General features: G+C 40.1%; 4 protein-coding genes across 11 annotated transcripts; 2 read left to right on the top strand and 2 right to left on the bottom strand.

The window, feature by feature from the left end:
• Positions 1–87,079: 87,079 nt before the first annotated feature.
• Positions 87,080–161,964, bottom strand: Pten (phosphatase and tensin homolog). Of its 2 annotated transcripts, XM_076562329.1 has the most exons (9): positions 161,453–161,797; positions 160,470–160,590; positions 125,588–125,632; positions 119,470–119,513; positions 117,140–117,378; positions 103,525–103,666; positions 97,625–97,791; positions 95,216–95,440; positions 87,080–93,428 (listed from the first exon to the last, which is right to left on the bottom strand). In XM_076562329.1, the coding sequence occupies exons 5-9, from the start codon at positions 117,230–117,232 to the stop codon at positions 93,243–93,245; spliced, it is 813 nt and encodes a 270-aa protein (XP_076418444.1). In that variant the 5' UTR covers positions 117,233–117,378; positions 119,470–119,513; positions 125,588–125,632; positions 160,470–160,590; positions 161,453–161,797; the 3' UTR covers positions 87,080–93,242. The 2 variants fall into 2 exon arrangements, with proteins under 2 accessions (XP_076418444.1, XP_042129526.1); XM_042273592.2 differs by lacking the exons at positions 125,588–125,632; positions 160,470–160,590 and adding an exon at positions 145,468–145,552 and having other exon boundaries at positions 161,541–161,964.
• A 474-nt stretch (positions 161,965–162,438) lies between these two features.
• Mldhr (mitochondrial lactate dehydrogenase regulator) lies at positions 162,439–162,550 on the bottom strand. Its single transcript, XM_076562338.1, is given in 2 exon segments — positions 162,439–162,495; positions 162,497–162,550. Coding segments are annotated over 2 exon segments (96 nt in total). The 5' UTR covers positions 162,536–162,550.
• A 98-nt stretch (positions 162,551–162,648) lies between these two features.
• Positions 162,649–253,989, top strand: Atad1 (ATPase family AAA domain containing 1). Of its 7 annotated transcripts, none has more exons than XM_076562309.1 (11): positions 208,179–208,288; positions 210,361–210,454; positions 213,256–213,430; positions 221,084–221,182; positions 224,562–224,682; positions 228,564–228,764; positions 233,188–233,294; positions 238,764–238,853; positions 242,182–242,232; positions 249,688–249,821; positions 252,385–253,989. In XM_076562309.1, the coding sequence occupies exons 3-11, from the start codon at positions 213,269–213,271 to the stop codon at positions 252,503–252,505; spliced, it is 1,086 nt and encodes a 361-aa protein (XP_076418424.1). In that variant the 5' UTR covers positions 208,179–208,288; positions 210,361–210,454; positions 213,256–213,268; the 3' UTR covers positions 252,506–253,989. The 7 variants fall into 7 exon arrangements, with proteins under 7 accessions (XP_076418418.1, XP_076418437.1, XP_006996259.2 ...); XM_076562316.1 differs by having other exon boundaries at positions 208,252–208,869; XM_076562311.1 differs by having other exon boundaries at positions 208,281–209,227.
• Klln (killin, p53 regulated DNA replication inhibitor) lies at positions 163,317–171,166 on the top strand. The gene is given in 4 exon segments (XM_076563420.1): positions 163,317–163,344; positions 163,389–163,730; positions 163,778–163,815; positions 163,817–171,166. Coding segments are annotated over 4 exon segments (546 nt in total). The 3' UTR covers positions 163,955–171,166.
• Positions 253,990–257,351: the final 3,362 nt, after the last annotated feature.

The raw sequence follows: 257,351 nt of genomic DNA, 5'->3' as shown, positions 1-257,351 counted from the left end.
AGGGGGATTTGGGGTTAGTATTTGCTAACTTCACCAGTGTCTCCCAGTGAAGGTTATACCCAGGCCAGATGTTTCTTTGTATGTTTAAGTTCTTCAAATTACTCTTAGGTTTATAATAATCAGAGAGCACAGTGTCATCATCCATGGAAGATCTGTGTCTGCTTAGAATGTCTTCATACGTCTTCTAGTGAAACCTCTGTAGAAAGAGAGCTCATTCTCACTCCCTAAGTCTGAAATGTTCTTTATGTAATTCTCACTCCTTTGCACCCCAACCAGAGTAGCTTCCCCAAGAGTCACCCCATATTCTGTTAGGCCATCTCTTCCTACTCACACTCAACCTGGGTTACTCTCAGCTTCCTTAAATGGCTCCTGGAACCAGACATCTAATATTAAGCATATTCATTACAAACTAAATCCTACATGCCCACTGCTTTGAACTACAATTGTAAATTATCATACATTAATGTGATACGGTGTGGGTCTCCTCCAAACATTTTGTAACATGCTAAAGTTCAAACACTGATCTTGAGCTCGCTTACCTCTCCAAACCAAATGCTGAGAAAGGAGAAGGCTTTGTTTTGTGGCTAGGTCATATCACTGGGAGGCAAGGCCCTTGCCCTTCCTAAGCCTTAGTAGCACCTTCCTCCTAGGGCTTGTGTGAGGATTTCATAAGCTCAATCTTAGGAAGGACTGAACCTCATTATACTGGTTGAGTAGTTACAGTCAGTCTCCCAGGAGCTTCTTCACAAGGCAGTCATGTGGGAAAGAGGGGCTAAGCCATGCCCAATACAAAGAACCCAAAATTGCATTCCCCTTCCCTGAGATTTCCAAACCTCAGGCTTTTTCCACCAGTGGCCACCCTCCAGGAAGCTCTGTCCCACTAAAAGCATGTTTCCAAGTTGCCATAAGCGTTAGAATGTTCCCGATAAGCAAGCAAAGCTGCAGAGGCGCTTTGGCAGTGGATTTCTGGGAGCTGGTCAGAGGAGGATGTTTACCAGAGCACAGAGGCCAGGTCCTCAGCACAGAATATTTTGGCCTAGATAGATCCTGGAGAAGGCTTTTTTTTTTTTGCCAAGTACAGACTCTGTTCTCAGGTCCTGAAGTCAGCATTAGAAACTAAACAAACCTTCCAGAGTTCACATTTGTTTACTTGTGACCAAATGCAACTTCCTGTTTGAAAGGAAAGGGGCAGTAAAGCCTTCTATAGCCTTCTCGAACATAATGTCTCTCCTAAAAACAATTGATTTGCTAAGCATAAGTGAATCAAACGCACACAATGGTCATCTCCCTTCTCCTCAAAAATGTTTGTGTTTTAATAGGGAAAGTGCTCAACAAAACCAAAACAAATATTTTTTCAACTGTTGGCCTGCAAGGATTGTTAAGGCCATTTCTTCTCCTGAGAACAAGAAAAACAGACGTCAGGAGGGAGCCAAGCGACATGTACTGTGTCAGAAAAGTCACTTTGACACACTTGGGGGCTGAGATCTCAGTTACACGGAAAGTTTGTTCCCACAGCCACTCAAACCGCATTCCTAGCATGGACAACCAGCTCTTTCATTCTATGACAGTGTCCCATGTCACGTCCTTCAAGGTCCAGAAATCCCCTTGGATAGTACCAGTGTTTGAAAACTGACTGACAGCCCCTAGAACAAAGCCTCCGTACTCTTTTGACAAGATTTGAGATAATGTATTCTGTAATGGGTGTGGGAGATGGGGAACTTCTGTAATTAATTTCTAGAGGATCTCAAAGTTAACGAAGAATCAGAATTAAACTCGGATTCATTTATAATGAAGCTCATCCCCACAAATCTTGAATCCTTTTGTTCTAAAACATTAAATTTGTAGAGGACCTTACACACCATCTGGTCAACCTCTCCCTGCTCACCCACCCATAAACCACAGCTAAAGTAAATGAGCAATAAGGAGGTCTTCAGAGCCTAGATGTAAATCAATTTGTTCTGAAGGCAAGAACTATTCTGCTTATCCCCGCTTCTTGGATATAATACTATGAACACAGTAAGGGCTCTAGGACATGAATGAACACACTAAAGAGCTGTAAAGTTAAGGTCAATACACAGTTTCCTCTCAGGTCCCTGTGCTTCCAGGTCTACCCTGGGAGACCCTCCAAACTGCAAGTTTCCTGAAAGCTAAAGAAGTCATGTATGGTTCTTGCGGTGGTTTGAATGAGAATGGCCCCTTAGGTTCATATATTTGAATATTTATTTGGTTCTCAGTTGGTGGACTGTTTAGGAAGGTTTAAGAGGTGTGGCCTTGTTGAAGAAGGTGTGTCATGGAGGATGAGCTTTAAGGTTTCAAAAGCCCACACCAGGCCCAGTCTCTCTCTCTCTCTCTCTCTCTCTCTCTCTCTCTCTCTCTCTCTCTCTCTCTCTCTCTCTCCCCTACTGCCTAGAGATTAGGATGTAAATCTCTGAGCTACTGCTCCAGTGCCATGCCTGTCTGCTTCTCACCACAAGATGACATGGACTAACCCTCGAAACTGTAAGCAAGCTCCTGATCAAATGTCTTCCCCTATAGCTTGCCTTGATCATGGTGTCTCCACACAGCAATAGAACAGTAACTGAGACAATTCTTTTTGATCATCACACCCTATGGATGAATAAGTACATCTTGAATGTTGAATAACTAAAAGGAAAAAAAAAATGAATGATCAAGTAGAAGCACATGAATAAGATAACAAAGTAACTTTCTTGGGTAATTTCCATTTAACATGCCCCATAAAGGAAGTTCTTCTGATGTCTGGGAAAGTAATTCAAAGGAAAATCGATGTGCATATATTTCATACACTCCCTTGGCTCTTCCCTGTTGGTCTCTAACTGGATAATTATTAAACAAGAGACGGTTACAACAGGAGATGTCCCCTCCCTTCCCCATTACAGAACAGCCTGCAAACCAAAGCTGACCAAGGGTGTCACCTACTTAAAGAACTAGTGACAGGAGTTCTGCCCTGACTGTCCCTGTCCTCTGCCACCATCCTTCTAAGTGAACTTTTCCCAGATTTCAAACATAAAAAGGTCTTTCATGTGCCCAGGTGTGCTGTGGCCCCTGTCTGGAGTAGACTGCTTAATGACTACAGTTGCTGTGACTACTACTATGATGATATTTTATTTGTGCTGAAATGTGATTTTATTTGTATTTGTATGTTAATAAATAAAGTTGCCCGGGGATCAGAGCTAAAAGCAAGCCATTTAACAGAAATCCAGCGGTGGTGGCACACACCCTTAATCTGATCACAAGGAAGGCAGAGTCTCTGTGTGGCCAAGGACATAGTCAAGCATGACCCAAACCTTTAATCTCAATACCAACCATAGAGACCTGGAGGTCTGTATAGACAGGCAGTGATGAGGAAATCATGTGGTTGGGTTTAGAGCCAATGAGAAGGTAGAACAGAAAGGCAATAAAAAGACAGGTCACACAGGAGAAGGTCTCTCTCTCAGGGGAAGGATGGCAGCAAGTGGTAAGATAAAGGCTTCGCTACTGCTCTGATCTCTTGGGCTTTTAACTCTGTATTTGGCTCTGTGTTTCTTATTTAATAAGACTGTTTAGAATTCTGTCTACAGACTACCATCACTACAACCATCTCACCACCGTTTTATCACCATTTTACAACCACCACCCTCCTCTACTATAAATATTATGACCACAACCACCACTACTGTCAACCATTGTGTACCACCACAACTATTTCAAGGCCAAAAGAGAAAAAAAGGCACAGTGGCCAAGCAAAGGTAGTTCATGCCTTTAATCCCAGCACCCAGGAGGCAGAGGCAGGGGGGTCTCTGTGAGTTCAAGGCCAGCCTGGTCTACAGAGCAAGTTCCAGGACAGGCTCCAAAGCTACACAGAGAAACCCTTGTCTCAGAAAAAACAAAACCAGGCACAGTGGTATGTGCTCGTAATCCCAGTGTTGGGGAATTAGAGACAGAAGGGTCCCTAACGCTCTCTGGCCAGTCATCCTAGCTATATCAGTAACTCCCAGTTACATTAAGAGACCTTGTCTCAAAAACTGAAATGGAAACCCCCTGAGGAATGATATCTGAGGATGACCTCCAGCCTATATGTGCATGTAACTACCATATGCATGTGCATACTCACATATGCACCCATGTGAACACACAATTCTTTTTAATCCATCATGACCAACTGCTACCATCTTGACTGTCCAATTACCACCATCTCCTTAAACTTGAAAAGAAACGTTTTCCTGTTTCAGAGAAGTTCAACTGGAGCTGCCTACAGCCTTCCAGAGTCTTATGTTCAGCACCTCTCTAAGCTCCAACAGCCATTTGTCATCAACGACGTCATTGCATTGAGTACATTGTCCATACTTGCCTCAGCACATATCCTCTGGTAGACCCTGAATCTGTGGCCGAAAGGAAATACTCAAGCAGTCTGACCACACATTGCACAGCAGTGAGGGTGAGGAGGAAGGAAGTGTGTGAGAAGAGACGGCACCAAGAGTGGGGGAGGGAGGTGCCCACCAAGCTAAGACCAGATGTTTTCAGAAATCACTCGCTTTGGCCCTCAGCAAGCTGCGGTATAAACCACTGCTATAGCCTACCTCTGCCGTCTTTCTGGGCTTCTTGTTTGCCTTTGAATAGCCATTAAACAAAATTATAGAGTATCTGGTCTGTCCTACGATCCTTGTCGTGTTGGGCAAAGGGCACTCACACGCCTCTCATAAGGACTAGAATTGGGTGGGATGGATCCTACAGAAAGGGCATTTAGGAGGAAGAGAAGGCTCCAAGAGGAAGGCTTAGGCTGGAGTCTGACCGCTGGGTACTAGCCAGATAGGGAGAGAGAAGGCGGCTCTTTTTGTTTTCTGAACACACCAAGCTTTGTCACAATCCCCTTGTACTTTCTGTTCCCTGTGCCTGGAAGGGCCCCTCCCGGGTCTTCCTTCAGGCTCTGCTCAGACACAGCCTTAACACCCCTTCGGGGGCATTTTCAAGCACAGCGCTTCTCAAGCATGAGACTGCAAATGAATCATGAAAATTGCAAATGAACCCATTCAAATGGAGGCTCTGACTAGTAGTCTGGGTATCTCCTGAGACTCTGCAGTTTTGGCAAGGCCATTGGTGCCCCAATGCTACCAACCCAAGCTTGCCTTAGGTAGCTCTAGCTGTGACATGCCCTCATAGCTGACTCTTCTCGTACCACTTGTCACTACATAAATTTATCTTGCCCATCAATTTTTCCCTAGTTATCCTCATGTACGAATAAACCACTAACTAGAGTACACATGTAATAATATCAGTCTATTGTTCATTTTTATACCATTCTCTCTCTCTCTCTCTCTCTCTCTCTCTCTCTCTCTCTCTTTTTTTTTTTTTTTTTTTTTTTTTTGGTTTTTTGAGACAGGGTTTCTCTGTGTAGCTTTGCGCCTTTCCTGGATCTCGCTCTGTAGACCAGGCTGGCCTCGAACTCACAGAGATCCGCCTGCCTCTGCCTCCCAAGTGCTGGGATTAAAGGCGTGTGCCACCACCGCCTGGCTGTTTTTATACCATTGTATCACTAGAAGTTGATATATGGTGATTGTGTATCAAATATGAATAAAAGTATGAGTTGATTAAAGTTGGTACATGGTGATTGTATATCAAATATGAATAAATATATGAGTTGATTAACTAATATTAGGAGTTTGTCTTCCTCTCCCAGGACTTACTGCTCTCCTATAACCTAGACCTCCATCATGGGACATTAGCCAAAGACCCAGGCCAAAAACCCAGGCCAAAGACCCCATAGGAAATTTCAAGAATCAACTTTGTGCTATATCTGAGCATCAGCACACAGCAGGGTTTCATTGTCCTCTCCTCTTATTTCACCTCACAGCCATCATGAGCTCACCCTCAAAACATATTGTTCTTTCTTACTCAGTTTCCCAAATAAACCTTTAACAATTCTAGGCAGAGCTACCCTCTCTGCCTGAGGCCTGATTGGATGGAAACCTTGGGTTCTGTACCACATTCTTTTTAAACTCTGATGTTTCTTAGGCTCCTTAACCTATAAGCTCTCAAAATTATTCTTAAAAAGCCTTTTTCTGGTCACCTAGAGAGTCTCAATCTTGGTGAGCCTATGAACATAGGATTGTACGCTTTCCAATTTCCCCACTTTTCCAGACGAGCTTTTTCTGTTTTATTGATTTATTTGCTTGGTTAGCTGATTGATTTGGGGGGATGGGGTGGTTTATGTGTTCACATGTTCAGGGGCACGTGTGTGTCCATGACTCTCATAAAGGCACAGTTTCCCTTCTGCAAAATGGGGAGTAATAGACACTGAATTTTCATAGTTCCTGTCTGATGGACTCACGTGCAGAAGGGATGACGGAATATACTCCAAACCCAGCACGCCACCAGGAGTTGAAAGCTACTGTGGTATTCCTTGTGATAGGCTTGGGGCTTCATTGAATATAATTGTTGCATTTTCCCAAGGGTCCCCTGGAGTAGGACAGCAGGCCCTTTGCTTGGATGTGAAGATGGAAATATGGAAAGCAAACATCCTTCTGGGCTCACAAGAAAAGCAGTTCTCTCACGTCCAGTTCGTGATGATGATCTCTCCCAGAGGAAATGAGACTCATCATCATCAGAAGTTAGGCTTGGAAGTACGAGCTTCTCTATTGAGTGTACAACTTGCCATCATATGTGAGTCTTCATCTTCTGTTAAAAAAAAAGTAGTAAAAACAACAAAAAATCCCATATGCACAAAACCTATCTATGCCCAATCTTAATGTGATAAACAGATCATCGTGGATCTCTGCAGCTGGGAGCAGATGTAACTCACTGTGACTGAACTAAAGAAGGTAGATTTTGCTGTTGTGTTGTGTTGGTGTTTTGTTTTGTTTTGTTTTCTCAGTAATAAAGTCCACAGATAGATATCCTGGGTGAGGTGGTAGCTGTGCTGGCTGCTAGGTTGGGGTTTTTTGGTTTTCTTTTCCTTCCTCCCTTCCTTCCTTCCTTCCTTCCTTCCTTCCTTCCTTCCTTCCTTCCTTCCTTCCTTCCTTCCTTCCTTTCTTTCGTTTTGTGTGTGACAATTTGACATAAGCCAGTGTCATTTGTGAAGAGGGGACTTCCATTGGGAAAATGGCTCCACTCCATCAGCCTGGCCTGTAGGCAAGCCTGTGAGCATCTTCTTGATTAAAGATGGATATGGGAGGGCCCAGCCCCCTGTGAGCCAAACCACACCTGGGCAAGTGGTCCTGGAGTGTATAAGAAAGAAGGCTGAACAAGCCAGGGATCAGTGTTCCTCCATGGCCTTTGCTTTGGTTCCTGCCTTCAGGTTCCTGCCCTGCTTGAGTTCCTTGCCTGACTTCCCTTGGTGATGGACTGTAGTTGGGGCATGTAAGCAGAATAAACTCTTTCCTCCTCATGTTGCTCATGGAGTTTATCACAATGATAGAAAAACAAATGATGGCCATCACTGTGAGTCAGGAATGAGACTCTTAACTTTCTGTGTGCTTTGAGGGTAACTTTGCCCTGTGCTTATTGCTTCTTGCCCTCAAGGCAGCTGCTCCACACCAGCTCTGGAATTCAAGCAAGAACAAAAGAAAGATGAATGGAGGATGGGATTCATTTAGCCACTTCCTTTTAAAGGGCTCTTCCAGAATCTCTTCCCAGCAAGCACCCCTTACATCTCATTAGCCAAAAGTATACCATACAGCCAATCCTAGAGAAGCTTTAAAGTATAGAGATTTACTTAATTAAGCTTATGGTCACACCAAATATTTGCATTGTAGATGTTACATAATTTATATGTAGCATTATCTTAGTAAGGAAGCAAGGGGGAATAGATATTGGGAAATCAATCTGAGTGTCTGCCCCAAAGTCTACATCAGTAAAGTCCTACTACACTCCCCTCAAAAACATGCCATAGATGCGTCCCTTTCTCTGCATGGGACTGCTGCACTGCCACCAGCACTGTGATTCTTCCCACCCAGTCACTGCAATAGCTCTATGTCTACTTGATGTACCAACTGTTCCGCGCTAGTCCTTTCTCAGCTCACAAGCCAGAGTAGTTTTGAAAAAGCAAAGCAGATCCTGTCATTCTTCTGTGAAATTCCTAGAACTTCCTGCCATATGAAAAACAAAACACAGGCATCAATCATAACCCACAGACCCTATATGACTTCACCCTGCCTACCTCTCTAGTTTCATTCTACTCTTTATTCTGTCATTCATACATTCATTCACTCGACCCCATTTGCATGCCTACTGTATGCAAAGCATTGTTTCAAGTACAGGGATCAAGTTAGCAAACCTGACAGAATCGTCCTACCTTTCCTGGTTTAGTATACTAAGTGGGGAGCTAGGGCCAGGGCTACATGTATGGAATCCATTCCTTCATCCCGTCTGCACATGAACCTAGCATGCAGAAGCCTCTTTTTGTGAGATTCTATGCTTACCCCTATCTTGCAGGAGGAAACCTGATGCTTTAAGAGAGGGAGTGTTGTTTCTAGTCTCACACAGAATTCAGAGTTGAGCCCAGATAGTTAGATCCACGACACGAAGCAATGAAAGGCAAAACATTCTGTCATAACCCTGGATGCAGATCGCCTGGTTTGAGGACTTGCTCCATGGCAGACACTGTTACAAGAACTGCCTCTTCGTGCGAGCAGTGGTTCCTAGAATGGCAGCTCCTAGGAGGAAGTAAATCGTCCCTTAGAGAAACAAATCAAGAGGAAAAAGAGACTGGTCTCATTTTGTCCTCTTTCAACCCAGTAGAGAACTGCTTTTACAGAAAACGGAGCCAGAGACACGGCTTGCTGAGGGAGCCCTGCCCCAGCCTGTGCTGTTAACTGCTTAGAACTGGCTCCATCTCCTTGGCAGCTAATCATCTAATTGATCCTCCTGAAAACATGGAACAAGAACTGACTTCTAAAATTAGAGTCCCCGGAAAGGTGTATATCAATCAAGACTTAAAACAGTAAGAGCAATAAGCAGACTCCTCACTTCCCTTTCTTACCCCATCCAAACTAAAGGGTTCCTCCTGAATACTACCCAGCTCATCTCTTCCCTCCATCCTACCTTGACCTCACAGGTTTGGGGTTTTTTATGTGTCTCAGGAGTCCATCTGGTCTCCCTGCTTCAATCCTAACCACTCCTCAGCTCTCTTGACCTCACCTTCTACAATACAATGTACCCCCTAAAATTCCCTCAGTGGTTCCTGATAACCTATAGGTCTTTCTGTACTCTGTAAATATGTGTTGTTCTGATTGATTGATAAATAAAGCTGCATTGACCTAGGGTGGGGCAGGATTAAGTTTAGGCAGTACATTTGAACTGAAGAGATGGAAGAAGAAAGGAGATGACAGCCTGCCACCCAAGGAGCAACAACGTGGCTGCAGACCAGTAACACCACACCCATGTGGCAACATATGGATTAATAGAAATTGGTTGAGTTAAGTTATAAGAGCTAGATAGCAAGAAGCCTGACCCATAGGCCATACAGTTTGTAAGTAATATAAGCCTCTGTGTGTTTACTTGGGACCAAGCAGCTGCGGGACACAGGTGGGAGAGATTCAGTGGGAGAGACTCGTCCCAATCACAGGGCCAGGCAGGACTGGAAAAACTTCCAGCTACAGGATTCCCTGGGAGTGGAGTTACAGATGATTGTGAGATGCCATGTGGGTACTGGGAATCCAGCCTGGGTCCTCTACAAAAGCAGTAAGTGTTCTTAAACTCCGAGCCACCTCTCCAGGCCCAACATATATTTCTGGAAAGAAGAAACAGTTGTTTTAGTCTTCTTAACATCCATGACATCTATATATGTGCAGTGTGTGACATAATGACTGCTCCATGAATATTAAAGAGTCAAAGCAAAAGTAAGGAATTCAATATTATCATGAGCTGTATATAAATTCTTAGCTTGTTGTTATCTGTGCTATTTAGAGGACTCTCCTACACTTGATTAACTATAAGTAGCTGCTCACACAACCATTTGTTAGTCTAAGACTTTGGCTCATTCCATTTCATACCAGCCTGTAAGTTAGTGGCTGTTATTATCTACATCTACAGATGCAAAATCTGGAATAAATTAACTTTCTTTTCCAGGATCACAAGTCTAGTAAGTAGTGGGGTTATAGCTTGAGCCTGACTCCAGGGCCAATTGCTTAACCAATAACCACAAGGTTGGTTGTCAGCCAACAAGCATGTATGAGACACTCCAGACAAACATTTCCACCATGGCATATGTGGGGCAAGAATAAGTAGTTAATGCCTGTCTTAGAGACAGAACCAAAAAAGACCTGCCCTGAGCATAAGTTACCAGGGCAGCTGACACCAAGGGCAATGATCTGGTTTTACATTTATCTACTTATAGCTCTAGTTCTGCAACATAAGGCGTTGAGGCGAGGGGTCAAGTTCATTTTAGCTATCATTTAGCATCTAAAGGCAAATGCCTTTAAGTCATGGGTTTAAAGACATGGGTTTAAAACTATATACCATCCACTGCAAATCATTAATCTCCAAGCCTGTTTCCTGGTCTGAAACTAGAGATTAAACAGTTTAAAGGATTAAAGGCAAGAATGTAAAGTAGGTATCAGGTGACCTGCCTAGCCCATAGACACACACACACATAATGTCTGTTATTATTGTGGCATTCATTTTTATCACACAAGCACCAAGTCAGAAGTCATGCCCCAGATCAAGAGTCACCCAGTGTGTAAGGGCACTGTAAACAGACTCTTCCCTTTGGGGGAGGGGCCTTTCTGCTCTGGAGAAGGAGAGGCTCTCTGAGAGCTGACTGAAGTCAGAGGTTCTTACTAGACTCTTGATGAGAGGAGGGGAAAGCTAAGCAGTGTTCATGGTGTAGTCTGAGGAAGCAGCTCTGGGCATGTCTGGTTTCACACTTCGCCAGATTGCACGTTAGTAGCTAACATATCGGAAATGTAAGGGTGGCTCCGAAATGGCGTCTTCCAGGAAGGCCGATCTCTGCCATCTCTGACCAGGGTAAACCCTGGAGAATCCTTTTCTACACAGGGAAAGCGGATACTTGTGAGTCTGAATCCTTACCACTGGTGTATTTAACTCTTGATAACTCTTGTCTCTGAAAACACTGTTCCTGATGGCAAAGCACAATGGGAGTGGATTAGGAGTAGCTTTACAACCTAAGTCAGGAGGGATCGCTTGAGGTTTTCTGGTTTTGTTTTTGTTTAAAGTGAGTTGTGTTGTTCATATTGTTTATGTTCATTTTTTTATGTAGGGATAAGTCAAACAACTGACAGAAAAAAACCTAAAGGAGAGTTCCCATGTGTCAACCGTTCCCTAACAGCAAAAGCATCCTCTTCTATCTCTAACCATACAATGCAGGAGTCTCTCTTCAGTTTTCTTGTTATTCTTTCTCTCCTTCCACCCACCCTTCATTCTGTCTATGTTTGGGATGCCATATTGTGCAAACACAGACCAGGATGATAGACAGCTGTGTCCTCTAGAGTGTTTAAAGTCTCCTTCCTCCCTTATTTTTGCAATGATATGTGTATGCATATACATATGTATGTGTGGGCACATGCACATGCGTGGAGGCCAGAGGACAGCCTATGATGTCACCCTTAGGAAGGCCATCCACTTCCTTCCTTTGAAATAAGGTCTTTCATTGGCTGAAAGTTTACCAATTAGGCTAGCCTGGTTGGCCAGCATATCCCAGAAGTCCTCTTATCTCTGTCTACCTAGCAGTGGGATAACATGCACACAACGCATTTTTACCTGGGTTCTAGATATCAAGCCCAGGTCCACTCAAGTAAGGCAAGTGTTTTACCAACCTCACCCCCACATCCCACTACCTTCTTTACCGTACTTCCCTTCTAATGTTTCCAAGAACACAGCTTTAGAGTATGTTAACAACCATTTGTACAACCTCTTGACTCAACTGTAATAATATAAATAGCTAATATTTGCTAAGCGTTCACTGTATTCCAAGATCTCTGTTGACAGCTTTCTGCAGTTTTTTTTTTTATTATAGTAAATGTACATTTCAACACCTATCATCACCATCCATCTTTATAACTCCACTCTCCAAAAGTGGAACTCGACCTGCTCAGAGCTTTCTATACATACTGTTCTGTTTGACCCTCAAGGTAACTCTATGGAAAACTGGGTTTTACGCACCTGTAATCCCAGCTCCTTAGAACACTGAGACAGGAAGATCACAAGTTTGAAGCCATCCTAGATAACAACCAAGACCATATCTCAAAATAGTGCTAAAAAAAAAATGACTAGGGATGTTAGCCCAAGGGCAGAGAGTTTGCAAAGTACATGCAAAACGTTGGGTTTAAAACCACAATGCTATAAAAATATATGATAACTTTTTGAGGTAACCAAAATTATTATCCTCAATTTTTTTTTAACCAAGGAAACAAAATTTGAGAGATGAAAAGAAAAGTCTCATCCAAGTTTACACAGTCAGTGAGACAGTGGTTTGGGATGAGTTGAAGTCCTATCACTAATCCTAAATTAGAATCTTCTCCCGTATTCCCATCAGACTGTTTCCTAGCTGTCCTATAACAAAACAACCCAGGGAGCTTTGGCTTCTGGCTCTGAGGTTCTATCTGCGGTCTGGACATTTTATGGCATTTTCTTATTAATAAATGCACCCTACCCATAAAACAAATGCTTTCAAGTTCTTCTTCATATAGCTTCTGTATCAGAAATAGACCTTGTTAAAAAAAAAAAAAAAACAATCAGCATATCCTTGCAGGGACCCAGGCTACTCTTTTCTCGGTCTATTCAGTATGAGCATGGGTCCTGTTAGAGCATGGTCTTGTATTATTTTCATAATAAATACAAGAATTTCTCCATAAAAGATGTACTGCTGGCAAGGTTGTTCCTTTTTTTCTTTTCTTTTCTTTCAGGTTTTTAAAAGAAGAAACAACCTTCACAGTCACTGTCCCAGTAGCAAGCCAGCTGCAATTAGGCCCCGAGTCTTCCCCATCCAGGTGGCCTGGCCTGTATTGTCCAAGATGAACAATTGGATCTTTTTTCTGTGGCACATGGGAAGTCCTTGAAAGACTGGACGTCATGGTAAAGCAGTATTTTAGGAAGATAAATTTTTCTCTGTTGAAGGGGATGGTATAGTAACCTGTCAGTCACTCCTTGGCCCATTATGCAAAGCACGTCTCTCCAGACTACTTTGATGTTTATACTCAATTTTTGCATATGAGGAAAAGGGGGTTACAATGTAGTATTCTTATAAATAACCAGACGGTGGGAGACTTGTGGTTAGCAGAATACAAAGACACATCACCGAAGCTCCTGAGTCTTGGCTCTCTAATCTGTAAATGGGAACGAGAACAGCTATCATTTGGAAATGAGTATAAAGTGATGAGCATCGTACCTATAATATAAACATTGGATCTTCCAATGTAGCTTATCTCACACTAACATCACTACCACCAACAGCAACTTGAGGTCACTGGAGCAGACCCTCTTCTAGTCACTGAAAGCACTTTCCACAGACATCATTCTAAGATTTCTCCAAGTGTCCTTATCCAACATGGAGAATATCCAACCAGGGACAGGGACTGAGGAAGACATTATTGGAAATCCGTTATGTACTTAGGGAGATTGAGAGAGCTGGTCAGGAAGACCAGTCATGTGTTAATCTAACCACAGTGTCAATCCCCAGAAAATTTAAGGTGGCTGGACAATCTTTGGATCATCAAAGAATCCCTCATAGACATCAGTCCATTTGGACCCCTTTACAAAGAGCAGCTGTTAACAGATATCTTTGGTTAAATCTACCCCATGGGAATTGTCCAGAAACAGACATGGCATGTTCCGGGCTCCTCCAAGGATGACGTACTGATCATTTGTTCTCAGCCCAATTCATCTTTTACCCCCAAAACATATCCTTTAGGAATGATATTCCTCTTTAGAAGTTTCTCTCTTGGGTTTTAGGGAACTTTTTTGCCTGAACTCTTTGAAAAATTAAAGCCAATTGCTCTCGTTCTGAGATGCAGAGATACCTCGCGCTGGCCACTGCTGACTGTCCCAGACACATCCCAAACCACAGCAGATCTTATTGTTTAAAGTCTTAAGCAGCTGTTAAAACATACCCTCAGATATCAAAGCCACTCTAATTAACTTCCTGCTTCTCTGGGACTTCAAAGTCCTTCAGAAAGTTTTAAATAGAGTTTTTATAGCAAATTTGACCTAATATTTAAAGTAAAATTTGCAAGCTTGCCCAAGAGACTCCAATTTCTCCTTCCCTGTTCCATCCGCACCCCACCCCACTCTCAGTTACAGAGTTCAGGAACCAGCTCCGAGAATTGATGAGAAAATTACGAATCTGACATCAATCAAATCTCTTTCCACACATCCACACTAGCTCTCAGGCCAGTCACTGACGTCCTGTCTGAATGGCCCTCCTCGCCCAGCTCTTCTTAATCTGGCACCTTTTGCCCATCCCCTGAGGCACAGCTGAAAGCGGTTCTGTGGTGTGTCCCTCCCCCCCCCCCCACCTCTCTCTCGCGGGATAAGGGCACAGTTCCTTCCTTGGGAGCCCACACATTTCGGCTAAGCCATAATCACCATGAATTGGAATGTATCCATTTATATGTCTGCCTCTCTGTCTAGACTGTGAAGTCCATAGGGCAGGAGCTGTTTTCTATTAAGCTTTGTGTTCCCATAGCCTAGAAGAGGATTCTTCATGTCTATAGGTAGAACTAACAGATCTCAATAGAGTCTAGTAAATGATTTCAGCTCCTCTTGGGAAGGTTGCATTGGAAGTTTGTTTGTTTGTTTGTAGCAGAGTCTTGCTATGCAGCCCAGGCTGGCTTAGAACTCACTATGCAACCCTGGCTGCCTTGAACTCCAGATTTTCCTGCCTCTGGGTCTCAAGTACTAGTATTATAGGGGTACACCACCACACCTAACTGAATTATAGTTTAGCATTTTTGTTTCCTAATAGCTTTGCTATCCACCACTATGTTTGTTATAGGAATACTAGCAGCCGTATCATTAAAATTACCCAGAACTTGGGAATAAAGAGGGGAAAAAAAAAAGAGGTGATGGCACACTTTTCAAAGGCCATCCAAGAATGCTCTAGAATGTACTCAATGCATCTCCCTGTGTGACTCAGTGGAGTTACTTCATAACTCACAAATTTGTGGCCAATATAAATAAAGTTTCTACCTAGAGAAGTAAGTACAGTCTGTTAACCCATTAATGTCTAACTCTACAGTCTTAGCCTAACGATTTTATTTAATCTCCTGCATTCTGACTTGTTAGTCTTAGAAAAAGCCGTATGACATTTTACTGGTTCTCTCATTATTAATAGCTACATATAAAACCTTTAGCCAGGCGTTGGTGGTGCACGCCTTTAATCCCAACACTCGGGAGACAGAGGCAGGCAGATCTCTGTGAGTTCGAGGCCAGCCTGGGCTACAGAGTGAGTTCCAGGAAATGCGCAAAGCTACACAGAGAAACCCTGTCTCGAAAAACCAAAAAAAAAAAAAAAAAAAAAAAAAAAAAAAAAAAAAAAAAAAAAAAAAAAAAAAAAACTTTCATCTGTGTAGCCTTTATATTTTTTCCTCAGTCAAGATTTTGCCTTATAAAAGTTATTTTTCCCTAAAGTTAGGGTCCAACGTGACAGCAAGAAGCCAAGATGTCATCAGAGCAGGTTTCATGGAGCATCTGACCCTAAGGTTCGGAGTGCAAGAGACTGGCTCTGCTAGAAAGTTCCAATAACTCAAAAAAAGATCCTTTTACTGCCAGACAAATGGAAAAACATCCTACACTCCCCGTTTCCTTCCCAGGGATGTGGAGAGAGTCACTGGGGACAGTTTGCTTCATGGATTTTGGAGAAGTCAAAAGTGTCAGTCCCCGGGAGGGCAGTCCACGGAGGAAGACAGAACAAGCATGAACTGAGGCGACCGCCATTCTCCTGCTCAAGCCCACTGTCGTCCCCCGCCGAAGGTTTCTCAGACTTTCACCGTTGTCTCCATCCTATCCATTCTCCCCACCATAGCTAGTGTTTCTTCAAAACTGGAGGCGCCACACTATTTCCAGCCCTCCAGGGCTTTCCAACAGTTCTGGATAAACTGGACAGCCTTCCCTTGTCCTACACAACCCTGTGGCTTATCCGCCACACCCCGCCGCTCTCATTGCTATGCCATTGGGAGCCTCAGGACCTTTGCATCGGCTAGTGCTGTACCTTGAGCATTGCATTCCATCTCCTCTTTATGCCAGGCTATAAAGGCTTCTCTTCATGTTAATTTAAAGTTGGCCCTTCCAGAGAGATCATCCCTGCCTCTTCTTCTTAAAATATATTTAGCATTTTCCGCTTTCTGAGTACCTTGCTCCTCAAAACATTCCCCAGAATGTGAATATATTTGGATATAATCTATCTCCTCGTTAGACTATGTTTGGGTCTGGCATGTCCCCCAAAAGCTTGAAGGCTAAAGGGCTGGTCACTGATCCATCACAGTTTGGGGAGGTGGCAGAACCAACCTTCAGGAGGTAGACCCTCATGGGAAGAAGTTAGGTCACTGGCAGCTGACCCTTGAGGGGAATATTGGGACCCCAGTCTCTTCCTACATCTCTGTTTGTCCCAGCCATCATGAAGGAAGCAGCTACGCCCCACCATATGACCTGATAAACTCTTCCTTCTTTTAAGTTGACTGTCTCTGGTATTTTATCACAGCGCGAAAAGGTGACTAACACAAACTGAGTACCACATCAACAGAGACTGTTCCTCTCGGGGTCACCCTCCTGCCTGGCACCTAGTGGGAGCTTTAGTTCATATCTGTTGTAAAAACTGCAGGTAAAGTTACAAGACTGTGGAGTTGGCTTCAAGTCTAAGTGGCCTCTCCAGTGTGTGTACATTTGTGAACCTGTGCAGTGGGTCAGGATGCCCAGCACTTTCAAAAGATTGCAACCAAGAAGACAAACACCCAAGCTCCCAAGGCATGGTCCCAGAGCTGCCTTCAGGAACAGAGCCTGTTAGAAGTGGTCTGCTTCAGGAACAGCAGGTAATAGCAGGTCTCCTCACCAACACTCATTCCTTAACTCCAAAGATAGTGAATCTCTGTACGAGAACAGCCCTTCCTTCTGAGAATTAAATATTAAATGTTGCCCACATACAAGGCTGCATCTGTACCCCAGGGCTAAGTTTGAATCAGATGAAAGGAACGCCCAACTGGAATTCAAGAATATTTCAACAGCATGAGGGGAGAGAAAATCCCAGGCAATCTCACAGGACTTTATCGACTAGGTTGGCTGCGGGGTATCCAATTACACAGCTCCTTCTACACAAGCCTGCCTTTCTTAACCAGAGCCGAAGGGCACAGCTTCCCCTTCCAGAATTTCTGTGATGCTGTTCCCATCCACTCCAACTACTTCAGCATGATGCTCCCCACCCACCCCACCCTTCAAGATCACTCCTCAAGCCCCTGGGCAGTGCTGGCTGAGCCTGGCCTTGAATGAGAAGAGACACTGGGAATCTGCTGTGCTAGCCACATCAGCTGACCCCTGCTGCACGCTCCTGCCTTCTCATTTGCCATCTCAAGGATGTGAGCACCGTAGGCTGTGACCGCCAATCGTGGTTCCCCTGAAATGTGTCGGATTGGAGAAAGGCCAACAAAGAGTTCACCTTGTGGCTAACTTCCAGCTGTCTTTAGATGGGGTACTGCTCCAAATGGTCCTCTGGTAGTCCTTTGTCCAGGCAATGATGCCAACAAGGCCACTTGCTAAGGGCAGGATGTGTGACTATTCTGCTACAGCCGTGAGGGGCTCGTGTCAGATACTCAGATCAAGAACGGCTCTCTTGAAGTGTTTTACACATACAAAAGTCTTTTCTTTTTTTTTCCTCCACACCATCAATTGGTCATACATTAAGAGTTTAAGTTTAAACTTTCCCAGCCAAGAACCCCACCTGTGCAGCTGCCCTGACCCCACCCTCAGGTTCTGACTGAATACAAATTACATGATTTTTCTCACCATTCTGAAACACTTACATGCAAAAAATGGCCCTTCTTCACCCAGAGGCATTAACCTCTTAAAGCTCAGAAAAGCACGCATAGGAAATGACGGTCACGCTTTAATTTTTTTTTTTTTTTTTTGTCTTCAGAAATATTCTTGTGGCCAAAAATAGAACATTTTCCATTCTGGGAAATGAGCAGCATCCATGGGAATTAAAGCAGTGCTTCATGCTTCTCTAGAAAATTCCTCTCTCTCTCTCTCTCTCTCACACACACACACACACACACACACACACACACACACTTTGGCACACATAAGCCATTCGCAAGTTCTAAAAGGCTGCTTTCTGTAAATGTGGCTATAGTCAAAAGTTCTGTTCAACTTATTTTCTGTTCAAGAAAGTTGTCAAGAAGGGAGACACATGAGAACACTTCATAGGACAAATATGATTTATTCCAGCTTAGGGATTTGGGAAATCGTCTCCTCTTGCCCACCATCATCTCAGGATTCCCTTCAATTCTCTCTCTTGTAAAATTCCAAAGCTTCCCTGAGAACAAAACCGACCACCTTTATTTCAGCCAGTCAGCCTTGGATGACTAGCCCTGAGGTCTCTCCAAGCTTACTGAACAGTATGATCAAAAAATGGTGGTTAGGAGAAGTTATTTTTGATCTCCAATGCTTAACTAGGTGTATGGACAAAGTCAGACTTGGATCAACCTCTAAATGACTGAAATGTAGAAATTACACTACTGGCCCCAGAAATTTCCACTTTTAACTCTTCTCAGCATTTTTGTAACTTCTTTTAATAGAGTCTCACACAGTCACAGTGACATTTCAGACTCTGGGTGATGGTGTGTTTTGGATTTGTTGTTGTTGTTATTGTTCGATTTGAGACAGGGTCTCACTATGCAGCCCTGTCTGGCCTGGAGCAAGCTGGCCTCAAACTCATGGAGATCTGCCCACCTCTGCCTCCCAATTGCTGGGATTGTAGGTGAGCACTTCCACACCCAACTCCATTCCAGACTTTTGTATTTAAATATATAGCCTATGTAATATGCCCCCCCCTGCGCCCTCACCCCCCCCAAAAAAAAAAACAGAGACTGGCTTAGCTATGAAGTCTTCAGGGCCATGTTTTAATGTGCAGCTGGTAAGAATTTACTGTTGAGAAAAAAGAAAGGTCCTTTAAAATAGCTGGATCTATTACTGAAACCACATGCAGGAAAAAGCAATATGCCAATCATCAGGCGAGTGAAGGAAGGGCCAATATGGTAAGAAAAGTGAGAATAAGGGAGAAAAATAGGAAGTAGAAGACAGAAGGATTGATATCACTGAATGGCTGGGTATCGGCAAACGGAAGCAGATAGATTGACCCATGAGGCCATGACCAGACAAGAGGGGAGTGAGAGGAAGGTAGTGTAGGCTAGTGGTGAGGGATCAGCTATTTACCATGTGGGCTACACAGGGCTAGTTCATTCATCACTCTGACAGTTCATGTCTCCTTCCTCTGCTGTTCGGTAGAGGCCACAGTTTCTTGTGGAGGAGTGTGAAAATTAAGTGAGTGAATGTACAAGATGCTCAGGGTGGCACTTGGTACTGAGTGAGCTTTCAATCAATGAAAGGAAAAAGAAGAGAGCAGCTATTGTTCCAAAAGACAAACATGTCACTCAGGAGTTAGATCTCCAGGTATACGTTCTTGAATTCTTGTCTTCGAACACACAAAAGCACAGAAATCCTGAGGAATCTGTGAGCTAGAAGGTGTCAGTGAAGAAGAGGACTGTAGTTGGGTTTGTTTTTTTTTAACTCTTTGGGGGGCTTGCCACCCAGCTCCCAAATAAATACATGGAGACTTATTCTTTCTTATGATTTCCCAGCCTTAGCTTGGCTTGTTTCTAGCCAGCTTTGCTAGCTTAAATTATCCCATCTACCTTTTGCCTCTGGACTTTTACCTTTCTTTGTCCTATATCTCTTTCTTTCCTTCTTACTCTGTGACTGGCTGTGTTGCTGGGTGACTAGCCACTGGCATCCTCTCTCCTTCTCTGTTCTCCTATTTATTCTCTCTGCCTGCCAGCCCCACCTGTTTCTCTCTCCTGCCTCACTATTGGCCGTTCAGCTCTTTATTAGACCAATCAGACAAGCAAAGTAACACAGCTTCATAGAGTTAAACAACTGCAACATAAAAGAATGCAACGCATCTTTGCATCATTAAACAAATGTTCCACAGCATAAATGAATACAACACATCTTCAGCTAATATTCCACAACAAGGGATTCCACAGTAATAGTTCAGACACTGATGTGTACTTGCAACAAATAGTTGGTACCAAGCACTGAACAACAAAAGGGAATTAATAGCCACTGATTTGTCACAGCCTCTCTTTTTAGCTTCTCTAACCTCGTCAACAAACATTGTCCAAGCAGGTCTTGAGGGTATGTTTATGCGATGTCATTCATACTATCTTCTACCATCAACTGGAGCACCTTCCACCAGCCCCGTGATCTTGTGGTAGAGTGACTGTTCAACATATACCCTGTATTCTTTCTACATTTGCCAAAGCTGCCTGCTTGCCTGGAATCCTCTTTCCTGCTTTAGTGCTGTGAAGCTGGCCATATGGTGTTAGGTTGTACACTCTCTCCTTCCACTCATTCACTATCTCATGAGATGAGTTGCCCTCTGCTGTCCTGACATACGTACATTTACCTCAGTAGGACATAACTTACTCTGTCCCCAAAAGAAGACATTTTGAAGTGTTGATCCTTCCTGTATGTGACCTCACTTGGAAATAGGGTCTCTACACAGATAGGTAAAAATGAGGTCATGGGGTGGATATTAATGTAATGTGACTACATTCCTTAAAGAAGCCCATATTTGGCTACTGAAAGAGACACATAAAGTGAGGACTGAGTCTGCCATGCAAAGACAGAAGACTGCAGTGATGCATCCACAAACCAAAGGATGTCAAGGTTTTCCAGCAAGCCAGAAGAATCTGAAAGCATGACATTGAGCAGATAACCCTCTCAGCCCTGAGAAACCCCATCCCTGTGACGGCTTGACTCCACACTTCCAGAATGGCCTCTGTAACCGAGAGCCACTTGGGTTGTGGTGCTCTGTTCCTGCAGCCATAGGAATCTAACCCATACCTCAACTGTGTGCCTGGTTTCCATGGACGATCCCTGAGGTAAAGAACAGAGTCTCCCTTGCCTCTTACGTCATCTAGCAGGTAAAGGACTCTCTTTGCTCTCAGTCCTTGCTAAATAATCCCCAGGAGTCCACAGAGTGGAACACTGGCTTGTAGGCTGGTCTAGCTTACCACCTGCTTTGGTAGGTAAATTTTCACAGGAACACAGCCACATTCATTCATTCACATTGTCTACCACTGGTTTCCTCCTTAAACAGCCATAGTTAGTGGTAGCAGAAACCATACATCTGCAATGTCTAAAATATTTACAAAAAAAATCACTACTGACCATTGGTCTAAAAGAAAACAGTTAAACAGTAATAGACTAAAATAAGATCTGGAACATTCCACAAGTAAGTACAGAACAAGAGATGATGGCTTGAATCAGTCTTTATAGTGAGGATGACATTTGGACACTAAGAAAAAAATTTTATTTGGGAAAAGCAAAACACGTAATGCATTCACTCTACTGTGCCAGCTGGACTGTTCATGTTGGCTGGCACTAGTGGCTGCTGAGTGGCTGTGTCAGAAAAGCAGAGCCAGTTCCTGGGGGTTCAGGTGGGCTTGTAAAGCTGGAGAAGTGAAGGTGGTTCCCCTCAACTGGCTAGTGGCTAGTGAAAACGTCTTCCCTCACCATTCCTGAGCAGGCTAGCTTAGAGGTGAATGTAACCAGGGCTTGACACAATAAGGATGAAGCTTTCCTAAGAAGAGGAAGTGGGGCAGGAGGAGAGAGTGACTAGTGAGGTGCAAAGGAACTTCAGAGCCTAAGCAGTAGGTAAGGGAAGAGGAAGAGCCTCTGGCATTCTTTAGAGAGACAAGGAAAAACGGGTGAGTGGTACTGCTAAGACTCGGAGAAAGGACTCGAATGTCAAATGCTGCCAGAGACCAGTAGAGCCGATTCATCCAACACACGGCCTGATGACTCTTGCTTGCATGGCCCCTAAGGTGGGGGGAGACACTTTGGTTATCAAGAATGAGAGAGAAAGAAACAAGAAATTAAAGATGAGAGAAACAGAAAAATGAAGAAGGCAAAGCTGAAATTAACACCTCACATAACAAAATTTCAAATGTGACACTCTTTCTGTTTCTATACAGTATCTATCCTTTTTCTAAATTCAATGAGACTGACAAAAGGGGGTGGGGGAGTGCTCTTGCCATTTACAATAACATGAATGAACCTAGAGGGTTTTATGTCTGAGGAAATTAGCCAGACACAACCACCAGATAATCTTACTTAGCTGTGTACTCTGAAGAAGTACATAGAAACAGGTAACAGTAGTTTCCAAAGGGATAGGAGATGGGAGTGATGGATGTAGGCAAAGCCAAAGGGTCATAGTGCATCAGCCATAAAAGGAGTAAGCCCTGGAGTGTAGCATACAACCTGGTAACCACAGTTCATTGCGAAGTACTACACGTTTGAAATTTGCCAAGAGAGCAGGTTTTTAAATGGCCTCACCCACCACCCAAAGTAATTGTCTGGGATGATGGGCTATGTTAACTGTGGCGATCATGGGGCAGTGTGTGCAGAGATCAAAACATCACAGGTCCACCTGGAACACAAGACAACTCTATACCAATAATGCTAGGGGTACAATAAATTCAGTAGGGTTGAAAATGAATCAGGTGCACATGATCCATTCCCACAGACGGCCCAGCCACTTCAACAACTGGCTCAAAGTAAATTAACAGGTTTTGAAGTAATCCCAGCTACAAATTACCAGCTGCCTGCTCTGTCAGGTGCTGTACAGGTTATTTTAGATAGATTACCTCATTTGATCCCAGCTAAAGCCATGTGTGGAAAATAGATATTAAGGAAGAATCTGTACTTTTTCAGATAAGGAAATGGGGGCTCACAAATGCCATACAACTATACAGCATTCTGGGAAGGAGCCAGGGCAGGGGCATCCTACAGGGTAGGGAATTAAAGTCCATGTTTATTCAATGCTTGTTCCATGGAAGTATTTTCTGTATCTTACATCCTTCAGCTCATTTAAGCTTCAAGACCACCTCTTGAGGGGTAAGTAAGGAAATGAACTTGGTTCAACAGAGTAGCAAACAGTGGATGAAAAAAGTCTTCATTTTCCAAAGAAATCCTCCGGGGGTGGGGGGGAGGGCTGTGGGGGAGGGGCATGACTGAACATTAGACTACTTGAAGAGAAGAGCAACTAAGTTGATATTCAAATAAGACAACTCTAGTTGTCTTCCAAAACATATCTCAGGAGTTCCTCTGCTCTTCACATCATGAATGAAGGAAAGCAGACGCTCCCCTGACTCGCAGCACGGGCATCCACACTCTAGAAGAGGGAAGCCTCCGGGAAGTGGCAGTGACATCAAGTTTCTCCTCCGTTGTGGGTGACATAGCCAGACCTCCTTTCAGAATGGAAAGTCCAATTTTCCAAGTGCATGATAGAGTCTAAAGTGAAAGTGTTTATGACATAACCTGTGGTGATATTGTGTCCCCCAATATATTGTGCACCCTAATAAACTTATCTGGGGTCAGAAAACAGAACATCCACTAGATAGACATAGAGGCCAGAAAATGGTGGCGCGCGCGCGCGCGCACACACACACACACACACACACACACACACACACACCTTTAATCCTAGCATTCTGGAGGCAGAGATCCATTCGGATCTCTGTGAATTCAAAGGCACACTGGAAACAGCCAAGCATGGTGACTCATGCCTTTAATTCCAGGAAGTGATGGCAGGAAGCAGAAAAATATATAAGGTATGAGGACCAGAAACTAGAGGCTTTTTAGGCTCTGTTAAGCTTTTAGGCTTTTAGCAGCAGTTCAGCCGAGATCCATTCGGGTGAGGACACAGAGGCTTCCAGTCTGAGGAAACAAGATCAGCTGAGGAACTGGAAAGGTGAGGATATGGCTTCTTCTGTTTCTCTGATCATTCAGCGTTCACCCCAATACCTGGCTCTGGGTTTGTTTTTTATTAATAAGACCTTTTAGAGATTTGTGCTTCAATAACCAATTCAGTCAGGATTTTAAAAGTTCCCTGTAAAGAGTCTTTAGAAAATGTTCTAGTCAGAAACAAATCCCTGTATTTGGGGGATTTTATTCTGCAAAACAGAGATTCTTGCTTGCTTTACAGAGTTTCTGTGTTCTAGTCCAACACTGTTTACCCAGGCCATCTCCCTGCCCTGTCGTGTGTATCAGGCTTTTTCTTTTGGGCCACCAACCAGCTCCCAAATCATCACACAGAAACTGATTAGTTATGAATGCTTGGCCTTGTCTTATGCTTGTCTTACAAGCTCTTATAACTTGACCTGTGTCTCTTCATCTACGTTCTACCTTGGGGGTTTTCACCTTTCTTTCCTTAGGTACATTTTAATCGCACTGCTTCTGGTGACTGTCTGTCTGTCTGGCAGCTGCCTGGCTTTGGCCCCGGGTGTGTCCCTCTCTTGCTCCATCATTCTCTCCTCCTCCTTCTTTCTTGAGCCTCGATTTCTCCTCCTACTTATTCTCTCTGCCCACCAGCCCCGTCTATTCCTCTCCTGCAAAGCTACTGGCAGTTCAGCTTTTTATTAGCTCATTCGGGAGCCTTAGGCAGGCAAGGTGAAACAAATGCAACACATCTTTGCATAATTAAACAATACAGCAGAAACAAACGTAATACATCCTTACATCCTTAAACAAATGCAGCATAGACAAATGTAACACACCTTTACACTGTTGAAGTAATATTTCACAGCATAAACAAGTGCAGTATATCTTTACATAGTTAAAATAATATTCCACAACAGTCATGTATCCATTCCACAGATGAAAATGTCTGCTAAAATGTAGGGACCCATTCTATCAAACACTTGAAGTTGACCCTGAAATAACTGAGCGTGCTAGCAAGCTAAAGGAAAGGGCTGGTTAAGAAAATTCAAGTTCATACACCTGACGGAAGACAAGACAGTGTATTCTTTATCATGGTCTGTAGTAGTTGCATTTCTTGTTGCTGTGTCCAAATGTCTGAAATGGAGCAACCTAAGGAAGGAAAAGTTTATTTTGGATGAGTTTTAGAAGAGTTAGTCCACTGCTGCCGCAGAAGCAGAGGCGGCTGGTCACATCACATCAGCAGCCAGGAAGCAGAGAGCAATGACTGCCAACGCTCAGCTCCTTTTCTCCTTTAATTGAGTCCGTTCAGGACCCAACCTGTTTAATGGTGCGGCCCAGAGTTAGGGTAGATCTGCTCACCTCAATTAACCTAATCTGGGAACTAATATGTCCAAAGGTTTATCTCCTAGGTGATGCTAGATCCTGACAAGGTACTGATATTAACCATTACATGGTTTTAAGAATTTGAGTTTTTTGATACTGACTATAGAAAGATTAAAAAAAAAAAAAACCCCTCATATTCTACTGATGGAAATTCTCAAGGATTTTGGGAAGCCTTCCAGTTCTTACCATGTGCCTTAAAATAAGCCAGGCCTTTAACACAGAATTCTTTCTAAAGATGTAAGCCTAGCAAAACCATAAAACAACAACAACAAACAGGCTAAGGGAAATTATATCATGCATTGCTTTGAGTTTTTGATGTATAATGTCTTTATTTGTGTGCTCACTTACAGTGGTTTTTTGCTCTCTGGGTCTCAGTACCCTCGTCTACAAAATGGAGATGGTGACACTCCCTGCAACACAGAACCACAAGGGCCATAAAAGAGGAGTTTTGCCATTTGTTTCTCATTGAAAATCCACAAGAAAGGCAATAAAAACACAGGCCTGACCTAGTCTGTACTAAATGCTGAAATAAATTCATGTACATTGCAAACACCCGAAGATCTTCATCACAATATTATACATTACAGTGAAAATTTGTCAAAAATTAATTGCTCAACAATGAGAACATTCAAATAAATGATACTCACATATAATAAAATAGAAATGCCGGGAAAAAAATCAACCAATAATGAATAGGCTGTGAAGTTGCACATGCTAAATGATCCATATTTTAACACAACATTGTAGTGCATAATAAACTCATTCTTTGCCCCAGTTTGCTCTTTGGAACACATATCCCTCACCAGCTGCTGGGAATATCACTGCTAATAGCTCACAGCTGCATCCCTCACTGGGAATTGTTCTTGGCCCTAGGAAGTAGACTCATCCAAAATCAACCGCCTCTAGGAAAGCAAAAGACTCCCTGATTCAGAGATACTAGTTTCACTCCAACTTTGGTTCAAAGCCATTCAAAAAGGCCCTCCCAGCTCTGACGCTCCCCCAGGGTTGGGGATGTGGTTGCAGATGCATTTGGGGTCAGATTCTGTCTTGAAAAGTGGAGACCCCCTCCCTTACCTCCTTACAGGGCCATCTCCTTAGGGAACCCTCCCATTCATATTCAGCAGGCAGCTCGCAGAGTGACCCTAAGGCCCAAGATATTTATATCAAAATATAACAAAGAAGAGAGCCGCAGAGGCTTTACAGCAGAGAATCTATCTATAGGACATTGTGATGCAGATACATGTCCTTATTAATTTGTCCAAACCCAAAAATCTGTGCACAAGCAAACCCCAAATGTCAGTGTGGACTTGGATTGGTAATGGTGTGTCAAAGCTGGCTCATCAGTCATCACAGGTGCATCATTCTAGCTGTCGATTGTGGGGAAGGCTACGCACGTGCTAGGGAAAGGGATCATTATGGAACATCTGGGCTCCTCCTGCTTGATTTCATTGTGTACCTAAAATCACTCTGAAAAAAAAAGAAAACTAAGTCTATTTTAAAATAAAGATTATGAAGAATGTCTCTGAATGATGTAATTCCTGGATTTTCTAAGTTCTCTATAAAGAGTCTGTGTTATTTAAAAAGTAAAATCAAGTGGCATTATTTCAAAAGAGGCAGGGTCTTCCCTGGGCTGTTCTTTTTATAAAAGTTCATTTTAATGCATGCATCTTACTTTTCTTCTTAATATCAGAATGAGTTGTCTTTAAATATATATATATAAATAGTATGTATTCATATGAAAATATTCTTATATAGCGAAGTACCATGTACAATTAATATTTTGAATGAAATTCTTAAGTGAGTAAACCATATAAATAACTTAAATGATATCACTAATAAGCAATGAATTTAAACTAGGCCCATGTGCACACATTTTAGAGAATAAACATATCAATCTGGCTGGGTGGTGGTGGTGCACACACCCCAATCACAATCCATTATTGAAGGAAACCAAGGCAAGAACTCAAGCAGGACAGGAACCTGGAGGCAGGGACTAAAGCTGAGGCCATGGAGTAACACTGCTTACTGGCTTACTCAGACTACTTCTTATACAACCCAGGGCTACCTGCCCAGAGGTAGTACCACCTACAGTGGGCTGGGTCCTCTCACATCAATCATTAATCAAGAAAATGCTCCCACAGACTTATCTACAGGCCAACCCAATGGAGGCATTTTCTCAGTTGAAGTTTCCTTTTCCCAGATACCCAAGCTTGTGTCAAGTTGACAAAAACTAACCAGTCCATCCACTAAGTAGAAAAACCAACTAGAGAAAATAATGTAACATCAGCAGGCCAGGAATCTTAGAGCTGCCAGTTTATGTGACTTCAACCCTTTCCTTCTATCCTCTCTGCATGTGACTAATTCTGATGAGATAAAGATTATAAACTCTCTATGACAATCCCACTTTCAAAGGTGATTAGGGACAGTCAATGGAGGACATGTCTATGGATGTCCGGGAAGTAAGGAAAACCATGAGTCTGCTCTTCCACTGAGTTTTAAAAACCAAGGTCACTGAGGAGAAGAAGAACTGGCAGCATGAAGTCAGAGATGAGAAAACGGTGGCCAGCCTTAGCAGCCTCAAAGAGCTCCTGTGTCGGGGGAGGGGGGGTGCTGAGCTGCCTGAAATTTAATTTTCATTACACACAAAGGGATGAGAACTCAAGTGAGAAATCAGCTACTTTGTTGATACGAAGATGCCATTGATTGTAAAATGCATCATTAATTTGTGTCCCATGAAGAAAGAAGTATGTCTCAAATTAATCTATGAAATAGTCCGTTCTCAACCCTTAAAATTTTTATTTCAGTTTTGCTGAAAGTCTCTTTAGACTTACTGGGACATAGATTTTTATTACTTGCCACTGCAATGCAAATATAAAAGGGAACCAAATTAATTGATTGAGAAAATCCTGAGAACATCTCATATAGATTCTCTTCTAAATCTGCTTTTCTCCTCCACACTACTGCCCTGGGTGGGAGATAACTATTCCTCACCATATCGTTATTGTTGGGTCCAGGTTTCTGTCTACTATGTTGCCATCCATTCTAAAAGGAGTAATGGCGGTGCATCCTTGATCGGCACCTTTTTGCTTTCTCAGTAACAAAGTGCCTTGCCACCTCCTGATTCACGCTAATCTACTTCTCCAGCACATTGCATGACATCATTGCTTTTTGAAGTCATTCCTGGAAACAGCAGCAATAGGAAGTTTGCTTTCCTAATATTGTATGCACATTCCCCTTCTCTGTTTCTGATCTTTTAGCCTCACTACAACTTCTCATGTTGCTAAAGAAATGCTAACGTTTCTAAGATGCATTTTTATTTCTATGTGTGTGCCACTGTGTGGCAGGTGCCCAAGAGGCCAGGAGAGAGCATCAGATCCTCCTGGACTGGAGTTCACACATGTAGAGGCAACACCAAACATGTTAGTATTGCTACTGGAACCAAAAACAATGACAAAATTTCCTAAATAAGCTCCTGAGTTGAGAGATGCTGACAAGTATATTGGACTTAATTCAGTGTGACAATTGGAGGTGAGAAAAGTGCGTCTCCTACACACCCGAGCTCACACAACACAGTTGTGCCCATTACACTGGTTGTGCTCTCCAAACCACAATGGGGAGTGTTTTGTGCGGTTGAAAGGCATCCAGCTGAGCGTTTCACAAGCAGTCTGCCACAGGATAAGATCTGGTGTGGTCTCACCATGTCTGCAGGAATTGGTTAAGCAGGAACAGTGCCCTTTGAGCTGTTGACGTGAATAGGCTTCACACAGGAAGTATCACTGAGTCCATTTTTCTGTCCCTTCAGAGAAGACATTTCAACCCAGTCAGGCACAATGAATCTTCTACAAAAGCAAATCATAACCTTCTCTTCAAGATGTAGCTTAGCCAGGTATTTAAAAAAAAAAAAAAAAAAAAGTCATGAGAGTAAAGACATGAGATTAACAGCTCAGCCTTAGGGTCCTAGTGATATGAGCTTGAGTCCCAGATTTGTATTTACTTATTTTACTTGGTCTCTGTGCGACAGAGACTAGGTACGTGTACTAGCTGGTTTTGTGAGCACGCCATGTGAAGCAAGCTGGTAAGCAGCTCCCCTCCATGACCTCTGCATCAGCTCCTGCCTCCAGAATCCTGCCCTGTTTGAGTTCCTGACTTCCTTCAGTGATGAATAGCAATGTGGAAGTGTAAGCCAAATTAACCCTTTCCTCCCCAACTTGCTTTTTGATCATGGTGTTTCATCACAGCAACAAAAACCCTAAGACAAATTGGTACCAGCGTAGTGGAGTAGTGTTGTGACAGACCTGTTTTAGGGAGGATTGTGGAAGGACTTTGGAACTTTGGGCTAGAAGAGCCATTGAGTGTTAAGAGCTCTGTGGGCTGTTCTGTGGGAGCTTGGAAGATAAGAATGTTGAGAGCAGTGCAGAGGATGGAGGCCTGGCTTGTGAAGTTTCAGAGGGAAGTTTAAAGACCCTATCAGGGCCATTTGTTATTTTGAAATAAGATTTTGTGGTTCTGTGGTGCTGAAGGATCAGCTATGATTAACAAGATACCAGACCTACTAAAGCAAAACTTGTTTTGCTGGGATACTTGATGCTGGTCAGCTGGAGGTAAGAAATTAGCGGTGATTGAGAAGAGACCAGCATCACTGAGGTAAAATCTTCTGGGAAGTGTTTCTAGAGAGGACAATGAAGCTATGTGCAAAGAAGCAGCCAAGGTTGTACCTCATGCTGGGAGCCAGACTTGGGAATGTTTAAGAGCCACCCAAGTGGTACTGATTTTGAAGGTGTGAAGCGTTCATGGAGAATAGCTGAGGCTTGGTACTATGAGAGGCAAGGAGAGGTCATTGTTGAAGGTGCAGCCTCAGTGCCAGTTGAAGGCTCAGGACTGAAGGGGTCATGCAAAGAAGATGAGGCTTGGCACCATGAAGAGAGCCTATGAGAGGCTGTTGGTGAAAGTGCAGCAGAAGACCCCAGTGTTTTGGAGATGCCAGTACCATGGGATGACCACCAGAACAGCAGCAGCAGTGGAGTGGAGCCAGTGGAGTCCAGAAGACAAGCTGTGTGCACTGCAGAGGGCAGAGTCAGAGAAGCATCTCAAGTCCTTTGGAAGAGTCCAGAAGATCGTGAGCAGATCCCCAGACATTGGATGGTTGGAAGTTGACTTTGCTTTGATTTGATTGTGACTGTGTCCTGATTTTTCTGCCTTGAAGTAAGAAAGTATTTGGTTTATTTTTTATTTTACTGGTGCTCACAGTTGACTTTGAATTTAAAAGACTTTGGATTTTAAAGTAGACTGGCTGCTTTAAAGGGACTGAAATGATAATGTGTTTGAATTTGTAAAGACTGTGGGACTTATAAAGTTATGTTTTTAGTGTGAGATCTTGGGGATGAATAAGAAAGGAGGGTTGTAATGACAACCAATGTTGGAGAGGATGTGGAGCAAAGGGAACACTCCTCCACTGTTGGTGGGAATGTAAACTTGTACAACCACTATGGAAATCAGTATGGCGGTTTCTCAGAAAATTAGGAATCAAACTACCTCAAGACCCAGCCATCCCACTCTTGGGCATATACCCAAAGAATGCTGATACATACCATAAAGATACATGCTCAGCTATGTTCATAGCAGCACTATTTGTAATAGCCAGAACCTGGAAACAACCTAGATGCCCATCAACGGAAGAATGGATGAAAAAAATGTGGTACATATACACAATGGAGTACTACTCAGCAGAGAAAAACAATGAAAGCATGAAATTTGCAGGCAAATGGATGGAACTAGAAAATATCATCCTGAGTGAGGTAACCCAAACCCAGAAAGACAGTTATGGTATGTACTCACTCATTGGTGGATTCTAGATATAAAATGAACAATCAGACCACAACCCATAGAACCATAGAGGCTATATATATATATATAGCATGGAGGTCCGTAGGACGACTGTGGCATATAATAAATTTCAGTTTTACTCAATTATTGAAAAAAAAATAGCCAAATGAATGGAAACACATGAACTATGAACCAAAGACTGAGGGGCTCCCAGCTGGATCAGGCCCTCTGAATAGGTGAGACAGTTGATTGGCTTGATCAGTTTGGGAGGCATTTAGGCAGTGGGACCAAGTCCTGTGCTCATTCCATGAGTTGGCTGTTTGAAACCAGGAACTTATGCAGGGACACTTGGCTCAGTCTGGGAGGAAGGGACTGGACCTCCCTGGACTGAGTCTACCAAGTCGATCACAGTCCTCCGGGGAGGACTTGTCCTGGAGGAGATGGGAATGGAGGGTGGGCTGGGGGTAAGGGGAGGGCGTGGGAGGGGGGAGAATAGGGGAACCCATGGCTGATATGTAGAACTGAATGGTATTGTAAAATAAAAAATATATATCAAAAAATAAAAAATAAAAAAAAAATAAAAAATAGAAAATTAAAAAAAAAAAAAAAAAAAAAAAAAGAAAGGAGGGTTGTGGCTTAATGGTGATGTGTTTGTGTGTCAAGTTGACAAGGGGTCAGTTGTACTGGCTGGTTTTGTGTGTCAATTTGACACAAGCTACAGTCATCAGAGAAGAAGAGAAGAAGGAGCCTCAGTTGAGGAAATGCCTCGATGAGATTCAACTGTAAGGCATTTTCTCATTTAGTGATCAATGGAGGAGGGCCTAGCCCACAGTGGGTGGTGTCATCCCTGGGCTGCTGGCCCTGAGTTCTATAAGAAGGTGGACTGAGCAAACCAGGGGAAGCAAATCAGTAAGCAGCACCCCTCCATGGCCTCTGCATCAGCTCCTGCCTCTGGGAACATGCCCTGTTTGAGTTCCTGTCCTGACTTCCTTCAGTGTTGAATAGCAATGTGGAAATGTAAGCCTAATAAACCCTTTCCTCCAAAACTTGCTTTTTGGTGTTTCATCACAGCAATAGAAACCCTAAGACATCATCTGATTCCTTTATCATCTTCATGAAGTCCTCAGTTAGTAGAGCTCTCCAGGAACTCACACCTTCTGTCCTTTGGAGTTGATTCTGATAGAAATACCCATCTCTTTACCAAACATTGCTTTAACAAGCTTTATCTCTAGTTGAGCATGCAGCTCATTCTCCTAACTTTTGAGACTTTCCTAAGTCAATCTTGGCATCTGTTCATTCAACCATTCAAGAGAAAGCAGCGTCTGCTCTGTGGAAATGGATATACAAATACAACCCCGGTCCAGACAGACCAGACACAGGTCAGCAAACACATCATTGCATTATATGAACAGTGATCTTTGAAATCGAGAAAACAAAGAAATAGTGTTTTGATGGGGAACAAAAGGGATTACATCTAGAGAGCCCATCCAGGGAAGCCTGCCTGAGGAGATAATGTTTACTAATGTCTAGAAACAGGAATTGAACAGGGGCAAAGTGGGGGGAGAAGGCTCCCAAGACTGCAAAGGGCTACTGTATGTAATAGGAGTTCAAGAGTGAGCAAAGGAACATGTCTCAGGATGAGCCTGAAAACATGCAGGGTCACAAACGTGCTTGAGGTCTAAGCTGAAACACAGCTGGGGTCATTTCTAAGTACAATGAAAAACACTGGGGGACTTAGGCAGATGCTGGGCTTGCTGTGGTCTGATATACAGGGTGTAAGCAACCAAAGAACTATTCAAATGAAGAACTTACTGGGACAGAGGGGGTGCCGTAAGACCCACTAGGTGGCTATTTCAATCATCAAATACAGAGGTGAGGCTTGTTTTAGTTAGGGTTCTGTTGCTGTGAAGAGAAATGGCAACTCTTTTTTTTTTTTTTTTGATATATATTTTTTATTTTACAATACCATTCAGTTCTACATATCAGCCATGGGTTCCCCTATTCTCCCCCCTCCCACGCCCTCCCCTTACCCCCAGCCCACCCTCCATTCCCACCTCCTCCAGGACAAGTCCTCCCCCGAGGACTGTGATCAACTTGGTAGACTCAGTCCAGGGAGGTCCAGTCCCTTCCTCCCAGACTGAGCCAAGTGTCCCTGCATAAGTTGAGAAATGTCAACTCTTATAAAGGAAAATATTTAATGGAGGCTGGCTTACAGTTTCAGAGGTTCAGTCCATTATCTTTATGGCAATGTGCAGGCAGACATGGTGCTGGAGAAGGACCTGAGAGTTCTACATCTTGATCCACAGGCAGCAGAAGCAACCGTGTATCACACTGCACACAGCTTGAGCATATAAGAGACCTCAAAGCCCTCCTCCACAGTGACACACTTCCTCTACACCTACTCCAACAAGGCCACATCTCCTAATAGTGCCACCCCTGTGGGTCAAGCATTCAAACACAGGAGTCTATGGGGGGGGCATACCTATTCAAACCACCATGTTCCACAAACTAGCCCCCATAGGCTTGTAGCCATCACATAATGCAAAATGCCTTTAGTCCAACTTCAGACGTCCCCATAGTCATGCAGTAAAACCTTTTATCCACATATCTGTACTTGCAAGTGTTCATTGCAAAGAGTCATTGGTCTGGTTCAAGGCCTTTGGTTTCTGGTACACTTTTGATGCTTGGCCCTCACTGGGACTCCTCTTGGTTATCCTGTTGTTACTCTGTATTGTGGAGATCCTGCAGCTTTGGGTCATGTGCAGCTTCCATGACCATATTGATTTTTTGTTGTTGTTTTTCTCTTAAATTACATTTTATTTTATTTTGCAGGGGACATTGCTAGAGCAGAGGGCAGTTTAAAGGGATGGGGAAATAAATGGGATGGGGATGCATGATGTGAAAGACACAAAGAATAAATAAAGTTTTTTTTTAAGTCCCCATAGTCTATCACAGTTTCAACAATGTTTAAAAGTCCAAAATTCAAAGTATCTTCTGAGATTCATGTAATCTCTGAACAGTAATCCCTTATAAAATCAAAATTAAAAAACAGGTCACATACTTCCAACATATAATGGCACAAAATATACATTATCATTCCAAAATAGAAGAAAGAGAAGATAGTGAGGAAATACTGGACCAAAGCAAGACCAAAAACCAGCTGAGCAAACTCAAAACTCTGCATCTCCATGTCTGATATCAAAACACCCTTCAGATCTTCAATCCTTTCAGCTTTGTTGACTGCAGCACACTTCTCTCTTGGGCTGGTTCCACTCCCTGTTAGCAGCTCTCCTTGGCAGGTATCCCATGACTCTGGCATCTCCAACATTTTGGGGTCTACAAGGCTTCTCCTTCACAGCTTCACATAATGGCCTCTCTACTAGGCCTCCATTCAGGAACATCCCTAGCACATGTCTGACCTCAGTGGCTTTCCTTAGTCACAGAGAGAGATTCCATAGCTCCTTTCTTCTCTCCTTGACTCTAAAGCCAGAACCACATGACTGAAGCTGCCAAGTTCTGCTGCTTACTGGGGCTAGACCATGAACTCCTTGTTCAATTACATCTTCACCAACTTTCTGTTTTTGATGATTTCCTTCACTGCCTAAGCTTGGCTGTCCTGGGACTCGATATGTAGACCAGGCTGGCCACAAACACAGAGATTCACCAGCCTCTGCCTTCTGAGTGCTGGGATTAAAGGCTCTAAGCTTTTCTTTAATTCCTTTTTACAAGTTGGAAATTTAGCTGGGTGGGATTCTGCCCTGGGGTCACCACTCCCTTTATTCCATTTCTTAATCTGTTTATCTCCTTCAACACAGGATTTATCTCCATTCTACTTTCTGGTGCCCATTTTCTCCTCAATCTGTACATTTTGTATTTTTATTTGCTCAGCTTGCTCCTTTTCATTATAAATCTTCATAAAAGTCAACACTTGTAACCACATAACAGGATCTATACGAGGCTGTTTTGAGATTTCCTCTGCCAATGCAATTAATCCAAAACTCTTCACTTTAGCCACAAGCAGACTTTTCAGAAAAGGGGTAAAAAAAAAAAAAAAAAAAAAAAAAGCCACATTGTTTACCAAAATATTACAAGAACAATCTCTAGGCAACATGCTAAAATTCTTCTCTGAAACCTCTTGAGTCAGGCCCTCACTGTTCAAATCTAACAGTACCACTGTCTTCCATGCTCCTGCTAGTATGACCCATTGAGCAGCACTTAAAGCATTCCACTGCTTTCCTAACTCCAACTCCCAAAGTCCAGTTTCCTCAAATAAAAGCATGATCAGGCCTATTACAATAATGCTCCAGTCCCTGATACCAACTTCTGTCTTAGTTAGGGTTTCTATTGCTGTGAGGAAACACCATGACCATGGCAACTCTTATAAAGAGAAACATTTAATTGGTGCTAACTTACAGTTTCAGTTTAGTCCATTATTGTCATGGTGAGAAACATGGCAGCATTCAGGCAGGTGCTGGAAAAGGAGCTGAGAGTTCTACATCTTGATCCATAGGCAGCAGAGAGTGACTGTGTGCCACACTAGGCAGAGCTTGAGCATGCAAGACCTCAAAGCCTGCCTCCACAGTGACACACTTCTTCTAACAAGGCCACACCTCCTAATATTGTCACTCCCTATGGGCCAAGCATTCAAACACGTGGGTCTATGGGGGCCACACCTATTCAAACCACTACAGGAGGGCAAACGCATTAGCTAGATGCTGTAGCAGTGAAGGTAAGGGGATGTGTGAGAGATTTGGGGGCAAACTTCTCTCATTTCCTACTTAAACAACTGGCCATGTGGGTAAGCATTTAAATAATCTGGGAAAAGGCAGGGAGTAAAACAGTTCAGGAAACAGAGGAATGGGAAATTCTATTTTAGACTTGTTCATTTGAGATAAGAGGTAAGGCTGGCATCCCAGCTGCTCTCCCTGGCTGAGTGTCCAGTCCCCCTTGCTGTGTCTCTGATTGTCTGTGTCCATGCACCCATAGATCTCCAGTGGTAGAAACTTCCTCCATGACACAGTCTACCCTCTGATCTTTACTTCTTAGAAGTCTTCCAGTCTATTCCCACCCAGAATTTACCACCAAGTTAATGGTTGTTGGTTTGGACTGCCACTCAGCAGCACTGAATTAGGAATGAAGCCTTGGATTCACTCACTTTCCAGTTTTCACCATGACTCTGCCATTCACTGGTTATGTGGCAAACTGAACAAGCTCTTTAACTTCTCGGAGCCTGTTTCTTTTCCTTAAAAGTCAGAGTTAGCTCACTGTAGCAAATACAACTAGTTACACACTCGGTAACTTTTATTATTCTACTTTTATTATTCTTTTTTCTTAAAGATTTATTTATTTATGCCAGGCTGTGGTAGCACATGCCTTTAATCCCAGCACTTGGGAGGCAGAGGCAGGCAGATTTCTGAGTTCAAGGCTAGCCTGGTCTACAGAGCAAGCGACAGGACAGCCAGGGCTACACAGAGAAACCCTGCCTCAAATACGTAATTTATTTATTTATTTATTTTTATGTAATTGGTGTTTTGCTTTCATGTATGTCTGTGTGAGGGGATGCTGGATCCCCTGGAGCTGGAGTTACAGACAATTAAGCTGGCATTTAGGTGCTGTGAATGAAACCCAGGTCCTCTGGGAAAGCAGCCAGTGTTCTTAACCACTGAGCCATCTCTCCAGCCCCTTTATTATTCTTACAGAACCTTGGTTTTGTTCAGAATAAAAATGGGCCCAGCTAGCATGCTTAATCTCCAAGCTAATTTATATAAACTAGAGATTGCCCAGTGACACTGCTCTGGCGGATGTCAAAGAGGAGGAAGTGTGCGCTTGAGACCTCTGAGACACCTTTGCTTCTCTTACACACATACCTTTCATCCTCCGTGTTCCCTCCCCCTCCTCCTCTTCCTTTTCCTTCTCTTCCTCCTCTTTCTTCTTTTGCAATGCAAACTATAGTTATCCATGCTGACATTGAGTTTGAAATCCTCCTCCCTCAGCCTCAAGGCTGGGATTACAAGTATGTTCTGCCACTCCCAGCTCCTCATCCTTCTCCATCTTGCACTTCAGAAGTCATCTTTGGAAGAGCAACAGTCACAGCTAAGGCTAAGGCAGAAACACAGCCAGGAACAACAAACTCCAGGGTTTCTACAGGCATAATACAAATAATCCCTGCATTTGGCCAGTATTATTTGACTTTTCTGTTGCTAGCCAGGAAATAGGCACCTTCTTCAAGCTTGATACCTATCAAACAATGTTTATACGGTGCTGGAGAGCTTCCAGCAATTGTTCTATTACTTATCCTTTCTTAAAGAAGTTATATTGGTACATACATGCCTTTCCTCTCCATAGCCTACATATGTCCTTAAGACAAGGATTCCCCATCTTTGCCAATCTTTCTCTATCCATTACAGGTATACAATAAAGTCACTGACTAGGTAGTTACCTTTTCCTCCTCTAGAGAAGACATCGTTCAAATCTCAATGTCTGTGTCATCTTTATGCCCTCAACTCACCTCTTGTTCTCACCTCCACAGTACCAAATTCAAGTTGTTTTTCTTTGCGCTTACTAAATTTTATCACACACCCTTAAGGTGTGTGACACAATGCTGTAGTAAATGTCTAGAAAACAAAATGTCTGCCATAGTGAAGCAGATCAATATACCCATCACCTCGCATACTTGTCCTTTTGATAGGCAGCTCTGTGACAAGGACAGCTAAAATCTACTCATTTGATAAGTATCCCAGCTACAGAACACTTTTATAACCAATGGGATTCATGTTGTCTGTTGGATCTCTAAAGTCTGCTCTTCTGTGTTCTCCGGGCCACACACTTCCCACCTCACCTCCTCCCTTTCCCCAGCTCACTTCTCACAGCCATTGTTTCGTTCTCCATCTCCGTGTATTTGAACTTTTTGATCCCACACATAAGATTGTGCATTGCATTTTTTTCTTTTGGTGTCTGGCTTATTTCACTGATCATAACATCCTCCAGGCTTTTCTATATTGTGCCAAATAGAAAAATCTCATTTATTTTAAGGCTTAATTGCGTGTGTGCGTGTGTGCGTGCGTGCGTGCGTGCGTGCGTGCTATAGTTTATTTAGCCATCCACTGATGAACACTCAGGCTGTCCCCACACCTTGACTACTGCAGACAGTGCTACAGTGACAGGGAAAAGGCACACTTCTTTCTGAGACGGTCATTTCACTTCTCTTGGGGATGCCTTCAGCAGAAGGATGGCCGGGTTGTGCAGCAGTGCAATTTTTAATCTTTTAATTAATTATCTTTTATTATTTGCCCCAATGGCCTTTCAAGTAAGCCTGATTTTTTGTATTTCAAAAAGAAAAAAGAAAACCCTAGATGGTGTGTGGGCATAGTTTTGATAACTGCTGTTTTACACACTGTTGAGATCAAACTATGACCTCTGTGAGTTGCTTCATATTGTGTGAAGCAGTGATTTTCCAGGCTGTGCCTTGCCCCGAGACTCCATCTTACAAGCAGCTTTTGACTCCATTTTGAGGGTGAAGGATGATTATGCTCCTGGCTGAACTCACAAACAATACCATTTGCCTGGCATTACCATACAGCATGGACTGAAAAATGACTTATTCTTGGGGGTAGAAAAAGAGTCACTCTATGAATTTATTGAGGTAAGTGGAGACTTTAGAGGTACATGAACATACTAAAATATATGAGAGAAGCCAGGCCCAAGAACTTACTGGATACACCAGACCAAGGACAGGGTATAACTCCTTCACCTGGACTCCATGAAGTATAGCCTTAACACCACAAGGAACAACATATTGTCTCATATCTGGTGTGTGTGTGTGTGTGTGTGTGTGTGTGTGTGTGTGTGTGTGTGTGTGTGTGTGTAGAGAATCCCTGGTATTTAGAGCTTCACTTCAGCTTGATCCCCCACTGTGATGTGGCCAACTCAACTGCCATTTGCCTGTCTCCCTACTCACCCATCTGGACCTGGTCCTGCTCTTTCATCTCCACAATCGGCTCCATTTGCCTTCTCAACCCAGACTGTCACACAGCCTGGTCTCAACAGTAACAGCTTCTTCCAAGGGGCTGGTATGGGCTTTACTACCCCATTCATACCGTTTTCTAAAACCTCTTGAACTCTGTGGCAGCCCCTTTAATCTGCATCCTTCTGTAAGCTACATTTTGTGCATCTATTACTGTATGCTGTGTGATGGGAGAGTTAGCATTAGTAATTAAGATTGGAATAAGACAATGCAAATCCTGCATTTGCCTCAGTCAGATTAGCAATGTAGGCAGGATTACCTTCCACTGAAATTACCGAGGTGATTGTCATTCGATAAACACTGACACTGGGGAAAGGCACAAATCTGTCGTCTATGGTACTAATATAGTGTGCTCATAGCGCATGCGTCATCCTTTGTAGCACGAATCTTAAAGAGTCGTATTAATAAAAACAAATCCAGGCTGGGTATTGGGGTGAATGCTGGGAGATCAGAGAAGCAGAACAAGCCACAGCCACCTCACCTTGCCAGTTCCTCAACTGATCCTGTTTCCCCAGACTGGAAGCCTCTCAATCCTCATCCAGAATGGATCTCAGCTGAACTGCCACTCAAAAGTCTAAAAGCTTAACCAGGCAAATGCTTCTGGTTTCTGGTCTTCACGCCTTACATACCTTTCTGCTTTCTGCCATCACTCTCTGGGATTAAAGGCATGAGTCACCATGCTTGGCTATTTCCAATGTGGCCTTGAACTCACAGAAATCCAGATGGATTTCTGCCTCTGGAATGCTAGGATTAAAGGCGTGAGTGCCATTTTCTAGCCTCTGTATCTAGTGGCTGTTCTGTTCTCTGACCCCAGATAAGTTTATTAGGGTGCACAATATTTTGGGGAACACAGTACCACCACAATCCTTATCAGAGGCGCAGGTGTCAGAGGCGCTGGCATCAGGATGGTCTTGGTGATTTTCACCCCCTTTAAAGAGCTGTCTGCTGCTTGACTCTTTGGCTTTTTTTTTTTCCCCTTTCTTTTAGCTACTCCCCAAATCAGAAAAATGCAGTATCTGGAGTTCCTGCTAAAGGGAAAAGTTGTGTGGTGCTAATGCTTCAGGAACATCACAGACGTTACAAGCTGGAAGTGTGCAACCAGCAAATCCCCACCTATGGAAACAAGGCTGCCAATTGTCTGGATTGGAGTGTGGAAGCCAGCCCATGGATAGAAGCAGCAGCAGACACTCTGCCATTGAGTCAGGCCTTTGACAAATGGTCCTTGATGAATCCCAATTTGCACAGGGATTCGGAACTTTCCATGCTCTTATATTTCATCAGCTGCTTTCAGTTACTTTTAAAGGAACACATTTTTAATGAGAAGTTTCTGACAGAGAATGCAGTGCAGATGTAATTCTTTGAACAATTATTTCTTTTGTTGGTGTCTTTTTTTTTCCACGGGACCCACTTGCAATTAAATAAAACAGTAATTAAAACTAAATTCACTCAAAATTCATTGTCCCAGCAATCACCTCTGGGATCCTTCATCCTTTTTTGCCTCCATTGAGAGAATGTCTTATCAGAGATCCAATCTAAGACAGAAAGCCTTTGATTTTTCTAATGTGGAAACATAAATTGGAAATATTCTGGAAACTTATGATTATAGAGCCTTCACAACACAGTGAAAATCCAAAAATATAAGGCCACAAGATAGCTGAATTCTCTTTATTTTTTTTTAATTTTTGTACAAATTGAAAACACATTGGAGAATGTAGTGGCAGAAGCCTAACAGGCATAGGCCAACATGTCTCCTAGTGCAGACATGAATAATTCAGTCAAATTTAGCTCTAGCCGAAGTATCTTTCTGAGTCTTCCTAAACTGAACAAGAGTATGTTTAAATCTGATGTTAACGCCTCCACAGAATCTTTGGGGTGTCTCCGAGTGTTTCTAGGATGACCACCCTCCCTTACTTCTTCCTTCTCTTTCCTCTCCCCTCCCTTTCATGCTCTGTGCCCCAACATTGTCTTCCAACAATACAAGCCAGCCGCTGCCAGGGCCAAGGTAGACCTCTTTTTAGGCCTCTTGAGATGTTCAGCAAATTTCTCATTCCCCACCCCCTTTTCTCCCTTTATCTAAACTACTGTATTTTCTTATGATCTTGACCCCGGCCTCCTGACGTTCACTCCCCATTAACCATTAAACTGATGATCCTACGAGCAGTTAGTGAATCCCTCCCCAGCTCCTGAGACTCTGACAGACCAGCGGCATTTCAGGGGTTAGTTCCTACTTCCCCACCTGGGTCCTGGTGTGTCTTCTCCCAGTCAGGAACTGGTAGAAACTCACCCACGTTACGTTGCTCTTAGTTTTTCCAACCTAAATCCTCATGCCATTTCCTCCACAGAGACTACAGTTCTCCCATGTGTGTATCTGCCCTTCAAGTCCTAGATTAAGAAAAACTACTCTGTGAATTGGGCTCTGAAGAATGCCTTTAGGTCCAGAAGAATCCTAGTGTGTGGGGGAAAAAAAACAAAAACAAAAAAAAAAACTGGAAATGCCAGCTCTTTCTCTACAGCTGAGTGTGCACACTCCCTATAACCGTGTGTGTGTGTGTGTGTGTGTGTGTGTGTGTGTGTGTGTGTGTGTATTATATGTATATGTGTTTATTTATTTGCATGCATCTTTACAAGTGCATTCGAATATATGTGGAGGCCAGAGGTCAATATCCTCAGTTTCTTCTCTACCTTAGTTTTTGAGACAGGGTCTCTCACTGGACATGGAACTTGCCAATTTTGGTAGACTGGGTGGTCAGGGAGTTTGGGGATCCCCCACTCTCTGCCTCTAGGATTGCAGAGCTGCACAGCTGTGTAGTTATGAGCACAGAAGTTAATTGGGCACATTCATCAAATAACGTCTACAAGAAAAGCATTTGCCTATAGTTATTGGACATCCTAGGATTTAGTTTTAAGAATTTAGCATTAAAGAAAATTGTCTATATGGGATAGTTCATAAACAGATGTGTTTTTAAAAAACAAATAATCAAAATGGGTAAATGGTGCAGAAGCCACATTTGGAGAAAATCGTCCCAGCTCTGCCACTGTTTCCTCCTTGGTGTGTTGAAGTGACAAGAAGTCCTGATGTCTAGTCTGTTGTGTAACGGGCAGAGCTGGTCTCATAGTTGCTACCTTGGTGGTTATATCTTATCCAACGGTTACAGCATGTATCTGGCATCTCGGCCAGGATACAGAGTCCTGGCCAACTCGTGTTCTTGAGGAAGAGTTAAATACTGAAGCGTGATGAAGACAAGTTTTTCTTTTCTGTCCTTTTTAAATACAAAGTCTTTTTATATAGCCCAATCAGGCCTCAAACCCTCCATCCTTTTGCCTCAGCCTTTGGCATGCTAAGATTACAGCCATGCATCACCACATCCAATGATGAAGACATCTTGCTGTTTCTTAGCCAGTCCTGAGAAAAGAAATCTAGAGGACAGGCTTAGTATTTTAGCTTACAGCTTCAGAGGTTTCAGTCCATGGTCACTTGGTTCTTTTATTTCTGAGCCTGTTGTAGGGCAGAATGTCACAGCAGGAAGCATGTGGTGGGACAAAGTATGCACTAACCCCTGTGTTCAATCTCCTGCACCACATAAAAAGCCAGACTTGGTGGCACACATCTCTAATCCTCTTGTGGTGGTTTGAATGAGAATGGCCCCTATAGGCTCATTCATAAATTCATAAATTTGAATGGTTAGTTCCCAGTTTGGGGACTGTTTGGAAGAACTAAGAGGTGTGGCCTTGTTGGAGGAGGTGTGGCCTTGAAGGAAGTGTGTCACTAGGGATGGGCTTTGAGATTTGAAAAGCTCACACAAGGCTCAGTCTCTCTGGTTCTCTGCCTGCTGCCTACAGATCAGGATGTAAGCTCTCAGCTACTGCTCTATGCCTGCCTGCCTGCTGCCATGCTTCCCACCATGATAGTCATGAACTCACCCTCTGAGACTGTAAGCAAGTCTCCAACTACATACTTTTTTTTTTTAATAACTTGCCTTAGTCATGGTGTCTTTTCATAGAAATAGAAAAGTAACAACGACACCAATTGCTCAGAAGGTAGAGATAGTAATATCAGAAGATCAAAGTCATTCTGGGCTAGTGAGTTTGAGGCCAACCTAGGCTACATGAGATCCTGTCTCAACAACAAAGGAAAAAAATTGTAAAAATAAAAATGCTGTTTTGTAGCACAAATCTTAAAAGGTCTTATTAATAAAAACAAACGCAGAGCCAGGTATTGGGGTGAACGCTGAAAGATCAGAGAGACAGAACCAGCCACAGCCACCTCACCTTGCCAGTTCCTCTGATCCTGTTTCTTCAGACTGGAAGCCTCTGTGTCCTCATCTAAATGGGTCTCAACTGAACTGCTGCTCAAAAGCCTAAAAGCTTAACCAGGCCAAAAGCTTCTAGTTCCTGGTCTTCACGCCTTGTATACCTTTCTGCTTTCTGCCATCACTCTCTGGGATTAAAGGTATGAGTCACCATGCCTGGCTGTTTCCAGTGTGGTTTTGAACTCACAGAGATCCGGATGGGTCTCTGCCTCCAGAAGGCTAGGATTAAAGGTGTGAGTGCCACCATTTTCTGGCCTCTATGTCTGTCTAGTGGCTGTTCTGTTCTCTGACCCCAGATAAATTTATTAGGATGCACAATATATTGGGGGACGCAATATATCACCACACTGTTTCATGTACAAAAACTATTAAAAGATTTTAAATACTTGAAATATGTTTCAGAATTGGAGACGTTGCCCAGTGAATAAAGTACTTGCTGCACAAGCATAAGGACTTGAGCATTCGAGTTCAGCTTTGCAATAGCCACAAAAAAATCTAGGCCCTGAAGTATGAACCTATTACCCACAACCAGAGAGAGGGACTGGGTCCCAGGGAATCCCTGGTGAGCCATTCTAGCCTAACAGTGAGCTCCTGGTTCATTGAGAAACTCTGTCTCAAAAGACAGAAAAGCAACTGAAAAGGACAACCCAATGTCAATTTCTTGCCTCCCCATGCACCTGCACAGGACAGTGCTCATGCACCTGCACAGGACAGTGCTCATGCACCTGCACAGGACAGTGCTCATGCAACTGCACAGGACAGTGCTCATGCAACTGCACAGGACAGTGCTCATGCACCTACACAGGACAGCGCTCATGTACCTGCACAGGGCAGTGCTCATACACCTGCACAGGACAGTGCTCATGCAACTGCACAGGACAGTGCTCATGCACCTGCACAGGGTAGTGCTCATACACCTGCACAGGACAGTGCTCATGCACCTGCACAGGACAGTGCTCATGCACCTGCACAGGACAGTACTTATGCATCTGCACAGGACAGTGCTCATGTAACTGCACAGAACAGTGCTCATGCACCTGCACAGGACAGCGCTCATGCACCTGCACAGGACAGTGCTCATGCACCTGCACAGGACAGTGCTCATGCACATATGCATGCACCATACACATGCACACAGAGAGAAAATATAGCTCATAAATATTAACTTACCTATAATAGTTTATAGATGCAAACTAAGTTAGTTAGATATTTTTAGCAAGAATTATTATATCCTAGTCAGAGCAGGTGGCACACACCTATAACCTCAGCATTCAGAAGTCTGAGACAGAGGGTTCCTGAATATAAGGCTAAGTAAACTTCAGAAACATAATGAGACCCTGTCTTGAAAAAAAAAAGCATCCTTCTAATTAAATTTAATCAAAAAATTATATAAAGTTACAAATAATAGAAGTCAAAATAATGATGATAAGATATAAATTCCAGTCTCTGTGGGGTTGCTTGATATACTGACATTCATACAAAAATAGAGTCACTTTTAAGAAGTGTATTTAATTTCCACTAATTAATTGCATTAGGCCATGAGTCTTCCAAAAAGCAGTCCTTTGGGGATCCTTTCATGTCTTGTGAGGCTAAATTAAAAGGACAATGTCAACTTTGCCACCTCAAAGCTTCACAAATAGGAAGCCCTCCAAATTCTACAAGTCACCTACAATGGGAACAAAAGTAAGTTCACATCAGACATAAAGGAGCAAACAGAAAACAATAAGGTACTCCAAAGTAGTTTCCTCCTTGTGGGCATTTGAATGGCAATGTCCCCCACAGGCTCAGATGTTTGAACACTTGGTCCTCACTTGGTGGCACTGTTGGGGATGTGGCGCTTTGCCTGGAGGAAGTGCATCCCTGTGGGTAGGCTTTGAGTGCTAATAGCTTCACACCCCTTTTCCTGATGCATCTCTGCTCCATGCTCGAGTTTTAAAATGTGAGCTCTCAGCTTCCTGGTCCTCCTGCTCTGCCTGCTACTTGCTGCCACGCCTTGTGTCTGCTGTGATGGACCCTTACCCTTCTAGGACCACAAGCCCAAATCAACTATTTCTTCCATAGGTTGCCTTGGTTGTGATATTTTATCACAGAAACAGAAAAGTAACTAATACAGAAGCTGGTATCAAGCATGGGGTATTTATGTGCTGAACCTGACCACATTGGTTTTTGAGGAATGTCGAAGACTCTGGACCTTTGGAGTAAAGAAGCAGTTGAATGCTGTAAGAAGAACCTAAGTGGGCATCCTAGTAGCAGCCTAAAAGGCAGTAGTGCAGAAGACAATGCAGACCGTGGAGGCCCAGCTCAGGAGGTTTCCGAGGGGAACTGTACTAGCCACTGGGCTAGAGTCCATTCAAGTGACATTTCCACCAAGAATCTGCTGCCTCCTGCCCTGGTCCTAAGAAATTACCTGGGGCTAAGGTTAAAAGTAATGAAGAAATTTCTTCGACCCAGGAAATTTCAAGACTCTGTGGTGTGGTTGTTAACTGATAACTCTTAGGCAAGTTATAATGAAAAAGCACTAGTGGGCAGAAAGAAATACAAAATGTACAGTTTGAAGAGAAACAGAATACTAGGAAGCTTAATGCTAAGCCAAGGCCTGTGCTGAAAGACAGGCTGTAATTGCTAAGGACTTTAGTGTCATTAGGAAAAGCTTTCTCTGCACTGGAATGAAGGCAAGGATGCCCTTAGGGCCAGGACCCACCCAGCTAAACTTCCAACTTGTGAAAGGCAGCCTAAGGAATTTTATTTCTAGAAGGCACTTCAATTTAAAAAAAAAAAAAACTGCTGCTTTTTTGGGGGTGGAGAAATGGCCCCAGGGTTAAGAGATCTGGCTGTCCTTCCAGAGAACTTGGTCGAGTAGTATTAATCCCAGCATCCATGGGACAGCTCTTCTGGCCCCAGTAAGCATGCCTGTGATACACAGACATACATACAGGCAAAAACCCACTGTTAATCCCACTGACAGAGAATAAGACCACTACCACAGCTTAAAGCCAAATTTGAATCAAGCATTAATTAAATACTGACCAGGTGGATGGACTCTGGCCAGGTCCAAACCCAGGTTCCTGGGAAATGGCCCGAGCCATGATTTGCAGCAGCTTAAGAAGGAAAACCCATAATTTATTGCATTTCCCATCAGGTCCAATTAGGGACAAGCATACATCCTGACGTATTTCCTGCCTACATACCTCCTGCCCACATGTGGTCAAGCACATCCAGTGCAGATGGGCCAAACAAACTTGTTTAGGGGAGTGAAAGCATGTGGCTTGTTATCTCCCATAAACAATAGCCTCCATTCATTGTCCTTGGGCAAGGGGCTTGCAGATCAGGGGCATTTTTGTGTCATGGATCTCGTAGGCATAGTAATTGAAACTTAAAATGTAACTGGCTCCCACACATCCATACACAAAGTAATCGTTTTAAAAGCTGCTGCTGATGTGATTCAAGGGTGCCAGGATCCACCCCAAGCTGGCAACAGAATGTGGCAGTATCATCCCCATGGTGCTGACTTCAGAAATATGAGAGTGAAGGAGTCATAGATTATCCTTGCAGAGTTTGAGAGAGCCACTGAGGTCAGGCATTATGTGACAGAAAGTCCCTTTGCAAAGGCCTTAAGAGGCCATTACATGAAGCTGTGAAAGTGAAGCCTGGATTTCAGTGGAGACCCCAAAATGTTGGAGATGCCAAAGCCAGGGATATCTGCCAAGGAGAGTTCCATACAGGGAGTAGAACCAGCCCAAGACTGAATATATTTTGCAGATAGCAAAGCTGGGGATGGTGGGGAAGCCATCTAAGCCCCTTGATACCTGACATGGAGTTATGGGATTTGATGTTTGACTTGCTAGGTTCTATGTAGATGTAACCAACCGTCTTATTAAATAAGAAACACAGAAACAATGTAAAAGAGAAAGCCAAGAAGTCAGAGCTCAGAGCTAAAATCTCACCCTTCCTCCTGCTGTCCCAGCTTCGCGAAAAGAGACCTACTTCCTCTCGGTTCGTATTTTTAAAGTATGTTGTTCTGCCTTCTCATTGGTTGTAAACCCAAACACATGACTGCCTCGTCACTGTCTGAATGTACAGCCCCCTAGGTCTTAAAGGCATATGTCTCCAATGCTGGCTGTATCCCTGAACACACAGAGATCTTATGGGATTAAAGGCGTGTGCCACCACCGCCACACTCTTGCTATGGCTCTAATAGCTCTGACCCTGAACACACAGATATCTATGGGATTAAAGGCGTGTGCCACCACCGCCACACTCTTGCTATGGCTCTAATAGCTCTGACCCCCAGACAACTTTATTTATTAACATACAATCAAATTAATATTTCAGTACAAATCAAAATAATATTTCAATACAATTAGATTACCACCACATTTCCCCTTTTCTATTTTAATAAAAAGAAAAAAAGCAAAAGGTTATGACTAACAAAAGAAAAACTATATACAAAAGTACAATAACTATATACAATATATCCAAGTAATAAATACCTAAACAGGTATTTGACGAATCAGAGAAAATAATTCCATTATCTATCCTATTTTGATAATTCCAAGATGTATCTAATGTACTTTCTATCCTAATTAATTTTCAACTATAACTAACTAATCTTCAACCATAACTAACTAATCTTCAACTCCCTCAGAGACCCAAGAAGGGAATAATATTAGCTAACAAAAATAAAAACAGGAAGTGCATGCAAGCAACTTCCAAAAAAATTTTGTGAGTTGACAGAAACAGCCAGCTGCCTGGGCAGTCACCTGAGGTTTCTCCGCAGTGTTGGGGCATCATCTTCAGCCTATAGGCTTAGTGTATCTGACAGACTCATTTGTGAAGTAGGATGTACACAAGGTCAACAGTTCAACCTCACATTGGGTGAGAGCAGTCCACGTACCAGAAACACCTGAATTCCACTAGTGTCCTGTCATGATTCAGGATTTTAAATTCTGGAAATTGTTGACAGTTTTTTAATTCAGCTGTCCATTCTTCTTGGCTGTGTATATATGGCTTCATCTCAGCATCCCCTTCTTCTCCACATCCCTCTATTAAATGCCAGTCTACTTTTGAGAGGCATGAGCTTTCAGCTGCTGTTCCATTGTACAACAGAATCCATCGGCCCTCTGCCTGTTAAGCTGCCTTCGAAGAAAAGGGCACCGTACCTTTTCCGGATGCGAAGGCCACTTCAGGGATGGGGCCATATTGTCCTGGCCTCAGAAGATGCCTTTTGATAAAGCCATAACCACACTTGTTTTGGCAAGAATCAGTAGTCCCTTGTTTCGTGATCTGTCTGTCCATTTTGTCCTGTTGATTCGAGGATACTTTGTTGTCCAGTGGCTAACTTTTGCCAGAATGAAAGTTGACTCCATATGCAGTTTCTTCAATGCCCATATTTTCTCTAAAGTAGATTGGTACTGCCAGGAGCCGACATGTCTCAAAAAAGAAAAATTTTCTAAGTTATTAAAACATTTTAAATGCCATATTCTGTAGATCTCTGAAGGGTTTGAAGATGACCTGTCTAAAACATCTCTGCTCAATTTTTAAAACATATCCAATATGACTACAAGTTCTATGATAATGTCTAACTACTAGCTTTCATTTCTTTATATCCTAATAGTTGATAATAATAACATTCAAGGATCAGAAATTTGCATTACATTGTTAAATGGATGGAATAAATACAATTAGAAATATACATATAGCATTTTCTAACAATATCAGTTTCAAATTTGTGTACAATATAAAACAATTCAATCCAATGTAAAGTATTTAAAACTAGTAATTGTCTTTCTCTTTTCTTTCTTTTTTTTTTCTTTCTTTCTTTCTTTCCTTCTTTCTTTCTTTCTTTCTTTCTTTTTTTTTTTAAACAAGAACCTTAAATCTAATCTCCTTTGCTTAGCCTTTTTCCTAACCCTTGACAATAACTTGTAACCAACCCCCCTAAATACTGAAAATTATCCCAGACCCAAAACCCATTAAAAAGACCAAAAAACCACCCGCCCCACACCACCTCTTTGGGAATGTGGGCGTCGTATTCTTAAAATTGCTTCCTGCTGGGTATGGGCGAAGTTTTCTTTATCCTGAAAGAAAAATTTTAGGTTAATTGTCAAATTCTAGGAGAGGTAACTATATCCTTCATTATCCAGTCTGTGTATAATGCCAAAGTTGAGGGTTTATCTCAAGTCCTTATTCAAGTAGTCTTTGAGACTGGATCATCTCAGCTAGTCATCTCAAATTTGCTCTGAGCACCTTGTAGTTCAAAGCTGATCTGTGGATGATGTTTGTCAGCTTAATGATATTATTATTGTCCACGTGGAATTGTTGTTGTTGTGGGGCCCCATCTTCTTTCTGGAGACTTCAGTTGATGTTAGGCCAGGCCGTGATTTCCTGCAGAAAACTGATAAGAGACTCGAACACAAAAACATATATATGCAGCTAGCCTTTTTTCTAGAATTAGTTAGTACTCTATGTGACCATTCATATCTTAACAAAGTTTAAAATGTATATATATATATATTAATCTTGTAAATTTTGATATAAAATTTATACTTTGAGAACAGTTTAAAGAATCAGAATAGAATCAAAGAGTTGAGATTAGTAATAGAATAGTCCCTTAATTAATTTTGCTTTTGTCCTGTACCATAGCAGAAATGGCTCTTATTCTGGCATGATACAGGGAGTTTGCATTTTCCTTTTAACAACATGCTTGATTTTAAAGAAGGAGAGAGCCATTCTCCAACTCCAAAGTCAGCTTTAAATTTTAATTGAACTGGGACTGTTAGAAGACCAATAGTGTTAAATCTTTAGAGAAAAGCAGAAACAAACATTTAGGAAGACATAAAATTTTTTTTAGATAATATATACCCATACACCGTTTCACTCTGTTTCTTGGGATAGATGATTTGTCCCTTTTCTTCAGTTGTCTCATTTGTCCAGTGTTCTTCAGATTCCTTAACCTTCATTCTCCTAAAAGACAAAAACAAAAACCTTTCCCCAAGACTAATTTTGGGGATGTTCCTTTTTGGCAAGTTATTATCTGATGAAATGAAAAGGCATGTTTTATTGATACAAGTTAGTTTAAATTGGATGTTCATGCTGGTTGATGAACTATCACCTCCTCTAATTAAGAGGTCTCTCTTGTTCAAATCGAACCTTTATCAATTTTGATGGTACCCACAGCTTATCTTCTCCTGTAGAAACAAAAGCAAAACCACGTCCCCAATGTAATACATACCCTGGTTTCCATTCTGAGGTCAGCACATCCTTAAAGTATATAGGCTGATTTAATTCTGTAGTTTTTTCTATTATCCAATGTCTCTCTGCAGCTGTTGTTCCTTTCTCATTGGCATTCAGAAAATTCAAAGTTAGAAGAGCATTATGCAGTCTATTTCTGGGGGTTTTTGTTACCCATTTCTGTTTATTTAGCATATCCTTTAGAGTTCTGTTTGATCTTTCTATAACTGCTTGACCTGTAGGATTATGTGGTATGCCTGTAATATGCTTTATATTGTAATAAGCAAAAAACTGTTTCATTTTAACAGAGACATATGATGGAGCATTGTCAGTTTTGATTTGTGCAGGTATACCCATGATGGCCATAACTTCTAGCAAATGAGTGATTACAGAATCAGCTTTTTCAGAACTCAAAGCAGTTGCCCATTGAAATCCTGAATAAGTATCGATAGTGTGGTGTACATATTTCAATTTTCCAAATTCTGCAAAGTGAAACACATCCATCTGCCAGATTTCATTTCTCTGAGTACCCTTTGGGTTACATCCTGCTGGTAATGGCGTCTGATTGTAGAAGGAACAAGTAGGACATTTCTTTATTATTTCTTTGGCTTGTTGCCAGGTTATGGAAAAATCCTTTTTTAAACCTTTACTATTAACGTGATGTTTTTTATGAAATTCTGAGGCCTCCAGCACATTTCCTATCAATAATTTATCAATCTCTTCATTGCCTTGTGCTAGAGGGCCTGGCAGACCAGTATGGGATCGAATGTGAGTTATATATAAAGGATGATTCCTTTTCCTGATTGTATCTTGTAATTGAATAAATAGTGAAGTTAATTCTGAAGCATCAGGGATAAATTCTGCAGTCTCAATATGTAACACCACTCTTTCAGCATACTGAGAGTCAGTTACTATGTTGAGAGGTTCTGAAAAATCCATTAATACCAACAGAATAGCATACAATTCTGATTTTTGCACTGAATTATACGGACTTTGAACCACTTTACTTAAATTTTCTGATTTGTAACCTGCCTTTCCTTCTTTGTTGGCATCTGTATAAAATGTACGAACTCCAGATATGGGTTTTTGCCGTACAATTCGAGGCAAGATCCATTCAGCTCTCTTTATAAGATCAATTCTATTGCTTTTGGGATATTTGCTGTTAATTTCTCCCAAAAAATTACTGCAAGCTCTTTGCCAAGGTTCACTTTCTGTCCATAATTTTTCAATGTCCTCCTTAGTTAATGGTACGACAATTTCTGCTGGGTCTATGCCTGCTAATTGACGAAGTCTCAATTTTCCTTTGTAAATCAAGTCAGAGATTTTTTCCACATAAGTTTTTAATTTTTTATTTGGTTTATTTGGTAAAAATATCCATTCCAATATAATATCTTCCCTCTGCATTAATATTCCAGTAGGAGAACGCCTAGAAGGTAAGATAACCAAAATGCAATCCAGCTTTGGATCAATACGATTCACGTGTCCTTCATGCACTTTCTTTTCTACCAATGCTAATTCTTTCTCAGCTTCAGGTGATAATTCTCTTGGACTATTTAAGTCCTTGTCACCTTCTAAGGTTTTGAACAAATTAGTCAGTTCATCATTTTTTACCCCAACAATAGTTCGTAGATGAGAAATATCTCCAAATAATCTTTGAAAGTCATTAAGAGTCTGTAGTCTATCTCTCCGAATTTGCACCTTTTGGGGTCTAATTTTTTGTAGCTCTATTTTATATCCTAAATAATTAATAGAATCTCCTCTTTGTATCTTTTCAGGAGCAATTTGTAATCCCCAGCGAGGCAAAATTTTCTTTACTTCTTCAAACATTATTTCTAAAGTATCTGCATTTGAGTCAGCTAGTAAAATATCGTCCATATAATGATAAATTATAGATTTAGGAAATTTTTTACGTATCACTTCCAATGGCTGTTGTACAAAATATTGGCACAGAGTTGGGCTATTCAACATTCCCTGTGGGAGGACCCTCCATTGAAATCTTTTAACCGGTTGAGAATTATTATAAGTAGGCACTGTAAAAGCAAATCTTTCTCTGTCTTTTTCTTGTAAGGGTATTGAAAAGAAACAGTCTTTTAAATCAATAACTATGAGAGGCCATCCTTTTGGTAACAGAGTAGGCAAAGGCATCCCAGATTGTAGAGAACCCATTGGCTGAATTACTTTGTTAATTGCCCTAAGGTCTGTTACCATTCTCCATTTACCAGATTTCTTTTTAATAACAAATACAGGAGAATTCCAAGGGCTGGTTGATTCTTCAATATGCTGAGCATTTAACTGTTCTTCTACCAGCTCTTCTAAAGCCTGGAGTTTCTCTGTTGTTAAAGGCCATTGCTGGACCCATACAGGCTTGTCTGTTAACCATTTTAAAGGTAGAGCTGTTGGTGTCTTTGGAAGATCATCAGTTATTGTGCCCTGTTCTTGTATAATATGGATGGCTGGTGACCACTCATTAGAACAATATCTTCTAATATTTCTCTCAGTAACATGTGCTAGTTTATGATTTGTTTCTGAGATTGGAGGGATGTTAATCTGAGTATTCCATTGTTGCAACAAGTCTCGACCCCACAGGTTCATAGTTATGTTAGCCACATATGGTTTTAATTTTCCTCTCTGTCCTTCTGGACCTATACATTCGAGCCATCTTGCACTCTGTTTCACCTGAGATAATGTCCCAATTCCTAACAGTTGAACGTTTACCTCCTGAAGAGGCCAAGTTGGATGCCAAAATTCTGGTGCTATTATGGTAACGTCCGCACCTGTGTCTACCAGACCAGACAACAAAACACCATTTATTTTTATCGTTAATTTTGGTCTTTGTTCATTAATAGAAGTTTGCCAAAAAATTTTCTTTATGTTTTCTCCTGAATTTTCTATTCTCTCTGTTTCATCATTCTGACCAGCATGATTTATTCCAATAGGCATTTGGTTATTTAATCGCTCTCCAGAGCAGGCATTTCCTCTATGGCTGCCGGAAAGGTTTGAACTGGATTTGCACTGGGGGCCTGCCTGAGGCCCCTCTGGGAGTTTCCCGAAGACTGAGGCAAAGGATTACCCTGTCTGTCCTTTGTTGATCTACATTCGTTGGTCCAGTGTTTTCCCTTACCACACCTTCTGCATACTCCAGAAGGAAGGGGCATTCTGTTGCCATTGTTCCTTGAAGAAACATTGTTTCTGGAAATGACCTGTCTACAGTCCCTTTTCAAATGTCCTTGCTTTCCACATCCAAAACATCTAACACTCCTCAAACCTTTTGAAATTACTTCTCCTACCCATGTATCATCATGCTCATCAGCTTCAACATTAATTGTTTCTCTAATCCAATCTTCCATAGGTGCAGATCTTGCCCTTAATGGCCTGATTATTCTTTTGCATGCTGCATTCGCATTCTCAAAGGCCAAAGATTCAATTATTGCCTTACCAGCTTCTGAATCCGAGACCGTTCTCTTTACTGCTGAAGCCAGTCTTTGTAAAAAATCTGTAAAAGACTCTTTTGGGCCTTGCTTCACCTTTGTAAATGACTCAGATTTTTTTCCTGGTTCCTCAACTTTGTCCCATGCATTCAAGGCTGCCGTTCGACATAAAATTAGGGTTTGGACATCATATAAACATTGTGCTTGTGCTGAAGCATATTGGCCTTCGCCCATAAGCTGATCCTGGCAAACTTGTACTCCTTTATCCCTCCATTGTTTTTCTATGTTTTTAGCCTCCTCCTTAAACCAAGTCAGAAATTGAAGTCTCTGGCTGGGTTCCAGAACACCTTGTGCGAGGTCCCGCCAGTCCTGTGGTACTATCCTATTATATGTTGAGCAAGTGTTTAACATTTGCTTTACATATGGGGAATGCATGCCATAAGATACTATTGCCTCCTTAAACCTTTTTAAATCCAACATTTCAATTGGAGCCCAAGTATTTTGTGTAGCCATTTGATCAGGCATCTGCTGTACTGTTACAGGATAAATTAAGGGTGACTGTGTGAAAACAGGCTTTCTTTCTGCAACCTTATGATCCCGACTTGAAACAACTTCACTGTTAATTTCTTCTGTCTGAATTTTTACAGGTTTAACAAGTTCTTCTAACGCTGTTATCCTGGCACTTAAATTGACTATCTTTTTAAATATTAAAATGTGGATTATTATAGTGATGAGGTGCATAATTCCACCAATACTAATATTATATAGTTGTTCCATTGCCAGACTGCCTAAAATTTCGAACAAAAACCAATTTTCTTCCAATGTACACATAAAACCCATTTGTTTTTTAATGTGGAAAAAAATTCTCTTTTAGATAGTTTCCTTTAAAATATCTGATATATTATGACTTACCAAATCTGCGTAGAACAGTAGAAATCCGAGGGGATTTTCAAAGCAGCCACCTAGTGTCCCAGGTGTAAATCCAGAGAGAGAGAGAGAGAGAGAGAGAGAGAGAGAGAGAGAGAGAGAGAGAGAGGAAAGAGAGAACGCACAAGAAAGCGTAGCCGGCTAAAGCTTAAATGCAGCCACGTGTTCCCTCTTGTGCCGAGTCAAGGCTTGGGTCTGGCTTCCTTAAGCTCCGACCACGTGCGTTGGCTTTACAGGCAGGGCCTTGTTCGGCAGGGCAGGTCTGAGTTGTTTGTAGCACCGGCTTTAGGCAAGCTGCTCACAGACCTAGGCCCGGGCTAGAAGTTGCTACCCGGACTAGGACGCCAGCAGCTCGGACTAAGAAGCCGATCGCCGCCGGCCGCCGTGTGCTGCCGCTGCCGCCGCCGCCGCCGCCGCCGCCGCCGCCGCCGCGGGCCGCCTGCCGCCCTTGCGGGAAAGCGGACCTGCCGCCAAGCCAAGCAGTTTTTAATGGATTCTTGTCACGTTGGGCGCCAGATGTAGATGTAACCAACCGTCTTATTAAATAAGAAACACAGAAACAATGTAAAAGAGAAAGCCAAGAAGTCAGAGCTCAGAGCTAAAATCTCACCCTTCCTCCTGCTGTCCCAGCTTCGCGAAAAGAGACCTACTTCCTCTCGGTTCGTATTTTTAAAGTATGTTGTTCTGCCTTCTCATTGGTTGTAAACCCAAACACATGACTGCCTCGTCACTGTCTGAATGTACAGCCCCCTAGGTCTTAAAGGCATATGTCTCCAATGCTGGCTGTATCCCTGAACACACAGAGATCTTATGGGATTAAAGGCGTGTGCCACCACCGCCACACTCTTGCTATGGCTCTAATAGCTCTGACCCTGAACACACAGATATCTATGGGATTAAAGGCGTGTGCCACCACCGCCACACTCTTGCTATGGCTCTAATAGCTCTGACCCCCAGACAACTTTATTTATTAACATACAATCAAATTAATATTTCAGTACAAATCAAAATAATATTTCAATACAATTAGATTACCACCACAGTTCTAGTCTTGTTTTGGTTGGTATTCCCTTACTATGCCCCCATTTCTCTCTCTTGGAATGATAATGCATATTCTGTGCCTTTATATGTTGGAAGTATGTAATTTGCTTTTTTATTTTACAGAGGGTTACAATTAAGAGATTGTCTTAAACTGGGTGCATGCCTTTAATCTCATTATTCAGGAAGGAAGACAAAGGCAGGCAGATCCCTGTGAGTTCAAGGCCAATCTGGTTGACATAGAGAGTTCCAGGAGAGCCAGGGCTACATTAGTGAGCTCCTGTCAAAGATGAAGGAGGAGGAGGAAGAAGAGGAGATTGATTCCCTTAAGTCTCAGAGAGACTTTCAACTTTTAAAACATTGTTGATAATGAAAGACTATGGGAAATTTTACAGTTGGACTAAATTCAGTTTGCGTGATGATACGGTCATGAGCCTTTGAAGATCAGGGAGTAGAATGTAGTGGTTTGATTGAAAACGTCTCCCATAGGCTCAAGAAATTGAAGGCTTGGCCATCACTGGCTGGTGCTGTTGGGGAGGACTGTGGAAGCCTTGAGAGGCGGGGCTTTGCTGGAAGAAGCGCATCACTGGAACAGGCTTTGGGGGTTCATAGTTTTGTCCCACTTCCTGATCACTCTCTGCCCCTTGCCCGCATTTTAAGATAATGACCTCAGCATCCTGCTTTTGCTGCCATCTACCACTTGTTGTTATGGCCCTCTGCCATGAGGGACTCTAACATTTCTTGAATCATAAGCACTAATAAACTCTCTCGTTGATATCTTACCTTGGTCATGGTGTTTTATCACAGCAACAGAAAAGTAACTAATATACTTTTCCATTGATCTCAACCAAAAGCAAAAGGCAATTCAACACTGTCAAAGTGCTCATCTCTCCTTAGTCACAGGAGACAAATGGGAACAAATATGAAAAAGGAACAATTTTCAGTTTTCACACAAGAAGACAGTAATAATAAATATACTTAAAAATAAGAATCCAGAGCTGTGGTGGTAGCTTGGTTGTGAACCCAAACCGACAAGAGTTTGGATCCCAGCACCTACATGTGATATGGACATGGTGATCCCAGCTTCAGATGGCAAACACAGTAGAGTACCCAGAGCAAGCCAGCTAAGGTGACTGGTCAAAGCAATGAGCTTTGAACTTGACTGAAAGTCAATGAATAAGGTAGAAGAGAGATCAAAGGTAATTATTGATACCAACCTTGAACCACAGACATATGCACACATGTGCACATACTGCCCACACAAATGCGTCCATACCCAGGTGAACATGCATACACACATGTAGGCACACCACATACACATGCAAAGGAGGAAATAAATAATAATTTAAACTTTACTTTTATATGTTAAAAACATATGTTAAATAAGTTACCAGTTTGAGGCCAAATACAGATTTTAACACTAAGCCAGTGAGAAAAAAAAAATGGTCTGTTTATAAATCTTCCTTCCTTTGATGACTCCATAATATTGATTTCTCAATGAGAAATACAGCAAGGAGTCAAGTGTGTGAACACGGCAATCATCAGAAAGAGAACTGTAGGACAAGACAACCTAGTTTCTTCAGCAAATCAATGGGATCCTTAAAGGGACGTGGGGGGAGGGGCAGAGGTTGTGAGTGGGTGTGAAGCATGATGCACAGATGAAGAAAGAAGAAAGAAAACTGCCTCTTACTCTCAGGACCATCAGGACCCCTGGCTTGCTCAACAGCAGCCTAAGGGATTACCCTACCTCCCTTACTGGTCCTTGTCATTTACATTCCCAGCACCAAGTCCTCCCATTCTATTGCCTTGGGATGATTAAGCTCCCTTTCCACTGGGTGCTTTGCCAGGGAAGGCAAGATTTTTTCTCCTTTCTTTCCTATCTGATCTCCTTCTCATCAGGCTGTCATCTACCTTTTCGTGCTGCAGGAGAGCTGGGCCGACAACCCCAGTAACACTTGTCAGTTCTAGTTGATGTTGACTGCTGGGCCTAAACATGAGACTGGCCCTAATTCATTCCCAAACACTTCCCAGTCTCATCCTTCCAATATGCCCATTCCCTGGTGCTTGACCCTGCAGAGCTGAGCATAAGATTCTACAAACGCAAGCCGCAAATATCCTGTGCAAAGTGATTTTCCGCCTTGCTCTCCATCTCCCCTTTCCCTAACATAAACCTACTCTACTTGCAATAGGTCAGTTGTCTTTTTCCTGCTGTTCTCCAGAGCACACAAGTGTTTATAAACACTGCTCTACAGCATGCACTATAGACAGTTGCCTGGGCACAGCTCATACACTAACAATTCTGCATCGATCTCTCAAAGTCATCATCAGCTCTCCCACATGTCCCCTCCTCTACTCTGTATTGCATATAACTTCCTTCCCCAGGTTCCCCTTCCTCTAGCCCTGAGTAAATCTGGCCAATGAAGAAAACTAGTGAAAGATTAAACGTTCCAGATCTTAGAGCACTAAAATCATGCTCCCCTGTCCCTCAGCTTCCTGAGATGTTCCAGACATCACAGAAATGGCTTGTCTACTCCTTGGCTCTTCCTCCCTCCAGGATCAACTCCACCAGTCAGGTCTTAGGGTGGAGCTTTCACCGCACAACCCTAACACCCTTAGGCTGTGGCCCTGCCCTAGGGCAGCAGCAATTTCTTCCCTTACTAATCACTAGGTTTCGTGCCTCCCCATATTTAGACTGGAGTTTGACCATGTGCCCATTTAGCAAAATAATAGTGGATTCCACACTAGGGACTATGACCTTCAAAACTCTTAACTAGTTCCCTCTTGTGGAGTGGAGCAGAAAGTAATTTGTTACCCCCATAACATTCATACCACTATTGCACTAATGGGCATGTCTTGCCAGACTAAATATGTGTGTGTGTGTGTGTGTGTGTGTGTGTGTGTGTGTGTGTGATCTCTCTCTCTCTCTCTCTCTCTCTCTCTCTCTCTCTCTCTCTTTCTCTCTCTCTCTCTCTCTCCTTTCTCTCTCTGCTACTGAAACTTAAAGCTGTATACTGTAAACCTAGTCAAAGGCTGGTGGCTGGAAAGGTAATAGGCTCTATCACGGAATCCACTCTTATCATTTCGCTAAATGGTCACGTGGTCAAACTGCATCCTAAATAGTCCCATTTATATCCATCTATGAGTGCTGCTCTTTGCTTTTTGACAGAGAAACTTATTGCAGCAGCCAGCAGTTAACAGAGACTTACAAAACTGAATGAGGGAATGAACTGAAAAGAAGGGACAGTGGAGTGCTTGGCCCTAAATCAGTCGTCTGTATCACTCTCTCCAGGCTCAGGACACATTAAAGAACAGGGTAGGGAAGGAACGGAAGATCCAGAGAATGGGAAAATATATGACAGAAAGATATCTCCTGAGCATGATATTCCATTACACCCATGAACTTGCTACAGGTGTGGATACCCACACAAGACCTGCACAAATACGGGGGCAATACCCCGCCCTCTGATTTCATATTTGACAGGGGAGGGGGGTAGCTCATGAGGCCCCATCTGATAGAAAGACAGAGGAATGGGTTACAAATAGCTAAAACTCATTGTACACATGTGTGAAACATTAAAGAATAAAAATCTTTATTAATGCTTTGCCTTAGTCAATGTTCTATATTTGTGAAGAGCCATCATGACCATGGCAATTCTTATAAAGGAGAACATTTAACTGGGGCTGGCTTACAGTTCAGAGGTTCAGTCCATTATTATGATGGCAGGGAGAATGGCAGCATGCAGGCAGACATGGTGCTGGAGAGTAACTAAGAGTTCTACATCCCAATCTGCAGGGTGCAAGAAGAGAGAGACACTGGGTTTGGCTTGAGCTTCTGAAACTTCAAAGCCTACCCCCCCACCCAGTGACACATTTCCTCCAACAAGGCCATATCTACCCCCAACAAGGCCTCATCTCCTAAACCTAAAGCCAGTCCCTAAACATTCAAATATATGAGCCTGGGGGGGGGGCAATCTTATTCAACCCACCACAGCCCTTAATAAATATTTGTACACAAGAATGAATAGACACCAGTAAGCTCAGTTGTAAACAAATCCATATACCTATATCTCCACATTTTAAAAGAGTTGTGTGACAGAAAGATTCTAATCAAACATGCCAAGAGAGATCCAAGCAAAATTGAGACCCTGTGTACAGGCTGAAAATTCTTCTAAACCACCCCTGACCCCTGGCCTTCTTTACTAAGATCAACCAGTATCCCATTAGAAAGTTTCAGCCACAAAATGGGCATTCTTTCCTTGTGATTCATATTACCCAGAAGCCTTCAGCTTCCCAGAATTTGTGTTAAGCAGTAACTTTCAAAGATGATAATGTTTGCCAACAACCCCTGGGGCCCTGCTTTAGATTTTCCTGAAACAAAGAGGGTTATTCTGTCCATATTTCTCTTTTCAGCAGCCTTTTGCATACATTAGCTTTTCCTCTTCTGGCACATTAAATAGCAGAACGTGCCTGCTATGTTATGAGAATTACTCCCTTATATTTAAAACCTCGGGTTTCTTATAAAATTATTTCAGATTTTTTTATTATTTTTGTGTATGAATGTTTTGCCTGCATGTGTGTCTGTGCATTGCATGTATAACTGGTACCCGAGGAGGCAGCGAGCTTCCACATGGGTGCTGGGAATCAAACCCGGGTCTTTCAAAGCAAAAATTGCCCTTAACCATTGAGCCATCTCTCCAGCCCAAAACCTCAGTTTTCAGGTAAGATTTTCTCACATCTTCACAAATCATCTTACCCAGCTGGCGGGAACTACCTTACTACTTGTTTTGAGAGATACAAGTTGTGAGAACCCAAGTATAAATACTTCAGAATTCCAGCAATTTTGCACTCAATTATATTAGCTTGCACCCTCATCACAAACAATAACCTTTAAATTTCTGTGGAAAGGAAAAGTGGTACCATGGTTTTTATTGATCTAATCAAGTCTTCCTGCTCTCTGTTTATAACTTAGCATTGCTCTTCTCTGGCTTTACTTTTTTAATTGTATGAATAAGTTATCTGTTACTCCCACAGATAGGTATGTCAAGATTCTAAGTTTCCTACAAAATCGGTCAGAATGAGAACATCTCTCTGAAGTGATGGCGGTGCTGCTCTGCCCAGGATAATCTTTCTGTCTTTGGTGTGGTCCCTGCTCTAATACTACAGATGACATTGTAGTCATTACTGCATGTGTTTTAACTTTATTAGCACACTTTGAATTCCTTTGAAAATTTACACATGTTCTTATTGTGTCATCTTTAAAGGACCCATCACTAAAGATTCTATACTAAGTGAATGGGTGCTTTAAAAAGCTTTAGTAAATAATTAAGACATAATTGGGGCAAAGCTTTGATTGCATTTGCGTTGCACCTGATACATAACATAACTCAGCTCCCTCATTTTCTAGCTCAGGAACAGATATTCTTTGCCTAGAAAAATTCTTACTTATCACAGGGATGTAAGTCTCATGAGAATAGAGACTGTGTCTCCATTATTTCAATGTCCTTTGTGCCTGGTAGTCTCTCTCTCTCTCTCTCTCTCTCTCTCTCTCTCTCTCTCTCTCTCTCTCTCTCTCTCTCTGTTAATCCTTTAAGATCTGAGACAATGTCTTTCAAATGACCCTTCCCTTCTAACACTTTTAGGAATCTATGTCTAGTGCTGCATGTATATGAATATGTACTTTCATATGCATACACACACCTATGTGTCATAGTTAGGGTTTCTACTGCTGCAATGAAACACCACAACCAAAAAGCAAGTTGGGGAGGAAAGGGTTTATTTGGCTTACACTTCCACATTGCTGTTCATCACTGAAGGAAGTCAGGACAGGAACTCAAACAGAACAGGACCCAGGAGGCAGGAGCTGATGCAGAGGTCATGGAGAAGTGTTTCTTACTAGCTTGCTTCCCCTGGCTTGCTCAGCCTGTCTTCTTATAGAACCCAGTCCAGGGATGGCACCATCCACCATGGGCTGGGCCCTCCCCACTGATCACTGGTTGAGAAAATGCTTTGCAGCTCTATCTCATGGAGGCATTTCCTCAACTGAGGCTCCTTTCTCTCTGATGACTCTAGCTTGTGTCAAGTTGACCCACAAAAACAGCCAGTACACCATGTATATATACTTTCTTATAAAGAATATGTAAGTCCCATTTTATAGATGAGAAAACTCAAGACCAGAGATCTTTAGATAATCAACTTACAAGCTTGTTAAATGGCAGACTTTGCATTCTGACTGCCAATGCCATAGCCATCTACTTAAAACACCACAGTTCATCATTTCAAGAGGCCCAAAACTTTCCTCAGTTTCTAGAACCAGAAACTAGTAGCATAATCCCCCAAGGCTAGCATTAATTTTATCTTCTGTGGACTATTTTTCTTTCTGTTCTTTACTTTGTGGTAAGTTCTCCTTGGAAAAGGCTTCTGCCAATGGTAAGAACGTTCTTTCTGGCTTTGGGCAGCCATGCTTCATGCTCCATATATGAACTAAGTATGCAGATTTATGTCCTTCAATTTTGGTACTTTTATAAATTCTCCCAAAATATATACACGTTCCAAGCTAGGCAAAGTGGTGCACACCTTTAATCCCAACACTTGGGTGGCAGACGCAGGTGGATCTCCGTGAGTTCGAGGCCAGACTGGTCTACATAGTGAGTTCCAAGACAGCTACCATAGTGAGACCCTGTCTTGAACAAACAAAACAAAACAAAACAATATATATGTTGATACTCCCACCTTCCTACTATGTGAGTCTCTCTTTGATGGCCGCCTCTTTTCTAACAATTATTCAATTATCAATTATCCTAGATTAGCTAGCTTGCTCCACCCTTTTTAAATGTTACAAGTAATATACCTTCCTTATAGGGACATCAGAAAATACGTATTAATATGAGAAAAATATTGGCAAATAGAAATACCAACATCCAGGGGAGAAAATACTACACTCTCAATTTTTATCTTATAAACATGCTTGCAGAGAGTATATTAATGTATCTTTGAATAAAACTGCATTTGTATTGAGTCTTTTCATAAAAATATAGTGTTCTTAAAAAAGAACAGGTATTTACGAAGAATAAAGTCTATTATATATTCAAATAAAATTTGTTCATTCTATTCTTCTGTCTAGACATGAGTCTTCCCTTATCCTCAGGGCATATGTTCCTAGGTTTCCAGTTGATGCCTGAAACTGTAGAAAGCACCAAGCTCTATGTACCTATATGATAAAACTTAATTTATAAACTAAGGACTCTTAATTTATAAGTTTAAGAGGAATAACTAATGATAGAATATAACTGTTACAAGAATAATTACGGTATAACAATGTACTCTAATAACACTGTGGGCATCTCTACTATTGTGCTTTGGGACCCTTACTGGGTAAAGTAAGAGTGACCCAAATACAACCATTGCTGTACTTCAACGGCTGATCTGATAGACATGACAGTTATAAATGACTAATGAGCAGAGAGTGTATGGATACATTAGTCAAAAGCACTTCACATTGTCGGTAAGACAGAGAAGGTGGTGTGAGATTTCATCACCAAGACAGAGAAAGGTGGTGTGAGATTTCATCACCGTGCTCAGAATGGTGTGGAATTTAAAATTCAATAATTGTTTGTTTCTAAAATTTCCCAGTTATTATGTCCAGACTATACTTGACCATTCAATACCTACTTAAATCCATGGCAAAATTCTGTAACAGTGTAACAGGAAAATTACAGGTAAGATGGACTACTATAATGATATATATTTTCATCTCTTTGATTAATCAAGGACTCAGAAACTGCTTATTTCAGTTAGGGTTTTCAGTGCTCTGAAGAGACACCATGACCATAGTAACTCTGATAAGGAAAACATTTAATTGAGGAGGCTCACTTACAGGTTCAGAGGTTCAGTCCATTATCATCATGACAGGGAGCATGGTGGCCTGTAGGCAGACGTGGTGCTGGAGCTCAGAGTGCTACATCTTGCAAGCCACAGGAAGTCAACTGAGCAAAAGAGACCTTAAAGCCCGCCCCAACGGTGACACACCTCTAACAAGGCCACACCTCCTAATAGTGCCACTCCCTTAGGAGGACATTTTCTTTCACACCACCACATTACTGAAGTCAAATCTCCTGGGTCTCAATCACAGACGAACAGCTTTCCTTGTGCCTCCCATGCTGTATACCCCTCTGCTTGCCTCCCTTCCATGTGCTACTTAGCCAATTAGGTGGTGATAAGATTTAGCCTTTTTTTTTTTTTTTGTACCGGTATGATGTTGTTAAACAGTCATGATTGCTGGACACTTTTGTAAACTATGAAAATCTGTTAATAGTATTTCCTCCCCTGGATGTTGGTATTTCTATTTGCCAATATTTTTCTATTATTAATATGTATTTTCTGAATTCCCTAGAAGGAAGGTATATTACTTGTAACATTTTAAAAAGGGCGGAGCAAGCTAGCTAATCTAGGATAATTGATAATTGAATAATTGTTAGAAAAGAGGTGGCCATCAAAGAGAGACACATATAGTGTGTCCACCTGCCTCTGCCCCCCAAAGGTTGGGATTAAAGTTGTGTACTACTTTGCCTAGCTTGCAACTGGAGAGGTGTCAGTAAGGAAGTCCATTTACTCTGCCACACCCTAGAAAATGCTCAATATCAGTTATCTGCATCATAGAGTGGAGATTAAAACCAATCACAGAGCTTTGTTCGTTATCCATTTGCAACATTCAGCTCTCTCCCTCATGTTCTCTCACTCAGTCATCTCATTCAGTCCTCTCCAAACATTCTCACTAATATAGAAAACAAAGACAGAGAGATTCAAACAGTGTCACAGAAATTGAAAAGAAGGGGGGGAGAGAGTGGAAGAAATATTAAAAATTTAAGACAGTATATATTCTTCTCTTATATTTTTGGTTGTGAGCCTAGCCTTTAACAGCTGAGCTATCCCTCCAGCCCATATTCTTCTCAAAGTGATGAGAGTATATTGTGCTGATAATCCACATCAAGGAGCCACATAAAAAGAAAAACTTAAGATGTGAGATGTAGGTCAATGATGGCTGACTTGCTGAGCATGCACAGGGTCCTGGGTTCAACCTTCAGCACCGGAAAAAGAAAATCAGAGAACAAGAATAAGAGCCGGAAAATGAAAATACAGTAAAAGCCCTTTAAAGACCGACAGAAGGATATGATCTAACCTGTGGTCCAAAACGGTTAGGGATGCCATCCAACACAAAATTGTAACCTCATTAAACATTATGAGGTTTGTTTTAATTCAGTTACGTGTTTCTGTAGCCTGGGCAGCATGTCACAGTGTCAGAAGGTTGGATATGCCTGTTAGGAGAGCAAACAAGAAGAACAAAGGGCGAAAGAGCTGTAGAGGGGGCAGCAGAGAACATGTGGGGGGCGGTATATCCTACACCCACGTAGGTGTGCACACCCAGACACGTTAAACAAGACACGTGCTCACAGAATTCTAAAGCATCCCAAATCAAAAAGATCCTAAACAGTCCTAGAGACAGAGTGGGGGAAAGTGTGTTAAAGGCAACTGACATCCAAGTGCCGCCGGCTTTGCGAGAGTCACGTGAGCACCGGGCAACAGTGCGGTGCAAAGCTGGAAGTGACTTCCTGGGTTTGCATCTTGCCTCTGGTCCCTTGTGACGATGTGACCCTGCGCAGTTGATTCCTCATGGGGAAAAAGAGCAGCTCTGCCTCGGAGTGTGGTTAGGAGCCGAACAGGGTCTGGCACCTGGCATTTTCTAAGTACTTTATAAGTGAACTCCAAGAAGACAAATTGAGCAAGACTTAGAAATCCTAGGGATAAACGAGCTGCCAATTCAAACGCAGTTCCTAACTAAAACTCTTAAACAGGTATGCGTGGGGGTGTCCGGGGGAGAGGGCAGTTATGTTCCACTGCAAAGCCTTTGTGTGTGTGTGTGTGTGTGTGTGTGTGTGTGTGTGTGTGTGTGTGTGTGTGTGTGCTTGTTCCATCTTTTTTCTCAGGAAGCTCCAGAATCACGCCCAGTACAAAGCAAAGGATGAAGGCGTGAAAGACGAGCGAGCAGGCGTGGTGGCACACACCTAGAAGGCCCACGCCTGGGACCTGAAGTAGGATTGTGAGTTTGAGGTTACCCTAAGCTACATAGTGGGGAGAGTTTAAGCAAAGAAAAGAAGAATGAAAGAAGGGAGGCCTGAGCGGGACAGCTCGAACACAAGGGATGTAACGCTGAGAAAAACAAAGAGCCCACAAGACAGCAGGTCTAGAGAGTACCCTGTGAAGATCAAAAGGCTATCTCAGGACACCAAAGGGACTGGATAGGTAAGTTCTTGCTGAATTGGCACATAAGGAACTTCATACTACAAGAAGAGAAAAACTAGAAAAGGGTTCAAGGTTCATGGAGATGAGCAAGCCAAGCAGGGGCTGGAGCGATGTTTCGGAGGGTAAAAGCACGGTTGCTCTTTCAGAGGCCTCGGAGTCTACTCCAAGCAACCACATGGCAGATCACCACCAACATCTGTGACTCTAGCTCCATCCAGGGATCCAATGACCTCTTCTGGCCTCCGTGGCTACCAGGCACGCGTGTGGTACACAGACATACATGTAGGTAAAACATCTATATTCATAAAATAAAATAATAAAGAAAAAGTCAAAGCTTGAGTGAGAGCCAGTGGGTGAAATGCCATCTACCAAAAAAGAAAGTCAATGTAATCTCTAAAATTAAGAATTATTTATATAGGATATAGAAACGTGGAGCTGAGGATCAGAAAATAGATTTACCCCAGCATACACGAATTGTCCTTGAATTTCCTTCCTGATCCTGGGTACCACAGAAACTTCTCTTAAACCCAGCTGGAAGGCCAATGATATACATATCTTAAGGGAAGTGCAAGGTTAGACCTCCTTGGCTGGCATCTCGTAGGGTTGGGAAAACTGGTCTTTGGTTTCTTTCTTACTTCCACATTTTGTCCTTTACCACAGGAAGTCAGTTCTCTGGGTCCAGTTAGTCTTTGTTTGTCATGACTACTCAGTATTTCTACTACTGGAAAGAGTCTTCCATCCTTGTTGTAAAAAGTGGGCACTGAGGTTATCCCTCTTTTGAAAGGTTCTCTTCTGCCTTAATGTGAAACCCTAAGTTACTGACAAGATAAAGAAAATTCAAAACTTGTTTTCTCTTAGGTGCTAGGTATCACACCCCTGTTACAGAACATTCCCACCCTAGCTCCTTTTTTTTCTTTTTTTAACCACTACTATCTTTTTTAAAAGACTTTTTCCTCATTTTTTATTAGGTTTTGATCATATTAACTCCCTCCTCATACTCTTCCCAGATCTGTTCCCCATTCCCTATCCACCCAACTTTGTGTCCTTTTTTTAAACTCAAAAAGTAGTTTGTGCGTCTTCTGTACTCTTGGATGAGAGGCTTTAACTAGAATGTGGTCAACCCTTGAAGAAAACTGACTCTCCCTCTCCTAATAGCTATCAATTCATTCCTATTTCCTCCCTCCATGCTGGGATTGTGTCTGACTTCAGCTTGTGTGAGTCCTGTGCATGCTGTCACCAGCTCTGTGAATTCCTAAGCAGGGGTCCTGCTGTGCTCAAAAAACACTCTTTCCTGTAGTTATCTGCCACCTCTGACTCTCACAAATTTCCCACCCCACTTCCAAAATGATTTCTGAACTCTGAAAAGAAGAAATGTAATTTAGACATCACTTGGAGGACTGATCATTCCAAAATTTCTTATTCCCTGCACCTTGACCCATTGTGGGTCTATTGAAAAAAAAAAAAAAAAAAAAAAAAAAAAGCTTCTATGATGAAGGTTGAGAGATTCACTAATCTAATAACAATAAGTTATTGGGAATCAATCTAATACTAGTCTATTCAGCAGAGTAATAGTAGTAGGAAAGTTTAAAACGCACATCAAACCCCACACATTAGTAGTGGGAGATTTTAACACACCACTCTCACCAAAAGATAGATCTACCAGACTGAAACTTAACAAAGAAATAAAGGACCTAACAGATGTTATGACTCAAATGGACCTAATAGATATATATAGAATATTCCATCCTAACACAAAAGAATATACCTTCTTCTCAGCACCCCATGGGACCTCCTCAAAAATTGACCACATGCTTGGACACAAAACAAATCTCAACAGATACAAAAAAATTGGAATAACCTCCTGTATTTTATCAGACCACCAAGCCTTAAAGTTAGAACTCAATAACAACAAAAATTATAGAAAACCCACAAACTCATGGAAACTGAATAATACCCACCTGAAACATCAATGGGTCAAGGAAGAAATAAAGACAGAAATTAAAGAGTTCCTAGAATTCAATGAAAATGAAAGTACAACATACCCAAACTTATGGGACACTATGAAAGCAGTGCTAAGAGGAAAATTCATAGCTCTAAATGCACACATAAAGAAGATGGAGCAATCCCATACCAATGAATTAACAGCACAACTGAAAGCTCTAGAACAAAAAGAAACAAACTCACCCAGGAGAAATAGACGCCAGGAAATAATCAAATTGAGGGCTGAAATCAACGAAATAGAAAACAAGAGAACAATACAAAAAATCAATGAAACAAAGAGTTGGTTCTTTGAAAAAATCAACAAGATAGACAAACCACTAGCCAAATTAACCAAAAGGCAAAGAGAGAACACCCAAATTCACAAAATCAGAAATGAAAAGGGAGACATAACAACAGACAATGAGGAAATCCAGAGAATCATCAGATCATACTTCAAAAACCTGTACTCCACAAAAATGGAAAACCAGGAAGAAATGGACAATTTTCTGGATAAATACCAAATACCAAAATTAAATCAAGACCAGATAAACCATTTAAATAGAGTAATAGTAGTAGGTTCTGCTCCAGCATCTATGACCTATCTAGTAACAAGTTATTAGTCCTAATAATGGGGCCAAATATGGGTTTCAACTTGTGAAGTGGGCCTTAAAGTCAATCAGAAAGTGGTTGGTTGCTCCTGAGATATTCATGCCACTGTTGCAACAATGGTCATGTCGTGCCACGCCAGTTGTTGTAGTAGCTCACAAAGTTCACAGCTAGGTAAGGCTGGTGACTCCTTTTCTCCTAGGGTAGCATGCATAGCACCTTCTAGCATTTTGAAAACTTGCCAGTAGGGATGAAGCTTCCAGATGAATACTAACTACCTACCAAAAGCAATTTACAGATTCAATGCAATCTTCATCGCAATTCTAATGCAATTCTTCACAGAAATTGAAAAAAAATTATCTTAAATTTCACAAAAATATGAACAACCCAGCATAGCTAAAATAATTTTGAACAATAAAAGAACTGCTAGAGGTATTACCATCCCAGATACCAAGTTATACTACAAAGCTATGGTAATGAAAATAGCATGGAACTATCATAAGAGCAGATTCATTGGTCAAAAGAATAGAACTGAGGACATATATAAGCCAACATTACTACAGCCAGCTGATTTCTAACAGAGAGGCCAATAATACACATTGGCAAAAATAAAGCATCTTCAACAAATGGTGCTGGTTAACCTGAATAGCTATATGTAGAAGAATGAAACTAGATTCTTATCTGTCATTGTGCACAAAACTCAATTCCAAATACATTGACCTGTTGCCCTAAATCTCATAGAGAGGAAAGTAGAGAATATGCTTGAACTTTCTGAGCAGGACCAACAATTAATAAAAAAAGAAAATTAAACATTAAGGAAACAACTCATTAAAAAAATGGGTCATAGAACCAAACAGAGAGATCCCAAAAGATGAAACACAAATGGCTGAGAAACATTAAAATATGTTCACCATGCCTAGCTATGAGGGAAGTTCAAATTAAAACTTCTTTGAGATTTCATCTTACCCCAATCAGGATGGCTAAGATTAAAAAAAAAAAAAAAAAAACTGAAACACATACACAAATGCTGGTGTGGGTGTCTGGAAAGGGAACACTTAATGCACTGCTAGTGGGAGTGTAAATTGGTGCATGAAAATCAGTGTGAAGATTGCTCAATAAGCTAGAAGTAGATCTACCATCTGACCGAGCTGTACCACTCTTGGATATCTACCCAAAGGACTCTATAGCCTATTATAGAAATAGCTGCTCATCTATGTTCATTTTTGCTCTATTCAGCCATAAAATGGAAACGGCTAGCTATTCATCACCTGATGAATGGAGAATGAAAATGTGCACATTTAAACAATGGAATATTACTCAGGTTTTAAGAAAATTGAAATTTGAGGTAAATGGATGGAGACAATTATTCTGAGTGAGGTAACCCAGACCCAAGAAGACAAGGATGTTAGCTTTGAGTATTCAGATGTGTGTTTCATTTGGAATGCTCACAGAGGCCAGGGAATCATTCAGAGCTATGGTTCAAAATAGAATGCGATGGTATGAAGTGGTGGAAGGAGATAACAGAAGAGGAAGGGCTAACTGGGGAGGGGAAAGGACAGACAGAGTGGAGGAGGAAGTACAGGAGAAACAACCAACACCAAAGACATTTCAGAGAAGTCGGATGGGAACCTACTGCTATGGACACTTCCCGCCCTAACTTTTAACTCCACTCTTGAAATTGTTTGGTTCCTGGGGGTGTTTCAGGATTTCTTACCCCTTGAGTCTGGTTCCATTGCACCAAAACTAACAGAAATTCCATGAATTTTGCGGAATGTGTTTGGCCCGATTCCTTGTTTTGGGTTATTTTGTTTTAATGTCTCTTGGCCTTTTTAATTCTGAGAAAAGCCTCAGAAGCTCATATGCAAACTACCATCCTTCTGAGAACTCAGTGGCCACTGACTCCATTCTCCTAAACGGACTTCACTCACATCTCAATATTCTTATAAAAACTGTGACTATGAAGTATATTTAAAAAAATAAACATTTCCAAATTAAAAACCTAGAACAGCTTACGTTTTGGTATATACTAGATAGCATCTCCTGGTCCTATTTTGATTCACTCATATACTGTTAATAAGGATGTTTCAGATGTTGCAAACAAAATATGGTGTATCTACAAAAACTAAATGTTATTAAGTCATGAAAAGAAATGAAGTACAATGCGTGAAATTTGAAAACATTGTACTAAGTGGAAGAAGGCAGACACAAACAGTGATGTGTTGCATGATTCTATTCTGTTCAGAATAGAAATCTACAGAGAAATGAAGTAAATTATTAATTTCCAGGGTAGTGAAGGGAAGTAGGAAGTGACTGCTAATGGACACAGATAATGTAAATGTTCTGAAGGTAGAAAGTGGTGGTGATTGTACTACACTCTAACTACACATTGAATATATGAAATATATGATACATATTACACATCAATAAAATCTAGTGAAGTCCTCTTGGGGCTTAAGAACTGCTGACAAATTTCAAGTCATACTAAGTACAATCAAATAAAAAACAGAATTGATAGTTATATAGAAAATATCACTCCCTAAAGTTGCCTAATCTACGGTTTTTTGTACCAATAATAAAAACTAATATATTGTTAAATGGTCAAAGTAAATTGAGTTCCCAAATATATATAGTGTTATCATTCATCAAAGGTAAAGAAAAAAGGTTTTTTTTTTGCATAAGCATTAAATATCTTTAGGCAATACATAAAAATTGGTAACAGTAGTTGCTTCAAATGTGTAACAAGATGGTGGGCTTTTTCATTATGTGTCCTGATTCTAAATGATGAACAAAGTGCTTCTAAATTAATTTGAAATTATATTAATATTGTATAATTACAGATTAATCAAACTTAGAGTAAATGCACTCTCCAAATATAATTGTAGATACATCTATTTTTATTGTCAGTTCTATTAGCTTTTGTTTCATATATTTGATACTCTGCTATTAGATGTATGTACATTAAAAGTAGCTATGGCTTCTTGTGACCTTTTATTGTTAGGATCTCTTTAAACCTTTTAACATTTCTTGTTTTTAAGTTTACATTGTCTAATAACAATATAGCTATTTCAGCTTTCTTCTGATTCACAGTTACATAATATTTACTTTCTCATTCTTTCATTCTTAACCTATCTGCATTTTTATGTGTGTTTATGTGTGTTGTGTGTGTGCTTGTGTGCACACACATGAATGCACAGACATGTATGTATGTATGCATGTATGTGCACATGTATGCATAGGTGTCTGTAGAGGTCAAACTGGGGGCATTACAAATGAAGGGATAGGTAGGTTGCAGGGTCTGGGAAAGGTGTGGCACAGTCCAGCAGTGTTCTCTGGAGAACTCTGCTCGGTCTACCTCCAGCGTCCAGGGTCCAGGAACCAAGAGAGACAGCACATCCGGATCTCAGGTCTTCAGGTCCCTCTCTTGGCCCCGCCCTGTAGGCGTGACCATTACCGAAGCCTCAATGGGGGTTAGAACTTCCAGATCAAAACTGGAATGGCTACCCACTACATGTATGTATGAATGTATGTATGTATGCATGTATGAGCACATGTGTGCATAGGTGTCTGTAGAGGTCAAAATGGGGGCATTGGACCCCTTGAGGTTGGAGTTACAGGTATTTGTGAGGTGCCCAATGTAGTTACCAAGACCCAGAACTCTAATAGGGCAGCCACTACCTGCATTTTTATATAAAAAGACAATTGTAGGCAGCTTATAATTATGATTTTTCTTTTTATGTTATCAGATATTTGCCACCTTTTAAGAGGATGTTTTAAAACATTTAGTCTTGGTGTTTTATTGAGATGGTTGGATTTTCAATTACTTCATTAGTATTGGTCCATACTTTATGTTCCCCTTTTTATTTTCCCTACTTTCTTTTTGATTATTGTAGTATTATTTAATCATTGCATTTATTTTCACTAATAGCTTAATTGCTATGATTTTTTTTTTGTTCTCAATGTGGTGTGGTTGTTTTAGGACTTGCAATATACATTTTTTAAAAAAAAATCATACTTATCTACAAATCTTACATCACTTCGCATATAGTGTAAGCATTTTACAGTTGTATACCTTATAGATCCTCTGTCCATTCTTTGTATTGTTGTACTAATTCTAGATGTTATAAATTTTATAGTACATCATCAAATATTTAATAATTAATATTTAATTTTATGTATAAATTTGGCTGGGCTATACTGCCAGATATTTGGTCAGCTCTAACACAGAAGTTTATTAAAAACATTATTGATTGATTGATTATGTGTTGCACATGCATGTGTACACAAAGACACCAGAAGGGAGTGTCAGGTGTCTTCCTGCATCACTCTCCATCTTGTTGTTCCTTTGAGGCAGAGTCCCTCCCTGAATCCAGAGCTCATGATTTTGATTTGGGCTTTCTAGGCTGGCAGCCAGCAAGCCCAGTGATCCTCCTGTCTCTGTCCTCATGAATGCTGGTGTTACAGGTATGCATGAGATCATGCACAGCTCTTTTTGTTTGTTTGTTTGTTTGTTTGATTGATTGATTGATTCTTGAGACAGGGTTTCTCTATTTATCAGCCGTGGCTGTCCTGTCCTGGAACTAGCCCTGTAGACCAAGCTGGCCTCGAACTCTCGGAGATCCTCCAGCCTCTGCCTCCTGAGAGCTGGGATTACATGTGTACGCCACCACCGCCCGGCCATGCCCAGCTTCTGTATGGGTGAGAGGACCCTGAAGCCCTCATGCTTACACAGCAAGTGCTTTTAACTACTGAACCATCTCTCCAGCCCCACAATGAAGCATTTTCTAAATGAGATTAACATTTATATCAGAGTACCTTGAGCAAGCAATTACTTACCATAGTGAGGGTGTGTTTCACATGGTTAGTAGATCTTAGTAGAACAGAAACTAAAATCTTATCCAGAAGGAACTCTGCCAACTTCTGGGTATATGATGGCAATTTTATGTGGCAACATCACTGGGCCATAGATGCCCAGATATTTGGTTAAACATTGTTTCTTGAGCATCTATAACCATGTTTCTGAGTGATATTAATGTCTGAATTGGTGATCTGAGTAAGATTGACTGCTCTAATATGAATGGGACTCATCCAACCTGTTCAGGGCCTGACTAGAATAAAAAGAATTCTGCTGAGCATGGTGACTTATGTCTCTAATCCTAGCACCCAGGAGGCTGAGGCAGGAGAATTATGAGACCAGCCTGGGCCACATAGTGAAATTCCGTCTTACAAAAACAACACAAAAAAGTAAATAAACAAGCATGTGCACACATCACCCCAAAACACAAAGAGGATATCTGTTTGCTTTGTTTTGTTTTTGTTTGTTTTGTTTGTTTTTGAGGCAGGTTCTTTCTACATAGCCCTTACTATCTTGGAACTCACTATGTAGACCAGGCTGGCCTTGAACTCACAGAAATCCATCTGTTTCTGCTGCCTAAGTGCTGGGATTAAAGGTGTGCACCACCACACCTGGCCCTTGGTTTTGTTTTTTAATAAAGGAGAATTTGTGCTGCCTGTTTCCAAGCTGGGATGACCGTCTGTCTTCAGAATGGAACTTATGCTATCAGTTTTCCTATTCTGTCTTGCTGAAGATTCCCATATCTACCTTCAGGCTCAAATTATATATCTTTCTTGAGTCTCTGGCCTGCCAGCCTGCCTTGCAATCTATCAAGCCTCCAGAAGATTTAGAGGGACAAAATGGGAACTATTTTTCTGGAGCTCCCTAATACACTTATGTTTCAAGGAGGCTGGAAAAATGAGAGCAAAAGTTTTTTATTTACCTGTATTCTTTATTCTTTAAGTTTTATTTTATTTTTAATTATGTGTGTGAATGTATGCTACATATGTGGGCACCTACAGAGGCCAGAAGGGGTAGTCAGATCACCTGGAGCTGGAGTTGCAAGCTGCCTGTCATGGGTGCTGGAAACCAAACTCAGGTACTGGAAGTGCAATAAATACTTTCAACCCCTGAACCATCTTTTCATTCCCTATTTGTGTTCTCCTATTTCTAGTATTCTTCATTCGTTTGTAGAGAAATGAACAAGACCTTTTCTGTTGTAACAAAATATCAGAGAGCACATGCTCTGATTGCTAGATTCTATGACAGAAATATTTTTGTAAAAGAAAAAATGTTTTTGTGATACCTTCAATGCTATCCATAACACATAGTGTTGGGTCACTGACCTAAGTTTCATAGGTTTAATGGAGGAGAAGATACAAAATTTCTCTTCAGGAATGAGAAAGTTAATGTACTAGAAATATCTATTTCTGATATTGTGAATTCATGTCTAGAAAGATTAGGAAGTCCAACTGTATGTTTTACTTTGTAATGTTTAGCTACAAGGATATAGACAACTAGATTGTGCACATATAACTAAATGTTGTGAACATAAGAAAAAAATGAGTGAATGAGCTGTGAAAAAGTAGAGATAAAAGCAAATTTTTATTTTAAGTTTTAAAAAAGAAAGAACAGTCATGTCTAAATACAATGCAACAGAAAGTCTCTTCTTAAAAAGATTAAAATTAGGACTATTGATTGTAGGACGACTTTTCTGTCCCACCAGTCAGCTCTATCCTGCCAGTCAGCTCCCAAATAACCACACAGAGACTTATAATTAATTACAAATGCTCGGCCAATAGCTTAAGCTTGTTACTAACTAGCTCTTACAATTTAAATTAACCCATATTCCTTATCTACACTATACCACATGGCAGTACCTTTCTTCAGCATGGCGTGTACATTTCCTGCTTTCTCTGCATCTGATGAGTGACTCCACCCTCCTTCTTCCCAGCATTCTCTTAGTCTGGCTCTCCCATCTAATCTCTTCCAACCTACCTATTGGCCAGTCAGCTCTTTATTAGCAATGAGAGCAACTCATCTTCTTAGTGTACAAAATGATTTTTCCACAGCCATTGATAGTTTCCCCTAGGAAATGATCCAAAAGAGAATTAAGTGTTGTAAACAAGAAAAGAATGAGATTATCTGTGAAATGTGATCTGTCTTTGGAAAGAGAGGCTAAGAGATGATGCACAGGACAAGAAGTGAAACAGAGTTCCTGCCCTAGTCCATCATGCCATCAGTAAAGGCAGGATGAACACACGAGTGTTTAAACCTCTCCTATGAGCCTCACATAATATAATACTAGCTCTCTCACAAGAAAGGCTTCCAATATTTTAGGACACATGGGTGCCTTTGGGTTTCTCTGCTCTTGAGGAACATGCCTTGATTTCCACTCTTGTCTTTTAGAATTGTTCTTTATCTACTGACATTTTGTATGCGGCAGGTATTGCAGTAGGGATTTTTAACCAAAAGAGAGCTGATTACACCCAGTGTGTTACTATTTTCAACTGTCTTATGTAAGTGTTGCAGCAACGTCCATCTGTCATGTAGCACACTGTACACATGACCATACAGGAAAGCTACAATTTGAGGTGATTTTAAGATAGCCTGTATGGCCTTCAGGACAGGTGGTTGTCAGAGTTGTTTTTCCGGTGTTTTTAAAAACTGCCTCCTACCAAATATATTAAATCTTTTTTTCTGGGAATTTATGTTAAATATACTGGCCTTCACTACCCAGAATCCATCTCTCTAGAGAGATAAGGCATTCTTTTTTTCATTTCTGTGTGCCTGAACTCTCTCCTATTTCCCTTAATTTAGCAGAAACTGTTGCTCGTGACTCTGAGAGTCCATTTTCAAATTCCTTAGCACTCTGAAAAATTATTTTGCTTGGACCTTTTAGATAAATATGCTTGTGGTTGTTTCTACCAATCAAATCTCTTTCTTACACCAGTCATCTTCAAAAGATGGCCACAGCCCCTGAAGAACACTGAGACCCTTTTCAGGAAACAACTGACATTTGTTGCCAGTGATAGAATTTAAGCATTTTGTAATATTTCAGAGTCTTGAATCTACCATTATGAACTTGATAGTGTCTCAGTATGTAAAGGCTTTTCTAGTAAGCTCAGTTAGTGATATTAACAGATGTGCAATACATATATGTGTGTATATGTATAAAGAAATTGTAGTCATTGGGGAGATGTGCAAAACTTAGTATGATAGTTAACCTTGATTGTCAGTTGACTGGGATCTGGAATCAACTAAAGACAAGCTCTGGGGGGAACTCCCAGAGGGATTAGCTGAAGGGAAAAGAGCCGCCTTGAGTGGGCAACACCTTCCAGATAGAGAGGTCAGAGGTTAAGCCATGTTGTCCACCTGCATTACTTCTTGATCTTGCTGCTGTTTCGCTTCTTTAGCCCCAACATGGATTGAAGACCAGCGACTCCAGGAATCTTCTAGACGGTCAGCACTGGACTGGGACTGCTGGGGACACCCAGCTTCCTGGACTGAGCTGGGCTCTCAGCCCTTCCAACATGAATCCATCCCCTATTCTCTAAACCAGACTTCTGAATCCCCAACCCCCTCTCATAATAAATCTGTACAAGCCGGGCGGTGGTGGCGGCGGCGGCGGCGGCGGCAGCGGCGGCGGCGGCGGCGGCGGCGGCGGCGGCGGCGGCGGCGGCGGCGGCGGCTCACGCCTTTAATCCCAGCACTCGGGAGGCAGAGGCAGGCGGATCTTTGTGAGTTCGAGGCCAGCCTGGGCTACCAAGTGAGTTCCAGGAAAGGCACAAAGCTACACAGAGAAACCCTGTCTCAAAAAAACCAAAAATAAATAAATAAATAAATAAATAAATAAATAAATAAATAAATAAATAAATCTGTACATTCTGCTGGTTCTGTTTGTCTAGAGAATAGTGCCCAATACACACACTGAACCATTTTTTCCCCAAATAATTAGTGGATTAAATAATGAAATTGAGCAGGAGTATAGATCCATTCACAGAGCAAGGTAAGGGAATTCTACAAAAAGTTCATTATGGGTTTCTGATTCCACACTTCAGCTTTTAGGAAACTGCAGCTAGACATGGTTGTGTGCATCAGTTATCCAAACCCTAGGGAAAGCAAGGCAGGAGGTCTGTGGTTTTAGGTCAGTCTAGGCAACATAGTGAGTCCAAGGCCAGCCTGGCTATATATGCATATACATGTACACATACACACACACACACACACACATACACAGAGAGAGAGAGAGAGAGAGAGAGAGAGAGAGAGAGAGACAGACAGACAGACAGACAGACAGACAGACAGATAGAGAATTACAACTTGCCTGCTTTGATAGTCTTAAAAGGCCTTTAAACTGCCTCTTTGAAAACTGCATGTGATATGTTACAACCAGAACAGCAGAGCACAGGAGATCAAATATGGAAGTATACACAGAAAGTCAGTTGTTTTCTAAGCCAAATATTCAAGAGATATCAAGAAGTATTTTCAAAACAACACCCATATAAGTAAAAAATTTTGCACTGGAAAAATGTATTTTTTAAATACAATACTTATGGGAGTATATAATGGCTTATTGTTATTTTAAATCAATAAATATTTATCAGATAACAAGCATTTAGTTTCAGTATCAGCAACAAACCCTATCTAAGGCCTTTAAACATTACAAGAGTGCAAAGGGGTCCCGAGAACTAGGTTTCAGAGCCACCACTGACATCACGGTTCTACCCACTCCAGTTTGAAGCCTATGCTCTGAAAGAAAACAAGTATCATTTGTGTAGGAATTAACACATACATAATTAACCTTGGCTTAGCAATCAAATTGACCTCTTGTGTTGTGTTATTTAGCATTCCATCACTGTGACAAAATACTTGAGACAGTCAATATAAAAGGAGTCAAATTATATCCTCGCTTACAGTTTTGGGAATGTCGGTCCATGCTTTCTTGGTCTTTTGCTGAGGGCCTGTGGCAGCATAATGCATCATGGTGAGAACACGTGACAGAGGAGGAAGGTTCACAATGGCCAAGAAGCAAGAGACACAAGAAAGTGCCTCTTCAGGGCCACTCTGGGTGCTGTAATGTTCCCCCATTAGACTCCACATACTAAAGGTTCCAACCCTTCCCAACAGTGCCACGAAAAGCAGATTTGGGCTTTCACATATGGACCCTTGTGTATATTTGTGATTCAAACTATAGTTTCTGAACTTAGATCCTGGCTCTGTCAGGCACCAGATCTGTTACATTCAACAAATTGTTGGACCTTTCTATTCCTCTGGCTCATATCAATAATATAGATAGAATGTACTTCCTATTTTATGAGAATTAAATGCAACACTTGCACATTTAAGGCAAAAATTAGCACAGGCATTATAAGAATTTACACCATCTTTTAAAAGTTATAGTTTGTGGGCTGAAAAGATGGCTCAGTGGGTTAAGAGGAGTGGCTGTTCTTGTTGCTGGAGGGCTTCTCTCCAGCTTCCACCAAGCCCCGCAGTCCCACAATCCAAGTATAAAATAATCACTCAGACACTTATATTACTTATAAACTGTATGGCCGTGGCAGGCTTCTTGCTAACTGTTCTTTTACCTTAAATTAACCCATTTCTATAAATCTATACCTTGTCACGTGGTTGGAGGCTTATCGGCGTCTTTACATGCTGCTTGTCCTCGCGGTGGCGGCAATGTCTCTCCCCTTCTTCCTGTTTCCCCAATTCTCCTCTCTCTTTGTCCCGCCTATATTTCCTGCCTGGTCACTGGCCATCAGTGTTTTATTTATATAGAGTGATTTCCACAGCATGTTCTTCCAGAGGACCTGGGTTCTATTCCCAGCACCCACTGTCTGGGTTCTCTGGATACCAGGCACTATGTGGTCCATAGATATACATGCCAACAAAATACCCACATATACTAAAAAGGCCAAAAAGCAAAAAAAAAAAAAAAAAAAAAAAAAAAAAATGTGAAGTTATATGGTTCTAATATATCAGTGAGAGTTACTGTAAAGCCTTGAAACTGTACTCCTTAATTAGGAAGCCATTTCTCCAAACACAAATATTGACTCAGTTTTTACCCAACCCTACCTTAATGTTTTCTCAGTCAACCAAAAACTGCACTTTTTTCTCCTAAAAAAATTTCTATTGAAAAGCATGTATTATATCTATATGACAGGTTGGTTTTTGTATGATATCTTTGTTTAGAAAAAAAAAGTCACATTTGAAAGGTCTGACTGCCAAGCCTGCATCGAAGAGTTAACTTTAGGCAGCAAGCAAGCAATCATTGGGTACCAACTCTAGGGATGCACTTGACAATGATCTAGTGGTTACTTTGCTAGGTTTCCAAATTGCTTCCACTGCAGGTACACAACTTAATGGATACTTAATCATGAAACTGTGGATGGAACATTTGAAACACGCGTTATTAAGACTATTTAGAAGTGTTTCTCAACCCGTGGGTCATGACCCCTTTACAAGGGTTGCCTATCAGATATTTACATTACGACTAATAACAGAAGCAAAATTACAGTTATGAAGTACCAATGAGATACTTTTATGGCTGGGGGGGGTCAGCACAGCATGGAGAACTGTATTACAGGGTCACAACATTGGGAGGCTGAAGGCCAGACTGCTGCTCAGGAGGATCTTTATAGGACATATTCATGATCGCCATGGTTGAGCTTGTGATGATGCTAATCCCTTACTTAATGTCACTGACAAGCAGCAGGAGCTCCTTCATAGTGTCTGTGGTGGCCACATAAAAGCACCAAGATTACTATTCTATTAAGCTCTGTAGCTAATTACAGTCAAATATGTTTTGCTTTTCCAAGCTACAGCCCCTTTAACTCTCAAGCCGTTATTAAAATGGATATTTATCAAGTTGTCTTCAAGTTTGCTGGCTAGGCTCTTCCTTGCCACTCTTGTATTGCTCATTTAGTATGTTCTTTTTCATTTCAGATACCATAATTTTTAGCAATACCATAATTTTCCTTGTTGAGAAAAACTATCTTTCCATTCAGCTGCATATTTTTAATCACATATAATTGCAATAGCTGTTTGATGTCTAATCATTTCCATCTGGGTAATCCTGCAGTTGGCATCTCTTGATTGTCTCTGTCCTTGTTAGTCTCATTTTCCTGGTTCTTCCCAGTTAAAGAACACTGGATAGTGTGTTCTGTGTACACTAAAAGTCCTGTTAGAATTTTCAGAAAAAGTTTGGATTGATTGATAATTGACTGACTGTCTGACTGATTGGCAGAGGGAATCAACTGGTAAGCTCAGACTGAGTTCTGTCTCAACTGAGTGGTAGCTCCTTTGACTTCACGTTTGACACTTTGGGTGTGCTGCCTGGACTCCTTTCTCTGCACATCAGCTTGGGGATGAGTCTCAAGGCACATGGAAGCCCCAAAACAGAATTAAAGATTCCCTTCTAGTTATTCTGGATTGTCCCCAGTGACCCTGGCCGTTCACCCATGCTCCCTGGCCCTTGTCACAGATTTTTCCTACCCCTCTAGCCACAGAACTCGATTCCCATTTTAGCTAATCATGACACCCCCCCCACCCCCGCTGTACCAATCTACGTGAGGGGCCCAACTCTGCTGAAAAGCTAGGACAAAAGGAACAAGACCCTTTTCATATTTAGTGCACAGACTTTTTTTTCAACCGCTGAAGAAAGGCTTTTATTAGAGGGTGAGGAAACACACACAAAGAACCTCTGAAAAGCAGAGCAGGGATTCAGGAGACTCAAGTCCAGTTTCTCCTGTGGCTGGCAGGGAGGGAGGCTGATATGTCCACAACTTTGGAGTAAACATGCCTGATGTGGTCTTGAACTTGTCAGAACAGCCCACCAGCAAGGGGGCCTACTCAGGAGAAAAAGTCCACCAGGCCCTTAGGCCTTTGTCTCAGGTCAGGAGTGTGAGGAAGAAGCCTGAAGTTTGGCATCTTTCTTATCTCTTTTGGGGCCCTTTCCCTGTGAGGGCACAGCCAATAAGATGATGGTTTTGACTCATCTTCAGAGGTTCCCAGGCATTCACTTCTTATGCACCAGTCTGATGTCACAAACAACCAATTGCAGTTACACTTCAGTCTATCAAACATAATTTAAACTCATCTAGATGTAAAAGATTGTTTTCTCTGATCTCATCTTTCTACAGTTTTGGTACATGGCCCAGTCATCTGCACAATTACATTTCATCTTACTAAAAAAGACGTTACTCATCAAGTTAAGGAATTTTCATTAACTTTGACTCTTAATGTACCCTCATGAGGCCATGATAGGAGAAACCCAAAGGCCATCTTCTAAATTTGAATGGATAAAAAGCTTCTCAAACTCTCAAGCCAGACTAATGGCTTCCTTCACAGGATACATCCTGCAATGGACAGAGGTGGCAGAGAAAATATCAGTCTCGCTGATGCTGATGACAGAGCCTACCAATGTTCTTTGGATGGTTGTACTCTTCCTCTAATAAGGGCAAAATTGCCCACAACAACTTTTTTGGAGACCGCATCTCTCTACATAGTCCCGACTAAACCAGAAATTACTATGTAGACCAGGCTGGCCTTGAACTCAGAGATCTTCCTGTCCCTGCCTCCCAGATGCTAGAATTAAGTACAGGAGCTGCCACACCTAGCCTCCCCAACAATTTTCTGAACTACTTTTTTAGTAGGAATTGCAATGGTTGTTGTGTGTCACAGCTTCTATTTCCCTCACATGGCTAGCTCCAAAGACGCACGGTCGTTAAATGGCTGTCTTGTGTTTAGAATCTTTGCCGTCAGTTGTTTATCAAAGCCCCTATTGGTCCTCTTCAGAGGCGCTCTGTTGCCCTCCCTATGTTATCCTTCTCCAGCTTAGAATAAGTGAGAATGGTCTGTACCCCAACACAGCTGCCAGTAGTTAGGGTGACCTTTGAGAGGGGAATGAGGGACTAGGAGAGTTAGACTAATCCTTGATTGGTGCAGAGATGTTTAGTTGCCATCTGTGGGCTAGGATTCAGTAGTTGTATTCTGCTTTGACCAGACCATGAGCATCTCTGACAGCTTCTCCAGAATTCACCTCCTAACACTTACCCCACTATCTGCTCTACCTTCCTCTCTCTCACAGTTTCCGAAATGGTTATCTTTGGTCCCACATCACACCATTATACTTGCTCCTCCCTCAGCATAAAATCTACCGGCTTCTCTGACTTCTTCACGAGAGTCATTCTAATCTGAGGCACGACAGACTTGCTGAGTGGCTGGCTAACTGAGGACCAATCCCTTTAAACAACCTGGGTATTCCAATTCAAGCAAAAATAAAGGATATTTATTGAATGGCTTTCACACCAGATTAGAAAATCAGAATTCAAATTGTCTACTGAGGTAGGCCTTTATACACCCATACCTTACCACTTGAGCCTGAATGATGAAATCTTTGCCTTTTTAAAGATTTATTTTTATTTTACGTGGATGAGTGGTTTGCCTGTATGTATGTGCAGCACTACCAGCATGCCATCCCATAGAGGCCAAAAGAGGGCATTGGATCCCCTGGAACTGGAGTTACATTCGGTTGTGAGCTGCCATGTAAGTGCCTGAGAACTGAACCTGTCTTCTGCAACAGTAGCGGGAGCTCTTAATCACTGAGCCATCTCTCTAGTCCCTAAGCGTTCATCTTTGATGTCCATTTTGCAAGATTTATATCTTACACTGGTTAACTTTTTTATTATTTCTAACAAAGAATATTGAGTGACTCCATGATACAAGTTATTTCAGAGCTTTGCTTTTTGGTTTTTTTTTTTTTTTTTTTTTTTTTTTTTGTATTTGATTCTAAGAGATAGTGGTCATACTATGGCAGAAGCCAGACTGTTCTGTGTTCAAATCCAATTCATTACTACCTGGCTGTGATCTTCAGAGGGCAACAGAGCGCCTCTGAAGAGGACCAATAGGGGCTTTGATAAACAACTGACGGCAAAGATTCTAAACACAAGACAGCCATTTAACGACCGTGCGTCTTTGGAGCTAGCCATGTGAGGGAAATAGAAGCTGTGACACACAACAACCATTGCAATTCCTACTTTTCATTTTTAAGGTTTTATGAATGAGATCACCTACCCTAAAGGAAGGGAAAGCATGTGTTTCGCACACAGCAGACTCAAAACCACCAGGCTACTAGTCCCCTGTATCTCTGGCTACCTTTTACTCTACTCCTGTTTTGACATGCAGATAAGCGAAGCTGACTTACCACGGAATTCCTACACATTAAATGAGTCTTCAGGTTGTGAGGTTGTTTAACATTTTGGAGATTCAATTAAGTTTCTCAAGACTTTCAAGTGTCTCTTGGTTAAGATTTTATGCCTGAGTAAGTCATGTTCATTATGACATTATTTTAATCTTACTAGATGTTTATAGTCTCAGTCTTCTCTATGGACAGCTGAACACCTTAGTGTCTACTGGGTCTGACCTGGGGAACTACCACCCACGCCTACACTTTTGCCATTGAGTAAATCAGTCATTAATGTATAACAGCCAGCAGTGCTGTAATTCCAGTATTAGCACTTGGAGACTGAAACAGGAAGATTATGCATTGTAGGCCAGCTTCAACTACATAGTGAGTTCAAGGCCAGCCTAACTGCATGGTGAAACCCTGTCTTAAAATAAACAAATAATAATAAAAAAGACAATATTTATAATCCTAAAATATGATCTTTCCATCAGTCAGTTACTTCTACTCTAAGGAAGTCCTGCTGTTCATGTGACTTACAGCGGGTGCACCTGTGTGGGCAGGTGAGATGCTCGGCAGGTGATGGCACTTGCCAAGTCTGACAACCTAAGTGATTCCTGGGACCCACATAGTGGAAGGAGAGAACAGACTCCCTACAACTTGTCTTCTGACCTCCACAGAGTGTCATAGTGAACATCTGCACATGCATGAACACAAATGTAATAAATACTAAGAAAACCAGCTTGTGGCTCCACGGTTAATCACATAAAATGTTTGGTTTCCTACCAACAATATTCTCATGAAAATATAAAAAACTTCAGTTGTTTTCATGTGTTTTGAGATTTTAATGTAATTTGTCATTTCTCCCTTCACTTCCTCCCTCCAAACCCTCCCATATACCCCTTTGTTCTCAGTTCAGTCTTTTTCATCAATTATTGCTACATGCATATATGTACATTCATATACATATATTCCCCAAAAGAACACGCCCGATCTGTCTAATAATGTTACTTGTGTTTTTAGGGTGGACTCTTTGGTACTGGGTACCCAATTCATCTAGTGTAGTCTTCCCAGGGAAGACTTTCTCCCACTCAGCATTCTCTAGTTGCTTGTAGTCCTCTGACATACACATTCCTGAAATGCACTGCTCTTCAAAATCCAATAGGCCAGTTCAGGAGACAATCTATGCAAATTTTAACAGTTAAAGCAGGACCAAAGGGTCTTGTGATAATTTTCTAAATTTCCATACATTTTCTCCCACTTGGAAAACTCACTCAGAGGTTTTATATCTTTTCTGAAGAAAGATGTCTAATTATTTTTAAACTATTTTTAAATTAAGAATTTTTGAAAAAAAAAATGAATACTCAACATTTCCTTTCAGGATTTCATAGCCAGGGGCCAGGGAGATAGCTCACTGGATAAAAAGTGTTTGCTGAGCAAGCATGACTGGAGTTAGGATACCAGCACCTACAAGCTCAGCAGTCCAACCACCTGTAATCACAGAAGAACCAAAAAGCTTCAGGTTTAGGGAGAGATCCTGCCTCAATAAGGAGCTATCGTAGAAGACACTCGACATTAACCTCTGGCCTCCACCCACATGTACATACATGCTCACGTTCCCACAGGTGAACATGTATACACAGAAATAATAAAGATTTCATCCCCAAGTCTATGGCCCTGATCTGAGGAGAGGACCCAGTCACTAGCAGAATGTTGATGATGTAATGAATATACAAGCTTTAAATGTCCACTGTATCAGATTATTAAGCTATTTTGGATCCAAACTTTGAGATGGGGTGGGAAAGGTGAGGATTTCATCTTCATGTGAAAATATTGCTCCTGATATTTAGATAGATATTTTTCCAGATGTTTGGTTATGAGTTAAGAATTAATATATACAGTACCAAGGCATAAGTCTCACCCATTTCCTGAGTAACTCAAAACTTATGTCATTTTCTATCAACAAATCATAAATGACATGACCCTTCAGCTTTAAAGAAACATTTAAAGTCATTATAGAATTTTTAACTTCTGAAAAGTGACTTAAGTGTTTTCAAAACAAATACATAAAAAAAAAAAATACTAAAGAAAAGTTAACTCTGAGAAGAGGAACCAACTGTTTTAAATAAGTTTCACCAAACCAATTCAGACAACAGAATGGTCACGGATACTTTTACGGAGGCTTCCGAGTGCAAATTGCCTCCGTCTCCTGAAATTGCACACTCCTGCTGAAGTCCCTCCAGTACCCTATCTAATACTGCAATCACCACCCCCCAGCTACACATTTCCCCCACCTGCACCTATTAGCCTCTATATGGGATCTTCCTTCTATTTCTTTAGCTAGAACACAACTTCAGACAGGAAACTGCTCTTCACCCAGGTGCACACTGAGCACCCAGAATAATGCCACCTGACACAGCTCAGTAACGACTACTCAAAAATGTTCGGATGTCTTGCATTTTATTAATTGGACCAAGTGGCCTACATATGTTTTGTTTTATTATTAATTCCCTTTGTTGTTCAAGAAATCCATTTTTTTGAAGCACATTAATTAGAATAAACTATGTCCTAGTGACATATTATCCCAAAATATTAATGTGATTGTTTCTTGGTTGGGCTAAGTAGTTTGGAGGGGGTGGAGGAAGAACTTCAAGAGTTGTACTCTATGTAGGATCTCAAGAATTGGGCTGACAGAGCCATGGCATGTACAATATGACATACTTGAAGTCACTGCAATAGGAAAGAAAGACAGGATGGCACAGCGATTTCTCACTGCCTTTGCTTGCAAGTGTCTCAGCACTTTGTGACTATTTCACTGGAATGAACTAGTAAACAGGATGCATCAAAACTCTGAGGGGATGGAAATGTAGGGGCGCCCACAGAATGTTTGGAGATCTGCACAGTGTACCAATGCATCTTATACTTCCCAGCATACCCCACAGCTTTCAAGTAGTTTACTAAATTCTTCACCAGAAGGCCAGGATGTGCCTTTCTCTCAGTAACATTCCAAATACCTGTTATTCACAGTAGGGTGTTAATATTCGTTGGATGAATAAAAAGCTAAGAAACAAATCATCAAAAATAATGAACCTTTTAATTGTTTAAAGGAAAAATATTCTCCACAGGAAGTATTTCTAGTCTTATGTCCATTGGTAGCCAAACGGAACTTCATAAAAAAACACTTCCACAACTCCAACTTTGGTTTAATGTACAACTTTGATATATCTTATTAATGCACACATCAAGAGGCTACTAACAAATTCATTAATATTCAAGATCATCCAAGATTAACATTTTATTACAAAGAACTGCAATATCCCAGTGGGAAACTTTTGCTTGAACCAAATTCCATCTCTACTCTAGCACTTCCAAAACTAATTCTCCCATACACATCCCACAAACACACACACACACACACACACACACACACACACACACACACACACACACACACACACCTGCAAACTCAGTAGAGAATGGGGGGAATTTAATGGAGACAGAAAATAGATACTAAGATAGTAGTTGTAAATGTAGGAGTATCATTTAGACAACTGCACAAAACAGGCAGAAAATCTCAAAGGCAAACATGACAGCCAGTAAGTGAACACATTTCAACATTAAGAATTTTACTGTAAGCTGAAACACACGCCTTGCTCTAATTCTACATGAATCTAACCATTGTGACAGAGGAGATCCCACATATGAGAAGACAAATTATTTTTAATCTTAAAAAACAAAAATTATAAATCCTTGTTAAACACTTCATTTAAAAATACGCAGCTTTATTTTAAAATGCAGTATGCTCAAAAATGGCAGTTAATGTCTCCCATATACGTAAGTTTCTTAAGACAACACACTTTTTTTTATAAATTATAAAATGCTTTCAGCTAAATGTTTCATGAAAAGTCTCAAATGACTGTCAGAGTTTGTTATAAGCCCACCACAATACTAAACATTCAGAGCTAAAATGTAACAATTTGTGAACTAGTAAGATTCTCGTGTGATGCAAGTCACAGGAGCACACATATAAAGACAGCTGAGTGATAAATCAGTAGTAGTTCTTGCTTTTATTTAGGGGACAGGATGAGACACAAATTTGTTCTAAACTGAGCAACCGTTTGCTAACTACAAGAGGAATAGACTGATAAAGGTCACTGCTCACACAGTGCTTCACATACCCTGCTTTAAAATGGTTCTCGAAGAGAAATACCCACATTAAGCTTGCTATGCTAAACCAATAGAACCGTGCTTACTTCTTCACCATCCTCATGCCTACAATAAACATTCAGGTAGACCCACAGAAGAAAGGTCTCTCTATAATGCACATATTCCATACCTGCTGCATTAAAAAGTGACCTAATCAGTGGTCATTTCCTAAAAACTAAGCTAAAAGGCTTTGGAGACATACACAGTACAGAATTAAGTTTTTAAAAGAAAATATACATGAGTAAACAAAAAAGTGATTGCTTAGTCACTAAAATGTATCTAACAATACGGGGTGTGCCTCCGAGGGCAAGGGAACTGTGATGATGTTCTGTCAGGAAAGAATTCTCAGATTACCTAAATTAAGAGCCAGAGGACTGTTACTAATGACACTACACTGCTCTCTTCACACTGTTGAAAGCTCCTCACCCAGATCCTGATACCTGTTGAAAGATGGAAAACAGCCATAGGATAGCCATAAAAATGTGTTCTGACATTAAAAGGAACTCAACCAGTAGGGTTCCTGTTGCAATGTAATTCCACAGAAACCCATTCTCTTCGGACTCCTACTTTAAAAGCGTTCCATTGGCTGTGGGTGGGGTTTTAGGTACTGCTCTCTGCACCAGACTGGACTGGCTACCGCTGTTTCCATTCAGCAACATTTCTCTCTGCCCTAGCAACAGCACTGATAAATAAAAGCTACATGCAAGCCATTGAAGACTATGCTTTAAATGTATCGCAAATTATCTAGCAAAATATGAAAGAACTAAAAATTTCATGCTAGAAGTAAATTAACTGGACTTATGGGTCTTGATTTTTTGGGAGCCTTGCAGAAGCCTGCATGTTAAACACTGGTGATTTTTAAATTCTCAATGGAAATGGTGATGGCATTCACTGAGCCAAGTCAGCTCAAATTACAGTGTAATAGGGACATGATCTAAAAGCAAAATGCTAAGAAACTACAGTTTTCAAACATCATCCAATTATCTTATAAATCAAAATACCTTTACATTCAAGTTTTAACCCATACACACTACCTAAAAATTCTAAAGAAAATGTGTGAATTCATACAATCTTCAAATTCCTTTACACAATTACGTAATTCAATTTACTTAAAAAAAAGATCAGAGAGAAACTATAAACTTTATGTAACATTAAAATTCCACAGTGGCATGAACAGTCAGTCTGCTTACTTTCAGAACATCTGTACAAACTACACTGCCAAAAATTACGTTTTGTTCAAAAGATATGCCTTACTTTAACCTTTAAGAATATTAGAAACGAGATTACATTTGAGCCCACTATTCTGAACATCCACCTTCATATGGGACAAGTCCCAATGGCCAACTGCAGAATTAGAAAACAGAAAGCCACAGAACAGACCTGAGACATCAAGGGGGGGGGGGGGCTATCTTCAGACATCTGGCTTTGTAAAACAGAAATAAGCACCGTGCTCAAAAGAAACCTTGAACTTTTTCAAGATTAAGATATCCCTTACTATGCCTGGAATAATTTATGAAGTGATGACTGACTAAGGTTCAAAGTACTTCCCTTAGCCATGAATAGACCGATACGTGTCTACTCCCGAGCTGACAAAGGCATGCTTTTCTAACAGTCGGCTTTGAAGAACATGAAGAAAAAAACTGAAAAACCTACAGGAACTTTGTAATCACATTTGGCTGCCCATTACTGGACATTTCAATGGGTTTAAGCAATTTGAACTGTAAATACTCTCGTTTAATAAAACAGCCACACAATGACAAGAATGAGACTTTAATCAGTTTTAAGTGGAGTTTATAACACTAAGATAAAGGGTTGTTAACAAACACAGTAACAAATGGACATCTGATTGGCATGAGGCATTATCCTGTACACATCATACTTGTGTATCCTCAGTGCATAGCATTTACACACAGAGCCACTGCTGCACAGCACAAGAGTATCTGAAGAGGCTGAATCGGAGTAAGGCTGTTTTACAGACTCGATTTTTTAGTATATATATTCTATATGAAACAGATTGAACTTCTGAACTGGCAGGCAGAAGGCAACTCTGCCATACTACAGTAAAAGCCCCCAGTTTAGTGCACAGTTCCACCCCTTCCGTCTGCATGCATGACACATTAACAGTATTTAAAGGTAAACGAGGCACTTTGTGGCAACCACAGCCATCGTTATGAACATATTGCACAAATTTTCTAGAACTAAACATGTAACTTGTAACCTACTTTTATTTTTAAAGCTGAAACATTTGATGCTGCCGGTAAACTCCACTTAAGTTTATAACCTGTGCCACAGCAAAGAATGGTGATGCTATTTAATTCAACTACCCTTTTACAATTATGGCAAAAATGTCCAAGAGGAATTACAGAGGACTTGGGATGGTACAGTGCCCAACTGTATGCCTTCTTAAAAGTGATGCCTTCAAGTCATTTCAGACACGTAAGCTGCTGCACATCCAAAAAGTCTAAGAAAGCATTCCAGAAACATGGGAGAGATTACCTACAGAATGCATTTCAGGCTAATCGTGAATACTGTCATAAATAAAGTTTTAATTAGGACTCAAAAACCTTTCAGTCATAGCAATTCTTGTCAAATTCTATGGGGATGGTAACTGAAATAAAGTAAGGAGAGTATGTATAATATATATTTATATATATAATATATATATAATGCCATTTTTCCATTTCCAATGACTACACCATAAAATGTAAGCAAGGCTTCTCAAAAACACTGAAACATTCAAAATCAAAACCCTCATTCAGACCTTCACATTCCAAAGGAAAAATATTAACAGTGCAACAGCCCATTGTAATGTCATTATTCATGACCTGGCCCTCTGTGTTACAAATTGGAACAATACAAGTTATAGTTTAGCATGCTGTGCCCAAAACTAACAAAGAACAGTGTTCATCACTATCTCCAAAACACCAATAGCTGCTTTTCATTTTAGTCAACCACTTTCAGCTTTTAGGAAAGACAAGGTGGTATACAAATTTCAATGATGAGATCGTAAGAAAAGTTGTCTCTAACTTTATCACTTTATCAACAGTCAATCAATATTCATGTATCAATGTTTAAATATAAATGTGTAAATCCTAATAGCTTTGTTACAATTTTAAAAATTTTATTGGTTGAGTGAAACTGATGAGGTATGGAAAATACATCAACATTATTTTCTAAGAATATTTTAGATGACGTTCTGCCTAATCTACTTACCATCAAACTATAAATGCTTCTCTGGTGGGTCCTACGCAATCTGTACTTGTAAATTAACTAGGTCAGACCACAGCTAGTGAACAATTTCAGCACCAATAAGTTATTGAAAATGGGACTTCACACCATTAAGAAATATAATGGCTGGATATTCAAATGTCAAGGTCAAGGTCTAATTTGAAAGACACCAAATTCCCAAGGGAAAAAAAAATCCTTTTTAATAGTATCTTCACATTACCATTACAATAGTAGTTGTACTCTTGCTTTAAATTGTATGCAGTCTGGGCATATCGAACATATAATGATATTTAAGAAGTAAAATTGAAGCCCTAATCCCATCTCTACCACTATAAAGAGTCACTCAACACTGCACATTAAAAAGATTTACTCTTTCAATAGCAAGTCAATAAAGCATCTGTAGGACAATTCCTACTGAAAAACGTAAATGCCTTATTATTTGTGCAGTGCTGAAAATTTACTGCAACTCTAATTTCCTTTTTAACACAAACAATGACTTTTTTAATATACACATTATATGTATTCAGTATTCAAGTAAAATTCCCTAACAGTTAATGACATTTAAAAAATGTGCAAAACTGCAAAACTCATTGTAATAGAATGTGTAAGGTCAAAGGGTGGGGCATCTGACAGCTACTGGACTGAGTAAGTGCATCATCCATCTTTGTAGAAAAAAAAACAAACTGCTTACTGTTGAATCTCAAATTGAAATTTCCTGTGAAGAATTACAAAATATTTTATATTTAACGAGAAAAGAAACTGGCAGCCAGCACATGAAGCATCCACAGTAGGTATATGATTGAAAATTAATAAAAACAGATGTAAGTTGTTGACTGATGTAGGTACGAATAGCATCTGACTTTTAGCACTGGCCTTGATTACAGGAGATGGAGCAGTCATTACAACTGAGAAAGCATACTGAATAAATCATTGTCAATTTTTCTGTTTCCAGCCCATTCTTTGTTGATAGCCTCCACATTTGTATGGTTAAGTCATTGTTGCTGTGTCTCTTATCTATGACCACATTATTTTTATATCCCTTCATTTGTGGATTCTTAAGATGCTGTAGAAGGTTCATTCCTGTACCCCAATACAAATGTAATCGCTCTAGCTGCCTTTTCTAGCACCAATAATGCTCTTAAAAATGCACAAACAAAAGCAGTGACAGCGGCCAATTTCTTGGATGTCCAGATTAGTAACTGTAGCATGCTAAAGAAAGGTGCCTGTAAGTAGCTGGAGATGGTATATGGTCCAGAGCCCAGCTAAAAATATTCCTTTCTGAGCATTCCCTCCATTCCCTCAACCCAAGAACATGCATTAGAATGTAGCAAAACCTCGTAAGAAACTTCTCTTAGCCAACTGCAAACATATCTGTTGCCACAAGTGCAAGGGGGTAGGACGTGAACCTGGGACTCAGAGCTCTTCAGCCACTTCAGCTGGTGACAGAAAATAAAAGGAAAAACTCCTACGTATACACATCAGTCTGTCTCCACTTTTTATAAAACTGGAATAAAATGGGAAAGTGCCATTTTTATTTATCCTAATTGAATTTTAAATGTCCTTTTGACACAAAAAGGTATATACATGACACAGCTACACAAGCTTTTTCAACTGGACAACAAGTGTCAACCCTGTGGATGGATAGGGTGAAACAAGATTGGTCAGGAAAAGAGAATTGTTCCTATAACTGCAATCTGACACAATGTCCTATTGCCATTAAAAAAAAAAAAAAAAAAGGTCCATTTCAGTTTATTCAAGTTTTTTTTTTTCATGGTATTTTATCCCTCTTGATAAAAAAAAAAAATCAGACTTTTGTAATTTGTGAATGCTGATCTTCATCAAAAGGTTCATTCTCTGGATCAGAGTCAGTGGTGTCAGAGTATCTGTAATGATCAGGTTCATTGTCACTAACATCTGGTGTCACAGAAGTTGAACTGCTAGCCTCTGGATTGGATGGTTCCTCTACTGTTTTTGTAAAGTATAATTTCACCTAGAGAAAGAAAGTTTAAGATGGAAATGAACAATTAAGATAAGTTTCATATTAGCGAAGGCTAATATAATATAAAGGCAAAAGCTAATAATAATAATAAATGTTATAGATTCACTTGAAAGTACTGTAGCAAACAAATTTTGAAAGGTACTGATTTTCAAACGACCTTAAGGTTGCCTAAAGAAAAATAAGCTATATGATTCTATAAAAGAAATGCAAACTGAAGGCAATGACCTCTGGAACTCACTAAATGTTTTTCAATCACAAAAATTCAATTTACAAATGCTTAAGCTTCTAAAACATTTCTCTTTATATCTCTGAGACGACTCTATTTTTATATTAGTAACACTATACACCCACTGATTGATAATAATGTGTTCAAGATCTATTAGCCCTAAAATCTTCACCTACATTGAGAATGGAGGATGCTAACAAGAGACCACACAGTGATCCAGAGTGGGTCAACGGCCTTTACATGCACGGCTGCAGTAAAACTAACTTAAGTATTTTCATTTTAAAGGAAAAGAAACGAAGATCCAGAAGACCAGGCAACATATTAAATACGTTGAATAGCAGACAGGAGGCTGGATTTAAACCAGATCCATGTTCTATCTATAGCTTCTCTCCCATTATTTAAGTCATAAATTTTTCTTACAGCCAACATTTGCTTTAAGTTACCCCTTCAAAGTATCTCACTAATTTCACCACCCTCCCTGCCACTACTTCCAACAATGCAGCCACTGCCTCTGTCTGTCCTAAGTCACTGCCAAGGGCTCCTGCAGCCACCGCCTCTATCTGTCCTAAGTCACTGCCAAGGGCTCCTGCAGCCACCGCCTCTATCTGTCCTAAGTCACTGCCAAGGGCTCACTTTCCCACTCACTCCAGCTTCAGCCCTGGCGCCTCTCCCTAGTTTCCTAGCCAGTCCCAATTTAAGCGAGGGAACTGAATGTTTAAAGACAAGCTCAGACTCTATCTTTTCTGTGCTGAGCACTGTGTACTGTCACATCAGGACTGGTTTTCTTGTGACTCCTTCAGTGGAACTGACTTTGACCACTCAAATACACCAAGCTCATTCCTGCCTCGGGATCCTTGCATCCACTTCTCCTCTTCCCAAACAGCAGCTAGTTTGCCCATTTCATCCAGACCTCTCTTTACTATCATCCACTTGCCCAGGTCACTTTACCAGTTGCATGTCTCATAGTGTCTACCTTGATATATTTATTCAGTGACGAGAAACACATTTAAAAGCAAGTGGTTGTCAGGTGAGGCAGGAGAAATGCCGTTCAAGGACAGCCTGGACCTGCATAGCAAGATCCTATCTAAAAAACAGGAAACAGAAAAACAGTTGACAGAAATATAAGTTTATAGAAAAGAAAGGAAAAGAAAACCCGAGTGCTCTATAGGAAACTTAAACTTGAGATCCAAAGGCATTGAATATTAGTTCTGTTTTCACTTAACACATGTAACGGTCTATTCTAAGTATTAGGGGTATTATTATGTTTATAATCTATGGTTCCGTTTGTTACATGTGAATGAAACAAATACAATAGAATTAAAAAAGGAAAAAGGAAAGACTGGAGGGGAGGAGGGAGAGGAGGAGAAAGAGGAGGAAAAGGAACAAGAGCAAGTAGAGTAATGAATAGAGAAAGGAAGGCTAGACAACCCCTTAGGGATGTTACAAATTGAAGAGCGACACAGTATTAGTTTTAAATGAGTAAAGCCAAGTTCTCCAGCTACACACCTAGAATAAAATGTATGCTCCCACCCCAAAGATGGCTTTAACTCACCTTAAAATTTGGAGAAAAGTATCTGTTGGCCTTGTCTTTGTTTGCTTTGTCGAGATCATTTTTTGTTAAGGTCAGTACTAGATACTCCTTGTCATTATCTGCACGCTCTATACTGCAAATACTGTCAATTTCCTGATCACAGAGACTCCCGTTCTCCACTTTTTCTGATGTTTCCTCTGGTCCTGGTATGAAGAACGTATTTACCCAAAAGTGAAACATTTTGTCCTAAAAAAGGAAAGGAAGATGTATTTCACTTATTTAAGAATGTATCACAAATAGTCAATATAATGAACCATATATAATTAGGATTCTAAGTGAAAGCAAACAACCTATGAAATGTCACATTCTTTTTTTTTTGTTTTGTTTTGTTTTTTGTTTTTTGTTTTTTTTTTTTGATTTTTCGAGACAGGGTTTCTCTGTGTAGCTTTGTGCCTTTCCTGGGACTCACTTGGTAGCCCAGGCTGGCCTCGAACTCACAGATCCGCCTGCCTCTGCCTCCCGAGTGCTGGGATTAAAGGCGTGCGCCACCACCGCCCGGCAAAATGTCACATTCTTAGTCATTAAGTTCTCTTTTACTCAAATTTCAGATAAAACTATAATCGTGTAAAATATGTTAACATTCTAAGTAAATAAAATATTTTTGACTCTAATACTGGATTGTAACAATGTTTTGAGTTTATATGTATGTAGATATACGCAAAGTTCAGATGTTTTACTTCAACAGAAGCCCTAGGAAGGTCAGTATCAACTCCCTAAGGAAATATGGCTGCTCTATTTTTGTCTGGATATAGATATGTACACCCTGTTGCATGCCTGGTGCCTATGGAGACCAGAAAGGGATTCAGATCCCCTGGGACTGGAGTTACAGATGATTATAAATAAACCAACATGTGAGTGCTGGGAATCAACTGTGGGTTCTTTGGAAGAACAGTCAGTGCTCCTAACTGCTGAGCCATCTCTCCAGCCCATGACAAGCCTTTTAAAAACCTATTGACCTCAGTTATTATAGCGAAGTTGTTAACTTAGCAATTAATTATATTTTACTTAGAAAAAAAAAGTTAATATTTAAACTTTTAAAATAAGTTAACATTTAAACTTCCAAAATGTAGCTCATTGATGTGTACTAATTTTCTGAAACTGTTTTTATTTAAATCAGAACAGGCACTTAACTAAGTTAGGAAAAGCTATGCTGAATGCCAATTTATGTAAAGTAATCTAAGATATAAAAATATAAATATCCAATCTTCAGTTTCGTGTATATAAATGTGCAATTAAGATCTGGAGTAAGAAATAGCACATTCCTAAAAGTACAAGGAGATGGTGAGGTATCTATTTTAGAAAACAATATAAAGCCAAGTGTGGTTGTACATGCCTATAATCACAGCACTTGGGAGGTTGAGGCAAAAGGACTGCTTCATCTGAGGCCAACCTGGGCTACTTAAGTGAATTCCAGGCCAGCCTGAGCTACAATGTGAGGACCTATCTCCAAACAAACACTAACAAGAAAATGGGCACATACAATTTTATGTGAATCAGAGTCCTGTGAGAAGTAGGAGGATAAACCAAAGCCTTCTAAATATCTGATTTTTTGGAATATTGGCTCACACCTATTGTAGTCTCAAAAAAAAAAAAAATCAAACAAACAGTAACTCAAAGATACTGAGATATACTTTGCTTTTTTTTTTTTCTTTATTAGAGGTAGAAAATGAGTCTGATAAAAATATTAATTTGGTATGTTTGTGATTTTTCTCCTGATAAATCAAATTAACATTTCAAAGTTTTATAGCAAGTGAAATTTCCTTTTATTACTTTAAACAGATCTAAAACTTGATCTGGTAATATACTACCCTGTGGGCTTCATAGGTGTGTCTCTTCTATAGTCGGTGTCTTTCTCTGTTACCAGCTAAAACTTCTGCACATTAGACTCGTTTTAAATGTTTACAATATTCCAAACTAAGGATATTATAGCTGAGCTTTTGTCTTCTCTTAAGTGTATCTCAAGCCTTAGTAATTCTGAACTTAAATGTTTAAGTATATCAATTTTTAAAAATTACTTCTTCATAGTCATTTCTTTCACCTAAGTAATACTGACTAAACTCAGCAAATCTGAGGAAACAAAATGTAAAATAGCCCAGTCTCAAGAAACATAAACACAAATGTGTAAAATGAGGCGTGTGTCACTGCATAAGATCACAGAACAAACCAAAACCAAACTCAGAAACACACAAAGGTTCTGCTTACACGTCTCATCAATACCACAGATGAGGCATGGTGTCTGCAAATCTTAACAAGAAATCCATCAAAGCTCAGTGGACAGCAAAGGAATATAGCATCTAAGTCTCTTTAAGAAAAAGGTCTGAGGTCACTCAAGGCACGGCTATGTCTACCCAATAGAACTGAAGTGCAAACCTTTTTGAGCATCTTGTTCTGTTTGTGGAAGAACTCTACTTTGATGTCACCACACACAGGCAATGGCTGAGGGAACTCAAAGTACATGAACTTGTCTTCCCGTCGTGTGGGTCCTGAATTGGAGGAATATATCTTCACCTTTAGCTGGCAGACCACAAACTGAGGATCTATATGGTTAAATACATACATGATCACTTCACAGGAAATGCCTTTAACATTCAAATTATCAGAAACTATTTTAATGATATAGTAATAGAATAAAGATAAAATGATAATTCTTCATACTGACTGCTCACCTAAAACAAATCAATAGAAATAAGTTAGTTAAAAATGACTCACTCCAAGTAAGGACTGCTCCACTTTGAACCTTTATGTAAAGTTCTGTTACAGATAGGAAAATCAATGGCTACTTCATAAACAGTAAGTTCCAACATATTAATATGAATATCAAAGCTTTACATTAACATTAGGGAAAAGACCCATCACAAATTACCATAAACATAAAATAGTTTAAACAACTTTCTAGGACTTTTTTGAACTACATAAAGGAAATAGTATGAGAAAATTTTAATAACCTCTACAACATAAGCCTAAGCATTTATAATATATAAAATATTGATCATCATTCTTTTGACCTCTTGCCCATATTTTAATATATTACTTTTATTAATTCCTTGAGAATTTCATCTATGTATTCAATGTATTTTGACCCAATTCACTTCCCACTTCTCCCTCTAACTCTTCCTGATTGCATACCCCAAGTCTCCTACGAAACTTCGCATTCTCTCTCTCTCTCTCTCTCTCTCTCTCTCTCTCTCTCTCTCCTTCCCTCCCCCTCTCCCTCTCTCTCTCTGAACACCATCGAGCCCAGTTTGTGCTGCCCATACCCACACAGGGGCGGAGCCCACATTTATTTTAAAGTAATGGAAACGCACAATCATGCTAAATAGAAAGGAAAATATCCTATATGTCCACAGGAAATGCAGCAGGCTCCAAAGGAAAACTACAACAAGGCTATCCTTCCCTCTAAACACTGTTTTCATCAACAATTTCACCAACACCAATCCAGGTCTGTTTTTAAATTGCTGTTTAAGTACAACTTCTCAAACATCGTCATGATTTGATCAGCAACTCAACCAATAGATGGTTATGGATGTGGAAAGGAAAAGATGTTTTTTGTTGTTTTGTGGGGTTTTGGTTTGTTGGAGGCTGGGGGCGGGGTGTTGTTTTTTTTTTTTTTGTCGAGATAGGGTTTTCAACTGTGTAGTCCTGGCTGTCCTGGAACTTACTCTGTAGAGTAGACTGGCTCCGAACTCACAGAAATCCACCTGCCTCTGCCTCTGTCTCCTGAGTGCTGGGATTAAAGGCATGCGCCACCACTGTCTGGCATTTTATTTCTAAAATATACTCAAATTCATTTATAGCTAGAGAGAAACAGGACACTACTAATATGTTCAAATTAGAAGATTTGTGTGTAGATATGTGGCATAAAAGTATCAATATCAAAGGTATTATTTCTTTCAAGATGAGATTTTTATCAATGTGACCAATGATGGAGAAAATGTGAAAGCCAAACTAATCTAAGTGAAATTGCTAACACAGAGGTCTATGTATTTAACAAATAAAAGCAATAACATAGCAATCATCTTATAGAAAACAGGACCCTTAACAAAACATATGGGGATTTATTTATTTTGGTTTTTTTCGAGACAGGGTTTCTCTGTGTAGTTTTGGTGCCTTTCCTGGATCTCGCTCTGTAGACCAGGCTGGCCTCAAACTCAAAAGATTCACCTGGCTCTGCCTCCCGAGTGCTGGGATTAAAGGCATGCGCCACCACCGCCCAGCATATATGGGGATGTTCTAACATGGATTTACAAGACAGTTATCATGAAATCCACCCAAAAGGGAGAAACATTATACCAACAATCTGCCAACACATTTCACTTCTATGACTGAAGGTTCAAAGTCCAAGTGCAATGAGACAATTTACAAGGTTCTATACAATAATGAAGTGTAACATGAAACAAATGAACAAAGCATGGTTTCAATGCTGTTGTAAAAAAAAATTATTAGGATAAAAAGCCTTATAATCTTATTAATGAATTATTCTACTAGCTCAGCATCTGATACTACTGGTTTTAAGATTTCAAAACTGACAGTATGTGTATTTCAACTAAACAACATCTAACATGTACATCTCCAAGGCTTGAACAACTGTTAGAAACAATTGACAAGTTAATTACAAATCCGTATTACTTAGAACTTCCCCTAAAAATAAGCTAAAGATGTTTCATTAAATTAATTGGCCTGACCATGCTTCCTGTTTGCAGAATGTGGACTTTGGATTAGGAAAGCAGTTCAACACTTTATGCAGGGTTTAATGGGCCATCCTAATAGGAACATGGAGGACAATGGTGCTCTGAGAACATATAGATTATGATGGGTTGGGGTAGAGGCTCTGTAGTGGAGTACTTGCCTAGTACACAAGAGCCTGGGCTCCACCCTCAGTGTGCGTGCATGTGTGCGTGTGCGTGTGTGTGTGTGTGTGTTGGGGAGGGAGGGGTGTTGAATGATTTTTAACTCGGGGTCTATGGTGATTTGAATAAGAATGGCCCCTAGAGGTTCATATTTTAATGCATAGTCATAAGGAAGTGGCACTACTTGAGAGTGATTAGGAGGGTGGCCTTGTTGGAGGAATTATGTCACTAGGGGTAGGCTTTAGGTTTCAAAAGTTCAAGCCAGGCCCAGTATCTCTGCTCTTCCTGCTGCCTGCAGATCCATATGTAGAACCCTCAGCTCTTTCTCTAGCACCATGTCTGCCTGCATACTGCCATGCTGATAATGGACTAAACCTCTGAAACTGTAAGCAACCCCCAATTAAATGTTTTTTTTTAAGAGTTGCCATGGTCATGATGTCTTTTCACAGAAATACAACACTGACTAAGACAGCGTCCTTAGCTGCCATGTACAATAAAATATCATAAAGTTTTTTAAGAAATTAATAAATGGAAGTACTCCTAAAGCCATTGAGAAAAATAATCTCTGGTGTGAGTTTCACATTGGGGTGAAAGTCCTAACAACAAAACTCAAATATTATGAAAGTTCTTTTGACTTCTAAGATACACATCTGAACTATAGCCTTGATATGTTAACTATGTTCTAAAGAAATGACGAGATCTAGAACCAGTAAACAAAGGTGAGAAGTAAACTCTCCTGGGGAAGTGTGTCCCAAGAGAAAACTGGCCATCCTTATTAATATCTATAACCCATACACAATTTTTCTTCACTGAGAAACATTAAGACAATAATCGAGTAAGGAAAATGCTGCCAGCTCCTGACAACTGCGGAAGACACTTGAGTTTTCGTCACTAGTTTTATCTGTTTCACTGATGCCTGCTCTTCTTCCTGAACTCACCTGCTCTTCCACTTTCTCAGTCCTCACCCTTTCCTACCTTAACATACCCACCCAAAAGGCTAAATTACTATCTTGTTCCTGATGTTTCTCCCAAACAAATATGATCTCTCACCTAGACTTGAATCTATACTCACATCCACCAAGGATTTAACAATGGGGCATCTTTAAAAAAAAAAGCTGGAGATTGAAGGCAAGGCCTTGTGATTTCTAGTTCTAGTCAAGTACTGCACCCAAGACAAATATCCAGCAGATATTCCCACAAACAGCTTGTGTTCATTAGATTTGAAACAACTTTAAAGCCAAAGTGATAATATTTACGTCTCCAAATTCCAAATGTACTTTTCATCTTTCTGTGAATCATCCACCTGAGTAAGATCAAAACTTTAACAAAATCTTTGGATATGCACAGCTAAAGAAAAACCAAACAAAGTCCATTTTATTGCTCTAGCAAAATCTGGCAAGTCACATACATAACTGGTTTTTCTTTCCCCTCTAACATCACAACTTTCTACAGAATATACAATTGTCCTTAAAAGATGGCTAAAGTCCCTAAAGAATCATGACACCAATATTTCAAGTCTATTATCTCCCACTCAAGATGCTGTGACAGTCAAGCATACCTTCATTTCCTGTCCAGCTCATTTCCTTCTGTTGTGCTTCAGTTCAATCTATTTCCTATTGCCTGCAGTATTTCCTTCAGACTTAATGCCAATCTAAACTGTACGTGTTTTCCAATGGCAGACTTTCTCCATGAAATTAATAGTTTCCAAAACCTTTTATGAACACAGCATTTACAATTTATGCATACAAACCCCCACGAGCAGCACTTTAATACAACTTCAATGTACAGTATTAAATCCCAGCACATAAATAGGTAACTAGAAAATTTTAAAGATTAAAAAGAATTTTTAAGTCTAAATTTTAAGTCTAGAGATGTAAGCATAATATTGTGAAACCAAAATCCAAACACACCAGAGTTTCATCATAGACAGGCAAAGCAGAAGTGACAGGAAACCTTGGGTGAGCTCAGGCCAATGTCAGTACCTAGTAAGATTCTGGAGCAGAGCTTTTCCTTTTTGCCTCTGCTATCACCTGTCTGGCTCTTACACTGATATCTAAGCTACAGAAAGAACACAAGTTTTCATCCTGTTTCCTTCTCTATGAATCTGGTCAAGTTCTTAGGTCAATCACATTCAGTAGTCCATTGTGCTTTGTACTCAAGTTTATTTAAAGTTATACTGATATGATCAGTGATGTTCCTTAGAACTTTCCAACAAGCTTTACTAATAAATCTGGGCCCTCTGATAAAGTTGTCACACTCATGGTAATTAGACCAATCAGACAAAGATAGATGACTTCAAGAATTTAATTTTCTCTATATAAATTATTTTATAAAGAACAAATTAGTTTATCTAAATAAATTAGCTTAAAGTTAAAAACTAAAATCACTAACCAACTGCAAAATATCTGTAAAATAGTATTAAGGAATTCTAATGAGTGACATCTATTTGAAACTATGACATTTTGTATTATAAAAACAAGTAAAATACATTCTTAAGTATAAAATATAATTGACCACTCCCAGGTGGCATGTAAGATGTTCAGTGTCAAAACACTGTTCCAAAAAAAAGATGGAGCAGCAGCCTGGTGTTATGGGGCCGCATAAACACTCCCGTTTATTCTCTATGTGCATTGCCCCCCTACCTTCTCCTGTCATTAGATCACTGCGTTGGACCCAGGTATTGGGCTTCCTATTCCTAGAGTTATGTTGCTAAGAACTCTAGTCAAGACTGCAGGAAAAGAGAACAAGATCTAAATGACTGAGGGGGGTTGATGCAAGGGAGGCAGATAGCTGCTAAGGCCAAGAGCGGGATGACAGGACGACACCAATGTCAAGACTTAGTACTCATCAAGGGAGGGTCAGATTTCAAGATCTCTTCATTTTACTGACAAGCAAACTCAACGAGGCAAACGACATGGCCAGGTCACTGGCCGAGGGCCAGAACCAAGAGCTAAATCCAGGATTTCTCCATACATCCTGACTCACACACCCTTTTACTCTTTGTATTGGGAGGCTACTACTGTGGCTTCTCTCTTTCCCTGTCACCATGACTGTAAACATTTGTCTCCCTCAGATGAAGGACTTGGTTCCTGCTCCAAGACTGGTAAACTGGTGATCGCACTGCCACTCTCCAGCTGGCCTGTCAGCGTCTTTCAGTTATTTGGTTGGAATAGAGATTGCAGTAGGTAGCTGTAACACAGAACACGTCTCCCACAGATATAACTGGCTTCAAGAACACTAAAACTTACCATTCTTAACCCAGTGAGCTCAACAACCGAACTAATTAATTCCAACACTTCAGAAACACACTCTCCTGCATAAGTTTTAACCAGGTAAATGTATTTCTAAATTTTTACATACACATTTTGATATGTTAATAAAAGTTTTCCAACACACAGAAGGATGAAAATGTAGAGCACTTACTGCAAGTTCCGCCACTGAACATTGGAATAGTTTCAAACATCATCTTGTGAAACAACAGCGCCACTGGTCTGTAATCCAGGTGGTTCTTTAACAGGTAGCTATAATAATATACATAGCGCCTCTGGCTGGGAATAGTTACTCCCTGGTGGACAGGAAAAGAAAAAAGGGAAGTCAAATTTAAAAGAAATGAATAGGGAAAAAAGTAAGAGAAGTAAAATTCAAAAGAACTCATTGAAGTTATTGCACTAACTAGATAACTGGATTATTCCAAAGTTCCTCTAAGTGGCTACACTCAAATCTAACTTAATATTAGAATCAATGAAAGCAACAGCAAAAGAAAGAAAAATATCAGATATTCTTAAAATGTAGTGATTAAACACCTCATTTAGTCAAAGATTAAATACTGCTCTGGTCTATAAACCCAATAAGCAAGGGCCACTGCATATCCAAAGTAATAACCAATGGCCTCTGTACTATAGCTATGTTCTTTATACCCAACGTTCCTCACTAAGATGGACTCATTAAGCATATAATTCTTCACAAACCTGCTTACGTACTTTCTAAGCAAAAGTGTATCAGAATCGGCATGCCAGAGAGAAATGTGCGGCCTTTACGCAGAAAAAGCAGTAGAAAATGAGATTCTGATCTTAGAGCCCAACAAAGACTATGCAGCTAAATGATAAACAAATGCAACAACCTGTTATCAGAGGTACTCAAGTGTCATGGAATAATCTTTTTGTACACCATGAAGATGTGTCTTTGCCAAGGCGCTTCTGATTGGTTTAATAAAAGAGCTGGCTGTTCAATAGCAAGGCAGAATTTTCAGGGCAGAGAGGGCACTGGGAAGAAGGGCAGAGTTGCGAGGAGATGCAGAGGAAGCATGACATGTAAAAAATGAAGTAACAAGCCATGAGCCACAAGGCAGCATGTAAATTAGTAAAAATGAGTTTAAGTTGTAAGAGCTAGTTAGTAGCAAGCCTAAGCTATCAACTGATCATTTATAATTAATACTAAGTCTCTGTGTGGTTATTTGAGAGCTGACCAGCAGTCCCGATGAAGAACTCTGCTTACACTAAAGGGCATCCATCCCTGTGCTATCCATTCCTTAAAGAAATTAGGGAAGCATAAGATGGCTTAGAAAAAATGAGGTATTGCAAATGTTTAAAAGACATAATTTATGTGGTATTTAAAAAGAGGAACCTAACCAGGTATGGTGCCCCACACCTGTAATCCTATCACAGAAGAGGCTGAAGCAGGATTGCTGTTAAGTTCAAACCAGAGCTAGATAGTACATAGTTAGTTCCAGGCCAGGCAGAAGTACATAAAATCACACACACACACACACACACTCTCTCTCTCTCTCTCTCTCTCTCTCTCTCTCGCCTACCTCCCATACACAGAGGCTGAGATGATTCAATCAATAAGGTGCTTGCCTTGCAAGCATGAAGGACCCAGAACCCATATATAGGTAGTCTTAGTTTTTTAAATATTTATTTTATATATACAAGTATTTTGCCTACATATGTGTACCATGGGTATGCCTGGTGCCCACAGAAACTAGAAGGCAGCACTGGATCCCATGGAACTAGAGTTACAGATGGTTAAGAACCACCATTGAAACTAGGTCCTCTCTAAGAGCAACAAGTGCTCTAACCCATCTCTCCAGCCAACCCCCTCCATAGATATATATTTTTAAAAAGGCACCATGTACCACGCAGTGGTGGTGCACACCTTTAATCCCAGTACTTGGGAGGCAGAGGCAGGCGGATCTCTGTGAGTTCGAGGCCAGCCTGGTCTACAAAGCAAGTTCCAGGAAAGGCACAAAGCTACACAGAAAAACCCTGTCTTGAAAAACCAAAAAAAAAAAAAAAGGCACCATGCAATCATGCATATGCTTATCATCTCTGCACTGGGAAGGGAGAGACAAGCAGATCCCTGGGTTCACAGGCTAGCCAGTCTAGCCTACTTTTTGAGTTCCAGACCAATGAGAGACCCTGCCTAAACATAATGGATGGCACCGGAGGATGAACACTCAGTCCTACAAACACAAACAACACGGGGGGGGGGGGGGGGGGGGGGGGCGGGCTCAAAATGATGAATTTTAAGAGACCAGACTCTTCTTTAAAAAAAAAAAATCCCTCACATATGTAGCAATGCATCCACGAATGAAAAATATTTTTCTCGGCTGGAGAGATGGTTCAGAGGTTAAGAGCATCAATTGCTCTTCCAGAGGTCCTGAGTTCAATTCCCAGCACCCACATGGTAGAACACAACCATCTGTAATGAGATCTGGTGCTCTCTTCTGTGTATATAATAAATAAATAAATCTTTAAAAAAAAAAGAAAAATATTTTTCTGCTACACAATATAGTTTAGGGAAAAATCCACTTAGAAATATAAAGCAGATCATAAATACCAAGTCTAACAGTAAAAAGTAAACAGTAGCTTTGGCATGGTAGTATCCATTTGTAATCTCAATACTTGGGCACAACCAAGAAGATCAGAAGTTCAAGGTCAGCTTGGTCTATGAGAAGCCCAGGTTCAACAAACAGAATTATAGAAGTTGATATTTTATGTTTGTAAGAAAAAGTATTTACACTATTCTTTAATTTACTGATGACATCCAAACCTCTATTGTGTTAAGAACTCTAGATACAAACATCCTTCTTTAGGTGAGCAGAAAACATAAAAGCTAAAAAAACATGAAAGAACTGTGCTGACTTGCAAGTGCAGGAATGTGGGCTCTAGTCTCCCATCATCTCCCTCTCTCTTTGCATCTCTTTGTTCTACATGCGTTTCAAAGTGGATATAGCCAGCCAGGAGTGGTGGCACACAGCTTTAGTCCCAGCACTGGGGAAGCAGAAACTGGTGGATCTGTGAGTTCCAGGACAGCCAGGGCTATAAAGAGAGACCCTGTCTCAAAAACAAACAAACAAACAGAAAAAAGGGATATAAACCACTTGAAATCATGATTAGCAATTTAAAATTTTGGCTAGAGAGAAAATCACACACTCAGTAATCAAAACTTATATTTGAATTCTGACAAAATATAAAACTTCAATTTGTTTCTTTAGGAAAATGAGGACAATAACATGTACCTTCTTAATAGAATTCTCATGAGGATAAAACAGTAAACAGAGTTACACAAAAGATGTTAAAGGGGCTGGAGAGACGGCTCAGCAGTTAAGAGCTCTGGCTGCTCTTCCAGAGGCCCTAATTTAATTCCCAGCAACCACATGATGGCTCACAACCACCTCTAGTGCAATCTGATACCCTCTTCTGGCATAAAGTCATAGAGTACTCATATACATAAAATAAATAAACACATCTTTAAAAAGAAAAAAATTAAAAAAAAATGTTAAAAAACCAAATAATATACATATACTATTTAAGTTTTTAAATTTAATGTAAATTGCACACCAGAGAATCTTATTTATGCAACTTTAAGCACACAAGTTGCCACTGACAATTATAGAGGTAGAAGATAGCATAGCACCTGGCCTTTAATCCCAGCACTTGGAAGGCAGAGGCAGGTGGATCTCTGTGAGCTCCAGGCCAGCCTGGTCTACAGAGTGAGTTCCAGGACAGCCAGAACTGTTACACAGAAAAACACTGTTGGGCGGGGGGCGGGGGAGGAAAGCAAGAGAATTAGGTGAAAGAGACAGGAGATGAATGAGGACCGTTAGTGCTGCAGCTGCTGTTTTAACAACATAAACTTCAGAACCCTATGAATTTATTTCTAGTCAAAAGATTAAATTTAAAAAACTTAAGCTATATAAATGTAGTACCACATACTTGCAATTCTAGCTCTTGGGAAGTTGAGGCATTCTGGGTCAAAGTTAACTCCCAGGCCACATAATGAGACCACCATCACAAGACTTTAAATAAATTAATTAAAAGAAACTAAATGCAAGTCGGTAAGACTGGGCTGTCAAGTTAGCAGCCGATGAGGTTCAGATATTTTTCGCTTGATCTCTACTTTTGGTGCACATTAGTGTACAGTAATAAATAGTTCTCAACATTTTATGTTTTCTCAAGTGAAGGGTATGATGCCAATTACTACAAGTATTTATATGCTTGGTCCTTCTGAAAAAAGCCCATGAATAGGTAAACAATACACAAATCAACTGCAGTGTATGACCAGAGCTCACCCATAGCTGTAAGGCAGTGGTGATGAATACAGTGAAGCCCTGAACCATGCAAAGGCTTTAAGCAGCAGGGGCGGCTGAAGTTCCACGCACCAGCTAGGATTTTAACTACCTGGCTAAGCACAAGCATACATAGGAAGACAAAATTAAATCCATTTACACTATTCATCTTTGATTCTCATACATCTATTCAGTTACCAAAACCCAGATTTAACCCTAAAGACCACTCAAAACACCAGCTTGGTTTTCTATAGTCAGTGTTTTGATTACTAATCCAAATAGTTTGCTGTTTCTCCATTTCATTCATTTATATTTTTGTCTTTATTTTCTACTGGTTAATAATCTTAATGTGAATGTATCTTTCTTCAATGGCATAAAAATTACGAAAATGGTTTCACATTTCCATAGGGACTTGAATTAAACTTTAACCTGTAGTTCTACTGAACTGTCAGCATGAATGAGGTAATCTGTTTCTACTTTCAAGGCTTGGGAGGAGGCTTTGGAGTTAGTCTGATGAGTTATTAATAAATCTAAGTAAGTGGACACTGTGAAGCATTTATGTGCTAATTTTATTGCTTTCTTCACTATATACATATCTTGCTTTGTGCCTCCTCAGAGTATATTCAAGATTTCTAGCACTGTTTTCTATCTTTTCACTTTAATTTTCCAGCTTTTGCTTAATGCATTTAATTCCATTTGGCACATGAGTTCATAACTGCTAAGTGTCCGTGTGGAGTATCTGCTATATTAGTGTAAAATGACATCTTTGATCAGTTTTATGCTTTTTTATTATAATGCTATTCAGATACTGAAGACCTGTCATCTGCTATGGAAATTTCCATTTTCCTAGTATATTTTTCATTGATTCTTTTTTTTTTTTTTTTTTTGTTTTGTTTTTGTTTTTCGAGACAGGGTTTCTCTGTGTAGCTTTGCGCCTTTCCTGGAACTCACTTGGTAGCCCAGGCTGGCCTCGAACTCACAGAGATCCGCCTGGCTCTGCCTCCCGAGTGCTAGGATTAAAGGCGTGCGCCACCACCGCCCGGCTGATTCTTTATTTTTAAGCATTGACTATTTAATGCTAATTTCTTTTTTCTTTTTGTTTTTCAAGACAGGATTGTGTATATAGCCCTAGCTGTCCTGGATCTCTCTCTCTGTAGACCAGGCTGACCTTGTACTCATAGAGCTCAGCCTGCCTCTGCCTCTCCAGTGCTGGGATTAAAGGCATATGCCACCATAGTTGGCCAATTCTTGACAAACAGACTTAAGAGTACAGATTACAAACATTTTTAGGTCTAAAATACTGCCATAAGGCTACTATACTAGATAAGCATATTGCAACACAGAATGTAATGTATGTTCATCTTACATGCATTCAATCTAGATCATCTTCTATACGATAAATTTACAACTTAGATTTCTTAAAGTAATTTTCTATTTGAACAAACTTTCCCAGTGAACTGGAAAACACTTTCCATGTCTAAATTTATACTTTACATGTTTCAATCTAAAAGTATTTGCTTGAAAAGGGAGCTCTACATTTCTGAATATTCATAATAAATCACAAGGCAGTAATTCAATAAAGGAAAGAACGTGGCTTTTAAAGCTTGACTATTATTATTATAACACAAAATAGTGTTATGGTAACTACTTTCCAACATTAAAAACATATTTCTACCATTCCCATAACATTGCAAGGTGTGTGTGTATATATATATTTGTGGCTTTTTGAGACAGGGTTTCTCTGTGTAGCTTTGCCTTTCCTGGAACTTACTCTGTAGCCCAGGCTGGCTTCGAACTCACAGAAATCCGCCTGCCTCTGCCTCCCGAGTGCTGGGATTAAAGGCGTGCGCCACCACTGCCCAGGGTCTCATTTAAGACTCTGCCTCTATCCTACTGCCTCAACCCCCAAACAGCTGAGACTGTAACCTTTGTAACACCACAGCCAATCATTATAACCTCTCGATTCCTTCTGGGGGAAGGGTGGCCTCAACCATGCTGCAGTATATGAAGATGACTTTGAACTCCTGATCCTCCTGTCTCTACCTTCAAATGCTGGGATTACCCAAGTATATCATGGCCAGCCTTGTTGCCTCTATTTTAATATAGTTTAATATGCTGCATGTGATTTTCTTACGCAAAATCAGTATCTGGATCTACATGAATCTGATTCAAGTGACCTAAAAACAGGAATACTATGTGACTTGAACGAGGCCATACTTCTCTTAACTCAGTTTTTCCCATCTCTAAAATTTGGAGTACTATCATGCTTCAGTTCCATGAAGTATAACTTACTTTAAATGGTACAACATGATCTACAAAATCTTTACAACAAGGGTGAAGCAGATCATTTCTAGCCATCCTTATTTCCTTACCTGGATTGTAAGTGTTGAGCCCTATTCTCCAATTCAGATACATGAGCCAATCAGAGGATTCCACTCCCTAGCAAGAACATTTGGTTCAAAGAGAGGTATGTGTTTATTTAATCCAGGGAAATCAGAGCCTGCACTGGGAACTTTTTTTACTCAAACTGTAGTTCTCTTCCCTTTGCAGTTAAAGTAGTTAAGAATGCAAGCACCGGGACCACAGCTGGGCATTACTTGAGGGATCCTTTCCGAAATATAGGCAAAAAAGAAAAAAGGAAGAGAGAAAAAAAGGAGATTCCTGACAGCTGCTGAGCACTGAGGTTCAGACTTGAGCTTATAGGTTATATTGGTCAATAAACGTCCCTTCTGTTTAAGTTTACTTTAAGCTGGGTTTCTCTGACCTGAAACTGGAAAACTCACACATTTAAAGCAGCTATTTTTCTTTTTTTAGGTGTGATTTTTCTATTTTAGGAATCAAAAAGAAAAGGGAAATATTAAGTAGAACTTAGTATAGCAGGGAGAATACAGGCTTCAAAATTAGGAAACATGACTTTGAGTATGACAAAGAGTGTGACTTAGTATGCTCCATCTTTGCAGATATACTTATGAACCTATGGACTGCATGATAGGCTAAAATAGTATGCATCAGAAGAGAACGCTTTACCCCATGACAACTGATGTCACAGCAAATTCAATAACACTAAGAATTTTGTTTGTTTTGTTTAAGGACAGTAACCATAGCTTGTTTGGTTTAAAATAAAGAATAAGCAAGAAAATTTATGATATGGGGGAGTTTAGTAAATGAAACAGAAAAAACTGTTATGTTATAAAATTTCACTCCTCAGGAAAAAAAATCAAGAAATCCCTTGATATTAAAGTTTGCATTATTATTTTAGTAAACTTGACAAGTGAAGTACTGAGCCCATCTCCCCCCTCTACCCCCTCCCCTCTCTCCCCCACATACCTTTCTAATAACCAATTCAGAACCAAAGAAAGAGAAGATTGAAATCTTTTCAATCTTTTCCCTTGAAAGTTTAATAAAAGAAAATAAAATTACACCTTGTTTTACTTGCCATTACTCGAGGGCAGCAGAGAGCAGTGACTCTAAGTAAAGTTAATAATTGTGTCTTTAATGCAGAACTTTGGGAAATCACTCCAAACTATGCACTCACCAGCATTCTTAAGAGGTTGTTCCTCTTTCTTTGTAGTTTACATAATATAAGCTATGTACTGCAGTACTGAAACCTAAGTGCATTGGCAAACAGCAAAGAACAAATGGGAACCAACCCCAGAAGGTAACTTACAGCATAGGGGGAGAGGTACCCTCATGGCTTTGCATTTGGACAATTTGCCACACTTTCATAAAGTAAAGTATCAACTATACAAGTAAATAATTTCCAGAGAAATGGAATAACATACTTATTTTGTTTTCCTGAACAAAAGATGAGTCTTTGTTCCCCTGAGCAGTTATCTCATCCTTGGGACATTTTTCTTTATAGGAAGTATCAACTATTGGACTTCTCTGTAGTATAAAACCCTAAAGTATTGTTTGGGCATTAAGAAGACAATGCTACATTTTATGATTAGCTTATATATCCAATCTGCACCATGTCTATATTTCAAGACCTAGTCATAGTATTTTGAGAAGCTATGAAAAGTCCACAAACTTTTCACAACATGCTAAGTGCTGCCTCCTTTAAAATAAGAATAAAAAGATTCTGGACCAAAACATTTTCTTCAGCTTCTTATGGTCCCTCCATACTTAAAATTAAGAATATAAGCAAAGTAATAAAAGACAATTCTAGTAAAACGAGTTCTATACAAACTACAAACAGATTTTGAAAGTATTCACCTCCAGTCGTTTACAATTACAATTACCTAAGTGCAAATCCATAGGCTCAACCTAAATGACAAGAAGTGGGTAACCGTATGACTAGGGAGTGATTCTCAGCTAGCATACGAAATGTTAGGTATTATTATGTCATTTTCAAACAAAATTCCATTGTGTGTACTGCCACACGTTTTAAGAATGAAATCACTCTGAGTAATCATTATATTTATTATAAGGTGCTCACTTCTCAGGAAGAATTTCTCAGTTGTATTACAACAGCTATACTGTACTCAGTTTTCTTGTGATGAACAAGTTAAAATGCATCCATCATTTCACTACCACTCTGACCATTAGGCAAATGTGTGATGCCTTTTAAGGTTTTATTATTTATTTTTTGTTAATAACGTGTTCTATTATGGCATTTCCACACACATAGGAATCATTGTACTTCCTACTGATTCATCTCCCTCTCCCAAAGAGCTCCTTCTGCTTTTATGTCATGTAACTGCCTTCCCCCTCCCCATCTTCCCTTGAGATCTCTTCCTCTCCCAAAGGCCTCCTTTCTAGTTTGACAGTATGCACAAGCACACACCTCCAATCTAGGTTCTTCACATGAATGAAAACAAGTATTTCTGATCAGGTTTGTTTTGCTTAAAATAATGACTTCCAGTCCATCTTCTTCCTATAAATGTCGTGATTTCTTTTTCTTTACATTTAAAAGCTTTAAGAAAATTAATTGCAAAAATAGTAAGGAAATGCACAGCACTATATTTATAAGATGTGCAACAACCTTGTCCTGTTCTCCTTATTAAACATGATCGTTTGCAAAGAAAGACATAAGACTGAGAAGCCTTTCAAAAACCATCAGCATTACTGAACCTTTTAGAAGAGCCCAGAAAGAGATAACATCCTCAATAGTCTCAAAGTTCTGTCTGCAGTACAGAACTTGCAAACTTGGCATTATACAAACAAATTGAACAACATGGCAAGGGACTCACTTGTACTCTAAATGCTATCATGAACTGTATAATGCTGATCACAAGAGTTTACTTTTCTGGGCCTTTACATCATCTATAAAGAAGCATTCCTGAGGTAGGGATATCTTAAGGCTTTTTATCTGTATCTGGCTTTCTAAAGCAATTGCAGCTTAAAATACAAATACAACCATTTAGCAAACACAGCCTGGTCATAAATTCTTTCTTGTTTTTAAACAAACGAAAGAATAACGATAGGAAATGTGTATAATTTTTAAAAAAAATCTCTGTATAATTCATCCAAGACATTGTCTAGGTATATTAATTATATATCAGCTAAGCACAGTAAATCCTACTGATGTGACTGTAAGATGCTAAAATACTTAAGGAGTCTCCCTATAATGGAACAGCTGAACATCAGATGTATCATCCACATCCCTTACACTGTGGACTGCTCTGCATTTTCTATTTACATTAGTCTATCATCTTCACTTGGGGGAAATGGTAAGAGAATGGAGAATGTCTGCTGCCCAGAGCAGTTCTACTGAGGAACACAGGTATCCTATTTTACTAAATGACTCTCTCACAAATACTTCCCTAGCTGTCTTTTCACTCTGGCCCCACTCTGTAACATTCCCCCAAGACTTCTTGTCATTTCCACAAACACCCTCTCCTCCCCTCCAGAACGAAATGAACTATTGTTACCACATTATAATAAACAGAGTGTCTTTGCACTGGCAGATTAGCATGACCTCATTTTCTGACATGGGCCTCCTGCACCTAACCTGGATCCTGAACCTAACCTGGACTGGAAACAGAAAACTTACAGGAAAGTTCAAGTACCCTTGAATTTTACTCTTATCCTTGAACATGAGACAGACTTTCTCAAGCAGTTTTCATATTGCAAGATCTCACCATCCTCAATATAAGATGACAATTCTGAGGAAGTGAAGGGAAAAAAGGACAGGATGGGTGACAGCAGACTTAGAAAAGCCCTTCTAAAACCATTATTTTTGGTAATAGAAATTATATTTGTGGGAGGGAGGGAGGGAGAGAGAGAGAGAGAGAGAGAGAGAAGAGAGAGAGAGAGAGAGAGAGAGAGAGAGAGAGAAAGAAAAGAAAAGAAAAGAAAAGAAAAGAAAAGAAAAGAAAAGAAAAGAAAAGAAAAGAAAAGAAAAGAAAAGAAAAGAAAAGAAAAGAAACAAAAAAGAAGCAAAAGTCATGTAGTTGCTCAGGTAATTATCTCAGAAATGGTTAAACAGGGGCTGAGGCTATAGCTTACTAGTAGAGTGTGTGCCCATGTGTAAGGCCCTAGACTCAATCCTCACCATCACTGAAGAAGGGGAGTGGATCACTGCAGAAGAGAAGTTAGAAAGATTGTGAGAGCCAGAGGACCAGGGGCTTTGCTGAGAGACTATGTGTCTTCTAGGAATGTCAGAAGCTACACCTTAAAGTCTCATCAACATAACTGCCCAAACACGAGCTGAGCAAGGAGGACAACAGATGTTAGCATTAAAGGGGGGGAAGTTCATCAGGCCTCGATTCTAGACAAAGATCTACTAGCAACTAAAGAATGCTGAGAGGAGAAATAGTCTCTCCCAGGGAAGAGAGCGATTGGCTATCTAATACCAAATGGTCAGCACTGAAAACATATATTGCCAGTTGTATTTATACACACATACATGCACACACACACACACACACACACACACACACACACACACACACACACACACACCCCATACTCAAGATATAATTTTATTATAATCTCAAAAAATTGTATTGAAAAAAAATCAATGTAAAAAAAAGGTAAATAAATAAAAATGGCTAAGAAAAATTGAAGAAACCTCCGTACTCTGTAGGCATGCTTTACCTACAATACCTTTGCACTAATGAAGGTACATGATATTTCTGCCATGGCCACTCACCGCTGCACTGGGCAACAAGATCAATTAATCCTAAAAGGGCCGTGTCTACTTTTATGAAAAGTTCTCCTACTGGTAAGTACAAGTTTTAAATCATGGCCTAGGCAAGATTTGTCATGAAAAACATACTTCTGTGAAAGAACCAAATTCATGAGAGCCAAGACTCTCAAGAGGCTTTGACAAAAAAAAAAAAAAAAAAAAACGGCAATAGCTATGAAGCTCTTCACGGCACATGGGTCCACTGATATCCAGAAGCCAGACAGCGCTGTACAGTGGATACACCACCAACTCTGTCAAACAGTTCAACACTTCAACCTAAAACTAAAATGGATTGTAAATCTTTTCCTGCCACACAGTATCAATCATAATGATTGTGAAAGCAAAGAAACTAATACAACATGAACTTATCTAGTCTCAGAGAGATTCTATCTGACACAGCCTACCCTAATTGGTAAAAAAATGTTTCATGTTCCATATTTCTTTCATATGTGAGTAAGAGTTTTCAGCAATTATTTTCACCAAAACTAGGGCAAAAATATAAGATGGAGTCAAACAATGGCAAACTTTCAACTTGTTTTTAAAAAATCGGGTAAAGGAAACCCTCTCACAAACTTCGCTACTGAGCATAACCAAACCACTTATACACTTGCCGCTGTCAAGTAATGGACGCTGATTTTTAAAGGGGGGGGGGAGTGGAACATGGGTTGTTACAATTTCTTTATATTCTGTTTTTAAGTCTGAGTACAAAGAAAAGCTATCAACAAAATTTTATGATTTTATACACACACACACACACACACACACACACACACACACACACCATGTACATGTTAAATGTGAGAATATTTACAGAGTTTAGAAAGAGGTATAACACACAAACTTGAGTCTCTTGATTGAATCTGGTATTCTGGCTTATGACTTTTTCTTCCCTGTATCAAAGGTGTAATTTTGTAGAACTCAGTCCTTTAACGTCCTTATACAAACTCAAAACCGCTACACAAACAGGGTTTAAAAATGGGAGGTGAAAGAGAAGTGTAGGACCCAGGACCATTGCAATCACAGAACTTAGCATCAGAGGTATCACCAATCACTCTATTTATGGTCCAAAGCTGAGCGAGATAAAATTAGGGCTTAAAATGAAAATAAGAAAGAGAGAGGGTAGAGGAGGGGGAAGACAGAGGGGAGGGAGGCACAAGGAAGGAAGGAAGGAAGGGTGGTGGAAGAACAAACTGAATAATAGAATCAATTTTCAAATTGTCTTACTCCCTAAAGCAGCCATGTACAACTCTTGAACATTGCAAAATAATGTTGTCATTTACAAAGTCCACACTCCAGAACCATGCAATTGGATTACAAAAAGATTATAACAATTCAATGTTTAAGTAAGTTTATGATCTTGTGATGGGCCACATTCACTGTTACCTTGAGCTTTTCAATTTATCTGGAGTAGTTTAGGCATTATCTTAGGAGAAGAAATGCACAAAAATTCCTTGTATTACACATTTTTCAATTTACTTTCCAAAGAAATGAGTCCTCTGAAAAAGAACTTGTTTTTGCTTTAAATTGTATTACTGACTAAATATTACTCATTTTCAAGTCTAGTTTTCTGAATAACCAATGAATCGAATTTTTGATTAGTTAACTATACTAATAAATATTCATACCAGAAAATGTTTTTATTTACTATCAAACTGAATATCATGCTTTACTAGGTAATGGCATTCAGGTTATCAGGAAAATATATCTTGTTTTCATGTATGTCTCTGAAATATCAGGATTATTCTTTTATTTAATAAACCTTATAAAGATTTCCAGTATAGTTAGTGTGGAAGTTTGCCAGTATTATTAGAAAACAGCAATATGTGGAGAAAAACTAATGAACTGATAACAAATTTTGGAAGTGTTGGCATATTTTGGTATCCTAATACTTCAGAGGCCAGCTTCAACCAAATGGAGAGATCCTATCTCAACAAAACAAATTTTAAATTAGGTATTAAGTTCATCTCTTTAATGGAGAGATGTACAATAAATTTCTATTAGACAAGAAAAATAAGAGCTGGACACCTAGGCTGCACAGTGTAGCAGCAAGAGTCAACAGCATATAGTACTGTGTGCTTAGCAACCGCCAAGCAGATCTCAAGTGTTCTCAGTACAGGGAAGGAAGGACAGCGATGTCAGGGGGTGAGGGATATACTAAGTGGCTATGACTGTGGTAACGACAAGGTAAGATTTCTCAAAACATCACACATGCACTGTGAGGTAGATCAGACTTTTATTTTTCAGTTACACCTCAATAAAGCAAGAGGGGGAAAGCCCATTTCCTAATAAATTCTTGGGTCCACAAAGATGAAAAGGGAAATAATAATGCAGCTTACCTTTTTGTCTCTGGTCCTTACTTCCCCATAGAAATCTAGGGCCTCTTGTGCCTTTAAAAATTTGCCCCGATGCAATAAATATGCACAAATCATTACACCAGTCCGTCCCTTTCCAGCTTTACAGTGAATTGCTGCAACATGATTGTCATCTTCACTTAGCCATTGGTCAAGATCTTCACAAAAGGGTTTGATGAGTTCTAGCTGTGGTGGGTTATGGTCTTCAAAAGGATACTGTGCAACTGTTGCAAAAAGATAACCTCAGTGTAAGAAAAGATATCTCCGAAATTTTTTATTGAAATGTAGGTTAACTTTAAAAATGTTATATAAAAACTTACTGCTGCTTAAAAGAAGCCTAACTTTCAGGGAAATTTAATTTATTGCCTATTAACCTAGTTTTTTAATAAAAGTCTTTTATTAATTCTTAAATGTATTCATTAGACAAGAAAACAAGTATTGTGCTCCTCACTCCACGAAGGAGGAATCTGCTACATGAAGGGAACACGTCACAGCATATCAGTAGAGCTGAATCCAAATGGATGTCACACAGGCCTCTTGTCAAGGAGTAACTTCTAACAGAAGGAGCAATAACAGATATTACTGCATCATCACAAAACGTGTTCTGAAGAAAGCACAGATTATTAAGAGTCAGCTATAGAAAGTACTGATTTTGTATCTCATAATAAAATAAATAAGTGACTTATTATTATTAGTATTGTTTTTGTTTCTCAAGACAGGGTTTCTCTGTATAACAGCCTTGGCTGTCCTGGAACTTACTCTGTAGACCACCACACTGGCCTCCTCCTGCCTGTGCCTCTCAAGTGTTGGAATTAAAAGCGTGAGCTACCACTGCCCAGCTAAGTGTCTTACTTTTAAAATAGTCTCACAAATACTGTAATTATATATCGATGGCTTGAAAGGCATATATGTGTATATACATATATGTACATATATACATATAAATATAATATACTATATAAATATAGTGTATATATACCCTCTGAAATTAATTACTTACAAAAAGCATACAACTGTAGTAACGTTTATCAAATTAAGTTTCAGATTTGTTTTCACATGCATTAAGACTCTAAGATGTTTTTGTTCCCTACAGTCAGAGCTGAGCTTTGTGACGGTAATGTTATTGTCTAGAAACAAGGCTTCATTCAACTCTATCCCTCTTCGTTTTTATCTTACTAGTATCTATCTTGATGCTATTCTATTGAGATCCTGAATTTCTAACTAGAACTCTAGGGATGTAACTCAGTTTGCAAAGTGCTTACTTAACAGTACTAAGCCCTGAGTTCATTCCTGCTCTGCATGAACACACAGCTGAGGATGAGGTGAACATCTGCAATCCCAACACTTGGGAGGTAAAAGCAGGAATAGGGGATCAAAAGTTTGAAGTCACCCTCAGCTACACAATGAGTTCAAGGCTACTCTGGGCCACTGAGACACTGCCTTAAAATTTCAAAAATAAAATAATAATCCTGATGGATACTGTTGTCTAATTATCTGATATATTATCCAATATGCAAAAATTATGACAAATCCCAACCAAGCCATCATAAAATGGGATAAGAACAGTCCATTTGATCCACTCTGTGAAAGGAGAGCTCTCTGGTAAACAATGGCATGCAGTTACATAGGCGGCAGGCTAGCTTTCACTTAATCATCTGCCTAACTGTACTCCCAATCTCATTTCACAAGTGACACACAAGACCATCAAGAGAGTCTGTTAAAATGTACATTTAAAACGAAGTAAACTTCAATTGTGACATGCTTCCTAATAAGCAGTAGCCTGTATCTATCCCACAAAAGAAACATTCCTAGTAAATTGTTCTCACGCAGTTCTTCATGCTTCGCAGTTCTCAGATCATGGTTAACATGCATGCTGGATGACAAACATCAATCCACTGCCTACAGTACCCATCTATTTTTGACTTCCATGGCAGTCTCTGCAGGCTCTGGGACAGAACAGCCCCAGCTTCCCTATCCTTTCCTCTTTTATGTCATTCTTCTATATAGAAAACTTAAAATGGTTCTGCTGTCTTCCTGTAATTGTTTACAATGGCACCAACTGCCCCAAAGAGCCAATAAGCCCCTCCTTATCCTACTTTAGTCTAGTGAGCTCCTCTGTTCTCAATCTACTCTGTGATTTATCTTTCCTGACAATTTTGATAGGTCTATATGACCTAAAGAACAACTCTGAAACTAAATTCACATTTTAATCTTAAAGTGTTTATCTCAATAATCTAGATAATTATCACTAGGCAGTAAAAGACAGTCTATTGGTCTTAAGCTACACAATATACTAGGGTTATATTTATACATACCTCTGCAGTTAAATTTGGCGGTGTCATAATGTCTTTCAGCACATCTACAAGAAAGTTTAAATGTGGCATAAAGTTACCTTTCACACTTGGAAGGCCCAGTATTACTATTACCAACATTTGTTCACCCTTATACTATGCCAGGCATCGTGCTAAGTGTTTTTAATATCCACTATTTCAGTTAATTTCAAGAATTCTGAAGTAGGTACTATTATTATTATTATTTTGTAATTAAGGAAACCAAAGCTTAATAAAAAGGTTAAATGCATGCATGTAATTAGAGTGCATGTATTTGTTCATACAATTTGTGGCATCAACATGCAACACTTTGAATTCAACTGCACTGACCCTGTAGATTTCTTGGGTGAAGACTGTACATGCCTTTAGAATGTGTTTATTTCACAAATACCTGTGAACAGCTACTTTCAATGTTATTTTTACCTGACAGGTGATCATATACAATCTTAAACTACTAAAACATACATCTTAAAAATAGTCAAACATAAGAACAAAGAAAATGTAAAAGACAAACTGAATGATACTAATTTACGTAACACAATGCTTACTAAAAATGGTAAACCAGACCTTTATCCTTATATACAAATGTCATCTTTATCAATATTTTTGTATCAGATCACAATAATTAAATAAAGTAAAACCAATCAGAATAGTAAAATGCTGACACCATTATAAAACATACACATTATCTTTTCAATAACACCAGTGACTATTATTATGCAATTGGCTCACTAAAAATTAACAGGCTATGAAATAAGCATTAATAGGCTCAAGGGAGTAAATCCTACATATTAGTGGGGTTAGCAGCATCCTGGTGACTCCAACTACTAACAAAATCAGATATTTAAGAGTTACTAAAATAAGCTAGGCGTGGTGGCACAGGCTATAATCCTAGCACTTGGGAAGCTGTGACAGAAGGATTGCATTGTTAAGATTAATCTCTGTTATATATAATGAGTCTCAGGCCAGCCTGTGCTACATAACAAGACCCTGTCTCAAAAAACCCACAAAGGAAATTACTGAAAACAAAAGTTGGTGTTTTAAAACAAGTAAAGTTCCATTACTCCTTAGCCCACAAACCCAAATCCTGAAGTTATAAGTACGTAACCTCAGTTCTAACAGACCCAATCTGGGGCTGCTCAACAACACACCTGCAATAAAGAGCCAGGTTTATGATGAGCACTAGCCAATCCACCACACAGCTACCTGGATAACACAAATGATATGCTTCCCTACCATTGCTCTGAAAGCTGAAAATTTCTGCATATTGAAATGTAACTGATCCAAGACTTCCAAACAAGTAGCTTTGGACCTGCACTGTACACTTGGAATCTACACAGCTCCTCAACTTTAAAGTTTCAAAACCAAATTCACATGAAGATTGAACAAATCATACATAAACAACAGCCCACTGGATTTCTAACTGGTCAGACCTGAAGCAAATCAACTTTTGTATTATCAAACAAAACAAAACAAGCTTTTTCCTTTTAGTGTATCACTTAATGTACTGATTTGCTAAAGAAAACAATTTATTAGATAATGATGCATGCATCCTTGCTAAATAATCTTGTGTTTGCTTATATAAAACTGAGACGGGAAGAAGAGAGCTGACCCATACACAGAGGAGCTCATTTATACTTTCCTTTCCCCATCCTTTGGTTTTTCTGAGTCAGAATCTTATATCCCCAAGGCTGGCTTTGAACTCCACTTCCCTCCTCCCTCCACCTCCCAAGTGCTGGGCTTCCATGCAGGGCAGCCAGGTTTTGTTCTTTGGAGAGGCGCAATGGAAGAATCCACAGTGGAGCATAGGCAGGAATCATGGAGACACTCGGGGGAAAAAAATGAGACAGGAAGCTAGGCACATACCCTGAGAAACTGGTCCCGTGACAGTTTACTAGAATACAAACATTAGCTTCCTGCATAGTTGTCTCAATCTACCACACTTGCTCAGGACCTCCAAATGCCTGGTCTGAGGTCTAGGGTCTAGGAGAGTTCTTGTCTAGCACAGACAAATCGGGCTACACTTCATCAAAAAAAAAAAAAAAGAATGCCCCAGAGAAAGCCAGAGCAAACACTCTCAAGAGCCTGGTGTAATGACCACAGCTTATTACCATCACAAATGGTTCTCATGTATCAGCTAAGATGACGATATGGAAGGGAAAAGAATGACGAGATAACAATAACATTACAATAACATTCCTGTCTTCATCCTCACAATAATGTGACAGTTTATATCTCCATTATATAGATGAGAAAGCTAAGATTTAGAAAGGCCCTTAAAAGCTTGCCTAATCACACCAGGCAATCACACCATGACACATGAGCTCAAGTTCAGTCTCCTTGGTCACCAAAATCCAACTTTTATTACTATTTCATTCAACATAATAAAAACACTCAAGTTTTACATGTAAAAGCAGTGACAAGTTTTACTCAGTCAAAGCCAGCACTTACATGAACAGTATCTGTCACTGAAGACAGACAGACGCAACAATTATGATTTGGTTGGAGAGGGGGAGAGCATGCAGCCCTGTGCAGGTGAGCACGGGGTGTCCGGCATAAGATGCTGGGGCTTCGTATGTAACAGTGTTCAAGAGAAAGGGTTGACAGGGTAAGAAAACTTTCACCTTAGTTAAAAATCTCTGATGTATATCCAAAATTCACATAGGAGTTCCTTTTAAATTTCTTATGGCATGTTACCAATAAGTTACTCAAAATACTAATATGAAAGATAGCAAATAACAACTGAGACTTAAAATTTTCTTTATACTTAAAACTCAAATGACATCTTTGTCCTTACCTTAAATTGGCTTATATGAAAAGAAATGAAGGAGAATGAAAGAGAGAGGTTTTCCAAGGTGGAAACAGAAAGTAAAGGAAGGAGTGAGATTAAAGTTTGCAGAGAACTGGGCCTCGGCATACAACTCCATGGATAGGAAGCTCTGTTCTTTACTCTTTACACTAAAGCTATCTCTACTTTACAAAGGAAATTTTTATTTGTTGAGACAGGGTTTCTCCGTATAACAGCTCTAGCTGTCCTGGAACTCACAATGTAGCCCAGGCTGGCCTCAAACTCACAGAGATCAACCTGCCTCTGCCTCCCTGAATGCTGGGACTGAAGGCGGGTGCCACCACTGCCCGACACAGAGGAAATCTTAACAGATAAAAACAACACAGCTAAATGTTTGCCAAGAAATATGTCAACTATTCATTAAAATAAAACTTAAAAATTTCGCATTCTCTGAACATGGAGAAACAAAAAATGAAATATCACTCATAAAAAAAAAAAACCTGATTAATTTAAGGATGTTGCCCTTTCTTAAAATAACTTGGTGAATGTCCTAGGAAACTTCGAGATAAACAAGTAATTATCAGAAAGCCTATGCTAGTAGTTCTTCATCCATATACAACAGCTGCCGTAAAAGGTTTCATAAACTACTAATTATGGGTACATCCAGTAAAAAAATATTTAAGATTTTCAACTATCCCAAGAAATAAATACATACTACCTATAATTGCTATCCTAAGACAAAAACAAAACAAAACAAAAACATCTGCTGCTGCTAGTCTCACTTGCCTAAAACCAGATACAGAGTAGACAAGGAAATTAAAATAGGCCAGCAGTGGTGGCACACACCTTTAATCCCAGCATTCGGGAGGCAGAGGCAGGCACAACTCTGTGAGTTCGAGGCCAGCCTGGTCTACAGAGCGAGTTCCAGGACAGCCAGGGCTACACAGAGAAACCTTGTCTCAAAAAAACAAAAAAAGAAAATACAAAAACACTTGACTTTGTAGGTGTTGAAACTTTTGAAGTGACTAAGACATGGAGAAGTAAAAACAAAGACCTAACTAACAAACAAAAGGGACTGCTGGCATAAATGGCGGGTAACATGCTACCATATGTACCTATGTGTTCTTGGCCATCTCACTTAACTTTCCTAGGCCTGATTCACTATCTGAAAGATGAGAAGACTCTACTAAGTGATCTTGCAGGTCCTTTGTCATCCTGAAAACCTCTGTACAGGTGACATGGGAGTAAGTTACTATGCACTATAGGTTATTCTCAACTAATAAAAAGATAGTTCATTAAATTGGAAATCAAATGCTTAGAAACAGGGAGTCTAGTTCCTAGGCTACGACCCAATGCCACCTTTAACTATACTAAAATAGAACAAAGGCAATAGCATAGGCCTAATCCCTAAATTCTAGAAGCAGGAAGCCACTATACACAGGAATGAAAAGAATTTCCTCCCTGTTCTTTGGATATGTTAAACAGGCATAAAATTTCGACACAGGCAAAATGTGTCCTCTAGTGTCTTTCTACTTCCCTATTGGGACTCTAAATCTCCAGTCCTGACAGTGTGAGTCCGAAATGATTCATATAATGAATTTCAGTTTTCGACAGTTCTTATCCTTCTTTCTTTCAGCTTCCCAATGCAGCTGTTCAAAACACAGTTTTATAGTTCTCCTATACACCTTTTATTATTATAACCCCACCGAAGCCAGGACATACCACCATCTGCCAAAAATGACTTACTGCATATCTCAAAGACCACTGTGCTATCTGTCAGTCTCCTAACTTGCCATGCCCCAGCCTCCTCAGCCTAATAGCTAACCCCTATTGATTTTGATTAGCAGAAAAGCCTAATGGTGATATTTCAAGTTCTTCAAATGTATATATATGTGTGTGCACAGAAAGATGTTATCACATATAACTGAAACCCTAAAATTAAAAGAAAAACTCCAAACCAGGCTATGTAACAGAGAGGGATTGAAGAAAGAAGGTATCAGAAGTAAACACAGCTTAAACATCCCACCCTTTACAAAACCTTCCCATGGGACCCAGTTACAATTCTGTCACTGCTCACTCCTATAATACTTTGCTGAACTCTGGAATTAACTATATGCTACTTGAGGACTGGAAGTATCCTTGTGAGCACTCTATCTATATATTTTATCATGGCTAAAGAGATGTCCCTAACTAAATGGCTGCACCTTTTGGAATCTTAAGTCAGTAAAAACTACAAGAAACAGTATTGATAACTACTGCATATAAATTACTAAATCTTATCAAAACAGAAATATTATTAAAGATTGGAAGAAAAAAAGCAACATCCAGCAATCTAACAAAGCACAGAAAATCCTCTGGATAAAAATTCAAATGCCTGCCTGCCAGGCAGTGCTAGTACACACCTTTAATCCCAGCACTGGGGAAGCAGAGTCAAGTGGATCACTGTGACTTTGAAGCCAACCTAGTCTACAGAGTGAGTTCCAGAATAGTCAAGGCTATATAGAGAAACCCTGTCTCAAACCTCACCCCCAACCCCCTGAAAATCAAATGCCCACTGGAAGCAGAAGAGAGAATACTTGTGCTTACATCTGATAGAGTATATAGAAATTGGTAATTGGTATTTAACATTACATAAAATTATTCTGCTGTATAAATCAGATATAAAAGACAAAAGGGCATATAGAAAAATAATAACTTATGCACCTTCTAAAATTAAAAAAACATGCTCAGTATATGGGGGGAATAAAAATGGTCTTCAAAGACAAAAATGTTTAATGATTTTCCCCCTTTCTTTCTCTTTTTCACATCTCTACTCCAAAAGTCAAAAGAAAACAAAGGTTTAAAGGTAGGCCTGCAAGTTCTAATGGACAATCCCTAAAACCCTACACCAGATAATTAAACAATGCTGGTTAACTTATTTAGGTTATACACACAGAATATTCAAATGGCTGTTTCAGACAATTGACCAGCAAGCACAGAAGAAACAAAGGTCTGTCCACCCTGGAGTCGGACTCCATAGAAGCCACCGCTGCTAACACTAACAGCAGCTCTGCTGTGGATTACATTTCAAATTATCACATGATTATGGGCTCAAGGATGGGCGAGCCGCCAAGTCTTTTCAAGCAGATCAAGTAACATGAATGCACCAGCACTGTTGTACCTCGTCACCACACTTTCTAGATCCAACAGTCCTCTCTCTCGGACTTCAACTGTCTTAGGAATCCAGCTCTATTAAAATATATTTTTTAACTTCAATAAAGAAATAACTTTTATTTAGTTATTTTAACATACATACAAATAAGAAAACATACTTACAGATTGTATATCTTGTAATGGTTTTTATGCTTTGAATCCAAAAACCTTAAAACAAAACAAACAAACAAAAGGCCACCATTAACAAAAATGAGCTAACATTTCAAATTACAATAACATTGAGCAGGACTAAAACAGATTTTGTTTTCCCTAATCTCAAATACTATTAATAACCCAAATGCATATCCCCTCCAACTTCATGTCATTCATTAATAATTATTACATTACACAGATTTATACAATCTGAAGTAGAATCAACTTTATCAAAAACTATTTTCATATCTTGTCTCCAGCCTAATAAATTATGGTAATGTCTTGAAAAGGCAATCTTAGCAATTCCCAAGTGTACCTAGCTCATACTGATTTCCACAAAAAGCATAAGCAATAATGTACTATTTTAAAAAAACTTAAAATTTAATTAATTAATTAATTTATTTATTTATATTTATTTGTTTGTTTGTTGATTTGTTGATTTTTTTCGAGGCAGGGTTTCTCTGTGTAGCTTTGGAGCCTGCCTGGAACTGGCTCTGTAGACCAGGCTGGCCTCGAACTCACAGAGATCCACCTGCCTCTGCCTCCTACGTGCTAGGGATAAAGGTGTGTGCCACCAATGCCTGGCAAATTTAGTTTTAATGAAAAAATATAAATATATATTTTGAAATATATACAAGGTACAAGTAGCAATGTAATCCTGTACAAAGTTTTTCAAGCATTTTTCACATGTGTATTCTCTTGTTCCTCACTAACATCGAAGAGGTGGAGCTTACATTTTACAGAGAAGGGAAATAGGTCTCAAGAGATTAGGAGACTTGCCTAAAGTGTTTAGCTAGTAAGTGAAAGATTTAAACCCAAGGACGGACCACTCCCTCAACCAGCTGTGACACCAAACAATAACTACAGGTACCAAAGCACTGATTACATGCCAGATATTATTTTAAGCACTTTATGTATATAAATTTGTTTAATCTCCAGGCCTGTAACAGAAGGCTCAGCAAGGTAGAATGCTGAAGAATTAATTATAAGACAAAGGAGAAAAGACAGCTTCATGTAACCTAGGCTAGTCCTGAATTCGCTCTGCAGTGGTAGATAAACCTGAACTTCTGACCCTCGATTGTCCCTGAAGGACTGGGATTACAGGTATGTGTCACCAAGCTGGGTCTACTCAGTGCTGGGGGTTAAACCTAGAGAGAGCCTCATGCATGCTACAAAAGCATTCTTCCAGTAGCTACATCTCCAGGCCCAACATGAGTTTTTCAAGATAAAGGGATAAATAGTCAATAAAATGGACTTTAGGGGGGGGGGGGGAGACTCAAACAGAAACACATATCTTTTTTTTTTGTTTGTTTTGTTTTGTTTTTTTGAGACAGGGTTTCTCTGTGTAGCTTTGTGCCTTTCCTGGATCTCGCTCTGTAGACCAGGCTTGCCTCGAACTCACAGAGATCCGCCTGGCTCTGCCTCCCGAGTGCTAGGATTAAAGGCGTGTGCCACCACCGCCCGGCCAGAAACACATATCTTTATGTAATTTCTAAATGCCAATGATAACACAAGACCCTAAAGTCTGCTAGAAAAGAAACAAATGGCATGAAAAAAAAAAAGACATCAAAGATACTGTCATTAACAACACTACCTTCTAAAAATAACTATACAAGCCGGGCGGTGGTGGCACACGCCTTTAATCCCAGCACTCGGGAGGCAGAGCCAGGCGGATCACTGTGAGTTCAAGGCCAGCCTGGGCTACCAAGTGAGCTCCAGGAAAGTCGCAAAACTACGCAGAGAAACCCTGTCTCGAAAAACCAAAAAAAAAAAAACAAAAAAAAAAAAAACAAAAAAAAACTATACAAAGTCTGGTCTTCAGGAAAAATTACTTCCAGCCTAGAACACTATACCAAGACAGGTGAGTATATAATACAAGCATTGGTTAAGCAACAAGTCGTTTTGTTTTCCATACATTATCTGAGAGTAGAAAATCGTGAAAGGTGATGACAGGTTCTAGGAACTGGGGAACCCGACTTGAAAAAGAAGAAATGAGAACCCCAAGAAGGATGGTAAAGGGACATCTCAGACAGGCTGCACACACAGGAAGGCAGTTAGTTCAAAGTCAGCACATCAGGAGACTCCCGGAGAGGGGGAGACTGATGAGCACCAAATGTGATCAACGACATGGTGGGCGGCAGCAGCGGCGGTGGTGGTGGCGGTGGCGGTGGCAGCTCACGCCTTTAATCCCAGCACCTGGGAGCCATGACAGTCTGGGCTACAAGAAGAAACCCTGTCTCAGAGAAGGAAAAAAAAAAAAACCAACAAAGAAAAAAAATGCTCAACAGTGAGATTTATAGAACTGAGGGACAGTTCGTGAATAAATTAAAACTAAAAGCACAGATCTTTCACAGCTGCATTACAGTTTCCAGTTTTGTGGTTCTATGGGATTTCTGTGTGTGCAAGCGTGTGCATCTCTGAATCTATGTGTTTCTTGTGCTTTTTCTTTGGCTCTTTTCTTCATTTTTGTTTGTTTGTTTTGTGCTATTCTGGTTTGTTTGCCTTTATCTTATATTATTTTACTCTATTATTTTTTTAGATGTCTCTGTTTTCTAATGAGAGAAAGAAAGGGTGTGGATTTGGATGGGGGGGCTGGGAGGAGATGGGGGAGGGGAATCATAATCAGAATATATTGTCTGAAAAAAAATCTATTTTCAATTTAAAAAAATAAAATTAAACAGTATGACCCAACATACTTGTGTCCTAGTCAGGTAACAGAAGTGGGTATATCCTTGGAATACAATATAAAACTCGAAGAAAAATACAGCAAAATATTAGGAACTTTATTTCTTTTAACTACTGCAGTTTTCTCTTTTTAAAAAAAAAATATTGAAATGCTTGGTCAGTTCTCTTCTACAAATAATGTTTTTAAAGGAAACTACAACTCTGGAAATGTCAGGAAACAGGGAGAAAGTGTTCATGTAATTTTAGAGTTCACGTCAGACAAGGAAGGAAATACTGGCATAGTGAGATACGATACTGATCTGTAAAACATTTCAAATGCTTCATTTCATCAACAGCCTATGAATCTACAGAAGAGAACTAAAGAGAGAATTTAACTGTAAGTCCATAGGGAAACTATAAACTATTCTAATTTTTTAAGACAGGGAAAGAAAAATGCTATTATATTAAAAAAGACAAAACATAAAGATATACTTTAATGACTTAAAAACCAACCACTGAGTGACATGGTGAATGTGTGTTAGTTATCACAACACACTGTAAACCCAACACACAGAAGACAGGTAGTTCTATGAGTCTGAAGTCAGGATCAGAATGAGACACTGACTCAAGAAAGCAACAGCAATCGTAATAACAATGCTATGGATTTGTAAGACTCGCTAGGATTCTCTTTTGCAATGAATACTTTTGCAATAAATTCTTCAAGACAAAAAAAAAAAAAATAGCAGTTGAGAGGTGGTAGCACATGCCTTTAATCCCAGCACTCAGGAGCCAGGGGCAGGCAGGTCTCTGAGTTCCAGGACAGCCTGGTCTACAGAGAGAGAGGGCCAGGACAGCCAGGGCTACACAAAGAGACTCTGTCTCGAAAAACCAATATATGCATATTCTGTAATATATACATTAATAAAGCAAAGTCAGCAATCAGTACAGTAATCCTGAACAAAAGATAACCTATCAATATCTGTAATCAATGCTTATCTGAATTTAATGGCATAGAAGAGAAGGGCATTCATTATAAAGCTGTGTCAACAAAACGAATCAAAGCAGTTTCCTTACTTTTTAGAACTCACAGAAATCATTAAAGAGAAAAACAATCCAAAGAAAAATAAGTTGAAAAGAAAGTCAATACACACATAAACGCCAAGTGTGCACACCATGCTCAACTAGATTTGGTAATTCATAAACAAGAGAAATTAACTGTCCATAGCTCTGGAAGCTGGAAAGTCCCAGAGTATGTACATGCACGCACGCGCGTGCACACACGGAAGAAAAATTGAGTAAATAATATTAAAAACAAAAAACACAAAGTTTTTTTTTGTGTGTAAACACAGCTCCAAATATCTGAGGGGGGATAAAGTACAAGCGCTTCACAGGGAAGCTTTGCCATCCTTATGCTGACCAGTTAGCAAACACTAAAGGAGATCAGAAGCAGGTGTTTCACTTTTTCTTTCCTTCTTTCTTTCCTTCCTTTCTCTCCCCCTCCCCCCCCCCCCTCTCTCTGTTAATGCTGACTCTTACAGAGCTAGAAGCCAGGCACAGAAGAGATTCTCCAAAGATCTCACTGGAGGAGCTGACAATCCCCAGGCAGCCACCAGGATGTAGGCAGGGCAGCGGGAGCATGCCTAGCCAGTGTCTAACAGCAAGGTCCTAAGCAGACTGCAGCCCCTACAACCTCCTAGACATGTCATGTTTCCTAAACTTCCACTTTCCAAGATACGAACTTCCTATGAAGCATTATTCCTTTCTGATTAAGTTAAAGACACTTTCTGTCCTTTGCAACCAAGAACTCATAATTATTTTCAGAGAATATTTCAAGTTAAGGTTAGTGAAATCATATTTGTGTGTCCCCTTTAACAGTTGAACTTTATGGTTTCTTAGCTAGCATGTGAGCCACAGCAAGACTACCAGAAGAAAGAAGCCCTTTAAAGGTGTGTGTGTGTGGGGGGGGGGGGTGATTCGCTCAAAGAACTTGATTACTTAGGGAAACATCCACCACTTCCCTCTCTGTCCTCTCAGGAATTTCATGACCACATTTGGCTCAGCTTTTAAGTCTGACAACAGAAAGGAAAGGGGGGAGAGGGAAGAAGACAGTCCTTCCCACAGAGAAAGGGGCAAACTTGCCTACAGATATTTACATAGACAAAAGCAGAGGCAATACTCTCTAACCCTGCACAATCTAGACCCCTCTTTCATAACTATGCCATACTTGAAGCAATTCTGATATGTACACTCCCCCACTACTCTCTCTTACCTCTACTCCTACCCCCGCTGAACCCCTTCTTCCCAACTCTGATGTCAGCCGGGCAGTGGTGTCGCAGTCTTTAATCCCAGCCTCTGAGTTCGAGGCCAGCCTGGTCTACAGAGTGAGTTCCAGGACAGCCAGGACTGTTGCACAGAGAAACCCTGTCTCAACAAACAAACCAGAAAAAAAAGAAACAACTTTGATGTCTTTATGTGCATATTGTCTGTTTAACTGAGGTTGCTTGCATGAGCATGGGAGATTTCTTATTAAATAAATCTAGATAATACATATTTCAGATTCTAGAAAAGTGTTACCTCCCCCCAAAAAAAGACAAACACACACACACACACACAAACTAAAAGTTAAAAAAAGAGGACAGAAAAGGCAGCACCAGAAATCAACATTCATCTACCAAATACACTTGTAGAACCTTTGCCATGTGACCACTCAGGCTCTGGGGAGTCTAGACAAAGGCTGACAGTTTCCACAAGTTTGTGTGTGTGTGTGTGTGTGTGTGTGTGTGTGTGTGTGTGTGTGTGTGTGTGTGTGTGTGTGTGTGTGTGTGTGTGTTGAATGCGTGTGTGGCACAGGGAGGCCAGAAGCAGACTACAGGTATTGCTCTATGACCCTAGAACTTGTTTTGTTTTTGAAACTGGGTCTCATTGAACCTGGAGCTCATTATTTTGGCTAAGCTAGCTGGTCAGTAAGCCCCCAGGATCCAGTCCTCTTTGCCTCCTTCCCCATTACTGGTGTTACAGAAACATGCCATGCCATTTGGCTTTTGCATGGGTTCTAGGGATCTGAACTCAGATCCTCATGCTTACCCAGCAAGCTCTTTACCAACTGAGGCATTTCCACAGCCCTGGTTTTAGTTCTCATGAAGCAGAGTCTACTCATCCCAGCCCATAATGCAGTCACTGATAAACCTCTACAGAGGCCTGCAACCAACTTGCAGAAGCCGAGGTCAGTGATAAAGGCCATGTGTTCCAGTGTTAGCAATCTGTGTTCTGGTCACTGTGCTTCTGATCACACATGTGTAGACAGGGAGGCAGCTGGTCTGACCACTCTTCAAGCCCCACCAACTGAAGACTTGAGGGACTTAGAGCCTCCTTCTGCCCCTCCCTTTTTCCTCCTTTAAAAAGCCAAACAGTTACTAGTAGCAACAATGGAGAGCAATTACACAGACAAGAGAAATGAGGAAGTCATCCCCTATGACCAGAAAAAAGTCCAGGCTTTAAGTTTATAGCATAAGCACATACCCAGCACAGAAATACCCACCTAAAGCTGGGCAAACTCTAGAAAAGGGGAGAATTGTTCCACTCCAGAAAAGAGCCAAATTCCAGTTTTTAGCCAACACACACACACACACACACACACACAATTTACAAGATCAAGACAAAGACACACATGCACCCCAAAAAAAAACCTGACAGCAAATTTACTAGACAGAAATTTTTTTTTTTTTTTTACCTTAATGGTGCTCAGAAAGCTAAACAAATACATGGCTGAGATCAGGGAAATGAAAACAGAAAGATCAATAAGGTGAAAGAAAGGAAGAGTTGAGTGTGGTGGTAATCCCAGCATTCAGAGGGCCGAGGCAGGAAAGGAAAAGACAGTTTCTGGGTTGTGTTTGTTTGTTTGTTTGTTTGTTTGTTTGTTTTTTAAAAGGGGGGACGGGACTGAACAAGATGGCTCAGAAGGTAAAGATGGTTGTCACCAAGCCTGGAGATGTTTGGTCTCCAGGAATCACATGGTGAAGGAAAGAACTTTTGACCTCTGACCTCTACACATGTGGCATGGCACAAGCACATCCCCCAACACACAAAGAATGTAATATTTTAAATTTTTTAAAGATGAGAACTCCAGGGCTGGGAAGACACCTCAGTCAGTAAAACACACTACTCAAGGGCATGAGGACCCAAGTTTAGAGCCCCCAAACCCACATAGAGAACAAGGTACAGTAGCACACACTTGGAACCCCAACATCAAGGCTACAGCCTAGGCTATTGTTTTCCTCCAGAACCAGATAGTAAGGGCCTACTGCTGGAGACACTTACTCGTCACTTACACAGAAAAACTGAGCAGGTGCCAACCAGAAGTGTCACCATTACTGACTAGAGTTCATGGTGCTGGAAGGTATTTTGCACACTACTGGAGGAGAAAAGGAGTCATCAATATAACCCAGCTACAAGCCCTTTGTCCTACAACAGAGACCTGTCTGCACACAGGCATATATACTGGTCCAATAGTGGCACAAATGTTATGGGAGTAACCAATCACTTTTTTTAAATTATATTAATTTAAGGCCCATTCCATAATATGGAACTCACGTCTACCCCTTCTAAAGTTGCCAAGAACTTGAGGCTAGATATATGTTATGGGTCTGGGGAAAAACCTACTATTAATCTGTAGAAGGAATATAAAAATAACATGATTCCTAACAACACATTGCTCTACTCACAGATGAGTGCATCACTCAGCCCTCATCAGAGCTTCTTTTTGGAATAGATGGTTATTAACACAGAGACCTACAACCCTTTCCTCAAGGTTCAGGGATCTACACAGAAGAGGAAGGCAGACTGTAAGAGCTATAGGTAATAAATGACTCCAAGGACACGGTGTCTTCCAAACACAACAGGGGTGATACACATACAAACTCACAGAGACTGTCACAGCATGCACAATACCTGCTGCTCAAGTTCAAACCAAACAAAATCCCAGGTGAAGTGGACACAAAGTCCTGCCCCTAACCAAGAAATTATTTGCAGTGATACCTACTGGGAAACAGAAAATCAGTTTTCTCCAACAGAGTGTTATTGGATATATCAACCACATTCCAGGTCTGCCCCCATGCCTAGGTGTAGTTGGCCAACACAAAACAGACTCCATGTTTTTTATGCTTTCTGTTTTGTCTTTGTTTTTTTGTTTTTCAAAACACAGTTTCCTCTGTGTAGTAGTTCTGGTGTCTTGGGACTCACCCTGTAGACCAGGCTATCCTGGAACTCACAGAGATCCACCTGCTTCTGCCTCCCAAGTGCTGGAATTAAAAGTGTATACCACTACTGCCCGGTGTTTGTTTTGATTTTTTTCTTTTTTGAGGACAAAGAAAAATAATATGAAGTTGGGTGGATTGGGGGGGGTGTGAGAAAGATCTAGGAAGAGTTGGAGGGGAAAGAATATAATCAAAATATATGAAAATTTTTTAACGAAACTCTAACTAGAGCCGGGCGGTGGTGGCGCACGCCTTTAATCCCAGCACTCAGGAGGCAGAGCCAGGCGGATCTCTGTGAGTTCGAGGCCAGCCTGGGCTACCAAGTGAGTTCCAGGAAAGGCGCAAAGCTACACAGAGAAACCCTGTCTCGAAAAACCAAACCAAACCAAAACAAAACAAAACAAAAAACTCTAACTAGAACAATATAGAAGTACATGCTTGTAATCCTAGCCATGGCTGAAAAATACAGTAAATAGGGCTGGAGAGATGGCTCAGAGTTTAAGAGCACTTGACTGCTCTTCCAGAGGTCCTGAGTTCAATCCCCAGCAACCACATGGTGGCTCACAGCCATCTATAATGAGATCTGGTGCCCTATTCTGGCCTGCAGTCATATATGCTGTATACATAATAAATAAATCTAAAAAATGTTTATAAAAATACAGTAAATAGAATAAAAATAAAATGTATTAGAAAGAATCAAAGTAGATCTGAGCACAAATATAGGAGTAACAACTTTTTGATTAGATTTAAGATCTGTTCAATAAGATGGAATCCATATCTAACACTGTCAAAATGAGGCCTAGAGCCTGTGACTAAAAAGGTTATAGACCTTAGGTGAAAACCTACTATTACTCTGCTAAGTGGACATAGCAATAGAATGATTCCTAATGACTTATTGCTATACTGATACATCAGTATATCACTCAACCCTCATCAGAGAAGCTTCTTGTAGATGGCAATTAACACAAAGACCCACAACTGGTCAGCATGCAAAGAATAAGACTTCAGAATATTCAGCTCTAAATAGTACTCTGTATCACAACCCTCCCGAAAGGCTCAGGATCTATGGAGAAGAGGGGCAGAAAGACTGTAAGAGGTAGGTAAGAGGTGACTTCAAGGAAACCGTGTTCTCCAGGCACAATAGGGCAGATGCTCACAGCAACTCTAACGGCACGCACAGACCTGTGAAAGCTCAGCCAAAAGAAGGTCCAGCATGCCAGAGACAGCAAAGTCCCACCCCTAGCTGAGGAGCTATCGGTATTTACTACCAGGAGAGGGACAGTTAGTTCTTTAATGGTGTAAACCACACTCCAGGATGGGCAACACGCCTAGAAGTAGCTGTCCAACACCAACTGGACCTGACTTGGGGAGAGTGGGGCAGAACACAAGGTAAGTTATATAGGTAGAGAGGGTGGGGAGGATCTGGAAGGAGTTGAGGTCGGAGGACAAATAGGATCAAAATACTGACATCAACTTACTGAAAAAAAGTAGATATTAACCAACCTATGAGACACTATCAACTGGGCTAACTTATTTACCTTGAGGATTCCAGAAAGATATTTATTTGTAGAAATTCGATGAAAGATATAAATATAAAGAAGTTGTGGCTCAATGAACCACAAGTCACAAAAACTCAGAGACTTACCAGACAAATGATCATCAAACCATCAAACGACAAAGACAGACTGAGGATGTACCTCACTTGATAAGAGTGTTTGCCTAACAAAGCCCTGGGATCCGTCCCCAGCTCTGCACAAGCCTCTCATGGTGGTGCTCGCCTGAAATCCCAGTACTAGCTAGGTGGAAGCAGGAGGCCCAGAAGTACATTCTTGCATATATTAGAGAGCTTCAGGCCAGCCTGTACTGTGAGACGGCTGTCTTTACAAATACTCACAGTCAGCTGGGCAGTGGCAACACACACCTCTAGTGCCAGCACTCGGGATGCAGAATCAGGAGGATCTGAGTTCGAAGCCAGCCTGGTCTCCAGATGAGTTCCAGGTCAGCCAAAGCCACACAGAGAAACGCTGTCTTGAAAAAAAAAAATGAAAGAGAGAGAGAGAGAGAGAGAGAGAGAGAGAGAGAGAGAGAGAGAGAGAGAGAGAAAGAAAGAAAGAAAGAAAGAAAGAAAGAAAGAAAGAAAGAAAGAAAGAAAGAAAACCTGCAGAATGAAAGAAGCAACTTGTCACAAAGAAGCCTCAGTATCAGCAGATTTTTTTTTTTTCCCTCAGAAATCTTGAGGAATAGGAAGCAAGGATACAACAATATTTAAAGTCCTAGAAGACAAAAATATCCAGCAAAACTGTCCTTCAAAAATGAGGAATGCTGGGCTGGAGAGACGGCTCAGTGGTTAAGAGCACTGACTGCTCTCCCAGAGGACCAGCACCCACATGGCAGCTCACAACTGTCTGACACCCTCACACAGACATACCCAGGCAAAGCACCAGTGCACATAAAATAAAAATAAATTATTTTTTAAAAATGAAGAATACTGAAATAGTCTAGAGAAACCAAAGTTAAGGAAACTTATTACCACCAGACTAGTCCCTCAAAGAAATGCTACAGGGAGTCTTTCAAGTGGAAATGATACAACATTTCACAACACAAAAGCTTCCCCTTATCCTCAGAGGACACATTACACTACATCCTTCTCCCATAGTGGTTGCCTAAAACTATGGACACACATACACTTTTCCTACACATATTTACCTATGCTAGTGTAATAAACCAGGCACAGAAAAACATTAATAGTAATATTTAAACACAACAATTTTTAACGCTATAACATAATGAAATTTATATAAATACAGTACTTCTCTCAAAAGAGTCAAGGCAAATAGTGGGGTTTTGTTGTTGTTGTTTCGGTTTTTCGAGACAAGGTTTCTCTGTGTAGTTCTGGTGTCTATCCTGGATCATCGCGCTGTAGACCAGGCTGGCCTTGAACTTACAGAGATCTGCCTGGCTCTGCCTCCTGAGTGCTGGGATTAAAGACGTGCACCACCACCACCTTGCTTGACAAAAAGTATTTTTGAACCACTATTGACCACACCTAAGCTGAAACCTCAGATAAAGGGAACTACTGCAATTTGAAGCTACAGGACAAAATAAAGAACTCTGAGAAATGACAATTACAACAAAAAAGATCAACTCTAACAGTAGCATAACTTTAGCTTGTAATTCCACATTTTGTTTTCCACATGATTTTAGACATGGTATTTTTAAAAATCCAATTATTAAATTATGGCTATATGGTATTAAAAAGACGTAACTTTATGATTTTTTTAAAAAGCTAACAGGAAGCAAGGGTGTAACTATACAGGAACCAAGGCTTAAATACCTCTGAAGGTAAGCTGGTATTATAACTTTAGGATGTTAAATGAAATTCCTACTACAACCACAAGGAAAATAGCTCCAGAATAAAAACACCAATTGAAACATTTCATTATAAAACATCAACTGAACACAAAAAGCAGTCAGGCAAATCAGAAACAAATAGCAAATTGTAGGACACTGTATCCGTGCAAACAAGTTAAATCCTCCAATCAAAAGACAGACTGGCGGAAAGCATACAAAAGACAAGATCCAATAACATACTATTCACACAACACGCAAGCACAAACAGATTTTTAAATGTATAGGCACAGACTGAAAGAGGGCAAAAAAAATGCTGTGTGGTAATCAAAAGAGTGAGAGTAGTATCAGAAAATTTACTAGGTTTAAAGTATGAGATAAAAAATAATAAAAGTATCAACACATTAAGGAGATTTTAATAATTGTAAGCATTTAGACATCTAGTGAGAGGCACGGAGTCATACCTCTGTAACCCCATAACTTGAGAGGCAGAGGCAGGAGGATCAGACTATATAAGACCAAACAAATATAACAAGATGAAAACAAGAAATAGTTCTAAAGTAATAATTGCACACTTTGACATATACAACACTTCAACACAATAGTGGAGAGACAAGAAAAAGTAGGACTTGACCAGCATAGTAAAGCCTACAAGCTAAGACTCACCCCCACACACACACCCAGCTCAGCAAGAGAAGACCCACTATGTTCAGATAAACTGTATGTTCAGACACAAATGGGCTCAATTAGTTCTTTTTTAACTAGACATCAAGTTAAAAAAAAAAACAAATATAAATGAACAGACATCAACTAAAGCATTTTCTTCTACATGAGAGAATATTAGAAAGCAGTAAAAGAGAAACGCTTGCTCTTCCTGACTCCTGGTGACTAGAGATCAGAATTCTATGCTGATCCTCTGGTGTGTTTGAGAAAAACTGTAGAGAACACAAGTACTTTTTTATTTATTTATTTATTTATTTATTTATTTATTTATTTATTTATTTATTTATTTATTTATTTATTTGGTTTTTCGAGACAGGGTTTCTCTGTATAACAGTCTTGGCTGTCCTGGAACTCGCTTTGTAGACAGGCTGGCCTCGAACTCACTGAGATCCACCTGCCTCTGCCTACCAAGTGCTGGGATTAAAGGCGTGCGCCACCACTGCCTGGCAAGTACTCCTTTTTTTAAAGATTTTTTTTTAATTTTATGTGTATGAGTGTTTTGACTACTTATACACATGCAGAGCACACTGAGTGTCTGATGCCCTTCAGAAGAGGGCATTAGATCTCCTGGAACTGGAATTATAGGCAGTTCTGAGCCACTGTGTGGGTGTTAGGAACCAAACCTAGGTCTCTTGCAAGAGCACCCAGTTTTCTTAACCTCTGAGCCATCTCTCTCCAGTCACTTATAGTGCATTTTCAGTTTATTGGGTACCAAAATCTTGCTGTACATGTACTAATAAAGCAAAAATACTGAGTTTATACAGAATCACAGTTACAGTCTTTAATGCCTTGTGATCAGTCTACTAGCAGAAGAGAAATGCTACCTTAACAATGTGCTCAGTGACAAAGGTCAGGCATTACACAGCCCTAGCTGATCCATCACACAGGAATGTGACTTCAGTTTTGACAGTTCCATCAGCTTTTTAAAATAAGCGAAAACACAAGTTTCAGCATGAGGCTTCCTGATTTTAAATACAGTCCAGAGTTTGTCCTCTGACACGCAGGAAAACAGGTATTAAGGAAAGCAGCTTGAGCACTGCACAGTGATCCAGCACCTAGTGATGACTTGGAGTTCAACCTCCAGAACTGCCCCACTCCCAATAAAAAAAGAAAACTTAAACTTCTGCTGGGCAGATGATACACCCAGCACTAGGGATGAGAAGTCAAGATCGTGAGTTCAAGTCTGGCCTTACCTACACATAATGAGATCCTGTCTCAAATACAATAATAACAAGCAATAAAGAAAAAAATCACCTCTGGAATCTTATAGACATGGACTCTTCCTACTTCCAAGATGTGGCAATTGAAGATTTCAATTTCTTTTAAATCACTTATGAAAGTGAATTGTGGATTAGATTCACTCTAAAACTTAGTAAGATGGTATATGCGAACTAGAAATACAATAGTTAATACATATAAATAGTAAGTAAATAATATACTGAAAATAATATCCACTATTAAAATAGCAAAGCTACATTTGTGCCCATAATATTTTTATTGTCTAAATCACTAAATCTCCCTATGAGCAAGGAAATATGGCCTGCAAAAGTGAGAGGCAGCCAATGGGAATGGGGCTTTCTTCAGGAGTGACAAAAATGTTCTAGAATTTGGTATACATAGTAAGTGCATCACCTTTGGCTATACCATGGAAATATTAAATGTCGCTCAAATTACACAGTTCAAAAACAATGACTGATTGTTCTATGAACTCACTTTAAGTGGGAAAGAAGCAGGGAAGGAACAAGAAACGTAAGAATGGAAGAACAGAAGTAACATTCTTTCCTATTCATTACTGTGAAGTTGGCCTCTGAATAATCTGTTTCCAAGTCTTATTTTTAATTGATAGTCAATAATGATGCTAGAATAACAAATACTTCTCACTTATTGAAAATCAATATACAATTAAGTTTGACTGAGGAATGTACATATAACTAAGAATTGAACATTGCAAAGTTTCTTCAGAGAGAAAATGTATATGCTAGCAGCCAAGAAAGAATATACTCTTGAATCTATAACAGGTTACACATGGGTAAGGAAGCCAAGTATACAAGACAATAATAGGTAAGTCTTTTGCTAAATCATTATGTCATAAGACTGAGCTCTAATTGTTTCCTTATTAAAAAACTATGAGTAAACTGGGCTTGGTAGACATACTTATAATGCCAGCACCCACAGATGGAAGTGTAAGAATCATGAGTTCAAAACCAGTCTGGACTATATAAGTCAGCCTGGGTCACATAGCATGATCCTACCTTAAAACACAGCAAAATTATAAAAATGTTCTTACCATAAATTTTACAATAAATTGCCATAGTTTTAAACAAGGAGAAAAAAATTGTATGCTTAACTTTTTCATTTTCAACATTTCCTAAATTAAGCTCCATGTCTAGGAAGATGAGAGTTAACAAATTACAAAAGAAAACTTGGAAGAAACATAGAAGGTGAGAAAAGGTACACATGGTGACATTGTTAAGAATCTGTGTAGAAAGCGGTTTTCCTCTGTTACATCCACATTTCCTGATTCATTAGGGGCACAACAGTTCACAGGATAACACTCCTTCAGCACATTATGCACCAGTCTGTAGCTAGAGTTTTCCTGCCTTGCCCACAGTCAGGACAAATCTCTATCACCCGCCAGTCCCACAGCCGCTCAGACCCGACCAAATAAACACAGAGACTTATATTGCTTAGAAACTGTATGGCCGTGGCAGGCTTCTTGCTAACTGTTCTTATAGCTTAAATTAATCCATTTCCATAAATCTATACCTTGCCACGTGGCTCATGGCTTACCGGTGTCTTCACATGTCATGGCGGCAGCTGACAGTGTCTCCCTCCGCCTTCCTGTTCTTTCTTTTCTCCTCTCTGTTAGTCCCGCCTATACGTCCTGCCCAGCCACTGACCAATCAGTGTTTTATTTATTGACCAATCAGAGTAATTTCACATACAGACCATCCCACAGCACCAGTCTGTTAAAGACTGCTTAGATTTAGAAACAGGGCACTTTCATCTTGGCCTACGGGACAATGTAAATGCACAAATCAAAAAGTAATGAACTATTAGAACAAAGAGTGGTTTCGTACTACCCCTAGCTCAGGGCAAGACCTTAGTGCAAGAAATAGACAGGAAAAAGAGAAAAACTATAGTGGAGTGGAGATATTCTTTATTTCCCTCCCTTGGGCAGTCTTGACCTGTCCTCCATCAGTGTTAATCCCTTAGAGTGAGTAAATCATCTGCAAATAAGAAAGCACACAAGGTTCCAGCTAGGCGGTGGTGGCACACCAGCAATTGGGAGACAGAGGCAAGTGGATCTCTATGAGTTTGAGGCCAGCCTGGGCTACAGAGTGAGTTCCAGGACAGAGAAACCTCGAAAAACAGAAGAGAGAGAGAGAGAGAGAGAGAGAGAGAGAGAGAGAGAGAGAGCGCGAGCGAGCGCAAAGCTACTTGGTTCATTTCTCCATTTTCATTGTTTATATCAATCCCTGATTTCAAATGGAAAAGTTAAATATTTGTCTCAAATTCTCAAATATGAAATTTCAATCATCATAACACTATACATCACAAACCTTTAATCACAGGACAATTTAAGCATGAAGATATTTGCAATTTAAGTTCACTTTACTCCAGAAGATGATATAGTACAATAACAAAGAATAAGTTTTATACAGTATTTCTTGTTTGGGGGAAATCATAAGAAAAACATGTAATTAGGTAAAAGAAAATATGGTGGTATTTTATTTGTACTGAAATGTGATTTTCATTGTATGTTAATAAATAAAGTTGCCCAGGGGTCAGAGCTATTAGAGCCATAGCAAGAGCGTAGTGGTGGTAGCGCATGCCTTTAATCCCAGCACTTGGTAGAAGAGCTAGGTAGATCTCTGTGTGTTCAGGGATACAGCCAGCATTGGAGACATACACCTTTAAGACCTGGAGGGCTGTACTCACAGGCAGTGACAAGGCAGTCATGTGTTTGGGTTTATAACCAATGAGAAGGCAGAACAGAGAGACTATTTAAAGACAGACACACAGGAAGTAGCTCTCTTTCGGGGAGGTAGGAGCACCGCAGGAGGTAAGATTTTAGCTCTGAGCTCTGACCTCTTGGCTTTCTCTTTTACACTGGTTCTGTGTTTCTTATTTTAATAAGACGGTTGGTTACATCTACAAGAAAAATACTTAAAATATCCTTTGGAAGCCCCACTAGACAAAGTGAAGAAAGTTCAACTGAAAAAAGTTTTATTAATAAAAGAGCAATGATGTTATGGTTTGAATCTGAACCCCCACATAAGGAGCCTTTTGGAAGTAAAATGTGGCTGACAGAAATCAGTCACTAGGGGCAGGTATCTGAAGAATCCTCTAGTCCCTGCTTCCTGTTCACTACCATGAGGAGCCGACTGCCACACAGTCCTTCCACCATGAATTTCTGCTGCAAGTTCCTGATGCCATGGATGGATGAATGGAGTGCTCCACCCTGCCTTCTCAACCGGGACAGACTGAAATCCCTCTCAAACCATGAGGCAAACTAAAACTCTCTTCCAATACCTGTTTCCGCCAGGTGATTTGGTGACAGAAGCCAACAGTAACTAATATAAAAGGTATATGAAAATTAAAATATTTCTACTGAGAGTTATCAACTTTAAAGCAGAAAAGATGGTTACTGATTATTGCTAATATCACCAATATAGTGTAAACAAGCTCAAGTAATCAGTCATCTAGTTGTTGAACACAGATACTCTTTGGAAAGGTCAATCATAAAGCCATGTTAATTAAAAGTTATTTGCAAGGGCTGACATGGTGGTGCACACCTTTAATCCCAGCACTTAGAGGCAGGGGCAAGCAGATATCTGTGAGCTCAAGACCAGACTGATCTACATAGGGATTTCCAGGCTAGCCAAGGCTACTTACGTGAGACCCTCTCTCCAGAAAAAAAACACACACACACAAAATATTATTTGTAGTCATTTTAGTGTGTAGGAAAAGTATTATCTTCCTTCCTAGTCACTATTCATCCTTTACTAAAACAGAGGGCAGGGGGCTGGTAAACAGAAGCTATCCATGCCTTACTGATCATTTATCTTACAAAACAAACAACAAAATCCATCAAGGAGCATAGTTTTATACACAGCTAATTTTCCATGCTGCTATGCTAAAAACATTATAAAAGGTGGCAAAATCAGCTGGCTAAAAGAACAACTAGCTAGTCCAGTGATGGTGGCTCACGCCTTTAATCCCAGCACTTGGGAGACAGGCCAGCCTAGTCTACAGAGCGAGTCCTAGGACAGGCTCCAAAGCTACACAGAGAAACCGTCTTGAAAAAAACAAATGAACGAACGAACAAAAAAAAAAAAAAAAGAAAGAAAGAACTAGCTAAATAATCCAGATAAGAACTTCTTAAGAAAAACATCTGAGGCCGGGGGTGGGGGGGTGGGGGGGGGGTGGCGCACGCCTTTAATCCCAGCACTCGGGAGGCAGAGGCCAGCCTGGACTACCAAGTGAGTCCCAGGAAAGGCGCAAAGCTACACAGAGAAACCCTGTCTCGAAAAACCAAAAAAAAAAAAAAAAAAAAAAATCTGACAAAGTCCATAAGGCTAAATAAAACAAACTAGATAGATAAAGCTAGACAGAATTCATTTCAGTCTTGGTTATTAATTACAAAATGAACATGCAAATCTCTAAATTTGCAAGCATAAGAATTATGAAGCCAGAAGATTCAGGACCAAACTACCTTCCCAACACAACATATTCTTGGTTGAGTTATTATTGTATAGGGTCTAATAATCAGTGGTAAAGGTCTAGAAACTGGAATTTAACAATAACCTAAAAGATGATCAATCACCACCACCCCCGGGGCGTTGGTGGCACACACCTTTAATCCCAGCACTTGGGAGGCAGAGGCAGGCGGATCTCTGTGAATTCAAGGCCAGCCTGGGCTACAGAGTGAGTTCCAGGACAGGCTCCAAAGCTACACAGAGAAACCCTGTCACACACACACACACACACACACACACACACAAAAGATCAATCACCCTCAATAATTTATACTTAACAGAAACTAATATAAAATTAACATGCCAGATTACTCAGAAGAACCTTACATGGCCAGGAAATTTCCTCTCTACTCCAAGTATTCGTGCCCTTATTTGATTCAGCTGAAGTACTAATTTGGCTTGGTTAAATTGGTCCTTGGTTGAAAATAAAATTGATGTGAAATAGCTCATCTTATGAGGCATTACACACAGGGCATAAACAATTCTGCATCAAAGCAGAAAATAAATTATCTGGTGACCCATATCTGGCCAGACTGCTCATTTACCATATTCTGCAACTCGAGATTCCAAACTGTCCTCTGTTCCTTTTTCTAGGGCCTATTTCATCTTCTCTAGGTCATCACTCCCAAGCTGCTGCTCCTAGGGCCTGTCATGTGAAGGAAGTACCCTTCTGCGGTGTGATATTTTGACTGCACTCTGACGCTCCGGAGACTGACAATATTTGTCTGAATCAGAGGGCAGAGCTAGCTACTAGCTGACCAAAATTAACCACGGAGGTTTCAGAGAACTGAGGACAGACAGACACAGAAAGCAGTAGGATGGAACTGAGAGAGGGTCTCTGGCCCTTTTGGATGGAGGAACGATCATTCAGCTTCTTACCCTGATATCTGACTCCTGAGATTTTATTATTTAAAGAATAAGAAGATGAACACTTGACCCTTCCACTATGTTCTATCTAATTATGAGAAGGCAAATGCATTTCCCTATTTTTTAAATTTTTAAACAGTACCTCTAACAGTACAACCTAAAGTTCAATGGAAACTACAAAGTGGTACAGGGGTTTGGGGGTTTGTTTTGGTAGATTTTATAGTGAAACTTCAGCCTGAACAAAACATAAATAATACTATAATAAATATCTAAATGAGCACAACTTAGTAACAATTAACCACTTGGGAAAACTGATAGCTAACTCATACAAAGGTATAAAATCATATATTAATACACCATTACAAAGGCATTCTACAGCTGCATACTACTTTGTAAGTTACAAAGTGATTTCCCACCTATTTAAATCCAGATAATCACGAAGTAGTTAAAAGTCCCAGGAAAGATATTATGAATACAAAGGAAATAATCCAGAATTTTAACTTTTAATTCCATTCAAGTACTTCAAAACCAGCATAGCAAATATAGCAAAACCCAATATTAATGAATTATTAAAATACCACTGTAGTTTGTACTAAAAATTTGATGTTCATTTACATGTATTTTAATTCTGAAATTAGGAAATATATTAAGACTAATTTGCCCAACAGGCAATTTCATATATTCTTAGGTCATAAAGTATTTTTAACTGGGCCTTGAGAAACACTTTTCTGAATTACATGACAATTTCACTTGGAAAATTATGTTAATTATAAAACTCTTAATTTGGTCTTTCATATATCCAACAATTCCCTTTTAGAACCACTGTATCAAACACTATTATATGATGTTTTACATAAACATACACAACTTATCAGTCACCCACACCTCAGTGTGAATAACTAAATAACCTACTCAAGGCCGAACCCAAATGTAAAATAAAAAACCTGTACTGTAATAGAAGCCAGGCACTAACCTGGTCAGAGGTATCCTATCAAATACAAAAAATTATATCACGTAAACACATGATTATATATGAAGTCAGTTCTTATCCAGGGAATTGCGACCTACTGAGAGCTATCAGGTGCTTTAGGTTAAAAAACTTTCAGAGTACTATCATAACAAAACAAAGTCTACATCATAATGTACATACTGTTCTGTGTTTTAGGAATATTTTCTAAACAAGACACATCAAATGGTTTATTAACATATAAAATAGAAAATCAAGAGTTCTTACCTTACTACATCATCAATATTGTTCCTGTATACACCTTCAAGTCTTTCTGCAGGAAATCCCATAGCAATAATATTTGGATAAATATCTGAGTATTTAAGTTAAGGAAATACCTAAAATATGCAACTATACAAAAATTCATGCATTTTAAAACATTGCTTCCCCCACTATAACTATAATTATAAAAGGTTGTCAACTGTATTTGTCTGCAACCTACTATGTGTAATAAATACTGATAAACACATCACTCTAAAAAAGATTTTCAAATCAATTTTACAACAAAATACTGTTAAAAATCCCCTATTTAATACCTTGAAAATAAGCCTAAAGCTGGGTATAATACAGGCCTATAATCCCAAGACTCAAAAAGCTTTCAAATTGGAGGCTATCCTTGGACATGGAACAAATTTCAGATGAACCAGATACAGCGAGAAACTGTCTCAAACATACAAAACAGTAAGTAAGTAAGTAAGGAGCCAGAGGCCTTTAATCCTAGCACTTGGAAGGCAGAGGCAGGTGGATCTGAGTTGGAGGCCAGCCTGGTCTACAGAGTGAGTTCTAGGACATCCAGGGCTACACAAAGAAACCCTGTCCCAACAAACAACAACAAAAACCAAAACATTAAGTAAATAAGAGCTTAAGACAAAAGGTCATCTCCGTATTTACAATGTTAAGGAATAGAAGGAAAATGAAACCCCCATATTTTGTAAATCATACACAGCTAATGTGTCAGGGTGAACTCAAAACCAAGAACCTGGAGCAGCCTGAAAAGACAGTACAACTTCTCATTTCTCCTGGCTAACAATGATTGGAGCAGTAAGAAGTAAATACAGACTCATGAAGACAGAGCTGACTGTCCCGACTGTCCCTAGAGCTGTATAACCTGAATAAGTCACTCACCATCCTTCGACTATTCTACACAATGACTGAGCTGGAAGAGATAACCTCGAAGACCTCTAGCCCCTGCCACTTGTGAGGTCATAATACGCAATTGAGGTTTAAGTCTAGTTACTTTCTTCTAATCAATTAATCAGTACTTAGCATGCCCATTAGTCTCAATTCTGTTACACAGCAGTTAATATAAAAATAAACCTCTATACTCAGGAAGAATTTCTTTCCAACTAACTAAAAACCCACATCTCTATGAATCTTGCCCATCTTTCCTGTTCTCACTTACTCTGATGTTCCACCCATCCTCTCTCATCTCGTGATTACCTATCAGACTTTTCACATCAACTAATCCACGCTGCCTCCTTTAAAACAGCCACTAAAGATCTCTGGCTACATATTCTGGATCTCTTTGCCTCCCACATGTAACTCAGCAATCAATCTCCAAGTCACTGAGAAGGCTGTAGCCATATACACTCCAAGGGCAGAGCAACATCTATGATGGCCAAGTATCTTTAACACCAACTCACAAAGCCTTTAGGTGAAAATGTTAACTTACAGGAATAATAGAGATGGCTAACTGACATCATGCAAGAGTAAATGAGACAAATTAAAAATTCTGCAGGACATGACCTAGCCATCTTCAGCAAGTCAAGTTACAGCCTTAAGGTTCCTAATTTCTTAAGTGCATGTATAGAAATATATACTTTAATAACATTTTCTGTGCCAGGAACAAATTTTGTCACTGTAAGAACACATAAATTCACCTCAACCAAAAAAGAATTAGAAAAGTTCCAAAATAAAATTATTATCATTTAAATATCACAAATATTACCTGTCATCTATTATTCTAAATTAGGAAAAGAGTCACACCTAAAAATATAGCTCTTCTTTAATTACTAAAATGTGCTAGTTATATTATGTTCAGTAATGAGGAAAAAAAGCAAGCAAGGAGAGATCTAACCAAGACAAAGCAATACAACTTCTGAGTTGTTTTTTAAAAAGATTCAATTTTTTGAGCATCAACTTAAGAAAAATGGAAATACAAGCAAAAGACTGAGTCACCAGAATAGAGGCCTGAACCAAGGTTCTATACAACACCGAGAAAAAAAAAACACATAAACATGTATGCACACATTAAAGATGGAAATAAACTAAGCTTTACTGAACAATACAACTAAGAACTGAATTTTATTAAAAGAAAAAACAATTATCATCATGTTCAGTGAATGTTACTACTTTTCTCCTTCTAGAAAAGCATAGAACCAAGTCTCTTGAAATGTGGTCATTCTATCTAGAACTAACTTCAAATTTAGCTTTGGGCTCTGAATACTAATGAAATGAACAAGTTGGCAAAAGATTGGGTTAATCACCTGACCTCTTTTTCTGTTGCTGCTGGTAACTCCAGCATTCTACCTCTGGGCAGTAGCTCCAGCTTAGTGACCCTCCTAAAGAAAACCATTTATCAATAACTACAGATAAATGGATGCTACACACTTACTAAACTCAGCTGGCCCCTCCATTTGTGAAAGCATCCATGTATGTACTGAAGAAAGAGTCTACGCAGTAAGCACTGCCAATGTGAGGCTAAGTCAAGACGGCTGCCCTCAAGGAGCTCCTGTTCTATCAAATAAGACGGGCACAGAGACCTACAGTGGCACTTAAAGTACTACTACATTTTTTAAAACATAAGATGTTTTCAGAGGGAGGAATTAATTCTGCGGAACAAACTGTCACCAAGTGAGTATGATGGCAGGTGACCCTCTCAAGAGCCTTCTTTTGTCATACACATTAGTGACAAACATGTCCCCAACAATAAGTCTTTCTCTACTAATTTAGCCAAAACTGGAAAATTTTTACATTTGCTCTTAACAATCAAAATTAGCCCTTCAAAAGTAAAGTCTTTAAGACTATGTAAAACAGAAAAATTCCAAATGTGTAAACTGGATTAGTTCACTTTACATATGGTTTTAATGTAATACATGTACCCTATACTTCCAGCCTAGAATCACCTAGAAATGACTTAGTTTCTTTTGCAAGTGATATAATTAAGTTGCCCCAACAGATTGTTTTAAACTGAAGAAAAACAACATGAACCAGAAGTAATATATGGGTTTTAAATCAAGAAGACATATATACTGTCACTCATAACTATAGTAAAGAGAATCATATTGATGATTTTATAATTGCCTTGTGTTCATATTGTGAAAGGATTCCTATTCCCACTGAAAGCATTTTAACCATTATAATAAGCTTTATATCTGTGAATTATAAACTATTTCCCAAACTCTGAAATTATATACAAAAATGATAGTCAAAATTCATTTTAGAGTATGAAGTTCTCTATGACATTTTAACTATATTGATAGGTTAAAAGTATAAGTCTTTGGTGCATGCTTAAATAGACAAATGCCTTACTTTCAGAAATTTACTAGAGGGGTACAATTTTGGTAAAAAATAATAATTACTATCACTGTGAGAGAAAGCACCTTTGTAATAAGTAATCTTCATGTTCAAAAAAACATTTTAAAAATGTAGAAAATAGCCAGGCAGTGGTGGCTCATGCCTTTAATCCCAGCACTCGGGAGGCAGAGCCAGGCAGATCTCTGTGAGTTCGAGGCCAGCCAGGGCTACCAAGTGAGCTCCAGGAAAGGTGCAGCTATGCAGAGAAACCCTGTCTCGAAAAACCAAAAAAAAAAAAAAAAATTGTTAAAAAAGTAGAAAATAGTTAAGCTAAAATTTTGAAGAAAAACTGAAGAAAGTCAACCTTTTCCACTGACAATAAAGTGCCGCAACATATCAAGTCTGGCTTAGGTACGGCAGGACACTCCTGTAACTCCAGGAGGTAGAGGCAGGAGGAGTTTCAGGCAACTGGAACTACACAGTGAGGTCCTAACAGAAAGGAAGAGAGAGGAAGATAAAAAGTTCAGTATCAGCCGGGCGGTGGTGGCGCACGCCTTTAATCCCAGCACTCGGGAGGCAGAGGCAGGCGGATCTCTGTGAGTTCGAGGCCAGCCTGGGCTACCAAGTGAGTTCCAGGAAAGGCACAAAGCTATACAGAGAAACCCTGTCTCGAAAAACCAAAAAAAAAAAAAAAAAAAAAAAGTTCAGTATCAAGAAGACAAAAATACCAATGAAACAGAAGGAATATAAATGAAAATAATGAGACAGGAACCCTTTTAAGACTCCACATTATCCAAACACTAAGTAAGAAGAATAGGTAATTATTTCTAACCTTTCAGTATTTGGGTAGAAGCCTCACTTAATGTAAGAAGGATATTTTGATACACACTGGCTTCCTACGCAAAAAGGCCCTGAAGTTTCATGGCCTCTAACTCAGACTTGACCAAAGGGAAAGTCATTGCAGTCAGTGTCCCGAAACTGTACTAACAGTTCCTCCTCCTCACTGGCACTAACCTGGAAAGGCTGGAGTACCAAAAGTACAGGCCCCAGGCAAAGTTGGGTTTGAGAATACAAATTCAATTATCTAAACTTAAATTATTACTTTTTTATTATAGTAACCATTTGGCACATTAAAAAAAAAAAACCCACCTACTCAATAAAATAAAGGTAAATTAATCTAACAAAAAAAGCTAAGTCAGATGGTGGTGGCTCACACCTTTAATCCCAGCACTTGGGAAGCAGAGGCAGGTACATTTCTGTGAGCTCAAGTCCAGCCTGGTCTACAAGAGCAAGTTCCACGACAGCCAGGGCTACTTAGTGAGACCTTGTCTTGAAAAACCAAAACCAACCAAACAAACAAAAAACTAAAATTCATCTGATTCTATCAAGGCATTTTAAAGACTTCTATATAGTATAGCTAACATCAAGTTCATAAAGGTGAAAACGTTTAAATTAGAAACAATTTCTGTAGTGGCTTAAGAAGCAAGAGAAAAATGTTTAAATGAGGAAGTTCTTTTATATACAGATCAGAATAAAATTGTGGGAGAAAAAAAAGCACAGGACTTGAAAAAATACTTGAAGCAAACATTTTAAAGTTACTTATTAAATCACTTCCCTCACTGATTTCATATTATCAATTCTTACGTAACTTGTTAGAAATCCTAACTTGAAAACCCCAAAATTTTGTGTAATTTAGTATCTCAAGCGAAAACAACACTTCTACTGAAGCACCCAAACACTCCAGGCTCGCAGCAGCAGCAGCAGCAGCAGCAGCAGCAGCAGCTCTTAAGCAGCCGCTTAGTGGTTTAGGAATAAAGTACAAATGATAACGGACCTTAAGTTTCATTTTTACAAAGGCCAAAACTTAATCTTAGGCCTTAAAAACTGGTAATTACATGATTCCAAAAGCAAAGGTATCAAAACCACTTACTATCACTAAATTATCTTAAGTTTTCCTACACTTGAAGACCAGTGGCAGGGCTAAGCTCCTGGACACTACACAACAATCACAACCTGTGACCTCTTCAGTAGTAAAAAGCAAACACCCTTAATAAGGACCTTCGAATATTTTCAAACACACAGAATTGTGACCACCACCTGGATATAAACACAGTTTAGTATACTGTTATTTCATGCAAATCCCCTATAAATTAGTCCACAATAACTACGCAAGACACTGGGAATGTGTCTGCCACCCTCAAAAGGCAACATGAAAACACTAACAAAATATTTTTCCATCACTGACTTTTATTAGAACCTAAAACAGCAACCAACATGCCTAAATGAAAATCTCAAGTTTAAGTTTCATTTTATTTGGAGAAAAAATGTACTTAATAATAAGCAAGCAGTTTTGGTTTTTTGTTTGTTTGTCTGTTTGTTTGTTTGTTTGTTTTGGCTTGGCTTGGTTTTTAAGTTTTCTAAGACAGGGTCTCCTGTGGCCCAGGGCGGGCTTCAACTTACTATGTAGCCAAGGATGACTGAACTTTCAATTTTCCTGAAGACACCTCCCATCTGCTGAGATTACATGCCATATATGCACACCTGGTAGTGACTCTGTTTATAAAAATAAGACAATTGTGTTTCTATCACTTTGTTTTAAATATTTTCTTCAAAAATATTAGTATAATTCACTGATAAAGAATTATCGATTAGCTGATAGTCTATTTTAGTATCTGACTTAAAAATAAAATCTAACAAAACTGCTAAATGCCAATTTTTCACTATAAATAGTACTTGTTATTGAGCAAATGCACAAAAAACTTTGATCAGGGTTGGGGATTTAGCTCAGTGGTAGAGCACTTGCCTAGCAAGCGCAAGACCCTGGGTTCAGTCCTCAGCTCTGGAAAAAAAAAAGAAAAAGGAAAAACTTTGATCAATTAATAGTACAACAATAACATAGGTAACTATGCAAATATAAACCACATCATTCAAAATAAGTAACAGTAGCATCATAGCAAGCCAATAATCCTGGATTCAAAAAGGACATCAACAGAGCTATGCCCCTTTAGTGTGAAAAGTTTATTCAAATTGCTTCTCTTTCACTTTAATTTCAACACAGCAAAAATACTCCAAAGTAAATGAAATTAACATATCAAAAGTATTTTGCTCCTGGAATAGTAATACAAGCTTATAATCATAGCCCTTGAGAGGCTGAAAAAATCGTATGTGTATAGTTGAGTTTCAAGGCAGCATGGGCTAGAGAATCAGAAACTGTCTCACATATAATATTTTATATAAATATATATAACATATTATATACTATATATAATGTGTTATCTTACATAAGTAATATAAACATTAAGTATTAAATATGTAATAGATTTCTTAGAAGTAAATTTAGGTGGAGGCATTTCAAGGCTCTATAGTTCAATTTTTTTTATAGTGATTTTTGTAAAATCTGAATCATAAAAATTCCTATTTGTCTCCTTAAGACCACCCTAAGGAATATAGTAAGAGAAAAAAAATGGATAAATCTTTATAGGTAAATAAATTTTTTGACAATTTCAATTATGAGGCAATATGCAAATTGTTCAAAAAGACACAAGACACTTAAGTTCACCATGAATTATAAAACAATATTAAATTTTGAAGTTTAAAAAAAGGTGATTTTTCTCTTAGTAATCTTTTTATAAAAGGAATTTTCTTGAGTAAGCAAATGACTTTTTAATTCATAGACTTAATCACCATCAATCTATTCAGTTGAATTAAAGCAATGATTAATATTTGCTTTTCTTGGTGAATATGAGGCTATTTTAACAAGTCGTGCTAGTTTCAAAATATTGATTAGTATATCTAAACATCCCCACTTCACGTCAAGAATCAAAATTCTAAATTAATACTTGAATGTCCTAAGAATTTAAAAAGGCCTTGACATTTTATTCTGTGTAGAGTGAATAGAATTGTGATTTCTAAAAATAAACCAAGAAATTCAATGTCCTTTTTATTCCTGTGGTTTCTTTGCATCTCTAGACTAATTGAAAATTGCATCCCCAATTCAGAAAAACTTCATGGCGATTTCAGTTTTTATTTTAGGTGAGTAAAACACTTTAATACAAGTAGGCTGCCAGCAATAGAAGCTCAGAAAGGAGCATGCATCCGAGTATTTCAGTCAAGTAGCCCCATCCTCATCCGGAAAATGTAATGCTTTTTGTTATTACTTGTCAGAAATTTGCCACTTAACATCAGCACATTTAATTTCATCCGATCTGAAGAAACAAGGTTTAGAGTAAAAGTCTAAGACAAAAGAAAATGTTAAACAACAGTAACGGTAAAGATTCTAGCAGCAAAGTAACTCCCTAACCGATTACAGAGAAAACTGTTCAAACATGAATAAAAGAATTTTTTTTTTCTTTTAAGAGTCTGACTCTAGAACTCATAGTATAGTAGTATGAGGTTACCCAGGCTAGCCTCAAACATAAAACAATCCTCCTGCCTCAGCTTCGAGAGTGCTGGAATTACAGGCTTGAGTAACATACCCAACTTTACCTGCTTCCTTTTAAGTACACCCTCTTCCTGGATTCTCTGGGATACCCTTCTGAACAGCGATTCACACAGGGTTTCCTAGGAACAAGTTGAACCTTTCTAACAAAGGTCCAAAAATCTCACAATGCAAAAAGACATGAGATGTTGTCAAATAAATCATTTTCTTATTAGGTAAATCTGTAGTGGACAAAGTTCTTATAAAAAACATAAGCCCCACAACAGTCAGAAAAACTAGTTAGGCCCAGCTCCACCATCTAGTAACAATGAGACCTTCTTGGGTCCACAATCTAAGGCAAAGGTACTACACTTACATATCAGACACTTCATCTAGCATTTGAGAGATGCCATGTCCTGCAGATGGCTAAGTGGGGTCGAGTCTTCTGCCACCTCAGTTATGACCATGCCACTAAAATGTATCCGGATATTACCAAAAGCTCCAGATGAAGGAGGAGGGGACCCTCCTGACTGAGCACACTATACTCTGAAAACACCACATACTTCTAACAAAAACAAACACCTACAAATCACAGCTTTACCTCATAAAGATGGAAACTGGGGCAGCAACTTAAGTTGTATTTGGGGTCTGGCTAATGGCAAGCTATATTCTTTGCATCAAGCAGGCTAGGCTGCCTTTCTAATTCACTAGACCTTGTCTACAAAATCAACATATTTCTTATGTCAGGCTAGTTAGGACTTATATGTCTATTGATAAAATGCACCTATAAATACTATTAGTTCAAATGAATATACTGTGGAGGCTAAGGAAATGGTTCCATGAATAACGCAAGCACTTACTGTGCAAACACAAGGGTCTGAGGGCAGGACCCCAGCACCAATGTAAAGCTGTGGACAGTGGTACACATCTGTAACCCAGCACTGGAGGGCAGAGACAGAAAACAGCCTGTCTAGCCAAACTGGCAAGTCCAGGCTCAAAGAGAGACCCTGTCTCAAAAGATAAGGCAGAGAACATAAGAGGAAGGCACCCACGTTGATTGCTGGCCTACACACACTCATACATACACAGAGTATAACACATCAAGTAAGGTTTGTTTGATGGGAGATAATGTAACACAGAGAAAGACATCCTTAATAATATCTCCCAAAACTTCATTCTAAGAGTAAAAGAAAAACTTAAATGCTCTTTAACCTCTAGTTTAGAATAACACAAATACTCAAAAACAAGTCTCATTAAAGAGAAAAAATTTTAATGGAAAAAAAAACAGCAAAAATTTGCTTCCAACTTAAACATGTATATTGATTTTATGAATCACTTTTAGGAATATATCTTATTTAAAGATACCTGACTTAAAGCAGAATTGCATACCTTGAATAATTACATCCTATTCAAAGATTCCAAAGTAAACAAACAAAATTAGGTCTGTAATTGCTAATTAAAAAAAAAAAACAATGAAGAAACTATTCTACTTCAGCCTGAAAATCTACAGGAATTTTATTACTTTTTAAAGAAACAAAGTTATTCTGCATAGTTCTAACGATACAGCATCTATACACTTGCCTAATAGAGTTACTCAGAAGAGAAAGACAGAAATTGATTTAGACAATGTAGCAGTCAGACATCAAGATATGCAACTCAATTTTACAGCCTGTTACACCAAAAATAGAGCTAAGTTACAAAACTCAGCCAAAAAAAAAAAAAAAAAAAAAAACCCACAAGAACACATAGTCATGAAATAGTCAGAGCAGCATTCACTCTGCAATTCAGTATAAATAAGTAGAAACCCCTCTGGAAATGAAGGTGAAGGTGCTCCATTACTAAGGATACTAAACACCTGAAAGGCCAATACAAGCAAAGTTAGGAGGTCCTGTCCCCCGTCACATGCAGGCAGGCAGATCTTCCTCCCTCTCCTTGGTAACAACAGTGTGGAAGCTTCAGGATGGCTCAGTGGGGTAAAGGCACTTCCTGCAAGCTGAGCAGGCAGAGAGAGCACCATTCCCAGTGGCACTGGAGGAAAGACAGACCCGACTGGCTAAGTCGTCCTCTGACCTCCACATTTATGCCACATTTCCTTCCTCCCACTCCTGACCCCAAAAGAAATGAATGTAATTTTTTTGTTTGTTTGTTTTTGTTTTGTTTTTCGAGACAGGGTTTCTCTGTGTAGCTTTGCGCCTTTCCTGGAACTCACGCTGTAGTCCAGGCTGGCCTCGAACTCACAGAGATCCGCCTACCTCTGCCTCCCAAGTGCTGGGATTAAAGGCGTATACCACCACCGCCCGGCTCTGTAATTTTTAAAATAGAGTAAATGAAGGAAAAAAACATCCCTCTAGATTTTTCTTCCTATTTCAAAGTTCTAGTTATGTGGAAAATCTTGGCCAAACATGAAAATGGGGGCAATATTAAAGGATTAACACCAACTTTAAATTCTTACACTAATTCACTGAAGATTATATTGAGTACATGTCTGTTCTAATAAATGTAAATTGGCAGTTGCATGACTAACCCATAAAGCTGAACTGAAGAGGAAATGCTAATATACCTTTACTGATAAAGAGTTTGCATAACTCTCCTGAATTATACATTAGAAGGTCTATCAGTGGAGAGGATTATTCTTTGTGAAAAGTAACTATGATACTAGCTAAGAATGGCCACGAATTCCAGACAAGCTAGGGCTCCACAGTGAGAACCTGACCCGAAGGAGCAAATATATCATATCTGTATCACAGATCATAGATGCCATGCATATGCTATATAAACACCCACATATTATGTTATAAATTTCAATCATCTATAGCGTACTAAAAAAATTTAATCTTACAACAGATAAAGTTTTAAATTCACTATGCTAAACTAAAACAAAGTTTTCACCTTCCCTTAAAAGTTGAAAGCAAACATTTTCTGCTAAGCATGATTTACTTGCTTTGAGCAACTCTGAGTAAACAGCAAAATTAAATTCCTAAAGGAATCCCCCAATTTAAAAAAAAAAAAAGTCATAAAGTTGCAGGTCTCAAACTGAGCAAAATTCATAAACTCTGCTCACCCCATAAACGAAAATGCAAAATTTATTGACGTATGGGAAATTGCTAAGAGTAGTAGCTATGATTTAAGTATTTACAAAGAGGTAAGGCAGATATACCATGGTAAGGGCATTGTTTATGTTGTTTGTTGTTTGTTCAGACAGGGTCTCACTGTGGATCTCCCTGTGTGGAACAGGATGGCCTCAGGCTCTATAGTCAGTCCAGCTGCACTAGGACTTAGAAAAATCCTGCCTCCTCCTTGCTGGAATTAATTTATCAAGATAAACTTTTGTGGTGGGTACCATTATCCTTCCCTTATTTCAGGTAAAATAAGACTGAGAAGAGCTAAATAGCACAGAGTCATCCAGCTACTAAGTGACAGCTCCAAGATTACAGCAACCCCACCTGGCCCCCAGTCCACCATTGGCTGCCTAAAACTAGGATGAAACAATGTATAACCTCAGAGTGTAGACAAAACCAGCCATATTTTGATGTAATTTAAAAGAATCATGTTCTAAAACAACCTCCAAAAAGACTCAATCATGTTTAAAATGACCTTCAAAGCAGTCTGTTCTTTAAGGAGAAATTTCATTTTCTAGAATAATAGGAGTTTGTTAACTTTATTCTCACATACACACAGAAAATTCAAATATTTATAAGTTAGCGTCACTGTTCATATTTAAAGTGTTGGCTTCGATTTTAACTATTTGACTAATTAGACAAAACAACACATTTACAGTCTTTCCCAGACCGTATCTATGCAGGTCAAGAACATTCTTTTGCTAGCAGATTCACCTGCAATACCCATTCTCCAGAGTTTCAATACTACCCACAAGTCTAAGGCTGTGCAGACATCCACAAATGTCCTAACGCCAACTGTTGCAACGGAAGAGTGAACAAAACTGAAACTTCCCAGACAAAACTCAATTCATTCCTAAGTCACGTTTACTCTGATAAGAACATTTCCCTAAGAAACAGCCTTTGTTCCAGTACAAATTATTTTAAAAGATGAAACTGCTAGTACCCCTTCTGCAACCAAGGAAGAGAATACAAAATTAGAAGGTAAAGCAACAAATCCAATATTCTAATTTCATCTTTCCCAGTACATTCAATACAAACAGAACCAATAAAATATTCCCATATCAAAACATCTTCAAGCACCTAACTAAGAAAGTTATGACAGTAGCATGGCCTATAAAAAGGATGAGTAAATGTTATTTCATTTGTACTCAATATCATAGTTATCTCCAAAAGCAACTGCATCAATTTCAAAACTACCAGATACAAAGCAACTACCAAAAATACTGAATATTTACAGAAATCATTTCTGATATAACCATACAATGTCCTAAATCATGAACTTTAGAACAAATCCTTGTAACTTCTTAAATGTAGATCACAAAACCAATTCTCCAATGCTGGTTCTGAAAATCAAGTTTATCTACTGGGTGAAAAAAAAGGGAACAAAACTCGGGAGTCATCAGCTCAGTGCAGTAAAACTTCTGTTTTATGAGCCAGTAGTTTCTACCGGAAAAGAAAAAAAGAAGACAAACAAACAAACAAACAAAACGCTATCCAATAAATTTCTTAAGCTATATTAATAACTAGTACTGTCTTCTGGAAGGAACTAAATACTTCTAAGATGGAATAGGCCTAACATTTCATGGAAATAAAAAAACTATCCTATGTACACAGGCTTCTAAATTTATCTTTACCAACTCTGAATTCACATACATTATCAATATAAAAACACTGTCTATATTTTGGGCTTACTAAAAAGACTGAGACACAAAATGAAATACTGAAAACTGAATATTTACTGAAATGAATGTCCAAACTTTGTTTTTTCTTTTCCTACATGAACTATTTTCTTATCAAGTCATCAAAGTGACTATTTTAGAAGTGGCCTAAAAATTGTTAAATACTGTTAAGGTATGAACAAATGAACAAACAGCAAACAAAGACAAATTTCAAGCTGTAACATTTGAAAGTAAGAATTGAACTCATTGCCAGAAGGTAAGCTAGTTCATAATACTTAGGTATATATTTTATGTAATTATGAGAAATTAGACATAATGTTCCACACAAAAATTATAATATACTATCTGCCTTTCTCCTGTTACTTAAATAAAAATTTTAAAGGCAATGAATCGCCATTTTCTAAAATCAAGTATAAAACTAACATGGTTGTATGTTATATTTAACTTGAATTACTTAATCTTTATTTAATATTTTAAAAGCAATCTAAGTCTGCATCACTATACTGTGTCAACTTTTACAATTGACAGTAATGAAATTTCTTTTCCTTATATTGAATTATACATAACTGAAAATTACTCGTTTTGACGCATTTTACTCTTAAGTAAGTTTTAGGGAAAATGAAATTTGCAACTTATACAGCAATTACGTAGTCACGTTTTTCAAGAAAGAAACAAATGACTATGAAAAATGCAAGACAAAGATTGTAGGCTCTGCTTAAAAAAAAAACAACCTAGAATTGCTTTCAACAATCACTTGCCTTTAAGAAAACAGCTAACATTAATAATCACTACAAGGTACTAATATTCCCATAATCAGTATTTGAAAGGATGCACATCTACCAAACAAAAAACTGTAAAGAAGCCTGAGCTCTGCATGTGCTTTAAAGACATGAAATCGTGCAATCTCACAGTTAGCCTATTTTCTAGACTAAGAATAAAACCCAACCAACAAATTCTTACAAAAATTCAATTTTGCAATGGATTTTAAAACTCATTTTCCTCAACTTTCCTCAGAAAGTACATCATTGTTGACCCTTCTTTAGCAAATAAAAACATCCCACCTACTACTTTCATAAAGGAATTTAACTTGGCCAGCTTCGATGCCAACACTGACCAGTACAAGTCTTCAATGAGCATTTTAATTTCTGCCCCTAAATACAGAACACACTGATGAAGAATCAAGCAAGCCCTCTGGCTTATTATCAAAATTACTGGGAGGACAACTCTCAGAAGAGCAAGGAGTTCACTGACTCCCCCCCCCCCCCCCCCCCCGACTCTTTTTCATATCAACATCTGGCTCAATAAAACCACAGCTCTAAAAATTAAGTGTTATTAGTCATTTGATGCAGTATTTGATACTGCTTTCCATGCATATCATAACTAAAAGTCCAGTTTTAGAGTTCTAAGTCACATAAATTGCACATGCAGGAGCCTATGTACTATGAAATCAAATAAGGAACTGCAATCATGTCACCGCTCACACATAAAAATTTGGCAAAATAATCTTGAAGTCCAATACCCCTGACAATTTTAAATCAAGTGGGAAAAGCAAAATATAAGTGTGCTGTGGAAATTAAGAGAAGCCTGACAACCAGGCATTCCAGATTTTTCTTTGAATGAGGATCTATTTTTTTTTTAAATTAAATACTGACTAATCCTTTCTATAGCTAGATTACGCTCACTAATTCACACCAACGGTAAACTGCCTTGAAGCAAGTGGTAACTCAGAATTTTCTCCAGTTACCTTTAGGAAAAGGTCAAGTTCATTCTGAGTAACGCTTTTCAATTAATGCAAACTTGAAAATTAAAGATTCCTCTTAAAGTGTATTTTTTTAACTTAACAGAAAATTAGCCTGTTTCTAAAGCCAGTTCTTCAGTGAGTTTCATCCTCATTTCAGAACAAAAACTCAGTCAAAATTAGCTATGCATGTTTTATATGCTGCTAATGCAATCTTTAAAAAAAAAAAATCGAACCTCTTCCAAAAAAAAAAAAAGTCCTCTCCATAATGCTCTAATTATTAGCAGGACATGTATAGACAAGTTGCTGACCTTCTACCTTAAGAAAATGTCTACTGATATTTAATAAGAAATAACTTTTACCAAGAATACCTTATTAACAATTATGCAATTACATAATTTTAACTAAATATTGCTCACTGTCCCAAGTCACATATGAAGAAATTTGGGGTCGTAGCAAAAGGCTCAATAGATCATCTGAGACCAGCAACTTGTGTTTTCACACACCTGACAGACACATCGGCCTCCCAAAAGCTCTCACTATCTGTCAATACTTCCTCCAAAAAAGGAGGGCTCTCTTCCTATCCCTGATCAAAACCAGTACCATACCTGAAACTGCAAAGATAAATGCTTTAAGATAACCACGAACTTTTGAAGTACAAAGGCCTAACTTTTAGACAATCAGAACTATACACCGTTAAAAATTCTTGGGTTTCTGTCTTATTCAACAAGCTGACTCAGTAATTTAAAAAGCTAGCATACCTACAATCTGAAGCCAATGATCCACTCTTGCTAGGATTCCTGGGTATCAGCTGGTTAAATTATACTTGACATTCTATACAAATCAGTGTAAAACCCACGGATAGTCAACGGGTCAGAGCACCTGAAACACAAAAAATATGAGCAGCAAATCCTAGTTCACGATAATACTTAAATTTCATGGAGAGCTGAGGTTTAACCTCTGCAATCATTTGCCACACACAATATCCTTGAACTCACACGGACATCGTCATCTGGGATCAAAAACTATTCAATCTCTATCCTATCACGTCTGGCAAGGCCAATGAATGTAAAATACGACTGAAAGGCAAATTTCATGCCCCATCCCACAATCCCACATCTCACCAGGAAACAAAGATTAAATTAACATAGTTCTATTAAAAGCTCCAATAACACATATTCTGGCACTGTTGATCTCAAACTACAGAACTTCTAAATGTAGCTCCGAAGTTGTAATTACCTCAGTTTAAACACACAAACCTACTTTTACCCTCAAATGTGCACCATCTATGCTGAGGATGACTATGCTTATAAAGTTATGCAAATCAGTCCACAAGTCACATTTTAGAAAAATCTATCAATGCAACCCAGGAAACTAACAATCACTGCAAGATTCTGAGGCAATATGCCTACGTGCAGCGCGGACTTTCATTTTAATCTGATATACACCCTAGATCTAGGGCCTAAGTCACGATCTAATCGAAATATGCTCCAACCTCACAGCGTCTATTTTTTGGTTCCTTTAGAAGGCTTGGATTAACGAGCTCGTTAATCCAATGTACAGTACTCTGCATTCACGGACAATAGGAAAGGACCACAGAGCTAGACAAGAAACCAATCCGTGCCTTGACACTTGCAAGCAGGCATGAGTTCCGTCTAGCTGAACGCTCCCTAGGCTGAATACACTGGAAAAGACACAAAATACACGCTCTAGAAATGTGACCGGTATTAAACGTTATAGTCACCCCAACTACGGAAATTTTTCGCATCCGTCTACTCCAACGTTATCGGAGTGACAGAAAAGCAAAGAGGAACAGCCGCAGAAATGGATACAGGTCAAATCTAAGTCGAATCCATCCTCTTGATATCTCCTTTTGTTTCTGCTAACGATCTCTTTGATGATGGCTGTCATGTCTGGGAGCCTGTGGCTGAAGAAAAAGGAGGAGAGAGATGGCAGAAGCTGCTGGTGGCGAGGCTTCTTCTGCAGGATGGAAATGGCTCTGGACTTGGCGGTCGCTGATGCCCCTCGCTCTGCTGCCGCTTGGCCCTGGACCGCAGCCGGGTAATGGCTGCTGCGGCGGCTGCTGCTGCTGCTGCTGCTGCTGGATGGTTGCAGCGACTGGGCCTGCTTCTCCTCAGCAGCCAGAGGCCTGGCAGCCGAAGCAGCGGAATGGGGAGAAGACGGATAATCCTCGCAGCGGCTGCCTCCTCCGGCGGCCTCCGGAGCCCGGGCCAGGGGGGGTGCGGCGGCGGCGGACGGGAGGCTTAACACCGGCCCGGGTCCCTGGACGTGCCGCCGCCGCCGCCGCCGTGTTGGAGGCAGGAGAAGGGGAGAGAGCAACTCTCCGGCGTTCCCAGCCCTGGCAATGGTGACAGGCGACTCCGACCCCCTCCCCGGAGCCGCGGCCGCCGCCGCCGCCGCCGCCGCTTCTCCCCCCCGCTCCAGGAGCGGGAGGTGCAGCCGCCGAGCCTGCGCCGGCTCCCGCCCGAGCCCACGGCTTCCACCGTCTCTCTCCGAAGCCGCTCAGAGGCTGCCCGGTTAGAAGAGACGACGAGGAGGCGAGGCCCGCCGCCGCTGCCGCCGCCGCCGCCCGGCCGGCTCCCCGAGGGCGCTGCCCCCGCGGCTGCTCACAGGCGCTGAGAGGGGCTCTGGGCCGCGGCCGCCGCCGTCTCTCATCTCCCTCGCCTGCGCCGGGCCTGGCCTCACAGCGGCTCAACTCTCAAACTTCCATCATGGCTGCAGCTTCCGAGAGGAGAGAGCTGAGCGCAGCCGCGTCCCGACGCCCAAGCGCGTATCCTGCCGCAGTGCACAAAGAGTCCCGCCACATCACCGTGCGCCGGCCAGCCCGCCCCCTCCGCCGCCCCGCCGGGAGAGCCGGGCGCCTCCGAAGCCGGAGGCGGGGCGGGAGGCGAGCGGCCGAGCCGGGGGAAGGGGAGGGGCGGGGCGGGGCGCCGGCGGGACGGGGCGGCGAGCGCCGCGGAGCATGCCCAGTGAGACCCCGGTGCTCTTTCCCCGGAGCTGCGCCGGCTTCGGCCTCCGCGCAGAGACCCGGCAAAGGTAGGGCAGGCTGTGGCCGAGGAGGCGAACCTGCGCTGAGCGGGATCGCTGACTGCTCTCAGGTGGATCGGACTAGCTGGCCGCGCTGGTCGGTGCCTCGGGGGCAGGGCCCTGCGGCGGGGACACCCTGTCCTGCCTCCGTCCCTGCGTTTCCTCCGAGTAGGCTTGCATTCCCTGCCCTGCGCTGTGGTCAGATTGCAGTGCTGCGCTAGGATTTGTCAGCGACTGTCTTCACCTAGGTAGTGCACCTCTCCCCCCCCCACGGTGTCCTCAAGGTGTCAGTCTTTGCACAAAGAACAACCCCCTATTGTGTCTCCCGCGTGGGTCACCTCTTCGGGCTCGGGTTCCCTGCCCCACCTCTTGCTTCCCAGGCAGCTGGGTTCATTTGCCCGAAAGATGAACGCTCCCAGCCAAGCATGATGATTGTGCATACGGGGCGTGTACATACACGTCTCCCCTGAGTTTCCAGGGCTCAGAGGACACCCCTGGGTGCACAAAGTGGATCTCCATGAATAGGGTGCACCCCACACGCACCCCTCTACTGCCGGGTGATGAGCCCGGCGGCTCCCTGCAGCAGCGGTGGGTCCACCGGATCGGGCAACCTCCGTCTTGAAGGGGCTAAGCCTCCCCTCCCCTTTGTGGCCGCTATGAAAACCCGGCAGAATTGGATCGCTGTGGCCAGGTTCTTGCCCCTGTCGGACCGTGCACGGTCCAGGACCCGGTTACTGGACCGGGGTGTGGAGTATGGAACGGTCGGAAGCTGCAGCCTGCGAGTGGGCGGGGCGAGCAGGCCTGGGAGGGCTCAAAGGCGAGGTGGAAGGATACACGAGCCACGGTCGGAACTACTTTCAGGAGGAGGTCACGTGTGGTCCTAGTTGGGGAACTTTCCAAATTCCCATTCCCCTATCTGTGTGCTCCTGAGGCTAGAGCTCGGACCCCTCTGCTCTGCTAGATGGCCACCGCAGGTGTGGGCGGCTGGACCCCAGCTCTTCCCGGTGGGAGCAGAGAATAGCACCCACGAGCGGTCCGCAGGAGCGCTGTCGGGGCCAAGCGCCTGGGGAGCTGGTTACACAAGCACCCACATCCAAGCACGTGCCCCCGCCACCCCTCTCTGCTAGCCGCCGCCGGTTTGTGCACGCTGACGCGGAGAGTCCCCAGGCTGTTCCTCCCTTTCGCTTGCAACCCATAGAGCGAGCCAGAAGGCCGAGACATGAGCCGCCTGCTCTGCATCTGCCCACCCCGCGCGTTCCCAACCGTGGGAGAAGAGGCTGGGCCTTAGGGGGTCTGACGCATCTCCTTTGCTAATGAAGTGGACCCTCTCTAGACCTGTACTCCCGGGGCAAAAGGGTATCTCCTGTTGCTGCTGGCTGCCTGGGCTTACCGATGTTGCAACAAACTTCCAGTCACTGCCCCTGAACTGGTGAGCGCGCCCCACCTACTGTAGACTCAGCCAAGTGACTTATCTGAGCACCTAGTCAATGGCTGTCCGCCCAGAACAAACCTGTCAAGTAAAAGCTTACTGCCGGGATTGGCTGACCTGTCGCGGTTGAGAGAGCTGGTTCAGAAATGCTGATAACTAGAGTGCAAGCCCCTCCTCCCTCACCAACCAGCCACAAAGCAAGCGATCACCTTGAGCTTGGAGAAAAATGACATCAGCGCCAACGTAGGGATTTCTTCCTTTTTGTTCTTTTCCCAGAGGACTTAGTTCTCGGGGTGATAATTTGAGTCCGAAAGTATCTGACTTGAGACCCAAGCTGAGCTGGGTCATTTTAGAAATTTGGAGATTAGTAATCAATTATCATGGGTATTGCAGTAATTGCGAGTAGGTGTTTAGAAAGGCCAGCCGAGGGTTTATGAAGTATAGGAGAAAGAAAATTGCGTATGTGCACAGCATAGTTGCAGGCAGCTCCTGAAGCCTAGAAACCTCAAGAGGCCTGGCTCAGAGAGCCACGGGCCATTACCTAACTCCAGGACTGCTAATTAAACCAGGGATATTTACAGTTCTATTAGAGATCTCTGAGGCCACTCAAACCTTGCATTTAGATGCATCCTTTTAAGATCTCTCTGCAGGAGTTAGCAGCCCAAGCCAAGCAAGCATTGAATGTTTATTGCAGGCTGTTTTTGTGCATGGTTCTGGTCAGCTGGGGGAGGCAGGGAAGACAGATGAGAGCAATTTGAAAACAATAGAAGAAAGACCTCCTTTTGGTTTCTAAAGATGTAAATAAATCTCACCCACACAGCCTAAACTAAGATGGAGATCTATTTTACAAATAGACCCAAAAGTCAAGGTGTTATATGAGATGCATGGTAAAAACCTAAGTTGTGCCCAGTGGCGTATCTACTACTGCTTGGTGGGGAAAATAAGGATGAAGTTACATCAAGAGAAGTAGGTTGAGAAGGGGGAAATGCCCCCACATTTGTTCCTGTCCCCCAGAGTCCCTGTTAACTAGTACCACCCTATTTTGCCTCTTCCTTGGAGCCATCTTGTATGATTTGTAGTCTAAGGGTGTGTAAGAAGCCCTGACATCTTCCTCTGAAGAAAAAGAAGGGCAGCCACTCCTAAGCTTCCTGATGCTGGAGGAAAGGGGATCCTTTTCTGCTCCCAGAGCATCACTCTAGAGCACAGGGGATGTAGATCAGAGCACTGAAATGCTGGAACCTGACACCAACCCACAGGCACTTCCAAGTGAGGGAAGAAAGCCGGAAGCCAGTTAGCTGCTTCCCTCAATGCCCACGTACCTCTACTCTCTAGTGGTGAATGAACAGATAACCGTGTTGGCCAGTATGTGGCCAACATCAGCTCTTGGTGGGAGTTTCCTCTCACAGCACTAAATATGTTTCTGAAAGAAATACTGATATGACCTTTTAAAAAATTGTTGGTGTTTTTTCACTTCCTTACTCCACTCAAAGGCTGTGAATAGGCCAGGAGGGAAAAAGCCCACATAGCAGTAAAAAAATATTTAATATTTTATTTAAAAAAATAAAAATACTTAATGCTTGGCTGTACTGATACTCTAATATGCTGGTTTCCAAGCACTTCATTTCCTTACCTGTCTGGATTCAAAACACCCCAGGGAGAAACAGAAGCTTATAACAAAGGAGGAATTATGTAAAGCTCCAGGGAGACTAACTTTATAGAATAATTAGAGAGTATGATAAACCAGCTTTAATTATAGTTTCTAGCAGCTGATTCCAAAACTGTATTGTTACTACATGCAAAAGATGGCCGAAGAAAAGATTTTCCTCATTTCTTTGATAAGTGGGACACCAAGAACTGGATGCGGATAACATAAATAGTTGATGGGCTGCTGTAGGTTCTGCACTGAAGCATCTTGTGTGTGAGCACTCTGTTGCTCTAGTGCCTTTCTCCTTTCCTGCACTCTGACCCTTCCACAAGAGAGTTAAGTGCTTTCATTTTTAAGCAAGCATCTCTATTTTCACCTAAAAAGCATTTTCTAGATAATAGGAAATAATGGAGTAGGTAGCAGCATATAATTAGCTTTGAATGTAAACTGGCCTGTTCATCTACGGTTCTGAAGGCTTCCCTCTTATTTATTCTATTGTTTATTTAGTTTTTTTTTAAATCTATATTTGTTTATTGTGTGTGCAAGCACGCACCAGCACATACACAAATGCCATGGCGCTCCGGAGCATGGTAGAGGGCACTTGCAAGTCTGTTCTGTCTCTTCACCGCACAGCTTCTGGGATCTAACTCAGGTTGGCGGCTTGGATGGACACACCTTCACCCACTGGACCATCTTACCAGCCCCATTACTGTTCTTTCAAGCCCAGCTTGCTCAGCCTTTCTCCAGAAGGCACTCCTCTGAGTCATACTGTGTTCTGGGGGGAAACTCTGAATTACTGTCTAAGGTTTCCATATCCTAAACCTCTCCCAGAGCTTTTGCAAATGGCTCTCTGTCACCTTGCCTGTCTCAGGAAAGAGATATTCTGTATGAAACCATTTGTCTCAGACAGAGAGTAAATTGTGTGTTCCCCGGCGTGCCAAGGCACAGATCAGACGACGTCCACATGGCACTCAGGAATTACCCCTCAGGGAGTGACACAAAACAACTTTATTTCCATTAACTTTGACGGCTAGATCTTCTACTTGGGTCTTAACTCCAGGTCCAGCCCTATGGAACATAGTTGGCTGTATTCGCACTTCTAACAATAGAAACTAAATGATTCGGGGTAGCCCGTATGTGTCTGGGCTTAGGATTTCCTTGAGATGGAATCAAGATTGACAGTGCTTCTAGATAATCAGTTGCTTTGGAGGGGGAGTACCTTTTCTGCAAGAGAAAACAGACAAAATCTGCTTAAACTGTCCTCCTGATGACAGGGGGCTTATCTCTGTTCTTGTAATGATTCAGTCAACAAACACTTGGGACTGGTAAGTGCTCCTACTGTTTTAAGCCTTATGAGTAGAGCAGTGACTGGCCAGCGGGGGGTCCACATTCAGTAGGATGACTCAGCTTTGGGAACGAATCCTTGGACTATTACAACCTCCTCACAGTCCACAAAGTCAAGTTAACTACTGTGGTGACGCTTGATAACTGATTCAATTACCTATTGCTTCACCCCAAATCACAGTAAAACCTAGTGACTTGAACCGACCACCTTTGTTTTCCCACAATTCTTGGGGTAATTTTTTTTTTTCAAAACAGGGTTTCTCTGTGTAACAGTCCTGGCTGTCCTGGAACTCAATTTGTAGACCAAAGCTGACCTCGAACTCACAGAGATTCACCTGCCTCTGCCCCCCAAGTGCTGGGATCAAAGGCGTGTGCCACTGATGAAATTGAGGAACAAATGTGGTCTGTTCAGCTGTGAGTCTGGCTGGATCTGGAAAGTCCAAGATAGTTTCACCTACATATCCAGGGACTCGGCTGAGGTAACCAGAATGACAGAGGATCTTCTGTCTTCATGTGATTGCTCTACAGCTGAGCCCATAACCTAGCTATCATGAAGAGCTTGGGTGAAGTTTCTCAATTTGCAGCTGTCTGGATCTTTATTTCAGGGGCATACTGTATAGTTGGCCCCTGAAGCCATTTCTCACATTGAGACTCTTGATAAGTAAAGAGACACTCTCAGGCCCCTATATTTTCTAGAAAAAATGATGTTTGTTTTGGAGACTGGTTCTTATTTATCACAGGCTGGTCTTGAACTCAGTGTAGCTGACAGTGATCTTTCACTTTTGAACCTCCTGCCTCCACCTCCAGAAAGGGTGCGTGCATTTACTACAGAGCGAGTTCCAGGATAGCCAGGACTATGTAGAGAAACCATGTCTTGAAAAACCAAAAAAAAAAAAAAGGAAAAAAAATTGAAAACAAATACATATATACATATGTAGATAAGTACACAGAAAATATCTGAGAGAATAAACAAAAGTCTGAAAAGAAAGGGAAAGCCTTTCAGAGAGAGAGATTGATGTCTCTTCATTTGTTATTTGTTTCTTTGTGTGTTGAGGTTTTTGGGGGGTTGTTTGGTTGGTTGGGGCTTGGGGGGGTTGTTTGTTTGTTTGTTTGTTTGTTTAAGACAGGGTGTCTCAATGTAGCCCTGGCTGTCCTGGAACTGGCTCTGTAGACCAGGCTGGCCTCAAACTCACAAATCTGCCTGCCTCTGCCTCCAGAATGCTGGGATTAAAGGTGGAATGCTGGGATTAAAGGTATTCTTTACACTGATTTTGTTTTCATAGGACCAAAAAAGTGATTTCACCCAGTAGAATTAAAGCTAAAAATAAATGTATATCATCAGAAGAATATCAAATAACCAGAGAGGAAGGTCAGCTCTAATTTCATTTTTAAATAAATGAGCTCACTAAGAAATTTCCAGCATTTAAGCTTAAAGGTCTACTCAAAGTCTGCCATAAATGATATCTGGGAGAAAGGCTGTATGCTACAAGGATGCTGTGTACTACAAGGATGTTGTGTGCTACAGGGATGCTGTGTGCTACAGGGAAGCTGTGTGCTACAGGGGTGCTGTGTGTACAGGGGTGCTGTGTGCTACAGGGATGTTGTGTGCTACAGGGATGCTGTGTGCTATATCGGCTCTGTCATAATCCAAGTATCCTCTCTTCCCTGTATCAACTGCTTCAACAAGGTCTATTTCCACTCTCTGTACCATGTAACAATGTTCTGCTCAAAGCATTTTCTTTTCCTCTAGAAATAGTTGTATTTCTACAGCACCACAGCCATCTTCCGGTCCTACCTGGTAGCAGACTTCTCAGTGACAGAAGGATAGAAGATCGAGAAGAACTCTCAGAGACCTCCTCATTCACCGACCCCATTGTACATTTGAAGAAACTAGGACCAATGATTGACATGTTCCCATTACATAAAACATTACAGATCCTTAGGAGCCTGGGAAATTTCTTCAGTGAAACAAAAACGGGGCAAAAGCCTAGCTTTTAGTGAACAAGTTAACACAGGGAAATGGGACTAGAGATGACTTTTCACTGCATCTCCAGCCCTAGAATTGGACACAGAATATGGGATGAGATGTGAGTGGTGTTCACTGTCTGCCCTGTGTATCCTGAACGTGGTTCCAAGGACGAGAGCCTTAAAAATCAAACATGAAAGCAGGGCAGTGGTGACTCAAGCCTTTAATCCCTCCAGAGGCAGGGGCGGGTGGATCTATGTGAGTTCGAGACCAGCCTGGTCTACAGAGCAAGTTCCAGGACAGCTAGGGCTGTTATACAGAGAAATTCTGTCTTGAAAAAAAAAAAAAAAATGAAATGTGAAAACGTGAGTTGCCTCATGTTGTAAAGAATGATCGTTGGAAAAGTATTTTCAAAATGTATGAAGAAGGCACACATCAATGAAGACTGAAAAAAGAAAAGAGAAGGTCTTGAAAAGGACCTTCTTAGGAAGAAAACACCAAACTTCGCCAAAGAACAAAGGGAAGGCTGCCACCTGCTGAAGGAGACAATGACCATTGAACACAGTCTCAGGCTGGCCAGGGAAGAGGGTTTAATTGCTGCTCTCAGCGGGGCACTTGAGCTGGGGTAAGATAGTAGCAGCCTAAGGCCCTACCCCCTTTCCTCCATGAATATTTATGACTGTTATCTTTTTATTTCCACCCCCAAACCTTAATCTCACCATACTAAGGAGTTTATTCAAGTATCACCTGCATGTGGGTAAGTTTCCAGGAGCTCACCATTCCTCCTTCTTAGAAACAGATCTCCTTTTCCACTTCTGTTCTTACATTCCTTCCTCTTCTACTGGGTTTAAATATCAGTGCACATGGGCCCCTTTACTCCCACACTCTGGGAGGCAGAAGCAGGCGAATCTCAGAGTTCCAGGCCAGCATGGTCAACATAGTGTGTTCTAGGACAGAATCAGGACTACATAGTAAGACCTTGTCTCAAAAACAAACAACAAAAATCAGTACACACATAAGGAAAATTCGCAGAAGACGGAAGAAAACGCTGTTGTGCCTTTTGCCTGTCTTCTTTTTCATCTCCACCTCCACTTCCCTATCTCATGGCCTCTCTTTTGCCTATCTATTCCTCCATTTCCTCTTCTTCATCCTTCTGTTTCAAGATGCCATTATGTTGTTGTTTGGTGCCCTTTGATTTTCCTGTCATATGAATGGAATACTTTGTTTGTTTGTTTGTTTGTTTGTTTGTTTGTTTTGAGACAGGGTTTCTCTGTGTAGTCCTGGCTGTCCTGAAACTCGCTATGTAAACCAGGTTGTCCTCGAACTCACAGAAAGCCGTCTGTGATCTGCCTCTGCCTCCCAAGTTTTGGTATCTTTAATTTTTTTGGGGGGGTTTTTTTTTTTTTTTCGAGACAGGGTTTCTCTTTGTAGCTTTGCGCCTTTCCTGGAGCTCACTTGGTAGCCCAGGCTGGCCTCGAACCCACAGAGATCCGCCTGCCTCGGCCTCCCAAGTGCTGGGATTAAAGGCGTGCGCCACCACGCCCAGCTCAATCTTTAATTTTTTTAACCTGATTTTGACACCTAGTCATAGACCACATTTAGTTCCACAGTTCCACTAAATAACAGCCCAAAGCAGCTAGAGACCTTTTGAGTTAGGGTGTTTTTGTTTAGTTTTTTATTAAAATAATGTATCAGGATCCATAGAATAAGTTCGTAAGGTACAGTACTCCCATAGTGACTATAGTTTCAGTGTCTGCTAAGAACAGAAAAAATACTATAGAAAAATCTAATGTTGTCAGATCCAACTTGGAAATTCTATCTTTTCTAAATACAGTAAAAAGAAAGTTCTCTTTTGTAAATCCTGGCGACTTAATTGTGTATCATTAATGTGTTCTTATGGTCTTGTTGATTGTAAGATACAAGATTGTCTGCGTTTCAAATCCTGTGTATTTAACAATATCGATCATTAACTGGTCAACATTAACTATTAACTGGTTAACTTTTCCTTGACACATTAAAATTTCAAAGTCTGTTCATTATCTTTTTGTAACAGGGTCTTTTAAAAGTCTTTTTTAGATTTATTTTATTTTATTTTATGTATATGAGTATTTTGTCACTATGTATATCTAGGTATCACAGTGTTATGAATGGTTGTGAGCCACCATGTATATTCTGGGAACTGAACCTGGAACAGTGAGTGCTCTTAACCACTGAGCCATCTCTTCAACACTGTGACAGGGTCTTGATGTGTACCCTAGGCTGGCTTTGATTTCATAGTCCTCCTTCCTGTGTGCTGGGATTAGAGGTATGGACCACCACATCCAGTTAAACTTCGTCTTTTTTTTTTTTTAATTCAGAACTTTGAATTAAATTAAATTATTTTGCCTTACAAAAGCCATTATATTAATTTTGGGGAAAAATTACATATATTTATTTTATATATTACTTGAGAAATGTACTGTCCTTTTCAACTATATCCAGAAATTTACAAACCAAGAAAAACTTTTTCTTCTTCTTTTTTTTTTTTTTTTTTTTTGCTCCAACACCAGACTCCTTTGACAGCATCCTTGGCTTGAATCTGTATCATAAGTTAGGCCAAGAAATCTTGACCCTAGTTCTTTAAGACTGCAGAATCAATCCTTCCTTCCTCCCTCCCTCCCTCCCTTTCTTCCTTTCTTCTTTCCTTCCTTCCCTTCTTTTTTTTTTTTTTTTCCCCCCAAGACAGGGTTTCTCTGTGTTGCCCTCGCTGTCCTAGAACTCATTTAATCTCAGCACTGCCCAGCTTAACAAACTCTTTTGAAAGCATTTTTTTTTTTTCTGGTAAATTGAAGAAGAATCAAACCGTCCATTGATAATCATTGAAACTAAAACCATCAAGTGATGTATAGAATATAATTTGGAAAGTTTTAAAATAAATGAGTGACATAACAAATCAATTCTTTCCACTCACCATCTACTTATATTTTTGAATACTACTACCCAGGTTTTATAAGAGTAAGCCAGGAAGGTGGAGGTGGCACACACTTTTAATTCCAGCACTCAGGAGACAGAGGAAGGTGGGTCTGTAAGAGTTTGAAACCAGCCTGGTCTATAAAGCAAGTTCCAAGACAGCCAGAGCTACATAGTGAGACCTTGTCTCCAAAAAACAAAACAAAAAAGGTATTGGAGAGATGGCTCAGTGGTTAAGAGCACTGGCTGTTCTTCCAAAGGACCCAGGCTCAATTTCCAGCATCTATACAGACAGCTCACAACTGTCTGTAATTCCAACTCCAAGGGATTTGACACCCTCACACAGACACATATTCAGACAAAACACCATTGCACATAAAATAAAAATAAATCATTTTTTAAAAAGTAAAGTAAACGCTAAGGATAAATGATAGGGTGTCAGCCTTGTTCCTTATAGACGTACACAGGGTTCACATATGACATATAACCAATTTTTTTTTTTTTTTTTTTTTTTTTTTTTTTTTTTTTTGGTTTTTCGAGACAGGGTTTCTCTGTGTAGCTTTGCGCCTTTCCTGGAACTCACTTGGTAGCCCAGGCTGGCCTCGAACTCACAGAGATCCGCCTGGCTCTGCCTCCCGAGTGCTGGGATTAAAGGCGTGCGCCACCACCGCCCGGCTTGACATATAACCAATTTTTAAAGCCCTACTGTGTGGCAACATCTATATTGTTAGCAGTCTGGAGACAGAGACAGGTGACAGTACCCACAAGTTTGAGGTCAGCCTGATTTGCTAAGTGAATTCCAGACCAGCCAGGGTTACACAACAATAACCTATCTCAAAAAGCTAACAATTGTGGTGATATTTTGTTGTACCCTAATAAAATTTGCCTGAAGATCAGAGGACAGAACAAGCCACTAGATTAAACATAGAGGCCAGGCAGTGGTGGCACACTCCTGTAATTCCAGTCCTCAGAAGTCACGTGCCTTTAATCCCAACACTAGGAAGGAAGTGATGTGACTGGGCAGAGAAAGGTATAGAAGGTGTGAGGAGACAGGAACTACAGCCGTTTTCAGCTGAGGAGCACTTTTGGGCTGAATCCCTTTCAGCTGAGGACTCAGAGACATTCAGTCAGGATTCGGGGAGCTGGTGAGGTGAGAAGTAGCTGTGGCTTGTTCCTTTGTCTCTCTGATCTTTCAGCATTTACCCCAATATCTGACTCCAGGTTTTTTATATTTAAAAATCAAGCAACAAATAATAATAATAACCAACATTTAAAAATTATAATCTGCCGGGCGTTGGTGGCGCACGCCTTTAATCCCAGCACTCGGGAGGCAGAGCCAGGTGGATCTCTGTGAGTTCAAGGCCAGCCTGGGCTACCAAGTGAGCTCCAGGAAAGGCACAAAGCTACACAGAGAAACCCTGTCTCGGAAAAAAAAAAAAAAAAAAAAAATTATAATCTATCAATTAGGTGTTAAAACAATCAGTAATAAAGTCATTCAGAATTTTCAACATGGGAGCATTGTGGTTAAAGACAGTTAACAATTTATTCTACTTTAGGGACTTTATATTTTCAAGATTTACTTATTTATCTGTGTATACAGTATTCTGTCTGCACACATGCCTGCCTGCCAGAAGAAGGCATCAGATCTTATTATAGATGGCCGTAAACTGCCATGTGGTTGCTAGGAATTGAACTCAGGACCTCTGGAAGAATAGCCTGTGCTCTTAACCTCTGAGCCATCTCTCCAGCCCAGTTTGGGGGCTTTTAGGGAAGGGTCTCTCCTTGGAGGACAATGGTGAATATCAGATCACTGTGATATTCATATCCCATTGGGTACACTTAACAATTCCACTTTTTCTGGGCGTGGTAGCACACACCTATAATCCCATCAGGAGAATCAAGAGTTCAAGGTCATCCTCAACTACACAGCAACTTCGGGGGGGGGGGGGGGGGAGGTTGGGGGGGTTATAAGAGACATTGTCTCAAGCGGGGGGGGGGGGGGGGGGGGGGGATGCTATTTCTAAATGTTAATGCTGGGGCCAGAGAGTTTGCTCAGTGGTTAAGAGTGCATATGGCTCCTGCAGAAGATCGGACTTAGGTTGCCTGAAGGCATGTGGGCAGCTCACAACTGCTTGTAACTCCAGCTCCAGGGAATACAAAGCCCCTGGCTGCCACAGGCACCTGAACTCAGGTATACACACCCACACAGACACACACAATTCTAAAACAAACAAACAAACAAACAACAACTTTAAATGTTAATGAATAAATTACTTTCTTTGTAACTACTTAGAGAATTTCATTCATTAATTATGCTAAGTAGTTGATTTAATTAACTCTAAAATATGTTAGAAATCTGTTTTGTTGGAAAGCAAAAGGTTTTGTGGGTTAAAAAAAAGTTTAGCTTTTTAAAAAAATTCTAGCAGTACCTTAATTCATGTGCAAAAGTACACATTGTATAAGGATGTTTACATACGTTATTTGAAATAGTGAAAAAGGAGAGGGGCCAGAGAGATAGCTCAGTGGTTAAGAGCACGTACAGCTCTTCCAGAGGATAGAAGTTCAATCCTGAGCACCCTCATCAGGCAGTTCACAACTGTCTGTAACTCCAGCTCCAAGGGACCTGACACCTCTGGCTTCTTCAAGCACCTGCGCACATGTACACAGACAAGCACATAATTTAAAATAACAAAAATGTCTTTAAAAATTAGAAAATAAAATACAGATTAGTATGTATAGCAAGATATATGTGGGTATGTGACTCATGCCTATAACCGTAGCACTTGGGAGGGGAAGACAGGAGGATCAAAAATTCAGCGTCATCCTTGACTACATACTGAGTTCTAAACTAGCCTGGGATACATGAAATTCTATCTAAAAAAAAAAAAAAAAAAATTGCCAGGTGGTGGTGGCACACGCCTTTAATCCCAGCACTCGGGAGGCCAGCCTGGACTACCAAGTGAGTCCCAGGAAAGGTGCAAAGCTACACAGAGAAACCCTGTCTCAAAAACAACAACAACAACAACAAAAATTAAAAAAAAAAACAAAACAAAAAAAGGAAAGGAAAGAGAAGAAAACCAGTGCTGTGGGATGGTCTGTATGTCAAATTGCTCTGATTGGCCAATAAATAAAACACTGATTGGCCAGTGGCCAGGCAGGAAGTATAGGCAGGACTAACAGAGAGGAGAAAAGAAAGAACACGAAGGCAGTAGGAGACACTGCCAGCCGCTGCCATGACAAGCAGCATGTGAACTACGAGCCACGTGGCAAGGTATAGATTTATGGAAATGGATTAATTTAAGCTATAAGAACAGTTAGCAAGAAGCCTGCCACGGCCATACAGTTTGTAAACAACATAAGTCTCTATGTTTACTTGGTTGGGTCTGAGCGGCTGTGGGACTGGCAGGTGACAAAGATTTGTCCTGACTGTGGGCCAGGCAGGAAAACTCTAGTTACAAACCAGGACTGGATAGATGGCTCAGTGGTTAAGAATACTTGCTGCTCTTGCAGAAGCATGGGATGCAGTTTCCAGCATCTACATGGTGGATCTCAACCATCCTTAATTCTAGTTCTAGGGGATCCAACACCCTATTCTGACTTCCTGGGATACCAGCGTTCGTGTGTGTGTGTGTGTGTGTGTGTGTGTGTGTGTGTGTGTGTGTGTGTAGGCAAAACACCTGTACATATCAAAATAAATAAACCTTTTTTAAAAAATGTGTATGGGGCTGGTGAGATGACTCCAGAAACACTTGCCACCAAGCCTGATAACCTAAATTCAGTCGCTGGAACCTTCATGGTGAAAGAAAAAAAAAAAAAAAAAAAACTCTACAAGTTGTCCTCTGACTGCTACATGTGCTCTGTGGCACACACATATAATAAATAAATTAAAAAAAATACATAGTGTAAGAAGATATCTACAAATCAGAATGTGATGTTTCCTTGTGATAGAACATTATAAACCAGGATTAAAGGAGTCAGTTATATCTATTTATCGCCATGGAAATATCTCGAGTTTTAGTACCACTGGTTAAATCTGGCCCACAGAATAAAAAAGAGCTCTCTCTTCTCACATGTTCCATCCTTCTCACAACTCAAGAAGGTGCAAGAAGGCTCTGGGCTCTGTAACATCACCTAAACCTTGGTCCTGAAGCAGAGACCGTTGACTGGGTGTGTAACACAGTCTTTCCTCAGCTGTGATCATTCAGTCAGTGTAGTTGTCTGGCACTTGCTGAGAGGTTAGCAGGTGTCAGAGGTAACAGGGCCAAGGAATCAACTAGGAACCAGAGGACTTTCTTGTCTTCTTGGAATCTTGTCTTACCCAGAGACGAGAGGAGAACGTTATTTGCTTAGGTAGTGTCCTGGTTCACTTTCTATTGCTGTGGTAAACAACATGATCAAAGCAACTTGGGGAAGAAAGGATTTATTTGGCTTATACATCTCAGATCATAGTCCATCACTGAGGCAAGTCAGGGCAGAAACTGATACAGAGGCCATGGAGGGATGCTGCTCACTGACTTGCTCCTCATGGCTTGGGCAACCTGATTTCTTTCTTTTTGTTTTTGTTTTGATTTTTGTTTATTTGTTTGTTTGGTTGGTTGGTTTTTGGTTTTTTTGTTTTGTTTTGTTTTGTTTTTGTTTTTTGGTTGGTTTTTTGTTTTTTGTTTTTTTTTGTTTTTGGTTGGTTGGTTTTTTGAGGGATGGTTTCTCTGTGTGCCCCTGGCTGTCCTGGACCTCACTCTGTAGACCAGGCTGGCCTTGAACTCACAGAGATCTGCCTGTCTCTGCCTCCCTAGTGCTGGGATCAAAGATGTGCACCACCACCTGGCTGTCAACCTGCTTTCTAATACAATCCAGGACCACCTGCCCAGAGGTGGCACTATCCACAGGGCTAGTTCTCCCACACCAATCTTTAATCAAGACATTACCCCACAGACCTGCCTACAAACCAAATCCAACACATTTTCTCGGCTGAGGGCCACTCTTCTCAGATGAACCTAGCTTGTGTCAAGTTGACAACAATCTAACTAGCAAAGTTAGGAAGGATGAGTAGAAGAAATACCAGTGATATAGCCAACATCCAATAGGGAAGTAAGCAAACATCATCCCTAGCAAGCAACTGAATCTGTGGCAATCCAGATCGCTTCGGGAGTTCACTTCTGTAAGAACACAAAAGCACGATGCTCATTAGTAGCAAGGACTTTCCTCACCTAGTGACATCAATTTTACCCTTTTCTTTCTGTTTAGGGAAATGTACTAAAACATTTGAATATTTTGAAAATTAATTTCTAAACAAAGGAAGAAAAAAAGAAAGAGCCAGACGGTGGTGGCACATGCTTTTAATCCCAGCTATCCGAAGGCAGAGGCAGGCGGATCTCTGAGTTTGAGGCCAGCCAGGGATATGCAGAGAACATCTGTCTCAAAAAACAAAAAGAGAAATTAAAAAAAGAGAGAAATAAAAAAGAAAAAATTATTTTCTGTTTTCTCACTGACTCCATTAAAATTAGGAAAAAATATAAAATGAGGATGTAGTAAAACGCAATAGCAATATAGCTGGTCCTGTGAGATGTATGTGCCTGTAGTGCCAAATTACTAAGTAGCTTGATATACAAGTCTAGTCTTCACCCAGGACTAGGCAGTAAATCCAGCACAAGAAGAAGAAGAAAAGGCCTGTGAGATGACTCGGGGGAAATGGCACTCCTGCTGTGGGATGTGTACACTGTGTGAAGATGGATTGCTGTGACTGGTGTAATAAAGAGCTGAACAGCCAATAGCTAGGCAGGTGAGAATAGTCGGGACTTCCAGGCAGAAAGGACTCTAGGAAGAAGAAAGGTGGATTTGCCAGTGAGATGCAAGGGAAACAGGACTCAAAGTATGGTGATGAGGTAAGGAGCCACATGGCAGAACATAGATTTAATAATATGAGTTAACTCAAGTTACAAGAGCTAGTTGGTAACAAGACCCAGCGAAGGCTGAGCTTTCATAATTAATAATAAGTCTCTGTGCCCTTGTTAGTGGGCTGGCGGTCCTGACGAGAAAGTTCTACTACACACTCCATCAGGCCCGAAGACCTGAGTTCAATCCCTGGAGTCCACATGGTGAAAGGAGAGAACCAACTCCTGCAAGCTGACCTCCGACCTTTACATGTGTACCACGATACACACGCGCGCGTGCGTGCACACACACACAATCAATAAATAAATGTTAAGGATGAGAGAAAATAACTACTAACTGACATCTGCTGATAACATTCAGAAATGTGTGAGGTCATGAAAGAGTATGCACGTCTTCTAAAGATTCCTTGTTTCTACAAAGACTCTATGGTTGTGAACATTGTCTTGCAAGAATAATGAACTGATTACAATAATGATTGATTGTCTAATACTATTAGGTGGACCTAGAGGTATGAGCGACTTAAATAGCTCTCACATATTTCTTACAATGTGGCCCTGTACTGCTTCACTATCACACGTGCTAAAATCATCCATCTCCTCTAACAGCTGAGTCTTTATTATCATTTCTGCAATTTTCTGCCTGAAGGAATTTTCTATGGTTTTCAGTATCCTGCAAGTACCTCCCAGCAGACTCATCCTGTTAGTCCACCAGACATGCCCAGACAGATGCAAACTCAGTAGTGAATGCAGGCTTCTTACAAATACACTTCCACCAGGAGAGGAAGGAACGAGAGGACTTGCCATCTGAATTATTGTATTTACTAATCAGAGGATCTATCTGAAAGAAGGAAGCAGCAGAATGCACACTGCAGCCATGGGCATTAAATTAAATTGGATTGCCAGCTGTTGGCAAATATTTCCAACTTCATGCTTCATGTCATACTTCTCCATGATTCCATTCTCTTTCAAGCAAACTAAACCATTTTCCTTTTCTTTATTTATTTTAACTTTTTTTTTTGGTTTTTCGAGACAGGGTTTCTCTGCGTAGCTTTGCGCCTTTCCTGGAGCTCACTTGGTAGCCCAGGCTGGCCTCAAACTCACAGAGATCCGCCTGGCTCTGCCTCCCCAGTGCTGGGATTAAAGGCGTGCGGTGCCACCGCCGCCACCACCACCACCACCACCACCACCACCACCACCACCACCACCACCACCACCCGGCTTAACTTTTATTTTATGTGTGTGAGTGTTTGCCTGAATGTATTTATGTAGACCCTGTACACGCCTGGTTTGGGTGGAGGCCAGAAGGTGGTATCAGATCCCCTGGAACTGGAATTACAGATATTGCGAACCACCATGTGGGTGCTGGGAACTGAACCTGGGTCTTCTTGAACAGCAGCAGCAAGTGCTTTTCTTACCAACTGAGCCATCTCTCTAGTTCTTCCAAAGCATTCTTGAGTTAGTTACTATTACTAATAGTGTGTTTATTGTACAAAATACTTTAAACATTTTGAGTGTGTATGTGTGTATGGTATATGAGTGTCAGTTTTTCCTACCATTGTAGGTTCTAGGGCTCAAAATTAGATCAAGCACTGGCTTGTCAGCAAGTGCTTTTGGGCCCATAAAATAGAGTTTCATTATTTTTTTATACATGTATATAATGTATACTTTGATTATATTCATACACCCCATCATCCTCTCTTCTGTCCTTATCTGCTTCCTGTTTGTATCAGAAACTGCTGTGGGATAGTCTGTATGTTAAATGTGTTGCTCTGATTGGTTAATAAATAAAACACTGATTGGCTAGTAGCCAGGCAGGAAGTATAGGCAGGACAAGGAGAGAGGAGACTTCTGGGAAGCAGAAGGTTGAGGCTGAGAGACACTGCCAGATGCCGCCATCAAAAGCAAGATGTAGGGTACCAGTAATCCATGAGCTATGTGGCAACTTATAGATTAATAGATATGGGTTAATTTAAGATATAAGAACTAGATAACAAGAAGGCTGCTGCGGCCATACAGTTTATAAGCAATATAAGTCTCTGTGTGTTTACTCGGTTGGGTCTGAGCGCCTGTGGGACTGGCAGGTGAGAGAGTTTTGTCCTGACCATGGGCCAGGCAGGACCAGAAAAACTCTAGCTACAAAAACTTCTGCATTGCTATGACCAAATGCCTGACAGAAACAACTTGAGACAGAAAAAGTTTACTTGTGTTCACAGTTTCAGTCCATCAGTGGGGAAGACACAATGGCAATTTCAGCAGTGGGGCATGTAGCAACCACTCCTGACATGGTGGTGACCAGGAAGCAGAGAACTAGTCTGGATACAACAGCCTCTTCTAAGGACCAGCTCTAGGGACCCACTTCCACCAGAAAAGCTCTTCCACCTAAGGGCTCCACCACCTTCAAAATAGTGCCCCAGCCTGGGAACCAAGAATCAAAACATGAGCCTATGGAGATAGTTCACATTTAAGCTATAATACCCTTTTACTTAAATGTCTTTTTTTCTTTTTCTTTTTTAATCCAGACTCTGAATATGAGAGATAACATGTTATTTGTCTGCTGAGTCTGCCTTATCTCACTTGACATGCTCATCACAAGCAGCATCCATTTTCCTGCAACTGACATAATTTTGTTCTTATGTCCAAATAAAACACTGTGCATGCATTCCACATTCGAAGTCAGATACTCCTGCTGTTGGCTTATGGGGACTGCTTAACCGGACTCATATTTTGCTTCCTTACTCACCATTTCTCTTAGGGTTTCCACTGCTGTGGTAAACACAATGACCAAAAGCAAGTTGAGGAGGAGAGAGTTTCACCTTACATTATATCCCAATCACAGTCCATAATGAAGGGAAGTCAAGGCAGGAACTAAGATGAAGTCAGAGATAGAAACTGAAGCACGGATCATGGAGGGGTGCTGCTTACTGGCTTGCTCTTCATGGCCTGCTCAGCCTGCTTTCTAAAAGCACCCAGGACCACCAGCACATGGGTGGCATCACCCTCAGTGAGCTATGCCTTCCCACATCAATCATCAATCAAGAAAATGCCACACAGGCTTGCCCACAGGCCACTCTGGTGGGTGCATTTTCTCAGTTGAGGTTTCCTCTTCCCAAATGACTCTAGCTGGTGTCGAGTTGACATAAAACTAGCCAGCACACCATTCCCCACTGTCTCACCCTGAAAAGGAAAGTGTGTCTTACATATACTCAGATGGAAAGCTCCCTGGAGGTCTAATTAGCATGAAGGTTTAAAAGCACAATTTCTGGAGCCAGTGTTTGCTTTGGAATTTTGCAGTACTCTTTACCAGTTGTGAGATATTTGACAGTTAATCTTTCTGTGTTCCAGCATCCTCATCTTAAAGTGAGGTAATAATAGTACCCATCTCATAGGGTTGTGGGGAAAGAAGGAGAGGGAGGGGAGATAAAGAGAGACGGGGGGGGGGGGGGGGGGGGAGGGGAGAAAGGAGGGAGGGAAGAGAGATACAATTCTGGCACATTATAGAACATGTCACTGAATGCAGGTATTGTTTTTAAATGTACTCTTTGCTGCCACCCTAACACCCTGGCTTGATATTGATAAGCTACTTCAATACATGCTGAATGATGAATTACTATCAAAAAATACATGATGGTTGATGAGAAATAAAAATAATAAGAATTAAGCTATCTGAATAATAACATCGTGATGATAGTTTTTTTGTTTGATTGGTTGGCTTTTGGGTTTTGTTTGTTTGTTTGTTGTTTTTGAGCCAGGGCTGTCCTGGAACGCACTCTGTAGACCAGGCTGGTCTCATACTCAGAGATCTGCCTGCCTGTGCCTCCTGAATGCTGGATTAAAGGCATGCACCACCACTGCCCAGCTTTGAAGATAGTTTTGTGTCTTTTATTAAAACAGTTTTACAGCATACAGTTGCCTCAGTTAAGAACTTAAGAGAGCTGCTTTTGCCTCTGGAATCCTATTTTGGTATTTTAGGGACAGTCCAATCACATTCACATGCTAGATACTTCTCTTAAGTCACAATAATGTCCAACATTGTGACATGAGCAAGAATGCCCACAACCTATTTTCCCACTTATTGAAAGTTCTAAATGAGAGTCTCATTCAGTGTTACCTCCCTTATGGACTAGACAGCTCCTGGTGTCTGTCTCCCACAAACTGGAAGGATGCTAGTCCCAGCTGAAGTGTGCCAAGAGCAAACCAGCGTGAGCCCTGCAACAACCAGCCTCATTCAGAAGGTACAGTGACATTTAGAATCAAAACCCGCATTCTGTCTGTCTAGCTTAATCTCTGACAGTTACTCACTTTTAGTTTTCATTTAATGAAGCTGTTCCTATTTCTACTAAAGTTTCCTAATGAAAATATGAATTGTGTAAATGTCTGGATTTGTATATGTCTCTCAATGCCTACCAGTTTTTACATATCAGAACAATGCTCAGATCAGTTTTTTGTTTGTTTGTTTTTTGAGACAGGCTCTCTTTATGTACTCTTTAGCTGTCCTGGAACTCACAGAGATGTGTCTGCCTCTGTCTCCTAAGTGCTAGGATTAAAGGTGTGTGCCACCACGATGAACCCTCAGATCAGTATACTCAATGACTGAACAACTAACTATATTCTGTTTGTTTGTTTGTTTGTTTGTTTGTTTGTTTGGAGACAGGGTTCCTCTGTGTTGTCCTGGCTGTCCTGGAACTAACTCTGTAGACTAGGCTGACCTCGAACTCATAGAGATCTGCCTGCCTCTGCCTCTCAACCTCTTGAGTGCTGGGATTAAAGGTATGTGCCATCACTACCCAGCGAAGAATTATATTCTTTTCAAATACAAAACTTAAACATGTAAATATAACTTATCATCTGGATAAAATATTGTCCTGAAATGAAACCATCCCTATGTCTCTTTACATGATCAAGCCATGTTACATAATCTTTTCTTCATACAATCAGTGTGGGATGTTTTCTTAATTACTAATTCCACCATTTGTTTCCTAAAGGATTTGTTAATTGGCAGACTTAGCTGATACTCTCTTTCCTGAAGTGGGGAAGGGGGTACATGCATTTATTAATTACAAACCAAATTTTATAGCTTCTTCTTACTGTTGCAATAAAAATTACCAAACTTCTCCAGAATATAGAGGTCTATTTTTTTTTTTAATTCAAGAGGCCAACTCTTCTCTTTCAATCTAATGTATTGATGAAGTTACTTTCTATTTCTTTAATTTCCCTTTCGATGAAGCCAAGTATGGAGGCACATGTCTAAAATCCCAATTTGGAATTGGTGAAATTATTAAGGCCACTCCACGTAGTTAAAAGGAGGTTTATTTAGTGTCATAACTTACAAATGAAGGGATAGGTAGGTTGCAGGGTCTGGGAAAGACGCAGCACAGTCTGGCGGTGTTCTCTGGAGAACTCTGTTCAGTCTACCTCCAACGTCCAGGGTCCAGGAACCAAGAGTGACCCGCATCCATCCATATCTTGGGTCTTCAGGGCCCTCTCTTGGCCTCGCCTTGTAGGCGTGACAGTTACCAAAGCCTCAGTGGGGGTTGGAACTTGCAGATCAATGGAATGGCTACCCACTACAGTTTGGGAGACACTGAGATAGGAGGATCACCTCTAGTTTGAGGCCGGCCTGACCCTGATACCCTATCCTTAAAAAAAAAAAAAAAAAAAAATCTGTAATATGAAAGTAGACAAGTCATAGGTTTAATTTCACATTTGTCCCAATTAGCTTGCAGCGATGCAAAGGCTTAATAAGTCTTTACATGGAAAAACCTATAGTGACTAGTGTCTCAGTCTGCAGCTGGGGTCAGCAATGACCTTTCTGTTTCCAAGTGAGTCAGCAGGTCATTTGTGTCCTCTGGGCAACAGTGGCAAAGGTGAAGTATGACCTGGAGGGACACTACAGAGCAGGAAAGGACGTGCAGGCTCCAGGACAGGACAGACAAAGAAAGGCGTTACCCTCGAAGATCAGCGGTGTCCTCACGTCCACTGAGTTGATCAAGCCCAGTTCACACATGTACTTTTTTTTTTCTGTTTTTTTGAGACAGGGTTTCTCTGTGTAGTTTTGGTGCCTGTCCTGGATCTCGATCTGTAAACAAGGCTGGCCTTGAACTCACAGAGATCTGCCTGCCTCTGCCTCCTGAGTGCTGGGATTAAAGGCGTGTGCCACCACCATCCCCCAGCTCACACATGTAAAAGCTGTGAGGAAGAGAATAAAATGAAGCCAAGGGGATGAAAAAGGTGGTTGGATAAGAAAACTGTCTCCCTGGTGGAAAGCCGAGAATACACACAAGATTGGTTGCCTAAGTGTCAAAGTCACTGCTGTGTTCTACAGTCTTCATACCACTTGAGATAAGGCTCAAGAGCCAGGTGCCAGCGCAAACCTGCTCCAGTTAGAAGGGGGTACTGCTCCAGTTAGAAGGGGGTACTGCTCCAGTTAGAGTTCTGGGCCTTGCACCTGCTGGTAAACGATACTTTCAGTATACTATCTTTCTTCTCAATTCACCGTGGGCAAGAATTGCTTGTGTTATAAACTAGACATGGTGGTGTGTTCGCTTGTGAGCCTGGGGAGGCTGACACACGAGTTCATGGGCATCCTTGGCTAAAAAGTGAATTTAGGCCAGCCTGTGACAAACATTACCAGATAATAAATTTATTTAAAACTACTATCTGCAGAAGATAAGCAAATTTCTTTATGTTCCTTCATGTCAACTATAAGTATTCAAGACTACCCTCATTTATTATATTTCAATGGGCTAAATGTGAATGAAATGGACTGTGGGCTCCTAACCATATTTTCTCTCTGATTCAAGTTTCTCAGACATAAAAAGTAAAAACAAGCTGAGTGGTGGCAGCGAATGCCTTTAATCCCAGCACACGGGAGGCAGAGGCAGGCAGATCTCTGTGAGTTTGAGGTCAGCTTGGTTTATGCAGTGAGTTCTAGGACAGGCTCCAAAGCTATACAGAGAAACCTTGTCTCAAAAAACTCAAAAAAAAAAAAAAAAAAAAAAAGTAAAAACAACCGACGTAGCTCACTTAACACTTATTTACAGTGAAACACTGAGCAAATTCATCAAGGGGACTGAAGATCAACCAAGTGGTAAATGAATTCAAAATGGACATATCAAAATATATATTTGAGGGCTGGCAGGTTGGTTCAGTAGGTAAAGGCACTTGCTGCCAGGCCTGACAACCCAAGTTTCATCACTGGGATCCACATGGTGTAAGGAGAAGACCAACTCCCTCAAGCTGTCCCTTGACCTCTACATGCAAAATATGGCCTGTGTGCACTCCCCTATCACACACATTCTAAATAAATATGTCATTGTATGCATGTAGGTATGTATGTACAGACGGATGGATATTTGAGCCATGATGACACACACTGATATTCCTAACACTGAGAAGGCAGAGGTAGGAGGACCACAGAAAGTGCAAGGCCAGTCTGAGCCATGTCACACATTCCCAGTCAGGCAGGCCTACACAGTAGACCCTGTCTCAAAACAAACAGGGCAGGCAAGACGGCTCAGTGGCTCAGGCACTTTCCACCAAGGCTGACAACCTGGGTTTGATTCCAAGGACCATGATGTTGGAAAGAGAGAACTGACTCCTGTAAGTTGTCTTTTGACCTCCATGTATGTGCCATGGCACACATATGCCCTCTGCACACACTTACACTCACAATTAATAAATAAAATGCAAAAAATTAGAACAAGGCAGAAAATGGAGCTGGCAGTGTAGCTCAGATAGTAGAGCATTTGACTGTCATACATGGAACCCTGGGCTTGGTCCCCACCACCAGGTATGGCAGAGCATGCTGTAACCAGTCTCAGTTTTCAGGAGGTAGAAACAGGAAGATTGGAAGTTCAAGGTCATCTGGACTACACAGCAAGTTGAAGGCCAACCTGGGACATATGAAATTCCTCCTTCCTCTACACCTCCCCCCACAGACAGACAGACAGACAGACAGACACACACACACACACACACACACACACACACACACACACACACACACCACAAAATAGTATTTGGATCTCTACCAGTCTAGTTTGGGAAGAATTGAATTTTCTCTTCTTTTTCTTTCTTTTCTTCCTTCCTTTCTTTCTCTCTCTTTTTCTTTCTCCATTCCTTCCTCCCTTCCTCTCTTTTCTTTCTCTTCCTTTCTTTTCTCTTCTTTTCTCTCTCTCTCTCTCTCCCTCTCTCTCCTGTCTTGGCATTTAAGTAAATCTAATCTATTTACTCTATTTAATCATGTTCAGGTGGAATTATAAGGGAAAGTACCAATTGAATTAGGAACAGAGACATGATATATTGTGTCATGTGTTTCTTTGTAAATATTCTGACAATTGTCTTAATGTGCTCAAGATGCCATAGAAAAATGCTAAAGGATAAGTGAGTGGCTTAATTGCCTCCCTTCAAGATGACAGCTGACAGATATAGCTCAGAGATAAGTTCAGGGGGAAAAAAGATGCCAGCTGATTTGGTTCCCATTGAGGACTCACAAATGGCCGCTTTCCCTCTGTATCCTTATGAAGAAAAGAGAAGAGAAGGGGAGGAGAGGAGAGGAGGGGAGGGGAGGGGAGGAGGAGAGGGGAGGAGAGGAGAGGGAAGAAAAAAATAAAAGGAAGGTGAGGCACGGGAGCAGAGAGAGGTTGTTCCCACTTAAAAAGATACTTATCCCACCTCAAGGACCTCATCCTCAGCATCTCATATAATCCTAATTACTTCCCAGAGGCCCATCTCCAAATGCCAGTACACTGGGGTTATGGTTTAAACTTATGAATTTTAAGGGAACACAAACATGTAGTCCATGACAACTAAGACACAATGTTCTGGAGAGTTCTGGGTAAGATGAGTGAGCGTGCTTTACCCGGTCTTTTTCTAGGGAAAATAAGGTGAGCTGAGTAAGAACAGATTTCAAAGCACCCCTCAAAACTAGCACTGAGCTTTTCCAGATTTTTTCCCCCAAACAGAATTACCTGGTCTATACAAAGACAATCTGAAAATCAGAGCCTCAGAACCTGTACCACGGCGGAGACAGACAGAAAGCTCAGACAGCAGGTCAGAGTTTGCCAGATGTTGAGTAGAAAAGAAGGGATAGTTAAGAAGGGGTCACACCAGGGAGGTCTTTGGAGCAGTCGGACTGGTCTGTATTCCGATTAAGGTGGTGTTTCTATAGATTTATTCTTATATTAAAATTCCCAGAGCTATACAAACAGGCTATTTTACTGTATACTAATTTAAGGGATTACATACGAGCCCGTTCTAAAGATTTAAAAGACCATAGCAGGGAGTCGGTTCTCTCCTTCCTCCAGGGATCAAAGTCAGGTCCTCAGCCCTGGTGGAAGTGCCTTTACCTGCTGAGTCATCTCACCAACCATCTGAGGCTGTTTGCAGAGTAGACAAGGATTTCTGAAGTATGAATCTATACGAACACGTCAAAATTGGAAGGCATTAATTTTTCACAATTACACAGCTGAAATATAAAATGCAGCAATCTTAGAACCTGGTCTCCCCGAGAAAGGGGTGAGACATTGTTTCCAGTCAACATTTTGCATTCTTCTCCATCATATCCATGGCAACACGGAAGCTAAAGAGATGGCTCACTGAGTAAAAGCCATGCAAGTCTGAAGGCCCGAGTTGGATCCCTGGATCTCCCACATTAAGTGGCAGAAGAGAACTACTCCACAAAGTTGTCTTCTGACCTCCACACACATGTTGTGACACACTTACACAACACACACACACACACACACACACACACACACAAATTTAAAAAGATACTTTCTAACAGTGCTTTCATAAAATTTCTCATTGTAGATCTAAAGCACTGACTTAGCATACTTCTTTTAAAGGACCAGCGATAGCCTATGTATTGACAGGAACAAGCAAGGTACAGTGAGCAAGAATGCAGGCTCTGGACTCTAAGACTGCCTGGTTTAAGTCCTGAGGTGGTCCTGGGATGGCCAATTTGGGTGACTGTCTAGTTGACACATCTGGGAGGAGGGAACCTCAACTGAAGAACTGCCTCTATCAGAGTGGCCTGCAGGCATGTCTGTGAGCTATCGTTTTTTGAGTGCTCATCGATGTAGGAGAGCTCAACCCACTGTGCATGGTGGCAGACCTAAGAAGGGGGCTTGGGTTGTTTAAGAGAGGCAGCTGAACATTGGCCTGGAAGCATTATTTCTCCCTGGTTTCTCCTTCAAGCTCCTGCCTTGAGTTCCTGCCTTGGCATCCCTCAATGATGGACTGTAACTGAAAGATGAAATCAACCCTTTCTACCCCAAGATACATTTGGTCATGGTGTTTATCACAGAAACAGAAAGAAAACTAGGGCAGACCCTTAATACTTAGTAAGATAATTATAATCACTTTCATTTCCCTATCTGAGTGTATTACTTAGTACATGGGGTATAAGAATTAAGCGAGTTAATATATAAAGCATTTAACTCTGGTCGCTGGCACATATCCAATGCTAGATAAGTATTCTGTCAATCATATTACTTTACAGGCCCCTCTATGACACTATAACTGATTAAATGCCCAAATTGTGTTCATACAACAGTGATTTTTTTAATTAAGTTTATCAATAACTGTAATAAAGCTGTAGTTGAAAGGCTCTGCATTTTCAACCCTGTTTCACAACTGTGACAGGTGCAGCATGCAGCAAGCTTTTGCTCTGTCTCTGGGAAGACCAGAAACATGCTCTAATTGACAGCAAATCCAATCAGCAGGAAACCATTGAGTGCTTACAAGAGGAAGCTAGTTGGAGCCTAAATCACATTGCTAAATCTATAGTGTTCACACTGGCAACGCCAGTCTTCAAGGCAACACTGCATGCTAAATTCACAATCTAGTTGTACTGACTTCATCCATGTAGCTTCACTGGTAAGACTCAGAACAGTGAATAAAGTTCTAGGGGGAAAGATTCAGAATCTGTAAAAAGAACTCACACTGAAATGTCCTCTGAACATGCAGGGGTCTGCTGGGGTAGCAAGGGAATTCCACATCACCAAGAGTGTAGATAATTCCCATGGCTGCTTGGGGATAATTGTGATCACAATAATCTCCCAAAGATTATTGTGTGCCTTCCAATTCCTTTAGGTACATTATCCTCAATCCCATCACAAAATCTGTAACATAGGCATTATGTGCATTTGATAGATGAGAAAAATGAAGGCTCAGAGAAGTAAAATAAATTGCCCCAAATGTGAAGTCAGTAGAGAAAGCTGTGATCTGATCTGTCTTCTCTAATTGCATAGAACATGCATGCGCACAGGCACACATCTTTTTAAGGGGACTGGGGACTGAACTTGGGACCTCATGCATGCTGGGAAAGTGTGCTACTACTGAGCGAAATCCTCAGTCCTGTAGCACACATTCTTACTATAATTCTTCACTAACTTCAGATGAAAATTCAACATTTAATATTCCTTTCAACCCCAAGAATCTATGGTTTATTAAAAATTTACCTTCTTAGGTATACAACCAGGTCTTCCCTAATCATTTCTCTAGCCCCAGAACAAGGGATTTTTCTCAAGGGGAAAAAGATGGCCCCTACCAATCTTTCTTTTCTATTTTGAAACAGGATCTTACTATGTAGCCCTCATTGAATTTGCTGTATAGACCAGGCTGGCCTCAACCACAGAGAAATGTCTGCCTCTGCTTCCTGGGTCCTGGGATTGAAGGGTATGTCACCCTGCCAGAGTCTGCCACAGGCTTTAGATGTTAGCTGATGACATTCTTAGCTTTTCGGTTGGTGAAAGCTGGTAATCTATTAAATTAATACATTCCAAAGATTTTAGAAAATAGTTCAAAAGATAGTAGGCCAGACACACAGGTGGGCGATGACTGCTGCAAACGAGAATAGAGACACTCCCCAATAATTTCATTAGATATATAACACTCTCTGTCCTGCATACTTCAGATCATTCATTTCAGTGGAAACTATTTATTTCTTATCTACCCAACATATGCTTGGCAGAAACAGAATTTGGGGATGATATTAAAATGGAGTCTCATAAGAGTTGGGCATTGTAGATCAGTGGTAGTGTGCTCACCTTGAATGCACAAGGATTCAATTCCCAGCACAACAAAGCACACACACACACACACACACACACACACACACACACACACACACACACACATTTGCCAGGACTTTGGGAGAGGGGAGTTGTGAGTGTGAGTTCAAATATTGGAATTCTTGATTTATTCACCTGAAGAAGGAATTATTCATCAAACTAAAATGCTGTAATTGTATTGCATGCTTTTAGATACCATTCAATGAAGCTGACTGACCTATTTATTTTCAAGAGTCCCATGTATGGGGCTGGAATGAAGGTGGGCCACAGACTAGCAAAGTCTGCCTAGACAGAATTCTAAAGCTGCTGCTAGTCGTCTAAGACTCACTGCGTCTTTTGAGCTTTTCACAAAGCGCCTCGAGGAAGAAAACACTTGAGGAGTCAGCCTCTTAGCCTCCTTTACCCATCCTCCATCCCCTTTTCTGGTTCCTCATAAGCGCGAGAACTCAGGAGACATAAAGAAATGGGTGTGAGCATGCCTCTGGCATTGGGTTGGTATTTAAACTTAACAAGCGGCAGGCAGGAAGGTAGAAAGGTTTGTGAAACTCTATCAGGTGCACTATTTTGAAGCTGAATGGGGCTTTCAGCTCTGCCAATTTAGTAGAGTTGGTTTCCTGCAGCTCTGTAACTCAAGTCACAGGCTTGGCTTTTTTTCTTTCTTCCGAGTCCTCTGTTTTATTCTCCTGATCCAGAAACAATGACAATAGAAACGGGGAGGGGTGGGGATTTTAAGCTTGGCTTGCCAGTGAGTTGCTGCCGGTTCCCCGTTGTGAAAGGAGAAGACCCAGCAGGGTTCTCAACGCCTGAAATTAGTCAACTTTGCCCTTGGTTTTGCCTGTGAAAGAAATACATTCATCTCTGAATCAATCAATTCTCTCTCTCTCTCTCTCTCTCTCTCTCTCTCTCTCTCTCTCTCTCTCTCTCTCTCTCTCTCTCTCTTTCTCTCTTACCAGGAAAGCATCTTAAATTTTGAGTGTATCCATCAGTAGGTAAAGTGCTTGCAATGAAACCATGAGGCTCAGAGTTCAAATCCCCAGACCGCAAGTAAAAACCCTGTGCAAAGGCAGTCAGCACCTGTAACCTCAGGGCTGGGGAGGTGGAGATAAGGAGATTCCTGGAGCTCAGCTCACCAGTCGGCCAAGCTAGCCAATCAGTAATTCTGGGCTCAGGGAAAAAGATCCCTTCTCAAAAAATGGTGGAGAGTAAGAGAAGACACCGTGTTGACCTCCAGCTTCTACACCTGTGCAAACACATATGAACGTGAAAGCAGATGCCTATGCCACATCTACAAATTAATATTTTAGAAAATGTGTGGAGCCTCAGTGCATTAAATCTTACGTAACAATTCATGTTATCACTGAAGGTAAAATTAGGCTGTGGCTGGCAGAAAAAAGATGACATGCCCTTCTAAAACATCATTTAGTTTAGCATCATTCTCTGATCTGCTAAACTAATTTCTTCCTTTTGTACAACTTACGTAACTTTTTCCTAAGCAAATAGTCAATGTTGATCAGAGAAAAAAACCTCGGGGCTTAAAAAATAATAAATCAACACCTCAGTGAAGACTTCATATTCTTATATTTGTGCCTTAAGAACTCTGTGAGAGCAAGGGCTGTACAAACAACAAAAAGCTATTGATAACCAGAGCTAGCACTGACAATGGACTGAGAAATATCCAGTTATTCTCATGGATTGATCAACTTTTCAATTAATCAATTTTAAGGTTTTGTTGTTGCTGTTGTTTGTTTGTTTGTTGAGACAAGTTTCTCTCTGTAGCCCAAGCTGGCCTAGAATTCAGTATGTAGGTCAGACTGGCCTCAAACTCCTGAAAATTCTCCTGCCTCAGATCATTGAGTCACAGCAGTGATCTCCCACACCCAGTTTAATGTTTTAAACTTTATCTTAGGGTCATGGAGATCAAATTTTATAGGTTTTTTATATAATTATTATAAATAGTATATAAATCAGTGAGACTCGGGAAGAGGGGAATATCGAAATTGAAATGAGTGAACTAAGGGGTCATAGGAACAAATCAGAGGTTAATGTTTCAGACAGGATGGCACAGTTGAAAAGTGTAAGGGGTTATGTCCACTTGTAAGTCAAAAGAGATGTATAAAATTACTTTCCGCCAGGCGGTGGTGGCGCATGCCTTTAATCCCAGCACTCAGGAGGCAGAGCCAGGCAGATCTTTGTGAGTTTGAGGCCAGTCTGGGCTACCGAGTGAGTTCCAGGAAAGGCACAAAGCTGCGCAGAGAGACCCTGTCTCAAAAAACAAAACAAACAAAAAAAAAAAAAAAATTACTTTCCTTATAAACTTCTGAGAGTGAGGAAATATTAACTTCGTCATATAATGAAAATATAATCTATGATATGGCACCAGCATGGATTTTAGTCACTTGCTAAATGCCAGTCACTGACTTTTTTTAAAAAATGCATTTTTTAAAAAGATCGATTTATTTATAATGTATCCAGTATTCTGCCTGGAAACATGCTGGGCCAATGCGGGTGGGGAGGAGGGGTGAGGAGGGTGGAGGGGATGGGTGGGGAGGGTGGGGTGGGGCTGGGCAGATGCATGCCATGCCAGCATAGCAGAGGAGGCAATGGTGGCCAGTAATTCACAACCCAAACGCTGCATCCACATGGAGCGTTTATTATAATAGAGAGATGAAGAGAAAGATAGAAGACAGAGAGAGAGTGAGAAAGAGAGAGAAGATAGAGAGTGCTCAAGGGTGCACACTTCATGGGAGGAAAAAGCGAGGCGAGAGAGGAAGGGGAGGAGTTTTTCCTTAGAATGAGGCTTTTATGTTAGGACACTGGGCAGAACCAAGGGGCAGATCAGAATATTAACAGTGAGTATAAGTCCAAAGTCGCCCTGATATAAGTTCAAACCTAGGGCTATAAATCTTAGGTTCTTAAATTCTGTAGCTATCAAGACTAGCCCTGGTATGACTAATCTCTAATAGAGTTACCATGGATTGATCCATCCTGATGAGTCAGCATAATACTATGATCAGTAAAACAATCTGTCCACTTCTTATCTCTGACCTATCCTCCTTTCCATCTTGCCCCATCATAGGATAAGTCCTCAGGAATGGAACCTGAGAAGCCACTTAGATAGGCCAAATTTGAAAACCAGTAAGGAAAACATTTTAAAACCACTCCTATGCCCTAGGCACCTAGTTTTTCAGAGTTCACATCCGAAAGAAGAATGTAGATTCCACATACAGTTTTGTGAGTTGAGTACTATACTATTAGTGAGCATGCTGAATTACAGACATGAACAGAAAAGATGCAGACTGAAAGAACTTCCGTTTATAAAATCTAATACCTCTAAGTCTTCCTGTCTATTTCAACTTGTTTCACATATGCTTCAAGACTAAAAGTTATACCACCTCATAGAGAAAAGGCTGTATTTGGGTAGGGTAGGGGGCTAGGGGTTTTGTAAGCTTAATGCTGAAAATGCAAACCGCTGATACATGTTATTTTCCAAAGCTTCCAAGGGCATTTCCCTAGAATCAGGTAAATGAGAGCAAGCAAGTGACCTACTTACAGCCAAAGCTGCTCCAGGTTATAAAAGATGGGAAGTCAAATGTATCCTGGAACCCCAGCATCTGGCCTTGTTCTATGCCTCATCGATCAATCTGTTGTTCCAGGAGAGACCATTTCAACTGTGGTTTCTAAAGAATTCCCATCTTTGTTATTCTTATCTAATCCTTCTCAGCTCTTTTCCCATTTACAAAACCACCTGGAAGGGCATTTAGGAAGGTCTCAGAAGAATCCCAGGGCGGTTGGTTACTCTTTTGTCTACGCCTTGAAACTTGCTAATGAGGCTAAAGTAAGGTTAGACAGCTTGATACATTTTTTTTTTCAAGCAGTCTTGACGTTATCCACAGATAGCACCATTTGAGCAGTATAGCTTGAGTAATCAATGAAAGATGAACAAAATACTGTAGATCTCAAATAAATACCTACATTCTAGAAAAGTGGATTTGGGGTAGCAGGTGTTATGACAAAATACAATTAGTAGTTCTGATGAAGAAAAGGGTTATGCAGAAATGTTATTATGGCTTAGTACTTACTCTCCCACTAACATGAGAGATTACATTACTCTATTTATACACTTTTAAAATCATGTACAATGTCTTAAAAACACAAAAGCAGAAAAAGTGGGTTTACAACATGCTCTCTTAGCTCTGCTGCTATCTCTTAACTCTGTGCTCTCCATAGATAGAACTGAACTATCAATTTGCTTTTCTAGTTCTCCGATCTTTTGGGAGTGTGGTTTTCCAATGTTTGCCGGGATTGTGTGTGTGTGTGTGTGTGTGTGTGTGTGTGTGTGTGTGTGTGTGTGTGTGTTTCTGTGTCTGTTTTGAGACTAAATTGTAGTACAGGCTAGTTTCAAAGCTTTCAAATTCATGACCATCCTCAAGTCTCAGACTCTCAAATTGCTTGCATTGCAGGCTGCCACCACATACAGCTTGGTTTGATTTATCTTAGCTGGTTTACTGACAGATTGGCCTCTTTACTCTAGTGGTAGAGATTTTGGCAGAAATCATTCCTAGTGGAGAAAAAGCTTTAATTTTGCCCTTTTCCCCCCTCAGTGCTCTATGGTTTCAGACAGAGCTTCACATTCTTTCTCTATTTTAATTATTTGCCCATACTATTTAATTTTCCTCGTCAAAATAATTAGAATGATTCTTTTCTACACTCTAATAGTTTAAAAGGAACCATGGTTACCAAGTAACGATTGTCGTGGCATGATTACTGCTATATGATTTCATGTATTTGTTGAAGTTCCAGTCTTCCTAAGTCACTGGCAAGTGCATTACTTCCCAGTGAGCAATGAATGGACTCAGGTTTGGCATATTTGCATCTCTAAAGATTTCTGGGTGTTCTTCCCCACAAAGAGATTTTACTCCAAATACTATGAAAGGGTGTTTCGATTTGGTGGTTTAATCTCTCTCTCTCTCTCTCTCTCTCTCTCTCTCTCTCTCTCTCTCTCTGTATGTGTGTGTTTCTGTGTCTGTTTTGAGACTAAATTGTAGTACAGGCTAGTTTCAAAGCTTTCAAATTCATGACCATCCTCAAGTCTCAGACTCTCAAATTGCTTGCATTGCAGGCTGCCACCACATACAGCTTGGTTTGATTTATCTTAGCTGGTTTACTGACCGATTGGCCTCTTTACTCTAGTGGTAGAGATTTTGGCAGAAATACATCTAAAGTTTTCATTCATTGCAGCCTATTTTCTCAAACTATGGTTTTGTTTTATTTTTTTAAAGATTTATTTGTTTATTTTGTATACAGTGTTCTGCTTTCATGTACACCTGCATGCCAGAAGAGGGCACCAGATCTCATTACAGATGGCTGTAAGCCACCATATAGTTGCTGGGAATTGAACTCATAACTTCTGGAAGAGCAGTCAGTGCTCTTAACCTCTGAGCCATCTCTCCAGCCCTCAAACTATGGTTTAAAGTCACCCAAAAGTCGTTTCAGATGTCTGTCTCTGTGATTATTGGTGGATTGGTTTATGCAGACTTATTTCTTACAGTTTTGGAAGCTAGGAAAAGCAAGCATAGGGAGATGACAGGCTCTGTGTCTGGTGAGGACACTTTTCCTGTCTGTCAGATTTCTTCTCAATGTACTGTTACATGACAGAAATATCAGATGTTTACTAAAATGCAGGTTCCTGAGCTAAAGTTTGCAACTGTTGGAGTGGAGTCTCTAAGGCTGGGGAGCCAAAAGTTCTAATGTAGCCAAGCTGTTCAGGGGAATCTACATACATTGAAATCTGAGAACATGGGGCTGGAGAGATGGCTCAGGGATTAAGAGCAGTGGCTGCTCTTCCAGAGGGCCTGAGTTCAATTCCCAGCAACCACCTGTTGGCTCACAACCATCTATAATAGGATGTGACTCCCTCTTCTGGCCTGCAGGTATACTGGCAGAGCACTCATATATAAATAAGTAAGATTTTAAAAAAAAATGAGAACACCTCACCTAAGATATTTTCTCCTCCAACCCAGTGTCTAGTGCATTGATATTGATTGTATAGCAAACTAATCTCTCCCATCCAGTAACAACAACCGCAACCAAAACCACAGAAAATTTGGTAGCACTGGGAGAGAACTGCAACAAGTGTTTTAAGAGACACTGGTATGGAGAAGCACAATTAAAAACAAAAACAAGAGGACTAGAGAGATGGCTCAGTGGTTAAGAGCACCGACTGCTCTTCCAGAGGTCCTGAGTTCAATTCCCAGCAACCACATGGTGGCTCACAACCACCTGTAATGAGATCTGGTGCCCTCTTTTGGCCTGCAGGGACATATGCAGACAGAGCACTGTATACATAATAAATAAATAAATCTTAAAAACAAAAACAAAAAAACCACAACTACTAAATTAATTATATGGTTTGCATTCTTAAAAAGAGGGAAGGCTGGGGAGATGCCTCACTTGGCAAAGTGTCTGCCCCATAACTATGAGGACCAGAGTTTGGATGCCCAGCGCCCATACAAAAAGCCAGGCACAGGCCACCTACCTACACCTACAGGTTCCTCTCAAGGCCACATCCAACCTCTCTGCCCAGCCAGGTCCTACACCTTTTGTACCATCATGTAGAAGGGTGAGTCCACCTGGTCCTCCTCTCTTTTTCATGTGCCTTCCCCAGCCCCAGATCTAGTCCAGGTCCCACATCCAATGCCCTGATTTAGTCACAGCAGCTCTTCTGGCACTACCACCAGACTCTAGGTTTGGACCAGAATAACCCATGCTTGCCTGCCAACCCAGTGCCCTGTGTCCACCAGATTTCAATCCACCTAAAGCATAGCCAACCTTCAAGTGCAACCTGGCTGCCAAGTCCTGTGTTCTGTCCCAGCTCGCTGTGTCCATATCAAACAGAGAACTAACAAAAGTAGTACACATGACAGGATCTCATCACAAAAAAGTATAAATAATATGAAAGATCAAGGCACACCCCCCCCCCCCCCGAAGTCCACCGTTCTTATAGAAATGTTCTCCAGTTGTCTTACTTAGGGTTTCTATTGCTGTGAAGAGACGCCATGACCACGGCAACTCTTATAAAGGAAAACATTTTAGTGAGGTGGCTTACAGTTTCAGAGGTTTAGTCCATTATCATCATGATGGGACATGGTGGCATGCAGGCAGACATGGTGCTAGAGAAGTTCTACATCTTGATCCACAGGCAACAGGAAATGAACTGTCTTCCACACTGAAAATAGCTTGAATATAGGAGACCTCAAAGCCCATTCCCAGGTGACACACTTCCTCCAACAAGGCCACACCTCCCAGTAGTGCCACTCCCTGTGAGCGTATGGGGGCCAACAACATTCAAACTACTACATCAATAGAAATCACCTAGATGAACCCCAGGACCCACAGAGTTTAAAAGAATAATCATAAATTTAATCAAAGAACTCAAGGAGGGGGCTGGAGAGATGGCTCAGAGGTTAAGAGCACTGGTTGCTCTTCCAGAGGTCATGAGTTCAACTCCCAGCAACCATATGGTGGCTCACAACCAACCATCTATCTGTCTATCTGGTGCCCTCTTCTGACCTGCAGGGGCACATGCAGACAGAACACTGTATACAAAATAAATAAATAAATCTTAAAAAAAAAAAAAAAAAAAAAAAAAAAAAAAAAAAAAAACCTCAAGGAGATTGAAGAACATAAAAAAAAAAACAAAAAATAAAACAAAAAACAGCTCAACGAACTTAAAAAGAGAATACTATAAATAATAATATTAACAATAAATGCACTGGGCGGTGGTGGCACAAGCCTTTAATCCCAGCAGTCGGGATGCAGAGCCAGGCGGATTTCTGTGAGTTCGAGGCCAGCCTGGGCTACAAAGCGAGTTCCAGGAAAGCTACATGGAAAAACCCTGTCTTGAAAAACAAAAAAACAAAACAAAAAAAAGAATAAATACTCTGTGAGTTTGAGGCCAGCCTGGTCTACAGAGTGAGTTGTAGGACAGGCTCCAAAAGCTACACAGAGGAACGCTGTCTTGAAAAACCAAAAAAGAAAGAAAGAAAAGAAAAAAGAAAAAAATGCTTAAAGTCTCACAGTGGTGGTGAATGCCTTTAATTCCAGCACTCAGGAAGCAGAGGCAGGAGTTTCTCTATGAGTTCATAACCAGCCTGATCTATAGAGTGCATTCCATGACAGCTAGGATTATACTGTGAAACCCTGTCTAAAGAAAACAGAAAAAAGGGGCTGGAGAGATGGCTCAGAGGTTAAGAGCACTGCTTGCTTTTCCAAAAGTCTTGAGTTCAATTCCGAGCAACCACATGGTGGCTCACAACCATTTGTAATGAGATCTGGTGCCCTCTTCTGGCCTGCAGGGATATGTGCAGACAGAACACTGTATACATAATAAATAAATCTTTAAAAAAAAAAATCGTTAAAAAAAAAAAAAAAACAGAAAAAGAAAAAGAAATAGAATAAATGCTTAGAGGCCTGATATGGTGGTGCATGACTTTAATCCCAGCACTTGGGAGGCAGAGGCAGGCAGATTTCTGAGTTTGAAATGAGGCCAGCCTGGTCTACAAAGCAAGTTCCTGGAAAGTCAGGGCTACACAGAGAAACCCTTTCTAAAAAACAAACAAACAAAAAAACAAAACAAAACAAACAAACAAAAAAACAAAACCTAAAACAAAAATAAAATATTAAAAGTTTTAAAAAAGAATAAATGTCCAAATGATGCCCAAGAAAACACAAAAATAAGTCTGATTGTAGGGCTGGAGAGATGGCTCAGTGGTTAAGGGCACTGGCTGCTCTTCCAAAAGTCCCGAGTTCAATTCCCAGCAACCACATGGTGGCTCACAACCATCTGTAATGAGATCTGGTGCCCTCTTCTGACCAGCAGGCATACATGCAGACAGAACACTGTATACATAATAAATAAATAAATCTTTAAAAAAAATAAGTCTGATTGTAATGAGGAAGACAATCCAAGATTTGAAAACCTAGTTCAATAAAGAGATAGAAACACTGAAGAGGACTCAAGTTGAAATGATACTGGAATTGAAAAACTCAATAATCTGACTAAATACAAGGGAAAACCTAACAACCAGAATGGGATTAAGCAGAAGATTGAATATTGAATCTTCAATATTGAAGATTGAAAAAGTAGAAGAAACAGACTAAATAAGCAAAGAATATGAAAAATTAAAACAACAACAACAAAAAGGAACATGCAGGATTCCATGAAAGGGCCATTCCTTCAAATCACAGGATTATGGAGAAGAATCCCAGGTCAACATGGCACAGACCAGATCGTCAACAGGAGCACAGAAGGAAATTTCCACAAACCAAGGAAAGACATATCCATACAGATAAAAGAAACATACAAAACCCCAAGTAGATAAGACCAGAAAAGAAAATCCGCATGGAATATTACAGCTAAAACACTAAGTATACGGAACAAACCAAGAGAGTATCTTGAAACTGCAAGGAAAGAAGACCAACCTAAGTAAAATACAGGAAGCAATACTTCAGACTGGAGAGAGGGATAAGCAAAACCAAGAAATGGTAAAAGAAAGAGAATGAAGCTATAACTATGGAAACACAAAGAATCACTAAGAATACAGATGACAACAACAATAACAACACCACAATGACGGCAACCAACAGATACTTTTTTTTTTGAGACAGGGTGGAAGAGAGGTAATGCCACATGATAAAATGTAGATTAATATAAATGGGTTAATTTAAGTTATAAGAGCTAGTTAGGAACAAGCCTAAGCTATAGGTCAAGCTTTCACAATATGTCTCCATATCATTATTTGGGGGCTGGCTGGTGGGATAGAGAAAGACTTGTTACATATGCCATCCAACGTAGGGGCACATACAGGACCTGAGAAAGCTTAAGAAAAAGAAAAAAAGGTTGCAAACACGCAAACATAGACCCAGACACAGCTTCCTAGTCCTGCAACCTCTCAGGCGGGCCTTGTGCCTGTCATACGGAGATGTGGCTCCAGGCTGTTGCCTGTGGATTTGAACCAGCCAGCGCCATGTATGAAGCCACATGACAGGTTTAAAGCATGGATTATATGGTCAGAGGAAGCAGCAGGCACGCAGTAAAGGGGTCCAGAACCCCCCCAAATCTTTAAATAGATACAGCAAAAATGGGATACAGACAGTCATAGGAAAAAATAATTTAAAAATAATAAAGTCCTTAAAGAAAGAGTAAAGTAATATAAAAAGAATAAGCCATGTGCAGGGCGGTGGTGGCGCACGCCTTTAATCCCAGCACTCGGGAGGCAGAGGCAGGTGGATCTTTGTGAGTTCGAGGCCAGCCTGGGCTACCAAGTGAGTTCCAGGAAAGGTGCAAAGCTACAAAGAAACCCTGTCTCGAAAGACCAAAAAAAAAAAAAAAAAGCCATGTAAAGATGGGAAATACAAAAGGTTCCTGGATCCTGTATGGTGCTTTGTTGACTGAATTTTTTAAGTGCTGATGAATGAATGACAGCTGCTGAGAGACACTGAATTATGGAAGGGACTGCTGAATTAAACCAACCCATATACTTTAAAAATGTCTTGGCTTCAAAAATGGAAGTTGGGAAATGCGTCATGTTGGGGGAGAAGTTATACCTTTGTTTCCATAGGAAACAAAAAGTATGGTTCTCTTCAAAATTGATAAAAATCAAATTTGATTGGGGGAAACCTGAAAATCTTGGCTATAGACATGAAGAAAGAAACCTAGAAAGATTTCAGGACAGGTGACATATAAGTGGATCCCTCTTCTGTGAGAACAGCTTTGAGACTGGGTTAGACATGATAAGTCATGTTGACTACAGAGTCCTCATGAATTATTATTATATGCCATCCTTTCATATGGCATGGATAGAGGTTTGGTTATACAGTCCAAACAGACTTATAAAGTTAACAGATACCTTTTATCTGCTCAAACATAAAACAAAAGGCACCTTTAACTGACTTGTGCACACTGCATATTTCATACTTGTATTGATGCAGATATATATGTTACCTTTAAAAGTTTATGTTTTCAGAAAAAAAGGACCAGACATTAATAAAGACAAGTAGCTCCAGTGATCTAGCCTCAAAATGCCTGTTACAATTTCCTCAAAATTCTGCATCTGGAACAACTTCAAAGCTGCTAGCTGAGATGGTCCAGCCTCATGCACTACTCCAGCAGGACTTTGCACTTTTCCATTACACAGAGACTGGACAACAAATGGTATAGCTAGCACTCCCAGGACTTGACCATTATCTCAATTTTCTCAGGGTCCCCTAGTGATGCCATCATCCCCAGATGACAGGAAGCAGTCTAGAGAACACAATGCCCACATTCCCAAGAGGTTGGGTGGGTCATTTTTGGTTATTCAATGGATTATGGATGTTTATCATCATTTAGGGGGGTTGGTTACAAGTTGTTGTTGGTCATAGGGAGAAAACTGAACAAAGAAGATTAGATTCAGGGATCTCGTTCTGAAATGAAAAAAAGGTGGAATATAGGAATGATAGAATAAAGGGTAGATTATCAAATCTACTTTTGAACTAAAAAAGCAACTAGTCTCAAATATTTTACATTGGTATGGATTTTTGTATATTAATATAAATTTAAGGTTATTGTTATACTGTATATATGTTTCTACTCTTGTTTAAGGTATTTACCTATGAACCTCATTTAACAATGTAATGTAAATTTCTTCTTAAAAGCTAGGATAATAAAGAAATACAAGTTAGTAGTTAGTAATCTATAACAATCAAGTTTATGTCATGTTAGGTATGTTTTCAAAGTCAGAAATATTTTAAATAAATGGTCTTCAAACACATCAAAGGCCTACAGATTATGGCATTTAAAATGTTTTAATAACTTAAGGCTTTTCACAACAGTGAGACACATCTGCTCTTGGCAGCACCAACCTACTTCAAAAGAGGGTGACAGGCATCGAAGAACCTCTGTATGGAGTTTGCTTTCTATGTGGCAAAGCTAGCCATTTGGGCAAGAAACTGCCCTTGCCGTGACTGCTGATAGTATGCAGTCCAAATTGGACAAGCAGGACACAAAAGAAAGTGACTGCCGAACTTTGCCAAGACAAAGTAGGACTGTCCTTCAAAATTCCTGATTCACAGGAAAGTCTGTCAGATATTCTAGGCCTGTAGGAAGAAAATGGATGCCCCAGCATTACAGAGGATCCTGGGTGACTGTCTAGGCAGCCAACTATCTTTGGTGTTTCTATAGTTTTGAAAGTTGTTTGCTCTGGACTTCCCGTTTACTCAAATAATATTATATTCTTGTTGGGTCTCTGATGGAGTTGAAGACAAGATAGTTATAGTTACAGCTTTCCTTTTTACCAAAAGAAAAGAAATTCACAAAAGAGATGTAAAGTGTAAAAGGTTGAAAGACTTTAAAGCTTAAGTTGCTTATCTAAGAAAATGTTTAATTTTAATCCCAGCACTTGGGAGGCAGAGACAGATGGATCTCTGTGAGTTTGAGGCCAGCCTGGTCTATAGAGCGAGTTCCAAGATAGCCAGAGTGGTTACACAGAGAAACTCTGTCTTCTCAACCTCCCACCCACCACCAAGGGAAAAAAAGAAAGAAAGAAAATGGAAAGACATTAAATGCTCATGGATTGGTAGAATTAATATTGTGAAAAATAACCATTTTGCTAAAAGTTGTTTACAGATTCAATGCAATCCCAATTTAAAATCTCTGTCCCACTCTTCATAGAAATAGAAACTATTCTAAAATTCATGTAGAATCACAAAAGATCCTGGGTAGTCAAAACAATCTTGAGCAAAGAGAACAATTCTGGAACAATTACCATTCCAGACCTCAAGATACATTCCAGAGCCATAGTAATAAAACAGTATGGTACTGGCACAGAAACAGACACATAGACCAAAGAAACAAAACTGAAGACTGAACCATGAGTACACATAACTACAGCTATCTAACGTTTGACAAAAGTGCCGAAGGTATACACTGGAGAAAAGCCAACATCTTCAACACATCATGCTAGGAAACCTTAATGTCCACATATAGAAGAATAAAGTAAGTCATGTTTCTATCATCTTTTTTTTTTTTTTGGTTTTTCGAGACAGGGTTTCTCTGTGTAGCTTTGCGCCTTTCCTGGAACTCACTTTGGAGACCAGGCTGGCCTCAAACTCACGGAGATCCGCCTGCCTCTGCCTCCCGAGTGCTGGGATTAAAGGCGTGCGCCACCACCGCCCGGCCATGTTTCTATCATCTTAAACAAAGGTTAACTCCAAATGGATCCTAGACCTAACTATGAAAGTGCAGACATTGAAACATAGGCAGTTTCGTACAGGATATATAAGAAAACATACGCAGTTTTTTTTATACGATATAGCTGTAGGAAAGGACTTTCTAAATACCACTCCATTTGCCCAGGAATTAAGGCCAACCATTGGTAAGTGGAACCTTATAAAACTAAAAAGTGAATTTGAGTGAAGAGGAAGCCCTATAGAATGGGAGGATATCTTTGCCAGCTATACATCTGACAGAGGATTAAAATCCAGAATATATAAAGAACTAAAAAAACTGCTGGGCGGTGGTAGCACATGGCTTTAATCCCAGCACTTGAGAGGCACAGGCAGGTAGATCTCCAAGTTTGAGGCCAGCCTGGTCTGCAGAGCAAGTGCCAGGACAGCCAGAGCTACACAGAGAAACCAAAAAACAAAACAAAACAAAAGAGTAAAATTACTCATTTAAAAAATAATAGGTTTGAGATATAAACAGAGAGTTCTCAAAAAAGAAAGAAGAAAAGTGGTTAAGAAATATTTCACACTGTCCATCATCTCTAGCAATTAGGGAAATGCAAATCAAAACAACTTTGAGATTTCATCTTACTCCATTCAGAATGTCAAAGATCAACAAATTGTAGAGAGGATATGAGGAAAAAGGAACCCTTATTTACTACTAATGATATTGTAAACTGGTGCAACCACTCTGGAAATAAACCACTCTGGTTCTTGGAGAACCCTCAAAAAGCTAAAAGAATATACCATATGATCCATCTATAACCACTTCTTGGACATGCCCAACAGTCTTGACATCCTATCCCATGGATACTTGGTCAACTCTTTTCATCACAATAGCTGGGAAATGGAAACAATCTAAATGTCTTTCAAATGATGAATGGATAATAAAAATGTGGTAATACACACCATGGAATTCTATTCAGCTGTAAGAAACATAAAATCTGCACATAAATGGATGGAACTAGAAAAAAACATATTGAGTGAAGTAACCCAGACTCAGATATATGTCTGATGTTCTTATCTGTGGCTCCTAACTACAAATCTTCAGATGTGAGTATATAACCTGAAGTAACTGCAGAAGCCAGTGAAGTGAAAAGGATCATGGGAGGGGTGGGCAATTAGGGAGGGAGGTCAATCCAGAGAGAGAGAGGGGGAGGAAAATAAAATAACAGCAAGCATATTTGAAAAAGCCATAAGGAATCATTTATTTATTTTACCTAAAATTACATTTAATACATATAAGTATATGTATAAGTCTCTCTTTCCCTCTCACCCTCCCCCCCCCCCCCCCCGCCACCATTGAGATGACAATGTGCCACCCAAATCCATAGATTATCCAACAAAACTCCCCAAACCCCCAATACCAGGCATAAGAAGCTCCCAGACTTCCAAAATATTATAGGGTGTTTTTGTTACCTTTTGTTGCCTCCTAGAGGTTGAAGATCAAGTCCCTATTGCTGAAGACACAATGCACCCCAGATACCCAGAGGATCCAAGCTGGAACTGAACTGAAAGCCTCCTCCCTGAGGACTAGCTTTCATGATACCAGAAGGTGTTATGCAAACTTCCAAGGGAGAGAAGCAAACCATAGTCCTACTCAGCTATGATGCCTATGAACTACAACAAATGACCAGCATGGTATGATAACCCTAAGGGTATATACAGTAGTGGCATTCATATCTTGGTGGCAACCAACCAAGTGTAATTGGACTTAAAGCCCCTCTCAACTTGGTACTGGAAACCTAGCAAATTATCCAGGGCCAGTGAGGTTGGGGATCTTGGAGGAGAACCTACAACCATCCCTTTCCTAAACCAGCATAATTTCTAACTTCATTCTAAACATTAATCTTTATGCCCACAAGTAAGTGTAACTCCCACCCTCACCAAAGAAAATTCTCTTTGCAATAGATGGAGACCATGACAGAAAACCACATCCAATCAAAATGCAGAGAACAAGTGATTATGTGGTACCTGGCCCCAGCTGATACATTTGCAACATAACTTCTGGACCTAACAGTCAGGGAATATTGAGGAAAAGGGGACAAAAGGATTGTAAGAGCCAGAGGAACAGGATCTCTGATGTGAGATTTGTCCCCTGGAAATGACAGGGATGCTACGTCGGTGAGTTCTCAACCACATGGGTGCCTAAAGAACACCCAAGCAAGGAGGGCACCAAGAGACATGCTAACATGGAAGGTGGAAAGCCTGTAGGGGCCCCAACCCAAGACTAAGAACTACAGACTAAGGAATGCTGAGAGAAGTAGAAATAGAAATAGAAGAAATAGAAATAGAAATAGAAGTAGAAATAGCCTTCCGCAGGAAGGAGCCGCACCAATTGGTTATCCAATACTGAACAGTCAGCCCCAAAATACATGTGCAGGTAACATGGTACGAACTGAACAGGTTGTATGCACACACTCATAGATCAACAGTTGAAGAAAAGGAATCCGAGGCAGAAACTGTAGGGAGGATCTGGAAGTGAGACATTCAATAAGAAAAAATATTTTAGAAAAAAGTCAGGCACAGTGGTCTATGTCTTTAATTCTAATGCTGGAGAAGTACAGGGAAGAGGATTCACAGGGATTTCTGGCCAGCTAGCCTAGTGAACTCCAGGGTCTAGGTACAGTAAGAGACCCTATCTCAAAAAAAAGAGTAGAATATAATAGAAGACACTCACCACTCACCTTCTGACCTTCACAAATAAATACACATAAGCATACACATGCCTGCAGACACAAACACATAAAAGTAAAATAAAAACGGATAGCCCAGAACCTCCTTGATTAATATTAACATAATGTACACCTATATTATTATATTATTGCATACCTATTATGGACCAAATATTGCATTTTGTATTGCCATAGATTATATAGCAATATCCAGAGATGAAAAATCATATATTCACTCTACTCTATTCTGAAAGAACCTAGTTGATTTTTGGACTTCTGGGAAGGAACATGTGTGATTTGGAGAAAGCCAGTAATTGGATGTCTTGAGGCCCAGATGCAAGAAATTTCCTTAGGATTTGCTAAATGACATTAGGTCCAGCAGACATAGGAAAAGGAAACGAGCAGCAACATATATTTTGATCATGTATTCTGTCATGATCCCCCCCCCTCCCCATACTTAAATCTGAAGCATTATCTCATATCTCTACTTAATAACCCACTATCTTTGCCTTACTCTTTTTTGTTGTCGTGTAGTCAAGAGTCCTACTTTATCTGAGGGGAGGTGCTCATGACAGTGAGAGTTAATACCATCAACTTGGCAACATCCAGAATCACCCAAGACAAGCCACTAGGCATCCTGGTGAGGGATTCTCTTGACTAGGTTAATTGATAGACTCACCTTAAATATGAGCAGTCCAGGTACTGGCCCAAATATAAGGAAGTCCTGGGGACTGGCTTTGAGCTTGCTTGCCTTTGCCTGTGCTGGGTGAGTTCATCTACTCTGTTTCTGCCACTGCCACTGTTGATATTGCCACCTCTGGCATCTTTCACTGATATCAGAATCCAGATTTTTCCAGTGGACTAGTAGTGGCTCTCCAGGAATCCTTAAAGCTTTTGGTGTCAGGTTGGGACTGCTAAGGTATCTAATCTTGAGGACTGCACTGCTACCAGGACAGCCACCGTTGGGCCACTCACATTGTATTGTATAAACCAATCTAAAACAAGCAGACAACCAAACCAAACAACAAAAAACCAAAACAACCTTCTTTTAATTAATATCTATGCATTCCATCTATTCTGTTCTCCTAGAGAACCCAATACAGTTCTCAGATATCCGCCTGCCTCTGCCTTCCTAGTGCTGAGTTAAAGGTGTGTGCACTACTGCCCTGCTCCCAATACAGTCCTTTAGCAAGGAACTTCTCAGGCTCTGGCAGCACTGCTGGGCTGTCTCCCCATAGCTATTGACAACACCACACCGTTTGCTAATTTAACAAGTTTCTGCAGATGGAGGCAGTGTGTTGCTATGTAATCCAAGGTACAAAGCAATGCTCCTTCCTTAGCCACCCAATGCTGGAAAAACAGGCATGGGAGACCAAGCCCAGCTTGGCTGCAGAATTCCTTAGCCATAAAAGATAATCCTGACAACAGAGCGAAACAACCTCCCTCCTCCAGGAATATAAGGAGATCTTAAGAAGTCTGTCTTATTCTTTCATAGTCCCACCACGTTTATCTGAAGTGATATTCTTTTTTTTTTATTTAAGGCAGCGTCTACTATTTGTTCCTTGGTGGTGTACGCATTCAGAAGGGGTTGGTTTTCAGATACGGTTCCCTCGGACCTTTGTGTCATGTCCTTCACTTTGCAAGAGGAAGGGGTAAAAGAAAAGTCATCAACATGCAAAACCTGTCACCAGATGCCCTATTCTGACCCAACTGCCAGACCTCCCTGGTCTGCCTGGCTGCTCATGCGTTCAGCGGATTCTCAGGCGCCACCTCCAGGTGTCAGTACAGAGATGGGGGAGGAGGGTGAGCTCACCCTAGAAACCGAAAGGCAAATGGTGAGGCCATGCGCGTCTGCACAGCAGCATGAGGACTTGCCGAGGGTAGTGGAAGTCTATCAGAGCAGGGAAGTATTTCTTTGCCTTCTGTAAAAGGCTCCTCTCTCAGGCTCGCATACAGCTCCAGAGCAGCACAGGGATTTCATGTGTCAAGCGCCTTCCCCAATTCAGTTTCTGAGTCTCTGACGCCGAACTCAGAGACTTTGGGGAGCGTCATGGACATCCTATCCACCTTTCTAAATGTACCGGCACCGCAGATAGATACTAATGTATAGGATGGGAAAAGCAGTTCGCCCGGCGTTGCGTCTCTACGCCTGAGGCTCGGACTGCAGCGCTGGGCACGAATTGCGCATGCTCTGTGCGGGGGGGGCGTGGCTCCGGCCGGAAGCATTCCCTCCCAGGCGGCATTTCTTTCCTGTGCGAGGCCGGGCTAGGGCTCCTAGCGCCTCTGGTCCTGCCTCTGGGTGAGTAGCGGGTTCCCGCGGGGCTGGGCCAGGTGCGTCCCCCATCCCTCCGGGTCCCCGAGGGCCTGGCGCTCACCCGGGGAGCCTAGCCCGACAGTCACCTGCCCCCCCACACCGGTCACACTTGAGCGCTGCCCCGGCCCAGCCGGATCCAGCGGATTAACCTCCAAGGGCGTCCGGGGCCTCGCCTTGGCGCCCGGCCCGGCGCGAGCCCTCAGGTCTCGGCGCTGGCGGGAGACTTCGGCCGCTCGCAAGGACATCTCCTGTAGGCGGCCTGGTCCCGGCAGGATTGGGGGCGCTCTGGGCGACCCTGGGAGCAGGCTTGTAGGAAGGCGGCTGGAAGGAACCGGTCCGCTCGTGCCGCCGGTCCTGCCCTCTTTGTGCAGAGGCGGAGGTGTTTCCTCAGGGCTGGCCACGCTTTCTCGGAAGATGCTGATGTTAATCATGACCTGTCCTCTGCTCGGAGCGCGGCAGGCATTCGTGGTCACAGGCTGCGTCTGCATGGCCTCGGTAGCTGGGTTGAAAGACCATTCGTAGAACACTGCAGTGACTTAGGAAGAAAATATTGCCGTATAATAAACGTTAGTAGGTTGCAGAAAGATACGGTATCCGCACTGAAACTAGAGCTCAAAATGAAACTGCTGTGTAAAGTTGTATTTGTGTAAAGATAATAATCACACCGGTTTTGTGGTGTCTTAGGTTGTATACAGCAGTGTGTATATATTGCTAAAATTAGTGTTTATGCAAAATTGAAATACATTCTCTACGTTTGCAGCGTTTATTGTACACATTTTTGAAATGATAAGGAACTGTAATAGCCTTATTCTGCAGATATAGCAATGCTATGTGAATGATAGAATGGTGTACATCTCATCTATGGAGACTGTATAAAATTTTTCATTTCTATCAGGACGTTTCAGGATTTTGAAGTCACTTAAGGTAGGCATGCAGTAGTCTTAAATCTGCCTTGAATCACCGTTAATTTTGGAATAGGAAAAATTGTCCTTGGCTGTTTTTTGATAGGCTTAAAAATTGTTACTGTCTTGATGACTTTAAGGAAATGTGCTCTGGAAACAGCCCACAGCGCTGACTTACCTTTGTAATTCACGGACTACCCAGTAGATGGCAATTTCAACATTTTAATTAAAACTTTTTTTTTTTTTTTTTTTTGAGGCAGGGATGTTTTATGTAGTTTAGGTTAATCTTGAACCCTGTGCAGCTCAGGTTAGCCTTGAACCTTAAGTCTTAAGTCTTTTGAGTGCTGAGATCCCTGGTTTTTTGTCACTGTACCCAGCTCTGACCCAAACTTTTGAAAAACAAAAACTTTATTGGAATGTCATGACTTTTCACAGATTAACAAAACCCTTATTCCACCTATTGGATTATTTTCAACTGTGTTTGCAGCTTTATTGGGATAAAGACAAAGGAAGTAAAATTTTCAGGTCCTTTGTGAAGCTGACTGTCATGTGTCCTATATTTGAAATCCATACTAATGGATAATACTATGGATACTAATCCATACTGTGATTTGTTACATGAGGCAATTATAATTTGGTGGCTAAGTTAGTTTCATTTTTTTCTTTAATAATTAATATAACTGCACTGTATTTTTGAGTACTATGTATTAGCCATTTTAGCACATTTTTGGAGATGTTTGGGAAGTTCTTATTGAGTGAACTACTTATCCTAGGCCAAAGTTTCTTTATCCAAAATGAGCTCTTTCAGTTACTCGTTTAAATAATTACTGTGATTTGAATGGCTCCTAACAGAGAAGTGTGAACACTGACTTGGAAATACTTTAGAAATCTGACAATGCTATTGGATGACTGAAAGAATTCAGAGGTTTTTCTCTACTTCACAGCTATAAACAAATATTAGAGCTGTTTCAAAGAAAGCCAATGAGAAGCATTTTAGATTAGCAGTAGTAAGAAAAGTGTTAGAGCTAGAAGGAACATGGATAAAATTAGTCTTTGCAATACCCACCTAGCACCTATCACTGAACAGTCTAGATTCTGGTTTATTTCTACATGAGTTAATATGTATGTATATTTTTTCTTCTCCCCTTCTCCCAGCACTTGCCAAGGCTTAAAGACATTGTTGGACACTGATATCCTATCTCCTAAAATGTGATAGTCACATCCTTCCTGCTAAGCTTATTTTGTGAAGGTACTGCCTTTGACACTGGAGTGAATTCCTGCTGTAAACCTGATTGTTGTAGTTGCTCAGAGATGTAACATATTTAAAAGTAGTCACATCACCTCCTTTCCCTCTGTTTGTGGGTGTATTCTTTTGTTTGTGATAAGCTCTTTTTTTTTCCTTCGAGACAGGGTTTCTTTGTGTAACAGTCTTGGCTGTCCTGGAACTCACTTTGTGGGTCAGGCTGGCCTCGAACTCAAAGATCCACCTATCTCTGACTCCCAAATGCTGGGATTAAAGGGACAGACGCACCACCACTGCCTGGCTGTGATAGATTTTTCTTATGTAACCTATTATTGTTGAGACAGGATCTCACTGTAGCCCAAGCTGTCCTACAACTCACTGTGCACTCCAGATAGGCCTCTAACTCCAGACAATCTGTCTCAGGCTCCCAAGTACAGGGATTCCATGCATGAGACATGTCCAGATCCTCCGTTCGTTTTCATGCCACTGTAGTCAGTCCATTATCCTTTCTTGTTCCCCTTCACCCTTCCCTTTAGAGTAGTGGTCCTCAACCTTCCAATGCTGTGACCCTTTAACACAATTCTTTATGTTGACCCCCATGAAATCACCATGTTGCTACTTCATGACTAATTTTGCTACTGTTATGAATCAACATGTAAATACCTGATATGCAGGATGTCTGATACATCTGTCACCCTAAAGGAGTCTCGACCTACAGGTTGAGAGTGCTGCTTTAGATCTTTTCTTTACCTCTTATTGTCCTTTGTGCTTTCATTCCCTACATTTATATTTCTAACTTTTATTTGTTTATTTGTGGGTTTTTTGTGTTTTTTTTTCACAGAGTTTCTCTTGTGTAACGTTGACTGTCCTAGAACTCGCTCAAAAATTAAATTTAAATATAGAACATGCTATATTGGTCTTTCTGATCCTGCTCATTTACTTACCATAATGCTCTCCAGTCTTCATTAATTTCCCTGAAAATGTGATCATTTCTTCTTTCTAGCTCACTAAATCCCATTGTGCACCACAATTTCTCCATCCATCCATTCATCTGTTGGTGAACATCTAGGCTAGTTCTAGTTCTGTAGCTTGGCTATTGGGAGTAGGTTAGCAAAAAGCATGATTGTGCAAGTATCTCCTGGTATGCTTACAGTTCTTTGGGTGTGTGGTATAGTTGGTCTCCATACTGATTTCTGTAGTAGTTGCAGCAACTTTCATACCCCCTAGTATTGTATAAACATGATTCCTGCTTCTGTACATCCTTACCAGCATTTGTTGTTTTATTGATGTTAGCCATTCTGACTGGGATGTGATGGAATGTCAAGGCAGTTTTAATTTGCACTTTTAATTTACCTCATTAGACTATCATTTAGTGATTGGGTGTTGTGTGTGTTTTTAAGTTTTTAAATGCTTTAAATAGTCTAGGTATTAAGCATTTGTCAGATGTATAGTTTGTTGTAGTTGGGCTTTCTTGTCCCGCCAGCTCACAAATAACTAAATGGAGACTTATTATTAATTATGAAAGCTTGACTTTAGCTTAGGCTTGTCCCACTAGTTCTTACAACTTAAATTAACCTGTTTCTATTAATCTACGTTCTGTTTAGTTGGCTTGTTACCTCTCCTTAATTCGGTATGTCCGACTCCCTCTGCATCTCCATGGCGACTCTCTCTTTTCCTCCCCCAGTCTTCTCTTTCCTGGAAGTTCTGCCTAGCTCTCCTGCCTAGCTATTGGCCGTTCTGCTTTTTATTACACAAATTACAGCAATATATCTTCACAGTGTACAACTATCCCACAACAGTTTGCAATTTTTTTCTCCAGCAAATACTGTAACCCTTTTCCCCTAAGCTGAAGACCAAACCAAGGATCTTGATTTGCTAGGCTAAATCCCCAGACCTCCAGACTAATTTTCTTGGTTCAAAATTTTTGAAAGTTCTCTTGCTTCATATTTACGTTGTTGTTGGAAGCAAAGGATGGTTCAAAGACTTTAATGTCACTTATCAATTAAGAAACCGTATATTTATTTCTGTGAGGCTGAGGCCAGCCTAGTCTACATAGCTAGTTCTAGGACACCCAGGGCTACTCAGAGAAACCCTGTCTCAAGAAACAAAAACCAAAACCAAAACAAACAACCAAAAAGGTGCATATTTAAATTTGAGCAGGTTTTAAAAACCTTAAATATAAGTATGTGAAACGAGTCAATTTGTAGTTAGATTTCACTCTCCAAAAACTACTTGGTATTTGTTGTGCACAATAGAATAAATGTATGCTCTTGGATTAGTAAAACTCTTGTTAACCTCCTTTTCTTCAGTTGGATTAATATTAAAATTATAGTTTTCCAGGTTCTCTGAAACATATCTAAAAGCTAAGAGTAACATAATATCTCCACTATACCTTCTTTTTTGTCCTCAAGACAGGGTTTCACTGTGTAGTTGTGACTGTCCTGGAACTCACTCTATAGACCAGGCTGGCCTCAAACTCACAGAGATCCACCTGCCTCTGCATCCTGAGTGCTGGCTTAAAGGCATGCACCACCGCACCAGGCTTCCACTATACTTTTTAATAAGTGTTCATCCTCTAACTAAACCTCTATCTATTATGTTTCAGTTTCTAAGGGAAGCTTTTAATTTGTTTGTTTACTTAACATTTAAAAAGATAGCTTTCCTTCAAATGAGACATTTTTTGAATGATAAGCAGTGTTTTATTTTGACCAGAAGTTAGTTTCTTTTACTTAGTTCAATCCACTTTCTCTCCCAATTTTAGCAAATACTGTTATTTCCTAGTGACTTTTCTTTTCTTTTTTTTTTAGGTTAATAGTCAAGATGGTACATGCTGAAGCCTTTTCTCGTCCATTGAGTCGGAACGAAGTTGTTGGTTTAATTTTCCGTTTAACAATATTTGGTGCAGTAACATACTTCACTATCAAATGGATGGTAGATGCGATTGACCCAACCAGAAAGCAGAAAGTAGAAGCTCAGAAACAGGTATGATTTCAGGGTATGAAGGTCATGTCTCCTATGCTAGCAAATATTTTTTTACCCAAGCTAAGATTATAAATGATGTGCAGAAATTCATTGGTACATCTTCTCAATATCAATCCTAAAAGTCTTTTTTACTCTGTAAATAAACATCAGAAGAAAAATGATGAATGAGAATATAGATTTTGTTGTTGTTTTATTTTTGTCTGATTGCTTTTTTTTTCTTCTCTCGTTTTATTGAAAATTGATTTTTCCCCCTCACATAATGTATCCTGATTCCAATTTCCCCTCTCTCTACTCCCAATTCTTTCCTACCTCCTCTCCTATCTGGATCCGCTCCCTTTCTGTCTCATTAGAAAACAAACAGGCTTCTAAGGGATAATAATAAAATAAAATATAATAATATAAAACAAAAACTTAACACATATAAATTGGATAAAACAAACAGAGGGAAAAGAGCCTAAGAAAAGACACAAGAATCAAAGACCTACTTGTTCACCCACTCAGGAATTCCATAACAACACTAAACTGGAAGCCATAATATATGTGCAGTACCTGGTGCAGACCTCTCCAGGCTTCAGTCTCTGAGTTCATATGAGCTGTTATCATGTTGATTTGATCGCATTGTAGAGCACGGTTCTCAATCTATAGGTTGTGCCCCACCAGAGGTGGGGTGGGCTGTTAAATGACCCTTTCATAGGGTTGTATATCAGATATCCTGCATAGTAGATATTTTCATTATGATTCCTAACTAGCAAAATTGCAGTTGTGAAGTAGCAATGAAAATAATTTTTTCGGGGGTCACTACAACATGAGGAACTCTATCAAAGGGTCACAGCATGAGGAAGGTTGAGAACCACTGATGTAGAGGGCTTGTTGGTGTCCTCCATTCCCTCTGGCTCTTCAGTGCTTTCTGTCTTCTCTTCCATATGATTCCCTGAGACCTGAGGTGGGGAGGAATTTGATGGAGACATCCATTTAGGGCTGAGTGTTGCAAGGTCTCTTGTTCTCTGCATAAAGTCTGTCTGTGGGTCTCTGTATTTGTTCTCTTGTGCTGCAGGAACAAGCTTCTGTGATGGTTCAGCAAGGCACTGGTCTATGAGCAAAGCAGAGTGTTGTTAGGAGTCATTTTATTGCAAGGTGTTTTTGTTTGTTTCAGAACAGTAGTATTTATTTTTACCCTAGGTCCCTGGGCTGTCTAGTCTCAAGTTCTTGGTCACTCAAGTCCCAAGCAGTGTCAGGTGTGGGTTCCATCTTGTGGAGGGGGCCTTAAGTCAAATCAGATATGTTAGTTACTCCCACAAGCTTTGTGCCACCATTGCCCTAGCTTTAGTGGCCAGCAGATCTTGCACACAAGGTATCATCGTAGATCAGGGTTTGTGGCTGGGTTGGTGTTTTATTGTAGCACGAATCTTAAAAGGTCTTATTAATAAAAACAAACCTGGAGCCAGGTACTGGGGTCAGTGCTGGAAGATCAGAGAAGCAGAACCAGCCACAGCCACCTCACCTTGCCAATTCCTCAGCTGATCCTGTTTCCTCAGACTGGAAGCCTCTGAGTCCTCATCCAGAATGACTCTCAGCTGAACTGCTGCTCAAAAGCCTAAGAGCTTAACCAGCTCTAGTTCCTGGTTTTCACACCTTATATACCTTTCTGCTTTCTGCCATCACTTCCTGGGATTAAAGGTGTGCATCACCATGCCTGGCTGTTTCCAGTGTCCCTTTGAACTCACAGAGATCCAGACGGCTCTCTGCCTCTGGAATGCTAGGATTAAAGGCGTATGTGCCACCGTTTTTTTTTTTTTGGTCTCTATATCTAGTGGCTGTTCTGTTCTCTGACCCCAGATAAGTTTATTAGGATGCACAATATATTGGGGGACACAATATATCACCACATTTTATGTTCCCCATTTGGTAGCATGCTTATGTACCTTCCTGTACCAGAGATGCTAGAATGTAGAGGTGAAGGCTCCATGTAATCACCAGCCCGACCTCTCCCTGTTCAGTGTGTTGTGTAGATGTTGTCTTAAGCAATGGAGCCTTTCTGTCAGTTCATGGAGAATAACCTATAATCTTGGCAACAGCCTGGGTTGTTTAGGGATTCCTATGGTACCCTTTTGGCTAACTACTCCATTAGGTGTAACCCAGTCCTGGTATTGAAAGCTTCATTTGTAATGAGATGTTTAGTTGGCACTCTGTCTCCCCCATTATTTGATGATTTCATTTAGATCACTTTCATATATGTATATATTTTAGTAAGTTTCTACTGTAGTAGGTTTTAATACTATCCCTCAAATGGCCCTTAATTTTAGCTCTCTCTCCCTGTATTTCCTCCCTTTTCCCCCATCTCCACTTGATCCTCCCAGCCCCCTATCGTCCAAGTCCATCCATCACTGTCTAGTCTATTTCCCTTTTTTAGGGAGATCTATCTGTTCCACTAGTCCATTACTCTATACCTAACCTCTGTGGTTCTGTGGATTGTAGCTTGTTTATCATTGACTTAACAGCTGATATCCACATATAAGTGATATATTTGTCTTTCTGGATCTGGGATACCTACTCAGGATGATTTTTTTTTTTTTAAGCTCCACCATTTGCCTGCAAGTTGCATGGTTTCTTTTATTTTTTCTTTGTTTTGAAACAGCTGAGTAATGCTCCATTGTATAAATGTACCACATTTTCTTTATTCATTTTCCTATTGAAGGATATCTAAGTTGTTTCTGTTTAGAGTTGAGTTTTGTGCAGGGTGATAAGTATAGATCTGTTTGCATTCTTCTATATGCAGAAATCCAGTTTGACCAGCACCATTTGTGAAGGGTGCTGTCTTTTTTTCCCAGTGTGTATTTCTGTTTCTGTGTTTTTTGCTTGTTTTTTTTAATCAAAAATCAGGTGTCCGTCCATAGGTATGTGGATTTATGTCTAGGTCTTCAGTTTGATTCCATTGATCAATGTGTCTTTTTTTGTGTGTCAGTACCATACTGTCTTTGTTACTAAAGCTTTGTAGTACAGCTTGGAATTGGGGATGGTGATGTCTCTAGCAGTTCTTTTATTATTCAGGATAGTTATAGCTATCCTGGGTTTTTTTTTTTTTTTTCGAGACAGGGTTTCTCTGTGTAGCTTTGCGCCTTTCCTGGAACTCACTTGGTAGCCCAGGCTGGCCTCGAACTCACAGAGATCCGCCTGGCTCTGCCTCCCGAGTGCTGGGATTAAAGGCGTGCGCCACCACCGCCCGGCTTATCCTGGGTTTTTGTGTTCCCATATGGACCTGAAAATTGTCCTTTCATTATCTGTGGAGAATTGTATTGGAATTTTGATGAAGATTGCATTAAACTTGCATATTGTTTTTGGTAGCATGGCTGTTTTTATTATATTAAACCTACCGGTTCATTAGCATGGGAGATCTTTCTATCTTGATGTCTTCTTCAGTGTCTTAAAGTTTTTATCATACAACAAGTCTTTCACTTGCTTGGTTAGAGTTACCCCAAGGTGGAAATACAGTTGTTGGTTTGTTTGTTTGTTTTTTTAAAAACAATATTCTTTTTTGTTTGTTTGTTTGTTTTGTGAGACAGGGTTTCTCTGTGAAACAGTCTTGGCTATCCTGGAACTCACTCTGTAGACCAGGCTGGCCTTGAATAAAACAATATTCTTATTAGAATATTTTCATCAGGAACATGATAGAAATGAATATCGATGAAAATCTTTAGCAGAGCAAACACAAATAATTATTTTTGGCAACAGTAAACATTTTGCTTTGTATGGCATTTAAATTTGTAAACACTAATAAACTTAGACTTAAGTTTTATTAGACTTAAGTCTTAGACTTGGTACATACACCACCCCAAATTCTGTTAGCTTAAGAATGTTACTGGTTATAATTTGACTGTTTTCAGCTGCTGTCTCTTATGACCATTTCTTTACTAGGTTGAGACGTGTGTTTGATTTCTGTTCATTCTTTGAAAAAAAGGTTTAAAGAAGTCTTTCAGCTTTTTCTTGCTATTGAGGACAAGATGTTTCTACTCATGGCTTCTTAGGTTTATTTTATGAGTTATGACTGATTCATTTAATGAACACTTACATAAAAAGAGATGACATTTGCTTTTTCAAATGCTATAGACAGGCATGGGAGACAGATATAAATAAGTAGCTGTTTTACACATTAGGCATCATACCTAATTAGTAAAAAGTGAAAACCACAGTTTCATAAATATCATAGTAAATATGTTTCTGAAAAGAGTTTGGACATTTGTAAATTTATTGCCTGAATTTGGCTATAAAATAATTGGTGAGACGTCTAGCTTGTATTGTCAGCCTATTTTCACTATTTTAATACTCTGTGAAGTCTGATCAATATAGGGTTCTTTTATTTTATTTATTTTTTTTGGAGGGGGTCTTGCCAACAACAGAAATTTTTTTTTCTCACAGTTTTTAATACTTAAAGTTTGAAATACTTAAGGATCCAGCGTAGTTGAGCTTGTGAGGCTTCTTCTGGGTACAATATAGGGGTTGTTTGTTGTTTGAGTTTTTTCGAGACTTGTAGCCCTGGTTGGCCTGGAACTCACTATGTAAACCATGCTGGCCTGGAACTCATAAATACTCTCTTTTTTACCAAATGCTGAGATTAAAGCTGTATGCCAGCATGCTTGACTGTTATGTTGCTAAATTAATTTTAAAAGAAATTAATTTGATTGTGTACCTGAATGTAACCATGTATCTCTTCCCCATCCCTCACACCTCTTCTCCCCCCCAACACCCTCAAATCGTGGAAATCAGTTGAAGACTTAGGTCAGAATTTGATAAATTTTTTTTATTTTATCATTTTTGCAGTTTTTGGTAACAGGGCTTTGCATTTCATTGTATTTTTTTTTAAAAGATTTATTTTTATTTGTGTAAGTGTATATGAATGTAGGTTCCTATGGTAGCCTGAAGAGTTGTCAGATTTCCTAGAAGTGGAGTCAACAGGTAGTTGTTAGCTACGGGTGTGGGTGCTGAGAACCAGCTTAGGTCCTCTGGGTAGGCCCTAAGCATTCTTCACTGCTGAGCCGTCTCTCCAGCTCCAGAGCTTTTAGATAAAGAGTTTGTCCTTTTTTCTTTTCTGTGAACTCTTGAAATACTCATGTAGAAGACCCTATATGAATGGATTATTATAATTAAGACTTACTTGAAAACTATATATATATATATAGTGCTATATATATATATATGGTGCTAAATGTCAGCCAGCCCCAATTAGATACTTTCCTCTATAAGAGTTACTGTGGCCAGACAGTGGTGGCACATGCCTTTAATCCTACCACTTGGGAGATCTCTGTGAGTTCGAGGCCAGCCTGGTCTACAGAGTGAGTTCTAGGACAGCCAGAGGCTATGCAGAGAAACCCTGTCTTTTTTTGTTTGTTTGTTTGTTTGTTTTTTCAAAAGAGTTATGGTATCTCTTCACAGCAATAGAAACCCTAGCTAGGACAGCAGGTACTAACTACTTCTTAGGCTTAAAGAGGTTATCTGTTTGCCCAGAACTGGAGGTACAGATGGTTGTGAGCCATGATTTGGGTGTTGGAAGTCAAACCTGGGTCCTCTGGAAGAGGAGTCACTGCTCTTAATGACTGAGCCATCAACTTAACTCCTCTTTTTACCTTTCCTGTCATTGTTATCAACACAACCTAAATCATAAATGGAATTGCTGTTGCAGGAGATAGATGGTAAATGATGTTGTATTTTCCATTTTTATAAACTATTTTTGGTTGTGAGCCTAGCCTTTAACGGCTGAGCCATCTCTCCAGCCCTATTTTTATAAACTATATTTTAACTTAAAAACATTTATTTTTGTTGTGCATGTGAACACATCACACACACACACCTGCAGTAGAAATGTGATGGACATCACAGAACAACCGGTGGGCGTCTGTTCTCTCCCTCCATCATGTGGGTCCTGGGGATCAAATATAGGTCTTTAGCCTTCACAGCAAGCTCCATTACCTGCTGAACCATCTCACTAGCTCGCAATGTAATTTTTACTTAGGAAATTCCATGTATTAGTAAAGGCTATTATTTATAGTAGACAGTTGTGACATACAATAACGTTTTCAAGGCAGCTAGTTAATAAGAAAAGACTTGATATTTCTCAGTTTCTGTACTTTTGACATTTTGGGCCTGATAATTCTTTGGGATGTGGGCAGGGGCTTCTGTGTCATGCCTTGACTGACTATATCAGTGGTTCTCAACCTTCCTAATGCTGTGACCCAGTTCCTCATGTTGTGGTGACCCCAACCATAAAATTACTTCATTGCTACTTTATAACTATGATTTTGCTACTTTTAGGAATTGTAAATATCATTACGTTACAGGATATCTGATATGAGACCCCATATGAAAGGGTCTTTAGACCTCCAAAGGGATCATAACTCACAGGTTGAGAAACCATTGGACTAGATACTGATAACACCATGTCCTCCTCGTCTCCAAGTGTGATAGACAAGTATTTTTGACGTTGTCAAATGTCGCCTGGGAAATATAATGTCCCTGGTTGAAATCCACTTTTTTTTTTGAGTCTTGCCTGTACAAGGCGTACAGGGAAGAATACATTATTGTCTTAATAAGTGCTAAAATAGATACCTTTAATAGCTGACACAAAAGCTTTATTTATAGATAGTGAAAGAAGGTATGCATGTTCAAGAGATTAAGGAGGGGGCTGGAGAGATGGCTCAGTGGTTAAGAGCACGCTGTTCTTCCCAAGGTCCTGAGTTCAAATTCCAGCAACCACATGCTGGCTCACAACCATCAGTAGTGGGATCTGATGCTGTCTTCTAGCATAAAGTTGTATATGTAGATAGAGCACTCATATACATAAAATAAAACTTAAAACTTTAAAAGTACACATGTACAAACACTTCTTGCTTGTGGATATCTTAAGTTCAAGGAAATTGGATATCTGTTTCAGATACTTGATTAACATAAGGAAAGAAACTCAGTTGTCTATTGTTTGATATTAATTCATTGGGCTTCTATACTGACAACTCTACCTGTAACTGTCATCATAATCCTACTAGGAAAGAAAACAAATTACCCAGAGGTCTCTAGGGAGCCAAGGGAGCTTGAACTGATCTCTTCAATCATGTGTTCTATTCCCCCCTCCCTCCCTCCCTATCCTTCTCTCCCTTCCTCCTTCTCTCCTCTCTCCTCTCTCTCTCTCTCTCTCTCTCTCTCTCTCTCTCTCTCTCTCTCTCTCTCTCTCTCTCTCTCTCACACACACACACACACACACACACACACAGACACACCCCTTTTGAGACTGGTCTCATGTAGCCCAAGATGACCTTGAACTTGCTTGGTAGCAAAGGATGACCTTAAGCCCTTCTGCCTCAGCCATGGTATTACAGACATTACTGTGCCCAGCTCTCACTCAGTCCTCAGCCTCCCAAGTTCTGAGTTTTTTCCTACTACTGTGTGTGCTGAGCTTTCATTTCTCAAAAGCTGGTTAAATTTTCTTGGTTTTAGTAGAGTAGACCCTAAGTTGTTTTTTTTTAACCCCAAAGTCACAAGGGTCCTAGAGTATCCCTGGAAAAGTATTATCTCTTCTGCTCATTACTGTTCAGAATTCTGTTTTATCTGTTTTGAACTGTCAGTGTCTAAATAACAAATCAAAGCCTGCTTGTTTTTTTTCCTTTCTAGGCAGAAAAACTGATGAAGCAAATTGGTGTGAAAAATGTGAAGCTTTCAGAATATGAAATGAGTATTGCTGCTCATCTAGTAGACCCTCTTAATATGCATGTATGTATCTTTAATCTTGTTTTACTTTTACTTTTTTCGGGGTGGGGGGATCTGGCAGTCTGTGTCAAAGATCTGAAAGACCATGTCTAATTTCAGAGGGTCTCTAAGAGGAGTCAAGAGGGACTCAGCATGTTGCCAACACATATGTGATTCATTGCATGAGTTAGATACAAGACAGAGCAGCAATGGAAAAAAAGAGTGGATCAGAGCCTGGAGAAAGCTGGGCACTTTCCTAGGAGTGCTTTCCAAGTGCTGTCACAAGACCGTGTCCATTATTGTATCATGCCAGGACAACATGTACCGGTGTCATCACCAGAAAGGTTACTGGAGACTTAATCCAGTGTTTTTCCTGGGGCCTGTTCATATAGACTCCTTTTCCATATGTGTATCAAAATTCTGTACTCCTACAGGAAAAGATATATTCTCCATAAACCATATTGTTAGGCAGTTTGGGGACAGTGAGCTGTTTTTATCAAGGAATGGTAGGAAATTTCTCCAAATCTAAGTTTCCAGATAGTAGCCAAGGACCAGCTTGTTAAAGATATTGTCTGAAGCCTGCTGTGTTAACTTGGCACACAAAAGCTTAGTGAAATTCGTGCAGTGTAGGAAACTTGTATAATCATATGGTCTTTAATTGGAGAGTTTAGTCTAGATTTCCTAATTTTTTTAAAATGGTAAACAACATAGGATCCTGAATACCAGGTTTTCTAAGAACTCATTGCCTCTGCAGGTGATTTCATGTATTATCCTCAAGGATAATATAACATATAATATAATAGTATTTGTTTACTTACTTGGTAAAGTTTTTGAAGATCAGAGTAATATAATTTATAAATTTCAGGTTACTGTATAAATATAGCAACAGATATATAGAATATACTTAGCTAACACATTAATGCTATGTTGCTATAAATTTGTAGAATGAAATATGATAGCTGCATGTCTAAGTCTAGAAAATAAAAATCTGTGTCTTTATTATATGTATATGCAGAGATATATACATAGTCTAGAATTAAGCCCTGCTTTATTTTTACTTAGAAATTTCCAGTATCAATATTTTGTGAGGAGGAGAGGCAACTGTATTTGTTTGTGAATAAGGATGTACTAATAAACAATATTTTGTTTTGATTACAACTAGCGTTCTTTATATTTGTCTACTGGTTTGTTCCCCTGGCCCAAGCTTAAAGAGAGTAAATACATTGTAAAGTATTGCCTCTGACTTGATCATTTACTGTGCTAGCTAGGTTCACTCTTCCTTTTTTATTTATTTGTTCTATGTGTGTGTGTATGTGGTGCTTGGTGCTGGAGATTGAACTTAGAGCCTCACAAATGTTAGTGAGCAGTTTTAACCAAGACCTCCCTATAATTTATTTTATTTTTACATTTTTATGTATTTATTTTTTGTGCATTAGTGTTTTCTTTGCATGTATTTCTGTGCATCACATGCTTGCCTAGTGCCTATAGAGGCCAGAAGGCATCAGATCCCCTGGAACTGAAGTTATAGATGGCAGTGAACTGCCATGTGGGTTCTGGCAATCAAACCTGGCTCTTCTGGAAGATAAGCCAGTGCTCGAAACTACTGAGCCATCTCTCCAGCATACCACCCACACCCTTATTATTTTTAAAAGTGGAGTGTAGAAGATTTTAAGATTTTTCATTTTTCTTTTTTTTTTCTCCCCTTCAAGATAGGGTTTTCTCTATGTAGAACCTGGCTGACCTGGAACTTACTCTGTAGACCAGGCTAGCTTCAAATTCAGAGATCCACCTGCCTCTGCTTCCCAAGTGCTGGGATTAATGACTTAGAAGATTTTTCAATACTGTTTTTTTCTTTTTCTTTTTGGTTTTTCGAGACAGGGTTTCTCTGTGTAGCCCTGACTGTCCTGGAATTCACTGTGTAGACCAAGCTGGCCTCAAATCCACAGAGATCTGCCTGCCTATGCCTCCTGAGTGCTGGGATTAAAGGCATGTACCACCACTGCCCAGCTTTTTCTATTATATATATATATATATATATATATATATATATATATATATATATATATATATAATATATACCTACTTATGATTTACTAAGATTCTTCCTATTTTTTTTTTAAAGATTTATTTATTTATTATGTATACAGTGTTCTGGCATGTATGCTTGCATGCCAGAAGAGGGCACCAAATCACATAAATGGTTGTGAGACACCATGTGGTTTCTGGGAATTGAACTCAGGGCCTCTGGAAAAGAAGCTAGTGCTCTTAACCTCTGAGCCATCTCTTCAACCCCTGATTCTTCTTATTTTTTGACAGTTTTGTTTACTTATTTTTTTGTGTGTGTATGTATATGGCATGAATTTGTGTGTATATGAGTCTTTGCATGTGCGTGTGAACATGAATATGAAGTTATGTATGTATACATGGATGTGGAGGTCAGAGGTTGACATCAGGTGGCTTTAATCACTTTCTACTTTATTTATTGAGACAAGGGGCCCTTGCTAGATCCAAAGCATGTGGGTCCGGCTGAGTCTAGCAGGCCAGCTTCCCCAGAAGCCTCTGCCTCCTAACTGTTAGAATTAGCCCCACTTGCCTTTATGTGGATTCTAGAGATCCGAACTCTTTGTTCTCATGTTATCTTCCTGAGCTCAACAGTTGTTCTTTTCATGAATACAAATTGCAAGTTCAATTTGGTGGGTATACATCTTATTTCTAAAACTGATTTCTGTTGTGTTTCACAATGAATGTAATTACATTCACAGTGAATTCTTCCCTGGTAGCCAGTGCTAAGTTATTTGTGTAAGTTTGCTCTTCAGTCTTTTTTGTTGTTTGTTTGTTTGTTTTTCGAGACAAGTTTTTTCTGTGTAACAGTCTTGGCTGTCCTGGAACTCACTTTTGTAGATCAGGCTGGCCTCAAACTCACAGAGATCCTCCTGCCTCTGCCTCTTGAGTGCTGGGATTAAAGGCATACACCACCATCGTCTCACTGTTCTCAGTCTTTTTTTTATATCAGAGTGTTTCTTTCTCTTGTGTGGAATGAGTTTGCCTTATTCAATCTTTACAGGTTTTGCATGTGTGTGCTTTTTGTTTTCCTGTTGCTGGAGTTGAACCCTGCAACAGAGCTTTGTATGCTAGGCAAGGTCTCCTGCTCCTGAGCAATGCTTTCAGCATGGTGTTTTTCTCAGTAATAAATTGTTAAATTCTTTTTCCCCCAATGTCATAGAATATATTAATTTAGTTACTCCCATGAAAAGTTTATTTTTATTTTTATCTACAGCTTTAACCTTTTATTCACATGCAATTATCAAATTATAAACTAGTTTGCCTTTGGGAGGGGTGCCTGTGTGTGCATGCTCACATGTATATAAGTTGTGAAATTAATGTTCACTTTAACTTTTGCCAGGTTACATGGAGTGATATAGCAGGTTTAGATGATGTCATTACAGATCTGAAGGACACAGTCATCTTACCTATCAAAAAGAAGCATTTGTTTGAGAATTCCAGGCTTCTGCAGCCTCCAAAAGGTACTGTTAGTGTATGAATTTGCCTAAGCTTTGAGAGGCTAGAAAACATGGAGTTTTTTTTGCCTTTAGGGACTATTTTCCATGAAATCAGATTCTTAGTAGAATGCTGAGATCCAATGAATTGTTATATAAAGAATTTTAAAATATTCACTTATTCTTCCACTTTTGAAATTTTGGTGAATTCTACTTCCTATAAGACAACTGTACAATAATCCCTTTATTTGAAATGCTTGTCTACTCTATGTAAATAAATTTGTCACTACTGAAGATCATCTCAAATTTGGATTTGTTTGTTTATGCATGTGTTATTACTAATCTTTTAGTGACTTATAGCATTTAACCATGCAAAGCTTTTATAAAAAAAAATAATCTGCACCTGTGTGGCCTGGGCAGGCGTCTCCATGACGGGTAAGGTGACCTGCTGACATCCCACACAACCTAAGTCAGAAGCTCATTTTTTAATAAAAGGGGGACCTGTAGGTCCCTGGTCCCTGTTTTGGGTAACTGTTGCCTTGCTTGCGGACCTTGACCTTGATATCCTCCCTATGCTAATTCCCTGCCAGGTTCCACCCTCCTGAATGCTTAAGGGAAGTTCCTTGTCTATGTATCCTGAATAATAGGCGTTAACAGCTTAGATGCAAGATTGTAAAACATCAGTAGTGAACTTCTGCCCTCCGGGGTCCTCCCATTGTGCTGTAAGCCTGTATTTAAGACCTCCTCCCCACTTCAAGAAATGACATTCGGCATTTAAAATTAAAAACACACACACACACACACACACACACACACATATATAAAATTGAATGAATACTGCAAATATAATCTATGAATACCACAAATGTGATTAATATCATGAGTGTAATTTAAAAAATAAATAAATAATAAAAAAATCCATCTTAGCTGATCCTATATAAGTATAGGTAGATGTGGTGATACATGCCTGTAATCCCAGCATCAGAGAGGGAGACTGTCTAGGGGGAAAAGGCACAAAGATTAACCTTTAAAGAGGGTGTGAATTTTTAAGCTTTTATAGAAGAAAACATTTTTTTATTTGTTGGATCTGTTGTGGAAGTATCAGATTAGTTCAGGGAATCTGAAAAGTTTGCACAGTGTCTCACTACTTATAGAGCTGTATATTACTCAGAATACATGTTAATGCCATGGAGACCACTTGAGCAAAAAGAGAAGAGGTGCTGCTTTGAATAGCCTTGCTAGCTAATAATAGCCTTGATTCATTGCTAATGTTAGGAGACTATTTGAGTGTTGGTGAAACAGCATCCATACAGGAATGTAATGGGTAATTCCAATGATAGCACTCAAACACTACTGTAAGACTTAGGATCCTGGTCACAAAATGAGACATTGACATCTCCTCACATGCACTTTGTCATAGCTCCATCTACCAGAGGATTATGACACTTAAAAGCTTTTATTGCACCTTTAATTCTTAGATATTAATAGTTGCATAGTTGAGAATACTAATTATAATTTGTAATGAGAAATAGTTGGGAAACTTTAATCTGCTAAGAATTAATACAGCTACAACCATGGGTAAAATATTCAAAGTGATAAATGTATACTTTGAAGCGAGTCAGATTCTTAAGGTACTGTGTATATTTGTAAAGTGATGGTGTAGGTGAAAGTGTATAAAATACAGGAGCTTTTGTATCAGTACTTTGTTTTAAAAACTGAGATTTAATTAACAGATATACAAAAGTTTGCGGCTAGTTAGATTTGCATTCCACTTTAAAATGTGATCCTAAATGTATTTTCAGCATTAAATGAAATGACATTACCTTACTATTCTTTATTGTTTTACGTGGCTACCCCACAAAACAGTGTCAGTAGATATTGTAAGCACCTAAATGACTTAGTTAAACATTGCAAAGAAGAGCCAGGCATGGTGGCACATGCCTGAAGTCTCAGTACTCTGGAGTGCAAGTGTGAGGCCAGCTTGAGCTGTGTATGTGTGTAGCAAAACCTTTCAAAAGAAAAGATTGCTTGAAAATATTGACAATTACTGATGACAAAGCTTAGAGATCTAAATTTTAAAATAGGCTTTTTAGAAAGCTTAGTTTAAAATAATTAAACTTGGGTTGGTGGATATTACAATTTTAATCTTAAAAAATGAAAACCAGTGGGAAAAATATGTGTATACTTAAGGAAGAGTTTGAACATTATTTTGAAGTGAAAAAAAAAATGGTTAAGTTTGTGGAAACAAGTTCTTTCTATCTATCTATCTATCTATCTATCTATCTATCTATCTATCTATCTATCTATCTATCTATCTGCCTATCCTTTATCTCTCCCTCTCTCTCTCTCTCTCTCTCTCTCTCATCTATCTGCCTGCCTATCCTTTGTTTGTTTGTTTATTTATTTATTTGTGTATGTGTGTGTATGTATATGTATGTATGTTTCAGATAGGGTTTCTGTATAGCTCTGGCTGCCCTGGAACTTGCTGGCATAAAAGATGTACACAGCCACCACCCAAAATTTTTATTTAAAAATATTTAAAGTAATTTTTTTTTTTTTTTTTTTTTTTGGTTTTTCGAGACAGGGTTTCTCTGTGTAGCTTTGTGCCTTTCCTGGATCTCACTCTGTAGACCAGGCTGGCCTCGAACTCACAAAGATCCTCCTGCCTCTGCCTCCCAAGTGCTAGGATTAAAGGCGTGTGCCACCACCGCCCGGCTAAAGTAATTTTTGAAGGGGAAATTCATCAAGTTTTTCTCTGGCTTTGAACTTTTTTTTTTCCTTTTTCCCTTGGCTGTCCTGGAACTCGTTCTGTAGACAAGACAGCAAGACAGGCTGGCCTTAAACTCACAGAGATCCTCCTGCCTCTGCTTCCCAAGTGCTGGAATAAAAGATGTGCACCACCACTTCCCAACTTGCTTTGAGTTTTACTTTTATTATGTTTTGAGACAATATTAGATACTTCCAAAATACTTTCAGTTAATTCTATCATATACCATCTATGGATGTTGTCATTTCTAAAATATTGTATGAGAAAAATTGAGCTTTAAATTAAATATTTAAGGCTGGATTAAGACAAACCTGTCTGTAGATAATTTATAGCTAGGACCATAATTTTAGTGATGATTCAGAAAATGCTACTTTAACTGAGAAACAGTAATGATTGCCAAAAAAATTTTTTTTTTTTTGGTTTTTCGAGACAGAGTTTCTCTGTGTAGTTTTGGTGTCTGTCCAGGATCTCGCTCTGTACTCAGAGATCTGCCTACCTCTGCCTCCCAAGTGCTGGGTTTAAAGGTGTGAGCCACCATCGCCTGGCGATTGCCAAAATATTTAAGACCATAAACTGTTAAGATATCTCAATATGTTAAAATATTAACCACCTTATTTTGTATTTAGGGGCAGATTGCTGTCAGTAAAGATTATAGGGGATTACACAATTTTATATTTTGGAAATGGTACTGACTGATAATTCCTTTTTAGAGAAAAGGCATGTCCTTTTTGTGGAGACATAAGTCTGTGAGCAATGGAGGAATGTGTTTGACAGTCCATTTGGAGGCTGTTGTTACCTAGAGGTTATTATCAGGATGCTGTGGTACTCTCTTTTAAAGGTGGAAGGCATTGGATAGTTTTATTGGTCAGCCAATGACAAAGAGGTATGCATTTGTACTTCAAGATAATAGTTTTTAGGATCTTGACCTGGACCTTTGCATGTGAGAAAGGACTGTGATGCTGTAATCTCCAAATACTTCCAAATACCTAAAAAAAAAATTTTTTTAAATACCTTTTCTAATAGAGGAGTTGAATATTGAGAAAATTTTATTGTGTGTGAAATTAGCACTATGTATTATCATGTAAACTAAAGAAATCTCTTATTTTCTTAAGGGTAATAATGAAATAATGTTGATTTTCAGGTGTTCTTCTGTATGGACCTCCAGGCTGTGGGAAAACGTTAATTGCCAAAGCTACAGCCAAAGAAGCAGGCTGTCGATTTATTAACCTTCAGCCTTCGACACTGACTGATAAGTGGTATGGAGAATCTCAGAAACTGGCTGCTGCTGTTTTCTCCCTTGCCATAAAGCTACAGCCTTCCATCATATTTATAGATGAAATAGGTATGCTGATTTCTGTGTGAGCATCTTATTTTAAAGGTGCTGTGTAGAGAGCCAGATTTAATTTTAGTATTTATGTACATCTGTGGTAAACCAAAAGATTTGTTGTTGTTGTTTTTAAGATTTATTTATTCACATATTTTTTGTATATGAGTGCTCTGTCTTCATACACACCAGAAAAGGGAATCAGATCCCATTATAGATGGTTGTGGTTAGTGGGAATTGAACTCAGGACCTCTGGAAGAGTAGTTAAGCACTCTTAACTGCTGAGCCATTTTCTAGCCCCAAGATTTGTTCTTTTTAAAGAATTTGTATGGTTGAGTGTGCCATTGTATACATATGGAGGTCAGAAGGCAGTTTGGTCGAGTGGTTCCTCCACATTTACACAGGACTGGAGAGATCAAATTCCTGCCACCAGGTTTATACACTTATAGCTTTTACATCTGAGCATCTTGCTAGCCTCAAAATATCTATTCTAATATGCCATATATAATTTCCATGATGTAAAATGGACCATAAGCTTGTTTACTCCATTATCTGATTGCTGGATGTCTTTTCTCAACTTTAAATAGTATGTATGTTGTAGACATACACATGTGTGCATATGATCATCTGTAGTTGAAAGTTTTTCTGTGTCTCGCCTGGTCCACAGCCTCTCAGACCCAAGTAAACACACAGAGGCTTATATTATTTTTAAACTATGGCCATGGCAGGCTTCCTGCTAGCTAGGTCTTACATCTTAAATTAACCCATTTCTATTAATCTATGTTTTGCCACTTTTTTTGTGGCTTTACCTGCATCCCATTACATGTTGCTTCTTGGGTGGGTGGCTGGTGTCTCCTGACTGAGCCTTCCTCTTCCCAGAATTCTCCTTTTCTGCTTATCCCGCCTATACTTCCTGCCAATCAGCATTTTATTTATCAACCAATCAGAGCAACACATTCACAGCATACAGAGCACCATCACCCATCAATTGTCTATGGTAAATACCTAGACGCTGAACATCCTTTAACCAAGGGATTACTTGCTTTTGAAAATGCTACACACACACACACACACACACACACACACACACACACACACACACACACACCAAAAAAAGAAAATGTTGCACTAATCTGGGAGAGGTGGGGTGTATGCCTGCACTCCTAGCACTGGAGAGGCTAATAAAAGAATCAAGAGTTCCAGGCCAAAGATTGGGAATGAAATTCAGTTGGTAGAATGCTTACCTAGCTTGTATTAAAGCTTGGAGTTCAGTCCCAACATCATAGATATAAACTGGGCCTGTTGGCACATACCTGTGATTCTAGTGTTTTAGGGATAGACTTGAGGATTAAAAGTTCAATGTCTTTTGTAGCCACTACATAGTGAGTTCAAGGCCAATCTGGTCTAAATGAGACTCTGTCATGAAACAAAACAAAATGGAGGTGGAAAAAAAGAAATTGTCTTTTATTTTTTTAATTGCATATATTGTGAGTAGGAATTTAATTTTACTCTTGCATTTGGATAGGTAACATAAAAAAAAAATTCTTCCTTTTATGTCCTGAATTTTAGTTGACTCTAAATTTTTGGCTCATCTATATTTTTGTTCTTAGTAGAATATATTTTCATAAGGGCTGTAGAGATGGCCCACTGGTTAAGAGCACTAGCTCTTAAGAGGACCTGAGTTTGGTTCCCAGCCCCCACCCATGTTAGGTGGCTTATAAATGTGTGTAACTCCAGATACACGGAATATAGCACCCTCTTCTGGCCTTTGTAGGTACCCAAACATGTGGCAGATACACATAAATTTAAAAAAAAAAGTAAATCTTAGAATTTTTAATTAAAATCACCCCCACCCCACCCCAGGATTTCTCTGTGTAACAGCCTTTGATATCCTAGAACTTACTTTGTAGACCAGGCTGGCCTTAAACTCACAGAGATCCATCTACATCTGCCTCCTGAGTGCTGGGATTAGGCATGTGCCACCACCCCCTAAAATATATTTTTATATTGTTTAATTATTAGGGCTTTTTACATATTATTGCTAAATTATGCAATTTTATGTAGTATGATAGGCTAAATAAAACCAGAGAAGTTCAAGGATTTAGTTTAGTGGTTGAGTGCTTACCTAGCATATGCAAAGCTCTATATTTAGTTTCTAGTACTGAAAAACAAAACAAAATTAAAACTAGTTAAAAAAAAAAAAAGCTGGAGAGTTGGCTTAGCTGTTAAGAGTGGTTGCAGGCCAGGTGTAGAGGTGCACACCTTGAATCCCAGTACCCAGAGGCAGAGGTAGTTGGACCACTATGAGTTTGAGGCCAGCCTGGTCTGCACAGCAAGTTCCAGGACAGCCAGGGCTGTTAACAGAGAAACCCTGTCTCATTAAAAAAAAAAAAAAAAAAAAAAAAGAGTTGTTGCTGCTCTCCCAGAGGACCTAGCAGGCACCTTGGATGTACTTTTAATTCTAGGGGGTCTGATGGACTCTACTGGCATCTGCAGGCACTCCTAGTCTCTCTCTGTCTCTCATTTACTCTCTGTCCCACACATACTCTTAAGAATAAATCTTTTCCGGCTGGAGAGATGGCTCAGCAGTTAAGGGCACTGGCTGTTCTTCCAGAGGTCCTGAGTTCAATTCCCAGCAACCACATGGTGGCTCACAACCATTGGTAATGAGATCTGGCGCCCTCTTCTGGCCTGCATGTATAAAGAGAGAAGGTGCCTAATAAATTTTTTATTACTTGTCCTGTGTATTTGTTCATCTCAGTTTACTCTTTCAGCTCATTTTGAGTTTTTGGTGTATATCTTCATTGAACAAAAAAGCTTATAGCTAGATTTTTTTAAACTTTAAAACACAACTCTCCTTTAGCTGGAAAGTATCTAATTTATATTTATTATGAAAACTAATACAGTCACATTTATTTCCAGTTTGCAATCATTATGAAAGCTGATGTAGTCAACATTCATTTCTGTTACATAATTTTGTTCTTTTTGTTTACCAGTCTAGTGGATAACCTACCCCTTTAGAATTTTACTTTCCCTTCTATGCATTTGAGGCTATCTGTTCTTTTTCTTCTATTGAAACAATTTATATACCTACTTATCTTAAAAAAGCCTAAAGCTGGGCAGTGGTGGCGCACACCTTTAATCCCAGCACTTGGGAGGCAGAGCCAGGTGGCTCTCTGTGAGTTCGAGGCTAGCCTGATTTACAGACAGAGCTCCAGGACAGGCACCAAAACTGCACAGAGAAACCCTGTCTTGAAAAACAAAAGACAAACAAACAAACAAAAAAGCCTAAAGCTTCCCAGGCATGGTGGCTGACACCAGTAATCCCAGTACTTAAGCTGAGACTGGGTTTGTGTGCATTCAAGGCCGTCTTGGGCTACAGAATGCGACTCTGCCTTAAAAAAACAAAACCAAAATCTTATTTATGCACATGCACACATTCATGCTTAATTACCATCTACAGAACTTCTTGGGTCAAGTGTTCAGATCTTGCCTTTTTTTAAATTAAATTTGTTGGCTTAGTTTTGGATTTTAAGTGCTGGATTTATGTTTGAATTGAGTCTGTAGCCAGCCTGGTCTACAGAGTGAGTTCCAGGACAGCCAGGACTGCTGCACAGAGAGATCCTGTCTCAAAAACAACCAAAATAAGAAAAAACGAAAGCATGTTGTGAAATGGTCTGTATTTGAAGGCAGAAAATAAATTTTCCCCCCTTTGGTTTTTCGAGGAAGGGTTTCTCTGTGTAGTTTTAGTGCCTGTCCTGAATCTGGCTCTGTAGACCAGGCTGGCCTCTAACTCACAGAGATCCGCCTGGCTCTGCCTCCCGAGTGCTGGGATTAAAGAGAAAATAATTTTAAAGGGAATGTTAAATTGTCTTTAAAGGCAAACATCTCTGAGAAGCAAAGGCTCTACATTTTGTTTACTTAAGGCTTTTTGTCAAGTACACACATACACACATGCTAGTACATGTGTTTAAACCATTTTCTGTTTTCACTTTTTCTCCCTTATTAGTATTTTAGGCAGTTGTTCTTTTTGTGTATTACCAAGAGAGTATGGGGAGGGAGGAGTGTACGATAGCGTAATTAAGAACATAAAGGATTCAGGTAATTAGAAAGGTAGAGCCACATACCTAGGCTCTCTCCTAAGACTCTCTACTTGGCCCCCTGTCCAGCCTCTCATATTAGAACCTTTTTAAAAATCTCTTCTGTATATTGACATGCATGTATTTTTTGGATAGAAAGATTATGAACTGATTGTGTTTAATTTGCTCAAGAATTTACCAGGTTTTTTTTTTTTTTTTAATCAGGATAATTGAAACAGCATAAATAATCCCCAGCCCTCTTTCTTGTTTTATGAAGTTGACAGCTTTTTAAAAATTTTAAGCTATAACATGGATAAATAATCCACCATTAGTTACTAAGCTTAAGGACCTTTTTCTTTTAGACTCCTTTCTACGAAACCGTTCAAGTTCTGACCATGAAGCTACAGCAATGATGAAAGCTCAGTTTATGAGCCTCTGGGATGGACTGGATACGGATCACAGCTGCCAGGTATTTGAATAGATTCTTCCCTAAACGTGAATGGTTTTGTTTTCAATAGGGAATTTGCTGGGGTGTTTACAGCACTTTTATACAGAAGTCTTTTTCATTATTTTTACACTTGGTGTTAAGTAATAAGGATCATGATTTTTATGACCTTTACCTATCTTAATGCTTGCCAGCAGGTTTATATAATTAGAGGAGCTCACATGCCCTGTAGAGTTGCTGCTGTATGACTCTGAACTCCAGAGTACATAGAATCAACAATGATTTGTATTTGCCTCTATCAGTGTTCCATTAATGGTCATAACCAAAAATAATGCTCTGTGTGTAGAGTAGATTCCTAGAAGAGGAGAATACAAAATTAAAATGAAGAGAAATGAGACTTTACAAGTAGTCTTAACCCTTTTATATTGCAAATATAAGCCATGCTTAACTCGGGTAATTTCTGGTAAAGGTGTATGTGAAACAAAATACTGTAATCTTATCCCCTGGAGCCACCCATGTGTTCAGTCCCGAATGTGGCTGTGAACTAAGAACTCCTCCCCACTAATCAAGACAAGACCACAGTGCACATTGGCCTCCACCTGTAGTCCTAGCTACACAGGACGCTGGGAGTGAAAGTTTATGGCCAACCGGAGCAACAACATGGTGAGACCCCATTTCACACAAAACCTGGAAGTTTTGTAACTAGAGCCAATCAGATAATTTATTTTGCTTCCACATTTCTCCCTTAAATACTGACTTCTGACAGATTCACTATCATACTACTGAATATTTTTAATTTGGTGTTTCTAGTTAATCTTTTTCTTTTTCTATGAAAAAAAATCTTTAAAATTTTTTTTTAGAAATGATTTATTTTTATTTTACATGCATTGGTGTTTTGCTTGCATGTGTGCCTGTGTGGAGGTGTCAGATCCCCTGGGACTGGAGTTACAGTCCATTGCGAGCTGCCTTATGAGTGCTGGGAATTGAACCTGGGTCTTCTAGAAGAGAAGGCAGTGCTCTTAACTGCTGAGCCGTCTCTCCAGCCGCTAATAAATTATTCTTAAAAAACAAATTACAACACTGGGGAAGGAGAGATCATTTAGAAAGTATGAATACAGGCTCTTCTTGCAGAGGACTCCGGTTCAGTTCCCAGCACCCATGCTGTGCCTCACAAGCACATATAACTCCAGTTCAGAGGATTCAATAGGCATGCAAAGCAGTGCACATAAACTCATAAAGTAAGACTAAAATACATATTTTTTTTTTTTTTTTTAAAGATTTATTTATTTATTATGTATCCAGTGTTCTGTCTGCACATATCCCTGCAAGCCAGAAGAGGGCACCAGATCTCATTACAGATGGTTGTGAGCCACCATGTGGTTGCTGGGAATTGAACTCAGGACCTCTGGAAGTACAAGCAGTGCTCTTAACCTCTGAGCCATCTCTCCAGCCCACATATTTTTTTTTAATGACAGCAATTGAGTTAATGATCATTGTTGTCTACCTGTAATTCCAGCATTGGGAAGGTAGGAACAGGAGGATTTCGAAAGTCACTGCTAGCTTTTGTTACATGGTGAGCTCTTGCCTTAAAAAAAAAAAATGTTGGCTGGTATAGTACTACAAGCTTGTGATTCCAATGTTTATGAAACTGAGGAGGGCATCCTCAATTGCAGACCAGCCTGTGGTATACAGTGGGGCCTATCTGGAAAATCAAGGACTAAGGATGTAATTTAGTGTTTACAGGCCCTGAGTTCAATCTCCATCATTGCAATGCAAAAATAAAAAAAGCAAGTGAAATCTCACCTACTTTGAGGGCTTTATATGTAATAAAATACTAATAAATTGCCTATATGCTAGATACAAGTGCAGTGGAAGGGAGAAAACTACTGTCAAGTCAGGATGACAAACCCTTTGTCATCTAGGCTGGCTTCAAACTTTAAATCGTCCTGCCTGTTTCCCAAGGGCAGGAATTACAGGCACATGCCACATTTTTTTTTCTTTTTTTTTTTTTTTTTTTCGAGACAGGGTTTCTCTGTGTAGCTTTGTGCCTCTCCTGGGACTCACTTGGTAGTCCAGGCTGGCCTTGCACTCACAGAGATCCGCCTGCCTCTCCCTCCCGAGTGCTGGGATTAAAGGCGTGCGCCACCACTGCCCGGCCTTTTTTTTCTTTCATTACAAACACATTCAAGAATTATCCATGTTAGTTGGCTGCAAATTATGAAGTCTCAGATGTTGTGTGTTTCTATGTATATGTGTTTTTGTTTTAATTAAAAAATACTTAGTATGAGAAAGGGAGAGTATTCATGCTGCAGCATGCATGTAGAGGTCAGAGGACAGTTTTCAGGAGTCGGTTCTTTCTACTGTGTAGGTACGCAGGATTCTAACTCAGGCTTGGTGACAAATGTCCTCACCACTGAACCGTTTCCCTGGCTCTGCACATGTGTTTGCTACCTATGAGTCAAGACCTGTTTCTACTGGATGGCTTTTCAAACACTTCAGCATTTTTCTCATGAGTCCTGGCCTTATCTATTTATTTCTCATAAATTTCCCAGACCTGATTTGTCTGATGTGCACTTCAAATTTATATATACATTTGCCATATCACCTAAGAATCTCTTTAATTTCACCCTATTACCATAAATTAGAAGTCAGAACCATATCATTCTCAGGAAAATGAAATCACATGTCCTCCTTTTTCATCACCTCTTTGAAATACAGTTTTATGATGAGGGGATCAGCCTTTAGTATAATGGTTAGAGAAGAAATAACACCATAAATGTGGGTAATAGTTATGGAAACATTTTCTATTAATAATTGGCTCTAATGAATGTATAAGATTGGCCTAGGCCAGTGGCACATGCCTGTAATCTCAGCATTTAGAAGGGTGAAGTAAGAGAATCACTAGTTTGATGCCTGCCTGATTTACTTCATGAGTTCAGGTCAGTCATATCTCCATAGTAAGACCCTGTCTTAAAAATAAGCTGGGCATGGTGGCACATGCCTTTAACCCCAGTTTTTGCGTGGCTGAGGCAGGTGGATCTTTATGAGTTAGAAGCCAAGCCTGTCTATATGGTGAGCTCCAGGTCAGCAAAGATTACAGAGAGACCCCATCTCAAAAATTAAAAGTGTAAGATTTATTAATGGAAATACCTTATAAGCTGCCCAAAATTAGTTTTTCTAAATAGTGATGTTTAATGTGTTTGAATGTTGGGTGGTTAGGTTATGTCAGAGATGTGTGAAGATTTACCTTTTCAGAGTTCGGTGTTCAGGCCTCTAGAGCAGAAGGCATAGGCAGTTGAGGGGTCTCCAGGGACGTTTCATCTGAGTTCCTCAGCTCGGGGTGGTTCTAGTGTGCAATTTTAGTTGGTTAGAAAACCACAATTCTCTTTTTACAAGTAGCAGTTACTGTTTTCATTAAGATGTGTTTGGTTTGAGGGGAGAAATGAAGATGTTTGTTGCTTTCAAATGTTTTCAACAAGCTTTGTTCAATATTAGTTCACATTCCTCCTAATAGCATATCAAAACATCCCTCTATATTTTGTTTTAAATGAGGCAGGGTCTCACTGTGTAGCCCTGATTGGTCTGGAGCTCACTGTAGACCAGCCTGGCTTTGCCTTTGTCTCCTAAGTGATGGGGTCAAAGCACTTAGGAGACCATGACCAGCTCTTTGTGTTTTTTCCTTATTCTGTTATTAGCTCATTAAGTCACTTTTAAGTTTTCTTTTACATTTGGTAAATATTTAAATTCTTTTCAATCACTTTACTCAAATAAATTGTAGGAAATCAAAGGAAAATGAATATGGGGATTAAGACCACTTGATTATTACACAGAATTGCACAATGTTGTGGAACTTCAATGTGTATTTGTAGTTACATGTTCCTCCCTCTAGGTGGCAGACTTGGTTAATTAATAATAATTTTGCTCTGTGATTTTGAATATCATTAAATGTAAAGAGAAAAATAGATAAAATTTGATAGATATTTTAAAAACTTGCTCTAGAGTTACTTGAGAAATCTAAAACTGTCAGACAGAAATAAAGTAAGGTTAAGTAAATATACTCCTATATAATAACAAATTAATTTTGTATAGTAGATCTATGCTGTCATTAGGTTATTGATATCTTTAAGAAATTTTCACCAGATGTGATGGTGTATGTTTTTTATACAAGCCCTGGAGAGCAGAGGCAGGCAGATCTCTGTGAGTTTGAGGCTAGTCTACATAGTTCCAGGACAGCCAGAGCTATATAATGATACCCTGCTTCAAAAAAGCAAAAAACCAAAAAAAAAAAAAAGGAAGAAAGAAAGAAATTTTCTTGATTTGAATATCTTTGTCTTTAATTCTATTGGTTTTTAAAATTGTGTTTTCATCTCTGCATCTTTTATAAGTATACATAGAAGTTAGTAGGGCCACCAGTGTATTTTTCCTTTTGTTTTTAAAATTCAGTCTCCCTCCCTCTCCTTTTCTTCATTTGTCTCTTTCAGGGTTCTGGGGACTGATCACAGAGCCTCACATATGCTAGGCGAGCATTCTACTACTGAGTTGCCCCAGAGCCCCCTGCCCAGCAATTTGATGTTTTCTTTTACACCCAGCTTTTGTTTGAAACTTCAAACAAAAATTCTCTACAGTTTTTAAATTTAGCTTAACACCCACAGAGCCGGTAGTATAGTGAAATGATGATGTGAAACCTAGAAGAAGCAGCAGCAACTGATATATATTACTGCCATCAGAATCTTCATACTTACGGGGAAATGGTTGTTTCATAACATTATGAAAGAACTTACAGGGACCCTTCCACTCACATTCCCAAGATGTATTCATTTAATAGGGAACCATATTTTATAAAATACAAATCATTTTAACATTTTTATAATACTTGTTTGTGTGTGTGTGTGTGTGTGTGTGTGTGTATGTATGTATAGGTACTCGTGTGTGTGTGTGTGTGTGTGTGTGTGTGTGTGTGTATGTATAGGTACTCATTGACCATATTTTTATGAAATACAAGCATTTTTAAAAACTGCACTTATTCGGGCTGGAGAGATGGCTCAGAGGTTAAGAGCACTGGCTGTTTTTGCAGAGGTCCTGAGTTCAATTTCCAGCAACCACATGGTGGCTCACAACCATCTGTAATGAGATCTGGTGCCCTCTTCTGGCCTGCAGGCTGAACACCCATTGCCTACATACTAAATAAATAAATAAATAAATAAGTCTGCACTTATTCAATAATGGTTCTTATAACTAAAGAGTAGATATTTTAGTTGCTAGACATCAAGTGTGTTTCACTAGTCTTTCCAGATACGCTGTTGTTTGATTTTTCTTTTTAAATATATGATTAACTTCAGTTTTACTTATAAACATTTGACTAATGCTGGGTTACAGTGAGATTTCTCTTAAAAAGATTAGTTTAAAAGCCATTTGTAAGTCTTAATGATAAGGACCTCAGAGAATATTTATTGTTGGTAGAGTTTAATGCCTTGTTTGTCTTTATATGTTTAGGTCATAGTGATGGGAGCTACCAATCGCCCTCAAGACCTTGACTCGGCTATAATGAGAAGAATGCCTACAAGATTTCATATCAACCAGCCTGTAAGTAGTTTTAATTATATTTTGTAAAGGGAAATAGTTGCCTTTCAAATAGGTTTTTAAGAAGAATTGTTTTGTTTCTTTGGATTTATTTATGAAAAAGAGAGGTATAAGAAACTCCACTAGGCTGTGCCCTTTCTGACTCCTTTTCTTTAAATAAGATCAGTGCATTTGCTCTTTCCCCAAGAAGATAATTAACTTGAAATTGCCTGCATACTTTATTTAGTAGTTTACCTTAGGAACACACAGAAGAAAATAGAATTGAAGTTTTAGATGAACACAGTTGAATTTGGGAACTAGAAGTTAAAGGACCGTTGTTTTCTGAATACCTAGCCTGAAGAACAACTGTGATTTATTATTAACAATTAGTTGGAGCTTCTCTCTGATGGATAATGATTCTGGAACCACTCTGCTGTGCTCTAGCTAAGGAAGGTCAAGTGTGGACGGCATTCCACCTTCACTACTTTGGTTTGGTTTTGAGACTAGAGTTTAACTCTGTGACTTGAAACTTGGGGCAATCCTCTCGCTGCCTCACTTTCCAAAGTGCTGATGTACAGGAATGAACTACTACACCCTTCTTCATTGCTGTCTTTTTTAGCATTTTTTTTTTTTGTTAAGACGTACCCTCAAGTAGGTTGTTACAACTTCTTAACACCCTATAGTTTCTGTAGGAAATCATATAATTGTGACTTTAGTCAGCTTTTTTCCATACAGGGTTTCTCTGTGTAGTTTTCGTGCCTGTCCTGGATCTCCCTCTGTAGACCAGGCTGGCTTCTAACTCACAGACATCCGCCTGGCTCTGCCTCTTGAGTGCTGGCATTAAAGGCGTGTGCCACGACCACCTGGCTTTAGTCAGCTTTTTTTATTGAAAGCACTAGGTTCTCATGGTAGAAAATGTGTTCCATATGAGCAGCATATTGTATTTATAGGCACTTAGGGGAATTTAGGTAGTTACTCCTTTCAGATTTTGTAATGAAAATATTCTAACTCCATTCTAACTCCATTCATAATCTTAGAATTTTTCACCAAACTCCATTATAATCTTTGGCTAGATCATTTATCCCACTTAAATTCTGTAAGTGATCAGATTCAGGTGAGCCAGTGAAAATGGGCTCCTAAAAGTTGAAGGTTGTGGGCTCTGTAAAATTACTCTGATAGGCCACGTGCTATAGCCAGCACGTGTGGTTCTTTCATTCCATTGGAAAATTGCCTGATAAATCAATGAGGTCTTTTTTAAAGATATAGAAAACTAATAATTGTATTGACTGTAACTAATACTTATTGAGTGTTAATGTATGTCATTTGCTGGGCTCCAGTGATGGAAGACAGCTCGTGTCCTCAGAGAACTCGGTTGCAGGGGAGGCAGACTCATAAGTAAATAATGTAAAATGTGCTTTCAAGATAGGGATACAGAGCTGTGTGAGTCTGAAATGATAATGAAAGCTAACTGTTCTATGGAGTTAGTGGGATTTACACAAACTTGTTGGGCCTTAAGGATGTAGGAATGTTGTAGGTAAATGAGACAAGACAAGCCTTCCTGTCAGTGAGCAAAGTTAAGAACGTGTGGAAGTAGGTTAGTGGGTGGGTTTGTAGTTCCCTTAGAGCACTGAAGAAAACTGATGGATGTAAGTTGGGAAAGGTAGACTGCGGCTGTTTAGATGGACTTTGTGTACATTCTCTAGTTTTTCAAGCAAGATATTAGACTAATATAAAGAACATTTGTTTATATGATTCTGAATACCAAGATTAGTGATCTGTATTGGAAATTCAGTTGTAGGACTGACAGGATGGCTTAGTGGTTAAAGGCACTGGCAACCAAACCTGAAGACACAATTTTGGGGACCCATGTAGTAGAAGTAGAAAACACATTATACAAAGCTGTCATCTGACCTCCATGTGTACTTCTCCTTAAAATGAATGTGTTTTTAAAAAAATGAGTAAAAAAAATTAAAAATTGAAATGTAAATCTAAATACAGCTAAGAGTTTTGATGTGCCTGTTGTATAAAAATAGGATACAATACAGAAGTAGTGGTTATTAAAACTGTCAATGTAATACCGTGTGCATTATCAGAATGAATTACAGCAGGTTTCATCAGATTTGTTAGAGATTTGTATACTGTTAATATACAGACTGGAATTTTGTCATTGTTCATTTTCAGTTACTACACCTGAGAGGGGAATTCTTTCTCGTGTTAGCTACAGTGTCAAAGAATATTAAACTTATCTTAAAATTCTTCTCCAAACAAAATACTTATTAATTAAAAGGTAGTTGTTGATGATTATGTAATACAACAAACTGACCTTTCTGTTTGATACACAAGTTATGGCAACAACAGAATTTCATTTTGCTTACCAAGTGATTTTATAATGAGTTCAAAATATTTTCTTAACGTTAATGAGAATGAACTTAGCTATAACAAATTTAAAATCCATCTATTTTTATGTAAGGTATCCCTTCCTTTGTTTATTATGATTTCTATAAGGTATTCCTTATTTCATTTATTGTTGTTTAGATAGGTTCTCATGTAGCTCAGGCTGACCTTGACTTCACAGTGTAGTTGAGGATGATTGGAAGTCTTCATCCTCCTTTCCCCACCTTCCAAGTGCTTGTATTAGAGGTGTGCTCCAGCACAACCAGCTTTATGTCATTTTATAAAATGAGTTAAGTATAGTTTCTGTTCTCTGATGTGAAAATATGATGTATCACTGAAGGAAATCATTAACATTTACATCCTAATATTAATGAGCACAGAAGTTTTTATTGAAGTGGAGGAACCAAGACAGTATTACCGTGTTTTCCAATTATTAATGAAAAGGACATATGTATGAAATGCCATGATACAGTTACTTTGTATGCTAATTTTTAAAACAAAAAAAAGCCTTAATTAAAAATTAACTCAAAGGTGTTTTGTGATGATGAACTTTCATAAATTTAATAAAGGAAAAAATGAAGACTAGGACTGTATAGGGAAAGCTGACATGGTCATACATGCCTATAGGCTCAGCACGTGTGGGATAGAGGCAAAACAATCGCCACAGGCCTTTCTACAGTAAGTTCCAGTAAGGCATATTCTGTGTCAGAAAAATGGGAAAGACATTGTTATTTTACTCAATAAATACTAAGGGTGTATTTGCCAGACATGAATGAGAAACAGAATCTATTGGACTAACTCAGATGGTTACTGTAGAGCTTTGTATGATACATTGCTTTAACCTCTACCAGCTTATCATTTCCTATCAGTTATTATGCAAAAATTTACAAAGGAAAACCAAAAATTAGTTGGCCAGTAGGTTTTTTTAAATGCTAATTGGAAAATTTTTTGGTTTTAGGCTCTAAAACAAAGAGAAGCAATCTTGAAACTCATCCTGAAAAATGAAAATGTAAGTAGAGAATTATGATTTATTCTCATCCTAAAATATGCTTTTGTTTGTAAGGTCATTTTAGAAAGAAACGAAGAAGGTACCTGAGAATAATGTAGCTTTAAATTTCACCTAAATTATTAGTAAATTCTGCACTGTTACATAACTCAATAAATACAATATATTTGTAGTAGTTTTTTAAAGAGCGGTGTGTTTACAGATTAAAATACTGTGGTATTTTTCACAACATTTTATGCTTATGTAAGAATATGTTTTAAAGTTTTCCATTTTGTTTCTTGTTTTTACTTTAATGCTGTATTTTTATTTCTGTTTTCTATTTTATTTCTTGTTTTTACTTTATTGCCCTTCCTCCCTTCCTTCTTTCCTTCCTTCCTTCCTTCCTTCCTTCCTTCCTTCCATCCATCCATCCATTCATTCATTTATTTTTTGAGACAAGGTTTCTCTGTGCAGCAGTCTTGGCTGTCCTGGAACTCACTCTGTAGATCAGGCTAGCCTTGAACTCACAGAGATCCTCCTGCCTCTGCTTTCTGGCTTTGTCTTAAGTTTTTAAATCTTTGATATATTTGGAATTCATGTGGATTTTAAACTATAATGTTGCTGTACCATTTTTCTGAGTGGATGCTTAGCTATCCCAATGCCAGGGACTGAGCATGTGGCTTTCCCTTAGTGGAAAACCTAGAAAGAAAACCTAGACTGTTTTTATGTTCCTGGACCCTTTGTTCCCCGCTCAAGTTATCATCAGAATCAAACCTTTGATTCTTTTAGGTCTGAATATAAACCAGATTATAATCTTGAATGATTTATATAAAATAATAATTTTAAGCCATATAATAACCTTTTTGGTTCCGTATAAAGAAAGTTAAATGTCTTATCTTACTGTAGAATCATTTTAATTAATGAATCTATCAGTTGATAACTCTGGGCCCATTTTCTTGGTATATCAATGGGCATTATAGTTACCCAGTTTGACTCCCCTGTGTCAGGGAGTTTTCCTTTGACTTGGCCTATTTATCCTGTTTTGGGAGCAGGGATGATGTATTCTCTTCTACAGCTGCTTCAAGCTGAATCAGAGTGTAGTTAGTGAGGGCCCAGGAAGGCTAAAAAAGGCTAGTCACAGGTAAGGAGGGAATTTAGGCAATGGGGCACTTATCAGAAGCATCTGATTTGACCCAGCTGGAGACAAGGAGCATTTACACTGGCTGGGCTGGTCCACATCAGCTTTTAGTAAGTCCAGAGCAGTGCAGTCAGCAATTGAAGCTTGGAGTGTCTGTCAGCCAAGTGGAAACCTGTTGAGACAATTTTCAACTAGGAACAGAAGTTAACATTTATGAACTTATTTGGAACCCTTAGACCCATGTCCTTAGTAATTGGGAATAGCAGGAGTCCCAAGACCAAGAGAGAGAAAAAAATACCATCTTTAGGAATAAGTTGTACTTGTCTGGGGTCCTTCCAACCTCTGTGAAGTGAATCCCAGTTTTACGACTCTTTTAATCCTCTGAGGCCTACACAAACTATCTTACAAAAATGACATAAAAGTTTTAGATACATTAGTATTACCAATCTGTACTGAAATCCATATCATAAAATTATAAGCTTAAGAGATGAAAACTGACAATCATCAGCTCTAAGGGTTAACTGCCTACCATGGCTGTCTGCTTTACAGCCAGCTCCCCTGTCAACAGCCAGGGGTTAACTTTTAACCCCCTTGTTCCTTATAGCCAACAACTGCCTGGACCAAAGTTAACTTTTATAGTTATTTTTACATGACTCCTAGCATGCACCCCGTGCCTGATACTATAAAAGGGGGCTACTAACTGCCATCACTGCCACAGCCCAGAATTCCAACATTGGCTGTGGTCTCAGCTAGCTGATAAGCTTTTGTGCCCTGCAGTGTTTTATTTTAATTTTAATTTATTTTTATTTTTCTGGAATAAATTTTGCTTCTGGTTTAATAGGGGGGAAAAAAAAGAAAACCTAGACTGTATCAGCTGATTAGTTTGTTCAGCCTTTGTGGGGTTTGTTTTTTTACTTTTATTGATTCTGGATTTCACATCATGTATTCGATCCCACTTATCTCTCTGTCCTCTAGAACCACCCACTGCCCTTGCAATCTCCTGCAAAACAAAACCAAATTTAAAAGAAAAACTAAACTAAACACAGAGACAAAACAAAACTTCTTGTGGAAGCTGTAGTGTAGCCCATTGGGACACACAGTTTACTCCTTAGTCTGCTCATCTTTACTTACATGTGTTCATTGCCATGATTCATTGGGCTGCCTTGAGACCTCTGGTTTCTGCCACATCACCAATAAAGGGTCCTCCCTGGGGCTCCTCTTGGATATCCCGTTGTTGTCCTGTGTCGTGGAGATCCTGCTGTTTTGGATCTGAAGCTTCATCCTCTTCACATGCTCAACAGTTCATAGACAATGTGGATGTTGGGGTGGCCAACTCATAGCCCTGGTTCTGGGCCTGGGTGGTAGCTGGGCTGGTCAGGTCTCTAGCTTTCTCTCATTGTCACTGCCTGGATGAGCTCTCTAGCACAGCCCAGGCTAGCTCACCCACTGCAGCCTACAGCAGGGAGCAGGGCCAGTTCTCCTGCTCTCGGGCCCTCAGATCCCTCTCCCCTTCACTTGTATCCCCAGCGCCAGCTCTGCTGTTTTGCCCAGGCAAGGGGCAGGGCCCTCTTTTCCTGATCGCTGCAGGGGGCACATGGGAGTGTCAGCTTCCTGCTCTCACACACTCAGGGCTGGCTCAGCTGCAACCGGACAACAGGGTCAGCTCTAGTGTGCTGCCCAGGCAGGGTGCAGACCCCGCTCTCCTGTGCTCTGGAGGTGGTGTAGAGCTGGGCTAATTCTCTTACTATCATAGCCCTGGGGCTAGCTCTCTCACCTGCCAGAGGTAGAAGGGCGTGGAGTGGGGAGGGCATCTTTCCCTCCCCCATACCACCACATGACAGATGAGGGAGGGCCAGAGTCAGCTTTGCTGGTTGTTCTCACGCTTTCGGGGCTGGCCCACCTGTGTCCCTAACAACAGGATCACCTCTAGTGTGCTGCCCAGACCAGAAGCACTGTAGCCAGTGAGGGTCAGGACCAGCTCTCCCACTCTTGTGACCCCAGGGCCAGCTCTCTCCCCTGCCACAGGTGTGTGGTGATGGTTGAGGGGCTGTTGTGTCTTTTTGTGCTAGCTCCACATTGTCTTCACCTGGAGACAGCTGTAACCTCTCGTATTGGTGGACCTTTCTGTCCTTCAGGAAAATTTTATTTTTTCCTATGAGGATTTTAGAATCAGATTGTCTTACTAAAGAACAAAAACATTAGTATTTTCGATGGATCATCATTTATGACAGTGAAGTTCTTTCTGGTTACACCTTTTTGTCGAATTTTGTTTTCTTTAGAAGCAGTGCTTTAATTAGTTTCTTTTAAAGAAAAAAGGTTTATTATTTTATGGGTGTGGTTGGTTTGCCTGCATGACTTAAGTGTGAGTGCCTGTGGAGGACAGAGGAGACAGTTTGACAACTGGAACTGGAGTTACAGTTGGGGCCATCATGTCAGTGCTGGAAATGGAGCCCTGGACCTCCGCAAGAGCACTCTGCTTAACCACTGAGCCATCTCTCCAGCACCCTAATTTGTTTCATGTTGGGCCATTTTCTGCTGTTGTATCAGAATGTAATAGTTCACAATCAGAATATTTAGTTCACAATTCTGGATGTCAGAAAGTTCAAGTGTGTGATGACAGTACATGGTCACGTTCTGATACTTCATGAAAAGCCCAGGGGCAGGTTATCAAAAATAAAGCAAAAATAAAAAATTAAAATCCCAAACTTGAAATTTGGTACTAACTCATTGACAGGTAACATTAATACATCCATGATGGTTCTATCATTGACCAAACACCTCCCATCATCACTAGAATTTGTCATGTGTCCACGCTAGCAATTCTGTATACTGTATATAGAAGTTGAAGGAACATATCAGTTTAGATCATCAAGATAAAAGCTAGATAGCATTTCCTAAGAAATCTACATATAGTCATGAAATGTTTTATATAGTTTCAGGAAAATTTTTTTTGTTTTTTAATCTTTTTTTTCTTCCTGAGACAGGGTTTCACTGTGTAGCCCCAGACTTGCTCTGTAGACCAGGCTGGCCTTAAACTCACAGAGAACCGCCTGCTTCTGCCTGCTGAGCACTGGGATTAAAGGCGTGAGCCATCCACCACCAGGCCAACATTTTTTACTTGTTTGTTGTGACAGGGTCTCACTGCATTGGTTGTTCTGGAACTTGATTAGGCTGGCCTTGAGCTCACAGAGACCTGCCTGCCAAAGATGTGCCACCATGCTTGGTAACTTAATGTTTTTGAACAACATATGTAGGCTGGTGTAGATGTTTTACATATAGATGGTGAATATAAATGATTAAATTTAAGGTATTTGTCTCATTTAAACTTAAGAAATGACTCATGTAATTTAAACCAATTTTAGTGGTCTTAAAATTTTTTTTTAGATACAATAAGGTCTTTGGAAATTTTTAGAATTATTTTTGTTGTGTGTACAGAGACTTTAGCATTCTGTTTTGTATTTATGAAAGCATACGTATTAGTCTTTAATCAGTTTATAATGTAAAATATGAATGTTCCTTGATTAATTGCTGACTTGCAAATGTCTCATTTCTCTTTTACTGGTTTTTAATATGACAAAGGCGTAATACTGCTTTAGTAAAATCTAAAATTCATTCAGTTTTGTTTTTAAAAGTCTCACATTGATAGCATACATTTAATAAAGGCAGCATTATCATGCTTGCATGTTGCTAAGTAGACTCAGACTTCATTGTGTGACCTATCAGCATATAAGCAAGACATGTTAGTATTGTGGCTTGTTCATTTGCTTCTTAGTTAATTTTTGCTGCTTATATTCTGAAATGATAGGTGTATGTGTAGGTACAGAAGGATTTTTTTTTCTAGTGAAGTTTTTCTTGTTATGCAATGACATTTCCCTAAATATGCATTATGAAAAGATTGTACTCTAGTGCACTTAAATCTGATCTAATGCAACTAAAAGAACATCTTGGTCATTTCATTTAATATTTGCCTTGCATATTGTTTTTAAGCATTTGTTTTCAACTATATAGTTTTTCTTTCAAGTGTAACACAGAGCCTGCTTCTTTCAGTATATGTGACTGCCTTAATACTCAGCCACATTTTTATTGTATTATAATCTTGCTTTAGTTTAGTTGTTTGCATTTGTTCTTATTATGAGCTTGATCTGGTTTGTCTTTAATTAGTTCTTTCCTTGAAATGTGCCTTGTTTTTGCTTTCTACCCCCACTGCAGTCTCAGTGCATCAGTATATTTACATTTCCTATTTCCTTTCTTCTCTTCCTGTACTGATTTTGGACTTACATACTCTTGGTAGTAACCTTAACATTTTATGATATGCATATGTAAAATCCAACCTCTGCCCTCTTTCTAGCCTAGTTGTACACATTCCCTACGTCTAACAAGTTCTTAGCTAGGATATTGCTTCTGCTTTCTGTACCCTAAATTAAAAGATTGTTGTTAGGATAGCCTATCATTCTTTCCTTTTTAAAAGGAAATTTATTTAGTATTTATTTGTGTGTGTGTGTGTGTGTGTGTGTGTGTGTGTTGCTTCTTAAACAGTTCTCTTAGCCTCTAAGTTCAGTTTCCTTTTTTTCCAAGATAAATAACATCTTGTCATTTACATTTCCGTTTAAGGAAGATGACACTGTAATTTGAAGGTCATAGCTACATAGCAGACAGTAGGAAATATACAATTCTAAGTTTCTACGTTAAAAATTAGATCTCAGATAACCTGATGATGCCTTTAGGGCATTGGAAAAATAAGAAATAAAAAAAAATCTCAATAGCAGTGGACCAAGAGAAATAGCTAAAATCAGGACAGAGACTAATGAAATAGAAGCAAACAAACAAAAAATTAATACAAAGATCCGAATTAATAAAATTAGAGATGAGACAGGAGACATTACAACAGATACTGAGGAAATTGAGAAAATCCTGATGGCATAGTTTTAAAACTATTTACCAAACTAGAAAACATAATAGAAATAGGTGAATTTTTTATATGATTTACTAAATTTAAATCAAGATTCAGGAAATAACTTAAACAGCTCTATAACAAGCAGTTCACTTGAAGCAGTAGTTAAAAATCTCCCGAATAGGGGCTAGAGAGATGGTTCAGTGGTTTAGAATGCTTGTCGCTCTTTCAGAAGACCAGGTTCCAGTCCCTATATCCACATGATGGCTCATAACCATCCTAACTCCAGTTCCCAGGGATCCGATGTCCTCTTCTGACTTCCATGGTCACCAGGTACACACATAGTACACATACAGGCAGAACCATCATACATGTGAAGTGAAATATAAAAAAATTAAAGTCTGCCAACTGAAAAAGCCCAGGGCCAAATAGATTCACCACGGAATTCTTTCAGACCTTCAAAGAACAACTTAAGCCAGTACTTGTCAAATTATTCTATAAACCTGAAAAAAAGGGGAAGATCCCATCCAAGCTCTTTTAATGAAATGAATAATATCCTCATGTCTCCTTTTGAAATTCGTTTGTTTGAGAAGAGTACTCATTTTTTGGCTGCTTAGGAAGCTCAGGCTAGCCTTCAATTTCCCGAATCTTGTTTGCTGAGGTGATGGAGTTAACAGGCATGTGCCCCTGCACCCAGCTTCCTTTGTCTTTTGTCCTTGTTTAGAATTACTATTCTTAAAACAAAACACTTCACAATTAGAAATTGAGTAACTAATAAAGGTGGCATTTCACCGGAGTGAAGAAAATCACAATGGCAGATGTGTATATGGGGAGAAAATAGGGTTGAACGTCTGTTGCCTATACAGATCCTACTTCTATAACCTGTCTACCCTTGCCTGGCCTCCAGACTATTAACAGAATATGAAAATTGCTCAGCTTACTTGCAGGATTAAGTGAAAATGATACCCATAAGGCGCTTATGGAAATGAGAGCTCAGATCATAGATGATAATCACAAATAAATTATTTCCTTGTTTATTTTCTCTTCTTTGTCTGCACATAAGCAATTTTGCCCCTTTTTATGTGTTTTAAATTCCCTCAAACCTGTTAATGGGCTTTACTGTAAGCTTAGATGGAAGTACAAAACAAGTACTAAATTAAATTAGTATTGAGGTAACAGAATGTTAAAGCATTACACTTCAAAGGAATTTTAAGTGTAAAGACACTTCCAGTAAAGACACTTAGGCATGTTTCAGTAGTAGTGACAATGAAAATTAGATTTCTTTTTGAAAATTAAAATTTTTAATTTCTAAGTTTTTATGGAACTAACAATACTTTTCTGTTTCTCTTGGCTGATATGACAAATTAAACATTAACTCTCAGATGGATATTTAGAAATATTTTGCTTAATTTTGTATATTTATTGTAAGCATATTTCATGTTTATTTAAGGTGGATAGACATGTAGATCTTCTAGAAGTTGCCCAGGAAACTGATGGGTTTTCAGGAAGTGACCTAAAAGAAATGTGTCGAGATGCTGCCCTCCTCTGTGTCAGGGAGTATGTCAATTCTACATCAGAGGAAAGGTAACTATTTAGACTTGATTTCTGCTATTTGTCAAACCTTTTTGATTAGATGGTGGTTGTTGTTTTGCTTTATTCCAGCCTACTTATAGAAAAAGATAATTGAATTAGCAACTCCTTCCCTCCTTTATTTATTGCCATTTTTTGGTATGTGTTTATGTATGTATATGTATACATGTTCATTTGTGTGTATGCAGGTTGGTATTAGGTGTCTCACAATTGCTCTCCACCCTAGGTTTTGAGATGATAGGGGTCTTACTGAACTCGGAGGTCTCTAAATCTGCTAGACTGGTCGGTCAGCAAACTCAGGGGTCCTTCTGTCGCCACCTTCCCAGTTCTGGGATTACAGGCAGACACACATACACACACGCACACACGCATACACACACACACACACACACACACACACACACACACACACACATGCACGCGCACACACACACACACATGCACACGCTTTTTTTTTCACTATGAGATCAAACTCAGGTCCTCATGCATTCATGGCAAGCAAGTTCTGCAAATGGAGAAATTACTGTAGGGATATTCTAGAATTAAGGGGCAAAATTGCAGGCTTACCTTCTTTGTTAGGAAAATAGGATTCTCTAGAACCTATAGATGGTGTCTGCATCTTTCAACTCAGTCAGTAGAAAGGAGTGTGTTATCTTCAGGAGCTTCACACATAAGGAGTGTGGGGCTGCTGTGGATGGGCTTCAGCTGGGCAACAAGCAGTTACTAACACACCGTTTCTCATGTCAGTCAGTTTTACTTGAAATCTATTTAAAGTGTGTGAGTTTGAGAAATCATTTTTGTTACACTTCAAGCAAAAATAACTTAGCTCTCAATTAGCTCTTTTGAGAAAGAGTCCCAAAAGGCCTTTCCCCTGAGGCAGTATATTGTGTATCAAAGTGTCAGCTCTCTGATAAAGAATTCCTTAGTGAAGTGGTGTACCTTTGAGTCATGTTACAGGAGTGTGACTCTTTCTTACTGTGAAGTTTTCATACCAGGTAACCCTGACTTGCCTGTGGTGGTCAGAATCTAAGTAGAGTGTGGTGTCATACATAGTGAGCTTCTCTCAAAGCTCATGTTTGCTTCTGTATGAAGTCCCTGCCAGACAGCAGCATGGCTCTCAACCGCCGTATCGCTCCCTCCTGTCCCATGGGAGATGCATTCCATTCATGTGCTGCCATATACTTCCAGCTGTTTCAGCCAGTTGGGAATGTTTTAACATCATCAAAAACAAAAACAAAACAAAAAAACTACTTTCCAAAGGTCTTTTTTTTTTTTTTTTTTTTTTTTTTAAGATTTATTTATTTATTATGTATGACCAGAAGAGGGCACCAGACCTTATTACAGATGGTTGTGAGCCACCATGTGGTTGCTGGGAATTGAACTCAGGACCTCTGGAAGAACAGTCGGTGCTCTTAACCTCTGAGCCATTTCTCCAGCCCCAGAGGTCTTTTTTCTAACAGAAGAAATTAAAAGGAAAACTAAACCTTGCTTAAGTTAATTACATTAATAATGAAAGGCAAAACACTTGAAAAGCCTTGCAAATGTCAGTGTGAAATCTGACTGTTAGACCTGAATCATCCAAGTGTCTGTGAACTACCAAGTAGCAGAACATACCAGGCTTGTTGGTTTGTTTGGCTAAGATTAAAGTAAAGGAGATTTGGATTAGTTGTTCTTTAATTTTAAGAACGTTGAGTTTCATTTCTATCTTGTAAAAAGCTACACATGTACGTGATTATATATGTCTAGGAATGCTAGGTTTTGGTTCTGTTCACAAGAGTAACTTGATTTCTGGTGGTATTTATGCTTCTGTTTGGATAGCTGCCATTCTTTAATGAAAATGTGCTTTCTTACATTCTTGGTGTGAAGTAATTGAATTTACACAGCCATTTTGCTTTGCTACCTGTTACTGCTTTTTTTTTTTTTGGGGGGGGGGTGTTTTCGAGACAGGGTTCCTCTATGTAGCTTTACACCTTTCCTGGAACTCACTTGGTAGCCCAGGCTGGCCTCGAACTCACAGAGATCCGCCTGCCTCTGCCTCCCGAGTGCTGGGATTAAAGGCGTGCGCCACCACTGCCCGGCTCTCAGTGCTTTTTTTAAAGTGTCTTTTAAGGAAGCTGGAGAGATGGCTCAGTGGTAAGAGCACGGCTGCTCTTGGAAAAGGGTTAGAGCACCAACATGGTGGCTTACTACTGTCTGTAACTCCAGTTCCAGGGAATCTGGTGCCTTCTTCTAACCTCCAAGGGCACCAGGCACATACATGTCGTACAAATGTACATACATGCAAGCAAACACTCATACACAAAAATCGTAAAGCCATGTCTTATGACTTTCTATTCACATTTATTTACTCTTGTATATAGATAATTTCAAGAATAATGGTTCTAATGTGTTGTCATTCTCTTGGGGATCTTGAATGGGAAAGAAACTATTGGTATGCTCATATAATCAAAAACGAATATATTTTTAACCACCTACATCTTTTTAATCTTTGTAAAATACTTTAGGTAGGTGTACTCTGAAATGATTTGGCATTTTGATGGTTTTGTTTACATTTTAGTCATGATGAAGATGAAATCCGGCCTGTGCAGCAGCAGGACCTGCATCGGGCAATTGAAAAGATGAAGAAATCAAAGGATGCAGCGTTTCAGAATGTTTTGACTCATGTTTGTTTAGATTAGAAGTAAAGATCATTTGTATGGTTCAGTGATCTCGTGTGGGATGCACTCTGATCCTTACATCAGTGAGGGAGATCCTGTCTGTGGTTTTATACTCAGATCCTAAGTTATTACCGTCTGTCATGTCAGTGGTATTACTGCTTGTCGAAATCATGAGGAGGAAGTTCAGTCAGCCTGTGTGGGTGCTTGTTTGACCTTTTAGCCATATGCTGTCATAGCCTTATAGAGTCTAAGCTGGTCTTAAAGTAATAAATGATTTGTTCAGTTAGTGAGGAGTGGGATGTGGTTAGGTGCTGGTTTCTAGACATGTGAGTGTGAATGTGTTTATGTATGAGTGTATATCAAAATGTATATATCTACATTTTTTCTTTGATATTCTATAGATAGGCTTGAATACTGAAACTTTTTTTTAACCCCAACTATGAAGTCCAAAAGCACCAGATAGTCTAGCAAAACTTGGATTTAAGGCAGGATCTGACAGGTACAGTGATTCGGCCATTCCTAGTTGTCACTTCTTTAGGCCACTTTTAAGTTGAAAATGTCCTCTGCAGTTGGTTGAATCAACCACATCTGAATATGTACATGTGTCTCAATTATAATGATTGTCAGGAGAATCAAATAACAAACATGATTTTCTAAGTGATCAGCATTGAGTGGTTGATTGTTAGGCAGACTGATCAGCATTGAGTTCACCTCATTCTGCTGTAACACCTGAGTAGGCTTTTTTAAGTTTTACATTGATTTACAGTAAGATGGGTTGAAAACCTTTCAAAACAGCAGGTTTGAGACACCTCAGTGCTCTTGAATACGTGTACATGACTTTCAGTGTAACAGTTCTATAGCTATGTTCCTTAAATGTTGTTTAAAAGTTACATGTTCTTTAATTATGTTCAAATTTCATTTGGCCACCCAAACAAAATGATAGTTTATATAAATAGTCATTACTAAATGTACTAAAAAAATACTCATTTTGTAACTTAAATTTAAAATTTTTCTCAGCATAGTATAAATTGTACAAATATATACATCAGAATTCCTGTGTTGTATCTGTAGTCACTTGATGCTGTGTGAACCACATATAAAGCTCTCTGTTTTCAGACCTCAGTAACCAGAACTCTGTTGCAGGCACCTCAGCATACAACAGAGCAGAAGATTATGCCACAGCACAATCTTTAGGTGCCTCGGAACCATCAGACAGATTAAATTATGGCAAAAATGCTTTTGTTTTTATTACTTGTTTTATTTCTTTGAAAACTAAATCTTCATGGGTTTATTGGATTAATTTCTGTGGTAATGTGTCTCACAAGACCTACTGGATGCTTTACTCCTGCATTTGTGCTTTGGTGGTTGTAGATTGCAGGAGAATGCTTTGGCTAACACAGAGCAAGCCATGCAGATTGTGAAGATGATGTGAAATGAATGCGAATACAAGACACCAAGAAACATGTGCTTTTTTATAATTTACAATAAAAGGTCCTTCCTTTTGATTCTTTTTTTCCTCTTAGTCCTTGATCTTTCTCAGTTGCTTTAAATCGTGGCTTTTGTTGTTATTTATAAACTTTGGACAGTTTTTATCTTGCAGTTGATATTTCACACTTTTACAGGAGACATTTTAATATTGAATTATGCTGTTCTAATATGAGTTTTAGTTATTTAATTTTATGTAATGGCATGTTCAGTCATCAGTGTTGTATATACTTCTTCATGTCTTTTCACCTTCTAGTAAATTTAGATTATTCATTATAGTACTGAATTTGTTATGGTTCTAGTCACCAAATGAAGAGAAATACAGTAATCCCAACAGGCATGAATCATGTAGGGAAATTGAGTCATAAAGTAAGTGAAACTATTTTCATATGATTTAAGTAATTTTGCTGTTTGTAATTTCCATCCTGCTTTAGACAGACATTTCACATATGTAGTTGGGTATTAGGTTTTAAAACATTTGCTTTGGAACTGGGTATAGTGGCTCACGCTTTTTCTCCCAGCACTCGAGGCAGAGGCAGGTGGATCTCTGTGAGTTCGAGGCCAGCCTGGTCTACAGAGTGAGTTCCAGAACAGCCAAGACTGTTACACAGAGAAACCCTGTCTCAAAAAACAAAGCCCTTTGCTTTGGGTTGTACACACTGGATGTAGAACCAGACTTCCCACTAATGAACTGTACACCCCGAGACTGGCTGCCTTGTTTCCGTTTCTCATCTGTGAGGCACCTTGGCACCTGCTTGAGGGACTGGACAGTGGGATCGCAGAGAGGCAGACACTCCACTGAGTACCTGGCATAGTTCCTGCTCAACTATTAGCTGTCATGCTGATGGTCGTATTTACACACTGATGTGGGCATCTTGTTGGCACAACTGTGTTTCTGTCTCCAAGCCATTTCTGTCATCTCTAGGCCTGTACTCAAGGGACGAAAATGAAAAGGCTGCCTGTGTGACATTTCTCTGAAATCTTTCTGCTGGATGGCATACAGTAGGTTTTGGTGTCTGCTGCTGTTTCTGTGCCTTTTGAAATTAAGATGATAAACTCAGTGTTTGAGTCAGTTTAGTGTCAACTTTTACTGTTTCTTTCCTGTCAAATTCCACTCCCCACCTGCAGGTAGATCCAGAACTCATTAAGAGCTGGGTTGGAGTAATCTAAATATTCTGCACGGATCATAATAAACTAGTATTATTTAGCATCTGTAATTCATGGGTTTGATGCAAGATGACAGTGCCTTGAGGCTCAGTTGCCTGGATAAAAATGATAGCATCTCATTGGTAGGATTTTTTTAAAAAATGTGATTAGGTTATTTATGGACAGTTTTTATGGCTTTCTTCTGGATGAAATAAATTTCGTAATGTATAGTTACACTTTTTTAGCCTCTCAAAGTCAGAATATTAAAAAGAATTCCAGAAAACTGAGCATATAGCTTACATGAATAAAATTCTAGCATTATTTTGGTGCCTGAAAGCTATAGAATCTTCTGTGTACTGGAAAAATTTTGTTCAAAGGTCTGGAGAATTGATACAATGTACTGTATGTTCTTGCAGAGGACGTGAGTTTGGTTCTGAGCACCCATGTTGGGCTATTCACAGTAGCCTATAATTCCATTTTCATGGGAGTCCAATGCCTCTGGCCTCTCTGGGCACCTGTACTTACATGTATCTACCTACCTACCTACCTACCTGCACACACACACACACACACACACACACACACACACACACACACACACTTAAAAACAATAAAGACAAATCTTTTAAAACATTTTTACACAAGTCAGCATGTTCTTGGAATCATATTCAAGAGGACGGAACCATATGAAACAATCCCCTAATTGAATTGAATAAAGTGTAGCTAATGCATATAATGCATGCAAATGAAATCAAATCAAAAAGAAATGGTTTCACAATGTGAACTGAAGTTACCCTAGTAAACCTGGTAAATGGTAAATACTGTTCATATTAATGGCTAGTAAGAGTGTCATTACTAAAATTCTGATGGGGGAGTGTTTTTTTGTGAGTGTCTAATACATAGTTCTAAACCTTTTTTGAGGAGACTGAAAAGATGGCTCAGCAGTTAAGAGTGTGCTTACTGCTCTTCCAGAGGATCCAGGTTTGATATCCAGCACCCAATCCTCTCCCTCACAATTTTCTGTTAACTTTCACTTCAGAGAATCCAAGTCCTTTGCTGGCTCCTGCAAGCACCCACACTTACATGACACACACATATTAAAAAATCCGCTTTGAGACTTTTTAGTTTTTGTGCTTTGAAGTTCTAGTGAATGTTAGTGCTCTGTGTGGGATACATCAAAAATAGGTTTGTAAACCATGACAGCTTAGGTTTTTGGTTTTGAGACAGGGTCTCCTAGGCAATCCTGAAACTTGAGCGCCTCCTGCCTCAGTTTCCCTAGTGCGGTATGCCCAGCGTGATGGCTGAGTTTTAAACCAAACACCAAAACAAAGTGATAACTGATGTGTAAATTTGTAACCAAGAAATAGTGTAGACCACATTGTTCTCAAGATGCAAAGACTTCAGAATTTATCAGAACGAGTGAGACACTCGGGGATTGTGGTATTACATTAATGACTGTTCACAGGCATGTCTAAGCCATGGTCAGGCTTATAAAGACTACCTAATCAGGATTCTGTGGGCAGCAGCCAACTGTAGATAATGTAGAAAATAATTTATTTGAAGTGGGTGGGACTCATGGTACCAAAGAGGAGCTGAAGAATCAGTCTTCTAAATTTTGAGCTCCAAATGGGTTTTATTTTTAAGCAAAGATGGCTCAAGGCCTTCTTTTTTTATCCTCCAGTGGATTGCATGAACTCTTTTTTTTTTTTTTAAAGATTTAATTTATTTATTATGTATACAGTGTTCTGCCTGCAGGCCAGAAGAGGGCACCAGATCTCATCATAGATGGTTGTGAGCCACCATGTGGTTGCTGGGAATTGAACTCAGGACCTCTAGAAGAGCAGTCAATGCTCTTAACCTCTGAGCCATCTCTCCAGCCCCAGCATGAACTCTTTAAATAGCCCATTGCTCCGAGAACTCCTCGGGTTATTGAAATGCCTTGGCATCAAGCATAGTCATTAATACTGAGTACAAAAGGAGAGTGGTGGTTCACTGTAAAAGGTATTATGGGAAGAGTGCTAGACAAACAAGAATGGCACATAGCCAGTGGATTGTGAGGTGCCACAGACAATGTGGTAAGTAAAAGGCAGTATAACAAGTGGGCATGCAGAGAATGAGAGGGGATTCCTGTGGGCAGGCTTGCAAGGACTGCTGCATGGATTCTTGTTAAGTTCTTTCATTTGGAGTGCTATGTACCATGTCTAGCTCTGCCTAGGTAAAATAGCTTAATTGTTAA

Source organism: Peromyscus maniculatus, chromosome 1 (genome assembly GCF_049852395.1).
Source record: "Peromyscus maniculatus bairdii isolate BWxNUB_F1_BW_parent chromosome 1, HU_Pman_BW_mat_3.1, whole genome shotgun sequence".
Classification (NCBI taxonomy): Eukaryota; Metazoa; Chordata; class Mammalia; order Rodentia; family Cricetidae; genus Peromyscus; species Peromyscus maniculatus.
Note: the sequence above shows the minus strand (reverse complement) of the source record. Positions and strands in the feature narration are given on the sequence as shown.

Coding starts and splice junctions, on each gene's coding strand:
- Atad1 (XM_006996197.4), top strand. CDS start 208,176: ATGCTCTGTGCGGGGGGGGCGTGGCTCCGGCCGGAAGCATTCCCTCCC. Junction 233,295..238,763: donor ATACGGATCACAGCTGCCAG/GTATTTGAATAG, acceptor TTATATGTTTAG/GTCATAGTGATGGGAGCTAC. Junction 249,822..252,384: donor AATTCTACATCAGAGGAAAG/GTAACTATTTAG, acceptor TTTACATTTTAG/TCATGATGAAGATGAAATCC.
- Pten (XM_042273592.2), bottom strand. CDS start 161,619: ATGACAGCCATCATCAAAGAGATCGTTAGCAGAAACAAAAGGAGATAT. Junction 119,514..145,467: donor AATATTGATGATGTAGTAAG/GTAAGAACTCTT, acceptor ACTTTCTTGTAG/ATGTGCTGAAAGACATTATG. Junction 95,441..97,624: donor AGAACAAGATGCTCAAAAAG/GTTTGCACTTCA, acceptor TTCCTTTTTTAG/GACAAAATGTTTCACTTTTG.